This window comes from Salvelinus fontinalis, chromosome 2 (assembly GCF_029448725.1).
Source record: "Salvelinus fontinalis isolate EN_2023a chromosome 2, ASM2944872v1, whole genome shotgun sequence".
Classification (NCBI taxonomy): Eukaryota; Metazoa; Chordata; class Actinopteri; order Salmoniformes; family Salmonidae; genus Salvelinus; species Salvelinus fontinalis.
Window position 1 is genome coordinate 52,864,416 of NC_074666.1, and position 288,358 is coordinate 53,152,773.

Below are 288,358 nucleotides of genomic sequence, written 5' to 3' on the forward strand. Positions count from 1 at the left end.
AGAAAAATCCATTCAGGAAGTAGTTTTTTGGGGGTTTTGTAGTTTTCTATTCAATGCCATTACAGTATCCATTAACTTAGGACTCAAATTGCAGTTTCCACTAGATGTCAACAGTCTTTAGAAATAGTTTCAGGCTTGTATTCTGAAAAATGAGGACGTAAGAGCAGTCTGAATGAGTGGACCCTAAAGTGTCACAGAGCTTTTTCATGCATTTCATGCCTTTCTTGTTCACCTTTTAAATTGACGACGTTATTGTCCGGTTGAAATATTATCGATTATTTAGGCTAAAAACAACCTGAGGATTGAATATAAACATCGTTTGACATGTTTCTATGAACTTTACGGATACAATTTAGATTTTTTTGTCTTCCTGTTTTGACTGTGTTTGAGCCTGTGGATTACTGAACAAAACTGAGGTTTTTGGATGTAAAGAGACTTTATCGAACAAAAGGAACAATAATTGAGTAAATGAATGTCTGCTGAGTGCAACCATATGAAGATCATCAAAGGTAAGGGATTAATTGTATCTCTATTTCTGACTTGTGTAACTGTTCTACTTGGCTGGTTACTGTTTGTAATGATTTGTCTAGTGGGCTATGTTCTCAAATAATCGTAAGGTATGCTTTCGCCGTAAAGCATTTTTTAAATCTGACACCGTGGTTGGATTCACAAGAAGTTAATCTTTAAACCTATGTAAAATATGTTTTGTTTTCTGAATTTTTATAATGAGTATTTCTGTATTTGAATTTGGCGCCCAGCAGTTTCACTGGCTGTTGAAGAGGTGGGACGCTAACGTCTCATGTACCCAAGTTAACACAGACTCATCCAACCGTAGGCATGACACTCCTACAGAAATACAAACAGTGAATGTACACAACAGAGGCATGACCCCGTTTTGAATCCTCAATTTTATTTTAAATACATTATTAACACAGACATAAATAATTAAACGTGAAAGGATTTTTGTAGACACTGTATTTGGTCTGTGTGGGGAGGGGAAAACGGAACATTTGCTGTTAATGGCAGAGAGGTTTGTAACTCTCTTTCTTATTGGTCGATTAACTAATTTACCGCATGGTGATGTCACCACAGAAGGCCAAAACTCCATCCCGCCAAAACAGACTGAAATTTCAGGCAGTCTTTTCAAACAGCGCTTACACTAAAAGTGCATTATCATAATTTTCACAATTTCACAGTATTATTCCAACCTCATAGTGTTGAAATATAAAACACAGATTAATCCTATTTTTGACTGCAGTGGGCCTTTAAGTACACAGGAGCACTACCACGAATAAACACTAGGTGGCACACTAGTGTTTCATTGTAGTTTATCATAGAATATCAACCAGACACGAAGCATGGAGATGGAGGAAAGGCTTGTTTGAAACCGATTTGAAATGGATTTGTCTATTTATCTGCCATCATTAATTATATAGTATTCCCTCTAGTCTCCTGTTGCTGCTAATCAGAAAACCAACACCACACATTATCAAACACAGGTCTAGCATTTAACCCTCTGAGGTATTTCTCTGGCTAACTCATCACGTTGTTTTAAGATACACTTTATTAGTTAACGGAAATGTGTCTTCTGCATTAACCCAACCCCTTCAATAAACACACACAGATACACACAAACACACATTAGGTTGGAGAGGCTGGAGCAGAGGGCAGCATCCAATGAGCAGACTTTAGGGGGTTGAGTCGGCAGTAGGTGGCACCTGTGATATTGACGACAGCAACCCTCCGGTTACCAGCTCACGCCTGCCAGATTCTTCCCCCGTCGGCAATGGGATTCGAACCCGCTTCTCTAACCCTCATTTTTTTGCAGGTTATGTACAGAAAGTCTTCTATCATCTCTCTCTGGAGGGTACGCAGGTGTCAAACTCCTCTCTCTGAGGTCAGGAGGGTGTTCCAGGAGATGGTGATTGCCACTCAGAGTCAGTAGTGTGATTGATATGCTTTTGACTTCCCCCCTAGGAAGAGCCAGACAGGCCTACAACTACAGGATTAATCCCCACCATAACCACTACAACCCCCAGCCTTAGGTCCAATGCAGCCTTTCATTTTTGGGTAACAATTAAGTATCTTACTGTGATTGTTTTCATTTCAAATGGACAAAAAGAAACAAAAATAGCTTCTTTTTCAGATTCTCATGCAAGAATTTAGCTTGGACTGTTCTGAGTGGAGAGGGGGAAACTGAAAATTAGCTGTTATTGGCAGAGAGGTTTGGAACTCTCTTTCTTACTGGTCTATTAACTAATTTACCACATGGTGATGTCACCATGGAAGGCCAAAACTCCATCCCAACAAAAAAGGATGACATTTCAGGCATTCTTTTCAAACAGCTCTTACGCTAAAAGGGCTTTATCATAATTTTCACAATTTCACAGTATTATTCCAACCTCATAGTGTGGAAATATATATATATAAAACACAGGAAAATCATGTTTTTGACTGCACTGCACCTTTAAGAAACCATATAGAGAGGCACAGCTCCAGGTAATAGGACTGAAAAATATACAGGTTCTACCCTAAGTGCTATGTGGTATATCCCAAGGCAGTTTGCACAGGAGGAGCCTAAATACAACTCTTTTCTCTTTTACAACTATGTTTTTTCAGTCTTTTTAACCAATGCCTCCAACTGTTGCCAAATCCACAAAAGGCCACGTTTATCTGGCTATGTATTAAATACGCACAATGAGCAGTCAGTTAGGTAACGCCTGTGAATGTGAAAGGAAACGTTCACCAGTGTTTCTGCTGTTTAAAAGCAGCGCAGTCGTAAAGCACAAGCAGTGGTAAAGGTCGGTGTCCCAAAGAAACGTAATAAATTAAGGCACCAGCTGCTTGACAACAAAACAACAGACAACAAATGACAAACAAAATGCAGTACTCATTTTACAACTCTGCTTTCATTGTGTAATAAACCTAATGCTAGTTTGAATATCTGTACCAAAAAGGGTTGTCAGAAAGGTCCCAGTAGTAGATCTGATAACAAGGGACAGGTAAAGCCTTGGATACGTTTCGAGTTGTATTTCAGAGAGGGTCAAAATAATGGCAAAGCTATTTTCCAAAACACATATTAGACTAGAGGACGGTGAGTTACAGTATAACAAACTGACTACATGATGATCATTCTCTACGTGGGGAAATCCAGTATGTGCTATATAAAAGTTAGAAGGCACATAGGGGAGAGTGGGGTAAGTTGAGCCACCCTTGTTTCTAGGAAACCATACACAAAATGTATCGTTTGACCAAATATTTAGGAAGATGTCATCGTTTCATGGAGTCTGTGAAGGAAGAAACCACATGGGGAAAAAATGGTAAGCAAGTTAGGTCCAAATAAACAAATAAACCAAAGTAGATCATTTTAAGATTGTTCTATACATCAGTTGGGGTCTTTATAAGCTTCAATATGAAGTCCGAAACCTAGCATGAAAGTGCATCCTTGAAGCTGTGTGGGATAAAATAGTCAAAATGTTTGCCTTGGGGTAAGTTGAGCCAATAGCAAGTTGAGCAAGTGTTTTTTTCCATGGCATAATGCAAGGTATTATCGCTGGGATATGAGGTAACAACAGATCCTGGCCTATGTTAAAAGTGTTTACAAAAGTACAAAGTGTTTGTTAGGTTTTAAACCTGTGTTAAAAGATCCTTAAAATGATTAAAATACAAAAAAGTTTTTGTGATGGATTGTGTTTGGGAAATAAAGATAGACATGGTTTTAAAAAGGTAGCGGTATTATTTCATTCAGTACAGAAATATGTAGTCGGCTTAACTTGCTTAACCTGTCCCGGGGCTCAATTTACCCCATTCCCCAGGGTAAGTTGTGCCAAGAGACCACTTTTTTTTTAACAAGATATGTTTTCAAAAGTATAACGTTTGACATGAATTCGGATTATTTGATTCACAACATCCTGAAATATATGTAGATATCTTTATTGGAAAGAATACTATATTTCCCTTGGCAGACTGATGCTGAATGTAACAAATGGTTCAAGTTCCCCCACTCTCCTCTACCGGCACCCCTCTAAAGGCACCCCTCTATAAACCAGAAGAGAATGAGGATTCATCTACTCCTCTTTGACCTCTGTGCATAAACGCTACAACTAATGGAGAAGCGTATGCAAATCATGTTTCTGTGCGGAACAGACAATACCTATCTATTCGTCAATAAAGATTGACGTACAAATATCCATGTCGAGCACCAGTCATTTTGGTTTGCTTGAGAGGCACATCGATGCCTAATCATTTCACAGAGACGTATTACGTTCAGCAGCTAGCGCTCAAGCCTACAGTGGTTCTCTTTGTCTTCGAAGAGGAATCTGTGGTTGGAGTCTTGAAAACAAAGGCCTCATATCTCATCTCTAATCCTAATTCATTTTGTGTGACGCTACTCACAACCCCTCTCTCTTCCAAAAGCAAGTCAGCACCGTTTCACTGCAGACGTAGTCTCCTACTTGTCAACATTATGCTTCATTTCCTGCCTGGCCTGAGACTAGCCTCAGCATAACAGGCATGGTGACTGTATCCTGTCTGGCTCTGCTCTCTGCTGGGTTTGTAGTTAAGTAATTTCCTGGGCCTGGCTAACTTGGTGGAGGGAGGAGAGCTCTGGGGGACCATAGTGCATCAGGCCAGAGCAGGTCAGATCAGGGTAGAGTGTGAGGAGGGCTGCCCACTGAGAGGCACGTCCCCCATCATATGAAAAGTGAAAAGAGCCAGGGTCTATCTGTCTGTCTAGGTCAGCTGCCTCTCACTCTGTAAAGTAGTAGTCTATGTGAGCTCCTGAAGTCTGGGGTCTGGGCATAATAGCTGTCTGTTGGGGGAATGTGTCAGGGTTAAAGGTCAATCTGAGTGCCCTGCGCCGGACAGGGGAGAGGGGAAGTGGACGATTGGTTAGTAGTGATCTACAGGCTGTGGCCAGGTTAGCGTGGCGACTTACGGCTCAAGCCGTAGTCCGCTATCCTGATATGTCGGCTGCCGGGTCCACGTTGTTGTTCTGTCCATCTTCGATAGCCTTGTTCTTCTCTGTCGTGGTGAGGTCTGCTACCTCTGTGTCTGCCACAGCCTTCTTTGACCTATCAAGAGAAGGACAAAAGCTTGATTTCTTGCTTTCTCGTAATATGATATGTAAATAAATGTTTTTGTTCATGAGATTCTATCATGACATGTTACTCAGTATTAGGGGACACGTTCAAGATTCATTATTGCAACTTTTTCTGTAAATACGTCCTGTTGCCTGTGGCCCAATACTTTTGCCGTACGCCATCTAAAATATTCCTAACTGTTCAGCTGAGCTTGATTGGATGGATGGAACAGTTCTCTGGCAACTCACATTGAAACTGGACATCAAATCTGGGCGATTTTAGACAAAACTCAGGACGACAGCGGGCGCCACATTTTGGTGTTAATGTAGGCCACCGGACTATATACTGTATCTCCTTTAGGACATATACTGAGTCTCATTTAGGACATATACTGAGTCTCATTTAGGACATATACTGAGTCTCCTACCTTTCTCTGTTGAAGATGATGAAGTCCCTCTCCACATTGTTCAGGCGCTGCTGGAGCTGACCGTTCTAGGGAATCAACAGAGGTTTGAGAACACACACACACACACACACACACACAAACACAGTCATCTTTTTTAAGACATTAAAGATCCTACAGTTATGCGACCCAGATAACGGTTGTTGGGACTCGGAGAAATGAAGAAGTAGGTAGATGGATGCAGTTTCGTAAAACTTGAAAAGGAAATACACGACCTCTCTCACAGCTCCACTTGCCCTACACTGACAGTGTCACACATTTAGATATGCTAATAATGTGAGAACAAAAACACCTCCATGACGACCTGTCCCGGCAGCTATATGGCGTTATGACAGGCGTGTTCTCGCTCTCTCTGGGCGGTGGGTTAGTGGTAGGCAGACTGATGGGGCCAGATTGGGCCTCAGACGCCTCGCCACTATAAGTTTGTTGACCCCCTTTACAGGCCTGCCAATCAGCCTGGAGAGCTAGTACAGGTGCTCTCAGAGTGGGGCGCCAGACCCTGGCAGACAAGAGAAGTAGAGCACAGAAGGAGAGAGAGAGAGAGACAAAGGCCTAGGGGGTAAGGGTAGCTTACGGAGGGCTTGGTTTTTCATCATATCAAACAGAAAACAAGCAATTGTTACATGAAAATAAGTTCTAAATAGGAGGGGGACCAGCATCATCTCACCTCTCGTTTCATGATGGGCATATTGACACATGTAGCCTACATGGAGTTTGTTTAACGCACATCCAAAACGGGAGTTGGCTCAAATAATGTAGTCCTACAATACATGTAGGCTAGACAAAAAAGGGATGTCCCTTGCTGTTCCCAAACTCCATCTTTTAATAAAGCTTTGGTGATTCAGATTTATTCAAAGCAGTCTCACAAGCCAAACCCTTTATTGATAGGCGTGGCTACTTGGCGAACGCATCGGGCAAGACAAATGAAACCCAACATGAAAAAAAACATGTTTTTATGTTTATTAAAACGAGGGTTAATGGCCCAAAAATAACATCTCTCTTGTTCCATGAGCATAAGGGCACTGTGCATCATGGCTGGATAGGTTGTGCTTCCGCTCACAAAATCAAGGCGTTACTGCTAAGACCTGCTTTTCATTGGTCTTAAAATTCCCGAAATGCGCTGGATGAAATTGACATTTTTGCACTCGTTTTCATGAACACAACTCAAATATTGCCACCCCTCCCACCTCATTGCAAGCATACAGATTAGGGGTTGCGAAGGGAGGGTATATTTACTGCCAACTTTTGAAGTTTAGTTGTCTGTAACTCTGGACCTCTGTGTGGCCTTATCACATGTAAAATATATGAAGAAATTGAACAAGATTATTTAAAAAATTAAATATATAATGGCAAACCATCAACCTAGTGAATACCGTTAGTGTTTAATTTGAGGTTTGGACTTGTATTTATTTGACTATGACAATATGCAATAGTGTTTTGGCTTCAAACTGGTGGCAGTTGAGAAAAAAGTAAATAGTTGAAAGAGGTGCAGAATTATTTGAAAATAATGCCATTGTTGATTAGGTACTTTAATTTTTTTTTTAATTAGGCTATTTTCTTGAACCATTGGGTCTATCTACTAGAAACTCATGCACAATAAATTAATACTCAAATCAAATCGTACTTGTCACATGTGCCGAAATGCTTACTTACAAACCCTTAACCAACAATGCAGATTTAAGAAAATAGAGTTGAGAAAATATTTACTAAATGAACTAAAGTAAAAAAATATATAAAATTAAAATTAACTCAATAAAATAACAATAATGAGGCTATATATGCTATATAAGTTTGATTCTGCAGAAACATAGAAAAGATTATCTATTGCACTATAGATTGTAACGGACTCTTTCGCTCTCCTATAATCTGATCAGAATGATGAGTACAAGTCCATGTGCGGGGGTACAGGTTAGCCAAGGTCATTTGTACATGTAGGTAGGGGTAAAGTGACTATGCATACATAATAAACAGTGAGTAGCAGCAGTGTAAAAACAAAGAGGGGGTGTCAATGCAAATAGTCCGGGTGGCCATTTGATTCATTGTTCAGCAGTCTTATGGCTTGGGGGTAGAAGCTGTTGAGGCGCCTTTTGGACCTAGACTTGGTGCTCCGGTACCGCTTGCCGTGAAGTAGCAGAGAGAACTGTCTATGACTTGGGTGACTGGAGTCTTTTACAATTTTTTGGGCCTTCCTCTGACACTGCCTAGTATATAGTCCTGGATGGCAGGAAGCTTGGCCCCAGTGATGTAATGGGCTGTACGCACTACCCTCTGTAGTACCTTGGTATTTTGGTATTTTATTAGAAACCTTACGGTCGGTTGCCGAGTAGTTGCCATACCAGGCGGTGAGGCAACCGGTCAAGATGCTCTCAATGGTGCAGCTGTAGAATGTTTTGAGGATCTAGGGACCCATACTAAACCTTTTCAGTCTCCTGAGGGGGAAAGGGCGTTGTCGTGCCCTCTTCAAGACTGTCTTGGTGTGTTTGGGCCATGATAGTTTGTTGGTAATGTGGACACCAAGGACCTTGAAACTCTCTACCCGCTCCACTACAGCCCTGTCAATGTGAATGGGGGAGTGATCAGCCCTCCTTTTTCTGAAATCCAAGATCAGCTCATTTGTCTTGCTCAGGTTGAGGGAGAGATTGTTGTCCTGTCACCACACTGCCAGGTCTCTGACCTGCTCCCTATAGGCTGTCTCATCGTCATCGGTGATCAGGCCTACCACCGTTGTGCTGTCAGCAAACTTAATGATGGTTCTGGAGTCGTGCTTAGCTATGCAGTCGTGGGTGAACAGGGGGTACAGGAGGGGACTAAGTATACACCCCTGAGGGGCCCCTGTGTTGAGGATCAGCTGGGCAGATGTTTAGTCCCAGGGTCCTTAGCTTAGTGATGAGCTTTGTGGGCACTATGGTGTTGAGGGCTGAGCTGTAGTCAATGAACAGCATTCTCACATAGGTGTTCCTTTTGTCAAGATGGGAAAGGGCAGTGTGGAGTGCGATTGAGATTGCGTAATCTGTGGATCTGTTGGGGAATTGGAGTGGGGCTAGGGTTTCCGGGATGAAGCACTTCATGGCTACCAATGTGAGTGCTATGGGGAGGTAGTCATATATTACCAAAATTACGAAAGATTCCGGTAACTTTCCTAAATGACCCGTAGCTTTGCAACAACAGTGCTGATATTAGACAAGTACATTTCCAAACCTGGCGGATATTGTGGAAAATGCCAGAGCACCAGATTTACTTGATGAAATTCCTGACTAACATGCGGATGGCACTTGCGCCGCCGTAGCGCCAGCCAAAAATAGAGCCCAGACAGACAGACAGACAGACAGACAGGGGTGGTATGGGATGAGCTCTCCACCTGTAGAACGAGAACCCCCTGTGGAGCAGAGAAGGCAGCCAGGCTGAGCAGCGTAGTGGAAGTTCAGAAGTTAATTATGCCCAGCTGTTTGATTAAACATTTCATTTTACAAAATTAACCTCGAGCGATCTTTCTGTTAGCCGTTTTCCAGGATGGTAAAAATACAGTTGACGTCATTGTCTATTTCAATTGTACAGATATGGCCTCAAGACGTCAATTCGGTGACATCATTGTGTATAATAACTCTCTGACAGCCATACAGTTGGTTCTGACCGTTACAGATTCCGCCTGAGTCGGGTGAATGGAGGATGGAATGTGCATACTGAACCAATGGATCCTCGGATGACGCGATCGCCATCGCACTGCACACTGCACTATCCCATTGGGACAAGAGGAATACTTACGTAAGAATGCTGTTCATCGACTGCTGCTCAGCCTTCAACACCATAGTGCCCTCCAAGCTCATTACTAAACTCAGGGCCCTGGGTCTGAACCCCACCTTGTGCAAATAGGTCCTGGACTTCCTGACGGGCCAACCCCAATTGTTGAAGGTAGATAACAGCACCTCTGCAAAGCTGATCCTCAACACGGGGGCCCCACAAAGGTGCGTGCTCAGCCCCCTCCTGCACTCCCTGTTCACCGATGACCGCGTGGTCCCGCACGCGACAAGTTTTCTGATGATACAACAGTGGTAGACCTGATTACCAACAATGACAAGACAGGGAGGAGGAGGTGAGGGCCCTGACAGAGTGGTGCCAGGAAAATAACCTCTCCCTCAACATCAACAAAATGAAGCAGCTGATTGTGGACTACAGGAGACAGCAGAGAGAGCAGGTCCCCATACACAGTGGAGAGGGTGAAAAGCTTCAAGTTCCTTGGCGTGCACATCACTGACAACCTGAAATAGTCCATCCACACAAACAGGAGGCTGAAGAAATTTGGCTTGGCCCCTGACCCTCACGAACTTCTACAGATGCACCATTGAGAGCATCATGTTGGGCTGTATCACCGCCTGGTACGGCAACTGCACTGTCCTCAACCACAGGACTCTCCAGAGGGTGATGTGGTCAGCCCAACCCGTCACCGGGGGCACACTGCCTGCCCTCCAGGACATCTACAGCACCCGGTGTCACAGGAAGGCCAAGACGATCATCAAGGACCTCAGCCTCCTGAGCCACGGTCTGTTCACCCCGCAACCATCTAGAAGGCAGAGACAGTACAGGTGCATCAAAGCTGACCCTGAGAGACTGAAAAACAGCTTCTATCTCCAGGCCATCAGACTTTTAAATAGCCACCACTAGCCGGCCTCCGCCCAGCATCCTGCCCTGAACTTAGTCATTGTTACAAGCCGGTACCACCCAGTACTCTTCCCTGCACCTTAGAAACTGCTTCCCTATGTACATAGACATTGAACACTGGTCACTTTAATTGTGTTTAAATACTGTTTAACCCACCTCATATGTATATACTGTATTCAGTCAAGGCTCATCCTATATTACTACTGCTGTACACACCTTTTATTTTCATATACTGTCTACACTGTCTATACACACCATTATATACATATACACTGAGTGTACAAAACATTAATAACACCTTCCTAATATTGAGTTGTACCTCCTTTTGCATCGGGGTATAAACTCTACAAGGTGTCGAAAGCGTTCCACAGAGATGCTGGCCCATGTTGAGTCAAGTTGGCTGGATGTCCTTTGGGTGGTGAACCATTCTTGATACACACTGGAAACTGGCACCTACTACCGTACCCCATTCAAAGGAACTTAAATCTCTTATCTTGCCCATTCACACTCTGAATGGCACACATACACAATCCATGTCTCAATTGTCTCAAGGCTTAAAAATCCGTCTTTAACCCCCCCTTCCTTCCTCTACACTGATTGAAATAGATTTAACAGATGACATCAATAAGGGATCATACTGTAGCTTTCACTTGGATTCACCTGGTCAGACTGTCATGAAAATGTCTTGTACACTCAGAGTATATGTATTTATATTCCGCACTCTGACATTGCTCTTTCTGATTTCTTAATTTATTTCATTTGGTTGGGATTTGTGTTTATTGTTTTGTATCATTAGGTATTACTGTACTGTTGGAGCTTGAAACAAAAGCTGCAACTACGGTAAAATCTGCAAAATATGTGTGCCCGACCAATACAATTTCATTCGGAAGGATGGGCCTATGTATGCTGTTCACGACAAAACAAGTCCAATTTCCCACAGCATTATCTGTGATTTAATTGAGCAAATTCTACTGTCCATTATAGGTTCAACAGCAGAGGGAGAGAGAGAGGGGGAGGAGAGAGATGTAGGGAGATAGAGAACATTGTAGAGGCTGAGAAGAAGACAGAAAATAAGAGAGAGAGAGGATTGCGGAGTCAAACACGTCTCTGGGGAGGAAGAAATAGAGAGGGGGAGGAAGGGGGAGACAGGGAGAAAGGAGGAAGCCTGAGGCAATGAGCCAGCAGCAGGGTGAGATATTTGGGCAACGCCCCGCCTGCCATTCATATAATATTGATCTGCACTGCTTTAGAAATGGTTACACGTAATGGGTCTCTCCGTCTTTCTCTCTCTCTCTCTCTCTGCGCTACAGGCAAGATAATTATGTGTCCTCCTTCCTCTCCACAAGTGGTCCCAGAGGTCCCTCCGTAAGCACACAAACACACACTCATGCATGCACGAAGAAACACAAGCATGCGCACAATGTTATTTTCCCATTTTAGATAGTTGTGGGGGGAAAAGTACGCTCGGCTCACTGGTTTTATTTAAAAATACATGTAGTTAAGTGCACTTCCAGCTAGAAGGCATGTATGAAGCATTCTTAGTATGGTTCACAAAATAGAACTGGAAGGCCCAATGCTTTGAGGTTCCTATCTCCAAGACGTTGAACAGTATTCTTTATGCCACTGGGCATAAACTGGTTAAATCCAACGTAATTTGGCAACGTGTTGTGAAATTGAATCTCCTTGGAAAATACATTGGATTTGAAAAAAGTCATCAACCTAAACTGTTGTTCTGAGGGTACAATTTCAACCACAGGATTATGTGTTGCATTTTTACCTTGAAAACAACGTCAGCTCTTCAACGTAATATCCACCATAAGAAAAAAACGATAGGCTAAGCAGCAGGGATGTCATGCACCCCCGCAATTTGAGGGGGCACAAAGTACGTGAGGATGGCTGGAGAGTGGCTAAACATAGGATCAATACGTTTTATCTGACTGTGACTGCCGATAACTTCAGAACGAAGTTGACTGCAAATACAAAATTGCCTAAGTATTTGCAATTGTTACAAACAAGTGAAGGATAGAATGATGCCTCAAATGAAAACCAAGATGATACATAGGCTACATGGGCCTGTATAGGCTAATTTAATCATATTTAAATCTATTTCATGTTCAATCAATTGAATTGTATTTTGTGACTAGGCTACTGTCTGTCATTTTTGCCAAAATGTGTTTCATGATCAGTGACAACATTTGCGCAATGCTCTGCCCAATCTGTGATTTACTGCATTATTATTTGGTAAGCATAATAAGTCGCCTCAATATCCTATTTGCAGCCCTGGGTGGTAATATCGCTCACGTGGAATGATTCTAATGTTAAGGTAAGATTTGAATGGAGAAAGCTGGTCTGAGAGCATCTCTGCTTTTCTTTTGATCCTTTCAGTATCGACGCATGGTGTAACAACGCACTTAGTGAACATTCTCTCTACGTGCATGTTTGGGAAACACTTAAAAAGCTGCCTCGTGAATAATGATGCATCTGGTACTATCGTCATAGTGCTTAAGTTACATCGCAACTGGGAAACGAGGCCCAGGGCTAGCTAAAGCCAGCTTCATAAAATTGCTAGGTGTCCAGTTGTACTACTGGAAAACCCCCCAAAATATACAGTATATAATCATTTTACAGGACAAATCTGAGGGGGCACAGGGCCTATGGGCATGACGCCTCTGCTAGCCGGCACCTCCTTTAAGGAGAGTTTATCTATCTACATCTATCCCTTCAGTCTCCCGCCCAGGGTTTTATCCAAACCCAGCACTGCTTAGCTTTGATATTTGTCACTTACTATTACCAATGTGCTATCGTGAGAATGATTGTTGAACAATCTCCAATTAATAGATTCAGTGTTGCTATCGAAGTCTTTCCAAAGGGTATGTTCAACAGAGCAAATGAAATGTAACCATACTTCAGCAATCACATATCATCAATGATGCTAGTTAGGTCTATATACAGTAGCATTTGGGAAGTAATCAACAGCTATTGTTTAAATTCAGCCCAGGATGAAACAATACATATAGGCAATGTTCGTTCTAATGTTTTTCGTCAGTGAGCAAATTTCAGGTCTGCTGAGCGCAAACTTGAACTTTGTGAAAATTCTGTGCAACGCCCGGTGCGCGTTTACTGTGAACACTGAGGCTGTACCCGCTTTAAGTTAGTTTTAACAGTGGTCAAGTAGGCTACTGTAGCTATTTGATGATAATGTAGGCCTACCAGAGTGGTCTACCATCAAAAACAATGGAGAAAATGCATCCCATAACATTTTAACATGGAAAACACAGCCCCTCTAGAAATGCACATATTTTATGCTCTTGTAGGAAGCAATCACTCCCCCATCGCAGACTACAAAGTATCTATAACTGAGCTAAAAACTCACTAACTAGCAAAGGATATGAACGTATGTACACACGTCACTACATGTAGCTCTCACTTTGATCTCAAAACAAGCGCATCTACTCATGACCGCTCATACTGTAAAAACAGTCCAGTTCAAAGTGAATGGCACAGATCCATATATGCCAACGGTCTATTTGCATATAGGCTTACTAAAGCTCTGATTGGTTATGGCTCACCAGTTTCTGTAGAGTACGGACCTGAGTCATGCCTGTAATGCAATAAAATCCTACTCCGATGCATTCAGCCTAAAACAACATCTCTTGCATCGTTAGTTTTGCATACTAAATCTTGCATAGTTTGTTATTTATTTGCCTTGAAAGTGGCTAATGTTGCGTTGATTCAATCACAATTCTCACAGTAAAGAGAAACATTGATAGAGTTAACTAATGGGGAAAACTCTAGAAAGTTGAGTGAAGTTCAATCTCGTGCTTCTCTGCATGGGGAGATTTATTTTGCGGGACAGTCCCGCATGCAGCTTAGAGGGAACATTGCATATAGGCCTCAGGTTTCAAGCTTAAGTTGATTTAAAATGGAATCTACAAGTTATAATAAATATGTTGGACTCAGGTCTCCATCTCAACAAAACATAAAAGTTAAATAATATGATTCAATCAAATCAAACTGTATTTGAAGTGCATTTAAATTTTGATTTGATTTGATTTAGTCCGATACTTTAACTTAGATTTTTGGTTGAAGTGTAGACGTGAATCCAATACATCAATTATTAACTTGTAGACAGACTGGAATTAAAGCCAGACTCAGTGGCAAAGATGGAACTATCCAAGCAGAAAATACATATCTTTCAAATGTTGATATTTGATTGCGTTGACAACCAAACACAATTCAATATCACTTTTGCAATGCAAGTTAACAAATTACATGTTGGATACAAGTCTTCCATTTCAACCAAAAATACAAGTTAAAGAATAGGATTAAGCCAGTGACTCAGATGGAACTATCTTAGTGGTAGATACATCTCTGATAAATGTTGATATTTGGTTGCGTTGTCAGCCAAACACAATTCAAGATTACTTTTGTAAGACAGCCTAATGTTAAGGCCATCTTACAAACTAATGTAACAGTATTTATTCAAAATGAGCAACACATCCATGGCCACATTTTGAGGTTACTATAACAATAAATGCCTTATGTAATCACAGAAAGCGTGCATGTTCAGGGCTGCAGGTTTGTGCAAATCTTCCCAATTGCTAAAAGAATCTGCACAGAATCTCAAACAGCACTGTTCACTTGCACCATGTACTTCAATGTAATTTCAACTAGCTGCAATCCAGGTAATTTGGCTGTGCTATTAGATGAAACACAGTGATAACAAATTAAGTTGTATAAATAAACAAATAGATCTGTCAGTGTATTGCCATTTGAACGTTGGTGTGCTTTTAAATGGTTGAAAGCACAGTGAGAAAACATTTAGGTGACAACTAAACCAAAAATCAGATCATTGATTTTCCATTGGAACTTGGTTGTGCTTTTAGATGGTTGAAAGCATAGTGAGAACACATTGGGAATTCAACAAACTTTTGGCTGTCTTTTGAGTGGGTGAAAACAGGTTGGAATCGCATTGATCAATGTATCTACCAAATATTACCCAACTCACCACATTGAAACGAGGTGGTGTGCCCAGTGGGTTAATACACTTACTTCATTACTATAGAGCATTTCAGTTTGTGTGAATAAACCTTCTACATTAACCCAGGGAAGAAGAATCTGCATCATGTCTTTCTAAAGCACTGTGAGATTCACAGAGCTCCACTTGGGCGAGTTCCCACAAAAGTTGTCAGCTTCCATAAAACATGACTCAATTTGGGGCCAGCTCTGGCTTATTATTGCTACTGACGAACAAGATTTGTGCCCATTCCACCCAAATGTATTACCTCTATTGGAAAAGAGTCACATAAAATCTATTTAATGTAGCTGACAACGGAGAGAATCTAAACTGAGAAACTGATATACTTTATAATGGCCCTTGACACGAGGCGTTTAGTCGATGGTTCCTGATTAGCCGATGGAGTCCCTCGGATCATGTGCATTCATGTGCACCACCTCGTGTTGGGTAAACAACATTTAAAAGGCTGTAACTCGATCACTCACACTGGGATGGCAAACAGAAGCAGTCTGCTGCACTGAATGAGAAATAGAAAGTAGAGAAGCTGCACGAGGAGGGAGGGAGTAGGAGGGGTGCTGACTGGTTCATTAAATGGTTACCCGGACTTTCACCCCCTATCTGCAGTACATGTACAAATTACCTCAATCAATCACCCCAACTATCTCGTACCCCAGTATGCTGACTTGGTACTGGTATATACCATGTATATTTCCTCGTTATTGTTATTTTATTGTGTTACTATTTTATTTGATCTATTTGTAAATGTTCTTACTTTTTAACTGCATTGTTGGGAAAGGGCTCGTAAGTAAACACTTCACTGTAAACTCTACACTTGTTGTATTCGGCCACATGTGACAAATACCATTTGATTTGAACAAGTGGCATCATTAACAACATGGCCCCCAGCAGCAGTCACAGCAGCCAGTCCAGGACACAGCAGCACTCTCAGTAAACGGTGGAGGATGCTTGATGAATGCCCACCACCACGGAAAAAGCACATTTAATGAAATCACTGATGCCAATCTTTCCAGCTCTTTTTCGTGTGTGGTTTGTGTGTCTGTATGTGTGTGTGTTTTACCCCCCCCCCCCCTCTCTTACTGGGGGATCAAATTAACCTTTGGGTGTTTTCCTCACGGTCGGCGTAAACACCGAGAGGACTTGGCTGATTTATGTGGACGTACAGAAAGTGTGAAGGAGAGAAAAAAATTGAAAAAAGAGAGAGAGTGATTGCATTCTTCACATTCTCCTTCTCCCTCACGCATGGAAAGTCCACATCGTTCATTTACTCAGATAAGAAAAGTGCTTCTTCCATCAATTACATCCACGCGGGACATATTTAAGGGACAAACTAAAGGCCACTTATCACCTGCTGCCGAGCTAAATGGACACACATATGGTTCTTGTAACTGATGGTGAGCTCTGGAAGGAAGTGGAACCATTGAGAGGTAGGGGTTTGTTGTTAGGGTGAGGCTTTACCTGGGGGGACCCATTGGAGCCCTGCTCTCTGGTCTTCCTGGCTAGTCTTTTCTTTTTCTTGTGCAGCGGTTTGGACTCCAGGATCATCTCCTCCAGCTCAAAGGTGGGGTCGCAGTTGAGCCTCCGCCTCTGGAAGAGGAACAGAAGGCCACAACAAAGGATGAACATTTAAAGGGGCAATCTGGGATTTGAAATAGATCATAGCGGCCACCCTGCCACAGTTGTTGGTAAGGAGCTGAGGAAGAAACACAATACAGGATGAAGCATTTATTCTATAGAGCGAGGATGTCGATTCAATCGATCGACCTTCCCTATCTCTCCTACCTGGCCGGCTGTAGTGACCACAGGGAATTCACTCTATAATCACACACCACAGGGAATCAGATACTGTAATTTCCTGTTAGCTTGGTAACCAATGACAGCCTGTAGTGTTGCTGTTATCAGTCAACAGCTGATAGTCCCCTTGAATCAGTGTCCATTCATCGTTCAACTCCTCCATGAGCTGTCAGGTACGAAGCGAGGGTTCACAAGTCAAAGCTCCGCTCCCTGGCACCAAACGATCGGGTGTTGGAGGTTGGGACAAGCTTGGCTTGGTTTGGTAAGGTTGTGCAAGGATGGGAGGTAGGTACAACCTCAGCTTACTGTGCCAACCGAACAGCTCGACCTACTGCATGACGGCTGATGACGCCACTGCCTTGCATGCATCATTTTACCTGCTTGTCACACACCTGCTTCCTAACACCTGAGGAGATGCAGAGGCTGTATGTGTATGTGTATGTGTATGTGTATGTGTATGTGTATGTGTATGTGTAATGTGTGTGTGTGTGTGTGTGTGTGTGTGTGTGTGTGTGTGTGTGTGTGTGTGTGTGTGTGTGTGTGTGTGTGTGTGTGTGTGTGTGTGTGTGTGTGTGTGTGTGTGTCTGTGTGTGTGTGTGTGTGTGTGTCTGTGTGTGTGTGTAAGAGGCATGAGCTCTAATGACCCGTAACGGCCTCCTCAGACCAGCAGGGGGGCCGTGGTGACGCACCTCTCTGTTTGGGCTGTGGCAACGTCGTGGCAACGTCGGCATAATGTTGTGGTCTGACTCACGTTGGGGATGAAGCCGGGGGGCAGCTGTTTGTTGAGCACAGTGTCCCAGTTGACATCAGACAGCAGGTCTAGATCCTGCAGCTCAGCCAGGCAGGACACACGCTGGTGCACGTCAATACACAGTAACTAGAGGAGGAAAAGGGAAGAGGAGGAGGAGTAGCAGGAGGAGAAGAGAACAAGAGGAGAGGGGAGGGGAGTTAAAGAGGAGGAAGAGCAGGAACACACACATCTCACACACCGCATACACCACACAAACCACAGGAATGTAGATGAGTGGTGTAGGGGTAGGCTACTTCAGCACTGAGCTACAGTTTGTCTATAGTGGAGAATTACCAACATAGAATCGGATCACTCAGCCTTATAGGCTTCCAGTTATAACCTCATGATGACAAAGGATACGGCTTACATGGCTTACAAAACCGATCATCCTAGCATGTGATAACAATTAGTATTTCAAGGAATGTAGGGGTCAAATACAACTCTAGTTCACGTAAACAAGGACATGGCTCAAAGGTCACCGGTTGTCAATAGCATACAGTTCAAAAACAATGCACATTTATTATTCATTCGGGGAATTTAGGGATGAAAAACAAGGTGACCAAGTGTCTACAGTATACAGTATGCAGATCTTTCTGTACCTTTCTGAGCATGGTCTTCATCTCCAGAGACCAGGCTATGGGGTAGCTGGGGTTGACCTTGTGGAACATCTGGAGGATCTCATTGGCCGGTGTGCTGGAGCGCATGACGTACGGCCTCTGGAGGGCCAGGACAGAGCATTATTATCACACAAAGGTCGTCAGGGTTACCGGGTCCTCACACAGAGATACACACAATAGTCCCTAAAACTGCCTGAAGAGAAATGTCTAAATCTGGGTTTAAACTAGACCACATCAGTCTTATGCTGTGTTACCTCTCTCAGGGGAGAGACAGTTTTCCTGTGTTTGGGATAGATTATGGCTGGGGCTGTGACAGTGATTGATGTGCGGTGCTTTAAGGATGCCAGGGCTGGCTACCACTGATAGTCCAATCCATCCGGGCCTGGGGTGAGGGGGTTTAGGGCCTGGGGAGAGGGGGCTCAGAGGGCTGCTGTACAGCTTGACCCTGTCATACTACAGTAAGGACCCAGCAGGAGCTTAGTGGGAGTCCTGCCCCTGCCCTCCCTGTCTTTTCCTCTCCTAACTAAAGATATGCCCTGAGGGTAGTCACAGGCTGGTCCCAGATCTGTTGGTAAAACAGCACAAACAGGACCAAGCTAGGGTAATTACACCTTCATCTGAATGGTGAGGCTGGCTGAGATGGGTATTTTCATGATAATATTAAGGGGTATTTTCATGGTTATATTAAGGGCAGGCTTGGAGAGAAAGGTGTTGTCACTGTCTCTTCTTTTCGTACTTAAATGACTATTCTAGGAGCAGTAACAGCATGTATTGTAGGTTTTAGCATGCATTATTTACACGCTGGGGATGGGCTGTGATGGGCTTTGTTTCTGTACCTGTCCTCGCAGAAGCTCGTAGGCAGTGACGCCCAGAGACCACCAGTCCACAGAGAAGGAGTAGCCAGAGTGTATTCCCTCGTGTGGATGGAACAGCTCCGGGGCTGGGGGGAGGGAGGCACGGACACAATCATCTGTCATCGCTCATCCAGACTGGACAGTAGTACTAGTTACTACTGAAAACCAACACTTATAAATGGAACCAAAAAAGGAACCCATCAAAACTGCTACTGAAAACTCACAAAAAAACGTTAGAACCAAGCCCTTCAAAACCCTTCACCAAAAGGGACTCTGTTCCTTTTTATAAATAAATGAATGTTCCTGGAGATCCCCACCCTCTGAACACTTGGAATATGAATGTACTTTATTTCGATTAAATTATACATTATCCTTTACGGCAGTCTTAAATCGGGATCTAAATCCATCGTCTCCTCCTCCTTCCCTCCCATCCTCTCCACCCCCTCCATCTCCTCGTCTGTTCCCTGCTGCTTCCTCGGTGTCAGTCCCACTAAACTGATCCATTCGTCATGCCTCTTAATCACGCTGGACGAGACACACCGGTCGGCCAGGACCCGGGGTCAATGAACTCCACAGTCGAATCAGTCTGTAATTCTATTAATTTACATCCGATCCCCCAGAGCAGAAGGAACAACATTGATCTGATACTGTATGGTACGTTATGAAAGGGAAATGTAAGAAGCATAAGCATCCACATTGAAAGGGAGATATATTTACTCTGAAACTAGAAAGACACAGTACTGTACCGTTGAGCTGTGTCGTCCTTACATTAGCTCAGTGGTATAAGTGTTGTGTGTCTACTTACCCATGTATGGTTTGGTCCCTGCGATAGACGTTGCTCTTAGATCGTCTTTGACGATGGCAGCGATGTTGAAGTCTGTCAGGTGACAATGTCCTGTAGAACGGAAACAGGAAAGAAAGTCGTATTCGAAATTCTTGATGACAGTTTATTTGAAACGAGGTTTATAGGCAGTCTACTTAAGGCAGCATTCAGGCATCAAGCAGCTAAAACTGTCTTTGCCCTACATTGTGCTGTGCTGGGTGGGGTGCCCGAGTTAATGCAGTCGTTAGTAATAAGGCATTCTTTGTTTGAACTCACAGTTCACTCTGGCTGCATTCATAATGTGGTCACCGTGAGTGAATGATTTGGTTGGGGGTTAAATGGTGTAGCTCCCTAGAGCAGGTCACAGAGGGAATAGCAGCCTCAGTGCCTGCTGCCAAAGTCACCGGCTAACCTTTCTGTGTGTGGGGTGGACTGAAGCCGCAGCCATGCACACTGAACACCCTTTTTATAAGCTGATGAGTGTGTGTGTGTGTGTGTGTGTGTGTGTGTGTGTGTGTGTGTGTGTGTGTGTGTGTGTGTGTATGTGTGTGTGTGTGTGTGTGTGTGTTTTTAACCAGAAGTCCCCACAACAATAGTAAACAAACAAAAATTTGACCAACTGGTGACAACAAGGTCAAATGGTATTTCTAGGGGGTTTAGACTTAAGGTTAGAATTAGTGTTAGGGTTAGGAGCGAGGTTTAGTTTTAGGGTTAGGAGCTAGGGTTAGGTTTACGGTTTGGGTTAAGGTTAGGGTTAGGTTTAGGTTTAGAGTTCGGGAAAATAGGATTTTGAATGGGACTGAATTGAGTGTCCCCAGAAGGTTAGCTGTACAAGACTGTGTGTGTGTGTTTTATGCCACAGAGCTAGAATCGCAAAACTACCGGTAATTTACCACAGTTACCAGAAACTTCAGTAATTTTGGTAATTAACAGAAAATCTTTGGTAATCTATCGTAAATTTGGTAACGTATACTTGAGTAACTTGAAAAAATTACTCAGACAAAGTATACATTGTTTTATATCTGTGTCCATAATGTCCATAAGTTTCTAGTAGATAAGACACATGGTTCAGGAGAAAATAGCCTAATTAATGAAAAAAGCATTAATCAACAATGGCCTTATTTTCAATTAACTCTGAAACTCTTTGAGCTATTGACTGTGTTCACAACGGCCACCAGTTTGATGCCAGAACATCGGAAACAAATACATACTGACATAGTAAAATAAAAGCGTGTGAAAAAAATACAAAGGACATTTCAAGACGAAACCCTCATAAACATTTTGGTTTACTATCCTTGTGGGGACATTTCGCCGGTCCCCAACGGTCCCCGCTAATTTTAGGCTTAGGGGTTAGGTTCAGGGTTAGGGTTAGTGTGTGCACACACATTTGTCTTCATGTGTGTGTCTGTAAAATCACAAGAGAATGACCAAGTATGGCAGTGATGAGAATACGTTTCACCAGGCTCTCTCACGGATTGTCTCTCTGCTGTGAACCCTATGCAACATTAGGCATGAAGGAGGTGGCCATATATTTTATGGTGCTGCTGGGTCCATGAACTATACCCCTGTCACTGGACCTAACCTGCAGAGGGCAGTGCAGGACCTAATGCCTTCTGTCACCCTATTGACAGTGTGTCCATTTGTTTATTATTTGTGTACTTGGATCCCCATGAGCTTTTGCAGAAGCATCAGCTACTCTTCCTGGGGTCCACAGAAAATACAAAACATGACAAGTAACTAAACTCTGATAGACAAGGACAGTCACGCACATTTAAAATACAACGATCTACCAAAAAAAAAAAAAAAAAAAAAAATCGAACAAAAATACTATACAAACAATACAAGTAAAAAATCATGTGTGCGTTTGTGTGTGTGTGTCCACAGTCCCTGACGTTCCATGAGGTGTTGTTCAATCCATCTTGCTGTTTGCTTGAGTAATTGGAGACGGAAACGAGTTTCATGTTATCATGGCTCTGTATAATACTGTGCGTCGCCATGATTTCATTTTAGACTTGGGGACTGTGAAGAGACTTGGCGGCATGTCTTGTGGGGTATGTACTGTATGGGTGTCTGAGCTGAATGCTATTTGATTACGCTGACGAACTGGGCATTTTCATCACAGTTATATTTCTCATGAAAACTAGAAGAGAAGCAGTTCATCTCTTGTCATCCCTCAACCAGGAAACACTGGCATCCATGTTGTTGATGTTAGATCTATATGTGCAGTTAAGGGCAAGGCATAATGCTCTGTTTTGAGCCAGCTGCAGTTTTCCTAGGTCTTTCTTTGCTGCACTTGACCATATTACCGGACAGTAATCAAGATAGGACAAGACCGGAGCCTGATCAACTAGTATAGTTGATTTTTGTGTCAAACATATTTTAATAACAGACATACCCCTCCCTATTTTCACAACAACGTTTCAATATGACTTGACCGTGATAATTGACCATCCAATGTTCGGAGTTTAGCTTCGTCAACTTGCTCAATAGTCACAACTTTTATGCACAGCTCTAGTTGAGGTTTAGGTCTTGGAGAATGTTTTGATTATAGTTGTAGATGTATTTAAGACCAGTTTATTATTAATCACACATTCTGGTACTGACTGTAACTCTTTATTTCAAATTTGAGTGAGATCACTGGCTTTGGGTGCTGACGTGTAAAGTGTGTAATCGTCCGCATGTGTGTGTGTGTGTGTGTGTGTGTGTGTGTGTGTGTGTGTGTGTGTGTGTGTGTGTGTGTGTGTGTGTGTGTGTGTGTGTGTGTGCGTGTGCGTGTGTGCGCGCGTCTACTGTACCCGTACATGATTTAATTGTTTTGCTGAGATACTAAATGCTATTCTCATCAGAAAGGGCACATGAGGTAACGATAGGTCAACTATTCCAGGACTCTGTGCTCTTTGAAAACACTTCACGGGGAAGCACTTTTGACCCGTGTTGTTTTTCAAAGTTCAGTGGTAAACTTAAGGTAGAAAAACCCAGGCTGAGCTGGACTCAGCTCCTGTGTAATGACAAATTGTGTTCCAGGAGAGCAGCTCAGTCCTGGGGCTACTGCATTCAGACATCTACTGTAGTTGACAGGCTATGATCAGGGGATGTGTACATGAGCAGGTAATGTCTGGATAAAGAGCACAGGCACAGCATGAGAAAGAAATAACGTTGAAGTTAATAGCATCTCAAGTCCTGAGGGCAAAAGAGACAGGCTCTCTCTCTCTCTCGCTCGCCCCCTCGCTCTCTCTCTCTCTATAGGGGGTTAAACCAGAGAGTGGGAGAAAGAGAGTGTGTGCGTGTGTGTGTGTGTGCAAGCAAGCATGTGTGTGGAATGGTGTGTCTGTGTGTGCGTGAGTGTGTGTGTACACGTGTGCCCGCCCGCCCTCCATGTGTGTGTGTGTGTGTGTGTGTGTATGTGTGTGTGTGTGAGAATGTTTGTATGTATGGTTGTGTGTGTGTGTGTGTGTGTGTGTGTGTGTGTGTGTGTGTGTGTGTGTGTGTGTGTGTGTGTGTGTGTATGCACAGACTATATGTGGCTGCATAATGGTAGCGCCATTGATAAAATCTAAACTTATCTATCATTCATTCAGTGGAGGTCGTTCCTTACACAGCATGGATGGAAAAACACACCACATAATTTGTGTACAGACATAATTTACGACATAAATCATTGGCTGAGCCGTCTTACCGTGTTCGTCCAACAGAATGTTGTCAGGTTTGATGTCCCTGGAAAGCACACACACACACACACACACACACACACACACACACACACACACACACACACACACACACACACACACACACACACACACACACACACACACACACACACACACACACACATACACACACACACACAGAAACAGAGCAGCATTAGGTTACTGACCATCTCCATCAACATCACCATGACAATATTGTATCGTTGTTGGACAGAGAACAAATCAACAACAAAAAAATGTGTCATGTCACGTTACATCCTTAGAACAATATCGGCCTAGAACAAATAAACAAAAACAACACACGCAGAAACGCACAGTATGTCAAACACAGTTATATCACTAGCAATAATGTCCCAATGTCTTTAAAATTGGACTGACAGGAACTGTGCTTTTCCAGCCAAACACTCACTGCATCCCAAATGGGCTGGAGAATCAGGCCCTCGGAATCAGGTTGTGTTCTAAATGGCACCCTATCTATCCAAATAGACTGCACCACAGAGCATTGTCGTCAAAAGTAGTGCAGTCTATTTGGATAGATAGGGTGCCATTTAGAACACATCCTAATTGCGAGGGCCTGATTCTCCAGCCCAGTCAGAACAACCTGGTCTCAGAAAATGTTGCATTATTCTGTTCGCAAATCCGTATTAATTTGTGGATGTCCATCACACAGTTTGTAAATGTTATGAATTACAATATGTATTATAAGTTACAAATTTACATAACATACAATATGTTACGAATTTGCAAAAGTACAATATGTTACAAATCTGGAAAAAAATACAATGTATTACGACTTGCAAAAAACGTATTGTAGCTAGGTGGCTAACATTAGCTAGCTCGCTAATGTTAGCTTGGCTAGGGGTTAGGGTTAAGGTTAAGTTTAGGAGTTAGAATTTCTGCCACATCCAACAAGCGCCGGAGCCAATGTAGTACGATTCGATCTTAGTCCTGCATTGATACTTTGCCTGTTTGATGGTTCGTAGGAGGGCACAGCGGGATTTCTTGTAAGCTTCCGGGTTAGAGTCCCGCTCCTTGAAAGCGGCAGCTCTACCCTTTAGCTTAGTGAGAGCGTTGCCTGTAATCCATGGCTTCAGGTTGGGGTATGTACACACAGTCACTGTGGGGATGACGTCCTCGATGCACTTACTGATAAAGCCAGTGACTGATGTGATGTACTCCTTCATGCCATCGGAAGAATCCCAGAACATTTTCCAGTCTGTGCTAGCAAAACAGTCCTGAAGTTTAGCATCTGCTTCATCTGCACTTTTTTTATAGAACGAGTCACTGGTGCTTCCTGCTTTAATTTTTGCTTGTAAGCAGGAATCAGGAGGATAGAGTTATGGTCAGATTTTCCAAATGGAAGGCAAGGGAGAGCTTTGTACGCGTCTCTGTGTGTGGAGTAAAGGTGGTCTAGAATTGTTTTCCCTCTGGATGCACATTTAACATGCTGATAGAAATGAAGTAAAACTGATTTAAGTTTCCCTGTATTAAAGTCCCCGGCCACTAGGAGCGCTGCTTCTGGATGAGCGTTTTCCTGTTTGCTTATGGTGGAATACAGCTCATTGAGTGCGGTTTTAGTGCCAGCCTCGGTCTGTGGTGGTATGGAGACAGCTACGAAAAATACAGATGAAAACTCTCTAGGTAGATAGTGTGGTCTACAGCTCAGCCGGGCAAAACCTTGAGACTTCCTTAGATATCGTGCACCAGCAATTGTTTACAAATATGCATAGGCCCCTGCTCCATGTCTTACCAGAGGCTGCTGTTCTGTCCTGCCAATAGAGTGTATAACCCGCCAGCTGTATGTTCTTAATGTCGTCGTTCAGCCACGACTCGGTGAAACACAAGATATTACAGTTTTTAATGTCCCGTTGGTAGGATATGTGTGCTTTCAGTTCGTCCCATTTATTTTCCAGCGATTGAACATTAGCTAGTATGCTCTGCTAGGATAAGTAGGGGGAGGAGCAGACTGAGGGGCCGAGAAAAGTGCAAGGAACTCAAGATAGCAGTGGCAACTGTACAGATAACTCATCCAAAGTGCTTTGACTTCTCAAACACGGCAGAAAGCTACACTTCATGGTGCCCCATCTCCTTATTAATTCAGCCACTTAGTTACAGCGGCAAGAAAAAGTATGTAAACCCTTTGGAATTACCTGGATTTCTGGATAAATTGGTCATAAAATTTGATCTGATCTTCATCTAAGTCACAACAATAGACAAACATAGTGTGCTTAAACTAATAACACAAATTATTGTATTTTTCTTGTCTATATTGAATACATCATTTAAGCATTGTCGGTGTTGGTTGGAAAAAGTATGTGAACCCCTAGGCTAATGACTTCTCCAAAAGCTAATTGAAGTCAGGAGTCAGCTAACCTGGAGTCCAATCAATGAGACAAGATTGGAGATGTTGGTTAGAGCTGCCTTGCCCTATAAAAGACACTCACAAAATTTGAGTTTGCTATCCACAAGAAGCATTGCCTGATGTGAACCATGCCTCAAACAAAAGAGATCTCAGAAGATTAAGAATTGTTGACTTGCATAAAGCTGTAAAGGGTTACAAAAGTATCTCTAAAAACCTTGATATTCATCAGTAAGACAAATTGTCTATAAATGGAGAAAATTCAGCACTGTTGCTACTCTCCCTAGGAGTGGCCATCATGCAAAGATGACTGCAAGAGAACAGCACAGAATACTTAATGAGGTTAAGAAGAATCCTAGAGTGTCAGATAAAAACTTATAGAAATCTCTGGAACAGGCTAACATCTATGTTGATGAGTCTAGACTACCTAAAACACTAAACAAGAATGGTGTTAAAACCTTTTCTCAATAGGGGGGCGCCATTTTCACTTTGTAAAAAATCGTTCCCAAATTAAACTGCCTCGTACTCAATTCTTGCTCGTACAATATGCATATTATTATTACTATTGGATAGAAAACACTCTCTAGTTTCTAAAACCGTTTGAATTATATCTGTGAGTAAAACAGAACTCATTTTGCAGCAAACTTCCTCTCAGGAAGTGAGAAATCTGAAATCGGGGGCTCTGTTCCAGGGTCAGCCTATTAATTTGCATGGAATCTATGGGTCTACATGCACTGCACACGCCTTCCCCTAGATGTCAGTAGGCAGTGAAAGTTGGAATGGGGTGTACAGCTCTATCTGAGGCCGAACAAGACCTGTTGGAATGACGTGACCACTCTTTCCTTTATTCTGCATGGCGCGAAAGGGTCACCTGGATTGCGTTCTGAAAAGCTTTCGTTATCGACGTTAGATATCTCCGGCTCTGATTTTATTTGATATATGTGTTAAAAACATCATAAACTAGTTATATTAAACCGACTTATATCAGTTTATTGCGATTTTCGGTATTTTCTTTGTTATGCGTTCTGGTGAGTTGGACACTTCTGTGCCGCATGGCCAGCTTTGTTATCTAAATCGACAGATGAAGACGACATTCTACAACCGAACAACGATTATTCTGGAAAAAGGACACCTTGTACAAGATTCTGATGGAAGCTCATCAAATAGTAGGAACCATTTATGATATTATTTCGTATTTCTGTCGAAAATGTTTAGACGTATATTCCGCCCAGATTTCGGCCGCTGTCTCGCTATAACGTAAGCTGTATGTCAATCTAAGGTTATTTAAAAAAATCTAACACAGCGGTTACATTAAGAACTAGTGTATCTTTCATTTGCTGTCCAACCTGTATTTTTTAGTAAAGTATATGATTAGTTATTTGATTAGATGATGTGAGTGTCAGAAATATATCCGGATAATTTTGTGCAGTTTGGCTACGTATTCACATTGTTCAACCACGAATTGTACCGCTAAATATGCACATTTTCGAACAAACCATATATGTATTGTGTAATATGATGTTATAGGACTGTCATCTGGTGAAGTTTGAGAAGGTTAGTGAAAAAATTAATATCTTTTGCTGGTTTATTCGCTATCGCTAACGTGGCTTGAATGAATGCGGTTGTGTGGTAGGCTATTGTAGTAAGCTAATATAATGCTATATTGTGTTTTCGCTGTAAAACACTTAAAAAATCTGAAATATTGGCTGGATTCACAAGATGTTTGTCTTCCATTTGCTGTACACCATGTATTTTTCATAAATGTTTTATGTTAAGTATTTAGGTATTTCACGTTGGTTTCTGTAGTTATTCTAGCTGCTTTGGTGAGACTTGTGATGGTGGCTGCAATGTAAAACTACGATTTATACCTGAAATATGCACATTTTTCAAACAAAACATATGCTATACAATAAATCTGTTATAAGACTGATGAAGTTGTTTCTTGGTTAGTGACTATTTATATCTTTATTTGGTCGAATTTGTGATAGCTACCTATGCAGTAAAAAAAATTGTGAAAATATGCGGTTGGGTCTTTCGCTATCGTGGTTAGCTAATAGAAATACATATTGTGTTTTCCCTGTAAAACATTTTAAAAATTGGAAATGATGGCTGGATTCACAAGATGTGTATCTTTATTTTTTTTTTTTTTAAATAAATTTTAGCCCCTTTTCTCCCCAATTTTCGTGGTATCCGATCGCTAGTAATTACTATCTTGTCTCATCGCTACAACTCCCGTACGGGCTCGGGAGAGACGAAGGTCGAAAGCCATGCGTCCTCCGAAGCACAACCCAACCTAGCCGCACTGCTTCTTTAACACAGCGCGCCTCCAACCCGGAAGCCAGCCGCACCAATGTGTCGGAGGAAACACCGTGTACCTGTCCCCCTTGGTTAGCGCGCACTGCGCCCGGCCCGCCACAGGAGTCGCTGGAGCGCGATGAGACAAGGATATCCCTACCGGCCAAACCCACCCTAACCCGGACGACGCTAGCCCAATTGTGCGTCGCCCCACGGACCTCCCGGTCGCGGCCGGCTGCGACAGAGCCTGGGCGCGAACCCAGAGACTCTGGTGGCGCAGTTAGCACTGCGATGCAGTGCCCTAGACCACTGCGCCACCCGGGAGGCCCAGATGTGTATCTTTCATCTGGTTTCTTGGACTTGTGATTTCATGATATTTAGATGCTAGTATTTACTTGTGGCGCTATGCTAGGCTATGCTAGTCAGCTTTTTTACTGATGAGGGTGCTCCCGGATCCGGGATGAGTACCAAGTAGAAGTTAATGGGAGGACACCACGGAAGAAAACATTGCTTCATGTCTGAAATTTGCAAAAGTGAACCTGAATTTTCAAAAATATTCTGTGGACAGAAGAAATTTGAGTTGTTTGGAAGGAACACACAACCCTATGTGTGGAGAAAAAAGGCACAGCACGGCACACCAACATCAAAACCTCAACTCAACTGTAAAGTATGGTGGACGGAGCATCATGGTTTCGGGCTGCTATGCTGCCACAAGGCCTAGACAGCTTCCTATCATCGATGGAAAAATTAATTCCCAAGTTTATCAAGACATTTTGCAGGAGAATGTTAGGCTATCTGTCCACCAATTGAAACTCAACAGAAGTTGGGTGATGCAAAAGGACAACGACCCAAAACACAGAAATAAATCAACAACAGAATGGCTTCAACAGAAGAAAATACGCCTTCTGGAGTGGCCCAGTCAGAGTCCTGACCTCAACACGATTGAGATGCTGTGGCATAACCTCGAGAGCAGTTCACACCAGACATCCCAAGAATATTGCTGAACTAAAACAGTTTTGTAAAGAGGAATGGTCCAAAATTCCTCCTGATCGTTGTGCAGGTCTGATCCGCAACTACAGAAAGCGTTTGGTTGAGGTTATTGCTGCCAAAGGAGGGTCAACCAGTTATTAAATCCAAGGGTTGACATACTTTTTCCACCCTGCACTGTGAATGATTACACAGTGTGTTCAATAAAGGCATGAAAACGTATAATTGTTTGTGTGTTATTATTTTAAGCAGACTGATTGTCTATTGTTGTGACCTAGACGAAGATTTGATCAAATTTTATGACAAATTTATGCAGAACTCCAGGTATTTCCAAAGGGTTCACATACTTTTTCTTGCCACTGTTTTATTATTTTTTTATTTTATTTCACCTTTATTTAACCAGGTAGGCTAGTTGAGAACAAGTTCTCATTTGCAACTGCGACCTGGCCAAGATAAAGCATAGCAGTGTGAACAGACAACACAGAGTTACACATGGAGTAAACAATAAACAAGTCAATAACATGGTAGAAAAAAAAGAGAATCTATATACAATGTGTGCAAAAGGCATGAGGTAGGCAATAAATCGAGTAATTACAATTTAGCAGATTAACACTGGAGTGATAAATCATCAGATGATCATGTGCAAGAAGAGATACTGGTGTGCAAAAGAGCAGAAAAGTAAATAAATAAAAGCAGTATGGGGGGTGAGGTAGGTAAATTGGGTGGGTAGTTTACAGATGGACTATGTACAGCTGCAGCGATCGGTTAGCTGCTCGGATAGCAGATTTTTAAAGTTGTTGAGGGAGATAAGTCTCCAACTTCAGAGATTTTTGCAATTCGTTCCAGTCGCAGGCAGCAGAGAACTGGAAGGAAAGGCGTTCAAATGAGGTTTGGCTTTAGGGATGATCAGTGAGATACACCTGCTGGAGCGCGTGCTACGGGTGGGTGTAGCCATCGTGACCAGTGAACTGAGATAAGGCGGCACTTTACCTAGCATAGCCTTGTAGATGACCTGGAGCCAGTGGGTCTGACGACGAACATGTAGCGAGGGCCAGCCGACTAGGGCATACAGGTCGCAGTGGTGGGTCGTATAAGGTGCTTTAGTAACAAAACGGATGGCACTGTGATAAACTGCATCCAGTTTGCTGAGTAGAGTATTGGAAGCTATTTTGTAGATGACATCGCCGAAGTCGAGGATCGGTAGGATAGTCAGTTTTACTAGGGTGAGTTTGGCGGCGTGAGTGAAGGAGGCTTTGTTGCGGAATAGAAAGCCGACTCTAGATTTGATTTTGGATTGGAGATGTTTGATATGAGTCTGGAAGGAGAGTTTGCAGTCTAGCCAGACACCTAGGTACTTATAGATGTCCACATATTCTAGGTCGGAACCGTCCAGGGTGGTGATGCTAGTCGGGCGTGCGGGTGCAGGCAGCGAACGGTTGAAAAGCATGCATTTGGTTTTACTAGCGTTTAAGAGCAGTTGGAGGCCACGGAAGGAGTGTTGTATGGCATTGAAGCTCGTTTGGAGGTTAGATAGCACAGTGTCCAAGGAAGGGCCGGAAGTATACAGAATGGTGTCGTCTGCGTAGAGGTGGATCAGGGAGTCGCCCGCAGCAAGAGCAACATCATTGATGTATACAGAGAAAAGAGTCGGCCCGAGAATTGAACCCTGTGGTACCCCCATAGAGACTGCCAGAGGACCGGACAACATGCCCTCCGATTTGACACACTGAACTCTGTCTGCAAAGTAGTTGGTGAACCAGGCAAGGCAGTCATTAGAAAAACCGAGGCTACTGAGTCTGCCGATAAGAATATGGTGATTGACAGAGTCGAAAGCCTTGGCCAGGTCGATGAAGACGGCTGCACAGTAATGTCTTTTATCGATGGCGGTTATGACATCGTTTAGTACCTTGAGCGTGGCTGAGGTGCACCCGTGACCGGCTCGGAAACCGGATTGCACAGCGGAGAAGGTACGGTGGGATTCGAGATGGTCAGTGATCTGTTTGTTGACTTGGCTTTCGAAGACCTTAGATAGGCAGGGCAGGATGGATATAGGTCTGTAACAGTTTGGGTCCAGGGTGTCTCCCCCTTTGAAGAGGGGGATGACCGCGGCAGCTTGCCAATCCTTGGGGATCTCAGATGATACGAAGGAGAGGTTGAACAGGCTGGTAATAGGGGGTGCGACAATGGCGGCGGACAGTTTCAGAAATAGGGGGTCCAGATTGTCAAGCCCAGCTGATTTGTATGGGTCCAGGTTTTCCAGCTCTTTCAGAACATCTGCTATCTGGATATGGGTAAAGGAGAAGCTGGGGAGGCTTGGGCGAGTAGCAGCGGGGGGGGCGGGGCTGTTGGCCAAGGTTGGAGTCGCCAGGAGGAAGGCATGGCCAGCCATTGAGAAATGTTTGTTGAAGTTTTCGATTATCACGGACTTATCAGTGGTGACCGTGTTACCTAGCCTCAGTGCAGTGGGCAGCTGGGAGGAGGTGCTCTTGTATTTCACCTTTATTTAACCAGGTAGGCTAGTTGAGAACAAGTTCTCATTTGCAACTGCGACCTGGCCAAGATAAAGATACTGTAGCTAACTAGCATGTACACCGCTGGACTCTTTCTGTTGTGCTGGTTAAAAACAGACACGTGACTCCGTCAACTGTTCTGGGGAACTACGGTAAGCTTCATAATGTAAAATAATGTGACAGGTGAAATGAAGAATGTAATCTGCTTTATCTCCTACTGTATTGTACAAGTTGTCTGAAGGTATTTACTTAAAAAGTAGCTATAAATGTTCACATTTATTGAAAAACTTCAAAGAAATAGTTTCAACGGTATTGATGGTATTGAAAAACCATCCCGTGGCTAGTTCCAAATACCCGGGTATATGTTATATATGGTTTACCACACAAGCCTAGTGTGTGTGTAGTTGTGAGCATGCGTGTGTTTCAATCAGCAGGTAGGGTATTGGGAAAACCAGAGCAACCTGAGGAGAGGGACATGTGTGGACCAGACCATCCTTTCTGTATGAGAACCGCACAGGGGACAGATCACACAGACTTTACTATGAGCATCAAAGATCAATGATGAAACAGAGAGAGCTACTTCAAAGAACAACCCTACTGTATTTGTTGTCCATTATATGAAAATGATATGTGATGTAGAAAACCTTAATTCCCCAGGGAACCCTATCTTTGCATTAGTCCTCATTTTCATAAAGTTGCCCTAAATGGTCCTTCTCTGTAATGATCAGACACTACTTCATTTTCTAAATGTCCCTTAAAGGACTATGATGGATGACAACGTTGGATAATCACCTCAGTGACAGAATAAAAAGATGTAAGATACAGAACATGACACATCATCACATCTGGCCATGTGTCGATCAGGGCTTTGGAGATGACAACATACTGTAGAGTTCTGGATCATAACACTGGATCAATCACTCAGCGGGCTAGTAGCAGCAGCACTTGTCAGGAGATCATGTCCACTACCCATGAGCCTTTGGAGCACGGCTTCCCAGCCTCATTAGTCCTGACAACCACATCAGCGGATAGGGTTGATTAGCATATTAAAATGGTGCCTGCTGCAGCAGGTGTGGCGGGGGTGTTAGTGTACCCAGAGGCGTCAGTGTACCCAGCCCGGGTTAAAAAGGTCAAATGTGTTGCACTTAATTAGTTGACATTTCCCTCAACGGTTGCTCGGAGAGGTGTTTTATATTTTAAACCCATGGCAGCCATTGTGGAACACCAGACAGGAGCTGCTGCGCCACTCAACTTCCTGCTGATGATTATGGGTGCGACTGTGAGAGCCGGAGCCAGCCGGAGCCATCCACCACGCACCCCTGCTGTCACCCAGACAATGACCTTGGCTGAGATATGGAAACATTGGGGCTTGATCACCCGTTCTCTAAAAGCCCACCGTTTATTTATTGTTCGGCATTTTCTATTCAGCTGAATCACATGCACCCTGCCTGCGTAATTCTAGGATGAGAGCCCCGACCGCTGTCTGATAAGAATTACCCAGGCAATTACCTTGGCCCTGCTCCTCGTTCATGGACTTTTATTAGTAGAAGACAAAGGGGGGGAAAGATTATTTGTGTTGATAGAATGTGCTGGTGTTCAGACATAGCCTGGTCCCAGATAAGTTTCCATGAATAAAGCACATACAGATCTGGGACCAGAGAAGTTCAGACTCATATTGTCTCCCTCTCCTTCACTGTTGTTGTCCTGTGTCTGCCCAGTCATTCTAGAAAAAGAAAAGGAGAGCCACGCACTCTAGGAGCTCACATGCAATTAACAATAACCAACGTTTCGACAAACAATCTGTCCTCCCTGATGAAGACAGCTTGTCCGTCGAAACGTTGGTTAATTAGATTATTCAATTATTGCATCTGAGCTCCTAGAGTGTGCGGCTCTCCTTTTCTTTTTCAAGTGTTTCTTTCACCTCTAGATTTCCCAGTCATTCTACCTCCTGGCCGACTGTCACTCCTGGTGTAGCTAGAGGCCAAATCACCTCCACCTTCCCTGGGCGTTGTATTAGCATGGGCCCCACGTTATCATTTCCCATCCTTTCAGTGGTACAGCACCGCGCTAGGCCCTCGCCTCGCGCTACAAACTCATTAGGAAATGGAATCGTTATATTCCAGCAATTAGAGATGAGCAACAGATGGACTCGGGCCTGATGTACCCACAGCCAGCTGGCTGGGGGACTATTAAAGGTGTCACGTCGCCTGGCGTACAACTTTCTTTTGACACTTTTAATAGAAGGATTTTTGGAGGTGTTACCAAGGGCTTCATCGGTCCCAAAAAATGTGCACCTCATTTTCCGTTTCTCTCTCTCGCTCTCTCTCCATCGCTCTCTTGCTCTTTTCCTCCCCTTACAGGAAGAAACATGTGGAATCAACGTGTTTTTGGTCTTCTTCTCTCAATTCCTCTCTTGCTCTCTCTTGCTCTTTCTCTCCATTTCTCTCTCTCATCACTCGCTCTCTTTCATCTTTTCTAGAGCTTGCACAGGCAGCGTTTGCAAAGGGCGAGTTGTGAATAGAAAAATGGCTGTGCGGTGTATATTCCCATTGATAGACACTATATTGAGTAAAGGAGCATATTTGTCCTTCAAGATCAATGCCCTTCTATGATGTTAGATTAAACAAACTCATCTCCAGCACAGGCCAGATGATTCCCTATATAGTGCACTAGTTTTGACCAGAACCATATGGGCCCTGGTCCAAAGTAATGTGTTAGGCTATATAGTGAATAGGGTACCATTTGGGACGCGTCCTTGTTGGGTTCCCCCGTCCTGAGTGAGGCTCATTGGTGATCCTGCCGAGGCAGCAACGGAAGGGCGGGGTTGAAGGGCAGTGCAACCGATCCGCCTGGCTTTTCTCTCGCTTGACTAGTCCAACAACCTATTACCTGGATCTAATGATCTCATTACACCAGCTATCAGGATGAGAGGAGTAACCAAAACCTGCACCTGGTCACCTGACACCCCTCTGATACAGGGAGACAGAGGACAGCCTGGGACAGACCCAAAAGTCCTTCAATGTGCTCCGCCACACACAGCCCAGAAGACTGGAAATAGGGGGTTTGGGCTGTTAGGTTCCGTATCATCGTCTTTGTACATGACCCACTCTGCAGCCAACTCCTAATGAGGACTGCTTTGATGACTCCCTCAGTACTGTGGAAGGTCAGAGATAGCACCACGGACAGCACATCCAGCCGCCAGGCCTTAGGGCAAGTTCTGCCCCATGATGTCCCAGAGTAGAGCAAAGCAGGCTGGAGCAGCACAGCGAGGGAGCACCAGTCATCCATCAGCAGAAGCCAGCCGCCCACGCCCAGCGGCTATGAGAGGAATCATCAGACAGCAGCACACTTTGAACGTGGAGGGAAACCTCAACTAACCACGGCAAGCAGCTTACATCTAAAACGAACAGCCTCAACCCCATTAAGAGCTAAGGGGTTAGCCGAAGCAGAGCTTCCATTCACTTGAGTTTGATCAGCTAAATAATAGCAGTAATAATAACAGCTCTCACAGGAGAAGTGGCAGAGTGGAGGTTGGTTATGCTATTTCTTATTCATAGACACAGTGCTTGGATTTCACTGCCTGACGAGCGTTCATCTGGCTCCCATCTAATTTGGGCCGGTTTGAGTCGGTTGGTCTTCAGAGAGCGCCTGTTGGAACAAGGCATTCTGAGGCACCGGCTCACTGAATCACAATTATTACAGATGAATTATTTACTAACTCAAACTCATAGGGAGAACGCTGAAAGTTCACAAAAAAGTGGAAGGTCTTGTAAGGTAAAGACTGTAAGACTGTCTTTGAAAAGACTGTAATATACAAGTAGTTAACTATTATTTTAGGGTAGACTACAAAGGTAAATATGTTGTCATGCTCCCGGTAAACCAATGTTCACAAATCCACTGTTGTGAGTTTAAAGGATGTTTAATTTACCTTCTTCTGCTTTACCTAACTTACAGTCTGAAATATGAACACATATGTCTCCTCCTGTCATGAAATAGTTATGCAGACTATAGATACAGAACATTAAACTTTTCATTGGGAAGACGGAAGCTTCGTTTACTCACAGAACCATCCCTCTCAGGCGCCATAACACTGTGGGATGAGAAAGTGTTGACAAATGTGTGCCATTTATCTTCCTTTAACAAATGACTTTCAGCGGTAGAGAGACTTGCTGAGCGAGATAATGTGTCTGTGCTCGAGGTGTTGCTGAACCCAAGCCAAGTCAGGGACACAGTGGGCCGTGACAGAGCTGTGGGGAGCAAGATGATGAAACAGTACGTTTGGAGAAACAATGTCTGGTCAGTGCCACATTCACTTGCACAGGGAACCAGAAAGATACACAGTGCCAGTTTGAGGCTGTGTCGCGCTGAGCAGAGCTGTACGGAGCAAAGCTGTTTGGCTGAGTTGAGCCGCTGAAAGATCTAGCTCTCGTCAGAGAGTAAAAGGAAAACATCTTATTCTCACAAAAACAAAACCAGGGTGAGAGAAAATGAGAGAGCTCTCCAAGAGCATCAAACAACAAACATCCACATGATGCGACGTTTTTATTAGGATATGCAACAAAATGTCTGGGAGAGATTTAGAGAACAGACGCACCCTCCCCTATGTGGACACCTCCCTGGTGAAAGCAGCCCAGCGGTGTTGGAAATAAGCACGAGAGAACAGCTGTGGGTTACTATGTTCCATTCGATAGCAATCTGAACAAAGATAGAGCCAACCTTGAAAGACTTTCAACATGGAATGAGTTTCAATTGAGGCGGTAGAAGGGCTCAAATGTGATTATGCAGTCAGTGCTGTTGCCATTGGGGGTGCAGGATTGGGACTTTGCAATCACATTTGACCCTCTGACTGTATCTTTCCTCTAAACATAGCCTGGGCGTGTCTGTAGCTTCTAAAGCTCTTGTCCGAAGCTCTTGTCTGTCTCGGTGTAAAGCAGGCGGCGGCTCTTTCTCTCTCAGAGCTCAGAGCACAGCGTTGTTCAGAGCCACGCCGTACTTTCACGGTGCTGTAGCCTGTAATTAATTCAATAATTCAAACTGAGACCATAAAAACAGTAGAGAGGGCTACAGTCTCTGTGGCACTTCTGTTTTTAGTTTAAATCCTCGGGCCTCAACAGCGAGCAAACATCAAATTGTATTCCAGACGCAATATGATTTCTAATGTCAAAACAGATCATTTTACTTCGCTCCATAAGACTAACCACTGTCTTGGTCTGGAGCAAATGGAAAACAGGCTTCATACTGCAAAATCATCTGTCAAATGCAATCCTGTCTCACTTAAGGACATCATCTACAATCTTTGTACAGACCAAGCATCTAGACATCATGTGGTTTGATCAGTCACCATCATTTGATCAGTCATCATGTGCTGTCGTACCTTCAGCGTGCAATATTAAAACCTATTGAGGATTTCAAATCACTTGGTCACTTTCGTCAAAGTGCAGAAGCTACTGTGGCGAGATAGTGAGTCAATAACACCACAGCTCCACCACTTCCCTTTCTACAAGTCCTAACCTGTGGACTAGTGATAATGCTCCCGGCTTGAGCTACATGGATACTGCTCCCCACTAGAGACCGAGGTTCAATCTCCACTTCCACCATTCTCATTCCCACTTGCCCGTCTCCCCCTCCAACCATCTAAACAAGCTACTGTGGGTCAATAACTCCACCACTTCCCCTTGTACAACTCCTTTCCCCTTTTTCCACTTGTCTTGTTTGAGAGCATTGTCTCTGAAGATGCCCCTAATTGAGATTCATCTTAGTGTTAACAATTGAAAACCCTATGAGAAGGTTCTGACAAAACAGGCCTTGGTGATTTGTTACCCTGATGGTAACAGATCTATTGTGAAAAAGTAAAGCTGGAGTAAATATGGAGAAGTGCACTTACGAATGTATGATTTTTCTTTTGGGAATCAATCATCAAACCCGATGCAATGTCGTTATCAACATTATCATCATGAATCAACCGTCATGAGTCATAGGATACTGTGTATTGGATAGAGATTCTGCTCAAGGCCAGGGTATCACCAGCAGACACACACACACACACACACACACACACACACACACACACACACACACACACACACACACACACACACACACACACACACACACACACTGAATACACAAAACTACTCAGAGTGTGCACATCCGCCCTCTCAAAGTATTCCATTTCTATACAGATTCGATTAAAATTAGAATACCCATCTTTTCCTTCTTCCGTAATAAATGCAGATTGAAAGCTGTTGATTTGATCTAAACACGCATCTCCCAAACACCTGCTATTAGGATTTTTTGTTGGAATGGAATGACAGAAATAGAAAATATCCCACTGAATCGATTCATGAGTTATATATTGAGAAATGATCACCCAGTCTATTTCCCTGCAGTGGTTTCAGCGCTCATGAGGCATTTCTAAATTATATTCTTCAAGAATCAATGGTTACATATAATACATTTTTAAGTCCAAAAATTGATGTAGCTACTGTAGATTGTCCCTTTAAGACCTACCACTAAATGATGTTATTTGTTATCCTACATGTGATTAATTAGCACTCTGGAACCCTGTTCCTGTTCCTCTGCACACAGGGCTATCATACAAACTGAGGAAGGTCTATAGGGCCATCTCTGCCTGGAGTGTGTGTGGCGTGTTTGTGTGTCTTGACTTATCATCAAGTCAACCCCTCACTTTCTCCAGGCTGATCTGATCTGCGTGTGGCGGCACACACTAAATCACAATTGAAGGTCTTTCAGGTCAATCCAATTTGTCACGATGAATGACAGGACAGTCAAATTATTTGTCAGTTACTTGAAGGAGCTTGAGGGATGCTGTTGGGTGGCAGCCATCTATGTATTTTGGCGGTCGGCTCTGGACGTCGGGGGCTTTGGCATGGCAGCATATACTTGTGCCTAAAAAGCACTTATGTGCATTCCAAGATTGAATAAGGAGTCTATGTTTTTGGGCCTAGACAGAGTTTGGACATATCATAAAGAAAATACTCAGCCGCTCACAGTAAACTGTTGTGTCAGGTGTAACTCCTTTCACGACCTTTGCCCTTGATCAACACAGTATTTGGAGGTGCACTATCTGATGCAGCAGGAATCCAGGACTGGCAGCTCACAGTGTTGGGCTCAATTCATAATTGAATTGAGGGTGCCTCATAAATTCCAATTCAATTCTTGAATTTGAATTAAATTAGAATTTTATATAGTAAACAGCATACAGAATTGTAAGGAAATATAAATATAAATATAAATTCTAAATTATGTGTAGTCTACAATTGATTATCAGGAAAAACTACAAAAATGTATGATCAAGGAAAACAAAAATCTGTATGTGAATATTCTAAGTTATTATATTTCATTAATCACTTACGTGTTGTTGTCACGTTCCTGACCTGTTTTCTGTTGTTTGGTTGTGTTTATTGGTCAGGGCGTGAGTTTTGGGTGGGCAGTCTATGTTTTCTGTTTCTATGTTGGTTTTGGGTTGCCTGGTATGGCTCTCAATTAGAGGCAGGTGTTTGACGTTTCCTCTAATTGAGAGTCATATTAAGGTAGGTTGTTCTCACTGTTTGTTTGTGGGTGATTGTCTCCTGTGTCAGTATGTTACGCCACACGGGACTGTTCCGGTTTTTGTTAGTTCGTTTGTTTTATGTAGTCTGTTTTCCTGGTTCATGCGTTCTTCACGTTGTATGTAAGTTCGTGCCCAGGTCTGTCTACATTCGTTTATTTGTTTTGTAATTATTCAAGTGTTCGTCGTGTTCTTCAGTATTTGTTTATTAAATCATTATGTATTCACAACCCGCTGCAGTTTGGTCGAATCACTACTCCTCCTCTTCGTATGAAGTTAACCCTGAGGCCTTCATAAATAAGGCAAGCAAATTAAATGGTTGGTGGAAATATAATTGGCTATTCTAAGTACTAAGGGTAAAAGAGTATATGAACATTATTTCCAGAGAAAATGTATATATTCTCTGTTTTCTTTTTTGTTTTCCTGCGTGAGGAAGCTCCAAAATGCAGGTGTTTCAGCCTAGCTCAGTACTTTCTGTGGTGGTGGGGCAAGCGAGCAGATAACTTGGAGCGTTGAGCCGTGATTGGCACAGTGATCTGTCACTCATGTGGCCACTACGTCACCTCCAAGTCTAAGGCTAGACTTTGAAAATATTTGCCCCTTGGGTGCTACCATAGTTACATTAGAAGTGCCCATCCAAGAAGGCTCAAGGTCATTGGCCACAGATAAAATGATGACAAATCACGTTATATCTACAGTAGTTTTGATTGGACTGTCAACATCATGCTTTCAAAATCTTAGCTAGCAGTCATCATCATGAATGAAGTCGACAATCTACTGGCAAAACCTATTTAATCCTTGTCATATGAAGAGAAATAATGAAGAGAAATTATAGATAAAACATATCGGTGCTCATCGGCCATTGGATATGAACACAACAAGTTGGAAATCGCAAATTCAACAATGAGTGGTTTGGAAGGAATCAGTGGCTAACTGTGAGTTTAAGACAACTGGGAACTTGGTAAAAATTAGCTACGACTGGGAAAATACGTTTAGAAATGTCATCCAACTTGGAATTGTAAATTGGGAACTCCGGCCTCTTACTAGAGCTACAACCTGAAGATCACTGACGTCATCATGATTCAACTTTTTTGTTTTGTTTTGAAAGCATCATAAATCCAGAGAACGCAAGACTTTGATGACAAAGTTTGACAACAAAATTTGCCCACGAAGGACCACCACGCTACCTTCCTGTTCAAGTGAGCACAGCACAACAAGGTGAGTCCAAAAATGTCTTGTATGCTGCTGCATAAATGATGTAATATGCCAGGGAGATATGTATACTGTAGCTAAGAAAGTAATACTAAGTGTTTGTTGTGTAGTAAGCTGTGAGTAGCCCATGTGCCTCACCCTAATAATCTGGTCTATTTTCACCTCTTAATTTCGCCTACTGTTCTGACTTGGTGGTGTTTTCGAGAAATGTAGTCATTGAATAGTGTAAGAGCTTTCATTGTCTGCTTATATGCCCCCTTTATTTATCCTATGATTCTGACTTGGTGTACAGGGAGAACACTGTAAGAACGGCCCATGTTCTGAATTCTGTTGCTGTACATTTCAAAAGTGCTGAACAAATAGTTATATTGACAACGTCTATCCTTGCTCGCTCGTTAATGTCTTAATCGGAATTACGGATTGCCTCTACTTGTCATCCACTTATGCCATAGTTTGTACATCTCAATTGTCTGTAGAAACCACATTTGTTTAAGCAAGTCGCCTATATCAGCTATGTTTTTTTTCAAGGCAGTTAATGAGGCTGAATGAACTGTTTCGATGCCAAACAAGAATCCGCTGACAGCCAGGTAGTGGTAAGGTGTAGGGACTGCTTTTGGGACTCTGCTGTTGGGACAGCTTTATATAGGCAATGCAATTAATGTATTGTTTAGTGTTGTGTTGTGTAGTGGTTTTGCAGGGAATGCAATCCAATTTTTTTTTTTGCCCTAGCAAGATTTACATGCAAAAAATCACCACTGAGAAGGTTATTCTCATTTCAAGCACATTTTCTTGACCTTTCCTTCTCCTTGCCTCTTCTCCTCGATAACCTTTGACCTTTTTCAAAAGATGGCCAGAGAGGACGGAGGAGAGAGGACGCAGAAGTTGAGCAAATACAATTGAGAAAAGGCCTATGACTGTGTGAAATTTCATTGAATTGCACCAAATTAAATTCTACTTCCTGTCACTCAAACTCAAATTCAATTTCTACATCCTGTGCGATGTGGTCAAATCAATTCAAATTTCAACTCATGAGTTTTGAAAATCAATTTCAAAATGATGAATTAAGCCCAACCCTGCTGGCTAGTCTGAAAGGACATTGGAGGACAATATGTCCCCTAGGAGCTGCAGCTGCTGTAGTACCGGTCAGCTCTAGTACCGGTCTGCTGTAGTACCGGTCTGCTGTAGTACCGGTCAGCTGCAGTACCGGTCAGCTCTGATCGGTCTCTCTTAAAGGAGAAGTTTTATTTTTTACAACCAAATCTCAATTTATGTTGTAAATGACATGTTAAAGAAGGGTCCAGACACCTTTTTTGTGATTTTACATGTTTTTGAGAAATATACCCCAAACAGCAAATCACTTCCTCATCTTCATTGTAAGAGACTAGTCAGGATCGAGGCAAAGATGAACGGCGCAAAGTACAGAGAGAACCTCGATGAAAACCTGCTCCAGAGCGCCCAGGACCTCAGACTGGGGCCCTTTTTTTCAAATACATTAGCAGTTTTTTTGCTTTGTCATTATGGGGTTGTGTGTGTAGATTGATGAGGGGGGAAAAAAACATTTAATCAATTTTAGTAGAAGGCTGTAATGTAACAAAATGTGGAAAAAGTCAAGAGGTCTGAATACTGTCTGAAGGCAAGATATTCGGACTTAACCTCATCAATCACGATGGCCTGAGTTCTGTCACTAAGATAATCATGAACCACGAATAGGCATCAGAGCTCAGGCCTATCGAGGATAACTTATTCAATAAAATAGCATGATCAACAGTATCAAAAGCTTTTGACAGGTTCTCAAACCAAGCAGCACATTTCATTTTAGTGTCTAAGGAATTGACAAGATCATTAACAACTAAATTGGTTGCTGTGATAGTGCTATGCCCAGGCCTAAACCCTGATTGGTTTACATTCAAAATATATTTCTCAGATAAAAAGTATCAAAGTTGTACATTTACGAAAGAAATGGGTTGATAATTATTAAATGAAAAATCCAGCCAAACTCACTCATTACTTTATGTTACAGTGTTAAAAAACATTAAGATGTGAGAACAATATTTTTTATGAAGAAATGTTTCATTTTGGTGTTATAATAAGGCTGGTAGCAACATGGAAATTTGTGGTGGAAATCTGTTGCAGGTCAAGTCGACTACAAAATCCACAATATAATAATATACACAATAATACCAAAGACAATATCAGCATGTGAAGAAGCTAGTTATTGTAGTTTGTTTAGGTGATTTTACAGGTTTCTCCTTTCTATAATATCTCTGGCAACGGCACCATGCAATGTACCCTGGACTAAAGAGGCAGACAGGAAAATGTGCCAGACCCTCAGTTAAATAACACACTTTTCAAGGTAGGAATATCACAAAAATATGATCAATGGCTCATTCGAGAGAAGACATTCTCCCGAGTTATCACTTTAACACAGTGCTACGCTATACCGGACGGATTTCTGCCTGCTTGAATGCCAATAACTCAGCAACACATGAAAACATGAAATGACCCATGGAATCGATAGAACATCAATCAGAGATGCACAAAAACAATATCACATAAAAAATGGGTTAACATTTCCTTTAGGATCACTACTATCCCCGCCCTTATGGAGTGGCAGCACAAGAGATTTCAATACTTTTGGAATATTCCCTGATAACAATGTTAAATAAAAAATGTGGGTTATTGAGCCAACAATGATGGGTGCTGCACACTTGGTCGGCCGCTGTGGATTTCTTGTTGTCTATTGCTAGCAATGATTCCAGGACTTATTTTTATGTTAATAACCTAAAAGAAAATCTTGGACTATCATTTATTTGATCATTCAGCAAGTTTCCCCTATCAGCATCCAGCCCAATATCATTGTGAATAGACTTAGAATTTATTTCAAAGAGGTAGCCCGCTGAAATAAAATGGTGATTAAATGCATCAAAGATGCCATTTTTTCCCGGAACAAGGCCCGTGTCTGAATTCATTTGTTGTGACAGAAAGAAGGAAGTAGAACCCTTCAGGGATTTGACATTTTTCCAGGTTCCAATTAGCCAGGTTCCAATTACAATCCAAAAGAGCGGTTACATAATAATCCGATTCAGATTTTCTGATTTGTCTTACACAATGATTCATCAGTTGCTTAAAAGCTTGCCAGTCCAGGTCTAAACCGGTGTTCCTGGCCTTGACCCAAGTGCTGTCTCTTTTATGAATGACTTCTGATAATTCCGGAGTGTACCAGGCATTCGATCTATCTTTAACCCTTAATTTTTTGAAGGGTGCATGATTATCCACAATAGTATTGAAGACACCTGCAAAAAGGCTGACAGCTAAATCCGGTTCAGGGACAGCTGAAATACAATCAAGGTCCCTAAAATAAAGATCATGTAAAAAAAAAAAGCCTGTTCACTGAAGTTTTTAAAGTTCCTCCTTGTGATGACACAAGACTTAGATTCTTGTATTCTTACATCTCTAACATAAAGAACTGGGCAATCTTAACTAATATCTTGGGTGAAGACACCAGTATTTCTCTCTGGTATATTCGTTGAAATAAGATCAATCAGAGTTGACTGTTAAGGCTCTTTAGAGTTGGGCCGTGTAGGCTTAGTCACCAGCTGGGTTAAGTTTAGATCATTACACATGTCTTTTAGATTGTCTGAAGCCTGCATTTCCCAATCATAATTTAGGTCACCCAGGATAATAACCTCTGATTTAGTATAAGAAAACAACAAACTAGTTAACTCCTCAAGTACAGACCCCTATGAGACAGTTATGGATACATTTTTCCGCAAACAAAGGTTTAAAGATATCAAAAACTTTGAGCTACGGGAAATGGATTTCGGTAAAGAGACAGCAACATTATTTTTAATAAGAATGGACACCACCTCTACCCTGTCTATCGGTTCTGAACACATTATAACCCTCAATATTAATATCAGTCCAGAATGTCCAGAATTGTCTGCATAGCCCATATCTTTATGTAATCCAGTTTAGGAAGTTAACTCCTAATGTTCAGATGGATCAATCCAAGTCCTTTATGATTTTTAAAATCATATGGAGTCTCCAACTCAAACAAACTACGTTCAATAGGCAGTTACAGGCTCTTTCTGAAGGCTGACATTGATATAGTTGATATGGCTATAAGATTGCATTGAACTCCCCCATTTGGTCTACTCTATTAGTAATAGAGGAAAGACTCTGCAACCAATGTCAATATGAGGAACTCTCAGAGTAACCAATGATGGAACGTTATTAGGTGACTTACACAGGCTTTGGTTGCTATCGTGCATCGACCCAAGCCCTCTATGTGATTTGAAAACCGAGTGGGTATTACATTGTACATTTAAACTAATAACACTGGGTGAGCAGACCACAGTGGGCTTCTCTTTTGAGCTAACAATAGCAGATCTAAGAGTGGAGTTCAATTGAATGAGTACAATATTACAACTGACCCCTGGCAGTATAGACAACAGTACGACAATAATGCTTAGAAAGGATGGGAGGTATTACCTGAGCGGTGCTTGGACTGTCTCTGAGGAAATATCTTAACGCAGCCTTGAAATGTGATGAGAGGGTCCAGGATCCTAGATGGCTTGGGTGGAGTCCATCATCTCTTTAGAGCATCTTTGTTTACAAAAAGTGTCGTAATAGTCAATAAAAGTTATGAATGGCAGCTGTCTTTAAACCAGATATGAAGTGCTATGATCCCGCTGAACTTTTCGCAGCCGCGACCCACGACGGCACGTGGCCAGAGCCTTTCAGGGTGTTGATGAGCTCAATAAAATCCTGTTTCATTAGCTCTGATTTACCCTTTTTGATATCATTTGATCCCACATGCGCTACGACAGCAGTTACCTGTAGCAGCAGGCTACACAGAGAATCTAACAGCTGGATAGGGGAAACGTCTCGTGTTGAGCAAAAGGGAATGTAACATTGCGGATAAAGTTTGGAATAACACAATTTCATGTGTACAACATCTGAAGACCTGCATCACTACACTGAGAGCCGTTTCTGAAAGATCGTATATGGGTGTTTTTGGAGCCTTTGTTCATGTTTTTTGGGGGCCCTCATACTACACAATGAGGATGAGGAAGTGATTTGCTCTTTGGGCTGTTTCTTTAAAACGTGAAATCTCATAAAAAGTGTCTGGACCCTTCTATAACATGCCATTTACATCGAGATTTGGCTGTAAAAAAAGAACTTCTCTGTGGATGATGATGACGATGTGGATGATGAAGGTGTCTCTCCCACTCACCTGTGGATGATGCGTTTGCTGCGGAGGTAGCCCAGCGCCAGGGCGATCTCACAGACGTACAGCTTGACAGTGCTCTCTGAGAAGTGAACGTTCTGCTGGAGGTGGTAGCGCAGGTCTCCTCCAAGCAACAGATCCACTACCATGAACATGTCCTCCTCATCCTGGAACGAGTACCTACAGGAGAGGAGGAGGAGGAGGAGGAGAGGGAGAGGGAGGAGGAGGGTGTGAAAGAAGAGGTGGAGGAAGAGGAGGCGGAAGAGGAAGATGTGGAGGAGGAGGAAGAGGTGAAAGAGGAGGTGGAGGAGGAAGATGTGGAGGACGGGGTTGTGGAGATGGAGAAGGAAGAGGAGGGGGAGGGAGAAGAAAAGGAGGAAGAGAAAAGAAGAAAGAATAAGAAGATTATCAGCCTATGACGTCCCATATTTCTTACATTTCCTACAAATCCTAACAGTTTACAAGTTGTGATATTATTATATTGTATTGGGAGTCAGAAACCAAATTGCTGTAATGTGACTTTTATGTAACTTGCCTCGGGGTGGCAGGTAGCCTAGTGGTTAGAGTGTTGGACTTATAACTGAAAGGTTGAAAGATCGAATCCCCGAGCTGACAAGGTAAAAATCTGTCGCTCTGCCCCTGAACAAGACAGTTAACCCGCTGTCATAGAAAATAAGAATTTGTTTTTATTTAACTAGGCAAGTCAGTTAAAAAAATGATAAATAAATAACACAAAATAGAAGAAACCAACACACCAACATCTAGTCAAAGCAATTACCTTGGTTTGCCAATATCCAACATGTGAACAAGTTCTATTCAAATTTAGTGTGAGGCATGTAATGAAAGTGGAGGGTTAAATTATCAAGGCTAAAAGAGAGCGCTGCAATCTTCACAACTACATGATGCAAAAGCCAGCAGCATAGCCCCTTATGACACGTACGGTGCCGGTGAGCTCACACAATGACTAAGCCAAGCCAGAGATGTCGCTAGTTATTCTAGTGATGGAAACACCACTCCAACACACTGATAGAACTGTTCCATTGAAAGAAAAAGCTTTATGTCAGGTGTAGTATGACAGAGCACATCCATCCAACCATCCATTCATCCATCTATCAAGGGCTCCATCCATCTAGAAATCAAGCAGCGGAGTGCCACAGCAGGCTTGCCACATCAGACCTTGCCTGTTCCACTACTTCCCATTGATTTTACATGACGGAATTCCCACTGTGATCTGTACTTTAGCCTTTTGAATGGCTGGACAATGAGTCTATGGCACTGTAAAATAATTTGTGTGAAAAGTATTTCACTCAAGACCTTCCTTGCTTGCCTAGCCTCGAGTGAATCTCCAAGATAATCAACACAGATCAAAGGCAACTTTACACTTTCATTCTGAACATTCTGTTAGGTTCCACAGACGTTTCTTATCTAATTGTTCGAAGTTCAGCGTAGTCATTTACGTCAGCGATCCATCCATACACTATCTTGTCACCTGTCAATGGAAGTGAAAGGGTTATTAGTGCTTCCATGCCTTTACTTCCTCCGTGAATAATACCAATCATTGGCTGGCATTCAACTAAGGATGGTGGTGGGCATGCTGCAGTAGGAGGACATTATGTCAATGACTTTAGGGCCAGAGAGTGTAGGATGGAGGTGGGCATGCTGCAGTAGGAGGACATTATGTCAATGACTTCAGGGCCAGCGAGTGTAGGATGGTGGTGGGCTTTCTGCAGTAGAGGACATCAAGGCAATGACTTCAGGGCCAGAGAGTGTAGGATGGAGGGGGGCATGCTGCAGTAGGAGGACATTATGTCAATGACTTCAGGGCCAGAGAGTGTAGAATGGAGGGGGCATGCTGCAGTAGGAGGACATCATGTCAATGACTTCAGGGCCAGAGAGTGTAGGATGGAGGGGGGCTTGCCAACCCTAAGTGTAGGATGGGGGGGGGGGGGGGGGGCATGCTGCAGTAGGAGGACATTATGTCAATGACTTCAGGGCCAGAGAGTGTAGGATGGTGGGGGGCTTGCTGCAGTAGGAGGACATTATGTCAATGACTTCAGGGCCAGAGAGTGTAGGATGGAGGGGGGCTTGCTGCAGTAGGAGGACATCATGTCAATGACTTCAGGGCCAGAGAGTGTAGGATGGAGGGGGGCTTGCTGCAGTAGGAGGACATCATGTCAATGACTTCAGGGCCAGAGAGTGTAGGATGGAGGGGGGCTTGCTGCAGTAGGAGGACATAATGTCAATGACTTCAGGGCCAGAGAGTGTAGGATGGTGGGGGGCTTGCTGCAGTAGGAGGACATTATGTCAATGACTTCAGGGCCAGAGAGTGTAGGATGGAGGGGGGCTTGCTGCAGTAGGTGGACATCATGTCAATGACTTCAGGGCCAGAGAGTATAGGATGGAGGGGGGCTTGCCAACCCTAAGTGTAGGATGGAGGGAGGCATGCCAACCCTAAGTGTAGGATGGAGGGAGGCTTGCCACCCTAAGTGTAGGATGGAGGGGGGCTTGCCAACCCTAAGTGTAGGATGGAGGGGGGCTTGCTTCCTTCAGGGAAAACTCACCATTTTGTCCTCTCAGCAGCTCAGGTAGAATGGCTTGTTGGTCTATGGTCTGTCATAGTCATTGCAGAATAGAGCTTAACTGGTGTTTGGTTAGATCTCACTGTAAGTGCAACACAGTGAAAGCATAACACCGAGAGTGAACACTACCTACTGAATAGATGTCACAGACCTGCAGAGTGGCTGTCTAACATCATTCCATCAGGGGTCAATGCCTTAAGGTTCACTGCTGTAGGGTATTTCTCCTAAAAGTTTCACTGCTATAGGGTATTTCTCCTAAAAGGTTCACTGCTATAGAGTATTTCTCCTAAAAGGTTCACTGCTATAGAGTATTTCTCCTAAAAGGTTCATTGCTATAGGGTATTTCTCCTCGAAGATGCATAGATTTTAAAAAGGCTCTGTGGTGAGCCTGCGAAGCCTCAGTGTCTCGTGGGGAATGCAGGGTAGTAAATTCGGCAAAGAGTATGAGGGACATCTGCACAACAGAGCAGATTAATGGCTGCCTTTTCTGGTAAACATACAATATTTTTTAGAAACAAGTGGAGAAGAGATGGCGCCACCCACTAACCAGTGTATGATGCTCCTGAATGGCCGGGAGCATCCTGCGCCCCATAAATCACACAGACAGACAGCGAATGGATACTTAGGCCCACAGACGATGGTGTCATGATGTCACCAAAGTTTCCCAGTGTTCCGTCACGAGAAGGGCTGAAGGAGATTGAAAACCCAAAGTTAAGGAGGAGATGAACTCACTCCTGGGAGCATCTGCAGCTCTGCAGTCTTTAAAGCGGCAATCTGCGATTGCTAAAATGCATGATATATAGCCATTGATTCTTGAAGAATATAACTTAGAAATGGCTCATGAGCTTAGTTCAACTGTCACACTACATGAGAACCCTAAAAATAAGCTTGTTTTACTCCTTTGTTTGTAAACAATGTAATTGTAAACAAATCCTGTATAGCCTCAAAACATGATTAAAACTATAATTTTGATATCATGGATAGTCAGTCCTTGCACCATAGCTCTGTCTATACATTTGAGAGTGGTTACATTTCTCTAGACCATTACTCAGCTGTTCACCAAAACAGTGGTGGGGTATCCGCTTTGTTATTGCTTGAACTGTAGATGTCCCCTTTAAACGTCAAGAAATCAGTTGTGAGATGTTAAAGTACCTCTGAAGAGACAGTCTGACATGTTGGGGAGCTGGGGGATAGTTTGACAGAGCCACCGAGGGAAGTCAAAGCACCTGAGATCAAACACATGTAACTATCACATTAACATCACATACTGTACTGTATACTCTTACTGACATGACAGTCTTCTCATGGGTGACTGTAGCCAAGAGTGGACTAGTTTAAAGTGTTGGACAAAAGTCTGAGAATGCCCTTGTCCTGCTTCGATGAAAAAGAAACAAAGCCGCGTGGCAGAATAATCACATGGATGTCTTTGTTTTAATGTTTCAAATGAATCGTTGTTGTTGTTTTGGCTCTGTACTACAGCACTTCAGATTTGAAATTATACAATGACTATGAAGTTAAAGTGCAGACTGTCAGAAATTGAACTGTTTAGGAAGTACAGCACTTTTTGTACATAGTTCCCCCATTTTTAGGGGACCAAAAGTATTGGCACAAATTAAGTTATATGTGTAGTAAATGACCAAAAGTGCCCTCTTTAGACTCATGGGTGGAATGTTATTAATATGTCATCATTTCATAATTAATAAAGATAATTTAAAAAATTACGACAAAATTCTGGCGTTTCTATGTCAAACTGTTTTGTTATATTTCAGTCTTCTTTAATATACACTGCTCAAAAAAATAAAGGGAACACTTAACAACACAATGTAACTCCAAGTCAATCACACTTCTGTGAAATCAAACTGTCCACTTAGGAAGCAACACTGATTGACAATAGATTTCACATGCTGTTGTGCAAATGGAATAGACAAAAGGTGGAAATTATAGGCAATTAGTAAGACACCCCCAAAAAAGGAATGGTTCTGCAGGTGGTGACCACAGACCACTTCTCAGTTCCTATGCTTCCTGGCTGATGTTTTGGTCACTTTTGAATGCTGGCGGTGCGGTCACTCTAGTGGTAGCATGAGACGGAGTCTACAACCCACACAAGTGGCTTAGGTAGTGCAGTTCATCCAGAATGGCACATCAATGCGAGCTGTGGCAAAAAGGTTTGCTGTGTCTGTCAGCGTAGTGTCCAGAGCATGGGGGCGCTACCAGGAGACAGGCCAGTACATCAGGAGACGTGGAGGAGGCCGTAGGAGGGCAACAACCCAGCATCAGGACCGCTACCTCCGCCTTTGTGCAAGGAGGTGCACTGCCAGCGCCCTGCAAAATGACCTCCAGCAGGCCACAAATGTGCATGTGTCTGCTCAAACGGTCAGAAACAGACTCCATGAGGGTGGTATGAGGGCCCGACGTCCACAGGTGGGGGTTGTGCTTACAGCCCAAGACCGTGCAGGACGTTTGGCATTTGCCAGAGAACACCAAGATTGGCAAATTCACCACTGGCGCCCTGTGCTCTTCACAGATGAAAGCAGGTTCACACTGAGCACATGAGCACATGTGACAGATGTGACAGAGTCTGGAGACGCCGTGGAGAACGTTCTGCTGCCTGCAACATCCTCCAGCATGACCGGTTTGGCGATGGGTCAGTCATGGTGTGGGGTGGCATTTCTTTGAGGGGCCGCACAGCCCTCCATGTGCTCGCCAGAGGTAGCCTGACTGCCAATAGGTACCGAGATGAGATCCTCAGACCCCTTGTGAGACCATATGCTGACACATGCACATTTGTGGCCTGCTGGAGGTCATTTTGCAGGGCGCTGGCAGTGCACCTCCTTGCACAAAGGCGGAGGTAGCGGTCCTGCTGCTGGGTTATTGCCCTCCTACGGCCTCCTCCACGTCTCCTGATGTACTGGCCTGTCTCCTGGTAGCGCCTCCATGCTCTGGACACTACGCTGACAGACACAGCAAACCTTTTAGCCACAGCTCGCATTGATGTGCCATCCTGGATGAACTGCACTACCTGAGCCACTTGTGTGGGTTGTAGACTCCGTCTCATGCTACCACTAGAGTGAGAGCACCGCCAGCATTCAAAAGTGACCAAAACTTCAGCCAGGAAGTATAGGAACTGAGAAGTGGTCTGTGGTCACCACCTGCAGAACCATTCCTTTTTTGGGGGTGTCTTCCTAATTGCCTATAATTTCCACCTTTTGTCTATACCATTTGCATAACAGCATGTGAAATTTATTGTCAATCAGTGTTGCTTCCTAAGTGGACAGTTTGATTTCACAGAAGTGTGATTGACTTGGAGTTACATTGTGTTGTTTAAGTGTTCCCTTTATTTTTTTGAGCAGTGTATATATAAAGTGTAATATTGATATGCAAACTCAAAATTGAATACATTTCAAATCTACTGTATACTGAACAAAAACATAAACGCAACATGCGACAATTTCAACGATTTTACAGAGTTATATTTCAGGAAATCAGTCAATTAAAATCAATTCAATCTGCCCTAATCTATGGATTTCACATGACTGGGCAGGGGCACAGCCATGGGTGGGCCTGGGAGGGCATAGGCACACCCACTTGGGAAACAGGCCCCCCGTTGGCCCAGCCAGGCCCAGCCAATCAGAATGAGTTTCTGCCACAAAGGGACTTTATTACAGGCAGAAACACTCCTCAGTTTGGTCTCAGACGATCCCACATGTGAAGAAGACGGATTTGGAGGTCCTGGGCTAGCGTGGTTACACGTGGTCTGTGGTTGAGAGGCCATTTGGACGTACTGCCAAATTATCAAAAATTACATTGGAGGTGGCTTATGGTAGAGAAATTAACATTAAATTCTTTGGCAACAGCTCTGTGACAAAACTGCACATTTTAGAGAGGCCTTTTATTGTCCCCAGCACAAGGTGCACCTGTGTAATGATCATAATGTTTAATCAGCTTGCCACACTTGTCTGGTGAATGGATTATCTTGGCAAAGGAGAAACGCTCTCTAACAGGGACATAAACAGATATGTGCACAATATTTGAGATAAATAATATATTTGTGCGTATGGAAAATTAATCAGATATTTTATTTCAGCACATGAAACATGGGACCAACACTTTACATGTTGCATTTATATTTTTGTTCAGTATATATCTGACATGGTACAGGTGTCTTCTTTTTTTAAGCCCATAACCACGCGTGTGAGATACAGTATATACTTTAGTTTCAGAGTAGATTTGTTAAAGACTACCAAGAATATCGCTGTTCGAGCCTGAATTAGCCCACTGCAGTAAAAGGTTAAAGTAGTAAAAAGTTAAGAATTTGGTCCCATATTCATAGCATGCAATTATACCATCAAGCTTGTGACTTTACAAATTTGTTGGATGCATTTGCTGTTTGGTAAATAATGCATTGTGTCATTTGAGTCATTTTTATTGTAAATAAGAATATAATATGTTTCTTAACACTTCTACATGAATGTGGATGCTACCATGACTACGAATAATACTGAATAAATTGTGAATAATGATGAGAGGTTAGCGTGTCTTTGAGATATGATATTTGTGCGTCTGTAACTAATTAATTATGTGAGAAATTGAGGTGGAAACTGGAAATGCCTCTATGGGCAAATATTGATATAATAACCATCATATTGAAGTCAACTTGGAGTCATGCGATTATATGGTGTGTGGTCCTCCCACTATGATTCGGGAAAGGGTGCAGTTTATTAGGCTACAGATCAAATAAATTATGATGAACTTCACAAGGTGGTGATCTTGACGCCCCTTTCCAATAAATATCGAGGGTCTTTTTCTGGTGACATGATCATTGATGCTTGAGTGCCATTGAAAAAATAATCCATAGTAATGTCATCATGTGGCCTATCCTACCCGCACAGCCTACACGCACTGTATCTGCGAGCTGTTGGCTACTTAGCTAGAGCGAACATGCCAAGACCAGAGTAGGCACATTTTCTATTTAACGCAACAGATTTTGTGACAAAACTATCGGTAGAGTTGAAAATGCGTTGGGAACACATTTCACTTTAGAGTTTGTATTCAGTACATGAAAACGTAAGCGAAAAAGTACATTTTGCGTGCAAAAAAAAAACAACCTTGTCTGGTGAGTTAGATGTGTTTAGAAGGGCTTGCCAGTCAGATCTAAGAGAATCTAAGCATCTCAGTAGTGCTATGCTCAGCAGGGCAGTGCTCTCTATTTCTCTCTACAGAGCTCCTTCTGATGTTGGGAAAATACTTCTGGCTCAGCGGAGTCTGCCGAGGTGAGAGCGTCTGGGAGCTGTCACTAGCACTTACCCAAGGAGAGGGACATGAATTGCCTTGTTTCCTGCAGGAGAAATATCAGTTTATTTTCCTTTACATTGTGGGCACTTATGGGGGAGAAAAGTCATGTTTTTGATTTTCCTGTAATGTAGTGGCATGATCCAGCCAGCTTCCCCTCCTGGCGCCAGTCGGAATATTCATGAAGGAACGTGTTGGTTTAGCTGGAGTGGCCTGGAGTAGGAGCGATAGCAGTTCCTACAGGGAATCGATCGTGCACGAAGAGTCCGTAGCCTACTGGAGAAAGCTTAATCTAGTAGAAAATCTGATTCTTATGTTTCACTGGTGGTTTATTATTCTTGTTCCCACAGCACACTCTACTAAAGTGGGAAGTTGGTGAAATCTAACCATTATAGAATCTTATGCGGCGGTGGGGGAAATACGTTTAGAGGGTGTAATACTAATAATAATTTCTCAATATGCATACAACCGTGCTCCACACTCTCATGTTCCGAGTATAGTCTCTGACAATGTTCTTTTGAGGTGCGTTCTTGTGAGGATGAGAGTGTTGAGAATGCATAAAACATTACATTTGAGAAGCACTCCCCCTACTATATTACCTCACGCTTCACCTCCCATTCACTGAACTTTCTTCCAGCCAGGACAATGGCAACAATAGACGAAACAAAATATACACAAAGCAAACGTTTTATATAATTATTATCAGCTAGGTATGTGAATCGTAATAATCTAGCTAGTCAGCTAATTAAACAGGCAAAAATGGCCTAATAGGAATGTTATGCAAGGTACAGTAGATGTACAATTTTCATGGGTAACTACCAATCTTTCGTGGGTAGCTAGTTAGCCCTATTGACCTATGGATTTACCCATTCACTGAACCTTCTTCCAGCCAGGACAATTGCAACAATAGATGAAACAAGATATACACAAAGCAACTGTTTAACTTCATAACTATCATCTAGCTATATGTGAATCGTAATAATGTAGCTAACCCGACAGTTTAACAGGCAAAGTGAACTAAAACGAATTGTATGCAAGATCGATGTCAATTATTCGTGGCTGTCTGGCTAGCTAACCGTAATAACTAGTCAGTTAGCCCTATTGACATAGTATGGGCTTGCAATCTAGGGTACGTAGGTAGGTAAACATGCCAAAACAAACACAGCATGTATTTATTAACGTATCAAGATAAAATATTTTAGTCAGGCAACATATGAGATGTATAGGCAACATTTAATTCCCGAAGTCGGAGTGTATTTTCTCTCGCTTCAGCTCAAATAATAGCAGCCATTGATTTCAAGAACTTTTGCATTGCTCTTAATTGGTTGCGTCATATTTCTCTGCATACTTTCCATTGAAGCTTGCATCAATGCATGCTTCAAAATATTTACAAATGGAGTACGCATTCGAGAAGTGCCCTCCGTGCTCCGTTTTGCATACTTGGATTTGGACTCAGACGCTGACCCTCCTGTGCTCCAATATGTGTGCCCAGAGCACGGTAGTATGCATTAACCCTGGGCAACATGGGCCTGGGATGCCCACAGGGATATTGATATCCACAGTACTCTACCAATTACACATTGTTCAATTCAATACAATTGCATTCCCCAAAAATGATGATTTTTTTAAAAACAGAAATGCACTGCAATTTAAGCTTTAAACTTTCTCTCTGCCTCATGGCAAACATGGTAGAATTGCAGGATAATAGCTTTAAAGCTGCAACAACAGGAAATCTCTCTGCCCAATGACAACATTTTGAGAATGCAGGAGCTCGACAATGGCAAAAATGTATCTCCGATGCCAAAACAGGAGGGCCTTTAAAATGTTCCAAGACTTGGTTCGTACAGTCCAAATACTGCCGAAGTCATAGTAGAACTATTTACTAAACCTCGAAGCCGTAAGACTGCTAAAAAGTTGGTTAAATAGCTAACCGAAAAGCTACCCGGACTATCTAAATTGATCCTTTTTTTTAACTCATCACATACTGTATGCTGCTGCTACTGTTTATTATCTATCATGTTGCCTAGTCACTTTATTCCTACACTGAACAAAAATATAAATGAAATATGCAACAATTTCAAAGATTTTACTGAGTTACAGTTCATACAAGGAAATGTGTCAATTTAAATAAATTCATTAGGCCCTAATCTATGGATTGCACATGACTCGGAATACAGGTACTGTATGCATCTGTTGGTCACAGATACTTAAAAAAAAAACAGAGTCAATTGACGCACCTGTGAAAAAATCCCCATCAAAATCTGTCAGTTTAAGCTAGGGATGGGCTGCATCTCAATCTACCACATCCGCCTATGGCGGCCTTCAGCAATTCTGTCCCTACTCTCACACCATGCACGCTACAGAACTCAAGTGTCTTTGAATATGTATGAATACTTAGCTGCAATGGTCATCTGCCATCTTGGCCTAAATTACAATAAATTACAATAAGCAATCACCACAGTTTACTGTAGAACTAAGACTATGCTGTCCTAATGAGCCACATACGAGGCAGTGCAAACTTATGTAGAGAGAAAGAGTCATTTAGCATCCCCAGCAGGTTGTGAGGGTGGCATACACTGCCACCTGTTCATTATTTTCAACAAGCCTGGGATTCTGATTAGTTTTCTTGGCATGGACTCTCCCACCCAGGTCAGTTTGTTCTACCTCACATGCAGTTTGAAAACACCCTTCAGGCCAATTTAGAACCAGCACATCTCACAGTAAGCTACTTGAGAGGTGGAATCCCATGCAGAGAAAAGTACTGGCCTTTGGACCAATGGGTTCCAATTGATGTTTTTCCTGAAAAATATTCACACCCCTTGACTTTTTCCATATTTTATTGTGTTACAGCCTGAATTTTAAAATCAATTAAATTGAGATTGTCACTGGCCTGAACACAATACCCCATAATTGTTTTAAACAAATTGTTATGGCAAGCCTAAATAAGTTCAGGAGAATAAATGTGCTTAACAAGTCACATTATAAGTTGCATGGACTCCCTCTGTGTGCAATAATATTGTTTAACATTCTTTTTTAATAACTACCTCATCTCTGTACCACAGACATATAATTATCTGTAAGTAAATCTCAAACAGATTCAACCACAAAGACAAGGGAGGTTTTCCAATGCTTCACAAAGAAGGTCCCCCACTGGTACAGTAAAAGGGTAAAAAAAAGGAGACAATGAATATCCCTTTGAGCATGATGAATTTCAGGGATTTCACCATGAGGCCAATGGGGACCTTAAAACAGTTACAGAGTTGAATTAACGGCTGTGATAGGAGAAAACTGAGGATGAATCAACAACATTGTAGTTACTCCACAATACTAACCTAATTGATAGAATGAAAAGAAGGAAGCCTGTGCAGAATACAAATATTCCAAAACATGCATCATGTTTGCAACAAGGCACTAAAGTAATACAACAAAAATTGAGGCAAAGCAATTACATTTTTGTTCTTAATACGAAGCGTTATGTTTGAGGCAAATCCAATACAACACATTAGTGAGTACCACTCTCCATATTTTCAAGCACAGTGGTGGCTGCATCATGTTATGGGTATGCTTGTAATCGTTAAGGACTGGGGAGTTTTTCAGGATAAAAAGAAACAGAATGGGGCTAAGCACAGGCAAATTCCTAGACGAAAACCTGGTTCAGTTTGCTTTCCACCAGACACTGGGAGATGACTTCACCTTTCAGCAGGATTTGCTTACCAAAAAGAAAGTGAATGTTTCTGAGTGGCCGAGTTACAGATTGTACTTAAATCTACTTGAAAATCTATTGCAAGACTTGAAAATGGTTGTCTAGCAATGATCAACAACCAATTTGACAGCGCTTGAAGAATTTTGAAAAGAGTAATGGGAACATTTTTCACAATCCTGGTGTGAAAATCTCTTGGAAACTTACCCAGAAAGACTCTGTACAGCTGTAATTGCTGCCAAAGGTGCTTCCACAACGAATTGACCTGGGGGTGTGAATACTTATTTAAAATAGACATTTCTGTATTTAATTTTCTATAAAATCTAGAAACATGTTTTCACTTTGTCATTACGGGGTATTGTACGTAGATGGGAGAGAAAAAACAAACCATTTAATCAATTTTGAATGTAGCCTATAACAACAAAACGTGGAATAAGTTAAGGGGTATGAATATTTTCTGAAGGCACTGTATATTAGTTTCGCAAAGTGGCCCATAATGCACAACATAATGTATATTCTAGCACATTTACAGCACATTTACTATAATGCATGTTTAATTGACTCCCATGTTGTATCTGTAATGGCCTCCAAATCAATTAAAAGTTCCAAGGCCATTACTCTCTGGTTTACGTTGGAGTTTGCATATTTCGACAGAACAAACACGCCTTGAATTAATAACAAGAAGTCTAATGAATAGCTTATAGTTCAGCTCAATTTAAACAAAGTCAACACAGTGCTGATAGAAATACTGGAACAACTTTTACAATCAGGTAGCCTACAAAAAGCGCACACACACACACACACACACACACACACACACACACACACACACACACACACACACACACACACACACACACACACACACACACACACACACACACACTTAGAGAGAGAGAGAACTGAGGCCATCTCAGAAGTAGCTGACTGAAGCCTGCCTCTGCAGAACAGACCTGGATGAGTCCCCCCAATGTGACGGTGTTACATTGATTCCGGCCCCCTGATTGACTGACAGATCCCTTCAGCCAGAGGCTAATGCTCCTTCAGCTGCTGTCGACCGTGGGGAGAAATTACGCCCCATCCCAGCAGCCCCCGCTGAGGAGGCACAAGCTACAGTATGAGGCATCAAGGTCACGCCACTGTCTTCTGCCTTAACGCGCTTCACCTGCAGTCCACTGAGCTGCCTCCCCCTCGGCGAGACCATCCCAGCACTGTGACCTTCCACTAACTGACCTGACAACCTGCCAGAAGAAGGGCATACTAGTGTCCTGTAACATAATGTGATGTTTGAATAAACCAAGAGACTGTGTGAACAGTGACGTTATGTAGAGAGGCCCCGGTGTGCATTAAGGGGATTCTTGGTCGTGGATCACTCCCTGGGTCGTTTGATACACAAGGTATGGCAGATTGTTGACTAGAAAGAAATTCCAGATCATGTATGGCAATGAGACTAATAGGTGTGTTTACTGTATGCAGGTAACCTTCCTGGTTAAATAAAGGACAAATAGTGGAGAACTGTATTTGATGCATTGAGACCATTACAAAATAAGCATGTTGAATGAAAGACATGAGACACTTCACTACCTCACTGATGCCAATGAACATTCTTGTCCATGCACTTCATTAACTTCAAGTCCTTGTTCTTCTTCATTGTCGATTCAGTAAAGCAATTCCTGCCTTGTGATGCTCACCACAGGATGTGGAGTGAGACAGAAAATTCACCTTCAATAAAGTCAATTCCATCAGTGTCTCCGCTCCATCCAGTTTCACTGACAGCAACAGCTCAGGATGACGCCCAGACCAGCCAGTTTCCATAAAGGCCCTGTCTGTCTCTGAGTGGGCTACTTCTTTATCATCAATAGTAAAAATACATGCTTGTCTTGGCAGAGTGAGTGATGTGTAGCTGAGTAGGATGCCTAGTGTGTGTGTGTGTGTGTCTCTCTCTCTCTCTCTCTCTCTCTCTGACTAAGTTCAGTATGTCTTTACAATGTACTTACAGTACCAGTCAAAAGTTTGGACACACCTACTCATTCAAGGGTTTTTCTTAATTTTTTATACATTGTAGAATAATAGTGAAGACATCAAAACTATGAAAAAAGACATCACGTAGTAACCAAAAAAGTGTTAAACAAATCAAAATATATTTTTGATTTTTCAAAGTAACCACCCATTTGCCTTGATGACAGCTTTGCACACTCTTGGCATTCTCTCAACCAGATTCTTGAGGAATGCTTTTCCAACAGTCTTGAAGGAGTTCCCACATATGCTGAGCAGTTGTTGGCTGCTTTTCATTCACCTGTGGTCCAAATCCTCCCAAACCATCTCAATTGGGTTGGGGTCGGGTGATTGCGAAGGCCAGGTCATCTGATGCAGCACTCCATCACTCTCCTTCTTGGTCAAATAGCCCTTACACAGCCGAGAGGTGTGTTTTGGGTCATTGTCCTGTTGAAAAACAAATGATAGTCCCTCTAAGCGCAAACCAGTTGGGATGGCTATCGCTGCACAATGCTGTGGTAGCCATGCTGGTTAAATGTGTTTTTGAATTCTAAATAAATCACTGAGTGTCACCAGCAAAGCACCAAGACACCATCACAGCTCCTCCTCCATGCTTCACGGTGGTAACCACACATGCAGAGATCATCCATTCACGTACTCTGCCTCTCACAAAGACATGGTGGTTGGAACCAAAAATCTCAAATTTGGACTCATCAGACCAAAGGACAGATTTCTACCAATCTAATGTCCATTGCTCATGTTTCTTGGCCCAAGCTTGTCTCTTCTTAATATTGGTGTCCTTTAGTAGTGGTTTCTTTGCAGCAATTCGACCATGAAGGCCTGATTCATGCAGTCTCCTCTGAACAGTTGATGTTGAGATGTGTCTGTTACTTGAACTATGTGAAGCATTTATTTGGGCTGCAATCTGAGGTGCAGTTAACTGTAATGAACTTATCCTCTGCAGCAGAGTTAACTCTGGGTCTTCCTTTCCTCTGGTGCTCCTCATGACAGCTAGTTTCATCATAGCGCTTGATGGTTTTTGCGACTGCACTTGAAGAAACTTTCTGTTATAAAGACATGTTCTTGAAATTTTCCGGATTGACTGACCTTCATGTTTTAAAGTAATGATGGACTGTCGTTTTTCTTTGCTCTTGAGCTGTTCATGCCATAATATTGAATAGCCAAATAGGGCAATCTTCTGTATACCACCACTACCTTGTAACAACTGATTGGCTCAAAAGGCATTAAGAAGAAAATAAATTCCACAAATTAACAAGGCGCCCATGTTAATTGAAATATTACCTCATGAAGCTGGTTGAGAGAATGCCAAGAGTGTGCAAAGCTGTCATCAAGGCAAAGGTTGGCTACTTTGAAGAATCTCAAATATAAAATCTATTTTGATTTGTTTAACACTTTTTTGGTTGCTACATGATGCCATATGTGTTATTTCATAGTTTTGATGTCTTCACTATTATTCTACAAAGTAGAAAATAGTAAAAACTTTTGACTGGTCCAAACTTTTGACTGGTACTGTACTTCAATAATCCTTCACAAGTAACTACCCACATGATTTTCAAAGACAAAAAGTCTGAGGTTTTGTTCTACTTTTTTGTTTTGTTTGTCCTCCTCCATTCTATACGTCAAAGCCTTGGCTGAGCAAACATACATGTTAGATTGGGCATTCAAGCTTCTGCCACTTTCAAGGTGAGAGTCCTCTCGCTACAGATGCTTTATCACTGTCTTCAAAGCACTTGTTCCTAACAGTTGCTGTTGTTTCTTTCTTTCTTGTTCCTTTCTTTCTTTAACGAATGCACCCCCCCCCCCCCCCCCCCCCCCCCCCCACACACACACACACACAATGAGCCTTACCAGAAATTGACAAGGAAAGGATGCTCAAGGTTCCGCATGATCTGCATCTCCTTGAAAACATTGCGGACCTCGTTCCGTTCCACACACTTCAGTTTGTTCATATACTTCATGGCATACATTTTCTTTGTGTCCTTCTTCTGCACAATGCACACCTAGAGAGAAACAGACAATAGCTCTGCATACATCCTGCTATCCCCTGAGTTTACTGAATGGGTTTCTTACTGATCATTGCCTTGTGGTTTTACCTAGATGTAAACACAAGCTGTAAGAAAGTGCTTTGATAGAATGTGAAAGTACTGTTCGACTGCATCTGTGGCTCCTATTGTCAAGACAACTAAGAACTGATTATTTCAAGTGGAGGTTGGACTCAGCAATTTACCAAAACAGACTTACCTTCCCGAAACTTCCTTTCCCGATAGCCCTTAGGATCTGGAAGTGGTCAAAATTGACTGGGGAAAGAAGAGGAGCATCTCTTTATTTTCATATTCGCAGGCAAACGGCATACAATTTCATGCAATCACAATCTTGTTGAAATACATAGAGGATGCACGAGAAAATCTAAATGGCACTAGAAACAATTGACATTCAGCGTTCCTTTTTAACTTGTGTGAGGCAGTGTTATTATCTCAAATGGAAAAGGATCTAAATGTGAAGTCATTTTGGCCGCGGTAAGTTGTTTCATTCAGTTCATTACAGTTCATTACAATCAGATGTAGACAGACTGCTCCCTTGATACAAAATGAACTTGCGGAGAGAAATAAAAGGTTGTTTACATTATAGCCCAGAAGATGAACATTTTTTTAAATGTTGCACGTTTTTCTCTGAAACAAAATACACCATCTCTTCTCAGCACACTTACTACACTCCCAGTCAGTACTACACTCCCAGTCAAAAGTCTCATGCCCATTGGGGGCACAGGGGCACGTGCCCCCTCAGATTTATCCTGTTTTAAAATATACTGTATATATATATATATATTGTTTTAATGGGGCATTTTTTTGTTAAATTTGTTGTTGTTTGTCTGTAATACTGCTAGTCAACTAGCAATTTTATGAAGTTGGTCCAGAAAGGTTCAAAATGTCACACCTCTCACACTATCTGCAAAGAAGACATTTCAGGTTATCAATGAAGTTAGAGTAGCTAGCTTGTCTAGCTATCTTAGCTGGCATGCCTGCTGACAAGCAATAACTAAATATACTGACGATTTTTGGGGTGCAGGACGCCCCTGCTCCCAGTCCCAATTTAACCTGAACCTGCACCAATTATCGGTCTAATCTCAAAAAACATTTCTATTCAATTGGAACCAGTTGTGGCCTGTCTTCACAGCCATGGCAATCGAAACAGAGGGTTATCCCTCTTTCTATCTGCCATCTCCCAGGGTGACGTGCAGCTGCCACCCACTCTCTCTCTCTCTCTCTCTGGTCCCGGTCATGTGACCTGGCCGGTGTACCCCCGCCGAGCAGCGACACCTCACATCCCCTCCGAGTGGATGGATTGGATGTGACAGTTAATGATATGCTCTGTTAGTCATGTATCAGTGGCACTTCCCCTCTCCGCTACTTGTGTTTCACTGTTCACTACAGGCTCTGAGCCTAACTCTGGTTCTGATGGGGTTTTAGGGAAGGACAGCTGTGGTTTGACTGCGAGGAGAGCAGAGCAGCGGGTGCACAGAGACAGAGGCTGCGGTCCCGGTTACTTACTCTTTCTCTATCTATCTCTCTGTATCTCTCAGTCTCTCTCTCTGTCTGTCTCCCCTCCCCCCTCGCTCTGATGTTCACAGAGGCAGGAAGCTCTAGCGGAGCCCCATATGCACTAGTACGCAGCCATGACTGAGTAAGTCATGCGGTTGCTGTGGCGACTGAAACAGAACCCACGGGTCCCAGTCAGCCGGAGCGTGAATAAAGCATGATCACCAGACAGGCGTGCCCATTAAGAGAAGTGGAAGCCCCAGGGGACAGACAGACAGACAGGCAGACATGGAGGGGGGACAGGTCACAGCTTTAGCATGATTGTCAACAGAACAAAGTCACAGAACAAAGAACACTTAATTCCCAATCCCATTCTTAATAGACTTATAAAGCACTCAGTCCTGTTGATGTACTAAATCTCTCTCTATGGTTCTCTATCTGTCATTTGTCCTGTTATTTCTCTGGCCAACACCAATCCCAGGTGCCCAGGCAGTAAATTCAGGGCATTGGAAAATTGAATACTCAGCTTCAATGTCAAAACCACAACAACAATGTCAAGGAGCACTCCAGTTATTTTGAACTTCCAAGTACAATTCCAAGTCACACGTGACTTTTATTTCTAAGGTGATGACTTTGTCCATAATGGGTAACTAATGGGATCGATGGCAGAAGCTCAAATTTAAGGAAATAACAAATGTTGAAAGAAATGTATGACGATTATTCTGGCAACGGCATAAGAATACTACGTGGATGCAAACAATGTCCATAGTGTGCACTCTAGAAAAGATACTGTACAATTGTACAGATATACAGTTGAAGTCGGAAGTTTACATACACCTTAGCCAAATACATTTAAACTCCGTTTTTCACAATTCCTGACATTTAATCCGAGTAAAAATTCACTGTCTTTGGTCAGTTAGGATAACCACTTTATTTTAAGAATGTGAAATGTCAGAATAATAGTAGAGAGAATTATTTATTTCAGCTTTAATTTTTTTCATCACATTCCCAGTGGGTCAGAAGTTTACATACACTCAATTAATATTTGGTAGCATTGCCTTTAAATTGTTTAACTTGAGTCAAACATTTTGGGTAGCCTTCCACAAGCTTCCCACAATAAGTTGGGTGAATTTTGGCCCATTCCTCCTGACAGAGCTGGTGTAACTGAGTCAGGTTTGTAGACCTCCATGCTCACGCACGCTTTTTCAGTTCTGCCCACACATTTTCTATAGGATGAGGTCAGGGCTTTGTGATGGCCACTCCAATACCTTGACTTTGTTGTCCTTAAGCCATTTTGCTACAACTTTGGAAGTATGCTTGAGGTCATTGTCCATTTGGAAGACCCATTTGCGACAAGCTTTAACTTCCTGACTGATGTCTTGAGATGTTGCTTCAATATATCCACACAATTTTCCTACCTCATGATGCCATCTATTTTGTGAAGTGCACCAGTCCCTCCTGCAGCAAAGTACCCCCACAACATGATGCTGCCACCCCCGTGCTTCACAGTTGGGATGGTGTTCTTCGGCTTGCAAGCCTCCACCTTTTTCCTCCAAACATAACGATGGTCATTATGACCAAACAGTTCTGTTTTTGTTTCATCAGACCAGAGGACATTTCTCCAAAAAGTATGACCTTTGTCCCCATGTGCAGTTTCAAACCGTAGTCTGGCTTTTTTATGGCGATTTTAGAGCAGTGGCTTTTTCCTTGCTGAGCGGCCTTTCAGGTTATGCCGATATAGGACTCGTTTTACTGTGGATATAGATACTTTTGTACCTGTTTCCTCCAGCATCTTCACAAGGTCCTTTGCTGTTGTTCTGGGATTGATTTGCACTTTTTGCACCAAAGTACATTCATCTCTAGGAGACAGAACGCGTCACCTTCCTAAGCGGTATGACGGCTGCGTGGTCCCATGGCGTTTATACTTGCGTACTATTGTTTGTACAGATGAACGTGGTACCTTCAGGCGTTTGGACATTGCTCCCAAGGATGAACCAGACTTGTGTAGGTCTAAAACAAAATTCTGAGGTCTTGGCTGATTTCTTTTCATTTTCCCATGTTTTCAAGCAGAGTTTGAAGGTAGGCCTTGAAATACATTCACAGGTGTATCAGAAGCTTCTAAAGCCATGACATCATTTTCTGGAATTTTCCAAGCTGTTTAAAGGCACAGTCAACTTAGTGTATGTAAACTTCTGACCCACTGGAATTGTGATACAGTGAATTATAAGTGAAATAATCTTTCTGCAAACAATTGTTGGAAAAATGACTTGTGTCATGCACAAAATAGATGTCCTAACCGACTTGCCAAAACTATAGTTTGTTAACAAAAAATGTGTGGAGTGGTTAAAAAACAAGTTTTAATGACTCCAACCTAAGTGTATGTAAACTTCTGCCTTAAACTGTTCAAGTATTTCATGTATGTGTGTTTTTCTCTGAAAAGGAGAGTATTCACTCTGTCTGTTACAGCTGACCTACCAATAAATAATCCTTTGCTAATGCTTTGTCACCGTCATTAATTTGATACAGCTAAACATTTGCATAACATGTTAGCCTACATCAGCTGATGTGCTCTATAAACTGTCACAGTAACTGTATTCTAGTGAGTGAAGAAGGTTAGCTGTAAAAACCTTAGATCATCACTTATTGGCTTCCAAAATGTAAAACACCCTCAGATGACAGCTGATTCATTATGTAATATATATAAAAACACAATGTCTTTAATTAAAAAGGGAACCCAGTGACAGCCTTTGAATTGCTGATGTACTCTTACCTCTGTCGGTTTTGCCAAAGTGAGTGAATTCAATCTAGAGGATTTGTCACATTCAAAGATGTTGAATTCCACTTAGCTAGTATATACTGTAAGCCCAACACAGTGCATAATTACACATAGAACGCTATGTTATAGGAATCATATGATCTCTATGACACAATGTCTGCATACCTGAATGATAACTACCATTACACTTTATGAGACTTTAAGAAACCTGTTAGTAACCGTGGCTTTACTGATCCTTACATTTCTATTGATGTACTGCATCTTCTTCATCTGTTTGTTCAATCTATCGTCTTCATTTTTGATACAGAGGCTACTGGAGTACACTCAGAGAAGACAAATCCAAAAGGAGAAATGTCTAATAATCCTCATTGCCCACTTTATAACAGTTTCGGTCATTACTCACCCTCCTCTGTGTCATCGGTGACGGAAGCCTTGTTGGATTGTCCCAGCCCCATGTCTGTTCCTGTAGTCTCCAGCCAGGCAGGTCCCTCTCAGCTCAGTACGGAATAGCTGTCCCACAGCCAGGGAGACATAGCCTGGAACCTGGGCTTGACCAACCTACCTAGATCCACCAGTTGGGTTGATTGGAACTTGGCCTGTACTCTTCTCTGTACTCTATGGTTCCACACCCAGGGGTGTGGATCTCTCTCTGCCCCCCCTCAACAGGAAACCAAACTATATAAGAGAAGAACACACAAACATGACACAATGCGTCAAAATCAAGAAGGGAGGGGGTTGAGTGGTTGAGCCAACACATCACGGTAATGCTCTACTCGTGTTGGTAGGAGATTGCCGAGAGATGCTCTTTGCGATTATGAACTTGTCAAATTCTTCGAAGGAGTATACCCAGCAAACCAAAATTGGTTCTGTGAAAGTTCCCAGAACATTTGTTAGGTTGCAACAAATGTTCCCATAACACAAAAATTGTCTTGTCGTCCTGAAGATTATAGAATGTTTGTATAAAACATTTGCCTGATTTTGCAAGAACGTTCCTAGAAAACATTCATTTTTGTTCTTTAAAGGTCCCCAGAATGTTTCATTATATTGTGGGAGAAGTCTGGTGAGAACATTGGGGTGACATCACAAAATGTATGTTTACAACAACAACAACAAAAACATGTCCAGTTGTGCAGATGATTCTACAATGTTTATTTTAAGCTGCAAAAAAAAAATATATCACAAAAAACATTTACCTGAGGTTACAAGAACATTCCCAGAAAACATTTTGTGTTCCCAAAACACAAAAAACTGTCCAGTTGTGCTGACATTCAGATACTGTTTGAATCAGGGTGCACAAACCATTCCTTTGACGTTGCAAGCATGTTGACAGAACAGCCTTTCTGAGATCTTTAAACTTCTTATGGCTGCAAGCCCGACGTCGGTACACTTATGACAACAGCCAGCTCAAGTGCAGGGCGCGAAATTCAAAATATATATATTTTTTAAATATTTAACTTTCACACATTAACAAGTCCAATACAGCATATGAAAGGTACACATCTTGTGAATCCAGCCAACATGTCCGATTTTTAAAATGTTTTACAGCGAAAACACCACGTATATTTATGTTAGCTCACCACCAAATACAAAAAAGGACAGACATTTTTCACAGCACAGGTAGCATGCACAAAGCCAACCTAACTAACCAAGAACCAACCAAACTAACCAACAAACAACTTCATCAGATGACAGTCTTATAACATGTTATTCAATAAATCTATGTTTTGTTCGAAAAATGTGCATATTTCAGGTATAAATCATAGTTTACATTGCAGCTACAATCAGAAATTGCACCGAAAGCAGACAGAATAATTACAGACACCAACGCCAAATAACTAAATACTCATCATAAAACATTTCTGAAAAATACATAGTGTACAGCAATTGAAAGACAGGCATCTTGTGATTCCAGCCAATATTTCCGATTTATCAAGTGTTTTACAGCGAAAACACAATATAGCGTTATATTAGCTTACCACAATAGCCAAAAACACAAGCAATTTCCCAGTAGCAAAAGTAAGCGATCGTAACAAACAAGCAAAAGATATATAATTTTTGACTAACCTTGATTTTCTTCCTCAGATAACAGTCCTATAACATCAGGTTATACATACACTTATGTTTTGTTCGAAAATGTGCATATTTAGAGCTGAAATCAATGGTTACACATTGTGCTAACTTAGCTACTTTTTCCCACTACGTCCAGATTTTTCCTGACACTTTTTCTGACACATATTCTGACCAAATAGCTATTCATAAACATAACTAAAAAATACATGTTGTATAGGAAATGATAGATCCATTAGTTCTTAATGAAATTGCAGTGTTAGAATTCTAAAAATAACTTCATTACGATATGCAGCTTCTGTATAGCTAGAGTACCCAAACTTTGGGCGCCCACGACTAGTTCACATGTACGACAGATATATGAAATAGCATCATAAAATGTTTCTTACTTTTGCTGATCTTTCATCAGAATGTTGGACAAGGTGTCCTTTGTCCAGAACAATCGTTGTTTGGATTTAGAACGGCAACTTTCCCTCTTGATTTAGCACGCGCACTAGCCAAGTGGCACGGATCTCTCCATCGTCAACAAAGTCAGAGAACGGAACACGGCAAAACTCCCGAAGAAATTTCAATAATCTGATTAAACTATATTGAAAAAACATACTTTACGATGATATGGTCACATGTATCAAATAAAGTAAAAGCCGGAGATAGTAGTCGTCCATAACGGCAGCTAAACAGAAGGCAATCCCACTGTCCACCTCGCGCTCCCCAGAGTACCGGAAATGAGGGACACGTCATACAAAGAGCTTGTATTCCACTTCAGACCAAGATAAACACTAAATTTCTTCTCTCACAGCCTCTTGACATCCAGGGGAAGGTCTATGAAGTGCACGTAGACTCTTACGTATCATGCCCATGTATAGGCAGGAAGAAGAACAGAGCCTCGATTTCAGACTTTCCACTTCCTGGTCAGGAAGTTTGTGCCAAATGAGTTCTGTTTGACTCACAGATATAATTCAAACGGTTTTAGAAACTAGAGAGTGTTTTCTATCCAATAGTAATAATAATAATATGCATATTGTACGAGCAAGAATTGAGTACGAGGCTGTTTGAAATGGGCACCTTTTATCTGGCTACTCAATACTGCCCCTGCAGCCATAAAAAGTTAAAGGATCCCAGAACATTTAATTAGATTGTGGGAACAGTGTGGGTACATTACAAGAGATAGGATCCAAAACCACAAAATGTACTCAGTTGTGATGACATTCATACAATGTTTAAGTTAGCTTGCATATGACATTCCTATAATGTTGTAAGAATATTGGAACAACTTCTGGTTCCCAGAACATTTCAGAAGCCCTTTCCTGCAGTCAAATTACCTAGTGGCAGTATTACATTTTTTCATAATTTCAAAATTAATAAACATTACTTCAAAAACCAGCTGAAAATCTGGTGTTTCTATGTCAAACAGTTTTGTTATATTTCAGTCTTCTGTAATGTACAGTATCAGTCAAAAGTTTGGACACACTTACCCATTCAAGGGTTTTTCTTTATTTTTACTATATTGTAGAATAATAGTGAAGACATCAAAACTATGAAATAACACATATAGAATAATTTAGTAACCAAAAAAGAGTTAAACAAATACAAATATATTTTAGATTTTAGATTCTTCAAAGTAGCCACCCTTTGCCTAGATGACAGCTTTGCACACTCTTGGCATTCTCTCAACCAGCTTAACCTGGAATGCTTTTCCAACAGCCTTGAAGGAGTTCCCATATATGCGGACCACCTGTTGGCTTCTTTTCATTCACTCTGCGGTCCAACTCATCCCAAACCATCTCAATTGGGTTGAGGTCAGGAGATTGTGGAGGCCAGGTCATTTGATGCAGCACTCCATCACACTACTTATTGGTCAAATAGCCATTACACTGCCTGGAGGTGTGTTGGGTCATTGTCCTGTTGAAAAACAAATGATAGTCCCAATAAGCGCAAACCAGATGGGATGGCGTATTGCTGCAGAATGCTGTGGTAGCCATGCTGGTTAAGTGTGCCTTGAATTCTGATTTACGGTGGGAACCACACATGCGGAGATCACAAAGACATGGCGGTTGGAAACCAAAATCTCAAATTTGGACTCATCAGACCAAAGGACAGAATTTCCACCGGTCTAATGTCCATTGCTCATGTTTCTTGGCCCAAGCATGTCTCTTATTATTGGTGTCCTTTAGTAGTGGTTTGTTTGCTGCAATTCGATCATGCAGGCTTGATTTACGCAGTCTCCTCTGAACAGTTGATGTTGAGATGTGTCCGTTACTTGAACTCTGTGAAGCATTTATTTGAGCTGCAATTTCTGAGGCTGGTAACTTTAATGAACTTCTGGGTCTTCCTTTCATGTGGCGGTCCTCATTAGAGCCAGTTTCATCATAGCGCTTGAAAGTTCTTGCGACTGCACTTGAAGAAACTTTCAAAGTTCTTGACATTTTCCGGATAGACTGACCTTGCAGCGTAGCCTAGTGGTTAGAGCGTTGGACTAGTAACCGGAAGGTTGCAAGTTCAAATCCCCGAGCTGACAAGGTACAAATCTGTCGTTCTGCCCCTGAACAGGCAGTTTACCCACTGTTCCTAGGCCGTCATTGAAAATAAGAATTTGTTCTTAACTGACTTGCCTAGTTAAATAAAGGTAAAAAAAAAAAAAAAAAAAAAAGACTGACCTTTATGTCTTAAAGTAATGATGGACTGTCATTTTTCTTTGCTTATTTGAGCCATAGTATGGACTTGGTCTTATACCAAATAGGGCTATTTTCTTTATACCACGCCTACTATGTCACAACACAACTGATTGGCTCAAACACATTACGGAAAGAAATTCCACAAATTAACTTTTAACTCCAGGATGCTGGCCTTCTAGGCAGAGTTGCAAAGAAAAAGACATATCTCAGACTGACCAATAAACATTAAAGATTAAGATGGGTAAAAGAACACAGACACTGGACAGAGGGACTCTGTCTAGAAGGCCAGCATCCCAGAGGCATCTGTTTCTCAAACTAGGCAATTTAATGTACTTGTCCTCCTGCTCCGTTGTGCACCGGGGCCTCCCACTCCTCTTTCTATTTTGGTTAGCGGCAGTTTGTGCTGTTCTGTGAAGGGAGTAGTACACAGCGTTGTATGAGATCTTCAGTTTCTTGGTAATTTCTCACAAGGAACAGCCTTAATTTCTCAGAACAAGAATAGACTGACGAGTTTCAGAAGAAAGTTCTTTGGTTTCTGGCCATTTTGAGCCTGTAATCAAACCCACAAATGCTGATGCTCCAGACACTCAACTAGTCTAAAGAAGGCCAGTTTAATTGCTTCTTTAATCAGGACAACAGTTTTCAGCTGTGCTAACATATTTGCAAAAGGGTTTTCTAATGATCAATTAGCCTTTTAAAAGTATAAACTTGAATTAGCTAACACAACGTGCCATTGGAACACAGGAGTGATGGTTGCTGATAATGGGCCTCTGTACGCCTATGTAGATAATCCATTAAAAAAAAAACAATCAGCCGTTTCCAGCTAGTCCTTTACAACATTAACAATGTCTACTCTACACTATATTTCTGATCAATTTGATGTTATATTAATGGATAAAAAATGTGCTTTTCTTTTAAAGACAAGGACATTTCTAAGTGACCCCAAACTTTTGAACGTTAGTGTATATTGTGCAGTAGTAGGTGATATAGAGACACATGGCATTCCAATTTCATTCATAAGACATTTTAACAGCCTTTAATCATACAGTACAAACACAACCCTATTTTTTTTTTACACTTCATATGTTGACAATCGGCACATTATTTCAGTCATAGGACATTCTAACAGCATGTAGTCATACAAATCAAATCAAATGTTATTTGTCACATGTGACAGTGAAATGCTTACTTACGGGTCCTTTTCCAACAATGCAGAGTTAAAGATGAAGAAAAAAAAAAAAAAAGAAAAATATGAAATAGTGACACGAGGAATAAATACACAGACAATAACAAGTAACAATAAGAAGTCAAAATAGCATCGCTATAACATACAGGGAGTACCCGTACCGAGTCGCTGTGCAAGAGTACGAGGTTATTGAGGTAGCTATGGACATATAAGTAGGGGTAAAGTGACGTACATGGTGAGTGTGAAAGTGTGTGTGTATGTGTGTGAGTGTGGCATCAGTATGCATGTGTTGTGTTAATGTTATGTGTGTATGGGCGTATGTAGTGTGTGTATGTGTGTCGGGGTGTCAGTGTAAGTATGTGTGAGTGTGTGTGCATAGATTCAGTGCAAGAGAGTTAGTGCAACAAAGGGTCAATGCAGGTAGTCCGGGTAGCCATTTGATTAGCTATTTAGCAGTCTTGTTCAGCAGTCTCGTGGCTTTCGGGTAGAAGCTGTTCAGGGTCCTGTTGGTTCCAGACTTGGTGCACTGGTAATGCTTGCCGTGCAGTAAGAGAGAGAACCATCTATAGCTTGGGTGGCTGAATTCTGACACATTTTTGGGGCTTTTTCTGATTCCGCCTGGTATAGAGGTCCTGGAAGGCAGGGAGCTCAGCCCCCTGTGATGTACTGGGCCGTACTCACCATCTTCTGTTGCACATTCTTTGAATGTTTTTGGGATGTTATCATCCCAATGTTAGATAAAACCCTAGAACCTAACAGGAATCTTAGCTAATGTTCTGGGAATGTTCCCGGTTTGCTGGATAGGCTACTTTCATACTAGCCTCTGCCGAGTCCCCAACAACCGGGTTAACAATGGGTGGATTTGATTATGCTGAGCCGCGGGGCACCGGTCTATGGCGCGTGACTTGAATGGGCAGAAGCAGTGAAGGAAGAGCACCTTCCTCAAAAGGAACAGTAATCTGCACCGCTCGGTCATGTTGTCAACAAGGCAGCATGATGCATCATCCAGAAACATACATCTCTTTTCCATAAAATATATGTTCGAATTTTCTAACTAGTCTTCATTTGGAAGGCAGATACAGCCTTTTTATAAAAGGTAATCACTTTTGAATGTGAAAGCACAGGATCTTGATCCAGTGGGCTTTGAACTGCTGGCTCATGCCCAGGAGGCAGTCCAGTTCTAAAACGAACGCAATCAACTTTCACCTGGTGTTTCGCCTACTCGGGTGCACGGGCCAGATTAATCGAATCAAGGCGACAGACAATCCATCGTAACTCCTCCTCAATATTTACTGGATTAGTTGAACAGTACAGAAGAGAACCTCTCCCGGCAGTTTTTTTTCTTCTTGTCTAGACTAGTATGCAGGGGATCTAGTTTCAGGAGTTTCTTTTACCCCTGCTACATTAGGTTGCTTTCATACTAACCCTAAGGAAATTGATAACTTGAAAACTGGCTGACAAATAAGGCAAGCTAAATACATTCTCTGAAATATTTAATTATTGGAGTGATACACTGATTCTTGTTTGAGTATGAGGATAAAATAGAACAGTTTCAGTATTTTTTATTTTTTTTTGCAGTGTTGAAAGTAATTTCATGCAATTCTTCTAATTTTGCCATGTGGCGGAGAGAAGAATTTGCCGTCTCAAAGGTAATATCCTGCAATTCTACAGATGTCGCCCTGAGGTGGAAAGAAACTTTTGCAGTGGAAAGATAATTTCCTGCAATGCTACACATTTTGCCATGTTCATATACTATCTGAGTGACAAAAAAAGATATGGGGGCCCTATTATGGTCAGGGCCCCTGGGCACATGCCCTGCACGTCTACTCAGTCATTTGGTGAGGATTATTTGAGTGACTGTCATTGACTGACATAACTATTGGAAAACTGTTGATTCTCTACAAAATTTCAAAATGATTCTACTTTTCTAACTCTTAACAGCGTAATCTGCGTATAGGTGTAACGGAGTTAAGAATGTGCCCTAAACTCACTCCACAACTAGCTTAAAATGTCGCAGATAGAGCCATCCAATTGGTGCCTTTTAGGTGGGTCAACCCATTGGAATGTTTTTAAGGAGGGCCAGTGACCCAGATCGACTGTTAAGACTCAACGGCCGGGGTAGCTCGCTGTGTAGCGAGTGTAGAAGGGGTGAATGTAACGGAGAAAAGAACGTGCCGTAAGCTCACTCCACAGCTAACTTGAAATGTCGATGGTAGAGCCATCCAATTGGTGGCTCAACTCGTTGGAACGTTGTCAAGGAGGGCAGTTACCTGTGTTGCGAAGCAGATGATCACTGGTGTGAGTCCAGTATGGGGCAGTCGGACAGTGGAGGAAGCAAAGCTGTTAGCAGCACACTGACCCCCGTTACATACAGTGCCTTCGGAAAGTATTCACATCCCTTGACTTTTTCCAAATTTTGTTACGTTACAGCCTTATTCTAAAATGGATTACATTTATTTTTTTCCCACAGAAATCTACACACAATACCCCACAATGACATAGCGAAAACAGGTTTTAATATTCAGACCCTTCGATATGAGACTCTAAATTGAGCTCAGGTGCATCCTGTTTTCCATTAATCATCCTTGAGATGTTTCTACAAGTTGATTGGAGTCCACCTGTGGTAAATTCAATTGATTGGACATGATTTGAAAAGGCACACACCTGTCTATATAAGGTCCCACAGTTGACAGTGCTTGTCAGAGCAAAAACCAAGCCATGAGGTCGAAGGAACTGTCCGTAGAGCCCAGAGACAGGATTGTGTCGAGGCACAGATCTGGGGAAGGGTACCAAAAAAATTCTGCCGCATTGAAGGTCCACAAGAACACAGTGGCCTCCATCATTCTTAAATGGAAGATGTTTGGAACCACCAAGACTCTTCCTAGACCTGGCCACCCGGACAAACTGAGCAATAGGGGGAGAAGGGCCTTGGTCAGGTAGGTGACCAACATCCCGATGGTCAATCTGACAGAGCTCCAGAGTTCCTCTGTGGAGATGGGAGAACCTTCCAGAAGGACAACCATTTCTGCAGCACTCCACCAATCAGGCCTTTATGGTAGAGTGGCCAGATGGAAGCCACTCCTCAAAAGACACATGACAGCCCGCATGGAGTTTGCCAAAAGGCACCTAAAGAATCTCAGACCATGAGAAACAAGATTCTCTGGTCTGATGAAACCAAGATTGAACTCTTTGGCCTGGATGCCAAGCGTCATGTCTGCAGGAAACCTGACACCATTCCTACAGTAAATCATGGTGGTGGTAGCATCATGCTGACAGGATGTTTTTCAGCAGCAGCAACTGGGAGACTAGTCAGGGTTGAGGCAAAGATTAACGGAGAAAAGTACATTGAGATCCTTGATGAAAACATGCTCCAGAGCGCTCAGGCCCTCAGACTGGGGCAAATATTCACCTTCCAACAGGACAATGACCCTAAGCACACAGCAAAGACAACACAGGAGTGGCTTCGGAACAAGTCTTGAACCCGATCAAACATCTCTGTAGAGACCTGAAAATAGCTGTGCAGCAACGCTCCCCATCCAACTGACAGAGCTTGAGAGGATCTGCTGGGAAGAATGGGAGAAACACACACAGGTGTGCCAAGCTTGTAGCATCATACCCAAGAACTCGAAGGCTGTAAGCGCTGCCAAAGCTGCTTCAAGAAAGTACTGAGTAAAGGGTCTGAATACTTATGTACATGTGATATTTCCAGTTTTTTATATTATTATCTAAAAACCTGTTTTTGCTTTGTCATTGTGGGGTATTGTGTGTAAATTGAAAAGGGAAAATATATATATTTAACCAATTTTAGAATAAGTCAAGGGGTCTGAATACTTTTCCGAATGCACTTTCCACTCCCCAGAATCAAATGCAGTCACTAGATAATAGTAATAGTCACTAGATAATAGTAATAGATTAAAGACGGGAAAAAAGTATTGTTCCAAATTTTCCAATAAAGTCCCCCAAACTGTAGACCTATACAATAAATATATTTAGACATTTGGCTAAATTACTTCCATAAAATGTAACTTTATTATGTTTAATAAAACACCATTTTCCAACACCATACTAGGGTGGCTAATGTTACAATACTTCTCGATGTTTTAGCATTTGTGGCACAAAGCCCATTCAAGTCATGAGACCGATATAATGTTTAAATTATCTAAGTGATTTTATTGAGCTTCACACTCAATTTTAGATGATTTGGACATGCGTGCAAAAAATGCTAATATCGGTCCCATGATTTGAATGGTATTTGTTGCCACAAATGCCAAAAGGTTAGCATGTGTTACCAGTGCCAGGAAAACAAAATAATGGATTGCTGTCATACCTTGTCCATAGACTGCTTACAGGGTAAGTAAACCAATATGTAATTTTGTAATTTGGGTGAACTATCCCTTTAAGTTCAGTCGCATGTATGATTCCTATGTATGACACAGCCTGCGTGGCATGGGCATTCAAAAAACACTGCACTCCATTATAACGGAATGTAACGCAAACTTAATATTTTAATTTGCGTGTTAACCTAGTGGTAGCTATAAACAAAGTTAAAAAGAAATCAGATTTTGCTGTCCATTTTGTATACATTTTCTGGTATCCTCGATCCTATCCTAAATTAAATATAAAAAACCACTCTGAACGCTAAAGTACATAGAAATCGCATTGCTTTACTTAGAGCCATACGGGAAGGCATTCCGCTTAAAATCCAGTGACAAAATAGAAAGCATGCACTGAATAGAAAGTAGCCTAGGCATTCAAGCAGACACCATCATAACCTACCTTTAAATGCCGCGGGGCTTTTAGATAAATAACATATCCAGTTAAAAAAAAATGTAAGGTAGCCTATTTGAAGAGAAGAGGACAGTTCACGGCATCACTTTCTTGTTAGGACGACGCATCCATACACCTGCCCCGACTCACAAGAAGGACTGTCTGGAGTGATGAGGGAAGGAGGCGCAGATTGATCGTAAAACAAAATAATAAAAATAAAAGTGCGATTAGTTGTTCTCGTATTTTCTATACTGTTCGGGCAAAATTATTGTTGCTACTGAGGATACAATTGTATCATGAAACAAAAGAGAAAACTGCTACATTGTTGCACGAGATCAGCAGACGGCAGAATAATAGAGACCTCCACACACCGGTATATCGACTAGACTATAATTAGGATACTTGGCGCTACGCTGTATAGAACTCCCTCCTCGTGCATCTCGCAAAGCTCACCTCATCATATGGAATGTTGCCTTGCCTACTCACCCTCGCCTTGTGATTTTTATGAGGCGATTTATTCGCAGGTATTTATTTTCAGCAACTATATGTTCGGAATGCCGTCGGGTGTACACCAAATAAAAATGTGATTCACATTTTTAAAAATGTATAAAAAATTTATTAATTATTCACACTTTCAAACAGTCCATTTATATTTTCCAACGGGGCTATACATTTGGGTGAGATTTTTTTCTCGCCTGAGTAGCCTCGTTTCACTGCCAAAAATAAAATTAAACCATCTAGTGTTCAGCAAAATAACAACACAATGTCAAATACAGGTAGTGTCACGTTCTTCGTCCTCCTCGTCTGAGGAGGAGTAGGAGATATCGGGCCAATACGCAGTGTGGTGAGTATTCATATTTATTAGAATACTTTCAAATAAAGAACAAAAAACAATAAACTGACAAAATAAACGAAGACGCAACAGTCCCGAAATAGTGACCACAGGAACAACGTAACAGGAATAATCACCCACAATCCACAATACAAAACAGGCTACCTAAATATGGCTCCCAATCAGTGACAAAGACAAACACCTGCCTCTGATTGAGAACCATATCAGACCAAACACATAGAAATAGACAAACAACATAGAATGCCCACTCAGATCACACCCTGACCAAACAAAACATAGAAACATATAAAGCAAACAATGGTCAGGGCGTGACAGGTAGCCTAGACAAATAATTAACATCCAATCACCTTAACCGTTACTCTCTCGCGGGAATTCCACTAACGGTCTGTATGTAGCCAAACGTAGGTGCTGCTCATTCTTTTTGCTCGAAAATTGATAAATGGTTAAAAAAAGTAAGGCCTGTGTCCAAAGAGACACATACCAGCTCTACTGGTAGTACTGCTACTACCAGCAGTACTACACCTGCACCTGTCAATGACACAAGTTGTTCTGCTAACACGAGCACATCCAATGCTAGCATCAGTAATTCTACATTTGTTGTTAGTCCAGCTAGCATGGACACTGACAGTTGTGAATCTGATGCAGCTGAAGAGTTACTGCCCCCTTACCCGTGAAAGCACCGAAAAACAGACAGGGACGTTGGACCATCGAAGAGGTGCAAATATGATAAGAACTACATTGATTTGGGGTTCACTTATATTGGGAGTAGTCGTGCCTTTCCTCAGCCACAGTATGTTATATGTTCAAAAGTACTATCTCCCAACTTGATGAAACCTTCACTCTTGGCAAGCCACAGGAGTTTTTTTGAGCGAAAATTAAGACGACTTTCGAGTAGTAAGACATGTATAAAAGCAACAGATACCACTAATAAGAAGGGGCTAGAAGCGTTTTATATGGTGAGCTACCGAGTGGCAAGGACAGGCAAGCCCCATACTATTGTGGAGGACTTAATTCTTCCTGTTGCCGCGGATATGGCTGGGACAATGCTGGGGGAAAAGGCCCAAAAAACTATACAGACAATGCTTTCATCAAACAACACTGTTTCACGACACATCAGTGACATGGCAGGAGATGTTTTGAAACAATTACTGCTTCGCATACAAGCCAGTGAATTCTATGTGTTACAGCTGGATGAGTCAACAGACGTGGCGGGCCTGGCAGAGCTCCTGGTATATGCTTGTTACGTATATGGGGGGTCAATTAAGGAAGACATCCTCTTCTGCAAACCACTGGAAACCAGGGCAGCAGGAGAGGATTTTAAAAAAAGTACTGGACAGCTTTGTGACATCAAATGGACTTTGGTCAAAATGTGTTGGTATCTGATGTCGCAAAATCCATGACAGGTAGACATAGTTGAGTGGTAACGTGCGTGCAAGCAGTTTCTCCCAACGCCACTTGGGTACACTGCAGCATCCACCGAGAGGCTCTTGCTGCGAAAGGAATGCCTGACAGCTTGAAAGATGTATTGGACACGACAGTGAAAATGGTTAACTTTGTTAAAGCAAGGCCCCTGAACTCTCGTGTATTTTCTGCACTATGCAATGATATGGGCAGCGACCATGTAACGCTCTTACAACATACAGAATTGCGCTGGTTATCAAGGGGCAAAATATTGACACGTTTAAAAAAAATGAGAGATGAGATGAAAGTTTTCTTTACTGACCGTCATTTTCCCTTGTCTGACCACTTGCATGATGACGAGTTTCTCACACGACTGGCATATCTGGGTGATGTTTTTTTCTCGCCTGAATGATCTGAATCTAGGATTACAGGGACTCGCCGCAAAATTGAGGATATGATTAAGAAGTTGGCGCTCCTCTCTGTCTGCATTAACAAGGACAACACACAGGTCTTTCCATAATTGTATAATTTTTGTTGTGTGCAAATGAACTCAAGCTTACGGACAATGTCAAATGTGATATAGCAAAGCACCTGAGTGAGTTGGGTGCGCAATTACGTGTAACAGTATAACTTTAGACCGTCCCCTCGCCCCGACACGGGCGCGAACCAGGGACCCTCTGCACACATCAACAACAGTCACCCACGAAGCATCGTTACCCATCGCTCCACAAAAGCCACGGCCCTTGCAGAGCAAAGGGAACCACTACTTCAAGGCCTCAAAGCGAGTGACGTAACCGATTGAAACGCTATTAGCGCGCACCACTGCTAACTAGCTAGCCATTTCACATCCGTTACACTCACCCCCCTTTCGACCTCCTCCTTTTCCGCAGCAACCAGTGATCCGGGTCAACAGCATCAATGTAACAGTATAACTTTACAGCGTCCCCTCGCCCCGACCCGGGCGCGAACCAGGGACCCTCTGCACACATCAACAACGGTCGCCCACGAAGCATCGTTACCCATTGCTCCACAAAAGCCGCGGCCCTTGCAGAGCAAGGGGAACCACTACTTCAAGGCCTCAAAGCGAGTGACGTAACCGATTGAAATGCTATTAGTGCGCACCACTGCTAACTAGCTAGCCATTTCACATCCGTTACATACGCAGGTACTTTCCCAAAACAGATGACACAAACAACTGGATTCGTTATCCCTTTCATGTCCTGCCTTCAGTCTACTTACCAATATCTGAACAAGAGAGTCTCATCAAAATTGCAACAAGCGGTTCTATGAAAATGTAATTTAATCAGAAGCCACTGCCATATTTCTAGATTGGGCTGCGTTGGCAAATCGCACTGTTAAGACACTAATGCCCTTTGCAACCATGTACTGTACCTATGTGAGAGTGGATTCTCGGCCCTCACTTGCATGAAAACTAAATACAGGCACAGACTGTGTGTGGAAAATGATTTAAGACTGAGACTCTCTCCAATACAACCCAACATTGCAGTGTTATGTGCATCATTTCAAGCACACCGTTATCATTAACCTGTGGTGAGTTCTTCACAATTTTCGATGAACAAATAAAAAGTTTTATATGTAAGATGGCTAAATAAAGAACAAAATGATTGATTACTAATTATATTATTATTTGTGCCCTGGTCCTATAAGAGCTCTTTGTCACTTCCCTGGAGCCGGGTTGTGGACTAAAACTCACACTCATTCTTATGTTTAATAAATGTATCGTATAGTGTGTGTGTGGCAGGCTTACAATGATGGCAACAAAACAACATTTGAGAGTGCGCTGACCCTGGTGCTAGAGGGTGTACGCAGCAGGTTGAATGTTTGAAGGGGTACGGGACTATAAAAAGTTTGGGAACCACTGCTATAGAGAACCCAAAATATGACTGTGGAAATAGTTTTGAAACACATTTTGTGGGTTAACACCTTCATAATTAATTGTGTAATAAACTATACAATTTAATGAATTCCATATCAGCATTTACCATGCCAAAATGTAGAACACACATGACTTTACAATGCTAGGCTATTCAAATCAAAAACGATAATCTTCATAGTCCTCAAACGTTATGAGGTCACACATGGATTGCATGCTCTTGAAATTGTCATAAACTATATGTATGTTCATTTCCACATCCCTTTCCACAGGCAGCCAAATTCTGCTAATTTGTCCACTAATTGGTCTTTTGCCCAATTATAGATCTTTTCACATCAGCTCTTTATCAGTGCTGATCTGACTGGTCAAAAGACCAATTAGTGAAACAATATCAGAATTGGGCTGCCTGTGTGAACGCAGCCTCTGAAGCCTAAGCAATGCGTTCAATTATGGCAGAGAAAAGAATGGGCAACTTTGGGACAGAGTTCTCCCTGTGGCTGCGTCCAAATCTGTCATGACTTGAATTGAGGTGGTATTAACTAATGGCTCCATAGTGTAACCCTCCGTTAGGAATTGCATGACACCGCTGCCTCCTACCTCCTAATTGTGTGGTCCCGTCCAAGGTCATGGGATTGACTGGGTGAGGGATTTGCTTACAGTGCACACTCTCTATTACCACTAGTGGATCATGCCAAAATGATTTCAGTCCAAACTATCCATCTTCATGAGACCAGGGCTCACCCCTCCACTCTCCGAGGCAAATGGCACCCCTCAAAATAAGACCAGACCACCTTTAACCACTTGGAATGAATGATGATGCTTCTGTCATGCGACTACTGTGCTGTTTAATTGGTATTTATTGTGGGCACGGTTGCAAACTTTAAGTAGACTTTAGTTTTTTTTTTTATTGTTTTTTTAAACATCATCATAATTGTTTTTTAATTTCATAGATATAATCAAATTCGCTTTTGAAAATAGCGGGATGGAAGGAAGAATTCCTCCCTTGTAAAGCTGATACCAATTATAATGGGTGTGTCCTTTGCATTATAAATGAGCCTCTTTAGCTACAGAGGATTCCTTGGAAGTGGAGTCATACAGAGCTATGTGTGTGAAATTAGCCCCATCTAGTGGATAGCTCTCTCAAAAATAGAATGACAAGCAGTCCAATAGTCCCTACTCATGTATCAAATCAAATGTATTATATTAGTCACATGTGCCAAATACAACAGGTATAGATAGACCTTACAGTGAAATGCTTACTTACAATCCCTTAATTTCGGGATCGGTGTCCCATCCATGGGACGGTTGAAAAAAAAAGAAAGAAAAGTAACAAATAATTAAAAAGCAGTAGTAGAATACCGGTTAGTCGAAGTCATTGAGGTAATATGTACATGTAGGTAGAGTTATTAAAGTGACTATGCATAGATAATAACAGAGAGTACTGGCAGCGTAAAAGAGGGGGGGGGGGGGGGTGCAAATAGTCTGGGTTGCCATTTGATTAGACGTTCAGGAGTCTTATGGCTTGGGGGTAGAAGCTGTTTAGAAGCCTCTTGGACCTACACTTAGCGTTCCAGTACCGCTTGCCGTGCGGTAGCAGAGAGAACAATCTATGACTTGGGTGGCTGGAGTCTTTGACACTTTTTAGGGCCTTCCTCTGACACTGCCTGGTATAGAGTTCCTGGATGGCAGGTAGCTTGGCCCCAGTGATGTACTGGGCCGTACGCACTACCCTCGGCCTCTGGCCGAGCAGTTGCCATACCAGGCAGTGATGCAACCAGTCAGGATGCTCTCGATGGTGCAGCTGTAGATCATTTTGAGGATCGGAGGACCCCATGCCAAATATTTTCAGTCTCCTGAGGGGGAATAGGTTTTGTCGTGCCCTCTTCACAACTGTCTTGGTGTGCTTGAAACATGTTAGTTTGTTGATGATGTGGACACCAAGGAACTTGAAGCTCTCAACCGAACCACTACAGCCCTGTCAATGAGAATGGGGGCGTGCTCGGTCCTCCTTTTCCTGTAGTCCACAATCATCTCCTTTGTCTTGGACAGCTATGTTTGTGCAATGTGGTCACAATGAATACATTTGCATATTGGTATATAGCTATAAACCTAGATAGTCCTACACTTACCCATTACCCCCACACAATGAATTTGAGACTGTTGTCCTTGGAAACGTTCTATTCCTTTGTATACAATTGCTCAATATGCAAATACAAGATGACTTGGGGCCATACAGTGTTCTCTGAATTCCTGCATAAGGTTGCAAAGGGAGGGTATAATACTGGAAACTTTAAAAGTTTACCAGTAAACTACAGTGCCAGCATTTTAATATCTTTCAGGGATTTGATGTAATCTATCACAAAACATCTAGTGGCCCTTTTGGATACTTCCGATTATCACAGATGTCTATATTTATATCTGGCCCTTGTGGCCTAATCACATATAAAATATATGAAATAATTTCATAAGATGAAAATAGAATGACAAAGCTGTAAAACATTATCCTAAATATAAACTAATAACATAGTGAATACCATTGGTGTTTAATATGAAGGTTTCAGCATGAAATATCCTTTATATTTTTTTTTACACACATTTCTTTTACTATGTCAATATGCATGTGTGTCAATGTTTTGGCATCATTCTGGTGGAATTTGTGAAAAAATTCAATAGTTGAAAAAGAAAATAATTAAAAAAATATTAGATACTTTTTTCATTAATTATGGTATTTTCTCTTGAACCATTGGGGAGAAAAAGGGGTAAAAAAAAGGTATTCAAGTTTAAATGACCAAAGTTACAATACATTGCCATAGATTTGCTGTTAATTACCAACGTTTATAATCGTTTTGCAACCCCATTCCTGCATCAACAAAAGATCCAGCCTGCAATAGCATGTCTCACACCATTTTCCATTGTGAAAAACCATACAGCATTTAATGTCAGATTTTACATATGTTAATTTTGTTTGGAGTGATAACTGATGGGCTACAACAAAGGTGCATGAATTGAGGAGAAAACTGAAGTGAAGAGGAAATTCCACCAACATAAAACCAACGACTTTGTGGCTTTAGCATATATTTAGTCACCATCCTCCTCCACACCACATAAATACACATACAGTAAACAATATGTACACACGTCACGCCCTGACCTTAGAGAGCCGTTTTATTTTTCTATTTGGTTATGTCAGGGTGTGATGTGGGGTGGGCATTCTAGTTTCTTTATTTCTATGTTGTCTATTTCTTTGTTTTTGGCCGAGTGTGGTTCCCAATCAGAGGCAGCTGTCTATCGTTGTCTCTGATTGGGAATCATACTTAGGCAGTCCTTTTTCCCCTCTTTCATTTGTGGGTTCTTATTTTTGCATTGGTTGTTATTTTGCCCTGCAGAACGTCACGTTCGTATTTTGTTTTGTTGTTGTCGGTGTTCATTAAATAAATAAATAGAATGAACACGTACAACGCTGCGCTTTGGTCCACGTTCTTTCCCCTAAACAGAGAGGTTAATCCAAAAGCCAGGGGGTCGAAACACGTATAAACATCAACAAAGATTCAAGCAACTTTAATTGTCTTACTTACTTCCGAGGGTGGTAACCCAAGCCCAATGAGCGAAGACTATGACACCCTTGCCCGAACTGTCCTACAATCCAAGAAGATGCAAACAGCAAATAATGGACAATGAAGCCCTTCTAGGGAAGGCCACAGGCGAAAAGCCATAGGCTCCATGATTCGAAAATGGGTACAGGAAGTAAAAAAAAAGTACAGGAAGTGTAACAATGATGCTGGGAGTCAGGAAGCAGATGCAGTTGGTGAGTTTAATAATAATGATAATCGAGCGATACAAAACAAGAGCCGCGTCTGGGACAGGAACACAGAACCAATACTGACTGAAGAGTGATGCTAGAGAGTGTTAGATAAAAGGGGTGTAATCAGGGTAGTGATGGAGTCCAGGTGGGCCTAATGATGGAGCGCAGGTGTGCGTGATGAGGGTTGCCAGGTGTGCGTAAAGATTGGTTGCCAGGACCGGTGGTTAGTAAACCAGCTATGTCGAGCGCCAGAGCAGGATGTGATAGTACCTCCCCTCTGACGCGCGGCTCCAGCCGCAGGACGACGCCGGCCAGGGGAACGGTCCAAAGGGTGAGGTGTCGGCCGTGTCCGGATGGCAAAGGTGGAAATCTCGGATGATGTTGGGATCTAGAATGTCGTCCACTGGAACCCAACACCGCTTCTCTGGACCGTACCCCGCCCAGTCCACTAGGTACTGGAGCCAACCCCCACAGCGTTGGATATCCAGGAGGGATGTGATGGCATAGGCGATGCTTCCCCCGATGTCCAGGGGAGGCAGAGTGGTGTCGTACGAGACGGCTTCAGCCAGGGCACCAGGAACCACAGGCCTGGGGAGGGAAACATGAAAAGAGGGTGAGATCCGGTAGTTAGTGGAGAGCTGTAATCTATATGTCACCTCGATGACCCTCCGGAGAACCTTGAACGACCTCAAAACCGGGATGATCGCCAGACACAATCACCAGAATGGAACACGGGAGCCTTACTGCGGTGGCGATCCACCCGCTTCTTTTGGCGGCTGACAGCGCGCTGGAGCCTTACATCGCCATTCCTCCAAACCTCTTCTGCGTGGCTGAACCACTAGTCCACCACAGGAGCTTCAGTCTGGTTGATAATGAATGGGAAGGAATGGGCCCACTGCCCCTGCCGGCCTGGCAGTGAATCCTCCTGAACCTCCCCAGCTCCTGGTTCATCCTCTCCACCTGCCCGTTAGACTGAGGCCGGTGCCCGGAAATGAGGCTGACCATGACCCCCAGCTTCTCCATGAAGGCTTTCCATTCTCGTGACATGAATTGGTGGCCACGGTCGGAGACGATGTCCTCCGGAATTTGGTATGGTATGGCTATTATTAGACTTAGCTACTGCAGGTCTATTAAGGCAGTGCTCACCAGTGCTCCAACAGTTGAACTTGAGGTGAGGAGGACTGTTTTAGGCCTACCAGAGTTACTTCTTAAATGTAACAATATAATGCTTATCTTTATTTAAAAAATACTTGGATTGAAAATGTATGTTTTAGCCTCCTCCTGTACGCCTGTCTGTATAATAGTAGCCTATCTGAAAATGATTAAGAATGCGTGTTGGTGTCAGGAACGTGGGGCCGGCATATCTCTATCTTTCTATGTACTTTTTAAATATTCATATACAGTGGATGCCTTGGCCTATCAGCCTATATGCATGCAATGCCCTGATGGATTTAGCGCTCAAATCTCTGACAGTGGATTATTATTGTTTTAGGAAAGTAAAAACCAATTAAACAATAGGCTATATCTTTTCAAATATGCCACACATCGAAACACAATAAATCGTTTTTGGATAATTTGTTATAGGAAGTTTAAGGGCACATAAGTAAATGGATAATTATTGCCAAATTCACTTGTTTATTGTGGTGGCATGTAGCCCAGTGGTTAGAGTGTTGGACTAGTAGCCAAAGGGTTGCAAGATCAAATCCCAGAGCTGACAAGGTAAAAATCTGTTGTTCTACCCCTGAACAGAGCAGTTAACCCACTGTCACTGTAAATAAGAATTTGTTCTTAACTGACTTGCCCGGTAAAATAAAAAATTGATGGCGCTGGCAGCACCCAGTTGGAGGTATCTTTATATTCTTGGTTCTGAACAGGTCTCTCGGATCCGAACCATCACGGGTCTGTTTGTCCACAGGCCTTTTCAGAGCGGGTCTCACTGTTCTCGGGTCCTTTTTGGAACAGGTCTCCATTTAAAAATAAATAATTTAAGCATATCGGGTCAGGTGGGAAAGCCAATGATCCATTTTCGAACAGGTCCAATTTTTTGGAACCATTTAGACATCTACCCTGCACACTATCCTCCTCAGCCTCCAGGGCTGCGCTGTAGGTTGGCCGACCCTTCTTACCTCCCGTAAGACTGCTTCCCTACAGCTTTGTCCTGGTTCAGAGGTATAGCCTGAGTTTTGGCAGACTGCTGCGTTGCCGGGGACCTCAGTCCCCCAAGGAAAGCTTGTTGCCCCTCCCAGCTGTGAGACTGGGGCGAGTTGCAGAAACCAATAGGCTGCTACGGGTTCTGCAGGGCAGGCAGAAGTTGAAGGCTTTGCCTTCCTTTTTGCGCAAGTCACACTTTTGCTGCATAGTGGCGACTGTGGGCCCAAACAACTCCCTGGGTGTCACAGGGGAATCCGGTAGGTCCACTTTTTCCTTTGTCTGTTAAGCTTGATAAGATCAGCGCCCTTTCTGCCACCACCTCTAGGCTCATGATATGACCACAACCTTGGATGGCACTACGGGAGGCAAGGGGTTTCAGGTCTGTAATCCCAAACATCTGGGTCTAGGGTGTCTTCCAGGTGCTTCTCCACCTCCTCCAGTAACTAAAGAAGTCACATTGAGAGCTCTAATTGCTTGGGCTGAGGCCTTGCACATCTTCTGAAAAACGGAGCCAGTAAAGCGCTCCACCATCCCAGGGAATGAAGCGCTGGTGTCATTAGTAACTAACGTGCTAACAAAATAGAAATGGAAAAAACAAAACCTGTAACAGTGGTACCCTTAGCAAGAATATTGCTTATGAGGGGTTTTTCGCACAAGCTCTTAGCTTCCCTGAGGCAAGCTGGTACTGCAGAGCTGTTCTTTTATCGGGGCAGTATGGGACGTAAGTCTCTTCCATCGTATAGGTCCTTTGACAGGCCCTGAGCACCTCCAGCAGACAGCCACTCCATGCCGAGTCTGGCCACGCGCACACTTGCAGACACGAAGGAGACCAAATTTTACTGGAGGAGGTGCAGCTCCCCTGCTCTTGGGGTCATCAGGTCTGCGAGAGGGAGGGAGAATGGGGTCATAAGTCCCCATCTCCTGAGCTATCTCGAGGATATCCATGAGATTAATTCTATCATCATCCTCGTCAGACCCTAACTTGCCTCCCCTGACATTACGTTGTCAGACAGTGAGGGGAGAGGGTCAAGGCTATTCATGACCTCACACCAACTGGGCTCGGTTGTGGAGAGCTGATCCTCAGCTATCGCTGTTGGCTAGGGGGCAAGAGGGGCCATCAAGATAGAAGCACTTTTAGGCCTCTTCAGACCTGCTCTTATCAGCAGTCTGCAGTGCTCACAGCATTCAGGGTCCCAGAGCACCTCTTCGGCATGTTCCTTAACCAAGCAGTTGATGCATAGAGGGTGGGAATCTTTCCCCGCAATCATGGAGCCCCAAACACAACATTTTGGGGGCTACGCTTGTCCTGGGATGGGAGAGCAGTGGCCATTGTGAGGAACAAGGCCTGCAAGGGGAACCGAGCAAAGCCTGTTGTAACAACAATGTAGGCTAGCTAGATAGAAGCCTTGCGGTTGGTGGCTAGCAAATAGTAGCTTGTGTAAACAGCGTACCAAGCTAGCTAGTTGGGAGCCTTGCAGCTACAGTTGAAGACGGAAGTTTACATACACTTACGTTGGAGTCATTAAAACTTGTTTTTCAACCACCACAAATTTCTTGTTAACAAACTATACTATGGGCAAGTCGATTAGGACATCGACTTTGTGCATGACACAAGTAATTTTTCCAACAATTGTTTTGACAGATTATTGCACTTATAATTCACTGTATCACAATTCCAGTGGGTCAGAAGTTTACATACACTAAGTTGACTGTGCCTTTAAACAGCTTGGAAAATTCCAGAAAATGATGTCATGGCTTTAGAAGCTTCTGATAGGCTAATTGACATAATTTACATAATTTGAGACAATTGGAGGTGTACCTGTGGATGTATTTCAAGGCCTACCTTCAAACTCAGTGCCTCTTTGCTTGACATCATTGGAAAATCAAAAGAAATCAGCCAAGACATCATACAAAAATGTGTAGACCTCCACAAATCTGGTTAATCCTTGGGAGCAATTTCCAAACGCCTGAAGGTACCACGTTCATCTGCACAAACAATAGTACGCAAATATAAACACCATGGGACCACACAGCCGTCTTACCGCTCAGGAAGGAGACGCGTTTTGTCTCCTAGAGATGAACGTACTTTGGTGCAAAAAGTGCAAATCAATCCCAGAACAGCAAAGGACCTTGTGAAGATGGTGGAGGAAACAGGTACAAAAGTATCTATATCCACAGTAAAACAAGTCCTATGTCGACATAACCTGAAAGGCCACTCAGCAAGGAAGAAGCCACTCCTCCAAAACCGCCATAAAAAAGCCAGACTACGGTTTGAAACTGCACATGGGGACAAAGATCGTACTTTTTGGATTAATGTCCTGTGGTCTGATGAAACAAATATAGAACTGTTTGGCCATAATGACCATCATTATGTTTGGAGGAAAAATGTGGATGCTTGCAAGCCGAAGAACACCATCCCACCCCTGAAGCACGAGGGTGGCAGCATCATGTTGTGGGGGTGCTTTGCTGCAGGAGGGCCTGGTGCGCTTCACAAAATACATGGCATCATGAGGTAGGAAAATGATGTGGATATATTGAAGCAACATCTCAAGACATCAGTCAGGAAGTTAAAGATTGGTCGCAAATGCATCTTCCAAGTGGACAATGACCCCAAGCATACTTCCAAAGTTGTGGCAAAATGGCTTAAGGACAACAACGTCAAGGTATTGGAGTGGCCATCACAAAGCCCTGACCTCAATCCTACAGAAAATGTGTGGGCAGAACTGAAAAAGTGTGTGCGAGCAAGGAGGCCTACAAACCTGACTCAGTTACACCAGCTCTGTCAGGAGGAATTGGCAAAAATTCACCCAACTTAGTGTGGGAAGCTTGTGGAAGTCTACCCGAAACGTTTGACCCAAGTTAAACAATGTAAAAGCAATGCTACCAAATACTAATTGAGTGTATGTCAACTTCTGACCCACTGGGAATGTGATGAAAGAAATAAAAGCTGAAATAAATATTATTCTGACATTTCACATTTAAAATAATTTGGTGATCCTAACTGACCTAAGACAGGGAATTTTTACCAGGATTAAATGGCAGGAATTGTGAAAAACCGAGTTTAAATGAATTTGGTTAGGTGTATGTTAACTTCCCGACTTCAAATGTGACAGCTAGCAATATTGAGCACTGCATAAAGCCATAGCCGCAAGGCGTGTGGGGCATTAGCTTTCTAGCAGCTACCTCATGGTGAAGGTGTGCGTGGCTAGCTCAGTGCTGTCTGAAGGAAAAAAACACGTGGGATAGAGCTAACCTTAAGATATAATTCTCCATTGAACAATGGTGCCGTGAGGGCTGATACAGACGATCGAGTTGACACTAAAACCTCTTGGCCTTTCAGCATATAAGTACCCTCTAGAGAACGTTGCCTGGGCGTCTTCTTTAGCATACTGTATGCATTAGATGCATATCAACCTGCAAGGTGCGCAAACATGCTTGATAAATAAATGATTAATACATAGTGCATAAACTACTGTAAAGGATTAATTGTATGAAGAAATATCAATGGCAATATATACCTTTAAAAAAATAAACAGTTATTTGTTTAGATTGTCAAAGATACGTTTTGTATAATTCTACAAAGCCCCGGAAAAACGTTGCCATATAGACTATTTTTGTTTCCCCTTAAAATAAAAAAAATTGTGTAATTGTCACGATCGTGTGGGAGTGAGACGGACCAAAACGCAGCATGTGGAAAATAAGCCATCTTCTTTTATTATAGAAGAAGGCAAAACGAAACAAAACACTTACAAACTAACAAAACAACAAACGACCGTGAAGCTATAAACGTAGTGCACACACACATGCTACAAACGTTCAACATAGACAATTCCCCACAACAAACTAAAGCCTATGGCTACCTTAAATATGGCTCCCAATCAGAGACAACAGAAACCAGCTGTCTCTAATTGGGAACCCATTCAGGCAACCATAGACTTTCCTAGACAACTACACACAACATAGACACAGCTAGACAACTATACTAAACATAAACCCAACTACTCTAAATAAACCCCCTAAACCTTACAATTACCCTGGACGCTACAAAACCCACATAAATTACCCATGTCACACCCTGACCTAACTAAAATAATAAAGAAAACAAAGAATACTAAGGCCAGGGCGTGACAGTAATCCATTTGATCAACTTTATTTGTAGATTTGATTAGTAAGAGTTATAGTAATTGATGAAGTCCAGTTACACCTTCTTTTGACAAAGTAGAAAGAAAAAAGATGATAATAATATAACCAGCCAGGTGGTGCAGGTAAAATTATTTGCTGTATTCCTAAAGAAAAGCACCAGTACATGAACAATTGTAAAGGATTAATTGCATAAATACATTTGTGGAAATATATTCATCACAAGATATAAAAACAGTAATTTGTTGATTGTATCAGACACTGTATTTTGCCTTTATACCCGGTCCTTTACACATGGCTCTATCCCGTCTTCTTTTTATGCTTCGGGTCCACAGTCAGCACACAGCTTCAGTGCTTTGTGTGATCAAGTTCCACAAACAAATCGGTTGCACTTTACACCGTTTTCATGGGCCTTGTTTCGTGTGCACCTACCGACTTGACATTGTGTCTTATTTTTCCCGAGTGGGCGCTGTGGTGCTCGGGGGAAAGGGAGAATAGGACCTACTGCCTTGGCGACCTGCTTAGCGGCTGTAGCTACTTTCTTGGCGTTCATGTGGTTCTCACGAAGCTCAGATGTCAGATCCAGTGGGAGGCATGGTGCTGAAGATTCACACACTCTTTTATTTTACACCTGTACACCATGAGTGTTGCTTTACCACTCTCCGTCACTGATGTGGAGTACAGTATGTTGTTTTGCGCAGAGGGGGGGCAGCTCCCGCCTTTGTTTGTTCACTGTTCCGACCAGGCTAGTCTTCTTTGCAATCAACTTGTCTCCCAGGGAAATTGATTTAAAGACAACATCCACCTACGACAGAATAGCATATTGTAATTTTACATTTATTATGTTACTAGTTTTTGCTTAGTAGCCAGCGCAATGCTGCCGTGTGAGTGAGTGGTCATGTGCTGAATGCATGGACAGCACGGATATTCTTGGAAGAAGTGGAATTTGGAGAAAGCCGCACCTCTTGAATTTTGAGAGTTATTTGAAAAAGGTAAGTGTCATAGAAACTGCAGAATATGGTATTTCAGATATTCTATAGAAATTACAATGTTTTACCTGCATGTGACTATAAAGGAGGATTTGATAAAACTGCTCCTTTACCTTCATCTGTCATTTACAAGATGCGCCCATCTCTTCATTTACAATTTGACAACTCATATTGTCACTCATCAGATTAATGTCAATGTAATCTTGTCTACAGACTGACTCTTATTATGTGTGAAATTAGTTTTGGTGTAGTTTAGATGGGCCAGCTGTACAGGCTAACTGGCATCGTTTGTTTCCCACACATCAACTTGGATAGAGTCAAGGATATGTTTTTCATTATTCTAAAGACCTACTGCATCACATAGCATCTTTTCGTTTCCCTTAGAAAATCTTAGATTAGTAATAGAGTTACAGTAAATAAAACAGTCATGTAACAGCTTATTGTTACGAAGTAAAACAAACGAGCATGGTATCAACCTGCAAGCCATGCGGTCAAATTATTAACATGAGACGCCAACGCTGATAAATAGGCATAACAAACTTACCATTACACTATTGTTTTTCTATATTAAATCAACCTCTTCCCCCCCAACATACTGCAACATGTAGCATGTTTTCGTTTCCCCTTACAATACATTTGATAAGGAATAGAGTTAAAGTAAATAAAACAGTCCCATAACAGCGTATTGTTACGAAGTAAAACATAAAAGAGAACGGTATCAACCGCAAGGCGTGCGGTCAAATGATGTGCTGCTGATAAATAGGCATAACAAACTCCTCGTTACACTATTGTCTTTCTAAATTAAATCAACCTCTTCACCCTCCACATCATTCTTGGCAGATTAAGTTAGGAATAGGTGTTAAAAAAAACTGGTAAAAGGGCAATAAATAATTTTCTGTTTGTGATCGATAAATTCTGACAAATAAGCAGTGTAAAATACAAACTTTTAGGAAAAGTCAGGAAGGATCAGGTGAGCTTTTTTTTGGGCGAAATCAAATGTCAGTGGACGTTGGTTTATGGGGGTTCTAGTGTTAACGCAACGGGTTCAACTAGAAGAGAGAAGGGAGCTATGCTAATGAAGTGCCTCTGCAAGCTAGCCAAGTAAGCCTTGCAGCGTGGGCTAACCAGGTCTAAATAGCTAGCTACCAACACAGACTGAGAAGTAGAAAATGACTTTCTACACGAAAACAAAACCGCCTGGTTAGTACTCAACCTCTCGACATGGTTTGAAGATCCACACTGCAGCGATATCCATCACGGTTCACTTGTGAGCAGTTAACCCTTGTTAAGGGTCAAAAATGACCTGCCAATATGTTTAACAACAGAGAGAACCCCCCAAAATGATATTTTTTCAAATTGAAATTTGATGACTTTTCCAAGAGTGACCCCAACATTAGAAAAAGTGAAACATCGCCTTTGTTCATATTTCCATGTAAGCTGCACACCACCAGGGTACAAATATTGTCTTAGGGTCATTTTTGACCCGGCAGTTATAAAATCATTTACACACCACACACACACACACACACACACACACACACACAATGAGACATTGAGATTATGTGCGCTACTGATTGAACTCAGCCAGCAGCTCCTGAAGAGGAAGATCACCATGGTTGGCAAAGTTAGAAAGAACAAGCCTGAGCTCCTCCATGCACTCCTCGCAACAAGGGGGAGAGAGGCTTTCTCATCAAAGTTTGCCTTCACACCCACTCTAGTTTCTTACCTCCCAAAGAGGAAGAATGTGGTCCTCCTGAGCACACTGCTCAAACCGGCTGAGATTAGGGATTGTGAACACAGGAAGCCAGCCATTATCCTGTACTACAACCACAACAAAGGAGGCGTGGATGACCTGGACAAGGTGATTGGAATTTACAGCTGCAGGAGGATGACTGCCCGCTGGCCACTGGTCATCTTCCATTACATCATTGATGTGTCCTCATACAATGCTTTTGTGATATGGAAAAAGATCAACCCAACCTGGATGCCTGATGCAAGAGGAGGGTGTTCCTGGAGCAGCTGGGAAAGGCACTTGTAATCCCACACATTCAAAGAAGGGAGCGCCTCGGCCACACAGCAGTCTCTGCAGGGCTTGTAAAAGCTGTTCAGGGGGCTGAATCTTGTCCTGATCCACCTGAGGCTGCAGCTGGGGCAGGCAACAGGAGGAGATTGTCACGACTTCCGGCGAAGTTGGTCCCTGTCCTTGTTCGGGCGGCGGTCGAAGTCACCAACCTTCTAGCCATTGCTGATCTACTTTTCATTTTCCATTGGTTTTGTCTTGTCTTCCATCACACCTGGTTCCAATTCCATCAATTACATGTTGTGTATTTAACCCTCTGTTCCCCCCATATCCTTGTCGGTAATTGTTTCTTGTAGTGCATATGCAACGGTATGCTGATATTTACCGGGTTTTGTTTGACCCAATTATTGTATTGTTTTGTTGACGGTGGTTTATGGATATTAAACGACACCGTTGTAAATTAGTTTTCACTCTCCTGCGCCTGACTTCTCTGCCGGCAGTACACACCTCACTACAAATACTACTGCATGTGCTGCACATGTGAGAAATACATCTGCAAAGTCCATGCCCACACACTTGCATACTGTCCTACATGTGTTAATTAGAGTTGATTGAGATATGTTCTTCATGTTTTTGTTTTGTATCTATTATCTTATTTTACTCTTATTTATTGTTGTTGTTTATACACCTTGTGGGTGGAGGCAATGGTTAAAAAAAATGTGAGAAGACTAGTGTTTTGTAGTTGAATTTCTCATTGCACAGCAAATAAGAATATATCACTATGTTATCAAAAAAGTTCAAGACTGTTATACAAGTGCTATCTCTTGCAAAGCAATTCATGTTTACACCTATGCAGTACTTTTAGCAATAATAATAATAATAAACCTCTACTTTAGTAAATAAAACAATTATGACAGGTGTGTTGTAATAAAAGTGAGTGGTGTCCACTGATTAAATGCAGTCTTTATGCATTGCGAAAAGGGAAAACCCAGATATTTGCAAAGTTTGTGATGAATGACAGGTTGTTTCTTCATTCGAAATAGATTTGGGGTATAAAATTCAATCAAACGGCTTTATTTTAGGGGTTTATTTCACTAAATATAGAGTATACAGGATGTTAAGACTACACAAGCGTTAAGCGGTAAAACAGGTATCCAGTTGATATGAGGAGAGCTAGAGTAGTGACACTTTGTGAGGAAGAGAAGCAAGAATAACCAGAGGATGGGAGAGGGGCTCCTTTTAAGGAAGTGAGGGTCTCACCTCATTCGCCACTCTACCTGTCTGTCTCCAACAGATGCTTTTGATAGGTACTTTCCGAGAGTAAGCTGTCCTTAGCGAAACACCACATGTGAGATATCGAAATCGAACAATTGAAATAGACTAGCAATGCTCAGATAGAACTTTTATGGATACAAAATTGTGAACTTTGTGCAAATTATTAAATGTACAGAGTGTTCTCTGGAATTTTTGCCTTTCTACTGTAGTTGGTCAAGGAAATGCATAAACTGAAATGACCTTTTAGAAAATCAGTACTCTCATATCCTCTGAAATGACAGAATAGTTTCATCCTCTCTTTTATGCCACTGCCCTCATGTTGCACCATAATTCTGGCAGTGGGCACTGTATTTTTGTATTTACTAACAAGGCCATTATCCCTGCTTAATGTCACGTTAAAAGCTATACTGGGTTCTTGTTTTAGGGCACTGGCATCACATGCCTCTGTGTTTAGTAGCTGGTGTTCACCACCGATGACCGTGCAGCCTTGGATCACAAATGAGCTGGAACCTGAAATGTCACTGTTTTTGTTTGATGGGAGGGTGGGAGGGAGAGGGACAGAGATAGAGAAACGTAGAGGGGGGGGGGGGACAAGAGAGAGAGATAGTGCTTGACTGGTTGCTATCCCAGACACCCTTGACCCACTCCAATTCACATACTACCCCAACAGATCCACAGATGACGCAATCTCTATTGCACTCCACACTGCGCTCACCCACCTGACGAGCCGCCCCCAGGTGGTGAGGGTAGGCAACAACACATTCGCCACACTGACCTTCAACACAGGTGGCCTTCAGGGGTGTGTGCTTAGTCCCATCTGTACTCCCTGTTTACCCACGACTGTGTGGTAGCGCACAACTCCAACCCAATCATCAAGTTTGCTGAACACACAACAGTGGTATGACTGATCACCAACATCGATGAGGCAGCCTATAGGGAGGAGGTCAGAGACCTGGCAAAGTTCTACAACTGCACCATTGAGAGGATCTTGACTGGCTGCATCATAGCTTGGTACAGCAACTGCAAGGCACCCGACCGCAAGGCGCTACAAAGGGTGGTGAGTACGGCCCAGTACATCACTGGGGCTGAGCTCCCTGCCATCCAGGACCTCTATACCAGGCGGTGTCAGAGGAAGGCCCAAAACTATTTAAAAGACTCCAACCTCACATGCCATAGACTCTTCTCTGTGCTACTGTATGGCAAGCGGTACCAGCGCACCAAGTCTGGAACCAACAGGACACTGAACAGCTTCTACCCCAAGCCATAAGATTGCTAAACAAGGGCGCTAAATAGCTAATCAAATGGCTACCCAGACTACCTGCATTGACCCTTTTTTGAACTAACTCTCTTGCACTGACTCTGCACACACACTGGACTCTACCCACACTCTCACACATACTTATACTGACACCCCAACACACACAAACACATACACTACATACGCTCACACACACACAGCATGCGCACACATGCATATTGATGCCACATACACACACACACTTAAACACAGTAGAGGTGCGTGGGTAAAATCTCTGGGAAAGCCAAGCCAGGAAAAGTAAAGCCATATTACAACCTACTGTATGTGTTGTGATAATTGGTTGTTTGCTCTATATCCTGTTAGTTCATATGCCTTGAGACCATGATATGTAGACCTAAGACCGAGACAGTAAGAAGACACAGTGGCAGAAAAAATTCAACCACACATTTGTTTCATCACAAAACCAGAGGGCACAAAGCATATTGCACGTAACAAACAGTTACATGAGCTACAGCATGGTCAAGCAAGTTAATGTTTCTGACATTTTCAGACTACTAAACAACTATGAATTTAGAACCACAGAGTTACCGCAAGTCACAAAGAAAACAGGAGCTGCCTCCACTACTCCAGCAACATTTCAATTTCAGAATTTCAACATCATCAAATCGCCTATGCTTATTCTCCAACAGTGATAACTAAAATATACCAAAAACATTTGAGTCCAATCACTGTAAGCTAAATATGTGGCTGTCAATGGTTCGGATTTCTGTGTGCGTGTGCGTGTGTGCGCGTGTGTTTGTGGAAGTACAAAAACATGTTGACTCACCCTACTTGTAGAGAAACACAAATTACATCCTTGTCTCTTTCATGTTGACAAAAGGGTCTATGACTCTGTCATACAGTACACGCTTTTTATTTTTGGTTGTCCTAGACCTAGGCTACCTGACTAAAATGGTTGCTCGCTAGCCTAACTTCCATTCATGGGCAACGTTCGCTAGTTAACATTAGCCTTCTACATCTAGCTACATATTGAACTTCCATCCTCTCAGGCCAGGGGCACAATGTATGCATTTAGGTTTGGATCAGAATCACTGTTATAATCATTGGCCATTATGGAGAATTAAATAAAACCATAAGTCCAAATCCCTAGCTCTATCCATGGATAACTTAGGAAAGGACCAACTTTAGCTAGCTAGCAACCGAAGGGCAACAACACAACAAGATGCAACAATTCAAGTTGTTTCTGTCAATTAAGTATTGTTCTTGATGTGATGTGATTGGATTGAAGCCAAATCCAAACTGAATTCCCTTGACACTTTTTTTTGGTGCTCCAGGACTATTCACAGTTGAGCTCACTCAGTTTAGCTCAACGCTGATTGGCTATTATTTAATCGTTTTTTTATCAAGGGAGGCCAAATGCTCGCTGGCTTCCCTTGCATTCAATTTTACAGGCAGCAACAATGTTATACTCTTTTTGACCAGACAGCATCAGATAGATGGCCTACACATACAGAGATAGAGAGGTGCTGTTTCACTCACCCGGATGCTTTCTCTGTAGATATACAGTAGATATGCAAAAGTATGTGGACACCCATTCAAATTATTGGATTCGGCTAGTTCAGCCACACCTGTTGCTGTCGGGTGTATAAAATCGAGCGGCCATGCAATCTCCATAGACAAACATTGGCAGAAGTATGGCCTTACTGAAGAGCTTAGTGACTTTCAACGTGGCACCATCATAGGATGCCACCTTTCCAACAATATTTCTGACCTGCTAGTGCGGCTTGGCAGGGTCATGTTTCGGAGGACGCATGGCTCTCGACCATCGCCTCTCCCGAGTCCGTACCGGAGTGGCCGTGATGGGACAATACTCCTCCAATTCGATGTCGCGAAATTGGGGAAAAAAGGGGTGAAAAGTAAAAAATTAAATTCTACCCTGCTAGAGCTGCCCTGGTCAACTGTTAGTGGTGTTATTGTGAATCTGAAACGTCTACGAACCACAACCGCTCAGCTGCGAAGTGGTGGGCCACACAAGCTCACAGAACGGGACTGCCAAGTGCTGAAGCTCCTCTGGAGCAGAGGAGGACAATTATGAAACACAGAAAGACAAAAGTTACATTATTTTATGTTTTATTTCTTGGTACATTATTTGGGGAAGCCTGGCTTCCATTGGCACCTATGAACACACACCAGTGCTCTCTAACACACACACACACACAAGCTTTCACGCTCACCACTTACGCTTCTGCTACTGCTCCACATACACTGCTGCTACAACTCAGTCTGTTATCTATCCTGTTGCCTAGTCACTTTACCCCTACCTACAGTATATGTACATAGCTACCTCAATTATCTCGTACTCCTGCACATTGACTCGTTACTGGTACTCCCTGTATATAGCCATGTATTTGTACTTGCATTTGTTATTGTTATTTATTTGTTATTCACTGTAACTATTTCAATTTTAAAATATATATTTTGTATCTTTAACTCTGCATTGTTGGAAACAGATCTGTAAGTAAGCATTTCACTGTTAGTCTACACCTGTAGTTTACAAAGCACATATCAAGTACAGTTTGATTTTATCTGATCTATGAAAGCCTGGGTTTGAGTGGTAGCCTATTTGTACTTTTTTGTTACTTCATGGCCTGCAATTATTTTAATAAAAGGTCCTTATATGATACACTGTAGGATCCATCGTCCATCGATCCAGATGTGATATGACTTCCCGAAAGTTCTGTAAGAAATATAAAATAGCCTTGTGAATTATAATGTAAAAACGACATAACTATCACATAATGGTAGAAGACAGCAACGGGCTCCACAAAAATCTGTGCTGTTGATACATGTACTATGATTATTTGCCACCTAGTGGTGCTTGTGAGCTATAGAGTGCACCAAAATATATCCTTGTAACCTTGATCTTATATTGCATTATGCAAATCGATAATTATGAAACAGCTATGTATTTTGTACATTACTGTAAACTGAGAATCCAATTTTGGGGACCGTTTCAGCAAAAGCCAAGGTTATGCAAAATTCCCCAATAAAACCCCTTTCTGTAGGCCTACATACTTTCCCCCATTGCTTTTCCCTTAAACTTGTGAAAACGTATTTGAATAAGAATATATGTCCATGATAAAAACTGTGCTGTACCTGTTTTGTTGTGGCCTGCTAATGACAGCTGTTTTTGCTTTCAATACCTGTCAGTGGCCACATGGAAGGGGTGGCATAGGCAGGTGGTACCCAAACTTTTTTGGTTACTGTACCACCAACTGAATTTTGCTCTGCCCAGTTGACCCCTGAAGTTCTAGTACCCCTAGTTGGGAACCACTGGCCTAGGCAACTTAAAGTAACTGTCCAGTCATATTCTGTTAATTCATACCAGTGGCAACCCGTCATTCAGGTCTGCCCTACCTGTATTGAGCCCCACATTTTTAACAAAAAATAAAATAAAAAAATGTTTGTGGGGGTTGCCTGTTCTGCATGTTATTTTGGCATTAATATGTCACATATCATTGAGTTAATAAAGCCTCCATACAAACATGGTCTCTTTTTTGCTTTCTTGAGTAAGGCAGCTCCAAAATGCTGGTGTTTCAGCCTAGCTCTGTGCTTTCTGTGGTGGTGGTGGGGCAGCCAGTGGAAAATACGGAGCGTAGGGGTAGGTAATGTTCTCTAGTTGCGCCGTGATTGGCTCAGTGTTTTGTCACTCATGGGGACACTATTTCACTGCCAAATCTAAGGGTAGAGCTCGAAAATTCAAGCCCCTTGGGTGCTGTCATAGAGTTACATTAGAAGTGCCCATCCAAGAAGAAGAAGGCTCAAGGTCATTGGCCACAGATAAATTACTTAAAATCCTGTTCTATCTACAGTAGCTTTGATTGGACTGATCATGTCAACATCATACTTTGATAATCTTAGCTAGCAGTCATCATCATGAAAGTCAACAATCTACTGGCAAAACCTATTTAATCCTTGTCATATGAAGAGAAATACTGAAGAGAAATTATAGATAAAACATATCGGTGCTCATCGGCCATTGGACATAAACATTACATAACAAGTTGTAAAATTCCAACAATGAGTGGTTTGAAAGGAAACAGTGGCTAACTGCAAGCATTGCAAAGCAATCACTAGCCTGCTATTCAGTGGAGTGGGTGTGGTCCCAATTCTCGGTTCAAGGATCTCTTTTCCAAGCTTTAAATTCTAAATTTTCAAAATTTGTCATATTGTCAATCCAGCATGATTTCTGCTGCACTCAAATCAACTGTTAACTCAGACCTGGGAAATCTGACTTCAGTGAGTTCAAGACAACTGGGAAAACATGTTTTGAACGGTCATCCAACTCAGAATTGTAAGTCGGGAACTCGGGCCTCTTTCTAGAGCTACGACCTGAAGATCACTGACGTAATCATGATTCAATTTTTTTTTCTTCCCAGAGGTTCCAGTTTGTATTGAAAGCACAATATATCCAAAGAATGCCAGACTTTGATGACAAAGTTTGATGACAAAATTTGCCCACAAAGGACCATCGCGCCACCTTCCTGTTCAAGGTTCAAGTGAGCACAGCACAACAAGGTGAGTCCAAAAATGTATTGTATGCTGCTGCATAAATGATGTAATATGCCAAGGAGATGTGTATACTGTAGCTAAGAAAGTAATACTAAGTGTATGTTATGTAGTAAGCTGTTAGTAGGCAATGTGCCTCACTCAAATAATGTGTTCTATATTCCACTCGTAATTTTGCCTATTGTTCTTACTTGGTCGTGCACATGTAGCCTATAACCTGTTTTAGAGAAATGTTATCATTGAATATCGAAAGAGCTTTCATTGTCTGCTTATATGCCCCCTTTATTTATCCTACGGTTCTGACTTGGTGTACAGGGAGAACACTGTAAGAACAGCTCATGTTCTGAATTCTGTTGCTGTACATTTCAAAAGTGCTCAACAAATAGCTATATTGACTACATCCGTACTAGCTCGCTCATTAATGTCTTCATTAAAATTACAGATTGACTCTTATCCGCTTGTCGTCCCCTTATGGCATAGTTTGTACATCTCAATTGTCAGTAGAAACCACATTTATTTAAGCAAGTCAGCCATATCCGCCATGTTTTTTAAAGGCAGTAAATGATGCTGAATTAACTGTTTCGCTGCCAGACAAGGCTCTGCTGATAGCCAGGTGTAGCAGTGGTAAGGTGTTGGGACTGCTGTTGGGACTCTGCTGTTGGGACATCTTTATGTAGGCCCTAACTGTTTGTGGGCACCATTTGTCACCGTTATAGTGCAATTCATGTATTGTTTAGTGTTGTATAGTGTAGTGGCTTTGCTGGCATTCATCCCTCCAACATGTTTTTTGTTTGCCCCTCCAAGATTTACATGTTACAATCGCCACTGACTCATACCCAAATAATGTTGTTGACTCCAGTGGTGGTTGCTGAGGGGAGGATGGTTCATAATAATGGCTGGAACTGAGCTGATGGAATGGCATCAAACACATGGAAACCATGTGTTTGATGTATTTGATACAATTAAAGTGCCACCAACCTCCTGTGTTTGACTTATCCTATACTCATATTTGAGGCCAAAGCATAATAAGCATAATTTTTTAAAACACTTCAAAAACCCCACCTATCTCAAACAGACTATTTCATAAATGCTTTCTATTTCGTCATAGAGAACGATATCATCCTCCTAATGAGCACGAGCTGGCCGATCAGCGGTCTTTTCACGTGAATATTTTTAATGTCCTGCATACAGGACACCATACTGTTGTTGTGGTATGCCCACACCATTCCAAAACATAAGAGCTGCTTTTTAACATAGTTAAGCTACTTACCATTTTGGGCAATGAAAACTATTTCACTTTTATTGTAATTAATTCTAGGTCATATTCCATAAAAACCTGGAAACACTGGACAGATATTTTAAAAACGACATGCACATATAACTGGAAGTGAAGTTATTTTAACTACATATCTTGCGTAAGAAGACGGATCTGCGCCCAGAAAACGACACTTCCATGACACTGGGAGCGCTGGGGAGCTATAGGCCTGTGCTACGTTCAAATATTAGTATGAACTAGGAAATTCGTAAATTTCTACTTTTTAACTGCTTAAACGCGGCACTTGTATAACTACAATCTATTAGCAAGTCGGACTTTTCCGAGTTTCCTAGTTCCGATTACTATTTGAACATGGCAATAAGGTGGGGCTTCTGTCTTTTTACTCAGAAGCAACAAGTTATTCTCCATAACTGGTTACAGTGTTGCAGCAGGTGGTCATTGTGTGCAGTGGACAAGTCACGTGAATGGAAATATTACGTTTTAATATTTTTTTAATGACAACGCGTGATAAAATATTTTAGAACGTGTTTTTGACGGCTTAATTTTCTTACTTGAAAGGTGTGTGATTATAAATCCAGGAGTGAAACTCAGAATAGTTGCTGTGTCTTGAGAAACGTGGTTTTATGAACCGCTTATATTGCATTTTTCGCGGCGAACCATGGCTTTCGCTAAATTCAGCAAAATACTTCGCCTGTCTAATTTTGACATAAAAAAGAAGGCAAAACAATATGAGCACGTTCATCGAGACATCAATCCTAATGACCAATGGGAAATTATCGGAGAGTTGGGTGATGGAGCTTTTGGAAAAGTTTACAAGGTAAGCAATATTGGTTTCAACAAACTTTTAGTCATGTGGTGAATGTGGACACCTGCTCGTCAAACATCTCATTCCAAAATCATGGCATTAATATGGAGTTGGTTTCCCCATTGTTGCTATAACAGCCGCTACCCTTCTGGGAAGGCTTTCCAGTAGTTAGATGTTGGATCATTGCTGCGGGGACTTGCTTCCATTCAGCCACAAGAGCGTGAGTGAGGTCCGGCACAGATGTTGGGCGATTGGGCCTGGCTCGCTGTCAGTGTTCTAAATCATCCTAAAGGTGTATTCGATGGAGTTGAGGTCAGGTCTCTCTGCAGGACAGTCCAGTTCTAACACGCCGATCTCAAACTGTTTCTGTATGAACCTTGCTTTGTGCACAGTGGCATTGTCATGCCGTCAGCATGCGTGATTCAATCTTTTAGAACGTGTTTTTTGATGGCTTATTTTCTTACTTGAAAGGTGTGATTTAATCCATGTATTTTTTTTCCTGAATACTTTTTTATTCTAACAGGAGTGAAACTCAATATTTGATGTGTCTTGAGAAACTTTCAGTGGCCTTTTGTTTCCAGCACAAGTTTCACCGTTGTACTGATCATGCTGTTTATCATCAGTTTCTTCATATGCCACACCTGTCAAGTGGATGGATTATCTTGGCAAAAGGAGAACAGGGATGTAAACAAATTTGTGTACAATTTTGAGAGAAATAATATTTGTGTGTATGGAACATTTATGTGATTTGTTTTGATCTCAGCTCACGAAACCAACACTTTACATGTTTTATATTTGTTCTATGTATGTACAAGTCAAAAGTTTGGACAACTACTCATTCTAGGGTTATTCTTTATTTTTACTATTTTCTACATATTATAATAGTGAAGACATCATGAAATGAAACTACGAAATTACACATGGAATCATGTAGTAACCAAGTGTTAAACAAATAAAAATATATTTCATTTGCAATTCTTCAAAGTAACCACCCTTCACCTTCATGACAGCTTTGCACATTCTTGGATTTCTCTCAACCAGCTTCATGAGGTAGTCACCTGGAATGCATTTCAATTAACAGGTGTGCCTTGTTCAAAGTTAATTTGTGACAATGTAGGGGTGGTATACAGAAGATAGCCGTATTTGCTATTTTGATTTGTTTAACACTTCTTTTTTTGGTTACTGCTGTACATGATTCCATATGTTATTTCATAGTTTTGATGTCTTCTATTATTATACAATGTAGTAAAAATAAAGGAAAACCCTTGAGTGAGTAGGTGTGTCAATTTTTGACTGGTAGTGTTTATGCATGTATATAGCCAATTGTGACTTTGCAGCTGTCCTATCTAAGGGGAAATCGCTCAGTTCTGCCTTCAGAACAAGACTCATGACACGTTAACCTACAAGTGCTGAGGGATGGGCAGTAGGGAGTTTCTGGATTTGCACTGCTCATTAACCTCTGGACCCCCATCACTGTCTCCGCATAAGCATTTTGACCCTAGTCTAGAACTAACTGCATTGATCATCTTCGAAGGAACTTTTGTACCAATTTATTGTGAACTTTGAGAGAGATTGCTTTCTTTTGAAGGGCAGCACACTCTGATTTCATGCCCAATACAGATGGATCAAATCCTGTAGAGCTGTTGTACTAACTGGGCTCCATTTGGACCTCCCCAGGAGACCCCACTATTACCCTCCACTGTTTGCTTCATCCAAACCCAGCTGTGGTTTGGGTTATGGGTTTATATTTAATCTGTATCTTTTAGTCCTCACATTGCAACATGGCAGAAAAAGTATCTGCTCATGCCCAGTGTAGTACAGTGGGTGCCTTTGACTTAGGGGGCCAGTGGAAGAAGTGAGGCCTGACCAGAGTACAGTGCCCCCACTCATACCTTGTGAACAGGCATGTGAGAACACCATGTGGGATTTCACTGACGACACTGAAAGGAAAAATAACACCGAGCCACCCTAATAGAAATAAATGATGCCTTCAGTTACCCCTACCACCAAAATACACCACCTTATGCTGCATGTAGGCCAATTTTAACCGTGGCTATTGACCTAGCAATTTTCTGTCCAGAGGATACTTTAACATCTCTTCATGTCTCATACCCTTTAGGACTCGGAATAGAATTTAGTATACTAGAAGATATCTTTGGAATGTCAACAGTTACAATGGAAACAACACTTTCAATAAAGACGGAAACATGTGACAACACTGTCTCTACAATGTTCCCCTTGGCTAAATGTGTTTTCCAGTCCCCAGAAGTCTGGCTGTCCTGGAGTGCTTGCGGAGGAGTCAGTGCTCCACACCTGGAGAAGTCGGGGGTCAGGAGGAAAGCTATGGGCTGGAGGGGGGATGGAAACACCCTATGTGGCCCTCGGGCTACTGACTAATCAGTCTGTGGGATGGGGTCTCAGGGCTCCGCTCCACAGCCTGTCCAGACTTTGTCCCAAATGGTAACCTATTCCCTTTATAGTGCACTACTTTGGACCAGAACCCATCAAAAGTAGTGCACAATATAGGGAATAGGTTACCATTTGGGACATATCAAGGAGTTCAGGAAGCCACCAGATGACTCCCATAACTACAAGTCAATTATACCAGTATGGAGGACACTTCTGTTCACTGCTCCAGGGGTGGCAAGATCTAGTTCAAATGTTGGCTGTAACAACTCCTTTTAGAACAGCTGTGAAACAAATCAACTTGTTGAGTCATCTGTTTGCTTGATCATTGCTGGTCACATGCTTCCTTTTCGATTCCAGTAATGTCTGGGAGAGTGTAGGTGTCAGTCTGGCCAGCCGCTGGCCTCATGATCTGGGTTGGCTGTACACATCCGGGTGAACAACAGGGCTTTGTTGACATTCTCTCAGGTTGTCATGGGGGTATCACGGTTAGGTATCACTCTCAGGTTAATGGGCCCCATTGGCCTGTCACTGTCACCAGATGGTAAGGATGACCTAGTAGTCAGTGTCACGCAGCAGTAGTTAACTTAAAGCTGCTCTTTGAACAGTATACAGGTATCTGTATCTAGTCTGATGAACTAACCAGGAGGCGGGAGGCCTCGACTATCATTCTTAAAATGAAAGTGTGGATCAACTTGTTCACTTCTGAGACCAATGATTTCCCAGGGCTACAGGTAGTCATGACCAGAGCAGAGTTGCGTAAATCTCCCCCACATGACGGCTATTGCTGAGATGGGAGAATGTCTCACTTCCTGCTGATCCCTGTGTCAGAGCATGTTGTGTTTGCTGGTATGGCCGAAGCACAAGTGCCGAACGGTCCCTTTTACTTATTAATGGGACACGTGCTGCTGAGCAGGCTCCCTGGCTGCTGTTGCCTTGTACTGTGAGTTGCATTAGTTAGCGTAGCGTTACCTGACAGCGCCGTCCCAAATGGTACCTTTTTACCTATATAATGCACTACTTTTGACCAGAAAGTAGTGCACTATGTAGAGTATAGGGTGCCATTTGGGACACAGATCAAGGGTTTTCCTGTAATACAGGAGGCCTGCATGGTGACAGCACATGTTTGTGCTCCAGGGCTGGTAATCTGTGGGGGCCAGCTGTGACTGGCCTGATAAGGATTCTCCTGTAGAGGCTTGTCCCCCATGACTCCCCAGCCCCCTGTCGGTATGTGGCAGGTTGTCTCAGTGGTGACTGTCTTGAGTTGGAGTGTGGGCGAGGGAGAGATGTTTTGTGAGCCTGAGAAAATCATGAGTTAACAAGTCACAACTGGTTATGGAATACATTGAAGCTAGCTTAAATCCGATTCGGAGCCTACTGTTAAAGCACAATACATGACGTAACAGCAGTGCTTTGAAAAGTAATCGAACGTATGCCTTTTTGTGCAGTCTATCAAAGCACCATGTTTCACGTTTTTATCAAGATGGGTGACATTTTCTACACGAGTGACTGGTACTGTACTATGTTTTATCCAGTCAAACATCAGCCAAATGTACTTAACCGCTCCATGTTCAGAGCCCATCTTAAGAGATGTGCTGTGGCGAGTTCTTCACTGGGTTTTGAGCCCGAAACCTTTCATAATACCTCGCAGCGAAACTACCACATCCTGAAAGACGTCAGCACCGTACCTCTCTGGGTTCAAAGTTTGAACTTCCCTGCTGCGTCCCCCAGCCATGTTGAACAACTCTCTGTAAATAAAGATACAGTAAGAGTTTAACCCTGTGTGTAATCCTCAGCCTATTTTTAAACATTTATTTAACTAGGCAAGTTGGTTAAGGACAAAGTCTTATTTACAATGACGGCCTACCGGGGAACAGTTCAGAATGACAGATTTTTTACCTTGTCAGCTCGGGGATTCTATCCAGCAACCTTTCGGTTACTGGCCCAACGCTCTAAACACTAGGCTACCTGCCGCCCCAAAATGTAAGACGAGAAATAAAATGTTCCCAGTGGAAACGCAGGTAGCCTAAAGAACAGCACATCGGTGTCTACATACACAGCCAGCAGTGAAGAGACTGGGAGATTCCTGGAAGACGCTAATGATCATCCCTTCTAAAGCCAAAGCTTATTTGCAGAGGGCTTAGTGTACACTAACCAATCCCCTGGTGCCGTCTTCCTGCCTGCCATGTCTGTCTGCCCGGGGACTGATTTTGAGCTGTATGACAAACTATGATCTCCCCTGACCTGTCCTCCTGACCTCTGGGGACTAGAGCTAAGCATCCTGTGGAGACGAGACACATTTGGCATTAGTTCAAGAAGAAGATTGAGAGGAAGCGCAGCGTATGCCACAGATTGCATCTGGATGTGACATCTGTCACAAATTTCTCACATTTGTCACAAATGCCCCCCTATTCCCTATATACTGTCTGTAATATTATGTTCATCTTCTATATTCTGTTTACCTTGGCATCATTTACCAAATCAAATTCCGTGTATGTACACTACCGTTCAAAAGTTTGGGGTCACTTAGAAATGTCCTTGTTTTTGAAAGAATCACCTTTCTTTTTGTCAGTTTTAAAATGACATCAAATTGATCAGAAATACAGTGTAGACATTGTTAATGTTGTAAATGATTGTTATAGCTGGAAATAGTAGATATTCCCCCAAAAAAGAATCTGCCATCTATCATTTGAAAAGGCTAATTGATCATTAGAAAACCCTTTTGCAATTATGTTAGCACAACTGTTGTACTGACTAAATAAGCACTAAAACTGTCCCTCTTTAGACTAGTTGAGTATCTGGAGCATCATCATTTGTGGGTTCAACTACAGGCTCAAAATGGTCAGAAACAAAGAACTTTCTTCTGAAACTCGTCAGTCTATTCTAGTTCTGAGAAATGAAGGCTATTCCATGCGAGAAATTGCCAAGAAACTGAAGATCTCGTACACCACTGTGTACTACTCCCTTCACAGAACAGCGCAAACTGGCCCTAACCAGAATAGAAAGAGGAGTGGGAGGCCCCGGTGCACAACTGAGCAAGAGGTCAAGTACATTAGTATCTAGTTTGAGAAACAGACGTCTCACAAGTCCTCAACTGGCAGCTTCATTAAATAGTACCCGCAAAACACCAGTTTCAACGTTAACAGTGAAAAGGCAACTTCGGGATGCTGGCCTTCTAGGCAGAATTGCAAAGAAAAAGCCATATCTCAGACTGGCCAAAATAAATAAAAGATTAAGATGGGCAAAATAACAGACACTGGATAGAGGAACTCTGCCTAGAAGGCCAGCATCCCGGAGTGATGGTTGCTGATAATGGGCCTATGTAGATATTCCATAAAAAAAAATGCCGTTTACAGCTACAATAGTCATTTACAACATTAACAATGTCTACACTGTATTTCTGATCAATTAGATTTTTTTTATGGACACAAGTGATTTTCTTTCAAAAACAAGGGCATTTAAGTAACCCAACTTTTGAATGGTAGTGTAGATGTAGTTGGCGAATAAAGGGGATTCTGATTGCACTACTTTTGAACAGAGCCCTATGGGCCCTGGTCAAAAGTAGTGCACTATAGAGGGTATAGATGCATTTGGGACGCACCCTCTATGTGCAGCAGCAACGTAACAGTAGCTTTTAACACTAATAAATAACTAGTTGTCATTAGTATGTGTTCTTTCTTTTCAATAGGACACATGGCTTTGTGCTTATAGAGAACTCTGGCAGACTTCATGCAGAAGCCTAGTCCTACTCTGATAAATAGAATGGAATGATAGCCACTTATTTTGATAGAGGCTTTATTCTCAAGCGACTGACAGTTATCACCTACATTAGCTAGACCTGATATGCAAGTCATTCAATAATCTAACACGCAGCCCTAGTGCCCCCAGCCCAAAGATGCCGGAGATGTCTTTTTTTATTTTCTTCGTTTTTGTCATAATGAGTAAGTCTGTCATCTGCAGACGGAGGTCAAGATTTACTCGGCAGCCTGATGTTAACAGACATTCTAGACATCTTAACGGCAGGGCTAATGTTAAGCACATACATTATCTTGAGACAGGTTGGGGATGGGATCTGTGTCCTGTCAGTGTCTGTGCGTGTGGCACTGTGTGTGCGCTGGCAGAGTCCATACTACAGTGTACCAGCAGGCAGGCCCACGCCTCAGCACACCGCCCCGTGCTTACTGTACGCTGATATCTGACACTATTGATTCAGCCTGGAGGTAATTGGCCCCAGGAGGCTGTGCCAGCAGCAGAGTGCAGAGACACACCACCCAGTGTGTCTGCTCTTCTCCTCTCACAGCCAGGTGTAGTAATCCGCACAGTCACTTCTCCAACTGGATCTCAGGCTTTCTCTGGCTTTATTTATGACCTCCGTGTTCTATTTGAACAGATTATCTCCTTAAGTGTTTTAGCATGATGATTTACTTTGGGGGGGGGGGGGGCAGCAGTGTGTGCCCTCACAGCCATGTACTCAAAAGGCAGGAAACAATAGCTGATCCCTCGTTTTACTTCTTCAACCTCTGCCCCTTCGTGGAGCATTGGTGTTGTTTTTTTGTTGCAGGGAGAGATTGATAGACGTTTCTCATGGTGTGTCACAGACATACAGGCAGGCGGGCTAGCAGAGGAGAGGGGCCAGTGTCAAATCAGTTGTTCCTGACATCCATGGAGACGTTGGGCAAAACAAACCACCAAACAGTTGTTTTGTTCCCCAGTAGGATGATTGAGTTAGGGAGCTCAGCTTTGTACTTCTTCGCTACGATCATGGGAGGGAGACTCGGTGTTTTGTAGCTGGTTCCCGCTTCTTTTTTTCTGTTAGTATAATTAGGTTAGTGTGATTTACACAGCTCTATCCTCAACCAGCACCTCTCCTCCCTCTGCATATTCCCTCCTCCAGTGGAGAGTCTCCAGGGCCTTGATGCCTTCCAGGAAGTCAGCGCTCCCTTTTGAGGCACAATGAGTGTGGAGGGGGGGATTTTGAGATCTTGGTTGTGGAGGCTTGTAAAGTGGGACTGGTAACATAACGTGGCGCCCTGTTGCCCCAGATGGTGGGAGCAGAGCAGGTTCCTGACGGTGGTGTTGAAATGCAAATGCTCAGCGACGCATTGTCAGATACACTAGCATGTCTCTCTCTCCTCACCAGGAAAAACATCATGTTTTAAAAAAGGCCCTGGACTTATTCCAGGTGAGATCATGTGTTCAAGAAAACTCAGGACTGTAACTATGGTAGGCTAGTATCTCGATGCCTGACTGCAGTGTTTACCCATATGTTTTCCCACAGCCCCTTCAGATATTGGACCCCACCAGGCTGTTCAGTCTGCAGCCTCACATCTCCAGGTCATCGGGAGGAGCTAAAGTCACATACACAAACCCAAACTAACCTGGTGGGGGGGGGGTGGCCCAATTTTATAACCCTTCAAAATCCTATTTTCCCTTAACCCCATGACCTTATTAACTCTAACCCTAAACCTAATTTTAATCCTAACACTAGTTCTACCTTAATCCCAAACCCCCTAGAAATATAGCTTTTGACAATGAAAATGCCAGTCTCAACATCAACAGTGAAGAGGCGACTCCAGGATGCTGGCCTTCTAGGCAGAGTTCCTCTGTCCAGTGTCTGTTCTTTTGCCCATCTTTTATTTTTATTGGCCAGTCTGAGAGATGGCTTTTTCTTTGCAACTCTGCCTAAAGGCCAGCATCCCGGAGTCGCTTCTTCACTGTTGAAGTATAGAACACTTCTAACAAGTGTTCTATAATCACACTATTAGTTTGTATGTTACTGTCTGCAAACGGTTAGTTTGTCTTAGCATGTTGTGGCAGAAATAAATCGTGTTATACGGAACCCAAACCGGCTGCGCACCTGCGCCATCGTGTGACATCGTGCATAAATGCGTTTTTTCCACCCAAACGCGATCACGACACACAGGTTAAAATATCAAAACAAACTCTGAACCAATTATATTAATTTGGGGATAGGTCGAAAAGCATTAAACATTTATGGCAATTTAGCTAGCTTGCACTTGCTAGCTAATTTGTCCTATTTACTGTTGCTAGCTAATTTGTCCTGGGATATAAACTTTGAGTTGTATTGTACCTGAAATGCACAAGGTCCTCTACTCCGACAAATAATCTACACACAAAACGGTAAACCGAATTGTTTCTATTCATCTCTCCTCCTTCCAGGCTTTTTCTTCTCTTGACTTTATAATGCGATTGGCAACTTTCTTAAATTAGGTGCATTATCGCCACCAACCTCGTTTGTCTTTCAGTCACCCACGTTGGTATAACCAATGAGGTGGCACGTGGGTTCCTGCTTCTATAAACCAATGAGGAGATGGGAGAGGCAGGACTTTCAGCGCGAACTGCGTCAAGTTTTAGCCTTTGGCAACACAGATGCTTGTTGGCGGGCACGCAATAATTGAATAACATGTATGTCTACATTTATTCTGTTAGCTGCTAATTGCTAGTTAGCTGTGAGTCAGAGATGGTAGCTAGCTAATCATTTCCTGATACCAGTGATGGTGTAGGCTTAAATCAGTATGTTTGTGCAACAGTATCTTCCAAATAAGAGGAATAGGCAAAACATGAATATGTTAGCTACATGAATTAGCTAAGAGAACATTTAATCTAGCCAAAGGTTATAGGGTCCGTGAGGAAACATTGACCAACACTTTGGTTTCTACCCTGTCACAATAACGCCTCCCTTGCTTTTACATTCATTGTCATGTCAAACAACACTTTATTCAAGGTGCCCATTATATTCTAACTATAGAATTAGAATAATCATTATATTTCTATGATTACAAGAGTTCACCCAAGTGCTTTGATCTAAATCACAAGTCAAATTGCAATTGCAATATTTGCTAAATAAAATGTAAAACATTTTTTTGGCGTGGGGGGGGGGCATTGTTGTGTAGAGTTGAACAGAAAATGCACAGTTGTTGGATTGAAAGGTATCAATCAATTAGAATGGACAAAGCCCCATTTTTGAAATCGCTTACAATTTATTTGTTGCCTCCCTAGGGTCAATCATGACTCAAAGCAAATGTCAAACTTTTTTTTAAATTATTCAAAAACATGAAATACTGCCATACTGTCCAAAAATATCAATATTTTGGTCATATTGCCCAGCCCTACCTTTAGCCCTCATTCTCAGAACTATAACTGTGCCACAAAAACATACTTTCCTTCTAGTTATGTGCTCACCACTGACTCACCCTCCTGTTTTGATGCTTGTGTATCATTCTGTTGGGGACATGTACAGTCTGTTTTTGTGTTTAACCAATGTGTAGTGCCATTTTCAATGTGGATGGGCTGGCTGGCTACAGTGGTTCCTCCTCCTCCTCCGCAGCTCTTATATGGTGTGGCGTTTTCTTTCCTGTTGTGCTTTTTAAAGTGCGGTTAAGTAACATTTTAATTAGACTCTTGTGTTTTGTCAGAGTTTTTGATTCTCCCAGGGCTTTGGTTGGGTTCTCTTCTCATGAAAGTCTTGCGCCGCTCTGAGAAATTCACTGAGTGGGCAGAGCCAAGATATGGTTTTGAAGTCTAATCTATACTGTCAACTGTTTCCAGTATTTTATCTATGTGAGGTGTAATGAAAACATTTCAGAAAATGGGATTCATTTGGCAATATATGCCAGTCTCATGACGTATTCAATACCTTTTTCAATTGTAGTCACATACATTCGTAATTCACCTCTTCTGTGTTTTCGAAACAAGGTGGTTTTCACAAGTTTAATTTCCTTCCTAACACCCCCACTAGTTTGCTACACTGCCGGGCCCCACCTCTGTTTATTAGTATTAACCAAAATAAAATTCACTGTCCTTGTATAGCCTGTTGAAACAGTCCCCTTGTGCAGAAATCATTTGTGTACTACCTGTGTGCTCGCCTTTTGCCATTTTACCAGTTGTTAAATAGATTATAACTCCTGTTAAGAATGAATCTCAAAATTCATATATGTTATGGCAATTTGAGAAGGCCCATTGACTGGATCTAGGCTTCTAAACGGCTCTATCCTTCATCACATGACAATCTTCTCCCCATTTTTAGTGTTATGTAAATGTTGACTCATTTGTCTTCTAGGCCAAAAATAAGGAGACTGGAGCGCTGGCTGCAGCCAAAGTCATTGAGACGAAGACTGAGGAGGAGCTGGAGGATTACATGGTGGAGATAGATATCCTGGCCAAGTGTGACCACCGCTACATCGTCAAGCTGTTGGACGCCTTCTACCATGATGCCAAGCTCTGGGTAAGAACTTAGGGGCCAACACAGTGGGCCGTGTGGAATTTGTTCTGTTACCCAACTCAATGGTTTAATCCCCTCCATAGCCTTCTATTACAGAATAGATTATGGTCTGACCTGATGGTGAACCCTATAGGTTACTATGAGGATCAAGCTAGATCTTTCAGTTCCTCCCTTTTGTTGGGTATACTTTATTTTAACTTTCTCCTGCTTTCTTATTATTGAATAGACGGCATGTTTTGCATGTACTTTGTAATCACCCCATGTCTGCCAAGACAAACACAAGTGACCTTATTATGAAGCCGATAGACATGGCAGCTCTGCTTCTAGCTCCTAAGCAACTTTGCAGTATTTTTTTTTTTTGTGTGTGTTTCTTACAATTTTAGCTCAACGTTTTAAGCGCTATTCCATACAGACGGAAATAACTTTCGGATATCAGTGGTGGTACCTCACCAGCATTCCGAATTGGCTATTTTGATCATACCCCCCAAGTCAATTGAACTCATCCCTAAGGGCTGCTCAAAGACGCCTTCGGCGGAGTGGAAGTTTATTCTGACTCGGGAGGCGTGCACACCATACACCACTACAGAGTATATAACTCGCTAATGTTCAGTCCCTGGACAATAAAGTAGACAAGCTCAGAGTGAGGATCTCCTTCCAGAGAGACATCAGGTACTGTAACATACTCTGTTTCACAGAATCATAGCTCTCTCCAGATATACTGTCCCCGTCCATACGGCCAGCTGGGTTCTCAGTACATTGTGCAGGTGGGAATAAAGAACTCTCTGGGAAGAAGAGACTGAAGTGTATATTTCATGATTAACTACTCATGGTGTGATTGTGGTAACATACAGGAACTCAAGTCCTTTCGTTCACCTAACCTAGAATACCTTACAATCAAATGCCGACTGCATGACCTCACGAGAGAATTGTCTTTGGTTATCGTCACAGCCGTGTATATTCCCCCTCAAGCCAATACCACGACGGCCCTCAAGGAACGACACTGGACTTTGTGCAAACTTTCACAGCATATCCTGAGGCCGCATTTATTTTAATAAGGCAAATCTGAGGAAACGCTACGGAAGTTCTATCAACACATTGCCTGTAGTACTCGCGCTTCAAAAACTCTCATCCATTGTTACACTCCCTTCTGGGATGGCTACAAATCAGATCACATCTCCATTCTGCTCCTCCCTTCCGATAGGTGGAAACTCAAACAGGAAGTACCTGTGCTAAGATCGATTCAACGCTGGTCTGACCAATCGGAATCCATGCTTCAAGATTCTTTTGATCACGCGGACCAGGATATGTTCCGGGTTGCCTCTGAGAATAACATTGACGTGGGGACTGAGTTCATAAGGAAGTGTAAAGGGGATATTGTTCCCACTGTTATAATTTAAAACCTACCCAAACCAAAAAATGTGGATTAGATGCCAGCATTTGAACACGAAACTGAAAGCGTGAACCACTGCATTTAACCACAGCAAGGTGACAGGGAATATGGTTGAAATACAAACAGTCCAGTTATGTCCTTCGTAATGCAGTCAAACAGGCAAAACTATAGTACAGAAACAGTGGAGTCGCAATTCAGTGGCTCAGACACAAGGCGTATGTGACAGGGATGCCAGACAATCACAGATTACAAAAGACAAAACCAGCCATGTTGCTGACAGCGACGTCTTGCTCCCGGACAACCTAAACATCATATTCTCCTGCTTTGAGGATAACACAGTGCCACTGATGCGGGCCACTCTCGTGGCCGACGTGAGTAAGACCTTTTAAGCGTGTTAACCCTCCCAAGGCTTTAGGCCCAGACAGCATCCGTAGCCGCGTCCTCCCATCCTCAGAGCGTGTGCAGACCAGCTGGCTGGAGTTCAATTCAATCTCTCCCTATCCCAGTCTGCTGTCCCCACTTGTTTCAAGATGTCCACCATTGTTCCTGTAACTAAGAAAGCAAAGGTAACGTAACTGAACTGACTATTGCCCGTAGCACTCACTTCTGTCATCATGAAGTGCTTTAAAGAGGTTAGTTAAGGAACATATCACCTTACCTTACCTGACACCCTAGACGCACCGCAATTAGCATACCGGCCCAATAGATCCACAGACGATGCAATCGCACTGCACTCTGCCCTATCCCATCTGGTCAATAGGAATACCTATGTAAGAATGCTGTTCATTGAATACAGCTCAGCCTTCAACAGCATAGTACCTTCCAAGCTCATTAAGCTCGGGCACTGGGTCTGAATCCCGCCTTGTGCGACTGGGTCTTGGACTTCCTGACGGGCCGCCCCCAGGTGGTGAAGGTAGGAAACAACACCTCCACTACGCCGATACTCAACACAGGGGGCCCCACAAGGTTGCGTGCTCAGCTCCCTCCTGTACTTCCTGTTCACCCATGACCGTGTGGCCACATGCCTCCAACTCAATCATCAAGTTTGCAGAGGACACAACAGTGGTAGGCCTGATCACCAAATATGAAGAGAGCCTACAGGGAGGATGTGGTGCCAGGAATATAACCTCTCAATTTTGACAAAATTAAGGAGCTGATCGTGGACTTCAGGAGACAGCAGAGGGAGCATGTTGCCATCCATATCGACAGGGCCTCAGTGGAGAAGGTGAAAAGCTTTGAGTTCCTCGGTGTACACATCATTGACAGTCTGAAATGGTCCACCCGCACAAACCGTATGCAGAAAAACCTCAGGAGGCTGAAGAAATCTGCCTTGTCCCCTAAGACCCTCACAAACTTTTAGAGGCAAATATTCATAGGAACCTTTTGTGGCTGAAGCCATTTTAATGGTACTATAACAGCTTACTCAATTTAATAAATATATATACTACGTATTCTACAGATATACTAAATATTCTATCCACATACTGTCCATAATGTTTATACATCTCATCATGTGTGTATCACAGACACCGGACTCTGACATTGCTCATCCTAATATTATATATATATCTTAATTCCATTCTTGTAATGTTAGATTTGTGTGTATTGTTAGATATCTCTGCACTGTTGGCGCTAGGAACACAAGCATTTTGCTAGATCCACAATAACATCTGCTAAATATGTGTATGCGACCAACATTTTTATTTGATTAGCTTTGAATCGTGCTGGTCCCGGACATAAACTATCCTAGGAATTACAAAATGCATGGGGGGGAAAAAGGGAAATAGTCAAACATCCAAGCCAACAAGTTATTAAAACAAATACTCACCGTGTAGACTGTAGCAACACTGTTATTCTGAACTCAGATTGATAGTTAGATTCTGACATTTTATAATTCATGTTACTTATTTATTTCTCTTTTTTTGACTACCGCTGCATCACTGAATGTGAGCGATCTATGACCGTTGAAACCATCACCTGGAAATGGGTGCTGTATAAACTCATCAACCGCCAAAAGCCATGTGATATAAAGTTGCTGAGTTGAAATTGTCATAGAGGGGGAAGTAAAGATTACGTGAAGGGCTGTTCTTGCAGACCAAGGGGGGGCACCACGCCGGATATGGCAGCGGGTCTATTGCTCCACCTTCCATCTGTTAAAAACACAGTGGCATAGCTGGAATAATTTTTTTCTTTTCTACAAGGCCTCTGCACAGGGACTGTCGGCTCATCTAGTTTTTTTTATAAAGGTCAGTGTGCAAATACACGTACAGCTTTCAAATTACACATTTCCTGTGTGTCCCCTTGGTGGGGTTTCAGTTTTTTTTTCTCTGATCGCATTCTCAAGAACTATTCTAGAGTAAAAGCCTATAATTGAGTGTACATAGGCAATATAACCAGACTTGAATCTGATGTTATTCAAGAGGCCCGGGTTATTTACTACAACAACAACTTCCTTAATAAGAGTGAGTGGTCAGGTGCAACCCAGTGTTTAAGCACTCATATACCACTTCTCACTGTTTTATTTCTACTTTTGGTACTGTTAAGATTGGAGATTTACGTTTTGCGCAAAAGTGGAAGGGGGAGAAGGTGAGCAACTTGTCTGTTGGCACTGCATTACACCAAAACTGGTTATAGAAAATTGTGATAAATAACTATACCAGTTTAATTTAAGGACCAAAAAATGGACAGCTGTGCCGTACAGGTTGCAAAATAGTTGGGAGGATGTTATGTGCCATTTCTCTGGCACGTGGTTTATGAACTGTCTGAGGCTGAGGCTTGTAACTCGAATGAACTTATCCTCTGCAGCAGAGGTAACTCTGGGTCTTCCTTTCCTGTGGCGGTCCTCATGTGAGGCAGTTTCATCATAGCGCTTGATGGTTTTTGCAACTGCATTTGAAGAAGCTTTCAAAGTTCTTAATTTTCCGCATTGACTGACCTTCATGTCTAAAAGTAATGGACTGTCATTTCTCTTTGCTTATTTGAGCTGACCTTGCCATAATATGGACTTAGCCCTATTTGGTAAAAAAAACATCTTATGTATATCACCCCTACCTTGTCACAACACAACTGATGGTCTCAAACGCAGTAAGAAGGAAAGGAATTCCACAAATGAACTTTTTAAAAAGGTACACCTGTTAATTGAAATGCATTCCAGGTGACTACCTCATGAAGCTAGTTGAGACAATGCCAATAGTGTGCAAAGCTGTCATCAAGGCAAAGGGTGGCTTTTTGAAGAATCTCAAATATAAAATATATTTTGAATTGTTTAACACTTTTTTGGTTACTACATGATTCCATATGTGTTATTTCATAGTTTTGATGTCGTCACTATTATTCTACAATGTAGAAAATAGTAAAAAATAAACCCTTGAATGAATACACTCTGTGTCAAAAGTTTTAGAACACCTGCTCATTTTTAGGGTTTTTCTTACCTATATATATCTATATCTCACTTGTTTTGGTACTGCGCTTATGTAGATTGTTTTTGGTCGCAGGTTCAGGAATGGCTTAAGAATTGCAACATTTACCTGGAGCTAGCTCTGCAAATAGCACCTGCTGAGTGATTTTGAAAAGTCAGTCAATCAATAATGGTCTTCGCAAAAATGTTTTTTATTTATTTACTATCTGTAGAAACTGAGAATAGAAAGGTTCAAAACTTTTGTGAAACATCACAGTTTAAAAATATATAGAAATCAAAACCGGATGGGGTTGAGGGGAGCTGGACTAAAATTAACAAGAAAATGAACTAATATACTGTCTGTAGAATGTGTATGTAGAAGCCTAAGTATTGTTGTCCATTAGGGGAGGGATGATGGGGTTAGGCTAACATAATAAGGAAGGAACCTGTATTAAAAAATATATTATTTTCCCAAAAATGGGCGATTGGATATTATGCAGATAATTACATTTGATAGATTGTGGCTTCTATATGCAATATTAAAGCTGATCTACCCTCTAAAAAAAAATTTCAAAAAATATTTGGAGGTGTAGATGACTCAAATAGAACTGTCGTACTTGGATATCATCAGAAAAGAAGCATGTTTACATTTACATTACATTTCTAGTTTAGACCATCCCTCGCCACTCTCTCTACAGTGTCATAACAACTCGTACATTTCTGGGTGTGGATGAGGCATTCGATCATAAAACCTCCACACAAACACTGGCACCACAAACGGAGAGCCTCTCCCTGGCTAAGGGCCAGTGCCGAGGGGATGACTAAAGATGTGTGATCCCTGGAGCATGCCAGTCTGCCTGGGAGGGATGTCTCTGCTGACGACATGCTGCAGACTGAACCAGCGGTTGGGCTGTGTGCCTCAAACCCCCCTTTTTCAGGCGGAGAGCAGGGGTGGCACATTCCGCTGCACACCCACTCTGCTCTGTAGAGAGAGAAGGCTGTTTGTTCTAGTTTTGGAACAACCCGCTCTACAGTGTGAGAAATAGAGGGCCTTTTAACATAGGGCTGCCACTGACTGCTGACATTAACACGCACGACTGCAGCCAGCCGGCCATGGTAATGCTGTCATCTGGAAATCATCCCATGGTAAACCAATAAAGCTCTATTAACAGGTGTTAACAGATGGGCATCGTGTTCACCTGCCAGGGCCAACATTAAAAACCTGCTGCACAGTCTGAGTGTCATCCGTGTGCGTGTATAATTTATACCTCGTCAGTCCCTCCTCGAGGCTCCGTCTTGACGAGGAGAGGGCTCTCCGCGTAAAGGAATGCTGCAGTGTTCTGCTGTTACCAAGCAGAGGCAGAAAGAGAGGCCATTAAACAGGAGGTGAACGATGTCAATGTCGGTTCCTCGTTGAGTTTATCCCGCACAGCTTCACTCGGCGTACAGTAAATCTGTTGTTATCTTGTTCACGTTATCTCACTCCCTCTTTCCCACCGTCCCGGTGGACCTACAGTACAACCTTGCAATAGAGCAGTGTGTTGTCTATCTTACTGTTCCCCTCCGTTCTGAATCACTCCTGGGGAAGTGTTCTGTCACTGAAACGTTACTCCTTTTCCAAGGTGTCACAACGCATAACACTGCTGATTTTTTTTAACATTGAAGGAGAAAGCATGGTGGTCATTTTAAATACAAGTGACACGCTATTTAATAGCCAGGAGATTTGTTAAATGAGGTTGTGTGTCGGTGCCCAGTTGAATAAACTGAAGTCAATGTCTCCTAGGTGCTGCCCTCAGCCAGTTTACTTGTATATCTAATAGTGTTTGCAGGTCCACACGCCAGTATCGGCTCAACTTAACTTGCCCGACTGAGCAGTCAGTGGCAGGAATTCAAAAAGGGCTTAGCCAGTGAAACTACATCTTTTAACAGTCATTAATTAACATATTTCTCTCCAAAAGGAGATGGATTATCACGTATCCTATAGAACATCTGGGAATATTGCTCAATGTCCTTTTCACTGAACCCATGACACAGCCCTCTCAAAGACTTGGTGGTTGTGTACAGCGAATGTCAACCCTCCTAGCTCTATTGGGCTGTGCTCCGGATGTATTTTGTGGCTGCCTACACCAGGCTCTGTTGACGGAGCTGTGAGTAGGTGGCGGAAGAATGCGGTATGTACAATATTTGCGTGAGCGTGTGTACGTTTTTGTATGTGCGTACATGTGCAGCCCATACAGGCTGTAGATCTGACCAGTTGGATCAGATCTTTCACCAGTGCGACATTGCTCACGTCATGAGGAAACAATCCCTCAAAGGGGGCGAAAAAAAAGTTACCGACCTAGCAGCAATAGATAGTCATCATTAAATTCCCCTAAAAACCGACCTGGTGTCACACGTAAATCTGACTAAGCCTTTAGGTGTTCGCCGCCGCCTCAATCCTATGTACAGTACATAGCTTGTCATCCACATCTGAATTATTTGTTGACGGGTGGATTGGCAGGGATTTAGAAAACTGGAGGGCCAGGTTGAGGTTAAAACCTATGCTAACACATGACCTCACAAAACCTATTTTTAATATCATAAGAGGCCCTTGTTTTACTGTGACGACATGGGCACCACCCTCGGAATGAAGGTTGGTACACCATCCCCAGCTGTGTGTGTGTGCCTAGATGTACAGTAACAAGCCACCGTTTTGTCCTCCATTTTGTTCAGTACGAAACTCCTCCACCCTGTCCAGCAGGGTTTGCCAATGCTTTGACAGTGGTGTCATAGCATAGGGATGAGTGAATGGGTAGGAGAGGGCACTTTGTTATGTTAAAACAAGACGTACATCTGTTTGCCCAATCAGCAGGGAATTATGTAATCGTGAGATCACAGGGCAGGTATGCATGCTATTCAGCTGTCGCAAGCCTTCTGAGTGCCCAAGACCAAACACATTGCACGGACGCGCACACACACACCACTTTTCAACGTTTTAGTGGCTCTCTGAACTCCTGGCCGTAGGTTAATGTACCACAGTGACCCTCTAGGGTCGTGGAATATTATTAAAACACTTATTTATACTCTGGCTTTGTGATAGGCCCCCGTTGACTTGCATGATTCATTCATAAGTAGCCTTTGAAAGTACAGTGTGGAGGGACTTGTGCTCTTGTGTATCTGTGTGTGTGAGGAGGAAACGAGGATTAAGTTTTTGGCAGCTGGATAAAATCTCTCCGACAGGACATTTTTCAGACTTGTTTTCAGTGGGCCTTTTCCCTCTTGCTGTTTCACCTCAGCAGTGCTGGTATTTGGTTTGTGTCTTGGAAGGCTGTGGAGTTAGTGACCATCGCATCTATCGCTAAACACACTGACTGTAGTCCTGTCCTGCACGGCCACAGTGTGTTCCGCCTTCATTGACACGAGGCAGTGCAGAGTGTTTGAGAAGGCTTTCGCCACAGGTGTCAGAGACTGGAGTGTACAACTAGAAAGGGAGATGTTGGTTTCTCTCCTGTTGACATGTCTAAGTGCTGTCTTTTTATTAGGCAGATCAACTGGGTTCTAAGAGGCCTCACTTCCCAGAACTCTTGTCTCTGTCTTCTCTTGAGTTCAAATCTTCTCCCAGGGTGATACGAGACCTATTCTCTGCTGCATCTCAGTGATGTTGAAAACAGTTAGGCTACCACCTGTCACTTCTTCTGTGGACCTTCCCTCTTGTCTCCTCTCAGCCCCCCTCTTTTTTTGTCTTTACCCCTCGTCCTGTTCTTTGGGAGTCTTTTAACTTTAACTGTGATTTTATTTTAAACACGATGAGGTTCTAACGTCTACCTTTTGACATTGTGATGTTGATAGTTCTGTAGAAAATGGTATTTTCACATTCCATGGAATCCCGCCACCCTGTTAGGATGTTTTGTATGTAGTTTGCATTTCCGGATCCGTTTTTGTGTTCCATTGGAACTTCCTGAGGTTAAACTGTAAATCACAATGCTGGCTGTTTTTTCTCTTCCTCCTCCTCACAGATCATGATCGAGTTCTGCCCCGGAGGAGCCGTAGACGCTACTATGTTAGGTGAGGAGACATGCACTACTGTAGGCCGGGTAGTCCTTTATAGGTGTGTACTCTATAATATGTGCTCTGTCCCTTGGAACATTGCTTTTCTAAGCTCCCCGCCTCTCCCGTTTTTGACGTTTCACATTCCGTACCTGCGGCCGTAGCTGCAACTGCCACGGCACTGTTGCTCCTAAGGATATTGCTTTATTATGACAGGGTTAGCGAACGGGGCCAAGCGATGTCTCGTTGTAATGGGTCTGCCATTGTAGCAAGGTACTAGGGGCAGACCGACAAGACCCACACACTGTGGGAAATACCCCTGCGCTGTTTATCCTTTGATAATCCAGCTCCTCATACAGCAGTTGCTGGCCCCAAAAACAACTATCTAAACACGGAGAGAATAGGAAAAAGTCCTGTTTTAGCATGTAAATATTTTATCGGAGCCAACGCTCTCGGGTAAGTAGCCATTTAAAACGACTTACAGCAGCTCCATCTGCCTCATGGGAAATACTCAGGTGTCCCAACGAACCCACCTTGCCTTTTTATTAGGGACTTTGGTTCTCAGTTAAAGTTGTTGAGTTGTACCATTTTCCTGTTGAGGTAAAACCTTAGCCATTGATGTCACTGGGTTAGTGATGTTAGTTTCCCCTAACCTGTGTCCTCCCCTCTCTCTGGTCTGTAGAGCTGGACCGGGGCCTGATGGAACCTCAGATCCAGGTGATCTGCAGACAGACGCTGGAGGCCCTGGTCTACCTCCACAGCATCAAGATCATCCACAGAGACTTGAAGGCCGGGAACATCCTCCTCACCCTGGAGGGAGACATCAAGCTAGGTGACACCATCTTCTCCCTCCACAATGTTTTACGCATATAATGTACTCTTCTTCTAGAACACTGAGACCTCATGTTTCCAGAATACTAGAACCAATTCTCTTCTCATTGGATTTTCTAGATTCCACAGCAGGGCTGTTATCCACCTCAATCAAAAATGATTTTGAATAATTCTCCAATAAGCAACAAAGATTTCTCATTGGACAGTGTATAAGGGTCACATTGTCTATGGAGTTATCTTGTTGGTCAGCAAGAGCGGGGTGGGAATGTTTACATGAATGTTGCGAACGCACAACCAACCCACTTAGAGGAAATCCTTCCCTGAGACATCTCTGAAGAATAAAATGTGAGAAGTGTGGGAAAACGGCGTTTTGATAAAAACTATTTTTATTTAAATCTGCTAAATGTGATTTGTTGCTAGTATTCTGTTGATTTTCAGCATTCCTGAAGTTCTTTGTGCTGAGGATTTGGGTCAAAACGGTTGATATCAGATATTTTGTTGAAGCACCACTTGCCTAACAACAACACTGCTTTGTGGAGCCTACATGTTACAAGGCCCTCTTCAATGCTTGTTTGAATCTTGTAAATGAGAAGGTGTTCTCAACTTGCCTACCTGGTTAAATAAAGGTGAAATAAAAAAAAATGCCCTTAAATATGTCCACAAGCACAGACACCAGAGCTTTGATTTAATGACTGGGAGTTGCCTCTGGAGGCATTCAGTCAGCCCAGTCGGTCTCAGGAAAAACCTCTGTTGCTGCTTAACAGAGAGCTTTTATCAACAAGTTATCCAAATACGGCCGACACGTACAGCACACTTCTGACGTGTCATACGGAGCTAGTCTGTCATGTGTTTTTTTTTTTGTCAAGTTTTTTTGTTCCACAGATTTAGATTATTTTAGATTTGTTTGTCAGGTGGGAGACCCATGGTATCTATTTAAACACACAGATGGGGGAAGTTATTTAATACTTTGCTCCTAGTTTATAGGGTATTCCCATTCACCTTTCATTGAAAAGTCATTGGCCCCTAAATAATTCCTCGGTTTAACAGGAAACTGACACCTTGTCTGTGGAAATTTGGGATATTGTGCCAGTTCAGTAAATTGAATGTCAGCTTTGCGTCTCCCCTCAATGATGTCATGGCAGTTTATGGTGTGGAAACAAATATGATGCTTAAACGTGACATTGGGGAGTGTATGATAGGAAGACTAGTCTGCTCTGCGATGGATCTGATATTATGTTTATACTGGTCACAATAAACAATGTGGTAGTCTTTTCAATATTTTATCGAACAAAAGCTATGCGTGTGAAGGAAATAGACGCCTGGCTCCAATGGAAGCCCGTCTCTAATAAGCGCCGGTTGTGTTCAGTGATTTTGAAGGAAATAAGTGCCCGGGCTATTAATTGTTTTACGGTATTCCTCCCCCGAAAGAAGATATCAGGTTATAACACTGGCCCATTAATCATTCTCTCTACCAAGAAATAGAATTTTAAAAATACAAAAAATACTTTTCTTTGTGCTTGCAGCGGATTTTGGGGTGTCAGCGAAAAATACCAAAACCCTACAAAGAAGGGACTCTTTCATAGGAACGCCATACTGGTAAGTACTGGTACATACACATGAAAACAGAGTAATGTAAATGGGTGCCTGCCACTTGCTGTGTCCCAAATGGCCCCTTATTCCCGTTTTAAAGAGCACTACTTTTGACCAGGGGCCATGGGTGCCAGTTGAGCGCACAGTGTTTAATAGGATTACGGTGGTACTGCATGACAAAGTTAAGAACATCCTTCCTACTACCCATCCCGCCTTGTTGAACCAGTTGTATGTCCTGCTTGATATCATAAGAACATCCCGTACAGTAGTGCTCAGTCGTTATGGCTTGATCGTAACCTTTTACAAGGCTCTTGTGAGAGCTGATATGTAATTGTTGTGGTTCTGGACCTTGTGCTCTGGCTGGTCCTCCGATCATGGTTGGGTTGAAGTTAACTATTGACCAGAGCAGGTCTCATCCAGGGCAATGACTATCGTCTGAAATGGCCTCTCAGTCAACCTGCCCAGGTGTTGCACATTGTTCACTAGCTTCATAAATGAGTAACAGATGCCATTTCACTCTATGTATTTTACAGTGAATGTGAAGCCAAGCAGTATAATATTTCTGAAGATTATGTAATATGTCACTTTTGATCGTAGGCAAACACCGGATAGGCCTCTGGTATCTCCAGAGCTCAGATTGAAGTATATATGCCTACTATTCACTTGGTCTGTAAACATAGCTGATTCAAAAGTGTGTTAACATGTCAAAAACAAGATATATATATATATATGTGTGCACCAGATTTGGCATTTAGAGGTTAACCATTTGTCCTCTATTGTGCTATATTGTATTCCAGGATGGCTCCGGAGGTGGTGATGTGTGAGACCATGAAGGACGCTCCGTATGACTACAAGGCTGACATCTGGTCCCTTGGTATCACCCTGATCGAGCTGGCCCAGATCGAGCCCCCGCACCACGAACTCAACCCCATGAGGGTCCTGCTGAAGATAGCCAAGTCTGAGCCCCCTACCCTGGAGCAGCCCAACAAGTGGTGAGACCCAGAGGGGGGTGACGATGTATAGGTCCAAACCCTAGGCCAAAGCCAGTGAAGATAGGACTTTGAGTGTGCAGAGCTGTGGCTTTTCGAATCAGTTTGAGGCGGTGCGTTCCGTCGCTCAGTAGATGCAAGAGCTTGGGCCTATACTCTAGGTGCCAAGAGCTATGCTCCAGATAGGAAGAGCATTCTTAGTGAAAGCTTTATTTTTCTAGGGAAATACAGTGCCTTCAGAATGTATTCACACCCCTTGACTTTTTCCACATTTATGACCCGTTTCAAGAAGCTACGCGTATGTTGCACATCACTACTTCACAGGAGAGGCATTTCAACGCTTTATTATTTGTATTTTTTGCGCAGAAATGCCTTGTAGAACATGTGAACTTCCATGTGCCTTAATAACAAACTTTTATGCCATCTGTAAATACGAATACATTCCGAGCCTAGTTGGTTTAGCCACTGAAAAAGACAGGAATCTTCCCACTAGCCATGACTGGCTGAGGATAATGAAGGGGCTGGACATATCGAGAGATGAGTTCGGATTGGTCTGCCATGTCTATAACCTGAGCTGCTCAGTATGTGTAAATAATTCTTGCTACCTCAGCTTTTTTGAAAGATATAATGTTAGCCATAGAGAACTGACAAAGTGTTGCTACTGCCCTCAAAGATCAGTGTGATGGACAAACGTTACTTTCTGCACATGGTTGACCGCAGTGACGGGCCAAACAAGCTGTAGCTGGCTACAAACCAAACGGAAAAGACACGCTGCCGTGACGCATTCATCCATGTATACGGCTAAGAGTCTAGCTACATTTTCAGATATTATATCTTTCTAATTTTGCCAATCATTTTCATTGCAAGTTAAAGCATACTGTTAGCTAGCTAGCGAACGTTAGCTATCTAGCTGGCTCGCTAGTTAACGTTATGTGTATGATCTGTGTAGTAATATTATTTGTATCTCGGAAAGCCATTTGCATTGCTTGTTATAGTTTAATGTTAACTAGCTAGCTAACATTGAACCTATTTGGTTAGCTTTAGCTACCTATTCATACTCAAGCATTTTGTGGATGGTGGCTAGCTATGCCAATTTGCCAATTAGGTATGGGTTGGGATTGTGGATCATTGTTTAGCTAGCTACATGTCTAAACAAAAGACTCCACTTCGCAAGAGAATGATTACATGACCCATCAAGTTAGCCAGGTGTGTCTAGGGGTGATTACGGCCATCTATTGTATTTCATGAACGTGTACATGTCTAGACAATAGTGATTCAACCACGTAGCTAGATGTGGCTGGCGGGTGGTTATATCATTTATTTCAGTGTCTAGGTAAGGATGATATCATAATTATAAAATATGTTTCCAATATCTTTATATGTACACGTTAAAAGTCAGATTAGGATCTAGGCCAAGGACTAGATAGTGTAGTTTTACCTGGGGCTAAAGGTTAAGAGGGTGTGAACGATGCTGAATAGGTGTAGTCAAAGAAGAGCTCTCCAGTAGCTGTACCAAAACATTCAACGGCCATTTTCTCAAAAGTGGAGTTACAAGTTTATCAACTTTCAAAGCAGAATTACTTTCCCATTGTTCCTCAACTGCAGTGTACGATATACCATTTTCTAGTCTCTACTTTTATCCAATGTAAAAAAACAAACATGATTTGAAATTTTACTACATAGGACCGAATCCAGGTAGTGGGTCAAATATGGTTGTTAGTGGGATTAAAATTGATTTAATTGTCTTTTTTTGTCAACGATCTACACAAGTGGTCTTGATTTAGATAAGTATCCAATACAGTTATTACAGTTGTCTTTCTGGGTAAGTTTCCAAGAGTTTTCCACACCTGGTTTCTGTAACAGTTGCCCATTTTTTTTATTATTTTCAAAATTCTTCAAGCTCTATCAAATTGGTTGTTGATCATTGCTAGACAACAATTTTCGGATCTTGCCATAGATTTTCAAGCAGACTTAAAACTGTTACTCAGCAACATTGACTTAACTGTCTTCTTGGTAAGCAAATCATGTATATTTGGCCTTGTGTTTTAGGTTATTGTCCTGCTGAAAGGTGAATTAATCTCCCAGTGTCTGGTGGAAAGCAGACTGAACCAGGTTTTCCTCTAGGATTTTGCCTGTGCTTAGCTCCATTCCCTTTTTTTATCCTGAAAAACTCCCCAGTCCTTAAGGATTACAAATACACCCATAGCATGACGCAGCCACCACTATGCTTGCAAATATGGAGAGTGGTACTCTGTAATATGTTGTATTGGATTTGCCCCAAACAGTTTTTGTCCTGGATACAAAGCGCTATTTGCCATTTTTTTGGGGGCAGTATCACTTTAGAACCTTGTTGCAAATAGGATGCATATCTTGGAATATTTTTTCTTCTGTACAGGCTTCCTTTTCACTCTGTCAGTTATATTAGTATGGTAGAGGAACTACAATGTTAATCCATTCTCAGTGTTCTCCTATCACAGCCATTAAACTCTGAGTCTGTTCCGTTATAGCCTCAGATTGTCAAGAGTAGTGAAAATACCACCACCCTATCTCCTTTCTGTCTTCCGTTGATTAATGTTCCCGGAATTCTGTGTGTTTAAGGTCACAGGAGTTTAAGGATTTCCTGAAAAAGTCGTTGGATAAGAATCCGGAGAGTCGGCCAAACGCAGCCCAACTCCTGGAGGTAAGATGGTCACACTATACTCTAGCTCCGGCCTCTTTGACGTATGAGGACGGTTTCCCCTTATCTCATTCTTCACAGGTCCACGTTCTTATCCTCCCAAACATCAGCTTTTTCAGACACGAGGAATAGGGAGATGCTACAATGGGCAAATGAGCGGTAACATAGAGGGCATTTGGGAGATGGAGGGAGAAAGAGAGCGAGAGAGCACAAGGAAATAACAGATGAGGCGTCTATTAAAATACAGGACCCACTATTTCCTGTCTGGGTTTGAAAGCAGGAGGGATTGCTAGCAATTTGTATTACTGTTTCCAGTGAATGGCACTTTGGGATTTTTTTTTTCCTCCATATTCTCTCCACCCCTGGACAATTACAGGGGCCGAGTATCCTGGCCAAAAGCCTGCTGGGAGTTGAAAGAGCACCGGAGAGAGACAGGAGTGGTCACGTTCTGTGCCACACTGTAGGTTTTGATCTCTATCATACCACTGCTGTTTTTAACCCCAGTGCGATGACGTTGATGGGAATGAGACGCCTTGAACAGCAGCCAACAGCACCCGCTGTGGCTTATTGGCATGCATTGTGACACGGGGAAGAGTCCTTGGGGGTTACTTGGTCTGTGGATCACTCATTGATTGAGATTGTTGGAAATCTCATTGTTAGAAGTCAGTTTATTTACATCCATTATTCCAGTCAACACTTGGACAGTGTCCGTGTGCGATCGTATGTGTCAGGGGACAAACATAAGTCTAGTCAATGTGACTGTAGCTCTCCTCTCTCCCAGTCTGTTATGTCACGTCCATGGCCACCTCATCCCATGTGGGGGAATGTTGTATACATGTTGTCTACACAACCACATGATGAAATATCTTAATTCACCACAGCCGTGACCATTGGTCCCTAACTACAGATTTAGGATCAGATTGCCCAAGCCCAAGTCCCAACGTTAACCATTAGGAGGAACAAATGATAACTTGCCCTGGACCAGAGGTTAAGAATAACATCACCCAACTCCAGCCATTCTGTGCCTTTACCTCTCTGAAGCTGGCCATGTGGTTCACATTGAAGCATTTCGGATCAGCCGTCCAGACCAGACCAGCCCCTCCCTTACAAACATCAGAGGGAGCTGTTAAGCCGGGCTGAGCCATGGCTGGATCAAACATGGCTGGGAACTAATGCTGGTCCGTGTGCTTTCTTCACCCAGTGAACATTTTGCTTAGTGTAGCAGTGGTGGTCCAGGCTCAGTTTTCATAGTAAACCTGTTGAAGCTGGAAGGGCAGAGTAAAGTCTCAGAAAAGGAGTGCTGATCTGGGATCAGCTTTGCCTTTTTTCCCCTTATGAATGAACATTACATAGACGAGGGAACTGATCCTAGATCAGCACTCCTACTCCAAGATGCTTTATGAATACTAGCCCAGAGTTGTGAAGCTCCTTTTTGAGACAGCATGGGGAGAGGGTCTCATGGGGTCTCAGAGAGGTGCTGCGGTGTGATATGTTGAATCAACAGAATTACCACTACCTGCCAGAAAAGGATTCACTGTTTAGTTGAGCCGGAAACCAAACCTCTGTTTTATTTTTATAACGGTTATAGAGAGATAGCTACCATGTATACCCAGGAAGTGTTGATGCGACGTTTCAAAGAGCGTCTGAATCCGTTCTGTCGGACTTCCAGTGAGCCAAGTCCATAAGTCTTAGTGAGGTGTTTCAAATGCTTCCCCCCGCGTTCCTTGATACCCCAGACACTGCGTTGTGGTGTTCAAGTGTAGCACTTTGCCTGGGTGTTTTTCCTCTCCTGTGTGATAGCTGGCACTCTGCTTTCCCCGAGTCGTTGTTGACTTGATGCATTGTCTGTCATTGGAGAAGTTTTAAAGCTATCGCTAATGCTATCCACACGGATGGAGGCAGCCCAGAGGGTCCCTTTCTGCCTCAGCCACACTTTCTGTCACTTGCCTACCTGCCTGTGCCAGCTGGGCCAATTAAATTAGCCATTGTTCAAATCACCTGAATAATAGATGCTTGCTCTTTTATTTTCGCTGCACTTACATTTTCACAGCCTTGTCTGTGGCTGTCAAATTACCCCCTCTCAAGCCTGCTCCTATTATTACGCTAATTAAACGGTTCTTATTAAAAAAAATTGCCCTGACTTATCTAGGAACTTGGTTTTATAAGCACATGAGGATTTGGGGTCATCTTCATTGTTTCATCAGGGTGAGCTCATACCCTGGCCTCATTGATGGTTGCTACCGTTTCTACTGTTTAGAAACGGCCATGGGTAGAGGTGGCAGATTTAAGTTTCACTCTCCTGTGAAAGTGCCTTTTCCCCCTGTTTGCTTTCTATGCCCCTGTCAATCAAGTGTTGTTCTATGGGTGTAACATGGTTGTCCTGACCTCCTCCCTGTCCCCCCAGCACCCCTTTGTCTGCTCGGTGAAGACCAACAGACCCTTGCGAGAGCTGGTTGCCGAGGCGAAGGCTGAAGTCATGGAGGAAATCGAGGACAATCGAGAGGAAGGAGAGGAGGACGACACCGCTGAGCTCTCAGTCCCAGTGGTAAGACCCTTTTACTGCTCTCACACTCTCCTGTCTCTCTCCTTTCCTGCATTCCTTTTATCCTATATCCTTATCTTTCTTACAATGAACTTTCACCTCTGTTCTTAGCAGTGGCGTTTTCCTATTGTTTCCTGAAGTTCTCATTTCACGTAGGCCTCAAAGTGGTTTGGTTAATACAACCAAGACATTCTGTTTAGCAGTCATGTTGTATGTGACATTAAGGGAGGATATTGATATGTACATAGCTGAATCAAAGTACAGTACATCTACTTTTGGAATTTTCTATGACTGGTGACTCTTCTTTTGATAGTTTTTGCTAGCGTGCCCCACACCCCAGAATCTGCAGCTTCCTGTTCATCTGTGTGTGTGTGTGTGTGGTCTAGACTAGGGTTTCCCAAACTCGGTCCTGGGGTCCCCCCACCCTGGCTGCATGTTTTGGATTTGCCCTAGCACTACACATCTGATTCAAATAATCAAAGTTTGATGATGAGTTTGAATCAGCTGTGTAGTGCTAGGGGGGAAAAAACTAAACGGGGGCCCCCAGGATGGAGATTGGGAAACCCTGGTGTTGACTCAGCAGGGCAGCGCTCTCTAAAGTGTGGGGGTGTTTCTGTGGTGTGCGGATCGCACACTGAGATGGGGGCGGAGGACATGCACACACTTCTCACTGAGACGATAGAACACACGCACTAAAGCACATTCTGCATACACTGATAGTCACACACTCCCTGGACGACCTCAAACTCCAGCTGCCATGGTCATTATGTCCCTGATGAGGACTCCATATGGTCTTTCTACTATTCAAACACAGATTGAGCCTAGTCCTGGACTAATGGAGAATCTCCGTTTTTGAAAATGGGTTTGAATTCAGGATTAGGCTTAACCTGCGTCCGGGAAACCGCCCCTGAAACATCTACTAATCAAACGCTTCCAGTTAAGCGTTTTTTCGGGTTGAGAGTAATGGGTTTACTGTATATGAATGTGTGGGTGGACTGGATTAGAAAGTGAGGGGAAGTCAGAGGGCACTAAATCACTGGTGCTCAAACAAAGGAACAGAATTTGGAACACTTGCTTTCACACACCCAGGTACCCACTGTTAAAAAAAGGATGCTGTTTGTTGTCCTGTACACTGGCACAAATATCACTTTACCACCTCTTGGGGGACTTCATTATTTAAAGTTTGACATGGTTTCTTTTCCACAGACCCTTTAGGTAAACATATACACTTGCCTTTAAACTGTATGTTTTCCAAATCAAACAGTACTGAAGTTGGACATTAGATTGGTAGAATTGTTTCGAGGTGATAATGAGTCATTCGTAGCTGTTATGTGATATGGACCTGAGGTCATTTCAGGTCAGTCATTTTTTGATGGACCGTAGCGGTCGTCATTATTGCTACCCTTAGAGCATCAGTATAGTCAGCTGTCTGTCCTGTCCTCTTGCATTATAGCTACCGCTGACCCGCAGTCAAGAGATCAGCATGATTCATTCCTGCGCTCTCCTGACGGAAACCTCCCGCACGCAAATGCGCGCGCGCGCACACACACTCCAAACGCGCGCGCACACACACACTCCAAACAGCTTTCTTCTCACAGAACCCCCTCCCCTCCCCCAGGGGGAAATGCAAGGCCTGAGAGTGCAGCTTTCAGGAATTCTTAGTTGTCCTTCACCACACACACACTGATCTCTTGACTGCACACACGAGGTACAGTATGATACACACACACGAGGTACAGTATGATCAAAAAGGGTTGTTTTGAGATATTTGTAAAGTTGAATACATTGATGTGTAAAGTCGTATTTCAGAATGTAGACACTCCAAGATGTTGTCTGTATCATGTATGGTCAGAGGTGTCACCACAGGTCCCAGAGTGGTCGTGCCATATTCTTCTTTCTGATGGTTACCAGCTGGTAAAACTCTAGAACCTGGTTGTAGCAGGGACCTTAACAGTTGCCCTATTGTCTGGAGCAAGTAAACTGAGCAGTCAGGCAAGTTGAGCCTGCTCTAAAGTTGCCCAGGTGATAACATGAAAACCACAAAAATGTAAGGAATTTCAGTAAGCCTAAAACTGAACTTTCTGGTTCATCCCCATAGTTTAAGTGAAAGAGGGACAATTAATGGCAGCCGGGCTAGTTGAGCCTGATTTGTTGTTCCATTAGGAAGAGCATTAGAAAAATAAAGTTTCCCCTGGCCAAATGGGACGGGGCAGGGCGCATAGGTGTAGGCCACAGTTGATCAGAGTGATACAGCGTGTCAGATCGCTGATGTTTAGGTGTAGGCTGCCACAACATTTCTGTGAAGTGTTTTTGCTTGTGTCGGGAGTGAGTTATTTTCCTGTTCGCTAAAATAATACTGGCGTGAAGTGGAGAGCGCGCACTGCTTTCTATAGACGTGCACATGCCAGACCCGCAATTTCTGTAGATCTGATTTGGTCGACAAACACACACACACACACACACACACACACACACACACACACACACACACACACACACACACACACACACACACAACCTGCAGCACTCTGGTGAGAAAGACATTGGCTACAAATTGTGTGCGAGTTAATGAATTGTGATGCAAGGCCATCTAAAAAAACAACAGTAAGCCTACTTTGTCCCTGTTTTCAACGCTTTTGTGTCATTTTGTATTAAACCAAATCTCAAGTGGTGGGATTCTGCCCCACCTAATTGAAAAGTCCTGGGGGCGAATGCCTGCTCGCCACACGTTTGCTGGCGGCCCTGAAACACACAGAGCGTAGCAGCGGGTGTATTGGCGGAGAGGTTGTAAACATTTGTCTCAGGGCCTGGGGAGCAGTTAGCCAGTTCTCTCCAACTGTGTTTTAGAAAGGCTGGCCCCGGTCGTAAAGGTGGCTGATGACCATTGTTAGCATAACGCTCCGAGACGGCTCTCTGCACGTGAGCCACGGGACATCAACAGGATCTGCACCTGTTGTTATTATTAGTGTGTTATTACTGATTACATACTTTATCTCCGGTGCGCAGAAGAGGTAAGTTTTTTTTTATAGGTAGGAGTTTAGAAAGGAACATTTGCATTGCTACAGACGGTACCAATAAAGGTCAACACTGCAAGATCTACTGCAATATGAAGCCAAGAGAACTTGAGCATTAGGAATAATACCATCAAGCATTAAGGCTAAGTCCATTTCATTTGGCTCGTATTAGTGGGATTACTTTCAACATAGGTGCTTCTGGGGGAAAAGGTGTGAAAAAGGCACCCGAGTTGAAATGCTTTGTCACTGCCGCCCATAACACTGTTCCTCTCCTCTCCCCAGCCTCCAGGCAAGGACCCGTCTCAAACCAGTCAGACCAGTCTACAAGGGGACAATGCCCCAGACACACTCACCAAAACCCCCGTGGGGGCCGACGCCAAACCCCCCGTGAGACCTTCCCGCACGAGGGATGGCCAGCTGATCGACCGACAGCTCCCCGATGAGGGCATCAGCATTGTGGACTCTGACAAGCCCGAGAGCGAGACCTCTGGCAAGGCCTTTTCCAGCTCCGACTCGGGCATCGAGGATGGAAAGAGCACCTCGGATGAGAGCAAGCCTGTGGACACCCCCCCTCTGACAGAGAACCCGGCCCTGCTGGCACAGCCAGAGATGGTACCAAAAATACCCCAAAGCCAGTTAGTGGTGAAGGGAGGAAGCGGCAACATGGCCAGTGGGGAGGTGCCCGTAATTGGGGGAAAAGGGCCCACCACCCCTACACCAGACCCCACACCTTTGATCGGGCTGAACGGCAGCATGAGGAGGGGGCCTTCGAAAAGGGAGAGGGTCCCCATAGGGGGTAACATGGACAACCTGACGGCCCACCACAACGCCAATGGCATCTCCAAGAGGTACTCTGATGCGGGCAGCGTGTCTGCTTCTGAGAGCATGGACATCAGCCTCAACCTGTCAGGAGACATGTCAGTCAACAAGGACGATGGATCCCTTTGCCCCAGGGTGGTGAGTAACACCATGTTTAGTGTCACATTTCCAATGATTTATCCTAGTGTTTTACCAAAAAACCTCAGACTTTCGTATTTCCACGGCCTGGCTCCAGTGACTTTCTGGGCCATGGTCTCGGCAGACCTGCTCTGGCTTGGGGCCAAGGCAAGACCACTGGGATATTTTGGGCGACATTTTACATAACAATGGCTAGCTGTGAGGCCTCCTGAGTGGCGCAGCTGTCTAAGGCACTGCGTCACTACAGACCAGGGTTCGATCCCAGGCTGTGTCGCAGCCGGCCAAGACTAGGAGACCTATGAGGCGGTGCACAATTGGCCCAGTGTCGTCCGGGCAGGTGCATGTTCATTATTTGTTTATGGTTCATTGAACAAGCATGGGAAACCAGTGTTTAAACCTTTAACAATGAAGATCTGTGAAGTTATTTGGATTTTTACGAGTTTATATATAGTGTATAATGTTTGACTAAAACATAATCATTTGAAACCTTTGCTTACATTTGAAAATGATCACGTCTCTATTATGCATGGGAATACTTGAGAACAGATTTCTTAAATTAAAATCACTTGGAGCTCCTGGTGTTTTTATGGTCCTATGTCCAATCATTTTTGTACATTTTATTTTGCTCAGAGAACTTTGGGGGCCAAATAAAACCACCCGCGGGCTGTCAGTTGGGGAACCCTGTCTTAGGGTGAAGGCTCACAACAAAGAACTGCCTGTCTTAAACTACCCCTAACCTGCATTCATACATGCACTTGTCAATGAGTCAAACTCCACTGAAATAAGCTGCTATGTCCAACGTTTTATGGCAAAAGCTTCAATTCTAGCAGAAGAGGCTCTGAGATGGAATCAAACTGATGTTCTCTGGAAAATGGACATCCCATCCTTCTAATAACGAGTCTGGTTTGCACTAATACAATTCCATTTTCCATCCATTATGACCAATGGCTCTTTGTTTCGAGCTCTATTCAGCATTCAGTATTGTGGATGTCATTTCTATACAGCCATTGTTGCTGGGGGAGCTTCTGGTTGTTGGACTGGCCATCACTGGAAATCTATTCATTGGACTTGTGTTCTATTTGTGATATGTATTTTTCCAGAACAGATTATTCAGCAGTTAATTTTTCCGCTGGGCTAGATGAATGGGACATCTATGTTAGACCCAGTAACAGTGTGAGGCTATATACATGAGAGACGGGCATGTCAGGAAAAACCAGGGGTTTATGAATGGCGCTGTATGAGAGAACACAGATCAAGGGAGGGAGGCTAGAGCCAGACACGAGGCTAGGCCCCATCTGAGCTGTTGCTGCAGTACATACACCTGTGCCCTCGGAGCACACTGGATGTGTGCTCAACTTGTTCACATACATTATGCACCGATGTCATCACTCTCGCTCACTCGCGCGCGTGTGGGCGCACACACACACGTCATCGCACACAGTGTCTCTGTCAAAGGTTTAGAAGAATGGCTACTCTTTACTTACAGTACCTTCTGGTGAGAGACGTACAGGGAACGGTGTTTGTTCAGCTGGCCCCTTACGTTTTCACTTTTCATCAACAGGATGATTATCATTTCCACGAAAACGCCCTTAAAGTAGCCGTGTCACCCAGGGTTTTGCTACTTTTCCTGGGCAGAGACTGGTGTGGTTCTGGCCCAGTGACCAGTAAGAACCCATTGAGTCTCTCTGTTTCTGTACTGGGGGATGAGAGCTCTGTTGTCAGAGAATCCAACTTCCTGCTTGGCACTCCCTGCCTGTACAACAGAGCAGGGTAATTATAGAGGACCGGCCCAGCAGGATCACCCTGTTTTAGGGATCATACACGCGCAGCAAATGTTGATCTGCAGTTCGTTAGGCGTAGCGTGTTTTTAGGGATCATACACACACACACGCAGCAAATGTTGATCTGCAGTTCGTTAGGCGTAGTGTGTTTTTAGGGACCACCCGCTGTAGAATTGGTTTGCAAATGACCGCCGGCACCCTGTTTTAGAATTTCTAAATGCTCTCGGGCCGGCAAACGCTGACGGTGTGTCCATGCCTTTCCACTACTGCTCTTTCCTGTCAATTGGCAGGCAGACTATGTACAGTGCTCTCCATACACAGCCTTCTTCTTTAAAGACACACTAGTGTGTTGTCGTCATGTATCATGCCAAGGAAACCAAACATGAAGTGGACTGAATGTCCTGACTTTTTGTTATATATATACACTGCCAGAGCCCTACAAAATGACCTCCAGCAGGCCACAAATGTGCATGTGTCAGCATATGGTCTCACAAGGGCTCTGAGGATCTCATCTCGGTACCTAATGGCAGTCAGGCTACCTCTGGGGCGCACATGGAGGGCTGTGCGGCCCCACAAAGAAATGCCACCCCACACCATGACTGACCCACCGCCAAACCGGTCATGCTGGAGGATGTTGCAGGCAGCAGAACGTTCTCCACGGCGTCTCCAGACTCTGTCACGTCTGTCACATGTGCTCATGTGCTCAGTGTGAACCTGCTTTCATCTGTGAAGAGCACAGGGCGCCAGTAGCAAATTTGCCAATCTTGGTGTTCTCTGGCAAATGCCAAACGTCCTGCACGGTGTTGGGCTGTAAGCACAACCCCCACCTGTGGACGTCGGGCCCTCATACCACCCTCATGGAGTCTGTTTCTGACCGTTTGAGCAGACACATGCACATTTGTGGCCTGCTGGAGGTCATTTTGCAGGGCTCTGGCAGTGCACCGCCTTGCACAAAGGCGCAGGTAGCGGTCCTGCTGCTGGGTTGTTGCCCTCCTACGGCCTCCTCCACGTCTCCTGATGTACTGGCCTGTCTCCTGGTAGCGCCTGCATGCTCTGGACACTATGCTGACAGACACAGCAAAACTTTTTGCCACAGTTCGCATTGATGTGCCATCCTGGATGAACTGCACTACCTGAGCCACTTGTGTGGGTTGTAGACTCCGTCTCATGCTACCACTAGAGTGAGAGCACCGCCAGCATTCAAAAGTGACCAAAACATCAGCCAGGAAGCATAGGAACTGAGAAGTGGTCTGTGGTCACCACCTGCAGAATCACTCCTGTTTTGGGGGGTGTCTTGCTAATTGCCTATAATTTCCAGCTTTTGTCTATTCCATTTGCACAACAGCATGTGAAATTTATTGTCAATCAGTGTTGCTTCCTAAGTGGACAGTTTGATTTCACAGAAGTGTGATTGACTTGGAGTTACATTGTGTTGTTTAAGTGTTCCCTTTGTTTTTTTGAGCAGTGTGTATATATATATATATATACACACTTTTTTTTACTGTCCTACTGGTAAAAATAACACTGCTGCAGTCACTCAATCATGGTACTGTATTGTGACACTAAACACACACTGTGCCCCCTAATAACGCTCTCTGTCTCCTCCAGGACTCTCGTTTCTCCAGTAAGACGTTGAAGCGCACCAGGAAGTTTGTCATTGACGGCTTGGAGGTCAGCGTGACCACATCCAAGATCATTGGCGATGATGAGAAGAAAGATGAAGAGATGAGGTTCCTCAGGCAAGTCACACTGCTTCCTTGAAAACCCTTTGTTTTCTCCCTGAATCAAGGTCAGTAAAATAGGCCGGGTCTACTCATTTCTGTATAAAACAGGATCTTTGGTATACTGAGTTGTTGAGTGCTTGGGGTGGTGTTCAGATGTCCTATTTTGGCCATCCTGGTCTGGTCTTTGCCCTTTGAGATCATGTGAGTCAAGTGTGAACAACATAGCATGGAACATACTATTTTTGTGAGTGAAAAGGAAGGATTGTCATAAGTTCTTAACAGTGATAAGATATTCAGTATACCAGTAAACAATGTATACCAGTCACTGGTTTTGATATGGGCCAAATATTTCACTATTTTGCATTCACATGTACGATTCCCTAAACTGCCCCAATTTGACAACAAATAATTGAAACTTGTTAGAGGATTCTGACACGTCATGAGTTAAAGATCTGGAGCCAAGTGTGCTGTCATTGCCATCTAGTGGTGATCATTTGACACCACACTCTGTTGGTTCAGGCAGTGTCGGAGACTGGTGATGACTCGCACACTTACTACCTGGTAGTCAGATTTCTCTAAGCTCTGTGTTCTCATTGTGATGGATGGAGCAAGGCTTTCCCATGAACTCTCCTCTCCTCTCTTATCTCCATGGAGAGAATATATTCCCCAGTCTGTCTTCTGATACGAGAGGCCAATTGTCTCATGGTGCTCAGAACTGATTCAGTGTACATTGTTTTGACTATTTAATAGATCTTTGATGTGGAATTATTTGCCTCCAACTGTTTTTACTCCGAGGCAATGTCATCTCCCTCAGATTGTCTAAAAGTCTGTCAAGGTCAAGACCGTAAGAGTATTTGAACTGTGTGTGTGTGTGTGCAGGCGTCAGGAGCTCCGGGATCTGCGGCTGCTGCAGAAGGAGGAGCACCGCGCTCAAGCGTTACTGAACACAAAGCTGGACGCTCAGAAGGAGCAGATGCAGCGACGCTTCGACCAGGAGATGAACGTAGGTCTAGACACACCCACTGACAAACACAGTCACACTAGTCTTGCATCGGGTTGGAAACCCACGGCTGTTAATAAAAAATAAAAAAAATCCCATGGTTGGGTTCGCAAGAATTTTCAGATATGAAAATGGGGTCGTGGACGAAAAAAGTTAAAACTTAACTCTTGTAGCCTGAATTTAACTGATGCGTCTTGCTGACAATGGGAGCCTTTTTGTAGAAAGGAAAGTTGGGACAACTGAAAAGGAGCTGAGATTTTTAAACATACGAGAACGGTTGAATTAGCTATATTTAGAGACTCGGGTCACGGATCGACTCTCGGGACAATTCTATGCTGGTGGGTCGGGTTGTGTAGAAAAAAATTTGTCCTGATATCGGGTGGGGTTCGTAATTGATGTGGTCCCTGCGCGGGGCTGGTGTGTACTGAGGCCTCGACATACCAATGGTCTCTTTTTTTTATTTTTTATCTATGCCCACTAATGTGTAAAAAAACAGAATTCCTCCAATCCACACCAACACCATAATATCTCCCGCTGTTTATGGAAGGACAGAACCCCTGAATTAACTTGAACACCCACACTCATGTCATATCAACATCCCTTTGGATAGCTGTCTGGTTAAGGGAATCCCTTTTCCACAACCCTCCCCTCGCCAAAAGAAAACACACGTTACATTGGTCTATGAACAAGTAGGGGATATCCTCTCTGCAGAGGAGGCTGGTGCGAGGACAGGCTCATTGAAACGGAACGGCGTCAAACACATGAAACGTATGGAAACCACGTTTTGACTCCATTCCAGCCATTACAATGAGCCTGTCCTCTAGCTCCTCCCACCAGCCTCCTGCCTCTCTATCCTTTTTGACATTTTCCAAACCTTCCCAGCTTTGTCCCCCTCCCCCTTAGCCCACTGGGATCATGGCTACGTATGATATAAATATGGTGAACAGGTTTAATTCCTTCTCTCTGCTCCTCCCAGGCGAAGAAGAAGTACTACGACACGGAGCTGGAGAGCCTGGAGAAGCACCAGAAGCAGACCATCGAGAAGATGGAGACGGACCACGCCATTAAGCTCCGGGACGAGACCAAACGCATCCGCTCCGAACAGGACCGCGACTACAACAAGTTCCAGGATCAGATGAAGCGCAACAAAAAAGAGGTGAGGGAGTGCGTGTGGACGGTGAGCGTAAGAATGAAAGGAGCGTTGTTTATTAAGTCCATACGTTTTTTACAAATCCTCTTTCCAGGTGAAGAATGAGATTGAGAAGCTCCCCAGGAAGTCACGGAAAGACAGCATGAAACAGAGCATGAACACCTTTACACAGATGAAACAAACTGAGGTAAACACGAGCTGCTTTCTTTATCGCCCCACCACTGACCTCTAAATCCACTTAATATATTAACGGTAGCTAGCTATAATCACATATTAACGTCTCATCACTGCCTGTTTCCTGTGGTTTAGGAGCAGAACTTCCTGTCGGCCCAGAAGAACCACCTGGACACAACGCTGAAGAGGATCATCTCGGAGAACAAGAGGGAGATCTCCGAGACAGAGAGGCAGTGTCTCAACAAGAAGCAGAACCTTGTCAGAGGTACAAGCATCAGTCACATTGGATGGCTGGGTGCCATCAACACTGTTAGAATGACAGTAGCTGCTCCTCTGGGAGGGGTCTAGTCACTCCCTGAGATCTGTTAAAGGGATGGTTTGAGATTTTGGCAGTTTCCACTTACCCAGAGAGATGAACTCTGTGCAGTTTGAAGGATGCACATTTGAAGGTAGTTTCAGGAGCCATTGCTAACTTCCATTGGCGCAACGACTGGAAGTCTACTTGAGGCTGCTAGCAATGTCTCCAGAAACAATTTTTAACTTCCTTCGAACTGCACACAGAGGACACAACATTTAGGAAAAAAAAGGGCTTTATTGCCTAAATCTCAAACGGTCCCTGTAAGGTACACCTTTGATCTCTGTTCAAGCCCTCAACTTTTAACAAATGCTTACTTGGTGTTTATCTTTCCCCTCGCATATATTTTTATCTCTGACTTGAGAGAATCTTCCTCTTCTTCCAACTGCTTTCCAAACTATTTTCATTCACTGGCTGTCTCCACTTTTTGTTCCTCAGACAGGGAAGCTACTATCTGGGACCTAGACGAGAAGATCCTTCAGGAGAAGCACCAGTTACTGAAACAGCAGCTAAAAGACCAGTACTTCTTCCAACGGCACCAGCTGCTCAAGAAGCATGAGAAGGTATAGCAACCCTATCCGTGTGGCTGGGAAAGGAACCTACTGCAGTTATCGGGGTTAGACCTTGTATGCCCAGCTAATATCCTCAAACAACCCCTTACCTTTGCATAGTGTGTGTGTGTGCGCACGCATCCTCACACATGACTGTCTCCCTAGGAACAAGAGCAGATGCAGTGCTACAACCAGAGGATGATTGAGCTGCTGAAGGCCCGGCAGCAGCAGGAGAAGGGTCGCCTGCCCAAGATCCAGCGCAGCGAGGGCAAGACCCGCATGGTCATGTTCAAGAAGAGCCTCCGCATCAACTCCACGGGCAGCTCGTCGGAGGACCGCGAGAAGACCAAACAGGTACCAGACAACTACAGAACGGCCTGGCGGGGGGGGGGGAGACTGGGTGTGAATGGAGGAGTAAATCAAACATGTAGTGGTGTAGCTATATGGGATGGAGGGTAGAGAGAGGCAAGATGGTCAAATAGATGAGCGCTGACGTCTCATCAAGCGGTCAGAAAACACGTGCAAGTGTTGGCTAGAAAATGGTAATATCATACTCGGATCACAGAACTGTATCAGGCCTAAGTTGTGTAAACTAATCCCTCATCCCCATCTCTCTCCCTCTTGTGTGTGTGTGCTCCTCCCCAGTTTGCCCAGCAGGAGGAAAAGCGTCAGAAGGCTGAGCGGCTGCACCAGCAGCAGAAGCATGACCACCAGATGAGGGACATGGTGGGCCAGTGTGAGGGCAACGTCAGGGAGCTCCAGCAGCTACAGGTGACCACAGTACACCAAACTCTCCCTGAATAATGTCCATCTATATAGCTTAGCTTATTTGACCCTGGGTGTCAAACCCTTACACATAATTTTGTCCTGAGCATACCCGCCAGCCTGAAAGCCATGAGAACCTATCTGAATGAACCTATTAGAATGCCTGCATGTATGTGGCATAATGTACAATAATAGGAAAATCCACAAATTCAGTAGGCTTGTAAAGTATGGGAAATAAGTTCCACAGGTGCTCCATGAATAGTGTTATGTAATGACTGACTGTATTGTGGTGTGAGAGCAGAATGAGAAGTGCCACCTGCTCATTGAGAACGAGACTCAGAGGCTCAAGTCTCTGGATGAGCAGCACAACCAGCATCTCAAGGAGTGGAGGGAGCAGCTCAAGCCTAGGAAGAAGGTACGCGGCCATACCATTAACATTGGGTGTCATTTTCACTAGGCTCAAAGCACTTTACGTTGATGTCCATTACTGTTGCCATTATTGTGTGACGAGATTTAAAGTCCTACTCCAGTATTCTTTTCACCTTACTTATCACTTGATTTACTTAACAAATGGTATAGCTCAATAAGTGGTCCAGGTATGACATGGCACAATTCTTTGAATGGCCTTCCCCTTGACATTTGCAGTTGTCCAAAACATTTTTTTATACCATTTTTAAAGGGGCAATCTTCAGTTGCGACATCAATTTTTGGATTAGTTTATTTATTATTAAATATATATATATATATATACTAGGGATGTAACGCATTCAAACGTTTAATATACGACTGCATTGTTCCACGAACCCCAAAACCAATTCAATTGTAGCATGTATTGGTCCCAAAATTGATTCAAACGTTACAAATCGCAGATTCACATTTTTTATTTTTATTTTGCTCATATTGCTTTCTTTCTACCTTCCAAAAATGTCACAAAAGATGGGATAACTGAGTCCTCTCCTTCAGTGTCAAAATAAGTATGTAACTGTGTTGACAGTCATCAATCTACAAGTCATTTTGCATGCCGAATAACCCCAGGGAATATCAGTAGCCTAGTCAAATTGTGCACTGTGCCCAGTTTTGCCCGCTCACCAACGCGAGGTAGGCGTCCTGTTCTTGATCGTGCATATCTGCACAGCACCTTCAGCATCGGCTTTTAGTTGTGACAACCTATGTAAATGACTAGGCTATTGCTGTGCGCTGATGGAAAATAGCCTTCTACCGGAGTTAAAAGATACCGTAGACACAACTCTTGTCTGACTATATGCTACCTGCTGAATGGGGCTTACAATATTTTGATTGTTCAGGTTCAACATCAGCAATAGTTTTGGTAGTTTTTTGCTTTAAACAATCAGTGTATACGGTCATTTTTAAACAAAGTTGCTAATTTCATAACGACTACAGCAATCACTTTGCGATGTGCAAAGCAGGTGGACAAATAAAGCTCACTAAACAGTCAAAACCATTTGTTTTTTTTGGGGGGGGGTGGGGATCCAAAATTGTGCTATATATTCATTGTCAATGTCATAGCTAATTTGTAAATGATAAATATTAATGCATTATTAGCTCAAACACTTAATCTGCAAAAATGACAAGTGAATTAGTGGATGATGGTGATATCAGAACCAAAGTGGGGGGACAAAAAACATGCTACATTGCCCCCTAATCTGATAGTGGGATGGTAGATGCCTAGTCTCCTTTGTCTCAAGTGCCTATTTAGTACATACATAATTTACACGCACACGTCAGCTCAGGCAGATCCTGCTCATAAACTCCATCAGCAGCAGATTTTAATTTAGAATGGAAAATGAATGTGTTTTATGCAAAACAATATTAGTGCGTCGTGACAAACCGAATCACATTGATTAATTCGCTAATCAAAACAAATCGCACCGTTTCAAACTAAAACCTCAAATTTGTAAGCTTGTTTTTACTTTGTTTGTAAACATTTTAAATGGTAACATGCTGTCTAGCCTCAAATACTTAACTATAATTTGGGTGTCTTGGATGGTCAGTCCTGGCATCTATAGTGGTTGTTTCTCCAGGCCCATCCCCCAGCATTTTACCAAAACAGAGGTGGGAGTTTACGTTATTGTTTCAACTGCGGCTTGCCCCTTTAAGTTTGTGTACGGACTGTATTTATACTTGGGATATTGTTTTTCAGCAGAAAGTTCAAAATGGCTGGAGAGCGTTTTTAAAGTGTCTTTCTCTACCCATCTCTCGCCCTCATCTCTCCCTTTTTCTCGCTTTCTTCTCTCTCCCTCCCCCCTCTCTCCCAGGCTCTGGAAGAGGAGCTGACTCAGAGGAAGAGGGAACAGGAGGTGTTCTTTAAGATGAGTGAGAACTCCGAGTGCCAGAGTCCCAGCTCCCCAAACAAACTCACCAAGTTCCTCCCTTACTCTGAGTCCTCTACCACGTAGACTGGCATCTCTCCCCCCTCCAAACACCCTACCGCCTTATCCCACACCATACCCAGAAGGACCACTGTCAGCTGCCTCAGTCCTCCTGAACTTTTCATTCATTTTTAAGGAGTAGTTATGTTTTAAGTCCTGTTTATAAGATTTTATCATTTTATTAACCCAAGATGGCAAAGCTTGGTCATATTTTCTTTGAGGATTGTCTTTAATTCTACATGTGCATCAGGCTGCTTGATAGATAGGGTGTTCTTCATCCATGCAGCGTTACCTTTTTCATTTATATTAATATTGCCTACAGCCCCAAATTGACTCAGATCCCCATTGGTTTGTCTACCCAATAAGCATGAGACTAACCTATAGTTAGAAGGGTGTGGTGGGGAGATGCATCCCAAATCCCAAAGAGGGTCAGCTGAGGAGCAGTAGTTTAGGTGCAATGTGGAACATAAGAAAAAAATGTACTTCAGACAATGCTGTGTTGGTGGGAGTCAATGAAAACACACTTTTGTTTCACTGCAATATCGGTCTTCTTCCAAAACGTTTCTCGCTTAATGAACACACCCAAGTATGGCGCACATAAACTCAGCAAAAAAAGAAACGTTCTCTCACTGTCAACTGCGTTTATTTTCCGCAAACGTCACATGTTAATATTTGTATGAACATAAGCTTAAACAACTGAGACATAAACTGAACAAGTTCCACAGACAGGTGACTAACAGAAATTTTATGTGGGGTGGGGGGGGGGGGGTCAAAATATATCAGTAACTGGTATGTCTACCAACTGGATGAAGTACTGCAGTGCATCTCCTCATGGACTGTACCAGATTTGCAAGTTCTTGCTGTGAGATGTTACCCCACTCTTTCACCAAGGCACCTGCAAGTTCCCGGACATTTCTGGGGGGAAAGGCCCTAGCCCTCTGATACAACAGGTCCCAGACGTGGACAACGGGATTGAGATCCGGGCTCTTCACTGGCCATGGCAGAACACTGACATTCCAGTCTTGCAGGAAATCACGCACAGAATGAGTAGAATGGCTAGTGGCATTGTCATGCTGGAGGGTCATGTCAGGATGAGTCTGCAGGAAGGGTACCACATGAGGGAGGAGGATGTCTTCCCTGTAACGAACAAAGTTGAGATTGCCTGCAATGACAAGCTCAGTCCGATGATGCTGTGACACACGGCCCCAGACTATGACGGACCCTCCACCTTCAAATTGATCCCGCTCCAGAGTACAGGCCTCGGTGTAACTCTCATTCCTTCGACAATAAACGTGAATCCGACCATCGCCACTGGTGAGACAAAACCACGACTTGTCTGTGGAGAGCACTTTTTGCCAGTCCTGTCTGGTCCAGCCACGGTGCGTTTGTGCCCATAGGCGACGTTGTTGCCAGTGATGTCTGGTGAGGACCTGCCTTACAACAGGCCTACAAGCCCTCAGTCCAGCCTCTCTCAGCCTATTGCGGACAGTCTGAGCACTGATGGAGGGATTGTGCGTTCCTGGTGTAACTCGGGCAGATGTTGCCATCCTGTACCTGTCCCGCACTTGTGATGTTCGGATGTACCGATCCTGTGCAGGTGTTGTTACACGTGGTCTGCCACTGCGAGGACAATCGGCTGTCCGTCCTGTCTCCCTGTAGCGCTGTCTTAGGCGTCTCACAGTACAGACATGGCAATTTATTGCCCTGGCCACATCTGCAGTCCTCATGCGTCATTGCAGCATGCCTAAGGCTTGTTCACACAGATGAGCAGGGACCCTGGGCATCTTTCCTTTGTTGTTTTTCAGAGTCAGTAGGAAGGCCTCTTTAGTGTCCTAAGTTTTCAGAACTGTGACCTTAATTGCCTACCGTCTGTAAGTTGTTAGTGTCTTAACGACCGTTCCACAGGTGTGTGTATGTGTTCATTGAACAAGCATGGGAAATAGTTTTTAAACCCTTTACAGTGAAGAGCTGTGAAGTTAATTGGATTTTTACGAATTATCTTTGAAAAACAGGGTCCTGAAAAGGGGGTTTCTTTTTTTGCTGAGTTTATATCTAGTTGCCAAATTTTTCTTTTGACAATTCTTTATTACGTTACAAAGATCAGCACAGAGCATGATCTTCAGAATTCACTTTTTCTGTTAACACTGAATTAATGGAATTCCCACCGAAATCAGTTTCATTGTAACTTGGACTTTAAGTCGCTTTGGATAAAAGCATCTGCTAAATGGCATATTGTATTATATATTAACTTAAAATGCTCAGATCATTTGCCCTTGTTTCGATCAGAATAGAGCCCTAGTTTTACATTTTCATGAGATGAGCTTAAACACTGAATGAATACAGGAGAAGTCAGGGGAAAGTAAATTGTAGTCCAATTTTTTTTTAATTCATTTATTTTTTTAATTCAAGGGTTGAAGAAAATTAGATATTTTTGAGTTGATTGTGTTCATGTCTCAAATGTTTTTCTGTGCTGCATTTTTACTGTAAAGGCAATACTAGCACACTGGAGGGGAACTAACAAAGGCAAAGTGGAATACTGTCTTTGTAGGAATTTTAAGAGATATACGTTTTACATTTAAGTATATTGGGGTTATTTTCCATTGTTTGTTATTAAATGTACTGTCTGCTAATGGATGTGCAATATGTAATTTTTCCTCCACCAAATGTGCCTTTCTTTGCACTGAGAGGAGTATACTAAGTTATGAGGTAGTGCATCAGAGCTATTTTGCAGTTAATATGTATCCTGCTGCTTTTGAAAATGGGGTTTGTTTTCTTGACCAATTAGGCCTGTTAGATCATTGGAGGCCCGAGTGTCTGCGGGTTTTTGCTCTTTCCTTCTACTTGATTGATAAATGAAGGAACTCCCCACACCTGGTTGTCTAAGTCTTAATTAATTCAAAGGAAAAGCCAGCAGACGCTAGGCCCTCCATGGAATGGGTTTGACAGTGCTGTGTTGATCTGCAGTAATTTGGTCAACTATCAGGTACAGCTACTCTCTCAAGATGTATTTTAATTTGTTTGTTTTTCTCTCTTCTGTTGTCATTTGCAATGACTGTCTTTTTCTGTCTCTGTTTACCTTTTTTTTTTTTAAGTTTATTTTGTAAGGGGTGTGAGTGAATGACTGTTCAGCAGAAGGAACCACTGTTGTACATGGCGTCTAATAAATGCAAACGCTCTAATGTCTACGCTTGTTCAAGTAAGGGCTAGATTCTAGCAGAGCCGCAATGGCCGACACCCGCATAAACTGTCAAATCCACGTGGCCCCCGGCTTTATACCTAAAGCGTACATTGCCATTGGCTGCACAGAGTTGCATTAAGAGAGATTCCATGCAGCCTTGTTTATAAGTTCGAACACTGGAATGCGATACGTAAGTTACATATCGATTAGGCTGATAGAAATCCTCATTATTCTGTTGGATGATTTTCAATGAGGGCGTCATTTCTATATAGCCTACACTTTCTTGCTGTGAACTTCTAAAGTGAGTGGGATGGGTGTGTCTTCATGACAATGAAGAGCAGCTACTCAACCGATTTGACAGCCCCAATGCAGGTTACACGGCCAAAACATCAACGGGAGTGTCTGCTATCAGCGGTTAACACTCGATCTAGGTTGCATCCGTTTCCTCAAAATAAAAGAACATTTCCAAAGAAAAACCAAGATAACACGTAACATTAAAAAAAAAAAGTTTATTGACTTAATATGAAAGAGAACCATGAGGGGCGGAAATACACAAGTATAACGAATACATTACAGGACTAAGATGCAATATGTCAGCGGGAAAGGTGTTTATGCTGCATATCTCAAATAAAGAACGAGCAGTTTCTTTTACAAATTCATTTTCAAATTAAATTGACCAGTTTAGGGTAAAGCATTACTTAAAGCAAAACACAATCCATACTGTTTTATTGTAGTGTTCACATCCCTGTATGCTTCAGTAACCAAACTGTTGAATGCATGTCTTTCCAACCCATACCCCAACCCAATCTAGGTTTCACTCACATTCCACTAACCGTCAGGTCTTACTCCATCAGTTGACACTAGTGCTGATCATTACAAATCTGACATGAATATCATTACTTATGTGTACTATGTACACTGCCGAAGATGGAAAACTCCAAGTTACTTATGATTTCAATGCTGGTTAGGGACCTGACACACAGCATTGGACCTAGTACTTTAACATGAGGAGATTTGAAGGGGACGGGAAAAAACATAGAATCAGATCAACCATATTCTGAGATTCTTCAATTAACCTGAGCTACAGGCACTCCTAGCCTTGTCAGTGTGTCTCCTAGGAGACCAACCCTCTTTCTCCATGACCATGGCCCAGCTTCGTAGTAGCCATTGTTACTAGTCACACTTAAATGCTTTGTAAGGCCTATTTACCGACTGCCTCACACCACTTGAAAAGCCAAGTGCATCGTTACATGCTTTTTTTGTCCTTCCACGTCACTTTATACACAGAAGACCTCCGCTAAACATACAATCAATGGATTTTTATCCATCTCTCTGTGACCACCAATAACTTTAAATAGGCTACAAAGTGGGCAATGTCTTTGCAATTGTAACAAAATATGCTTCAAATGAAAACCAAGATGACTACACTACATTTGCTTATGTATTTCAAACAATTTCATGTTAATCTAATTGTAGGCTACTGTCTGCTATTTCCCTCTATATATGTAATGTGTAGGAACATAAATGCAATGATGTTCCAAATCTGTGATGTAATGCATTAACGGGTAACCATTATAATAAGCCACCTCGATCTTGGCAGCCATAGGCAATATCCCTAGGAGCTGATCTATCGTCCAGTATTGTGACATTATATTAAAGGTCAAATTCGAATGGAGAAAGCGCTTCTCTAGGATCCGCCATCTTTGTTTCGAACCTAATCGTATCGACACATGCTCCAACGACGCACTTGCTGAAAGTTCTCGCTGCGTGGTGTTTTGGGAAACGCATGTTTCTTCGACTGTAGGAACAATGCATCTAAGTTCCAACTACGGCAAACCAGGCCTGGCAAGAGGTGAAAAGTAAACACACAGTGACAGCTAAAATTACTTCATTCTGGAAGTACGATAAAAATAACTCTTGCTAAGTCTGTGCTTGAAACCAGTCAAACACTAATGTAATTTAAAAAAATAATTATCACACTTTATGTACTTTATTTGAGCACCTTTTTATGCGATCCAATAACGCTGTATTTATTATTATTATTGCACAAATCACAGGTCAATTCTCTCTCATTTAGGGGCTGTATTGATAATGGTAGACCTAGAGTTTATGAAATCAATAGGATGTTTTCCACCTATTGTACCATGTACACCAGGGAAAGGGTCCATTTCATTTCAATGAAGTCAATTCAGTTCATCCTGAAAGAGTTGGACTCCAACCCTGGTGTACAATGCAGCTCCCAACATCTTGCAGCAACCTTATTTGAGTGTTTAAAACATGGCTATGGCTTTCAATTGTATATTCTGTACTTCCTCTACATCGGTCTATTAAGCCAGGGGTTCCCAAGCTTTTTCACTGGACATTTCTGAGAAGTTATAAATACCTCTAAGGTATGCAATGACTGACGAGGAAAACTGATGATGCACTGCCTAATTTAAAAATTGCACCTTGTGCATTCTATTACAACGTTCAAGAGTGAGTTGAAAGACAGGCTCGCTCCCCCAGTTTGGTAATCCAGATTGAAAACCTGAACTGTCTGAACAGGCTGAATAATCTGAAAAGTCACAAATCAGCTGCAACAGTATTATGCAGTTCTGAAAGAAAAGTAAACACATTCACAAACCTGAAAAGATCTGTCTAAATGTTTAGTATTAGCACTTGTCAAAAACTTTGCTTGAAGTGTTAATATTTTAGTACTTGAAAGCCAAAATGTCCTCTTGAACTCCTATTGTAACCTCCATTGCAGCCTTAGTGGAGGGGTGTTCTTTGAGGGATCTTGAGTATCTATGGCCTTCTGCCTTGGGCTGGTTTTGGCTGTTTGTCTTGTGAATCATCTCAGCCAGTATTCACAAAGAATCTCAGAGTAGGAGTGTTGATCTAGATTCAGGTACCCCCATCCATGTAATCTTATTCATTTATGATCTAAAAGGCAAAACTGATCTTAAATCAGCACTCCTCGTCTGAGATGCTTTGTGAATATGGACCCTGGTTCCTCTGGTGTATGGTCTGATTTATTTTCCAAATGCATTGCACTGTCAGTTATGACTCCACTCATTAGACTTAAGCATCTTTTGATATACTGAGAAACTAACTAGCTAAATTGCATATATTTAAGCTTAAAGCACTATACTGAGGCACAATATTATAGAAGGCTTGGAAAGACATTCATCTGTTCTATTACAAAGCTTGTGATAACATTTACTGTATCATAAGATTACATTATAGGCTTGTTGAGTAACATATGGCACAAAAGGTGAACAACATGAGGAACATTTGCTTGTTACGGATTTTATGCTTAATAATTTGTAACGAGGATAAAAAGAACTAAACAATATCCAAAAAACCCCATTGCTGCTTCATTCATGCTAAACAAATGGAATTTAACAAAAATATTTCAATTAAAAAGGTACCTATAAATAAAAAGCTAATTAAATACAAAAAGTAATTTTTTTTTATTAAAAAGGCCAACGGAACCTGGTACCTAGGGTTTCTTGGTCAGGTAATTGGAGGGGATCCAGCCCTCTTTCATTGGCCCTTCTCCTAGATTTTTACAAAACCACCAGCCGCTGCTGTTCCGCTCCATCACCTCGAACACGGTGCCCTCCTTGAAGCCACCCATCTGATCGTCGCCCTCAAAGTCCGCCACGGCCAAGAACAGCTCCTCTTTACTGGGATCCTTGATCAGAAGAGGCAGCTTATCCCTCGGAGGGCCTGGTTTCTCAATCTTAACCAGGGGCTTTGGGGCCACGGGCACTTTTGCCTTGGGCTCCCCCTTGTCCTTGTCTTTAGGCGGGGGCAGCATGAAGGCCTTGGGTTTAGGGGGAGGTGGTCTGCTGAGCTGGGGGGGAGCAGGCTTGGTGTCTGGGAGCTCTTTCAGGGGAGCTTTGGTTTCTGTGGGGCTGGATGGCTCCGAGGTCTTTTTGGGTGGAGGGGGTCGCCTAGGGAGGACGGCTGGCCTCCCTGGAGGTTCTTTTGGGGGGGGGACAGCGGGTTTGGGGACATCCTGGCTCACTTGTCCGTGGCCGTTTTGCTGCTTGGGGGGTAACTTGGGCTCGTCGCTGGCCTTGCCATTGAGAGCATTGGGGGCCGGGGGCATCTTGGGGAGTGCATTGAGAGGGGGGCTGTTGAGACGCGGCATGTTTTGGAGAACATTATTAGGAGGGGGCATCTTGGGGGGTACATTACCAGGAGGCATCTTGGGTAAATCATTATTAGGGGGGAGGTTGGGCGGCGGCATCTTGGGGAGAGCGTTGCAAGGGCCGTTGTTGGGAGCAGCGCCGTTTTGCTGGCTTGGCTCTGCTGATCCAGAGCCTGGTTCAGTTGGCTTTGAAGGCTTCAGCTTGCTCCTCAGGTTGGTGATATCCAGCTTGTTCTCAGCTGGCGGTTCTGGCTTGGCAGCTGGGACGGGTTTGGGCCGGACTATGGGTTTAGGCTTCATGAACAGTGCAGGGCCGATGGTTTCTGGTTTCTCCTCCGGTGGATCAGGCATGGGCTTGGGTGGTTGCTTAGCCACGGGTTTCAGGTTGAACTTCTTCACCTCCTTGGCGGAGACCTTGTGGCCACACTCCAGACCCATCTCATTCTTCAAATGCAGAGGTTTGTTTGTCACCTCTCTTTTGGGCTCGGGGGGCTTGTCTGGCTTGAAGGGGGCAGCTTTGGGGGTAAGCAGGGGCATGATGACCCCCGGGGCAGGGGTTTTCAGAGGCATGGGTTTGGATAGGTCTGGCCTGGGTTTCTCCACAGTAATCTCAATGTCCGTGCTCTTGTTGATGGACTCCTTGCGGGGTGGCAGGGCTGGCTTCTCCTCAGCCAGTGGGGCAGACGGGGCTGGGGGTAGGGGACCGGAGAAAGCAGATGCCGCCTTACTGGCACTGGACTTCCAGTCCCTGAGCTTGGGCCGGGCTACGGACTCGCTCCCCGCCATGGGTTCTTCTGGCAGCGGTTTGGACCAGCTGTCCTCTTGCCCCGCACCGCTAGCAGTGCCATCCTCCAGATTCAGCTGGACCAAGTCGTTGGGCAGAGGTACAAGGAAGTTGGGGCGCGGTGTCAAGCTGGTCTTCTTGTATTTGTCGATGAAGGTGATAGGGGCCCAGCCCTCTTTGTCTTCAATCTGAATGTACCACCAGCCACTGGAGTTCTTCTCTATCACCTGAAAAACAGAAACGGGATGAGTGAGAATCAGGAATCAATACACAGCATTTTGAGGGGAAGCAGTTAAAATGCCCTTCCATTCAATCAAAAACGGTTCTCTAGGTGGGATTTGGTAGGCTGTTCACATTCAAGCAATAACCATCTACCAATGTGTGATGAGATGTGACGAGTCTCACCTCCACTTTGACCCCAGCCTGGAAGCTGATGCCGTCGGGGATGGTGGTCTGGAAGTCTGCGATGGTATAGAACTCCTCCTCCACCTGGGGAGGGGTGGGTGGCTTTGGCAGGTTCTGCCCCCTCGGCTAAATGGAGGGAGGGTGCGAAGAAAGAGTTAGTCAGTATCAGGTTTGACTTGTGGCAGGTCAACACAAAACAAAGCAAAACGCATTTAGTCAAATGTCTTTTTAATGAGTGCTGTTGGCGTCTCATTGTGCGGTTAACTGGTTGGAACGGGGTACTTACGATGGAGAGATCCCTGCGTGGAGGTGGTCTCTGTCTAGCCCCTTGTTCTGTAGAGGAAAAGGCAGATGAAACCTTATCACAGCACACCTCATCAGTCTCAAAACACTGCCTGCATTGACATCAACTGCTCATAGGAGGAGATATTAGTTCCAGACAGAGGGAATCAAAGGGCTTTATTCAATCTGAAAAGATTCTTAAATTTAAAGGTAATGATTGCGCCGACATTAGCAGCGTTTACCACTCCGCTAAAGTGGGAACATTGCCTTTAAATTTCAACCACACTGTAAAGGTGAACTTCTGCCATACAGATTGAAGAGACCCAAAGAGATCGAGATTACCCACTGGGCACACCACGTCATTTCAACGTGGACATTTTGGTAATATTTGGTTGATGTTGCTCTATGACATTTCAACCTTTATTCAGCAACTCAAAGACAGCCAGAAGTTTGTTGAATGTGTTTTCACTATGCTTTCAACCATGTAAAAGCACAACCAAATTCGAAATGAAAAACAATACCAGATTTTTGGGGGGGGGTTAAGTTGTCATCTAAATGTCTTATCACTAGGGCTGTGACGTCATAGAAGTTTGGATGATGATAATTACGGAAACCCATGGCAAATGGTCATGGGTTTCCGTAATAACCGTTTGAATAGCAAAAAATATAAAACAATATTAGACACACTTTTCCTGACTGCATGTGCTGCCATAGAAATGGAATGAATAGAACGGGTGTCCCCATTTTTAAGTCAATGATTGCATAAGGGGTGGACTGGTGGTCATTTCGAGTGTACCCTTATTAAAGACTGTCTATTATTATATTGACAAGATAGTCAAGTGACCGCTCTAACAATGGAAATACATGTCCTCAAAGATGGAAGGCAGACGGGAGGAGGCAAGATCAGGTGGAGACCGTTCTAGCCAATGAGAGGTCAGATAAGCGTGTGAGCAACAGGCCATAGAGAGGTCTTTTTAGGTGCGTTTGTAAATTCCCTCCATTGTGTCAGAGTGCACTCTGAGTCGTTCGTAAATTCAGAGTGATTCGCTCTCGGAACGCACACTGGACGCTCTGGCTAAGGAGTAGGGTTGTGATGAGCATTCTGACATCAACACCAGTCAAGCACTTTAACTGGCTAAAGTTGGCTAGCTTGTTAGCTACTTCCAGAAACAAGTGAGAGAACACCTCACTGACCATTTTACTTGCCCTAGTAGAGCTGCTTAGGCTGTTTTTATGTTATCTAGAGTGTTAGTGACTAACTGTGCAGCTGGCAACAATTTAATTTCTTTGCCCGACAGCGGTCACATTCAACGGGTGTTGCACGTTTGTAAATTCATGAGTTATTCTGCACTCTGGTACACTAAGATGATCGTGCTCGGAAATCAGAGTAGCTAGCCTCAATGACGCTGTCACAGACATAATGGCACTGACACAAAGGATGCATTCGTAAACTCACTCTGGCTATCTCCACGTTAAAGTATTACATTTTTTATTTTTCATCATTGGCTGATTTGCTCTCAGCTCAGTTGGGCGGCAGGTAGCCTAGTGGTTAGAGCGTTGGGTCAGTAACCAAAAGGTTGCTAGATCGAATCCCCGAGCTGACAAGGTATAAAAATCTGTTGTTCTACCCCTGAACAAGGCAGTTAACCCACTGTTCCTAGGTCTTCGTTGTAAATAAGAATTTGTTCTTAACTGACTTGCCTAGTTAAATAAAGGTTCATAAAAATAGGAATCCCCAGCAGTTGACTACTTTAAAATGTTGAAAGTATCTGATGGCAATGCAAAAACATGGCACAACAGCGATATAAAGTTGTTTTTTTCAAAGTTGCCGAAATGCCACGTGCGTCACTTTATATCAACCTAACCATTCGATCGAATAAGCGTCACGTAGCTGATTGGCAATTAATTGATTTGTTAACCAAATTTGAAACCTTCTCATTGACACATTTTTGTTTACAGATTTTGGGCTGAGTAAAACTTCTTGCTTTGACTCTTCGTCTCTGCCCATAGGCGCAGAGCAGGAAGTGTACGCAGCAATATGTGCTGTGATTTGTTGATTCAACTCAACTGACATGACAAAAAAAGATTCCATTGCATGAGCTACATTTAATTAAGATCATTTGAATGAACATTCTACATTACCATGGAGTTTATCGCATCACAATACCAGACAGTCATTGTGTGTATACCCATGGGTTTACCAGTCATATTGCCAGGGTTAGAGGTTCCAAGCCCATTCTATTCATCGTTTGCTACAACACCTTGCTTGTTTCAGCAAGGGGCAACAAAGTTTCATTACGTTGTTAAAAGTCCATGTCATTGCAGAAACGCACGAATGCCTGGCTTTCCTGTATTCAGTCAGCTGTTCGTTCCCTATGACTTATTTTATGGCTGTCTTCATCCATAACCGGTAATTGTGTCATCCCTAGTTATCACTGCTTTTTCAACCATTTACAAGCACAACACAGTTCAAATAGGAATACAATGTCAGATTTTGTTTATTTATACAACAACTTAATGTGTTATCACTGTGCTTCATTTAATAGCACAACCACATGATCTGGATTGCAGTTGAGATTACATTAAAAGTACATAGTGCAAGTGATCAATGCGGTTCGAGATCCTGCACAGATTATTACAGCAATTGTGAAGATCTCCTATGATTACATAAAGATATCTATAGTTACAGTAACCTCAAAATGTGGCCATGGGTGTGTTACTCATTTTAACATTGAATATATACTGTCACATTCATTTCAGATACAGTTAATAGCCTAAAAATAGTGTATGGTTGACGACAAAACCAAATATCAACGTTTAAAGGAGATGTAAAGCACAACCAAATTCCAACGGAATTTATTTTTTATTTTTTTTGGTTTAGTTGTCAAATTTGTTAGTACGTTTTCAGACAGTCAAACTTTATTTGATTTAGTTCAACTCTTTAACTTAGATTTTTGAAGATGAAGAAGTGAATCCAACATATCAATTATTAATTTGTAGGCATAGAGTTGATCAGGCTGTTGATTGTGGTCTGTGGAATGTTGTCCCACTCCTCTTCAATGGCTGTGCGAAGTTGCTGGATATTGGCGGGAACTGGAACACGTTGATCTAAAGAATCCCAAACAACATGATCAAAGGGTGACACGTCCGGTGAGTATGCAGGCCATGGGAGAACAGGGACATTTTCAGCCTCCAGGAACTGTGTACAGATCCTTGCGATATGGGGCCGTGCATTATCATTCTGAAACGAGAGGTGATGGCGGCGAATGAATGGCACGTCATTGGGCCTCAGGATCTTGTCACAGTATCTCTGTGCATTCAAATTGCCATCAATAAAATGCAATTCGTGTTTGTTGTTAATGACTGCCAATACCATAACCCCACCGCCACCATGGGGAACTCTGTTCATAACGTTGACATCAGCAAACTGCTCGCCCACACGACGCTATACACGTGGTCGGCGGTTGTGAGGCCGGTTGGATGTAGTGCCAAATTCTCTAAAAGATGTTGGATGCGGTTTATGGTAGAGAAATCAACATTCAATTGTCTGGCAACAGCTCTGGTGGACATTCCTGCAGTCAGCATGCCAATTGCATGTTCCCTCAATTTGAGACATCCGTCGCATTGTGTTGTGTGACAACTGCACATTTTAGAGTGGCCTTTTATTGTCCCTAGCACAAGGTGCACCTGGGTAATGGTCATGCTATTTAATCAGCTTCTTGATGTGCCACACCGGTCAGGTGGATGGATTATCTTGGCAAAGGAGAAATGCTCACCAACAGGGATGTAAAACAAATTGTGCACAACATTCTTAGAGAAATAAGCTTTTTGTGCGTATGGAACATTTCTGGGATCTTTTATTTCAGCTCATGAAACATGGGACCAACATTTTACATGGTGCATTTATATGTTTGTTCAGTATAAATATAGTGCATTTGGAAAGTATTCAGACCCCTTCCCTTTTTCCACTTGTTACATTACAGCCTTAATCAAAAATTGATTTAAAAAAATCTACACACCCAAACCCCATAATGACAAAGCGAAAACAGGTTTTTAGAAATATTTGTATAAAAAACTGCAATACCTTATTTACATAAGTATTCAGATCCTTTGCAATGAGACTCGAAATTGAGCTCACGTGCATCCTGTTTCCATTGATCATCCTTGAGATGTTTCTACAACTTGATTGGAGTCCACCTGTGGTAAATTCAATTTATTGGACATGATTTGGAAAGGCATACACCTATCTATATAAGGTCCCACAGTTGACAGCGCATATCAGAGCAAAAACCCAAGCCATGAGATCGAAGGAATTGTCCGTAGAGCTCCGAGCCAGGATTGTGACGAGGGGAAGGGTTCTGGGGAAGGATAACAAAACATTTCTCAGCATTGAAGGTCCCCAAGAATACAGTGGCCTCCATCATTCTTAAATGAAAGAAGTTTGGAACCACCAAGACACTTCCTAGAACAACCAAGACACTTCCTATAGCTGGCCGCCCGGCCAAACTGAGCAATCGGGGGAGAAAGGCCTTGGTCAGGGAGGTGACCAACAACCCGATGGTCACTCTGACAGAGCTCCAGAGTTCCTCTGTGGAGATGGGAGAACCTTCCAGAAGGACAACCATCTCTACAGTACTCCACAAATCAGGCCTTTATGGTAGAGTGGCCAGACGGAAGCAACTCCTCAGTAAAAGGCACAACGGCCCGCTTGGAGTTTGCCAAAAGGCACCTAAAGGACTCAGACCATGAGAAACAAGATTCTCTGGTCTGATGAAACCAAGATTGAACTCATTGGCCTGAATGCCAAGTGTCACATCTGGAGGAAACCTGGCACAATCCCTACGGTGAAGCGTGGTGGCAGTATCATACTGTGGGGATGTTTTTCAGTGGCAGGGACTGGGAGACTAGTCAGGATCGAGGGAAAGCTGAACGGTGCAAAGTGCAGAGATCCTTGATGAAAACCTGCTCCAGAGTTCTCAGGATCTTAGACTGGGGTGAAGGTTCACCTTCCAACAGAACAACAACCCTAAGCACACAGCCAAGACAATGCAGGAGTGGCTTCGGGACAAGTCTCAATGTCCTTGAGTGGCCCAGCCAGAGCCCGGATTTAAACCCGATTGAACATCTCTGGAGATGTGCAGCGACGCTCCCCATCCAACCTGACAGACCTTGAGAGGATCTGCAGAGAAGAATGGGAGAAACTCCCCAAATACAGGTGTACCAAAGAAGACTCGCCTTTAATTGCTGCCAAAGGTGCTTCAACAAAGTACTAAGTAAAGTGTCTGAATACTTATGTAAATGTCATCAGTATTTTATTTTTAGTAAATTTGCAAATAATTCACACAATGTCATTATGGGGTATTTTGAAGATTTATGAGGGGAAAAAGTGTTTTAATCCATTTTAATCCATTTTAGATTCACAAGTCTAACAGAATGTGGAAAAAGTCAAGGGGTCTGAACACGTTCCGAATGCACTGTACATATAATATATTTTTCGGTTACCCATCTACACAAAATACCCCATAATGAAAACATGTTTTTAGAAATGTTTGCAAATGTATTGAAAAATGAAATACAGAAATATCTAATTTACATATGTATTGACAGGGGTGTGAATACTTGTTAGAATCCCCTTTGGCAGTGATTACAGCTGTCAGCCTTTCTGGTTAAGTCTAAGAGCTTTGCAAACCTGGATTTTACAATATTTGTACATTATTATTAAAACAATTGTTCATCATTGCTGGACATCCATTTTCTTGCCAAAGATTTTCAAGCCGATTTACTGTAAGTCAAAACTGTTATTAGGCCACTCAGTAACATTCCATTTCGTCTTGGTAAGCAACTCCAGTGTATATTTGGCTTTGTGTTTTAGGTTATTGTCCTGCTGAAAGTTGAATTTGTCTCCCAGTGTCTGTTAGAAAGCAGACTGAACCAGGTTTTCCGCGAGGATTATGCCTGTGCTTAGCTCTATTCCATGTCTTTCCCTAGTCCTTGCCGATGACAAGCATACCTATAACATGATGCAGCCACCACCATGCTTGAAAAGAGTGGTACTCAGTGTTGTGTTTTGGATTTGCCCAAAACATAACACATTATATTCAGGACATAAAGTGAATTGCTTTGCCCCATTTTTTGCAGTTTTACTTTAGTGCCTTATTGCAAAATGGATGCATGTTTTGGAATATTTTTATTCTGTACAGGCTTCTTTTCACTCTGTCATTTAGGTTAGTATTGTGGAGTAATGTTGTTGATCCAGCCTCACTTTTCTCCTATCACAGCCATTAAACTCTAATTGTTTTAAAGTCATTATTGTCATGAAATTTGGTTTCCATTGGGGGATGTCCTTTATTGTTACTATGTCCGTTGGTGCGTGCGAGTACCTGTGCTGTGTGTTTTGGGCTTTCGTGCCGTGTGAAAATCATTGTGCGCTTGTTATTTATTCGAGGGTACTCCTCACTCTTTTGTTTGGGTTTCAACCCTGTGTTTTGTTACGTGTTTGTTTGGTCTTCGTCCCCGTGCCTTTACACGGCACGCCGTAATTTGGGGCTTAATAAAAAAAACTTCTTACGCATTCCTGCGTCTGTCTCCCGACTCTTCATACCAGTGTGACAGTTAATTCCCTGGATGTGAGACCAAAGGGATAGCTGTAGATTAACTCTCCAGTAGGAGGTGCCGCCCAGCCAATTGTTTTATTATTATAGTGGATATAATGTTGAAAATCTGACGTTGTTTCAAAGGAAAACATTTCACATTTTCTACAAGGTTTGTCTGTTAAAATGGTTACCATGACATAATCCTGTGCTTAAAATGTCACCCTCAAAACAACAGTTGAGGACTTTTTGCAAATCCAACAGAGCCACGTCACAATACGTTGACAATTTACTTTGAAACAACATTGGTTCAACCAGTTGGTGCCCAGTTGGCAGAGAGCGAGAGAGAGATTAGTGAGTAGAGCGAGAGAGACCATAAAGAGAGTGAGGGAGAGAAAGAAGGAGCGAGAAAGGAGAGCGAGCGAGAGAGAGAAAGGATGAGAGAGAGAGAGAGAGAGAGCACTGTGTTCGACGTAGACTAATTCAATCTGGAGACTGGGGATTTCGGCTCTAACTCGATGTGTAATGCATCCTCACTAATGGAGGTGTAGTTGTGGAAAGCCTTCAGCTCCTCAATTACTTACACACTGTAGGAATAAAAGGGGGATGTTTTACATTACTCAGGCATTGATTTAGAGAGCCTCGCAGAGAAACCACTCTGAGGAAGGAGACTGAGGAAGGATCCCTCATACAGATGGGAAGTCTTGGTAACACTTTACTTAAGACTGCATGTATAATGCTTTATTATATCTTATAGGATTTATAATGCATTTTAATAATGCCTACCTGCAGGCATTAAGTAGAGCGTTACAGCTGTTTGTTAGTTGTTAAACTAGTTAGTAGTTTACATCTCCTAGTTTCTACTCACTGTGCTGCTTGGCAAAGGGGGAGAAGCCCTTGTCTTTCTGATCCTTGTTGTCTCCTCGGCTCTCCTTGGCTTGGTTCTGTTGACTCTGCTGCTTGGAGAATCCGTCCAGGTCGTTAGTGCTGGAGTGGCCCGCTGCCCCTGCCACCAGCTTCTGGCTCAGGATGTCGGCCTTCTTCAAGTAGGACGCCGGGGCCCAGCCCTCCTGTCCCTGGTACCTGTAGAGGGCAGCAGAGGTCACGTTCACAGTTTCAATCGAGAGAAACGATAACAACAAAGTCCTTATTGAGTACAAACGAGCAACCAACTCTGCTCCACACATTCATACACTCAATGAAATAACATGCATTCACTTTGTACAGACACACTTCTGGGGTATTGTGTTTTACCTGATCTTCCACCAGCCCTCAAGGTTCTTCTGCATGACCTCCACCGTCATGCCACTTTCTAGGTCGATCTCGTCTTGGTCTCGCGCTGCGTAAGGGTAGATCACTGTGTACTTCTCCTCTGGAAATGGCAAAGAACACATGACATTAGGTGATGTCTTTTTCATCTTGCATACTAACTTTTAAAAGAACGTCAATCAAGCAGATGGAGTCAACAACTTGGCAGGGACAGCACATTATGTAGCAACGCACATGCCCCGCCTACCTGATGATCGGTCTTTTTCAGCCATGTATTTCCTGTGTTTGAGGGGTGAATAATCCGCTTGTCACTTAAATCTTGCTGGATTAATTGCTTTCATTTTACTCATGCGACTCTTTCATACGCTTGCTTGTGCCTGTCGTTTTTTCATCCGTTTAATATTATGACTGGAAATATTTGTAACGACCTGTCAAACACACCCAGGTAATGGCTGAAATTGTCTCAATGGAATCCATTGTCTTTCCGTTGCATCTAAACTCAGCAAAAAAAGAAACGTCCCTTTTTCAGGGCCGTGGCTTTCAAAGATAATTCGTAAAAATACAAATAACTTCACAGATCTTCATTGTAGAGGGTTTAAACACTGTTTCCCGTGCTTGTTCAATGAACCATAAACAATTAATGAACATGCACCTGTGGAACGGTCATTAAGACACTAACAGCTTACAGACGGTATGCAATTAAGGTCACAGTTCTGAAAACTTAGGACACTAAAGAGGCCTTTCGACTGACTCTGAAAAACACCAAAAAAAAGATGCCCGGGGTCCCTGCTCATCTGCGTGAACAAGCCTTAGGCATGCTGCAATGAGGCATGAGGACTGCAGATGTGGCCAGGGCAATAAATTGCATGTTCATACTGTGAAACGTCTAAGACAGCGCTACAGGGAGACAGGACGGACAGCTGATCATCCTCGCAGTGGCAGACCACGTGCAACAACATCTGCACAGGATCGGTACATCCGAACATCACACCTGCGGGACAGGTACAGGATGGCAACAACTGCCCGAGTTACACCAGGAACGCACAATACCTCCATCTGTGCTCAGACTGTCCACAATAGGCTGAGAGAGCCTGGACTGAGGGCTTGTAGGCCTGTTGTAAGGCAGGTCATCACCAGACATCCCCGGCAACAACGTCGCCTATGGGCACAAACCCACCGTTGCTGGACCAGACAGGACTGACAAAAAGTGCTCTTCACTGACGAGTCACGGTTTTGTCTCACCAGGGGCGATGGTCAGATTCGCGTTTACCATCAAAAAAATGAGAGTTACACCGAGGCTTGTACTCTGGAGCGGGATCAATTTGGAGGGTCCATTGAGCACGTCTGGGACCTGTTGGATCGGAGGGTGAGGGCTAGGGCCATTCCCACCAGAAATGTCCGGGAAGTTGCAGGTGCCTTGGCGGAAGAGTGGGGTAACATCTCACAGCAAGAACTGGCAAATATGGTGCAGTCCATGAAGAGGAGATGCACTGCAGAATTTAATGCAGCTGGTGGCCACCCCAGAAATTGACTTACTTTTGATTTTGACCCCCCCCCCCCCTTTGTTCAGGGACACATTATTTAATTTCTGTTAGTCACATGTCTGTGAAACCTTATGTTCATACAAATATTTACACATGTTAAGTTTACTGAAAATAAACGCAGTTGACAGTGAGAGGACGTTTATTTTTTTGCTGAGTTTATAAGAACGCTAAAGCTACATCGGGGATAACGCATCGTCTCGACACATTACAAAAAAATTTCTTTTATTTTGATGGGTGTTCATTTTTGGTGGAATTTAAAAAGGAATAATTTAACAGTTTAATTTACAATTTAATACAGGAAAAACACTGGACGCTCTGTCCGAGGAGTAGGGTTGATCACAATGACAGTCAAGCACCCAAGCTAACTGGCTAACGTTGGCTAGCTTGTTGCTACTTCCAGACACAAATGAGAGAACACATCATTCTGATAATTTTACTCGCCCTAGCAGAGCTGGTTAGGCTGTGTTAATGGTGGTAATGTTTGTGTATATGGTTGTGTATATGGCTGTGTTAATGGTGTATATGGCTGTGTATATGGCTGTGTTAATGATTGTGTTAATGGTGTATATGGCTGTGTTAATGGTGTGTTAATGGTGTATACCCTCCGGAGTGTTGGTGACTAACTGCTGCTGGCAACAATTTAATGACGCTTTTTTGCCAACGTTTACTACGTTTAAATTCGTCAGTTATTCTGCGCTCTGGCACCGCCCTATGTCTGATCTCGCAAACAATGTAAAGCAGTAATCTAATGCCAAACGTGTAGTTTTTAAATTTGAGAGTATCCCGCTAATGACACAATTGTTGAATTATGCAACTGAACGTGATGACAACAGTAGCTAATGAGGCAGTCTAGACAGTGCAAGTATATGTAAATACAGTACACCTCATATCAATGTCACTCAGTAACCACGTTTTCTTCCACAGTTTTCTTTTTGCAACGAAAGAAACAGCTGTGATGAAACAGGAAATCTCGGTATAATTTGATAAATGCTGACACATTTGTTAGTTTGACATGGTAGGATATTTTTGTGTTGGTAAAATTAATTATGCGAGAAGTGGCGGTGGAAACGCCTTTTATGAGCAAATATTGATATAATAAACATCACATCGAAGTAAATAAGGAGTCACGCAATGACATGGTGTGTGGTCCTCCCACTACGCCTCGGGAAACCATGCTGTTTCTAGGCTACAGATTAAATAAATGATGAACACAGGGTGGTGAAAGTGCATGGTATGAGTTTGATGCTCCTTTCCAATAAATGTCCAGGGTCTTATTTTGGTGACATGAGGATAGATGCTTGACTACCGTCTTGACAAATCAAAACATTCTCGATCTTATCCATAATAATCTCATCATGTAGACTATCCTACCCGCACAGCCTACCGGTACTGTATCTGCAAGCTGTTCGCTAGAGTGCAGGTACAAAGACCCGAATAGGTACATTTGATATTTAACGCAACAGTTTTTGTGACAAAACTATCGGTAGAGTTAAATGCGATGGAAACACATTGGGTCTTTTATTAGGTACATGAAAACTTAAGCTGAAGTTGATTGTGTGTGCACTACATCACTCACTGATTTTTATTTGCAACACGTCAGTTTTGTATGAATACACCACTAGTGAGAAAATGTGCATGTTTTGGATGGAAAACTAAAAAAATGTTTGATTGGTAAATTAGTCTAGCCAGTTATCTAAACTCATAGTAATCAGTTGCATTTGATAGTTTTACAATTGTATAGAAATTAAGTAAATAAGCTGCAACTTTCTTTACATTTCTCGGATGAAATTTCTGAACCTAGTCTCCCACTATCTGCTAGTGGATGTAATGTATTAGCCCCTAGTAGACCATCCCCAGATCATAAACTAGTAATCAGTTGAACGCTTTCAGCGAGTGTTTCCTTGTAGACAGAGCCTGGGCGGGATCTATCTTGTAGAGTGAGAAAACATGCAGCACACATCATGCAACACAAAACATCAACGAGACAGAATTACAACTGCGCTAGCATTAGGACTTCAGGGCAATTGCACGGTAACATATTTGTGCTTTGACTCTGTCTTTTCACTTTAAAATGTATGCCAAACAAAAAAAAACATTGATATAAAAGTTTAACAATAGAACTATATCCACACGGACTACTTAACAATTTCGATTATTTTTTTAAAACAAAAAAACAAATTATGTGGAAGAACTGTGCATGTGCAAACTTTGGTAACAGATTACGGTAAAATCTCCCTCAGGTTTTCTTACATTTCTGCTCCAAATTACGATTCAAAGATGTCTGCAGAAAGAATGGGGTGTAAGCTACGAGATGGCACCTTTAGTTCAATATACACTGCGCAAAAAAATAAAGGGAACACTTAAACAACACAATGTAACTCCAAGTCAATCACACTTCTGTGAAATCAAACTGTCCACTTAGGAAGCAACACTGATTGACAATAAATTCCACATGCTGTTGTGCAAATGGAATAGACAAAAGGTGGAAATTATAGGCAATTAGCAAGACACCCCCAATAAAGGAGTGGTTCTGCAGGTGGTAACCACAGACCACTTCTCAGTTCCTATGCTTCCTGGCTGATGTTTTGGTCACTTTTGAATGCTGGCGGTGCTTTCACTCTAGTGGTAGCATGAGACGGAGTCTACAACCCACACAAGTGGCTCAGGTAGTGCAGCTCATCCAGGATGGCACATCAATGCGAGCTGTGGCAAAAAGGTTTGCTGTGTCTGTCAGCGTAGTGTCCCGAGCATGGAGGCGCTACCAGGAGACAGGCCAATACATCAGGAGACGTGGAGGAGGCCGTAGGAGGGCAACAACCCAGCAGCAGAACCGCTACCTCCGCCTTTGTGCAAGGAGGAGCACTGCCAGAGCCCTGCAAAATGACCTCCAGCAGGCCACAAATGTGCATGTGTCTGCTCAAACGGTCAGAAACCGACTCCATGAGGTTGGTATGAGGGCCCGACGTCCACAGGTGGGGGTTGTGCTTACAGCCCAATACCGTGCAGGACGTTTGGCATTTGCCAGAGAACACCAAGATTGGCAAATTCGCCACTGGCGCCCTGTGCCCTTCACAGATGATAGCAGGTTCACACTGAGCACATGATCACATGTGACAGACGTGACAGAGTCTGGAGACGCCGTGGAGAACGTTCGGCTGCCTGCAACATCCTCCAGCATGACCGGTTTGGCGGTGGGTCAGTCATGGTGTGGGGTGGCATTTCTTTGTGGGGCCGCACAGCCCTCCATGTGCTTGCCAGAGGTAGCCTGACTGCCATTAGGTACCGAGATGAGATCCTCAGACCCCTTGTGAGACCATATGCTGACACATGCACAATTGTGTTGTTTAAGTGTTCCCTTTATTGTTTTGAGCAGTGTAGTAACAGCACTGTACTGTACTATGCTATCCAAACTTGTGAAACATGCGTCTCTGATGGGCCGGACTGGACCAAATCTGAACCTATCTGTGGACGTTAATATCAAGGCCAGAGTAGACTGCCCAAATTTCAACGTCCATGGACGTCCAGTGTCAGTCGGTGCTCAGAGGGTGAGGAAACTGGTGATATTAATTGAAGAGAGAGAGGGAGGGGTTTTCCAGACTTTAACACTTAGTTTGACCACCAAACAACAGAAAGTCAAAGAAAACAGTTATGAGCTGGACACAGCAGTATGCCAGTGGAAGGGAGGACAGTAGCAGGTGACCCAACTGTGGTTTGTGACTATTATGATTTCCCATTGTAGCCAATGCAGGTGCAGTAATTCCGTTTAATTTTAATCACTTCATAATTCATAAACAGAATTTGCATCAGTAAAATCATTATAACTAATTGGTAGGTCTACCATTACTTGTTACTTCTGTGAACTTTCATTATCCTACCTCACAAGAGAGAAAATTGAAAATATATTAAAGATACCTTTGTATATACAGTGTATGTGGACACCCCTTCAAATTAGTGAATTTGGCAATTTCAGCCACACCCGTTGCTAACAGGTGTATGGAATTGAGCACACAGCCATGCAATCTCCATAGACAAACATTGGCAGTAGAATGGCCTTACTGAAGTGCTCAGTGATTTTCAACGTGGCACCATCATAGGATCCCACCTTTCCAACAAGTCAGTTTGTCAAATGTCTGCCCTGCTAGAGCAGCCCCCCCTCACTGTAAGTGATGTCCCATTCTGTGAAGTGGAAATGTCTAGGATCAACAATGGCTCAGCTGCGAAGTTGTAGGCCACACAAGCTCACAAAATGGGACCGCCGAGTGCTGAAGAGCGTAGCGCGTTCAAATCGTCTGTACTCGGTTGAAACACTCACTACCGAGTTCCAAACTGCCTCTGGAAGCAACGTCAGCACAAGAAATGTTCGTCAGGAGCTTCATGAAATGGGTTTCCATGGCTAAGCAGCAGCACACAAGCCTAAGATCACCCTGCGCAATGCCAAGAGTCCGCTGGCGTGGTGTAAAGCTTGCTGCCATTGGACTCTGGAGCAGTGGAAATTATGAATCAAGTTTCACCATCTGGCAGTCCGACGGAAAAATCTGGGTTTTGCGTATGCCAGGAGAACGCTACCTGCCCAATGCATAGTTCCAACTGTAAAGTTTGGTCGTGGAGGAATAATGGTCTGGGGTTGTTTTTCATGGTTCGGGCTAGGCCCCTTAGTTCCAGTGAAGGGAAATCTTAACGCAACAGCATATGACGTTCTAGACAATTCTGTGCTTCCAACTTTGTGGCAACAGTTTTGGGAACGACCTTTCCTGTTTCAGCATGACAATGCCCCCGTGCAGAAAGCGAGGTCCATATAGTAAAGGTTTGTCGAGATCGGTGTAGAATAACTTGACTGGCCTGCAAAGAGCCCTGACCTCAACCCCATCAAACAACTGTGGGATGAATTGGAAACCCGACTGCGAGCCAGGCCTAATCACCCAACATCAGTGGCCGACCTCACTAATACTCTTGTGGCTGAATGGAAGCAAGTCCCCGCATCAATGTTCCAGCATCTAGTGAAAAGCCTTCCCAGAAGAGTGGAGGCTGTTACAGTAGCAAAGGGGGGGACCAACTACATATTAATGCCCATGATTTTGGAATAAGATGTTCAACGAGCAGGTGTCCACATATTTCTGGTCATGTAGTGTGTGGTCTTTGGTAAAATAATTACAAGGCACTACGCAATATTTTTTTTAACTTACAAAAGGTAAACAATTTCTCCAAAGCTAAATATAAAAGTGTTTATTAGTTGGCAGGGGTCTGTATGTCAACATTATTGTGTTTTGATGTATTTCTGATTCCTTTTAATAATTTTCTGGTAGATGTTTTCTAAGATCCCTTTTCCATCCGTTTATTCAGAAATCAAAGCCTTTAATTATACCAAATTTTTAAGATGGAAAAAGGTTAAGATGTATCTATGCCTTCGTTTCCCAAAAATATAGACTCTTAGCTTCCATTTGACATGCTCCTATGAACTTCACATGTTGGTGCTCATGGCTCCTTTTACATGGAAATGCCCTTCACTAGCACCTACTTGTAACAGATTATGTTTTTATAACTAATCCATAACGGGTCCATTTTAGGTCTACTGAATTAAAGTGATTGTTTGTTACACAAATATTCTATTTAGAAAGAACAATCTAAAATGTCATATTTCACTGAAAGAACAGTAAAAGTATGAAACTGTTTTTCTCCACTGCATGCCACCGAGAGAACAAATCATACCAACATAAAGGTAGCATCCATTACAATCCATGCCACACATGCATGTCTTGCCTCACTTTTAGGCTTGGGTTGGTCATGCATGAGTTTTTCATGCTAAACATTACATTTTACACACAGATAGAGAAAAGGGAGAAAAGAGTCGTGCCTTGCCCAAAGCCTGTGCTGAACAGATCCCCTAACGTTCGCCGGCGGCCCACATGGCTCGGCAGTGACCAGTATCTCCGGGACACTGACAGCAGAGCACAGTGGGCAGCAGGAAATAAGTAAACAGGAAGTAAATACTCTGGCTTTGTGTTTGCTAGTTCCATAGAAAATTATAGAGGACTCTTCATTGTATATGCCCTATTATGGCGTCTGTGAGTGGCTTCTCCATTTTTAAGTATTACATTTTCTTTTTCTTCTACTTCTACGAGTTGGTAAACAAACTGAACGGGTGAATACTGCCACCTGGAGTGTGTTGTTTGAACAGGTACAGTATAAAGCCAAGGTTGGCGATTTAACTGCTACCTGCAGTTATGGAATGTTTGCTCACAAGCATAATTAATTGGCTGATCCCTCCTGTTGACCCAGGTGGAAATGTGTGTTCCTTCCTTAACCCATAGGAAGTCCCACCCAGTTGACTTCTTCAGAAGGGTGAAAGTCCTCAATGGCATTCCCCATGCTAAAAAGGGCATTTTGGCACTAGAGTCCTCTATTTATCTCTATGGTTGGTTGTAACACTGCGTTCATAACCAAAGGTGGAATTTACTACATACGATTGGGAACTCGCAATTACTAGTGGGAAACACATGTATCATCCTTAAGCTCTGACTTCTCCCACATTCTGACGTCACCTACTAAGGAAATTACCTTGATAACAGCATTTTCGGCAGTTAAAACAAAACATTATTTATAAAAAAAACTCTTAATATGGTTTTTGAACAGTATAATTTGTTTACAAGCATGATAACTGTATTTTTTTGTTTATGGTTGATGCAGCTTGTTGGCCATTAGCCAATTGGCATTTCTCAACAAGTTCAAAGCGCGTGATAGCATCCAACTTCACAACTGGTATTTACCACCTTCCCACTTGGTTATGAACGCAGCATCATCGACGGGCAGAGACAGGTGAAGGTGATAGACAGTCAGAGGTCATTTTCCCACATACAGTACGTAATGTAGCGATTTCAAGACATCCTGCTTCCAAGATTAATTCATTACAATTCCACATTTCTCCTACATTCTTAATCAATGAGGACACACTGTTTTGTGTCATAATGACTTGGCAGCAAACCTAGAGTTTTGACTGTGAGCTGCTCCTTATGGCTGCCAATGTGATCAGTAGTTACAGTAGGCCTATGTTTTGACTCTGAATGTGCCCTAGGGCAGTGCGACAGACGGAGCGAGTTACCTTCCTCGCCGGGCAGGGAGAAGTCGTCAGGGTCATCCTGAGCCTCCAGGCAGGTGGCAGGGACCCAGCCTTGGGCCTCGTCTGAACTAACAAACCACCAACCTGCACACAGAGAGCAAAACAAACACAGAAGAGTCCGTCACACAGCAGAGGCTCTCTCTAGGTCTTCTATTGGCCATGTCTATTTGGAAGGTTCTGAGGACAACGTGATAGCATTATGCTGCTGTTATTTGTCAGTTGTCTTGGTACACATTAAAGTACCTGTATCTCAGGTTCATTCAAGTATGATAACATTCGTTCAGTTGATTTGGGGGGGGGGGGGGGGGGGGCGTTTGAGACAGTGTGGTTGCTTTATAAAACACGTTAAGGCCGCCAGGACTCAGGTTGTCCCAAATGGCACCCTATTGCCCTTATAGTGGACTACTATTGACCAGGGCCAATAGAGCCAACACTATATAAACAAGTGTCATTTGGGACGCAGCAGTCATTTAGCTAAAGTCTGTCGCCATCTGATCCAGGTCTCGTACCAGACTCATTCTTCTCGATGACCTCCACCGTCTGTCCCACGTGCAGGCTGATCTCAGAGCTCTCCTGTTTCTCATAGTCAGTGACGGCCACATACTGGTCTAGGAGCAGAGGGTCAGCTGAGGTGGAGTCTCCTGCAGGGAGGGACACAGAGCACACATACATGTACAGTACCAGTCAATAGTTTGGACACACCTACTCATCCAAGGATTTCTCTTTATTTTTACAATTTCTACACCGTAGAATAATAGTGAAGACATCTAAACTATGAAATAACACAAATGGAACCATGTAGTAACAAAGTATTAAACAAATCAAAATGTATTTTATACTCTTCAAAGTAGCCACCCTTTGCCTTGACAGCTTTGCACACTCTTGGCATTCTCTCAACCAGCTTCATGAGGAATGAGGAGTTCCCACATATGCTGAGCACTTGTTGGCTGCTTTTCCTTCACTCTGCGGTCCAACTCATCCCAAACCATCTCAATTGGGTTGAGGTCGGGTGATTGTGGAGGCTGATGCATCTGATGCAGCACTCCATCACTCTCCTTCTTGGTCAAATAGCCCTTACACAGCCTGGAGGTGTGTTTTGGGTCATTGTCCTGCTGAAAAACAAATGATAGTCCCACTAAGCACAAACCAGATGGGATGGTGTATTGCTGCAGAATGTTGTGGTAGCCATGCTGGTTAAGTGTGCCTTGAATTGTAAAGAAATCACTGACAGTGTCACCAGCAAAGCACCCCCACACCATCACACCTCCTCCTCCATGCTTCACGGTCGGAACCACACATGCGGAGTTCATCCGTTCACCTACTCTGCATCTCACAAAGACATGGCGGTTGGAACCAAAAATCAAAAATTTTGACTCATCAGATCAAAGGACAAATTTCCACTGGTCTAATGTCCATTGCTCGTGTTTCTTGGCCCAAGCAAGGCTCTTCTTCTTATTGGTGTCCTTTAGCAGTAGTTTCTTTGCAGCAATTCGACCATGAAGGCCTGATTTCACACAGTCGATGTTGAGATTCACACAGTTGATCTTGAGATGTCTATTACTTGAACTCTGTGAAGCAAATATTTGGGCTGCAATCTGAGGTGTAGTTAAATCTAATGAACGTATCCTCTGCAGCAGAGGTAACTCTGGGTCTTCCTTTCCTGTGGCGGTCCTCATGAGAGCCAGATTCATCATAGCTCTTGATGGATTTTGTGACTGCACTTGAAGAAACTTTCAAAGTTCTTGGATTGACTGACCTTCATGTCTTAAAGTAATGATGGACTGTCGTTTCTCTTTGCTTATTTGAGCTGTTCTTGCCATAATATGGACTTGGTCTTTTACCAAATAGAGCCATCTTCTGTATATCACCCCTACCTTGTCACAACACAACTGATTGGCTCAACACGTTAAGGAAAGAAATGCACAAATTAACTTTTAACGAGGCACACCTGTTTATTGAAATGCATTCCAGGTGACTACGTCATCAAGGCAAATGGTGGCTATTTTGAATAATATAAAATATATTTTATTGATTTGTTTAACACTTGTTTGGTTACTACATGATTCCATATGTGTTATTTCATAGTTTTGATGTCTTTACTATTATTCTACAATGAAGAAAATAGTCAAAATAAAGAAAAACCCTGGAATCAGTAGGTGTGTCCAAACTTTTGACTGGTACTGTAGATCTGACCTCTCTACCAGCCACACCACACCGCAGAGAGCAGATGAAGAGGAAGCAGGCATGGTTTTCGACACGGAAGAAGAAAATGGTGGTCAGAGAGCAGAGGGAGGGAGAGGGAGATGTTATGAGAGACAACAGGATCGGAAGGAGGGTTATGCTAATCAACCGCGTGGCTGCCACAGAGATACAGAGACGACCCGCCACCAGGACACCCCGACACCTAGACTCCCACAATGCTGTAGGTTAGAACACCAAGAGGGCCTGCTCTGTAATGTGCCCTTGATGGGATGACAACCAGAGCTACCTCCGGGGATGCAGAGTGTGATGCACTCATACTATCCTCTAAATGCATAATTGTCCAGAGATTGAGCCTTGTATTTATACCATCCTGCATCAAGTCTCTTAAACGAGATATTATAGATTATGAAAACTGTCACGTCTGATACCCCAAGAGCCGACGACACAGAATGAGGATGGTGTTGTTGTTGTTGTGGCACAGCATGCACATCTATCAAGGTGACGATTATTTCCCACAACCAAGACAGGGTTGATTTCAGCACAGGAGCAAGGGAGTTGGGCGGGGTGTACGGTCAGACACACACCATCTGGTGCCCTCTTGACATAACACACCGCCATGCACATCACACAGAGTGAGCACCAAGCTTTCCCCACCCTGCCCTCTCGACCCCACCTGTCCCTAGCCTGGTCCCAGACCTGTATTTGCTTTAGCTTGATATAGAGACCGATGCGTTGGCTGAATCACATACAAGGCTATCCCTTCCCCCGCTCTACCCCGCACTGCCTAGGCTCACCTCAGAGCCACGTCCCAGCTAAAAGGCCAGACAGCCAAGGGCCCCTAACGGAGGGCTAGCAACCCACGTGTCACACACAAAGTATGGCCAAGCATGAGTCTGTTACTACCTCTCTTTAGGAAAGTAGTCGCTCTCTCCACAATCCCTGATGGAGGAAAATGAAGGAAATTGAAATTGAACATGGATGGAAAATATATGGGTTGGTTAGATGAAAAAAGAAGAGGCAAAACTCTGAAACAAAACACTATGTAGAAGTAGTGGTGTGTATCTAACTTCAAATAAATGTAATATAATGATAGACTTAGTCTTACATCTTTTATATAGCAATCTAGAGTGAAAATAATGGAGAGTATGAAACAATACAGCTAGAGGGCGCTCAAATCCCCATTTGAGAAATGTAGTCAGATGTATGCAAACACCACACAGGGTTTTTCTCTGCCAAAGGCAATAGGACCTCTGAGTTATACAGTCGTGGCATAAACTTTTGAGAATGAAACAAATACTAATTTTCACAAAGTCTGCTGCCTCAGTTTGTATGATGGCAATTTGCATATACTCCAGAATGTTTTGAAGAGTGATCAGATGAATTGCAATTAAGTGCAAAGTCCCTCTTTGCCATGCAAATGAACTAAATCCCCCCAAAACATTTCCACTGCATTTCAGCCCTGCCACAAAAGGACCAGCTGACATAATGTCAGTGATTCTCTCGTTAACACAGGTGTGAATGTTGACGAGGACAAGGCTGGAGATCACTCTGTCATGCTGATTGAGTTCGAATAACAGACTGGAAACTTCAAAAGGAGGGTGGTGCTTGGAATCATTGTTCTTCCTCTGTCAACAATGTTTACTTGCAAGGAAACACGTGCCGTCATCATTGCTTTGCACAAAAAGGGCTTCACTGGCAAGGATATTGCTGCCAGTAAGATTGCACCTAAATCAACCATTTATCGGATCATCAAGAATTTCAAGGAGAGCGGTTCAATTGTTGTGAAGAAGGCTTCCGGGCGCCCAAGAAAGTCCAGCAATCGCCAGGACCGTCTCTTAAAGTTGATTCAGCTGCGGGATCGGGGCACCACCAGTACAGAGCTTGCTCAGGAATGGCAGCAGGCAGGTGTGAGTGCATCTGCACACACAGTGAGGAGAAGACATTTGGAAGATGACCTGGTGGAAGGGCAGCAAAGAAGCCACTTCTCTTCAGGAAAAACATCAGGGACAGACTGATATTCTGCAAAAGGTACAGGGATTGAACTGCTGAGGACTGGGGTAAAGTCATTTTCTCTGATGAATCCCATTACCGACTGTTTGGGGCATCCGGAAAAAAGCTTGTCCGGAGAAGAGAAGGTGAGCGCTAACATCAGTCCTGTGTCATGCCAACAGTAAAGCATCCTGAGACCATTCGTGTGTAGGGTTGCTTCTCAGCCAAGGGAGTGGGCTCACTCACAATTTTGCCTAAGAATACAGCCATGAATAAAGAATGGAACCAACACATCCTCAGAGAGCAACTTCTCCCAATCATCCAGTAACAGTTTGGTGAAGAACAATGCATTTTCCAGCATGATGGAGCACCTTGCCATAAGGCAAAAGTGATAAGTGGCTCGGGGAACAAAACATCGATATTTTGGGTCCATGGCCAGGAAACTCCCCAGACCTTAATCCCATTGAGAATTTGTGGTCAATCCTCAAGAGGCAGGTGGACAAACAAAACCCCACAAATTCTGACAAACTCCAAGCATTGATTATGCAAGAATGGGCTGCCATCAGTCAGGATGTGGCCCAGAAGTTAATTGACAGCATGCCAGGGCAGATTGCAGAGGTCTTGAAAAAGAAGGGTCAACACTGCAAATATTGACTCTTTGCATCAACTTTATGTAATTGTCAATAAAAGCCTTTGACACTTATGAAATGCTTGTAATTATACTTCAGTATTCCATAGTAACATCTGACAAAAATATCTAAAGACACTGAGGCAGCAGACTTTGTGAAAATTAATATTTGTGTCATTCTCAAAACTTTTGGCCATGACTGTACTATGGCTGGACTCTTAAATACTGGTGCAGAATATGTTAATCCTAATCTATTTCACTTCAGTGCTCATCCAGATGATATTGCCCACATAAACGTATACCACAAACAATAATAACTTCCTTACCTGGCTTCTTCTTTCCAATGGGTTCCCTGTAAAGAGAGAAAAAAATCATTAAAATCAATTAAGAGGAAATATATAACTTGGACAGAGTGAGTCAGTAAAGGAATTTGGAACGTTTTATTACTTAGAAACACTTTGAAAATATTTCCACCTACGTAACAACGGATATATGTTTCTGAAAACTCTAAAAATATAAAATGTTAACCCTGTGAATAACCACACTGATTATATTTATTTCATTCAGGCATGTTTTGGGACTCACAAATCATTTGATCACGATTCAATCACATTCAAATCGCCGTTATACATTTGTTCTGCTAGTCATGCAGGCTCTAGTCTAGATGAGTGAAACTAAACTGGATGTCATAAGGTGAATGCACCAATTTGTAAGTCGCTCTGGATAAGAGCGTCTGCTAAATGACTTAAATGTAATGATGTAAATGTAAACTCTCTAAGATCCGTTACATATCTACAGATGTGTTGACCTTTGCTCCAGATGAGAAGGGATATGGTTGATAGTGAGTTTCTGATACTGGGCTGACTGAGAACATGATACTGTATCTGCTTTATCCATTTGGACTGCAATCCTCTATCCATTCTCATATGCGGTAGCCGATTTAATGTCCAGATGCCCAGGGAGACTGAGGTGGCTAATTCAGCCTGATTATCTGCTCTTTCTATACTCTCTCTCACACACACACAACTGTCCATCCTATTTTCCTCCTGAATAAAATTCACTCTCAATCACATAATGCAATGTTCGCCTGGCAACTCTGTTATTGTGCTAGCCACAGAGCATCTGCTACATTACTTAAATGTAATACATCTCCAGCCATTAGTTTGACTATTAGCGTACTGTCAAAAGAGTCTCCAGCCAAGACAGCCACAGGTCCACCACTAGCCTGACTTATCAAAGGGAAGCAGACAGCTAGTGGCAGACTGGAGTCAGAACAGGGTCAGAAAGGCAACGCACTGTCCAGTATTCTGTAAGTACATTACAAGAGTTTTCCATAAGATCAAATCAGCCCTCCCCCTCACGCTAAATGAGGTTGCATTGGACCATGGATGAGTCAATCATGGTCAAGGATACATTGAATAGGGGGACCAATACATCAGTGGGGCGATGGGAGGACTGTGTTCAATATGGAGCATTATAACCTAGAGCAAGCCCATTCCACTACCAGGTGCCAGACCACAAGAGGTCCTAACCAAAGACGAGCTAGCAATACGGGGGCTCATCCTCTCTTCTACATCTTCCTTATACCTCTCTACTCCTCTCCTCCCTTCTACCTCTCCTTTCCTCTCCTCGCCTGTCTTTTATATCTCCCCTCTACCGCTCCCTCTCTCCACTACTCTCTCATGCCTGCTACTTCAATCTCGCCAATGGACAGACAGTGACATCCCTCCTTACTCTGGTAGATTTATAGAGGGCTGTATAACGACCCAAGAGAGAGGGGCTGGTGACACGATGTCAGCCCAGCTGAACACAGTCTGCATTAGAGAGCTGTAATCCGATTTTAATAAAGACAAACCAAGGTCTTTTCTATATTCATCTGCCTCTCCCTCCGACCCTCCATCCTCCCCTCCCCCGTCCCTAGTAGCAGATGCTTAGGGTTTGTCTGTCTGAGAGGTAGCTAATAAGGTATGTGTCCTTGGCAACGGCCAGAGGGAACTAGCTCTCCTCCATCTGTCTGTCTAAGGAGGTGACCTGACAGCAGCCATTCATAGTGGCCAGAACAGTGACAAGCCTTGTATTCTTCTCCTTCCACAGAGATTCATCTCCTCCGCAGTTACTGAACACACCATGCATATTGTATCAGGCACCAGGCAGCCATCTTGGATTTCGACCAAGGTACTCATGACTGCAATAATGGCGATGGCCAACAAACTCTGAGGAATGATAAGCATCCTTGTGCAAAATCACTGATTGACGGTGCAGAATTATATTGTTGATGTTCAGTCATTCTATTGACTTGTGCGTCAAACGGCGCACAGCAAAAAAAAAAAAGCTAATCGACAAACTAGCGCAGAAAAGTGTCTGGTTAAGATTGGACAGCCTAGATAAAATTGTAACATTACTCCCATACACCCTGAAGTAGTTTTGGGATGTGTGAGTCGAACACCTCTCTGCATAAATAAATAGAACACATAGAACTAGCTATGTGGCTAGGTGCCTGTAGCGGAGCATGTCAAATCCGGGTTGAAATACACAAAGATGGGAAGCTGTTTGCTATAGCAGAAAAACTCATAAGAAAAATGTGGGGACTTTTCAAATAGTGAAGGAAGAAAAATATAATCTGAAAAGCATCAGGTTTGATACAATTCACCAGCCATCACTGGGCAAGCAATAGCTTAAAAGCCCAGTGCAGTCAAAAGCAGTCACCTGTAACCACTAGTAACCCCTCCTGCCCTCCAGGCGTCTGGTAGCTCAACAACACATACGTGATGGGGGGAAATGGCGCGGTGACTTTATGACTTGTGTTGGCACGTTGTAACTGTCAGGCGGACTATGACACTAATGTGTCGAGTGAGATTTACAAGAGTTCCTGCCGCCTCAGCAGTTCTCTCATACACTGCTCCGCTAGGCTACATGTTATGTAGCTCTCACTCAGGGCAAACCAGCCGCTCCCCCCACCACCACAGCAATACCAGAGGGAGCATGACATCATAGTCATTACACTCTATTATAACCTATTACTGATGGGTTGGCTTGTTTCAACATAAAATGACATGGTGTTCAGGAGGAGGTCCGTTCTGCTACTTCCTGAAACAAAGCCTGCACACAGCATTATGCTTCTCTTTCTTTATTTGTAGTGTTTGTTGTTGGCCCAGTACACGTTTGAATGTGCGTACTGTATAACTTATATGTATTTGTGCTGCTTGTCAGACTGTGTGACAGTGTGTTCCTTTGACAAGAAGGTGACGAATGGTGTGATGTGTAGCTTACTCTTTAGGTGGGTTGAGGTCTTCAGGACGAGTCTCGAAGAACACACGAACCTCCTCACACTGGGATATGTACACGGGCAGCTGAATCAGAGCCTGCGCATAAACACAGAAACACACAAAGGTTCAAATGTTAAATCAGAACCAAATGAAGAGTTTCATTGCAAAACGCTCTGCAGTATATCCATTTTCCGAATCGTTGGTAAATTTGCTTTTATTGATTAAAGAAAATAAGAAATTGTATGTTTTTTCACTATCTAATCACGGCATGGGGTTGTTCAATGACAGACATGTATTTGTTTAAAATCTATCACTTGGTTTTATTTCATGTTTATGTTTTTTTGCTAAACGCTAGATATCCGCCTCACTGCAAACCGTAGTCTGTTTTTTTTGATGGCGGTTTTGAAGCAGTGGTTTCTTCCTTGCTGAGCAGCCTTTCAGGTTATGTCGATATAGGACTTGTTTTACTGTGGATATGGATACTTTTGTTCCCGTTTCCTCCAGCATCTTCACAAGGTCCATTGCTGCTGTTCTGGGATTCATTTGCACTTTTTGCACCAAAGTATGTTCATCTCTAGGAGACAGAATGCGTCTCCTTCCTGAGCGGTATGGCGGCTGCGTGGTCCCATGGTGTTTATACTTGCATACTATTGTTTGCACAGATGAACGTGGTACATTCAGGCATTTAGAAATTGCTCCCAAGGATGAACCAGACTTGTTTATTTTATTTATTTTATTTTATTTATTTTATTTATTATATATTTATTTATTTTGCTTTTCCCATGTCAAGCAGATGTACTGATTTTGAAGGTAGGCCTTGAAATACATCCACAGGTACACCTACAATTGACTCAAATTATGTCAGTTAGCCTATCAGAAGCTTCTAAAGCCATGACATAATTTTCCAGGCTGTTTAAAGGCACAGTCAACTTAGTGTATGTACACTTTTGACCCACTGGAATTGTGTTACAGTGAGTTGTAAGTTAAATAATCTGTCTAAACAATTGTTGGAAAAATTACTTGTGTCATGCAGAAAGTAGATGTCCTAACCGACTTGCCAATAGTATAACAAGACATTTGTGGAGTGGTTGAAAAACAACAAAAAAATCACATTTTCATATATGATTTAAACATTTGAGCACAGTAATATTTTACACACACATGAACTTACCCATAAGCAATCATTTCTGATGAAATATTTGTGGATATAGGATTTTGGAAATAAACTCAAATGCTGCTATTGTATTTATATCAGTGGCAGTGGTATTGGGAGTAGTGGTGTTCACTAGGAAATACGTAGCCTGTTTCCCAGGGGAACTACTATATGACAAATAATGACACAGCAAAGTGAATGACAGCTATAGTACAGGTGCTACATTCACATACCATATCCTCTTGCGTAGGCAAAACAACATACAAGCAGGCATTACTACCCAACCACACCAACATAGAAAAAGCATCTACTGTACCTAAATGGAGCCTAGTCCATTCTATTATATTTCCTGTTTCTATTCTAACATCATTGATCCTTTCTCCCTGTGGGGGCCCGCAGGGCTGTGGGTCTGACCACGGCTCTGTGGATAATCTCGTGGTGGGGGAGACATGCAGGCTGACAGGGCCAACAGGGCAATTCCTCAGGAGATGAAAGGCTAACTGGCCTGAGATATCGCTCTCTCTTTCTCAGCCTCAAAGGCCTCAGCACCTCAGTGCTCCAACACATAGAACCAGCTGGTGGGTCTCTCCAACAAAACAGCCCTTATTATCACTGTGTGCAGAGAGGCAAGCATACACCACACTCCTCGCTGCCATGAGGCATTCCTCAAAGCTATCCATCTCAGCCTCAGACCCAGCGTACGTCTGCATTTAATAAGGCTAAGTGCCTCAGTACTGTCCACCCAGAGAGGGGCAGCTCTCTCTCGCTCCACCACAGCCTGAATTATGATATGGCTGGCCCGTATCATAAAATACAGGCTAGCCAGAGTTCAAGGTGCCCTTGTCCAGTGTGGCACCTAGCCCTTTTGGACTCACCGTATGGGAAGCCGTGCCAACAGACTGCCCATGCTAAAAGTGTGGGAGGATTGCCATAGGCTTAGCTGAAACCCTGTTCTCCATTAGCGTCGGGGTAAGAGGGCGTGCGTGTGTGCGCGTGCATACGCACATGTGTGACTGTCCAGTGGTCAATTACAAAGATTAAAATGCCTTTTTTATGGGCGAAAAATCTAAATGATTCTCTGGAGTCAGCTAAGAGTCAGATGATAAATGTTTTAAGTGTTGACCTCCAGAGGAGCTCCCCCATCCCCTGGTCCTGCTGACTGAATCTGGTACACTGTGTCTGGGGTTAGGAAGAACATACTCCCCCTGTATTTCTCACCCCTTCACTCTGCCTGTGACCTGGCAGGTCATTAGTATTCTCCCCAGAGACTGGGAGCCGGAAGGCACATTACAGCAAATTGACTTTATTGGTGCTCTTTACAGCAGGCAGCATTAACCTAATTGTGTGTGTGTGTGTGTGTGTGTGCGCGTAAGTGTGTGTGTGTGTGGCGTTGAGTGCATGTGTGCAAGTCAAACAGAAAACAGTGAAGGTGAGGAGAGAATACACATACATTACATGTACTGTATATACAAGTAGATTAAAGGGGTGGCAGGTAGCCTAATTTTTAGAGCATTTGGGCAGTAACTGAAAGGTTGCCGGATCAAATCCCCGAGCTGACAAGATAAAAATATGTCGTTCTGCCCCTGAGCAAGCCAGTTAACCCACTGTTCCCACTGCCGAGACGTGGATGTCGATTTAGGGCAGCCTCTCTGATTCAGAGGGGTTGGGTTAAATGCGGAAGACACATTTCAGTTGAAAGCATTCAGTTGTACAACTGACTAGGTATCCCCTTTACCCTTTCTTAAACAGCATACACCAGCATTCTAGAGCCCACCCTTTCCAAACAATGGCAATTCTGAAGATTGAGAAACAATGGTAAAAGGGCAAAACTGGAGTGAAAACCTATATCCTCCAAGAATCAACGTCTCCTCTCCAATAGCAGAAACTCCAGCAAAGGTCATTCCATGCGAGTCAAGTTCAGGTTTAGGACTCACTCAGCATTTTGACAGAAAGGTGGAAATGGTGATCCTCTGAGCCAAACATGAAAGCAACTACACTGAACAAAAACATAAATGCATCATGCAACAATTTCAAAGGTTTTGCTGAGTTACAGTCAATAAGGAAATCAGTCAATTGAAAATTCATTAGGACCTAATCTATGGGTTTCACATGACTGGGTATACAGATATGCATCTGTTGGTCACAGGTACCTTAAAAAAGGTAGGGGCGTGGATCAGCGTTTGCCTCACGTAGCGTGACACATCTCCTTCACATAGAGTTGATCAGGCTGTTGATTGTGGCCTGTGGAATGTTGTCCCACTCTTCAATGCTGTGTGAAGTTGCTGGATATTGGTGGGAACTGGAACATGCGTTTATACATGAAGATCCAGAGCATCCCAAACATGCTCAATGGGGGATATGTCTGGTGAGTATGCAGGCCATGGAAAGGTTCTGGACAGTTTCAGCTTCCAGGAGTTGTCTACAGATCCTTGTGACATGGGACCGTGCATTATTATGCTGAAACATGAGATGATGGCGGAAGATGAATGGCACGACAATGAGCCTCAGGATCTCGTCACAGCATCTCTATTCATTCAAATTGCCATTGATAAAATGCAATTGTGTTCGTTGTCCATGGCTTATGCCTTCCCATACCATAACTCCACCGCCACAATGAGGCACTTTATTCTCAATGTTGACATCAGCAAACCGCTCGCCTACACGACGCCATACACGCTGTCTGCAATCTGCCCGGTACATTTGAACCCCGAATTAATCGGTGAAGAGCACACTTCAGCGTGCCAGTGGCCATCGAAGGTGAGCTTTTGCACACTGAAGTCGGTTACAACGCAGAACTGCTGTCAGATCAAGACCCTGGTGAGGACGATGTGCATGCAGGTGAGCTTCCCTGAGAAGGTTTCTGACAGTTTGTGCAAAAATTCCTCAGTTGTGCAAACCCACAGTTTCAACAACTGTCTGGGTAGCTGGTCTCAGAAGATCCCGCAGGTGAAGAAGCCAGATGTGGAGGTCCTGGGATAGCGTGGTTACACATGGTCTGCGGTTGTGAGGTTGGTTGGATGTACTGCCAAATTCTCTAGAACGACATTGGAGGTAGCTTATGGTAGAGAAATAAACATTAAATTCTCTGGTAACAGCTCTGGTGGTCATTTCTGCTGTCAGCATGCCAATTGCACACTCCCTCAAAACGTGAGATATCTATGGCATTGTGTTCTGTGACTAAATTGCACATTTTAGAGAGGGCTTTTATTTTCCCCAGCACAAGGTGCACCTGTGTAATGATCATGTTGTTTACACACCTGTCAGGTGTGCACAACATTTGAGAGAAATAAGGGTCTTGCGGGTTTGGAAAATTTCTGGCATCTTTAATTTCAGCTCATGAAACATGGACCCAACACTTTACATTTTGTTCAGTATATAAAGTAAGTTCCATTTTTCATTCTGTCAGCCTGACCAGGACCAAGACAAAGGGGAGCCCCTCCAACCCCCCTCTGTCCAAACCAGCCAGCCAGACTGGACAGAACCACAGACCTTTGATCCGACCCCCCCTTCCCCCATTAAAGCCACTCACCCAGTGGTAGGGTTGCAAAGACGGGGTACTGGAAACTTTCAAACTTTACCAGTAAACTACCAGAATGTTGGTATTTTATGTAATCTATCACAAGATATCTAGTGGCCCATTTGGGAACCTCAGGTTATTACAGGTGTCTGTAACTATCTCTGGCCTTCTCCGTGACCTTATCACATGTAAAATATATTAAATAAGATGATTTCAAAATGAATAATAGAAAGACAAAGCTGTAAAAACATCCTAAATATAAACGATCAACATTCACTGTATATAGACTTTCTTTTTTTTCTATTGTGTTATTGACTGTACGCTTGTTTATTCCATGTGTAACTCTGTGTTGTTGTTTTATCTTGGCCAGGTCGCAGTTGTAAATGAGAACTTGTTCTCAACTAGCTTATCTGGTTAAATAAAGGTGAAATAAAAATGTTAAATTAAAAAACAGTGAATACCATTGGTGTTTAATATGAAGGTTTCAGCATGAAATATTCTTTATATTTTTTACACACATTTATTTATTTTACTATGTCAATATGGATTTGTTGTCAATGTTTTGACCTCAAACTGGTGTCAGTTCTGAAAAAAGTCAATAGTTGAAAGAGTTGCAGAGTTCATTGAAAATAATGCCATTGCTGATTAGATGCTTTAAACAAATGTATTAGGCTATTTTCCCTTGAAACATATGGTCTATCTACTATAAACTCATGGACAACATGGACACAGATATAAAGAATGAATACTATATATTAATTTACTGTAAGTTAATAGAACAATAACTAAGTAAGTTTCAAACATCGCTGCTAATAACAGCTATTTTTCAGGTTACATATTCCTCCCATTAGGTTAGTCCAATTAGGGCCCTCACACCATGCCCAGACCGGACGTGCGCCATCATGCGCAAATAGATTTTGTCCCCCCACACCAAACGCGATCATGACTCGCAGGTTGAAATATCAAAACAAACTCTGAACCAATTATATTAATTTGGGGACAGGTCCAAAAGCATTAAATATTTATGGAAATTTAGCTAGCTAGCTTGCAGTTGCTAGTTAATTTGTCCGATTTAGCTACCTTTCTGTTGCTAGCTAATTTGTCCTGGGATATAAATGTTGAGTTGTTATTTTACTGGAAATGATCCTCTACACCGACAATTAATCCACACATAAAACGGTCAACCGAATCGTTTCTAGTCATCTCTCCTCCTTCCAGGCTTTTTCTTCTTTAGACTTTATATGGCGATTGGCATATAACTTTTTATAGTATTACCACGACAACCGACCGACCTCTGTTCATCTTTCAATCACCCACGTGGGTATAACCAATGAGGACATGGCACGTGCGTATCTGCTTCTATAAACCAACGCGGGGATGGGAGAGGCAGGACTTGCACCGCGTTCAGCGTCACAAATAGAACTGACTTCTATTTTAGCGCTTGGCAGCGCAGACGCTCGTTGGCACGTGCGTCTGCGCTCTTTGCTAAGGAGCTATTTTTGTTTATTTTTGACAATTCTTTATGGAAATAAGAACTGTAAGGTAATTAATTGTTACCCCAAAATGTTTTGATATTGTGATAAAAACAGTTGCATTGGTGGCTTGCCCTGAAAGACCCAACACAGTCAACAAAGAGACTATCTATCATAGGTGGCCGTAGATCTAAACATTGAATTATTCAACGCTGTAACCAGATGACTTTGTTAAGCCCTCTCTGACAAAGAGGAGAGCAGTTGTATTGAACTTTTTCTGTGTCTTCAATGTGTTCATTTGTATTGAGAATGCTACTAAATCAGTATATCAAAGTCCTCTGTGGAACTCACAACAACAACAAACGTGACTGCATACCAGACTGAGGAAGTTCTATGTAATCCCATAGAAGTGGTGCAAACTTAGTCTAAAACAATTCACATAAACCTAAACACACCCACAACACATCAACTCTAGGACCTTAGTTCCCCCCCTTGTTTTACAGTACTTAAAGCTGTGACCTTTGTTGCACCCGTATCCCAAAACGACCCCCTGAGGTATCCTAACCCCTAGGCCTCCCCTCCCATGTGTACCCCATCTCTCTCACCAGTGACCTGGCTTCATAAACAAAGGTTCTCTGGCAACATGCCAGGGAATAAGTTGGTTTTTAAGTGCATGACTGAGATGGAACCACCTTTCAAAAATTCCCCATGCAACATAAAAAGGCAGTTCTGGTTTATTGGGAAGCCCTTTAAAAAGTAAACACAGCCCACTGGGCACCGACGTCAGTTGGTTCAACAGAATTTCATTAATATGATGTGGAAACAATGCTGATTCAACCGGTGTGTGCCTAGTGGTTAAGGGCTTGTAAGTAAGCATTTCACGGTAAGGCCTACACTTGTTTTATTCGACGCATGTGACAAATAATGTTTGATTTGATTTGATTTAGTGGGAGGGCCTGGTGATGTAGCTGACAGGGGCTAGCTCAGGGCTCCTCAAACCACTGCCCCGATGGAGACATAGCACAGAGATACCACAGCATCCCAACGGCCTGCGACAGAGATGGATTCCCCACTTCTCTTCTTGCTTTTCCACTAAAGAGCTAAACACAGACTCTGCAACTATGCTGCTTTGTTTTCCAGATGGAATTATTTTCTCTGTCAGCCATGTTCCAGACTGCCTTCAGTTCCCGCAATGTCTAATTCCTGAAGAAAATATCATATTTTCGAGGATGACTGATTTTGTTATCGTATATTTCCCAGTAGGTAATGATAAACATATAAGATATGCATGTTTTTAACATTGCTAGTGCATTGGTCTTTGTATAGAGAAACAGAATGGCTATAACAGGTCAGTAGAACTAGATGTGAGGGTGTATGGAATCCAAAACAGTCTCACGCTGACTGCCATGCTATCAGTGAGGTAAACCGGTCAGCAGGATCATGAATGCAAACCCCTCGCTCTAATCTGAAGCTCTATCTACCACAGTGCTAATGTCCTAATAGCTGAGATTTAGGTTCCTCTCCAGGCTACATCCCCATGGGAGGTTTTAGGGGTTGAAGTTTGGGTCGTACTGTTGTGTCTTCCATAACGAGTGAGTGTGGAAGATGTAATACCCCTGAATTGCCCCACCAGCTGAGCAGTGGTCTCAGTCAGAGCCTACTCACCCTGCAGTACTCGTTGATAGGCCTCAGGCGCTTCATGGCCACATCCCTGATATGGCTTCTCCTGAACAGGATCTTCCCTGGAAGGGAGAAAAACAACACTCTTTAGGATCTAATTTACATGTCTTACAAAGATACGAAGCCCTCTAGCCTCCCCTCTTATCCTAGTCCTCAACCATGGTCTCACATTATATATAGTACATACTCGAACTGTATGATAAATCAGTATTTGAATGGTGTGGATTCACATTAGCAATTATACAAGCAGACATAAACAATTGTAAATAATCCATAACTGCAATAGTCACTTTTTACAGATTACTGTATTCACTTGAGGGAAAATGTTATGTTTGTGCTTTTCTAATAACCGATTAGACTTGGTTCATGCAAGTGACTGATTGATCGTGCCTGGGATGAATCCTCACTATCAGTATAAGCAATTTGGCAGTACACCCAGAACATTGCATTGAGAACCAAAAAGGGGTGTCTCGGTCTCAGCTAAGAGAGAAGAAGCCTCTTGAGGTATTGGTCGGTAGGAATGTTAATGATGATGAATAATGAAATTCTAACTTGTCTGTGTAAACAGTATATAAGATAACTAACAGGACTGCCCCGGCAGAGCTCCCAACCGACGTGTACTATGGTTTGGTGGAACTTTCTTCAGCATGCTGATAATAAAGAATGATTAATTTAATATTGACTCCAGGTGTCCCTGGTGGTAATTTCCACAACATTTTGGTGCCTGTGGAGCTTTCCAGTGAGGGTCTGCGAGGAAAACCGGTGGCCCATTTTATGTAGCATGAGGGAAATTCCCATCTGAGCAAAAGACGACGAGGCCCGCCCAGACCAGACCCTTACTTTGAGCTGCCCAGGAGGAGACACATAATCCACGAACAATTGAGGGACACGGCAACTGATTTCAGTATGTCAATTTAAATGAATTTGTATGAAAATTATTACAAAATAAATTAAACGAAACATAAAAATGAAATGACGTCTCTTTGGTCTGGGACCACTGTAGTCTGGGACTACTAGAAAGGTATCATAGTCTCTGGGAGGCTAAAGCAGTCTGGGACTACTGAGATGGGTAAGGGCTGAGGTGGGTAAGCCCCACCGACAGCTGTCTATAGGCATTTCTAGGAATTGTCTATGTGGTCTGGGACTACTGAGTGTGTTCGGATAATAAGTTACGATATATAACGTTAGCTAGGGGTTCATTCCACAACCGCCAATCGTAGTCTGGGCCTACTAGTACTACTCTGGGCTCCCGAGTGGCGTAGCAGTCTAAGGCACTGCATCACAGTTCTAGAGGCGTCACTACAGACCCTGGTTCGATTCTAGGCTATATCACAACCGGCCGTGATTGAGAGTCCCATAGTGCGGCTCACAATTGGCCCAGCGTCGTCCGGGGTTAGGGTTCAACCGGGGTAGGCCGTCATTGTAAATAATAATTTGTTCTTAACTTCTCTAGGGTAGGGGGCAGCATTGGGATTTTTTTTTAAACTGCCTGCTACTCGGGCCCAGAAGATATGACATGCATATAACTGGTAGATTTGGATAGAAAACTCTAAAGTTTCCGAAACTGTTAAAATAGTGTCTGTGAGTATAACAGAACTGATTTGGCAGGCGAAAACCTGAGAAAAATCCATTCAGGAAGTAGTTTCTTTTTTGGTTTTGTAGTTTTCTATTCAATGCCATTACAGTATCCATTGACTTAGGACTCAAATTGCAGTTCCTATGCCTTCCACAAGAACAGTCTTTAGAAATTGTTTCAGGCTTGTATTCTGAAAAATTAGGAAGTAAGAGCAGTCTGAATGAGTGGACCCTAAAGTGTCACAGAGCTTTTTCATGTGCTCAACCGAGAGAGTGCCTTTCTTGTTTACCTTTTATATTGACGACATTATTGTGATGGGACTTGTTGATGCATGTGTCCCTCCCTGCATCACCACCAGTCATTCTGTCAGACCTGAAAGGCCTTTTCCGGTTGAAATATTATCGATTATTTAGGCAAAAACAACCTGAGGATTGAATATTAACATCGTTTGACATGTTTCTATGAACTTTACGGATACAATTTGGATTGTTTGACTGCGTTTGAGCCTGTGGATTACTGAAAACAAAACTGAGGTTTTTGTATATAAAGAGACTATCGAACAAAAGGAACATTTATTGAGTACATGAATGTCTGCTGAGTGCAACCATATGAAGATCATCAAAGGTAAGGGATTAGTTATCTCTCTATTTCTGACTTGTGTAACTCTTCTACTTGGCTGGTTACTGTTTGTAATGATTTGTCTGCTGGGCTATGTTCTCAAATAATCGTAAGGTATGCTTTGGCCATAAAGCATTTTTTACATCTGACACCGTTGTTGGGTTCAGAAGAAGTTAATCTTTAAACCTATGTAAAATATGTTCTGTTTTCTGAATTTTTATAATGAGTATTTCTGTATTTGAATTTGGCGCCCAGCAGTTTCACTGGCTGTTGAAGAGGTGGGACGTTACCGTCTCACGTACCCTAGAGAAGTTAACTGACTTGCCTAGTTAAATAAACGTTTAATAAAAAATACTAGTAATAGCACCAGGTTGTGGATGTGAAAACCTAAGATTTATAATGTTATATAGGGATTCTGTGTGATGTGAAATAGGTGTGTGTTTGAAAGAATACCCCAACCAGTTCTGTGTGAGCTGAGTTTGATCTATAACGTTATCTAGGGGTTCAGTCCACCACCACCCGTCGATCTACAGATAGTGAGCACTGACAGGAGAAGCCATTGACAAGTTTGAGAGGGTAACAGCTGTGATGGGTAAGGGCTGTTCAAAGAAACTCCACCGACAGCTGTCTATAGGCATCTCTGGGACTTGTCTATGTGGTCTGGGACTACTGAGATTTCCTAGAGAAAATGATAGGCAGCAACTCAAACAGGAAGTACCCGTGCTAAGGTCTATTCAACGCTGGTCTGACCAATTGGAATCCATGTCTGAAGATTGTTTTGATCTGGGATATGTTCCGGGTAGCCTCTGACAATAACATTGACGTGTACACGGACACGATGACTGAGTGCATCAGGAAATGTATAGGGGATGTTGTTCCCACTGTGACTATTACAACCTACCCAAACCAGAAACCGTGGATAGATGACAGCATTCGCACAAAACTGAAAGCGTGAACCACCAGATTTAACCATGGCAAGGTGACTGGGAATATGGTTGAATACAAACATTATGAGGCAATCAAACAGGCAAAACGTCAGTACAGAGACAAAGAGGAATCACAATGCAACGGCTCAGACACAAGAAGTGTGTGCAGGGTCTACAGACAATCACGGATTACAAAGGGGAAACCAGCCACTTTGGGGACACCGACATCTTGCTCCCGGACAAGCTAAACACCTTCTTCACTCGCTTTGAGGATGACACAGTGCCACCGATGCAGCCCACTCCCAAGGACAGTGGGCTTTTGTTCTCAATGGCCGGCGTAAGACAATTTAAGCATGTTAACCCTCGCAAGGCTGCCGGCCCAGACGGCATCCCTAGCCGCGTCCTCAGAGCATGTGCTGACCAGCTGGCTGGAGTTTTTACGGACATATTCAATCTCTCCCTATCCCAGTCTGCTGTCCCCACTTGCTTAAATATGTCCACCACTGTTCCTGTACCCAAGAAAGCAAAGGTACTAAATGACTATCGCCCCGTAGCACTCACTTCCGTCATCATGAAGTGCTTTGAGAGACTATTTAAGGATCATATCACCTCTACCTTACATCCTAGACCCACTTAAATTTGCATACTGCCCCAATAGATCCACAGACGATGCACACTGCCGTAGCCCATCTGGACAAGATGAAAACCTATCTAAGAATGCTGTTCACTGACTACAGCTCAGCATTCAACACCATAGCACCCATAGCATTATTAAGCTCGGGGCCCTGGGTCTGAACCCTGCCCTGTGCCACTGGGTCCTGGACTTCCTGACGGGCCCAGGTGGTGAAAGTTGGAAACAACACCTCAACTTCGCTGATCCTCAACACAGGTGCCCCACAAGGGTGTGTGCTCAGCCCCCTCCTGTACTCCCTGTTCACCCATGACTGCGTGGCCATGCACACCTCCAACTCAATCATCAAATTTGCAGAGGACACACCAGTGGTAGGCCTGGTTACCAGCAATGATGAGACAGCCTCCTGGGAGGAGGTGAGGGCCCTGGCGGAGTGGTGCCAAGAAAATAGCCTCTCCCTCAACGTCAACAAAACGAAGGAGCTGATCGTGGACTTCAGGAAACAGCAGAGGGAGCACGCCCCTATCCACTTTGACGGGACCACAGTGTCATACACATCACTGACAATCTGAAATGTTCCACCCACACAGACAGTGTGCTGAAGAAGGCACAACAGCAATAGACATTTATCTTGGCCCCTAGGACCCTCACAAACTTTTACAGAAGCACAAATGAGAGCATCCTGTCAGGCTGTATCACCGCCTGGTATGGCAACTGCACCACCCACAACCGCAGGGCTCTCCAGAGGGTGGTGTGGTCTGCCCAACACATCAACCACCCGAGCCACACTGCCTGCCTTCCAGGATACCTAGAGGACCCGATGTCACAGGAAGGCCAAAAAGATAATCAAGGACATCAACCACCCGAGCCACGGCCTGTTCACCCCGCTACCATCCAGAAGGCGAGGTCAGTACAGGTGCATCAAAGCTGGGACCGAGATACTGAAAGACAGCTCTTATCTCAAGGCCATCAGACTGTTAAATAGCCATCACTAGCCAGCTACCACCCGGTTACTCAACCGTGCACCTTAGAGGCTGCTGCCCTATATACATAGACAGGGAATCACTGGTCACTTTAATAATGTTTACATACTGCTTTACTAATTTCACATTAACACTGTATTCTATTCTACTCTATTGTATTTTAATCAATGGCACTCCAACATTGCTCGACCTAATATTTATATATTTCTTAATTACATTCTTAAATTTTAGATTCGTGTGTTTTGTTGTGAATTTTTAGATACTACTGCACTGTTGGAGCTAAAACACAAGCATTCGCTACACCCTCAATAACATCTGCTAAATGTGTATATGATCAATAACATTTTAATCGATTTTGATTTGATGTTGGCACGGTTTGCCAACAACAACATCCGTGCCAATACAGTATATCCTCCAAACAACAGCTTCGGGGGCATTATCACTTAAACAACACATGATCTCATGGTGCATTTAGAATGGTAACAGCAGGCCTACATAACGTATGTTACAATTATGAAGAACAATGAGTAGGCTAGGCTATATTGAGTGGGCTTGTGTAGACACGTATAAACAAATACTAATAGAGACTGATTACATTTTCTCACAACAAACGATCTCTTGGCATATTCGGAATGGTAAGAGTAAGCATACATACAGTGGGCTTGTGTAGAGACTGTACAGTCGTGGCCAAAAGTTTTGAGAATGACACATAAATTTTCACAAAGTTTGCTGCTTCAGTGTCTTTAGATATTTTTGTCAGATGTTACTATGGAATAGTGAAGTATAATTACAAGCATTTCATTAGTGTCAAAAGCTTTTATTGACAATTGCATGAAGTTGATGCAAAGAGTCAATATTTGCAGTGTTGACCCTTCTTTTTCAAGATCTCGGAAATCCACCCTGGCATGCTGTCAACTAACTTCTGGGCCACATCCTGACTGATGGCAGCCCATTCTTGCATAATCAATGCTTGGAGTTTGTCAGAATTTGTGGGTTTTTGATTGACCACAAGTTCTCAATGGGATTAAGGTCTGGGGAGTTTCCTGGCCATGGACTCAAAATATCGATGTTTTGTTCCCCGAGCCACTTAGTTATCACTTTTGCCTTATGGCAAGGTGCTCCATCATGCTGGAAAGGCATTGTTCATCACCAAACTGTTCCTGGTTGTTTGGGAGAAGTTGCTCTCGGAGGATGTGTTGGTACCATTCTTTGTTCATGACTGTGTTCTTAGGCAAAATTGTGAGTGAGCCCACTCCCTTGGCTGAGAAGCAACCCCACACATGAATGGTCTCAGGATGCTTTACTGTTGGCATGACACAGGACTGATGTTAGCGCTCACCTTGTCTTCTTCGGACAAGCTTTTTTCCGGATGCCCCAAACAATCGGAAAGGGGATTCATCAGAGAACGACTTTACCCCAGTCCTCAGCAGTCCAATGCCTGTACCTTTTGCAGAATATCAGTCTGTCCCTGATGTTTTTCCTGGAGAGAAGTGGCTTCTTTGCTGCCCTTCTTGACACCAGGCCATCCTCCAAAAGTCGTTGCCTCACTGTGCATGCGGATGCACTCACACCTGCCTGCTGCCATTCCTGAGCAAGCTCTGTACTGGTGGTGCCCCGATCCCGCAGCTGAATCAACTTTAGGAGATGGTCCTGGCGCTTGCTGGACTTTCTTGGGCGCCCTGAAGCTTTCTTCAAAACAATTGAACCTCTCTCCTTGAAGTTGTTGATGATCCGATAAATGGTTGATTTAGGTGCAATCTTACTGGCAGCAATATCCTTTCCTGTGAAGCCCTTTTTGTGCAAAGCAATGATGACGGCACGTGTTTCAGTGCAGGTAACCATGGTTGACAGAGGAAGAACAATGATTCCAAGCAGCACCCTCCGTTTGAATCTTCCAGTCTGTTATTCGAACTCAATCAGCATGACAGAGTGATCTCCAGCCTTGTCCTCGTCAACACTCACACCTGTGTTAACGAGAGAATCACTGACATTATGTCAGCTGGTCCTTTTGTGGCAGGGCTGAAATGCAGTGGAAATGTTTTTTGGGGATTCAGTTAATTTGCATGGCAAAGAGGGACTTCGCAATTCATTGTAATTCATCTGATCAGTCTTCATAACATTCTGGAGTATATGCAAATTGCCATCATACAAACTGAGGCAGCAGACTTTGTAAAAATGTATATTTGTGTCATTCTCAAAACTTTTGGCCACGAATGTAGTCCATTCTTTTAGAATGGAGACCTACTAGCAGGCTAATACAGTGGCTGGCCTCATGAGTAACCCAACTCTGAAAGTACAATGAAAGTTGTTAAGTGCACTGTGAATAGTTTATCCTTCTTGTGTCTTGTCATGAATTCATGATCAAATATAGTGGATGACATCTAAAATATATGGTCCTTATCACGCAGCCACAGATATGGCCACCGGGTGGTCTGGGTTTGAGGTCACCAACAATAACAAGAAATGGATACAAATAGGCCTCCGAAAAAGTATTGAGTTCCATTTCAAATATATCTTCGAGATATTTCATGGGGATTCGCTCTAGCGGATTCTCTAACTGAAGTACCAATCACAGCGTCTGTTGGAGACAGAGCGGGCGCACACACCACCTCTGGTCATTTTCACCTCTCTTCCTTGTGAAGAGTTCTCTAATACTCCTGAAGCTCTCCTCAGAATTGGATGATGTAGAAAGGGCGAGTTTGTTTGACAGGGTCAGAAAGGTTGGATGGGGATGGGGTTTGGGTGGTATTTTGGGTGGGGGTAATGGGAGTAGTGAGATTTGTAGGGCTTTATTTTATTTTATTAGAAACAGGGATAGATAGGAGCATATACAGTGGGGAGAACAAGTATTTGATATACTGCCGATTTTGCAGGTTTTCCTACTTACAAAGCATGTAGAGGTCTGTAATTTTTATCATAGGTACACTTCAACTGTGAAGTTGTCCTGTAGCCCATCCCAGCCTTGTGCAGGTCTACAATTCTATCCATGATGTCCTTACACAGCTCTCTGATCTTGGCCATTGTGGAGAGGTTGGAGTCTGTTTGATTGAGTGTGTGGACAGGTGTCTTTTATACAGGTAACGAGTTCAAACAGGTGCAGTTAATACAGGTAATGAGTGGAGAACAGTAGGGCTTCTTAAAGAAAAACTAACAGGTCTGTGAGAGCCTGAATTCTTACTGGTTGGTAGGTGATCAAATACTTATGTCATGCAATAAAATGCAAATTAATTACTTCAAAATCATACAATGTGATTTTCTCAATTTTTTCCGTCTCTCACAGTTGAAGTGTACCTATGATAAAAATTACAGACCTCTACATGCTTTGTAAGTAGGGAAACCTGCAAAATCGGCAGTGTGTCAAATACTTGTTCTCCCCACTGTATATGCTCTTATCAGGTTGGTCACATTTGTTCTGGTCAATGGTCAACTCGACACCCAAGTGCCCCCAGTGCTACTTTCACAGCAGCTGAGGCAGGAAGACAAATGCTCTGTCGCTATTATGAACTATGCCCATATCCCAGTGTTATAACGCTGCCCTTTGTAATAAAAGTCTCTGTCACATTAAAGCATCTTGCCGAGGGAACAGAGCAAAAATACAACAAAAGAGTTCTCTGGCACCACTGGTGAGCGAGAGTCATCTGACTAGTGGGCAACTCGCTGCAAGAGAAGGGAATTTGCACACATGTGCAGTCCACCCCTGGGTCTTGTCAACAGTCACAAAAGGGGTACAGTTTGCTATGCTCGCTCTATTTGTCAAAGCGACTGGTTCACTTCAGTCGACCTGCACAACGCTTATTTTCATATACAGTCCCTTAAGTATTCAGACCCCTTGACGTTTTCCACATTTTGTTAAAGTGGGATTATAATGAATTTAATTGTCCTTTTTGACACAACTGCTCTTTTTTTTAACATTCTTATTTTTGTTTTTACAAATGTTAGCATTTTTCTTCCACTATCTTGATTAGATAACTATTCAACCCCCCTGGCAGCGATTACAGCTGTGAGTCTTTCTGGGTAAGTCTCTAAGAGCTTTGCACACCTGGATTGTACAACATTTGTCCTTTATTATTTTCAAAATTCTTCAAGCTCTATAAAATTGTTTGTTGATCATTGCTAGACAACCATTTTCAGGTGTTGCCATAGATTTTCAAGCAGATTTAAGTCAACTCTAAATTGGCCACTCAAGAACATTCACTGCCTTTTTGGTAAGCAACTCCAGTGTAACTTTGGCTTTGTTTGAGGTTATTGTCCTGCTGAAAGGTGAATTCATCTCCCAGTGTCTGGTGGAAAGCAGACAACCAGGTGAACCTCTACAATTTTGCCAGAGCTTAGTTCCAATCAGTTTATTTTAGTTTTTATCCTGAAACTCCACAGTCCTTAACAATTACAAGCATACCCATAACATGATGCAGCCACCACTATGCTTGGAAATATGTAGCATGGTACTTGGTAATTTGCCCCAAACATAACACTTGGTGTTCACGACTAAAACCAAATTGCTTTGCTACATTTCTTTGAAGCTTTACTTTAGTGCCGTGTTGCAAACCAATAGGTGCCCTTTGCGAGGCATTGGAAAACATCCCTGGTCTTTGCGGCTGAATCTGTTTTGAAATGAACTGCTCAACTGCAGGAGTATACAGATCATTATGTGTGGGTTACAGAGATGAGGTAGTTATTTAAAAACTCTAGCTACAGCACACATTGAGTACATGCAACTTGTGATTTGCTAAGCACATTAGTACTCCTGAACTTATTTAGGCTTGCCATAACAAAGGGGCTGAATACTAAAGCTTTTCATTTTTAAAAATGCATTTGTAAAAGAAAATCTAAACATAATTCCACTTTAACATGGGGTATTGTGTGTAGGGAAGTGACAAATCTCAATGTAATCCATTTTTAATTCGGGCTGTAACTTAGTGGGAAAAGTAGAGGGTACAAAGTACTCTGCCGACACGCAGGAGTTCTCAGGTTTGCCTTTCAAGGAAAAGCCTACGAATACCTCGCTGTCCCCTTGGGGCTAACATACGCTACCATAATGTTCAGCAAGTGTGTAGTGGCAGCTCTAGCACCCCCGAGAATCAAGGGAGTATCTGCTTACATAGACGATTACATGCTTTGCTCCCCGACACAGGAGCAGGTGGTACGAGACACGGCTTCTCTAGTAACCCACCTCAACGAGCTAGGGTTCAAGATCAACCAGAAAGAGTTGTTTGGTAATATCACAGAGAATAGAATACCTAGGGGGTCAAGATGGATTCTCTCTCTCGTTGGGCCACACTCTCGGAAGGCCTTATCACGTCATTCCGACAGTGCCTCTCCCTGTTCTCAACAGGGGGCGCTCGGTCACGCTCAAAACGTGGTCACCTAGTGCTGGGGTTGATGGCGTCCATCTTGGTACTACCACTAGGACTACCGAGCGTTGGGTAACTGCTCCATTGCCTGTGTCCACGTCTGCACCACACTCAAAAGATTTAAGTTGCCCACAGACTGTCTCTCGGCTCTCCGTCACTGGAAGACCCTCTCGATCTTTGCTTCAGGCACTCCCCCTAGGGTTAGTGTCTTCGAGCGAGGTGGGGACGACAGACTCACTCACAGGGTGGGGTGCAGTTCATGAGGCAAGAGCAATGAACCGACTGTGTTCACCACAGCTCCGCCACTGCTGACAATGTTTCATTCGCTGATACACTTTCTGCCCTTCCTTTAGGAATTGTCACATCCTGGTCAGTACATAACATGACTGGTGGCATAAACCGCCTGGGTGACATTTCAGTCCACAGATTACTATATACACTACCACATACACTACACACAGTACCAGTCAAAAGTTTGGACACACCTACTCATTCCAGGGTTTTTCTTTATTGCACTATTTTCTACATTGTAGAATAATAGTGAAGATATCAACACATATGGAATTATGTAGTACCCAAAAAGGTGTTAAACAAATCAAAATATATTTTAGATTCTTCAAAGTAGCCACTCTTTGCCTTGATGACAGCTTTGCACACGATTGGCATTCTCTCAGCCAGCTTCACCTGGAATGCTTTTCCAACAGTCTTGAAGGAGTTCCCACATATGCTGAGCACCTGTTGGCTGCTTTTCCTTCACTTTGTGGTCCAACTCATCCCAAACCATATCACTTGGGATGAGTTTGAGTGATTGTGGAGGCCAGGTCATCTGATGCAGCACTCCATCACTCTCCTTCTTGGTCAAATAGCCCTTACATAGCCTGGAGGTATGTTTTGGGTCATTGTCCTGTTGGAAAAACAAATGATAGTCCCACTAAGCACAAACCAGATGGGATGGTGTATCGCTGCAGAATGCTGTGGTAGCCATGCTGGTTAAGTGTGCCTTGAATTCTAAAGAAATCACTGACAGTGTCACCAGCAAAGCACCCCCACTTCAATTCTTCACGGTGGGAACCACACATACGGAGATCATCCGTTCACCTACTCTGCGTCTCACAAAGACATGGCGGTTGGAACCAAAAATCTCATGTAGTTTCATCAGACCAGAGAATCTTGTTTCTCATGGCCTGAGTCATTTAGGTGCCTTTTGGCAAACTCCAAGTGGGCTGTCATGTGCCTTTTACTGATGAGTGGTTTTGGTCTGGCCACTGTACCATAAATACCTGATTGGTGCAGTGCTGCAGAGATGGTTGTCCTTCCATCTCCAAAGTGGAACTCTGGAGCTCTGTCAGAGTGACCATCGGGTTCTTGGTCTGCTCCTTGACCAAGGCCCTTCTCCCCCAATTGCTAAGTTTGGCTGGGCGACCAGCTCTAGGAAGAGTCTTGGTGGATCCAAACTTCTTCCATTTAAGAATGATGGAAGCCACTGTGTTCTTGGGGAACCTTCAATGCTTAAGAAATGTTTTGGTACCCTTCCCCAGATCTGTGCTTCCACACAATCCTGTCTCAGAGCCCTACGGACAATTATTTTGACCTAATGGCTTGGTTTTTGCTCTGACAAGCACTGTCAACTGTGGGACCTTTATATAGACAGGTGTTTGCCTTTCCAAATCATGTCAAATATATTACATTTACTCCAAGTTGTAGAAATATATCTCAAGGATGATCAATGGAAACAGGATGCACCTAAGCTCAATTGAGTCTCATAGCAAATGGTATAAATATTTACGTAAATAAGGTATTTGTTTTTATTTTAATACATTTAAAAAACTTTCTTAACCTGTTTTCACTATGGGGTATTGTGCGTACATGAAAAATTTCACATAACAGTGGAAAAAGTGAAGGGGTCTGAATACTTTCCGAATGCACTGTACATACATGTGCGCGCCCGCGTGCACACGCGTACCGTACGTATGTGGGCATCACTTCTAATTAGTGGTTTTGGTTATTTCAGCCACATCCGTTGCTTACGAGTGTATAAAATAGAGATGACGGCTCATAATAATGGCTGGAATGGAGTAATTGGAATGGTATCAAACACAAAAAGATGTGGTTTCCATGTGGCTGATAGCACTCCATTGACATCAGCCACACGCACCCCCCCATTAGACATGCCTTCTCTCCTCTTAAAGGTGTGAATTATATTTCCTCTACCTTGGCTTGCTGATAGTCCAGACACATTCCCAGAACAGTTTATTAAAACGGAGTCAGGAGACTTGAAATTTGACCACTATTCTCACTCTCAGTCCTCAAATAGAAAGCTTTCTTGACACTTCTCCAAGTTCTCTGGGGTCAAGGGGAAAATCGACTCAACACTGCCCTCTTTGTATATTCCACATGATCACGGGTGCATTTGATGAAAGGTCTATTTTTTAGGGGAATACAAAATGGCTGTTACAGTTCAGAGTCAAGGTTGGGCCAGATAGGCAGAATTCATGGCAAATCTGTGACGGCCAGCGGGGTATAAAACAGCTTTTATTGCCCAGAGAGCGACTTATCTCAAGTCCGCTACTCAACACAATACCTACCCAGGGCAGCCACAGGAAACTGTCATGTGAAATAGTGTCTTTTAAAAATGTGTTGTTGGCAACAACAGATTATATGAATTTGGCCAAGGGGTCTGTAGAACTAGTTTAGAGGGTACAACAACAATGTAATATTGTTAATCTACAAAAGAGGCTACCCTTAGATGCACAACAGGGCTTGGGAGGCTCACAGGGATCCACAGTCCTCCATAAATTATTCCGTTCTCAAGTCAATACTTCTTGTATCTCCCCCCCAAAAATGTTGCACTAATTTAAGCTTTAACTGCTAAATTGTCTTGCTGTCCCATGGCAAAATGTGTAGAATTGGGATATTACCATGAACTGCAAAATTGTCTGACACGAAGACTAGGACTTTTCTTTTAATGTTCTTTCCCAAGGCCTGAGACTTGGTTAGTCCGGCCATGCGCTGCAACAGTCATAGTGTAACTCCTTTGTATGCTATTTTTACCGCACTCAAGTCAGAGTTGTGTTATGATTTTAAGTGGGTTCCTGATGAATTTGCTATCACAAAAGGGGTCCCGAGTCCAAAAAAGCCTGTGAACCCCTGGGCTAATGAATTGCGTTTTGGGCTGAGTGCTGGAAAGAGGCATGTCTGTGGAGAGGGTAGACGGTATGTGTGTTAAGTAATTACAGGGGTTCCAGATGCCCACTGATACAGCCACTTCCCATGTTGCTGTAGAATGGCCTGCTTTGTTTACCGGTACACAGCACTTAAGTACAAAAGACTTTGTTATTCTCTTTAGGGGAGGCATGACCAAATGACATAGGCTACACAAGTGTTACACAAATATAGGTTCTTAATAAAGACAATTTATGCAGTTCCATGGAATTATTCAGTTCCATGGCGCCATTTGTGTAGCTGCTATTTTGAAGTTAAGAGCAAATTTGCCTTGGCTCCTGACATGAATAAATTAAGCTGTGTGGAAGCTGACATAGCTCCGTGCTGTGACAGTCACTGAGGTCGTCAGACAGCCTGGATATACAAACATTCATCATTAAACCCTCTGTCAACATTGATTCAATTGATCTCATTCACAACATTGAAGAGTTGACTGCTGACTCGTATGCTGAATCATAACCACGGTGAGTGGGGGGAAACACTAAGCAGACATTTTGCAGATGCCGCAGAATGGCTTTTCTGATCCTAAGAGGCCAAAGAAGTGAAAACAAAATGAGAGGCCTTGAAGTACAAACTAAGTCCTGACAGGAAAACCACTTCCGTGTCTTGTTGGTTTGGTCTGAGTCGACCAGATTTGCCAGTTGGTCTGCAACTGTTTCCCTGACCATGTGGTCGTGAGTACAGACCGAAATTTGCTGTGCAAAATCGGGCCATGCCACAGTTCTCAAAGAGCAGCAGAAGTTAAACAGAGGCTACTAGACCCTGCCAGACCACATGGTGTCTTTGACATAGCAGGATGTCAAAGACTAACAGAATGTCTTTCCGGTCCCATTCTGAAAGACGAGTGGGCAGAGAAGGGAGTATTTAGACGTAGGAGTTCAAATGGGAACCCCCTGAAATAATTTTGAGCTGCTCACTTCAATGACATTTCATTCAAGGGAGACCAACAACTCAAAACAGCAGGCCTAGATTTTGAGGTGATGCGGCATACGATAACCGTTCATTGTTGGGAAAAATAAGAAATTATTTTTGGATACTTTAAACCAGGAATCCTCAACTAGATTCAGCCACGGGCAGATATGTTCTTGAGCGGATGGTCAGGGGGCCGGATCTTTTAACATTTCAACATGTTTCAAGCAGACTACCATAGTCCCTGTGCCCAAGAACACAAAGACAACCTGCCTAAATGACTACAGACCCGTAGCACTCACGTCCGTAGCCATGAAGTGCTTTGAAAGGCTGGTAATGGCTAACATCAACACCATTATCCCAGAAACCCTAGACCCACTCCAATTTGCATACCACCCAAACAGATCCACAGATGATGGAATCTCTATTGCACTCCACACTGCCCTTTCCCACCTGGACAAAAGGCACACCTATGTGAGAATGCTATTCATTGACTACAGCTCAGTGTTCAACACCATAGTACCCTCAAAGCTCATCACTAAGCTAAGGAACCTGGGACTAAACACCTCCCTCTGCAACTGGATCCTGGACATCCTGCACCCAGGTGGTGAGGGTAGGTAGCAAATTCTGCCACGCTGATCCTCAATACTGGAACTCCCCAGGGGTGCGTGCTCAGTCCCCTCCTATACTCCCTGTTCACCCACGACTGCATAGCCAGGCACGACTCCAACACCATCATTAAGTTTGCAGACGACACAACAGTGGTAGGCTTGATCATCGACAACGACGAGACAGCCTATAGGGAGGAGGTCAGAGACCTGGCCGGGTGGTGCCAGAATAACAACCTATCCCTCAACGTAACCAAGACTAAGGAGATGATTGTGGACTACAGGAAAAGGAGCCCCGAACACGCCCCCATTCTCATCGACGGGGCTGTAGTGGAGCAGGTTGAGAGCTTCAAGTTCCTTGGTGTCCACATCAACAACAAACTAGAATGGTCCAAACACACCATGGCAGTCGTGAAGAGGGCGCAACAAAGCCTTATCCCCCTCAGGAAACTAAAAAGATTTAGCATTGGTCCTGAGATCCTCAAAAGGTTCTACAGCTGCAACATCGAGAGCATCCTGACCGGTTGCATCACTGCCTGGTACGGCAATTGCTCGGCCTCCGACCGCAAGGCACTTCAGAGGGTAGTGCGTATAGCCCAGTACATCACTGGGGTAAAACTGCCTGCCATCCAGGACCTCTACACCAGGCGGTGTCAGAGGAAGGCCCTAAAAATTGTCAAAGATCCCAGCCACCCCAGTCATAGACTGTTCTCTCTACTACCGCATGGCAAGCGGTACCGGAGTGCCAAGTCTAGGACAATAAGGCTTCTCAACAGTTTTTACCCCCAAGCCATAAGACTCCTGAACAGGTAACCAAATGGTTACCCAGACTACTTGCATTGTGTGTTCCCCAACCCCTCTTTTACGCTGCTGCTACTCTCTGTTCATCATATATGCATAGTCACTTTAACCATACCTACATGTACATACTACCTCAATAAGCCTGACTAACCGGTGTCTGTATATAGCCTTGCTACTGTTATTTTCAAATGTCTTTTTACTGTTTTATTTCTTTACTTACCTACAGACACACATACCTTTTTTTCCCCGCACTATTGGTTAGAGCCTGTAAGTAAGCATTTCACTGTAAGGTCTGTTGTATTCGGCGCAAGTGACAAATAAACTTTGATTTGATTTGCAAAAATGTTCAAAAACTAGTTTTCGCTTTATCATTATGGGATATTGTGTGTAGATTGATGAGGAAATTGATTTATTTAATCCATTTTAGAATTAGGCTTTAATGTAACAACATTTGGAAAAAGTCAAGCACTGCAATTACATATCATTTGTAGACTGCAAATTGACCACAAGAAGCCCAAACTGATATATTTGACTAAAACTATTTCAAACCTTGCTTACATTTGTATACAGTCACATACTGTAGATATGTGTGGGTATACTTTTGAACAGATTTCCTAAATTAAAATCATGCTGGTGTTAGTCTTATCTCCAACAACTAAAAAATGTTATGTTTTGCTTAGCACTTGGGGGGCCAAATTCAACCCGTAGGATGCCAGTTGGGGAACCCTGCTTCAAACCGTTTATTAATGTACACTGAACAAAAATATAAATTCAACAATTTCAAAGATTTTACTGACTCACAGTTCATATATGGAAATCAGTCATTTAAATAAATTCTATACGCCCTAATCCATAGATTTCACATCACTGGTAATGAAGATATGTATCTGGTCGCAGATGTCTTTAGAAAAAAAAGTAGGGGAGTGATTCAGAAAACCAGTCAGTGTCTGGTGTGACCACCATTTGCCGAATGCAGTGCGACACATCTCCTTCACAGAGTTCATCAGGCTGTTGATTGTGGAATGTTGTCCCACTCTTCAATATCTGCGAAATTGCTGGATATTGGCGGGAACTGGAACATGCTGTCATACACGTTGATCCAGAGCATCCCAAACATGCTCAATGGGTGACCTGTCTAGTGAGCATGCAGGCCAATGAAGAACTGGGACATTTTCAGCTTCCAGGAATTGTGTACAGATCCTTGAGACATGGGGCCGTGCATTATCATGATGAAACATGAGGTGATGGCGGCAGATGAATGGCACAACAATGGGTCTCATGATCTCGTCATGGTATCTGTGTGCATTCAAATTGCCATTGATAAATGCAATTCTGTTCACTGTCCGTAGCTCATGCCTGCCCATACCATACCTGCCACCATGGGGCACTCCGTTCACAACGTCAACAAACCGCTCGCCCACACAATGCCTTACACGCCATCTGCCCGGCACAGTTGGAACTGGGAGTCATCTGTGATGAACACACTTCTCAAGTGTGCCAGTGGCCATAGAATGTGAGCATTTGCCCACTGAAGTTGCTTATAACGCTGGACTGTAGTCAGGTCAAGACCCTGGAGAGGACGACGAGCATGCAGATGAGCTTCCCTCGTGTGGTTTCTGACAGTTTGTGCAAACCCAGTTTCATCAGCTATCCGAGTGGCTGGTCTCAAACCATCTCAAAGGTGAAGAAGCTGGATGTGGAGGTCCTGGGCTGGTGTGGTTACATGTGGTTGTGATGCCGATTGGACATACCACTAAGTTCTCTAAAACTACGTTGGATGCGGCTTATGGTAGAGAATTTAACATTAAATTATCTGTCAACAGCTCTGGTGGATATTCCTGCAGTCAGCGTGCCAATTACACACTCCTTCAACTTGAGACATCTGTGGCATTGTGTTGTGACACAACTGCACATTTTGTGGGCTTTTATTATCCCCAGCACAAGGTGCACCTGTGTAATGATCATGCTGTTTAATCAGCTTCTTTATATGCCACACATGTCCCGTGGATGGATTATCTTGGTGAAGGAGAAATGCTTACTAACAAGGATGTAAGGACATTTTTTGAGAGAAATAAGCTTTCTGTGCGTATAGAACATGTCTGGGCCCTTTTCAGCTCATGAAACATTGGACCAAAACTTTACATGTTACGTTTTATATTTCTGTTCTGTAACAAAATATTTTATGATTACTACAGGGAAATGGTTAATTTCCAAGGTTGACATGTTAGCTAGCACGACCAATCCAATGCGAAAACACTAGCTCAAACTTCCCCTTGTGATTGTTGCAGCTAACTTGGCCCACTCAAGATAACATGCTACAGATCAATGAAATCAGGCTGGTTATTTAGATTTTAAGTAGCAAGCAATCGATATCATCGTAAACTTGTTGGAAGCGAGGCAGCTTTGGTCATCTTTAGTTCTTTTTTGAGCCGCATTCCATTTCTTGCTATGCCTTTTCCATTTGCCTTCATTCACCTCAAAGACGTAATAGTATTAGATGAAATGTCTCCCTATACTTACACCAATCCACTGCTTTTAAATCGTTGAGGGGGTGAGAATTCAGATTGGGCTCATGTCATCCAATAGTAGCCCATGTCATCCAATAGTAGCCTAGTGCATGCAGTCTTCCAGTTCCTGCTTTCTCAGTCAACAATCATCTTTGAAGCTGATATATACTGACTTCTCATTCAAATAGCAATGTTTGATTTAGCTAGCTAATACACTCTGAATTACCGGCAATCTATTATTATTTTATGAGCGGTCCCAAAGATGGTCAACAAAGTGAGGAATCCAATTATATCACCTCGTCATGGAGAGATCATCTTCAAACAGAATTAAGGTAAGCTAGCTAAGTACACAACTGCATTAGTTAGCCAGACTTTATAACGATCAGACTTCCTGCATCTACTTTCTATTTGTTCAAGATAGGTCAATGCTAGTGTTGTGGGAGTGACAGGCTTGCAGTTTGAAGAAAAGCTCCTAGCTCGCCTAAATGTTTCACTGACTAGGTTATCGCACCAGCCATGGTATTTTTCATTCCTGCTGTGTCCCATAAAACAAATTAGCTAACAAGATTGTGTTAATTGATTTAGAGAGATTACTTAGACACACATGTGCACACACACACATGTGCACACACACACACACACGTGCACACACACACACACGTGCACACACACACACACACACACACACACACACACACACACACACACACACACACACACACACACACACACGTGTGTGAAGAGGGAGAAAGTCCCTGTGTGTGTTAAAACATTTGGGTCTCGAGGCAGTGTGGACAAATAGGTATTGTTCCTGTGGATACACTCCGATCCTCTCCACTTAAATTGATATATCATCTTTTAGCAGCAGAAAGGAAATGTGTAACAAAATGCTGGGAAAATGAACATGCACCTTCAAAAGATATGTGGTTAGGTCTATGCGGGGAACTTGCTGACATGGAGAGAATTACATCAATCTTGCTACATTGACAGCATAGGTATGAAGGTGTCTGGTCAGAGTTCCTGTCATATCGTATGGGTCTTGTTGTGTAATTTATGGGCTTTTTGTTTCTTTGTTGTTTTTGTGTGACTTAATCCAAATTCTATACTTATTCAGACTCTTGAAATATTTGCTCTATACAGCCGAAATGTACCCTTAACATGTGAATGTAACTCCGCTCCTTAGTGAAGACAGTAAAGACAAGTTGTGTATATGTATGATATGTGTTCTTTATGTGCTCTTTTAATAAAAATGTATGTTTTAAAAAAAACATTTGGGTCTCCATGACCAATTTACTTGTGTACCCAAATAAATAAGACTAAAAACTAAAAACATGTTTTTTCCCTTAGGGTAAGATGGTGAAGTGTGCATATTCATGGATCTGGTGGCCAGCACCGGATCTAAGGTGGTCTTCACCATGGAGCACGCAAATAGAATCAAGACGTTATGTCACATGCTTCGTAAAACAACCGGTGTACCCTAACTCTGCAAGGTGTGTGTCACAGACACTCCCTCTCCCTTACAAAAAAAGATGTCCATTTTGTGAAATGGCTGTTTTCACATGTTGATCTTAAATTCCACATGTCAAACAATATTTTCACATGTATTAAATGTAGATTTCACATGCTAACACCACCTTTTCACATGTGAGGAGAATAACACGTTTTCACCTCGCATGAATTGCAGCTTCACATGTGAAATTTGCTGCCACATGTTTACATTCACGTGAGAATCGGATGTGCAGTTTCTCCATGTGAAAATCACACTTTCAGATGTGTAATTGCAAGTTCACATGTGGAGAAACAAATTTGCAGTTTCACTTGTAAGAACTTAACATTTGCCTTGTTTACTGCCATTGGAGTAAACCCACAGTGTATAGCCTAAAAACATGGTAAAAACTACAATTTAGATAATGGATGGTCAGTTCTTGCAGCCATAGTGTAGTCTCTGGATTTGAGTGGTTGCCTTTCTCCAGCCCCATCCCTCAGCTTTTTACCCGAACTGTGACGGTAAACCAGAAGTGGTATAATATGTTTTCAGCATTGATTTAAAAATCATATGCATTCACATTTAAAATGATTTCCTTGCTACATTGTTTTGCTGTCAATACTTTTGGGTTTATGTTTTTGCCGAAGAACACCATCCCAACCGTGAAGCACATGTTGTGGGGGTGCTTTGCTGCAGGAGGGACTAGTGCACTTCACAAAATAGATGGCATCATGAGGTAGGAAAATGATGTGGATATATTGAAGCAACATCTCAAGACATCAGTCAGGAAGTTAAAGCTTGGTCACAAATGGGTCTTCCAAATGGACATTGACCCCAAGCATACTTCCAAAGTTGTGGCAAAATGGCTTAAGGACAACAAAGTCAAGGTATTGGAGTGGCCATCACAAAGCCCTGACCTCAATCCTACAGAAAATTTGTGGGGAGAACTGAAAAAGTATTGTGCGAGCAAGGAGGCATTACAAACCTGACTCAGTTACACCAGCTCTGTCAGGAGGAATGGGCCAAAGTTCTCCCAACGTCTTGTGGAAGGCTACCCGAAACGTTTGACCCAAGTTAAACAATTTAAAGGCAATGCTACCAAATAATAATTGAGTGTATGTGAACTTCTGACCCACTGGGAATGTGATGAAAGAAATAAAAGCTGAAATAAATCATTCTCTCTATTATTATCCTGACAGTTCACATTCTTAAAATGAAGTGGTGATCCTAACTGACCTAAAACAGGGAATTTTTACTTGGATTAAATGTCAGGAATTGTGAAGAACTGAGTTTAAATGTATTTGGCTAAGGTGTATGTAAACTTCCAACCAACTGCATGATTAATCAATTTTGAATTCAGGCTGTAACACAACAAAGTGTTACAAGTTGAGGGGTATGCATACTTCCTGAAGGCACTGTAATGCTTCCTGAAGGCACTGTAATGCACATTTTCAGCAGCAGTTGCTGTTTAAAAAATAAATAGTGACGATCAAGCTTGAGTGTTGGTGTTTCTCTCATGCCTCAATGGAATTAGAATGAAATAATCTTTGAATGATTTTCTCACTTTATAAGCTCAACTTGGTTTCCAATGTGAATATACTGTATCTCAGTGATTTAAACAGCTCTGGATTGGGGACAATTTTGTCGTTTTCAGAACAATGAGAAGTTGGAAAAAAATCTATCCACCATGTGACCGGTTTTCCCAGGTCGCCACAGATGTACTCTGTGTGACTGGAACTAGTGGGAGTTTATTACAGAGAAAGAAACTAAACATGGTTAAGAGTGCTCGGGAATTCATCTTTCTTCACAGCTGTATGAGCATACATTTATAACAGTATATGAATCAACGTGGGAGTAATATGGTCTAGTATCCCAGGTCTGTGTCGTTCCCTCTTACGCCGTTATCCTCTCTCGTTCTGTCTCTCTCCTTCCAGAGTTCATTAAACAAACACAGCTGAGCACCTGAAGTCCCTGGACCCTGTGTGCGATCCCTCAATGAGTTCCAGACCGGCAGTTCCAGACCGGCACCTTGCTACCCTCCACACACACCCCCTTACCAAACCCAGCAGGGGAGGGGCCAGTGGTAGGTCTTTCACACCTAAACCTCACATGGATTACTCACATGAGACACTAAAGGCTTTGTTTCAAGAGTTGCTAATAAGTGCGCCAAGTGTTAATTCAATCTGTCACCTTGTGCTTAAAGTGTTTGATAGACAGTATTGGAGAAATTAAAATGAGTAGCAATTGACTTTGCTAATCAGTTTATAGACAAAAACAAAACTGTGCTCTGGTAAAGGAAATAGTGTGCTCATGAGGGGTGTGGATTCCATTGGTGTATTGCACAGAGTGCAATGTAGCAGCTCGTACTTTCTTAATCCTCTTAACTCTGCTGCTTTGTTGATTTGGATGCTTAGGCATAATGGCACCTGTTAGAAAGTGAACTCTGTGCTTCCTTACAAGTCCCATTTCACAGTATACATGGTGATATAATTGCTTGGGCACATCACCAAATCAATACATTTTGGTTGAGTGTGTTACCTGTTTGATCTAGTCTACATTTCTAAACCTTAAATCTAAATTATAGAAGACATGAGAAGTAAATCAGAAAGCGTATTAATTATGTTTCTAGTCTAAAGCAGTACTTACAAACGTTTGTGTGAGATCTGTCTTGCAGCATGTGGATGGGTGTGGCCACCAAGTGTGCAGGTGACCATGGTCTGCTTATTAAGAAGACACTCCATTACTAATTGGGGGGTTTCCTCTCTAGTCGAGCTCTTTACAAGTATTCTATATATTTCTGTATCGTAAAGGTTATAGTATCTAAACTGTAGAGTTGCTACTTTGCTAAGTATTTATTGGCTCAGGTTGAGAAAATGCATTAAATTACAAGTGTTTCTTGTCACCTGGTCTCTGTCAGGTTATAAATGCTCAGGTGTAGAGCTTTATGGCGGAGGACGTTGGCAGCCAGTCTCTGCACGGGTTAGTTAGGGGTTTTCTGAGCTCTAGGGGCTAGTCAGACTGATCTTCAGTCGTTTAAATTCATTTGACTTGCTTTTTTATCCATTTATTTACTTTGAGCCTGGCATATTGTTGGATGATTTGTATATTTTCTAAATATCTACACCTGCTCCAAGCCTCCGAGCCTTAAAATAAAAACCTTGCACTGGATCTTGTGCTTCCTGCCTTTCCTTGCTCACCAACATTAGCCAGACAGCTCCAACCATCCAGGGCAAGTAAGGGGCCTTACCACCCATCCATCCTTACAGCATCAAATGAGCTGGGAGTGTCAGCCAGTAGCAGTGTGTTTTAACTCTTACCTGGTAGAAAAGGGATGATTCTGCGCTTGGGGTCTTTCTGCCCTCCTTCCACTGGGAACTTATCCAGAAGCTCCATCTGAAAACAGTGTGTCAACAACGCGGGGAGTTAAACACGTGCTAGCATACAAAACAACATCACTGCAGGGGGGGGTTGTACATTTTGTACAATTCAGCAATTCCTAAAAGGACTGGCTTTACCGATTATTAGAAATACACTCAGCAGATGGTATTTCTCGATGGGGTAGCTAGGCTACATATGCTACGTGTCCTGGAGTCAAAGAGAACAACAGTGCTCCTAGATTAAATAGGAATGTTCATTTCCTATTACATAAAATTTACGAGCCTAGAGTGGATTGTCAGTGTCAGAACTGGGGGGGATTTCTTCACTTTGTTTTGGAGAATAGATGAGGGGGGGGGGGGATTTCTTCACTTTGTTTTGGAGAATAGATGAGGGGGGGGAGGATTTCTTCACTTTGTTTTGAAGAATAGATGAGGGGGAAGATTCCTTCACTTTGTTTTGGAGAATAGATGAGGGTGGAGATTTCTTCACTTTGTTTTGGAGAATAGATGAGGGGGGGGGGGATTTCTTCACTTTGTTTTGGAGAATAGATCGGGAGGGGATTTCTTCACTTTGTTTTGGAGAATAGATGAGGGGGGGGAGGATTTCTTCACTTTGTTTTGGAGAACAGACAGGGGGGATTTCTTCACTTTGTTTTGGAGAATAGATGGGGGGGGGGATTTCTTCACTTTGTTTTGGAGAATAGATGGGGGGGGGGGGGGATTTCTTCACTTTTGGAGAATAGATGGGGGGGGGGGATTTCTTAACTTTTGGAGAATAGATGGGGGGGGGGGGGGGATTTCTTCACTTTTGGAGAATAGACAGACCTCACAAATACTAGATTTCTGTTTTGTCTTCTACACAGAGACAGACCAGAGTTAGAATCAACTAAGTTTATGATGTGGGCATCAAGCAGTGATCTGAATGGCTAGTGGGGTTGGTGATGACGACACTGTCTGTTTGGAGCATCCCGCTTCCTGCACTGGTGGAAAATTACTACTGGACCATCACATCACAAGGCCCATGCAATAGGAAACACTGCTGGCGTCTTCTCCAAAGTACAGTTCGGATTTATAGATGGGCTTGTTTAGAAGGGCCTGTATTTGACTCGCAGAGAGAAGGGGCCTTTTCTCTCAAACCTGTCTTACTAGTGGTCTTACTACAAATTAAAAGCCAGTAAAGTTGGGGCCTCCCGAGTGGTGCAGTGTTCTAAGTGGACCTTCGCCTAGCTGTGCCACTAGAGATCCTGGTTCGAGTCCAGGCTCTGTCGCAGCAGGCCGTGACCGTGAGACCCATGGGGCGATGCACAATTGGCCCAGCATCATCCGGGTTAGGGGAGGGTTTGGCGGGCAGGAATGCTCTTGTACCATTGCGCACTAGCAACTCCTGTGGCAGGCCGGGCGCAATGCACACCAACACGGTCGTCAGGTGTACAGTGTTTCCTTCGAGACATTGGTGCGGGTGGCATACGGGTTAAGTGGGCATAGTGTCAAGAAGCAGTGGCTTGGCTGAGTTGTGTTTCGGAGGACGCACGGCTTTCGACCTTCACCTATCTTGAGTCCGTACGGGAGTTGCAGCAATGGGACAAGACTAACAACCAATTGGATACCACGAAATTGGGGAGAAAAACGGGTAAAAAATATATAAAATAATCAAAAATGCCAGTAAAGTTAGCTGTAAAGATTTCTCCGTATCCCTTGTAATCCCTTGCAAGACTCATGCAATAATGTTGCTATGACAGTCAGCACTATGGTTTTGGACCAGTAACAGCAGAGTTCTTGGGAATACACAGTCTACACGCAGCTGTATAAATTAACTCAATGCAAAGCTATAGTCACACTGCAAATGGCTGTCTGTGAAAGAAACCATAAGTCTGGTGGTGTGTGAAGCCAAAGCAAACAGAGAAGAGTGAGCAGTGAAGAGGTTTGAGGTGAGAGAAAGGTTATGGTTGTGCTCCAATGCTGTGGATCCAAAGGGACGTTTGGCAAAGACATATGACGGATATCAAGGAGGTAAAGAACATTTCATTCGCAGAGTAAAAAGCACCTTCTATACCTTGTTAATTATTGTCACTGATCTTATCTTAAAGTACTGTAATGTCATATCCACAACTCTCTTGTGCCCATCTTCCTCTCATTATTGCAACCATGGTTAATCAACAGCCTACTGACCATACTAATTACATTAATGACTATCCACTTTACCATCATATTAAACCCTACCTGCTTGGAAGTCATATACTCCTATTTACTGTCAACCTTGTTACTTCCTGCACCTCCCTATTCAATATCCATAATTCTCCTGTATGCTTTCCTATCATCTGCAACCCTCCATCTCTCCAGAAACTAATGCTCCACCTAATATTCCAAGGACTATTCAAATCACACCATATGCTATATATTTCCCAATAAACAACATTTAAACATGTTTGTTAAGTTAATCATCTATTAAAGCTCTTCACATACAAATCCCTATGCCATGTACATCTTCATTTAGTTTGAACTAAATCATCCATATCCCGATAGATAGACCCAATAATACCCACCCCATGAAATGAAAATGTACTGAGCTGTTTCTACTAATGAGACCCAACAAAAGCTACATTATGAGAAGAACTGACTGGTGCAGAAACAGGAGAAAAAGACACGATCAGCAAGGAGCCAAGGACACCAGTCCTGTAAATGGCAATTAGGGAAGCGCTTGGTAAATCATACTTCCAACCACAGCACACCTTCTTCTGTGGAACAAAGAGAAAGCAGAGAAAAAATACTTTGGAGTAAATACACATGACGACTATCTGTCTGGATAGAGGCAGATGCCTCATTTCACAGATCCTCCTTAGGGAGAGAGAAAATAATACCCCACACGCTGTAATTGTTCCCATGCGTCTAGCGGGGAGCCACACCCTGACTGACTCTGTCTCTCTTTACCATCGCTCCAACACCCTGTCTGTGGCCTGTAATCAGAGCTGCTGTCTCAGATGACAAAAACCATCTGACTGAAGGGAATACAGAGCATTCGGAAAGTATTCAGACCCCTTGACTTTTGCCACATTTAGTTACATTACAGCCTTATTCTAAATTTGACTAAATTGTTTTCCCCCCCTCAATCTACACACAATACCTCATAATGACCAAGCTAAAACAGGTTTGAAATATCACATTCACATAAGTATTCAAACCCTTTACTCAGCACTTTGTTTAAGCACCTTTGGCTGTGATTGCAGTCTTCTTGGGTATGACGCTACAAGCTTGGCACACCTGTATTTGGGGAGTTTCTCCCCTTCTTCTCTGCAGATCCTCTCAAGCTCTGTCAGGTTGGATGGGGAGCGTTGCTGCACAGCTATTTTCAGGTCTCTCCAGAGATGTTTGATCAGGTTCAAGTCCGGGCTCTGCCACTCAATGACATTGAGACTTGTCCTGAAGCCACTCCTGCATTGTCTTGGCTGTGTGCTTAGGGTTGTTGTCCTGTTGGAAGGTGAACCATCGCGCCAGTCTATCTCTGTACTATGATACCCTTCCCCAGATCTGTGCCTCGACACAATCCTGTCTCGGAGCTCTACGGACAATTCCTTCGATCTCATGGCTTGGTTTATACTCTGACATGCACTGTCAACTGTGGGACCTTATATAGACAGGTGTGTGCCTTTCCAAATCATGTCCAATAAATTGAATTTACCACAGGTGGACTCCAATCAAGTTGTAGAAACATCTCAAGATGGTCAATGGAAACAGGATGCACCGAATCTCATAGAAAAGGGTCTGAATACTTATGTAAATAAGGTATTTCATTTTTTTTTTTAATAGAAATGTGCAGAAACTTGTTTTCTCTTTGTCATTATGGGGTATTATGTGTCGATTGATGATATATGTATATATATTTTTTAAATCCATTTTAGAATAAAACTAACATAACAAAATGTGTAAAAAGCGGTCTGTATATTGTAGTCTCTGCTGCTGCAGACAGCCAGTTACATCATGTACACGTCACTTACATGAATGACTTGAGGATAGGTTTAAGGGTTCAAGCAACAAAATGGTAAAGACTGACTTCATTTGACAAGGGGAGTTTTCTAGGCATTGGTACTGTTCATTTCAGTCAAAACAAAACAGTACTACATATTTTACGGAATATGGTGCAGATTGAAGAATTGAGAAAAACTAAGTTAGATCTCAGGAGTTTTTTTTACTCTGAATGAATGTATAAATGCCTACATTACCATGTGTAATGGTAATAACATGAGAACTACTTTGAGGGCAAACTAACTAATTCTGACGAGGATACCACAGCGAATGTGGCCCCATGTGTGATGTATGCTGGGAGGTATGACATCACAGCCAGGGGAGTATAACAGGCATTCCTTTGTGGGTTATATTACTATACCTAACAGAATACAGGCTTAACTGTCCAACTTCAAATACATGTACTAATTGGACAGAATCTTGTTTGGTCAGAGAGTAAGATAATTTGCGGCGGCCGGCTATCATTCGTCTGGTTCATATCCTCCTCTGTGACATCGCTCAGTCTCATCATAGCCTTCTGCTCTTCATCTGAGAGTGGGACATGAATGAGTGGGACATGAATGAGTGTGTTCAAGGCCTCCTCTGACAACCACATCTCTTTCTAGAATTTTAAACCGGCTCAACAGTAGACTACAAACTCCCTCTACCCCTCCCCACACACCACCCCTCCTTACAAGCTCCCGCCATCACTCACCCACCCCTCATCATATCTTCATGCTAAAACTCTCTGATGTGGACTATATCTCTCATTGAGACGGCTACTTTAGTGTGACACATACCAATGCTGGGCAGGGAGGTAGGACACAAGAGACCCAGAAGTTGCCAGAGAAGCATAGCAGAGAAGTTGATGTCATCAGCCTTTAGCTGATCAGAGAAGACTGGCTCCGCAAGGCTTCTTTCAATCAAGATCATAAAGGGATGCTTCCATCTCCACAACCAATGTTGTTCTACTGATGGGAATATGTAAAAAAAAAACAAAAAAAAACTAAGTTGTCTTTAACAACAGCAGGAAACACCAAACTCACTAGCTTCATTATCAAACTTTTTTTGTGCCTTGCAAGGGTTCTGGAAAAAATGTTGTTTAAAAAGGAGTGAATCATACGAAAAAGACCAACATGTGTTTTCAATAAGGGTTGTTGAAAACACTCCCCCCTAGCTGTTGAGAAACGTCAACAGACAGCGAGGCAAGGAAACTTGGTTTAGACATGCATTTCCTGCCACTGCATCGGTCAGCCCTGTAAGCAATGTGCTGGCTCACCACATGGTTTCCAAACTGCAGATTTTTTTTAAAGGGAGAAAATAAAATTCAAAAGGGAAAGAACTGAGGAGCAAACTACTCTCACATTTCAAGTCTGGCATAGTGACGCCTGGACGAACACTAGAAACCACTTCCGACGGTCATAAACAAAGGCAGGAGACACCAGTAAGCTAGCTTGGAGGGAAAAAGTGGAGCAAAGCAAAGATACCGCTCCCATCTCATTTGTCCTGCTGAAGTCAAAATTCCTCAAGGTTTAGTCTGTCTATGGATGATAGATCAGCTTCACTGAGACAGACAATAGACCACAATTTATACATAATAATTGTCATCAAACATGAATACATACATACAAAATGAAGTAATGCACCACAATTTCTATGTCAAGAAGAATAGAATACCCTATTGCAGGATTTCCTAACTGGCGGCCCGCGGGCAGAGGTGGGTTGTAACACATTCCATGTCCAATGATGAATTAGTACTTTTGTAGTTACTCTCTGTGGGCTGTACTTGCATTCTTACTCAAGCAATTTCTAAAGGAAATAACTTACTTTTTACTCTGTTACACTTTATCAAATCAATTCTGTTATTCAGCTAGATTGATATTATATTGTCGCTGTCAATTGAAAACCTCATAACTCCAAATGTTGTGTATTTTTTTTTATATACATGAATCGATACTATCAAATCAAATCAAATATTATTGGTCATATACACATGGTTATCAGATGTTATTGAGAGTGTAGTGAGTTGCTTGTGCTTCTAGTTCTGACAGTGCAGCAATATCTAACATGTAATCTAACAGTTCCATAACAACTACCTAATGCACACAAATCTAAGTAAATGAATGGAATAATAATATATACACATAAATATATGGATGAGCAATGACAGAGTGGCATAGGGAAGATGCAATAGATGGTATAAAATACAGTACAGTTGAAGTCTGAAGTTTACATACACCTCAGCCAAATACGCTGCAACTCAGTTTCACAATTCCTGACATTTAATACTAGTAAAAATGCCCTGTCTTAGGTCAGTTAGGATCACCACTTTATTTTAAGAATGTGAAATGTCAGAATAATAGTAGAGAGAATGATTTAGTTCAGCTTTTATGTCTTTCATCACATTCCTAGTGGTTCAGAAGTTTACATACACTCAATTGGTATTTGGTAGCATTGCCATTAAATTGTTAAACTTGGGTCAAACGTTTCAGGTAGCCTTCCACAAGCTTCCCACAATAAGTTGGGTGAATTTTGGCCCATTCCTCCTGACAGAGCTGGTGTAACTGAGTCAGGTTTATAGGCCTCCATGCTCGCACAGGCTTTTTCAGTTCTGCCCACACATTTTCTATGGGATTGAGGTCAGGTCTTTGTGATGGCCACTCCAATACCTTGACTTTGTTGTCCTTAAGCCATTTTGCCACAACTTTGGAAGTATGCTTGGGGTCAATGTCCATTTGGAAGACCCATTTGCGACCAAGCTTTAACTTCCTGACTGATGTCTTGAGATGTTGCTTCAATATATCCACGTAATTTTCCTACCTCATGATGCCATCTATTTTGTGAAGTGCACTAGTCCCTCCTGCAGCAAACACCCACACAACATGATGCTGCCAACCCCCGTGCTTTACGGTTGGGATGGTGTTCTTCGGCTTGCAAGCCTCCCCCTGTTCCTCCAAACATAACGATGGTCATTATGGCCAAACAGTTCTATGTTTGTTTCATCAGACCAGAGGACATTTCTCCAAAAAGTACGATCTTTGTTCCCATGTGCAGTTGCAAACCGTAGTCTGGCTTTTTTATGGCGGTTGTGGAGCAGTGGCTTCTTCCTTCCTGAGGGGCCTTTCAGGTTATGTCGATATAGGACTCGTTTTACTGTGGATGGAGATACTTTGCACCTGTGTCCTCCAGCATCTTCACAAGGTCCTTTGCTGTTCTGGGATTGATTTGCACTTTTCGCACCAAAGTACGTTCATCTCTAGGAGACAGAACACGTCACATTCCTGAGCGGTATGTATGATGGCTGCGTGGTCCCATGGTGTTTATACTTGAGTACTATTGTTTGTAAAGATGAACGTGGCACCTTCAGGTGTTTGGAAATTGCTCCCAAGGATGAACCAGACTTGTGGAGGTCTACAAAAAAATGTTCTGAGGTCTTAGCTGATTTCTTTTGATTTTCCCATGATGTCAAGCAAAGAGGAACTGAGTTTGAAGGTAGGCCTTTAAACACATCCACAGGTACACCTCCAATTGTCTCAAATGATGTCAATTAGCCAATCAGAAGCTTCTAAAGCCATGACAATTTCCTGGAATTTTCCAAGCTGTTTAAAGGCATGGTCAATTTAGTGCATGTAAACTTCTGACCCACTGGAATTGTGAGACAGTGAAATAATCTGTCTGTAAACAATTTTGGGAAAAATTACTTTTATCATGCACAAAGTAGATGTCCTAACTGACTTGACAAAACTATAGTTTGTTAACAAGAAATGTGTGGAGTGGTTGAAAAACAAGTTTTAATGACTTTAATGTACACTTCTGACTTCAACTGTACATACATATGAGATGAGTGGCCAATGATGGCCAATGATTTCAAGCCTGTATGTAGGCAGCAGCCTCTCTGTGTTAGTGATGGCTGTTTAACAGTCTGATGGCCTTGAGATAGAAGCTGTTTTTCAGTCTCTTGGTCCCAGTGTTGATGCACCTGTACTGACCTTGCCTTCTGGATGGTAGCAGGGTGAACAAGTAGTGGCTCGGGTGGTTGTTGTCCTTTATGCTCTTTTTGGCCTTCCTGTAACACTGGGTGCTGTAGGTGTCCTGGAGGGAATGTAGTTTGCCCCTGGTGAGTTACCTGTGCATCTGTTTAAGTTTGTGAGGGTTTTAGGTGACAAGACAAATTTCTTAAGCCTCCTGAGGTTGAAGGAGGCGCTGTTGCGTCTGCTTCATCACACTGCCTGTGTGGGTGGACCATTTCAGTTTGTCTGTGATGTGTACGCCCAGGAACTTTCCACCTTCTCCACCGCTGTCCCGTCGATGTGGATAGGGGGTGCTCCCTCTGCTGTTTCCTGAAGTCCACGATCATCTCCTTTGTTTTGTTGACTTTGAGTGAGAGGTTGTTTTGCTCACACCACACTCAAGAGTGCCCTCACCTCCTTCCTGTAAGCTGTCTCATTGTTGTTGGTAATCAAGCCTACTACTGTTGTGTCGTCTACAAACTTGATGATTGAGTTGGAGGCATGCCACGCAGTCATGGGTGAACAGGGAGTACAGGAGGGGGCTGAGCATGCACCCTTGTGGGGCCCCAGTGTTGAAGATCAGCAAAGTGGAGATGTTGTTTCCAACCTTCACCATCTGGGGGCGGCCTGTCAGGAAGTCCAGGACCCAAATGCACAGGGCGGGGTTGAGACCCAGGGCCTCTAGCTTAATGATGAGCTTGGAGGGTACTATGGGGTAGAATGCTGAGCTATAGTCAATAAACAGCATTCTTAAATAGGTATTCACTCGTCCAGATGGGATAGGGCATTGTGCAGTGTTATAGCCATTGCTTCGTCTGTGGACCTATTGGGGTGGTAAGCAAATTGAAGTGGGTCTAGGGTGACAGGTAAGGTGGAGGTGATATGGTCTTTGACTAGAAGTGAGTGCTACGGAGCGATAGTCATTTAGTTCAGTTATTTTTGCCTTCTTGGGTACATGAATAAGGGTGGCCAACGTGAAGCATGTGGTGACAGCAGACTGGGATAGGGAGCAATTGAAAATGTCCGTAAACACACCAGCCAGTTGGTCTGCGCATGCTCTGAGGACGCGGCTAGGGATGCCATCTGGGCCGACAGCCTTGCGAGGGTTAACATTTTTAAATGTCTTACTCACGTCGGCCATGGAGAAAGAGAGCCCACAGTCCTTGGTAGCGGGCCACGTTGGAGGCACTGTATTATTCTCAAAGCGGGCAAAGAAGGTGTTTAGTTTGTCTGGAAGTAAGACGTCTGTGTCTGACGTGGCTGGTTTTCTTTTTGTAGTCCTTGATTGTCTGTAGACCCTGCCAAATGCGTCTCATGTCTGAGCCGTTGAATTGCGACTACACTTTGTCTCTGTACTGACGTTTGGCCTGTTTAATTGCCTTACGGAGGGAATAACTACAATGTTTGTATTCGGCCATAATCCCAGTTACCTTTCAATGGTTAAATACGGTGGTTTCAGTATTCAGCGCATTAATTTTCGTGCAAATGCCGCCATCTATCCACAATTTCTGGTTAGGGTAGGTTTTAATAGTCATGGTGGGTACAACATCTCCTATGCACTTCCTTATAAACTCACTCACCGAATCATACGTCAATATTATTATCTGAGGCTACCCGGAACATGTCCCAGTTCGCGTAATCAAAAAAATCTTGAAGCGTGGATTTCCCGATTGAGTTATAGCCTATAGGAAGGGAGGAGCAAAATGGAGTCTTGGTCAGATTTGCCAAAAGGAGGGCGGGGGAGGGCCTTTTATGCATCACGGAAGTAAGAGTAGCAGTGATCCAGAGTTTTGCCAGCACGTGAACCACAGTCGATATGTTGATAGAATTTAGGTAGCCTTGTTCTCAAATTTGCTTTGTTAAAATCCTTATCTACAATAAATGCAGCCTCAGGATATATGGTTTCTAGTTTCCATAAAGTCCAGTGAAGTTCCTTGAGGGCCGTCTTAGTATTGGCTTGAGGGGGGATATACATAGTTGTGACAATAACCGAGGAGAATTCTTTTGGGACATAATACGGTCGGCATTTGATTGAGGAATTCTACGTAAGGTGAACAAAAGGACTTGAGTTCCTGTATGTTGTTACAATTACACCATGAGAATTTAATCATGAAACATACACCCCCGCCCTTCTTCTTCCCTGAGAGATGTTTATTCTTGTCGGCGAGACGTACACAGAATCCACGTGGCTCCGACAGCATATCCTGAGAGAGCCATGTTTCCGTGAAACAGAGTATGTTACAATCCCTGATGTCTCTCTGGAAAGCAACCCGTGCCCTAATTTTGTCTACCTTGTTATCTAGAGACTGGACATTAGCGAGTAATATACTCAGAAGTGGTGGGTGATGTGCGCGCCTTTGAAGTCTGACCAGAAGACCTCTTCTCTGGCAGCGTTGTTTTGGGTCAGCCTCTGGAATCAGCTCAAATGACATGGGTAGTTCGGACAAAGGATCTGCTTCGGGAAAGTCGTATTCCTGGTTGCAGTGCTGGTAAGTTGACGCCGCTCTGATATCTAATAGTTCTTCCCGGCTGTATGTAATAACACTAAAGATTTTCTGGGCTAACAATGTAAGAAAAAAAACACAAATACTGCAAAGTTTCCTAAGGACTAGAAGTGAGGCAGCACTCTCTGTTGGTACCATTTTGTCTGTTGGTTCCCCTTTACATCTGTAAGAATGTTTCCCGACCCCTTGACCAATGAAATGTATTCAAAATAGCTTGTCATCACAACTCTTCCAAGTCCATTGGCTCTCAAAGTTGTCCATCATTCCTGTATCTCCACAACAGCTCTTGAAGTGATGCGCACGTCTTCACTCCTAAGGAGATTTTTGTTTGTGGGTTCTTAGCCACACGCGATCAGAGGTAAATTGCACCTTAATTAGCTTCTGCCTTTGTAATATTATATATTTCTGTAGTAAGATATGAATTTATCAGATATAATTCTGCCGTTGAAATTGTTTTCAGGGCGAGTGCAAATTAAATGGCTAGGTAGCTAACCCAGAATCTGACAGAATGTTTAATCTCCTGTTTTTAGCTCCCCATATGATCTCTGCTTGTTAGCTAACTAGCCACCTTGTCATTGGCATAAAAAGCGAACAGATTAATTAGATGTGTGTGGCAATAGCTAACACATTAGGTTGCCACTAGATAAACTGGCTAGGCTAGCTAGCTGGGGTGTCAACCATGTAGTTAGCTAATGTTTCCTAGATCAACCGATCCTCCCACTCCATTGCTGTCTCTCACTGTGTGCGTCTAAAATGTAATTCTGTTTTTATGACAAGACCAATAAGCACATCTGTCATACAGTACATCATCTCAGTAAGCTTTTTGGCCCATATACTGTAGCTACTAGAAATCAAGTCAACCGAGGGGGAGAATGGGCCAACCAAGAAAAGAAAAGACCCTTCAAAGTGGAAAAGAGAAGTTCGGAAGAGAAGGAGGATGCAGGGTAAATCCTACCTTGGCAGGAAAAAGATTGATATCTGCACTGTTTGATTATTTGTATTACTTACATGTTTCTTACCTGAATACCCACCTTGATGTTTCGTTCCATGCTGAAATGTGTCTGATTTGCATACTAGTAACATGATTGACAGTGACATTTCGATATTGATTGCTGTTTGACAGTTAAAACTTACCTGACCTCCTTTCCATATCATTCTGAGAAAAAAATGACAACTCACACTTGGTGTAAATCTTTTTAGTATGGATTCATGTACTTTAAATGATATTGTGAAATACATTTTCATTAGTGCTACTGAAATTGGTCAATTATTCCAATGTCTTGAGTGCCATTTACCTTTTTGTGAAAGAGCACATTGATAGATATTTTGTCAACTTTGAATAAGACCGTAATTGAAACTGTACAGCCTACGGACTTTGTTATATGTTAGTCTTCATTGGAGACTACTTGTGCTGGAGGACATCTGCAAGATGATGCTGGCAGGCTTAAATAATAAATGAATGTCAATTGCACTAAGTTGTTATTTTTGTTTGCTATAAGGTATTAAATTCAAAACAAAATTTGTAACGAGCACTTTAAGTAGTTTTCTGACCAGATACTTTTTGACTCTTATTTGAGTAGTTTCTTAATAGGCCTACTTTTATTTAAGTACAGATTTGTGGTACTCTACCCACCTCTGCCCCGTGGGTGGTTTTGTTTGCCCACCAAGTCTTCTGAACATTTTTTTTTCTTATTGTATTTTCATTGCTGGAGATAAGACTGTAAAAGATTTCCAATTGAAAATCACTTGGAGCTGATTTCCTGGTGTTTTTCAACCAGGAAATCAGCTCCAAGTGATTTTCAATTGGAAATCTGTTTCCAAGGTTTGTAATTATTGTTTTAGTCAAATATATCATTTTGGGCTTCTTGCAGTCAATTCTTTGTCTAGAAATTATTTGTAATTATTTAAGTTCCAGCCCCCCGACCATCCACTCAAGAAAAAAATCTTCCCATGGCTAAATAGAGTTGATCATCCCTGCGCTATTGAATTTCTTATGTATTGTCTTTTATATCATAACAAAAAATATAACATTTGAAGTGCTTTAAAAATGTATATATTATTATGCTAACTTATGAAGTCTTCCACATGGATTTTTTCCCCTTTCCAAAGCATTCCAGAATTAAAAACCACTCAATCCACAACTGCTGAATTTACACTTACATTTAAAATGTTTAATTTCCATAGTGCACAGTACTGCTATGTACTGTATTTACAGACCCAGATATCTTCCGTTCAGCATTTTTAAGTCTAGGCATATCTAATTGTTTCCAGATTAAAAAGAATAGCATGGGATGCAATTTATTGCAGAGTCCAGCATCTTAGTGTGCCAGAGAGTAGAGGCATGTTTAGCTTTTGTGCAAAATGCTGCTCACAACAGGCAGCCCCATGATCTCAACAGAGGACTGTGCTGTTTCCACTTTTAAAGGGTTTTGTTGCTCCATTACCGCATGTGGAAAATATGTGACAGCTGTGAGATTCTGGGAGAAAGTAGCAAAGTATCAGCTATACATCACACCGATGCATAGGAATGGGAGTTTGTATTCGACAATGGTTTTAGAGTTTAGAGGGCTTGATGATTAGTTGACAAGCTAAATCAGGTGTGTTTGTCTGGGGCTACAACAAAAAATGTGTGAGGTTCTCTCAGGTTCTCTTACCTGATGTAGCTAGCTTTGATGTAGCTAAAATATTAATGCTTCGCCTATTCCTCTCTGATTTAGAATATACCATTGCACAAACTACCTACTGATGTAGGCCTACTTTACACGAGCACTAGTATCAGGGTGTATTAGCTAGCTACCTTTGCTCTGACTAAGTACATTTAGCTAGCTATCCAGCTAACTAGCGATTAGCATTGGCAGTTAACACAATTTATTTTGGCCACAACTTGCTAAGAAAACACAAACTAAGTGTTTGCAGACAGTAAGATACAAAAACTGATGGTGTAATATAGAACAATTGCAGATTCATATTAAGAAGCAAGGAAATCAGCATTCTGGTCACCAACATCTTGTTGCATCTGCAGCATTGACCATGCAGACTGTCCCTGCCAGTGAACAGCAAGTGGCTGTGACTCATTGTAGAGAGAAAACTGCTCTCCTTGAGTGACAGGGGGCGGGGCTTGGTGTGTGTATATGGAGAGAGAGGACCCCAGTAGCAAACGGAGTAAACTATAAAAAAACACATTACACAAGGCAGAGTGGTGTAACACACTAAACAAACCAAACATTAAAATACCGTTATACAAGATAAAGTAAAAACACAAACCGGTCCTTGCATCAATACCAGTATATAGTAAAATATGGTATACCGCCCAGCCCTAGGCTAGGTACTGTAGCTCACCCCTACTGTTAGATGGAGATGGAATGTGAGGGGACATCAAGACCAGTCTGTCTTTGTCTTCCCTCAATGTCTCAGGGCTCTATTTTCGGCTGGCGCTAAGGAGGTGCAAGAGTCAAAAGCACATTAATTTCGTCATGTAAAAAGTGGCACACTGGCATTTTCCACCCCTTACGCCAGGTTCGGCAATTTACCTGTCTAACATCAGCTCGCTTGCGCTGAGGTGGGAGGGGTGGAAATATTTGAGGTGTGTCCTTCAAAATGTGTGCCAATATGACAATTTCAGTCAGCACAAATAGGGATATTTAAGACCGACCAAAAGGTAATGGCATTGATTTTGCCAGCGGAAGCGGACACAGTAACCTTATGTAAATCACCAATGTTGTATTAAAATATCACGAGCAGCAAAAACAGACATTCTCCTTTTTTATTTGTATTGGACATTATTTTTGTCCAGCTTCTGTGAAAAATTAGGACGCATTATGTGCGATGCCCATTGAATGAGAAGTGTCAGGACGCCTGTTTAGGAACATGAACTAAAATAACTATAATTTTGTGAGAAAAAAATTATAATTCTTTAACCTTTCTCCTCCCCTTCATCTACACTGATTGAAGTTGATTTAACAGGTGACATTAATAAGGGATCATAGCTTTCACCTGGTCAGTCTGTCATGGAAAGAGCAGGTCTTCCTAATGTTTTGTATACTCAGTGTATATTTAGACAAATTCAACTAACTGTTATAGTTTTTGGTTCTTCATCAAATAAATGTTTTTGTTTTCAAATAACTGGCATATATTCATATAACTTCAAATATGATTTGTTTTTTTAATACATTTGAATATCAAAGAAAATAGTTGCCTTTTAGTTAACTCTATATAACCTCTATTCGACTACCTCAAGTATTTGAAAAGTTGGTATTTTCAAATAAACTACAAAATACAACTATTTTCTGCTGAGGTCTGGTTCACACAGCATTTGCCACTATTGATGGGATGTGATGCATGAGACAGCCTGTATGACCATGTCATCGTTCATTTTTTTTGCCAGCCGATCTGTTCATCTCAACCTTTCATATTCAACAATGGTTGTCTCCCGGATGGACAGCAGGGTAGGCAGCAGTGACATCAGAAGAGTGAGGGATGATGACCCAGCGAAAGACAGTGGAAGGAAGAGAGGAACAGGGTGTGTGTGGGTGGGGTGGAGGGGGGGATAATAGCTTCCAAAAACATGGCTGCCTTATTGTGAACCCAGTGAGCATATTTTTCCATTGATGCTTTACAATACCAGAGAATTGTCCAGTAGTGAAGCAGCCAGGTGATGTGTTCCACAGCGGGAAACACTCTTCCAGCCTGGGCCATCTCATTGGTTTTATGTCCCTACTGACACCAGCCTTGGCAGGCTCTCAGAGAGATGCATCCAGGTGGGTCAGTGCATTTGGCTGCTGCTGCAGAGGAGCAGCAACAGCCAGATTAAATGACTCATCACTCCTTCACTGTGCAAGTTCACATCCTAAATGGCACCGTAAAGTTCACATCCTAAATGGCACCGTAAAGTTACTGTAAAAACAACAGGAGATTTTGTACAGTGTAGATTCTGAAAGAGTTTTCTGTCATCTTTCTGCCCTAACTGTTTATAGTCTTATATTCATAGCCTTACCAAAACATTATATCTCATGCTTTGATACATTATATTATTTGTAAGTAGTTAATAGTGACATAATAATGAATTTGTTATGAGAAGAAATAGCATTTGTCAGTATTGGATGATCTATTTAACACAGATGGCCACAGAAAAAGGAACTGGAACTCTGATGAAATTCCCTCCACATGCAATAAACGGCCTGTGTGACATTCTCGTCTGAAATAAATATTTTTGTGGTTATCTGTTGGAATCCACATTTAGCTTCTCCAGGCTCCATTGAATTAGCTCATTTTCCGAATCGACTCATATAAATTACCAAACCAAGTCACATGGTACAATGACCCAGACACTAACACTGTATTCCTATTGGTACACCTGTACGATGGCATAGTACAATGGCATTTTAGCCCTTAGGGCCATTATTTATAAATGTTGTTATTTGCCAGGGACAATGTACAACATGCCATTGCACCAGATTTAGCTAGATAGCTCATTTTCATCTGTAGTCCCTGGTAGAAAGTAGTGGACTACAGGGAATAGGGTGCCATTTGAGACACAGCCATATAGTGTGAAACTACGATTGTACTGCAAGGTGTGCACAGTGGTTTTCCCATAACAGTTCCCAGCTCACCTGCAGGTCGAAGAACTTGCTGTAGCGCCTGAAGATGATCTCAGTGCTGCCATCAGACCAGGACACTTTGATGATGTAAACCTAAAAAATAAAAAAAAAGGTGTTATCCTTAAACCTTTTTTCCCCCTACAGAGCCATACCAGGTAGGTGTGACGACCAGGATCCATACCAATTGGCATGCATTTATGCTCTTGTTATAGTAACAACAATAACAGTGTAATAATCTCTGTAAGGAATTGGTAAAATCACAAGATTTATTTTCTGATTCATGGTCACACAATAGTCCACAATGACGTGGTTTCCAGTGAAGATGTCATTCAAGGAAATAGAGTTGGTTCATTGTGTGTGGTAATTTAGTGTGATGTCTCATTTCCACAGACACAGAAGGGATATCCTTTCATATGAACTCACTTCCCGCACCTTAAGATCATCATCATCCAATGAAATAGGAAATGATCATGCCTACTACTCACGCATATTGGGCTAACACTATTGAAGTCTAGTCTTACAAAGGATGCATGGACATATGACATACCACCACTGTGAGACAGCAGAACATTGTATTACATTGCTGAATACCGGAAGTTTTCATAGTCAAAAACAGCCAAACTGACCGATCCAATCTGCGGATGTTTCTATCAATAGTTTTCTTTATTTTCATCTATATCTTCCCAATAGGAGTGCAATGAAATACTAGAGGCTTAGGTATTCCGCTTGTGACATCAATGAAAACAACCCTGTGTAAAGATCAAAGTACTAACTAAACCGTGAATACAAAATAAAACATCTTGTCGACTCTCGTCATGCAATAATGGCCTGCTGGTGCTGGCTGACATACAAGCACAACAAACACTTTCCTTTTTTAAAAAAGGAAGAGCGAAAGAGAGGCTGGGGAGGTGATCGGATGTGAACTCTCCAGTGATTGTGTCTGGCTGAGTGCTTCTGTTGGCCTCTGTCCCAGGATGGGCCAGCTCGGCCTGTCCCTTTTCCCCCTGCCTTCCCTGTAGGAGACCAAGGCTGTGGACGAAGCTCAATGCAGGACTCAACGCATGGCACACGACCAGTGAACCAGTAAACACAGCAGATGGAGCAGACACAGGAGCTCAAGAACTTTATATCCTGCACCTCACGATGCTCACTGCGTATTGGCATGTTAGTATTATGTAACTAGTCATCATTATCACCGTACATCCAATACTCACACCCCATATCTCCTAGGAGGACTGAGGAGTGGTTTTTTAAATAGGAAAAACATTCCTCCATCTGCCTCAGCCCACGCTCAGCTCCTAACCCTTTCCCTGTGCATGAGCGATAATTCAAAACAGAAGAGCTGAGGTGGCTTGGATACAGCGATGGAAACAGTGTTGTGATGCACTGATCACAGCGCCATCAGAAAGTAGAATACTGTATCGTGTAGGCATGCTTCGTCACGTTGTGCAATGTGCACACAAGGTATTCTCAATATCTCTCTGATGGCTCAGGGACTTCGTAGTAGGCCTGCCACCCATTTGTAGAAGTTAAGCTTGCACCACAAAAAGTTGTAGTCAGGACAAAACACAAATGGGCCAGACAGTCTCAAGCGACATATTCTGCTTCTGCTCTCTATCCCAGACAGAAGTGTGCAGAAGCGCCTCCCTTGTTCAAACATTCCATCAATGCCTTGTGTACTCTGAGCTGACAATGACCTTCGGAATAGACGAGTGAGTAGTATGCTTCCTGGTTAACAAATACCCATGCCCAAGGCCATGGTTTTCTACCCCCAGTGTTTGTAGCCTATAGAGTGTTGCCAGTTGACTTTTACTTTGGCGGCCATGTATCAATTCTTTCGATAACAACTGATGAGTGGCTAACCCTAGCTGCATGATAACAGTGCCTAAAACAAGTTGATTCATCACCACAGTCAATTTATGTGCAACAAGGTAGGAAAGACAACATTTTTTTATTTTTTTTTATTTTTTACAGATAACACGCAATCATGAAACACCAAGGAGATAAGACAGAAAACCGAAGAAACCTTTTTGCCCCTTTCAGACCTCCACCAAGTTAGTACAGGATCTGCTCCGATCATTTCATCACAGGTAAGTCTGATCGATTTATAATTTAGTTCAGCTGTTTGCCAACCAGGTGTTACAGCAAGACTAAATTAGCCAAAGGTATATAGCTAGCTAATAGCGTGTAGTCTAGCTATTAGCATGTGTCAATGGGATTCAAGTTTTGGGGAAGCTACTTTTTCACCATAAAAATGCACCTTTATAGCAAAGGATTGCATGCGTCTCTCATCGCATTTGCAGACTAACGTAAGCCTATTAGCCTATCCCTAATATGATGAGTAGATTGGATAGTCATAATTTAGGCTATATCAGAGACATTGTTTTACTTTGCACAGGAAAAATGTGCCCTTTGATAAACATTTTATGTATTTTATTCTACTACACTTCATATAACTGGAGACATTAGCATAATCTTTTTATTTATTTGATGGTAGCCTATGCCTACTCTGCTGACACTGACAACAGATCAATAAAAACAAAACCATGTCATCTAGGCCTATGAAAAGGGATCATAGCTAGAAGGGATCGAGCTATTGTCAAATTAACGTCAAAAGTAAATGTTTTTCATTTTAGCTAACCCTTTTCCTAACCTTAACGTAATTATCCTAACCTGCTACGTTAATTCTCCTAACCTGCTGCGTAAATTCTCCTGACCACTAATAAGGGAGACACAAATTGTACAATATGACGTCCATATAGCCTGGAGATAAACATTATTGTTCCAAAAAACTCGTGGCACTGACCCAATGATAATTTGTTGAGAACTTTATTCATACGAGGGAAAATGTATGGACGTTACAGCATAGGACAAAGGCCTCAATGGGATAGGACAACCTGCTGTGTTGACTATTGGTTGTTCCAGCCCAACATTAGATTTGACCTTTATATGACACAAAACCCCCTGACTGAATTAAACACAACAAAACAATTAAGAGCCCTGGTGGTACAGGTGACCTGAAGAAGTGATATTCTAACATCAGGTGTGCTTCTCATTTGTTTATGTACCGTAGGTTCACCAGCTGACCTCTAACAGGACACCCATGTCGACTGGATTCCCACTGCGAAGACAAGCAACCCTGCAGCAGCATGAGTTTCTACTACTTTGTCCCTTTCCTTTCCCTCAGTTATTCAACGTGGTTGTCATATGCTGTGCTTTGGTCAATCTGAATGATTCTGTTGTGCCATTTAAGTAGAGAGCACCGTCACCTTGTCGTCATGCCAAAAAAATGCTCCCTTAAACCGTATGAATTTATAAAATGTAATTTGGTACAACATGTAAAAGACTATTGTTTATGATATTGTAAACATACTGGACATGAATAATGGTGCAATGAAAAGTATTGTGTGTGATCTCTGCTTTGCCATGCCTCATTTGAATAAAATGTATTTCTAATAGACTAACTTATTTTTCTTTTACAATTTAAAAACACATTTAGCATTGACAATGTTATTGTTGTGGTAGTCTTAGCCAAACAATCTACATTATCATAATGGCACCTCCAAATGCCAGTCAGACCTTCCGGGAGAAAAGTATCGGGCATTGAACTTGGTAGTAGTAGTAGTAGTTGTGTGTATGCTTTAAGCTAAGGATCAAATAATCTCCTGCTTCCAGACATTTCACCATGTAGATTACAAGGGATTTTCACTAAATAATTTCATGTCAGCACAAGGCATGTATAAAACATAGTACAATGATTAGCCTCAAACATTGTCTACTGGTGTCGTTTTTTAAATTGAAAAAATACAGTTGACGTCGGAAGTTGACATAGACTTATGTTGGAGTCATTAAAACTCGTTTTTCAACCACTCCACAAATTTCTTGTTTTACAAACTATAGTTTTGTCAAGTCGGTTAGGACATCTACTTTGTACATGACAATAGTAATTTTTCCAACAATTGTTTACAGACAGATTATTTCACTCTATCACAATTCCAGTGGGTCAGAAGTTTACATACACTAAGTTGACTGTGCCTTTAAACAGCCTGGGAAATTCCAGAAAATTATGTCATGGCTTTAGAAGTTTCTGATAGGCTAATTGACATCATTTGAGTCAATTGGAGGTGTAGCTGTGGATGTATTTCAAGGCCTACCTTCAAACTCACTGCCTCTTTGCTTGACATCATGGGAAAATCAAAAGAAATCAGCCAAGACCTCATAAAAAAAATGTAGACCTCCACAAGTCTGGTTCATCATTGGGAGCAATTTCCAAACGGTACCATGTTCATCTGTAAAAACAATAGTACGCAAGTATAAACACCATGGGACCACGTAGCCATCATACCGCTCAGGAAGGAGACGAGTTCTGTCTCCTAGAGATGAACGTACTTTGGTGCGAAAAGTGCAAATCAATCCCAGAACAACAGCAAAGGACCTTGTGAAGATGCTGAAGGAAACCGGTACAAAAGTATCTATATCCACAGTAAAACGAGTCCTATATCGACATAACCTGAAAGGCCGCTCAGCAAGGAAGAAGCCACTGCTCCAAAACCGCCAATAAAAAAGCAGACTATGGTTTGCAACTGCACATGGGGACAAAGATCGTACTTTTTGGAGAAATGTCCTCTGGTCTGATGAAACAAACATAGAACTGTTTGGCCATAATGACCATCGTTATGTTTGGAGGAACAGGGGGAGGCTTGCAAGCCGAAGAATACCATCCCAACCGTGAAGCACAGGGGGCCGCATCATGTTGTGTGGGTGCTTTGCTGCAGGAGGGACTAGTGCACTTCACAAAATAGATGGCATCATCAGGGAGGAAAATTATGTTGATATATTGAAGCAACATCTCAAGACATCAGTCAGGAAGTTAAAGCTTGGTCGCAAATGGGTCTTCCAAATGGACAATGACCCCAAGCATACTTCCAAAGTTGTGGCAAAATGGCTTAAGGACAACAAAGTCAAGGTATTGGAGTGGCCATCAAAGCCCTGACCTCAATCTTATAGAACATTTGTGGGCAGAACTGAAAAAGCCTGTGCGAGCAAGGAGGCCTTACAAACCTGACTCCGTTACACCAGCTCTGTCAGGAGGAAAAATTCACCCAACTTAGTGTGGGAACCTTGTGGAAGGCTACCCGAAACATTTGACCCAAGTTAAATCATTTAAAAGGCAATGTTACCAAATACTAATTGAGTGTATGTAAACTTCTGACTCACTGGGAATGTGATGAAAGAAATAAAAGCTGAAATAAATCATTCTCTACTTTTATTCTGGCATTTCACATTCTTAAAATAAAGTGGTGATCCTAACTGACCTAAGACGGGGAATTATTTTTCCTAGGACTAAATGTCAGAAATTGTGAAAAACTGAGTTTAAATGTATTTGGCTAAGGTATATGTAAACTTCTGACTTCAACTATATAGCTGAACAATATGTAAACAATGTGTGAGTTCAGCTATTATCTGCTTCAGACACACAATGTCAAGGGGTGCATTGCAAATGTCAAGGGGTGCATTGCACATGCCCAGAAGGCTAATGCCATCATACTGTAGTAGTGTAGGCCTATGGCTGCATTGGCATTGCATGTCATTATCAGCTGCGAAATGGATTCACATATATCCTGAAAAAAGAGTGACAATCAAATAAAACTAATTGGAGCGCTTATGACTGAACCAAAAAGGTTCAGTCAAGAATAAAACACAGAACCAGACATGAGATTCCCTTCACATCTTTATTGCAGGATTGTGATCTGTGATTAAATCAACATTGAATAATAGTTTTAAGTTAACAATTAAAACAAGTTAAACACTTCACTTCAATGAAATACTTTCATATCATTTCAAAGTATACAAGTAAGCTAACTCATATGTAAAGGTTAGACATCTTAGTAACAAGTAGGCTATTATTACTAAAGCACAATTTCAGGTGAACAAAAAAGGAAATACCCGAGGTGGCCAACCTCCCTCCACTGATCCCCGATCTACTGGGTGAACAGACTTCTGCTCCAGACCAGCAATAGCACACTTGATTTTCAACTAATTAGGTTTGATAAATTGAATCAGGTGTGTTAGTGCTGGGCTTGAACAGAAGCCTGCACACCCAGCAGGGTTGGCCTGCTCGAGCTGTAATAGGTTTATACATTGTGTGTGACTTCAACTGTATTTTTATTGACAACATTTGCTAACATAGGTACACATATAATCCATGGTATACAAGGATGTACCCTTGTTCTCTTGGTACAGTCATTGGGACCTCATCTGCAGACAGGTTATCTGAGGACAGAAAACATCACAAAGAAACAGGCTACATTATACTCAAATTAGACAGCACTGAATATTATGTTGCTATAGCTCTCTATCCTCAGTTTTCCTTACTAGGGACTGGAACTGGAGAATATTTTCATAATATCCTCCCACAAAAGGTACAGTACCTGCCTTATCCAAAATAAACTACGCTCTCTTCTCTGACAGCTGGAACTGCTAGTAGTCATTTCACCCTCTTCCACGGCTGTTAGCTAGCTGACATACATAGCTACAAATGCATTTCAAGTTACAACAATAAATAAATCAAGATGTCTCGGTAACTAGCTAATATGAAGTTAGCTAGCAGGTGATATTTAATTCACTTGGCTAGCTAGCGAACATTATGTTAGCAGCTCATTTGAGTTAGCCTGCACACAAAGTTCCTGTAGCTATCATGTTACAAATATATTTACCTACTTAAATAGGTTCTCCCACTGCCTCCGTTTTCTGGGTCCTTAGAAAAACGAAATAATGGGCAACCTTCCAGAAGTTAAACACAGCCAGTCATGTGGACGATGAGGAGGACTTCCACCAGACTGACTCTGCTCTTCCAACATGGCGCCTGATGCGGTTGCTAGGTGATTTGGGCTCCCGTGTGGCGCTGCATCTCAGCGCTAGAGGCGCCACTACAGGCCCTGGTTCGATTCCAGGCTGTATCACAAACGGCCGTGATTAGGAGTCCAACAGGGCGGCGCACATTTGGCCCAGCGTCGTCCGGGGTAGGCCGTCATTGTAAATAAGAATTTGTTCTTAAAACTGACTTGCCTAGTTAAATAAAGGTTCAATAAATAATATAAATACATTTGTGACTCAACTGCAAGGCCTCTATAGGAGAGCATGAAGGCCTGGTAGGTAGGGCTACCCACATAATCATACTGTAATGCACAGATTCTCCACTTCAGGAAAGAAATCTGGTTGTCTCGCAACCATTCTGAAAAAGACATTAGACCAATGTCCTCGAGATGTTTGGAAAAGTCTGTCAGGTTTTCTAAACACAGACACCTATCATGCCCTCCACTACTTTCAAAACTGCTATGTTGACCTCATTGTTCTTTCTCGGGTGCATAGAATCTTACTCTACTTTAATGTAATAGTCATATAACATCCAAGTTGCAGCAGTTTTGGAAAACACACTTATTCATATTTGTTCTGTGATTTGTATGTTTATTAAAGTTTGGGCGGCAGGTAGATTAGTGGTTAGAGTGTTGGACCAGTAACCGAAAGGTTGCTGGATCGAATCCCAATGCTGACAAGGTAAACATCTGTTGTTCTACCCCTGCACAAGGCAGTTAACCTACTGTTCCTAGGCCGTCATGGTAAATAAGAATTTGTTCTTAAACTGACTTGCCTAGTTAAATAAAGGTTAAATAAAATAAAGTCATAATCAGGTGAACATTCTTGTTCAAAAGACTATATTATCATTATTTCACTAGTAGCCTAATATAGGCCTAAAAGGTATTTGAATGCTTATGTAAAATAACACCCAGCATCTGGAAAGTGCATGCATGATGCCCCGTTATTTCCAGATGTTGACAAGTGTTCAGGTCTAAGAAAAAATTAATCTAGAAATATATATATATCCTTCATTCTAATTTTCTTTAGATGAATGCAACAAAGTCGCACTGTATTCTTTTTTTGCAGCTGTTTTGGTAAAATGTAATTTGATACTCCCTTTGTTTTTACCTTTCCTGACTAGAGCAGCCAGCGAACGAAAAATATTATAACTGAACTTTAATCAAAGAAAATAAGGGTTTTGTGGCGTGTACTTCCCTACAATATACAGATGTGGTCGGTCCTCTAGCGTAGAAAAAAATGACTTGTTGACTCACATAGTGTTTGTTCGGATTTCTCCTCTTCTGGACATCTTGAACTGTTACTTCGTGCACGGTCCGCCTTGGCATGATGTTCTCTTTCAGCGCTTCCACTAAAAACAACAACCTGGTTTTAGAACGATCAGACCCGAATGACAAAGTTTACCCACCCAACCTTTGTCATTAACGCGGGTGAGATCCTTGATTGCTGGATGCAACAAATGTGATTTTTTCTCGTAGATGGTCCACGTCAGATTTCCTGTACCACATTCAGTCGCTACTCTTCTTGCCCCGTTCCGCAGTAGGCTATGTCCGAACTTCTCTGAACCAAACTCCCAGCCTATCCCAGCTCACCGACTCTAATTTGATAACTGGAAAGCCTCCACCACAGACCAGCCCTGCCTGCGACACTTTAAATCAGGTTGACGTTTATTGGGATGAGTCTTGTCCTGGAGGCAGAACTGAGCGATTTCTGCTTGATCCAATAGTGTGTGATTGCGGCCAGCAATTCAGGGCGTTCCTGCATGTGGGCAATGCTGCATCTGTAGAAACGCCCCCCCTCGAGCATCCCATTTGTTCCTGCATTAAGGCACCCCTGGAGCATACTATCTTCATGCTTGTGTGACCCTTTTGGTATTCTGGAATAAATGAATAATCAGAGTTTTTCGGGGGCAAAGGACACTGTCTACCGGTGTCCTAGCTAGCTTGCTACCTAGCACACAGTGTTCTTCCCTAACGCCTGCCGAACACCTGCCCTTGCCATCCTTAACAGAACTGCAGGAAAAATTGCATAGAATTTGTCTAATGTGCTCAATACAACAGGTGTAGACTTTACCATGCAATGCTTGCTTACGAGCCCTTCCCAACGATGCAGAGTTTTTCAAAAATATTTCAAAAATAGTAACAAGAGGAATAAAATAAAATACACAAGGATGGAGCTATATACAGGGAGTACTAGTACCAGATCAATTTACAGAGGTACAAGGCATTTGAGGTAGATATGTACATGCAGGCAGGATACATAATAATAAGAGTAAAATAAAGAACAGAATAGCAACAGCAAATAATGAGTGTAAAAGGGTGTGTGTGTGTGTGCGTGTGTGTGTGTTGTGTCAGTATGCGTGTGTGTGTGTCATGTGTATGAGTTCATACAGTACCAGTCAAAAGTTTGGACACACTTACTCATTCAAGGGTTTTTATTTATTTGTACTGTTTTCTACATTGTAGAATAATAATGAAGACATTAAAACTATGAAATAACGCATATGGAATCATGTAGTCACCAAAAAGTGTTAAACAAATCAAAATGGATTTAATATTTTAGATTCTTCAAAGTAGCCACCCTTTGCCTTGATGACAGCTTTCCACACTCTTGGCATTCTCTCAACTAGCTTCATGAGGTCGTCACCTGGAATGCATTTAATTTAACAGGTGTGCCTTGTTTAAAGTTAATTTGTTGAATTTCTTTCCTTAATGCGTTTGAGCCAATCAGTTGTGTTGTGACAAGGTAGGAGTGATATACAGAAGATAGCCCTATTTGGTAAAAGACCAAGTCCATATTATGGCAAGAACAGCTCAAATAAGTAAAGAGAAATGACAGTCCATCATTACTTTAAGACCAGAAGGTCAGTCGACGCAGAACATTTCAAGAACTTTGAAAGTTTCTTCAAGTGCAGTCGCAAAAATCCTCAAGTACTATGATGAAACTGGCTCTCATGAGGACTGCTGCAGAGGATAAGTTCCTTCGATTTACCAACATCAGAAATTGTAACCCAAATAAACGCCTCAAACAGAGTTCAAGTAACAGACACATCTCAAAGTCAACTGTTCAGAGGAGACTGCGTGAATCATGGTCGATTTGCTGCAAAGAAACCACTACTAAAGGACACCAATAATAATAAGACTTGCTTGGGCTAAGAAACATGAGCAATGGACATTAGATCGGTGGATGTTTTTGGTTTCCAACCGCCGTGTCTTTGTGAGAAGCAAAGTAGGTGAACAGATCCTCGTGTGGTTCCCACCATGAAGCATAGAGGAGGTGTGATGGTGTGGGGGTGCTTTGCTGGTGACACTGTCAGTGATTTATTTAGAATTCAAGGCACACTTAACCAGCATGGCTACCACAGCATTCTGCAGCAATACGCCATCCCATCTGGTTTGCGCTTAGTGGGACTATCATTTCTTTTTCAACAGGACAATGTCCCAACACACCTCCAGGCTGCGTATGGGCTATTTGAGGAGAGTGTTGGAGTGCTGCATCAGATGACCTGGCCTCCACAATCACCCGACCTCAACCCAATTGAGATGGATTGGGATGAGTTGGACCGCAGAGTGAAGGAAAAGCAGCCAACAAGTGATCAGCACATGTGGGAACTCCTTCAAGACTGTTGGAAAAGCATTCCTCATGAAGCTAGTTGAGAGAATGCCAAGAGTGCGCAAAGCTGTCATCAAGGCAAAGGGTAGCTACTTTGAAGAATCTAAAATATTAAATATGTTTTGATTTGTTTAACACTTTTTTTGGTTACCACATGATTCCATATGTGTTCTATCATAGTTTTGATGTCTTCACTATTATTCTACAATGTAGAAAACATTAAATATAAAGAAAAAACCTTGAATGAGTTGGTGTGTCCAAACTTTTGACTGGTACTGTATGTAGTGTATGTGAACGTGTTTGGGTTTTGTTTGGGAGTAGCAATTAGTGTGTGAGTGAGTGTGTACATGGTATGTATATATAGTCTAGTGAGTGTGCGTAGGGTCAGTGCAAGATAGGGTCGGTGCTCGATAGGCGAAGGACACTGTCTACCGGTGTCCTAGTTCTCTAGCTATCTATCCCAGTACTCTCCTGCTGTGTACCGAAGTCCTAGCTAGTGTAACGGATGTGAAATGGCTAGCTAGTTAGCGGGTGCGCGCTAGTAGCATTTCAATCAGTTACGTCACTTGCTCTGAGACATTAAGTAGGGTTGCCCCTTGCTCTGCATGGGCCGCGGCCTTTGTGGAGCGATGGGTAACGCTGCTTCGTGGGCGACCGTTGTTGATGTGTGCAGAGGGTCCCTGGTTCGCGCCCGTGTCGGGGCGAGGGGACGGTTTAAAGTTATACTGTTACACTATCACTCAGTGTCCTTCGCTCCAGCCTGCCAAACACCTGCCCTCGCCGTTGTTAACAGAACTGCGGGAAAGCAGTGCCCCGCCTCCTAGTTTACATTTTTTTTACCAATAGATGTATAAAGAGGACGCCCCAAATTGCAGGTCGCATTTACACCCTTCTCTCTAGATGGGCCAAAGTCAAAATTGGCTATATCGTAATAATTCATTAAAACTAAAATGAGCATATTGGTCTTACTTTAAGGTGAGGGTTAGGCATTAAGGTTAGCAGTGTGGTTAATGTTAGGGTTAAGGTTATGGTTAGGTTTAAATTAAGATTTTATGACTTTGTGGCTGTGCCAGCTAGTGACCACTGCAGAGCTGCCACCAGAACTAGATTCATGATGAAAAATGCTAACCTGCCTCTTTAAAGCGAAAGGAGCACTGTACTGTCCCACAGTCAGCAACCAAGAGGAGATACAGTACTTCAAAGGCTATTATCCAGGATATAGGCATGTTCAAATCTCATATTGAAGTTCACTGGGTGAAATTCTTTTGGGAAATTTTTATTTTTATACACTTCTTTATGAAGTGGAAGGAATCTCAAAGCTGTGGAGAAGGAGACCGATTTGAACTGATTTACAGCTTTTACTATTAAAACCCATCTATACAGTTATTATAACTCATTTACATTCTGGTTATTGTGTGATTAGCCTATAATATACTGTGAACAAAACATGACATGGACTCCCCAGGTGAATCCAGGTGAAATGTCTGAACCCTTATTGATGTCACCTGTTAAATCCACTTCAAATCAGTGTAGATGAAGGGGAGGAGACATGTTAAAAATTATTGTTAACCCTTGAGACAATCGAGACATGGATTGTGTACATCATGTGCCATTCAGAGGGTGAATGGGCAAGACAAAATATTTAAGTGGCTTTGAACGGATTGTGGTTGTTGGTTTGAGTGTGTCAAGAACTGCAACGCTGCTCGGTTTTTCATGCCCATGTTGAGTACATTGCTTCCCACAGTTGTGCCATGTTGGCTGGATGTCCTTCTGGTGGTGGACTGTTCTTTATACACACAGGAAACTGTTGAGTGTGAAAATCCCAGCAGCGTTGCAGTTCTTGACACAAACTGGTGCACTTAAATATTTTGTCTTGCCCATTCACCCTCTGAATGACACATGATGTACCCAATCCATGTCTCAATTGTCTCAAGGCTTAAAAATGTTTTTTTTTTAACCTTTCTCCTCCCCTTCATCTATACAGATTGACGTGGATTTAGCAAGTGACATCAATAAGGGATCAGAGCTTACACCTGTATTCACCTGGTCAGTCTATGTCATGGAAAGAGCAGATGTCCCTAATGTTTTGTACACTCAGTGTATCCTGTATTATTTGATATGATTTTATAATGTAAACATAATATCTACTGTAAAACAAGATCAATAAATATCCTTAAGAATCAACCAAAGACTTTATACCAAAGCACAACTTCAAGAATGCCACACATATGCCTGGCAAGTTTCCCTCATGCCCACAATAATTCCAGACCAACGACAGGGTGTAGAAACCCAATGCTCTTATCTGTTACTCAACATCAGTGCCTGATCTTCTTGTCTCTGTCATCATTAAATATAGTTGACACATCAATTGATGAGGATGAGCCATCCCTGAAGGTTGTGGTGGTGGTGAGCCAAAATTCACACAAGCTGCTGCTACTCACTCGAGTTGTAGCTGAGCTGTTGCCCATGGAGGTCACCGACAGGGGGGTGGTGTATGTACATAACCTCCTTCACTCTGTACATATACTGTATAACTCTGAGCCAAGCATAAAAGCAATACAGGTATAATGGGTCGGCTCTGGGCGGCAGGTAGCCTAGTGGTTAAAAGTGGCGGGGCAGTAACCTAAAGGTTGCCGGCTTGAATCCCGGGCCGACTAGGTTCAAAAATCTGACGATGTGCCCTTGAGCAAGGCACGTCAAATCAAATCAAATCAATCCTAATTGTGCCTTTAAATTGCTCTGGATAAGAGCATTGAGTAAAATATGAAACTGTAGAAGGTAATACAATGGATACAGATGTTGATGATTTGGCGTCCTCAGTGATAGAGATTCTGTTTTGGAATCCTTTCAAAAGTCCCATTTCAGATATCTACCGTGAGGAGGTAGATCAGGTGATACAGACCAAATGGCTTTTGGCACGTTTTCCCACAAGATAAATCTGACATAAACACTTCTATAATTTGCCTTGAATCTGAGTGGTGCCATGAATAATATGCTCTTAATGTGAAATGATGTTGTCTCTACCATCTGTCTACCAACATTGAAATTAGCTCACTAGGAAAGTAGAGCACATTTATTTCTGTTTTTGTCTGGATTGACAATGAATGGGTCCTTTGTTGTAAGGAGAACATGGACTATATCTCACTTTTTCCCATCTCAAGCAAAAGAAGATCAGCATCTGTCAAACAGAGCTCTGTTATTGATGTGAATCCACTTGTTTGAAGGGCACTCTATACTGGCAAATATAAACTGGGTGGTTCCAGCCCTGAATGCTGACTGGCTGACAGCCGTGGTATATGAGACTGTATACCATGGGGTATGACAAAACATTTGTTTTTACTGCTTTAATTACTTCAGTAACCAGTTTATAATAGCAATAAGGCCCGGGGGGGGGTGTGGTATATGGCCAATATACCACGGCTAAGGGCTGTTCTTACGCACGACACATCACTGAGTGCCTGGATACAGCCATTAGCTGTGGTATATTGGACAAATATCACACCCCCTTGGGCCTTATTGCTATTATGAACTGGTTACTGAAGTATTTAAAGCAGTAAAAACAAATAAATATGTTTGATGCAACCCTTCTCTGTTGCACATGGAATGACTGATGTGGTAGAGCCTACTTGGTCGCTCTGTCTTTCCATTTCAGTTGAGCATTTATTAGATGCACAGAAAGAGTGTGTTATAAAGTGTTGGTTTTGCCTTTTTTATTGAACATGCACTACATTCATATATGGAAAAACACAAATACATTTAGAAAGACACAACTGATAAAATTAGCTGAAAAAGACACAATTAAGGGGGTTGGAGTACTGCTTTCCACTGTGTTTGCCTTCTTTTTTTTGTTAACTTAAGAGTGCCATCCAAATAGTAGTCCCTACACACACTTTAATTGAAGTTGGCATGGATTAACTATTTTTGTGATACATTTTCAGCTCAACACAGAGGTTTGTGTTGAGGTGTAGCATCATCTTGTGGTACATTATGAATACTGCATCTCGGAACATGTTGTTGTTTAACGCCCTCTGCTGGTGCAAAGGACAATTGCAGTTGTACCTGGCCTATTCACTCACATGGGAGGACCATAGAGACGAATACCAAGAGAAATATGGTTGTAGTTTATCTATAGTACTAGGGATGTGGTCAAAGTGAATGGGTGGAGAGAGGTTTTTTTCCCATCACATATTAGGGAAATCAGTATTTGGGTTTCAAAAAAGTCTTAGCGTCCCCCAGCCTCCGTCTATAGAGGCCTGTCACATGTGGCCCAGGAGTGTTCAGATGTACGGTGATGGGTCGGAGCGGTCACACATCTGTAACTCCATGTGTGAAGTGATGCCAGAGAAGCGCTCCTGTAGGGGCAGCAGGTAACCCAGGGCCTCCCCCTGAGAGATGGGCCCCACGTAGCGGTACGGACGGATGTTGAAGATCTTCACACAGTACTCTGTCATACAAATTAAGAAAAGACTGTTAATATAAGGGAGAGGACTCGGTGACCTCCCCTTGCTTGATGAGCAACCTTGCCTGAAGCCCTGAAGACTTCCCCAGGCTTTAGCTCAGTGGGACAATACCATCTTGTGATGCACATCAGACCCTGGTTATGATAAAGCGTGAAACAATAGTAATATGAACAATACCCATTTAGTCCCAGATCTTCTTGCCATGATAGCGAAAACAGACTGGCACTAACACGCATTAGGAAGCCGTGGCAAACTGCTTATTCCCTCATTCTTCAACACTGCACTGCAATCAGATGATCGTTCATTTGCGCCCTGCGAGGCCTAATCATGCTACAGTTTGCACAAAGATGAAAGCGTCTGACAGAACATGTGTTCCTCCCATACCGCGGTTCGATTAGAGGTAGCGAGGACCAGAATAATGTTGTTTACCCGTTTCCTGCGCTGCTGCTTATCAGGCCAGGATGCACACGGCTAATGCGGACGCATGGCTGCGGCCATAACGACGGCCATTACTGGAGATCATTATGCATTAGCTGCCTTTGATGGGAATTCAAAAGAAGCCCGGTCCAAGTGTCAAAGGCAAAAGGGGAGTTCAGTGGGATCTCTCGCCCTCCTCCACTAGCGTGGCTAATCCCTCCGAATCCCTCGTTACTTCCTCCGTAACGAGACATCAGCCTCTGGCCTGGACAGAACACAGGCCTACCTAATGCCCCATTACACGCTACTAGATCGTCTAGAAAGGTTATGATAATTAGTTGGTGCTGTTCAAGGATCCGCTCTCACAGTCATGGTATAGGAGCATCCTTGAGTTACCAGTCTCTTGTGTGTTTTTTTTGCTGAATGTGAAATCTATGGCAATGAAGCTACAAGTGTATACTGTACAGTATGAAGTGCTCACCAGAGTTGGTAAGTTTAACGCCATCGTACTGGATACCGACCACTGGCCCCCTCAGGGTACCTGAGAAGGGGGCGTTGACAATGCTGTAATCGTCACACACCACATCCACTGCCTTGTGGAGGCTGTCACCATCTCTGTGAGAGAAAACATACAAAACATATTTATCCTTTGATGCAAATGCATATTTAGACATGCCTATTTACATGTTAGTCATATAGCAGACGCTCTTCTCCAGAGCGACTTACAGGAGCAATTAGGGTTAAGTGCCTTGCTCAAGGGCACATTGACAGATTTTTTTGCCTAGTTGACTTAAGAGATTCAAACTAGCAACCTTTCGGTTACTGACCCAATACTCTTAAACGTAACCGCTAGGCTACTTGCCGCCTTAGACGTATATTTCAACCTATATTGTCAATAATGTAACGTAACCCATCTTTCTGTGGTTTAAACATGAGCCGTGTCAAGCTCAGAGAGGTATGATAAACTCTGTGAAATGTCCCCAAAAGAGAATAAAATAGGCCCCCTCCCATGTCAGAGACCTTCTAGAGTTGAAGCCCCCACAGCCAAACAAGTCACAACCCCTCACTCTGTTGTTATGGTGACCGGCACACAGGACGCTCCAAGCCCCGGCTGTAGGGACAAGACATGAGACTGTGTTACCACTGAACATAGCAGAAAGCCAAAAGACTCCTAATGTGAACTACCAAGCAGAGAGTTATAGAGTAGTGTGTCACCTGGCATACAGCACTGGTGTGTCTTAGGTGCAGCGCACTTGTCCTTCAGGTACCTCCCCTGACAGACGTAGGAACTGCGTTGGCAGATGCCACCGATGCTGGAGCAGAGAGTGTCGTTCCTTGGCTCCTTGTCACTTTTTGGACTTCCTGTCTCCTTGCCTTTGACCTTTTCGTTCCGGGTCAGCTTCTGTCCTGTCTTGTTGTGTCCCACTTTTGGATCCCTTTTGACCTCAACAACACCTTCGACCTTCTTCTTCTTTCCTTTATTGTCTTTTCCCACCTTCAAATCCCTTTGTACTTCAATGACATCTCCGACCTTCTTCTCCTTAACCTTCTCCACCCCTCCATCCCTTTGCTTTTCACGTTCAAGAGCAAAACCAAACAGCAGGACTTGGATGTAGGAGAGAGGGAGAGAGAGAGAGAGAGAGAGGGGGGCAGTTCTCAATCACTCTCAATGAATTAACTTGTATTGCAACAACGCTGTAAAAAGCATGCAGGGGCCTCCGCAGGTAAGACCGTAACAAGGCGCTAACGTCTAAGCTTAGAGGTTAATGGGCAGGTTGCAGTCATCCTGACCGGCATCCATTGCTCCCACCCAGTCGTCAACACTAGTGTTGGATCTTCATTAACTCTATTACTCTCAACTGCACAGTGAATTTCCAATCAGTCATGGCGCCTGAACACACAGGGCGGCCCTTGTAATTGAAATGAGCTACTTATCACTAAGGCATAGTCAGGCCTTACGGCAAGCAATTTTCTCTGGCACACGCGGCACCATTGTAACCTCGAGGAAATGCAGTGGGGTTGGATTTTCTAGATGAATCAATACTAATTGATTACCCAGGCAGCCCCTGATATGAACACACATCTCCAACACAACTAACTGCACATGCTGGTCCACATGGCCTTGTTGTTAGGTTAAATAGCACTCACTGGTAGTTTTTATACAACCAGGCGGAGCCCTGTTTACAGATACTTAGACAACACATCTATTTACATGGTAGACTGTCTTATTTTACTATGACAGACAGTTGAATAGTTTCATTGCCTTAATACGAGTGTTATTTTGTTTAATTGCTACTTTGTAATTACTTTGCCACCGTGGCCTATTTATTGCCCTTACCTCTCTTATCCTAGCTCATTTGCACATGCTGTATATAGATTGTTTTACTGTATTATTGATTGTATGTTCGTTTATTCCATGTGTAACTCTGTGTTGTTGTTTGTGTCAAACTGCTTTGCTTTATCTTGGCCAGGTCGCAGTTGCAAATGAGTACTTGTTCTCAACTAGCCTACCTGGTTAAATAAAGGTGAAATAAAATATAATTAAAAAGAGGGATGCTGCCTGTTGCTCACCAGTCCTTCAAAGCCACTCTGATAGCTAGCACCTAGCACCCTGGGTTAGATGCAATGTTGCCCTTAACACTCCATCATGCTGTAAATGACAGTCATTCCACCAATGAGCGGATGCAACCCCCGAGGATTCTGTTTACATTAATTTACAGCCACTTAATATGGTTCTCTCCATGCACTGTTGTTGTGGGGGTGCTAGGCACTGAGCGTGTTTATTGTTTTGACTGAAATCCACTTTTAAATGCAACTCCTCTTCTATGGTGCATGCTCTAACAGGCCGGTAAAGTAGCCGGCATTTACTACTGGACAATGTACTCACAGTATGCAAGAAGAGCTGAGATCATGGAGATTCTTAACAACATTCTGGCAGTTTGGACTGGCACTCCAAAACCTACAAAATTAAGAATAGGAACAGAAACCAATGAGTTACTTTTATTCCAAATAGAAGACTGAATACATTCTCAAATAGATAGCGACTTTATTATAGGCAAAAAATGTAAAGCCAGGTCTTGATAGTAAAGTGTATGCAGTGCTTACCAGTCCTGTGGAGGAGTTGTGTGGGTGTAGTGAGGGCAACACAAAGAGAAGACTGTGTGAAACCAGGTCAGCCCAGTCTTGAGTACGCATCCCTCCTGGCCACAGGACATTCCACCACAGTCAATATTGATATTGGCATTTAAAAAAACATATCCACTGCCCAGTCTCTCGCTCTCTCTCCTGAAGGGACCGATTATTCCCTGTGTTTCCACTCCTAAAGAAACTGCTATAGCCAGGCTAACCTTACCAGATACATGCATCCATTGCCGCTATGACTTTTATTCATTGTAATCTTCATCGGCGTCAGCACCGTACTCAGCATCTTCAACTCTCCTTCAGAACCGAAACAGTCCTTTTCTCCTTCAGCACCGCACCAGTGTAATCATATTCTTCCAAAAACACGTGTTTTATCCCGCAATAATACAGTTGTGCATGTGACCGTGACACGTCAGCATTAGTATGGATGGAAGCCTGTGAGTCTCGTGAGTACATCTCACCGCAGTATGCCCCCCTGTCAGAGCTTTAGTTCACAAGATTTAAAAAAAAGCATTATTCTCAAGTTCACGAGATAATTAGCTTTAGGCAGGCACACAATACAACTACATTCAATCAATGAAATGTATTCACTCCACTCTAATTTGGCCATTCAAATGCTGCCACGTGGACATAGCACATGATGGGCAATCTGTATGGAGCCTCTTTGATGACCAGTGTGCCCAACAGCACAGCACCAGTCAGGCTGTTATGTCTAGTACAGCTGGGGTTATAGTCCCTCCCTCCCCTGGGGGAGTTATAGGACCAGGCCACTGGTGGTGTGTCGACACACTCGGAATCTTAATGTGGTGGGAGAAAAGGGGGTTTTGGTGGCAGAGAGAGTTGAGCCTTTTCAGCCGGGCGGCTTTGATAATCAAATATCTGTTCGGGGGACTCTGCTGATAGACATATGGCAAGGAATTAGAAAGAGAGATGTGAAAAAGAGAGGGGAGTGAATGGAGCCGTAGCTAAATCTCAGCCAGCAATGTAAACCAACACTTCGCCTTGGGCAGAGACGGGGGTATGTTGGCTCAGAGTGCCTTTTGGGTACATGCGCCACATTCCCTAAAACTCCTCGGAGGATACGAGTGACATTTCACTCTGGCTGCTTCTTTCAGTCACTTTGTTCTGGCTTCTTCAAGGAGACAGAGAGAGAGAGGAGGAGAAGCCACAAGTGTTTCCTAGCAACAGTGTGTCCGCAGCATTCCCCCTTCCTTCTCTACCCCACACTCCCTCCTTCCCCGAGTTGCAGCAATGCATCACTTGCTCCAGAACCTGAAATACATTCTAATTCTCTTGACTCCCCGCTCCCTTTCACAAAATGGAGGGCAACATAAAATGACATTCAAGCCTAACAATCTTTAAGGAAACGGCACACAGAGGGACAATCCCCTGTAAAGGTTGAGGTCAAGCAATTTCGCGGGAGTCACAAACCACTGGCAGACAAAATGAAGAAGGACCACTGTGATATTTCACCGCTTTAGAAGCTATGCAGCTACTTGGCAAAGCCTGCTTTCTCTCAAAGCTGGGGAAAAGAGCTGTCGCACAAAATGCTGAAGCACATGATGGATTGGAGCTCTGCTTTGTGCAAACCAGCTATCTCAACCCAGCTCCAAGTCATGACCACTTGGCCGAGTCGATCTGTAAACATATCTGAGGGACTTGGGGAGGGGGCTCAGGCAGACTGCCTCAGGGATGAGAGGAGTTCGGGCGGGAGGAGTATTTTTCCCAGGTGTGTCCGACAGGGGACGCTGTAACACGGCTAATGTGTTCCACTTACATGGTTTCCGTGTACAGTACACCACACGGAGAGGGAATGTAAGGCTACTGAAGTCTAGTTACATGTCTAGCTCTCGACACCTGCAGGAAAACTGATCGTCTCTCAAAACGCACACAGCGCATCTCGCGAATGCCCTTCAGCATTCCTGAACCCCTGAACTCCTGTGGACCGTGTTAAAGGCCTGATTCATAAAACAGTGTAATAGACTGGATCCAAAGCCTCCCACACTTCACCTCTATATATGGCTAGATTTAAACCCATCTAATTAAGAAAATCTCGACGTCAGCAATGTTGTTTATGTCAGTAAAGTAACTGGTTTGATTGACTCCTAGTCATGGTGAAATTAAATCAGGAAGGAGATGAAATATGTCCTTGTAAACTCTGGCTATTGTTTCCACTTTTATAATGAAGATGCCAGAGCAGGGGAGTAGGAAAACATGTCTGAGAAATTACAAATATTGGATACTCCATGAGTCACATTTTACTCTGGAAACTGTGTCACAGTCAGAAATATATGGTTCACTATAGCAACAGGTAGACCTTCCATTTTGAGTGATGTGCATTACTGCTGTATATTTTACTGCTTTTGTATAACATGAAGGATAAATGGTGCCATTTTAGAGTTATGCTCAGGTGGCCTTTATGACATTTTACTTTGATTTTGCTGTAACGTCGGCACAAAGAGAACTGAACCGAGCACATGACAAGTCATTTTCTTTTGAGCACTTAATGAACATGAATGCCTCGTGTCTCTCCAGTCCTTGACTAGAAAGGTGACCACTGCGGTCAACACGGCCACACCTCTAACTCTCAGGAGAATTGCATGGGTAAAACATCCACCGGGTCTTCAAAGGGGCTTTGTAGGAGCAAGAGAGGGAGTTGTTTGACATGGCAGGCAAGGTGAATGTCACACGGTCAATCAGATATTGATCAAAGTGGAGAGGGGCAGATCATGGCGGATCGGCGAGGTGGAGAGAATATGAAATCCCAGCAGGAGAGCCAAGCCACATCCCCGAGCTTTGATGAGGAAGAGGATGAAGAGTCACGGTGGAGCAGCGAGCGGCGAGATGAGAAGGAGGAGCAGTGCTCCGTACAGAAGCATATGCAACGCATCTCGGTCAGTTTGTCACCCTGATTACAACTTGATGACAGCAGGGGACTCGAAAGAGCATTTAAACTACTGCTCACACATTCAGAGGAACAAATTAAATGTCTGCCCTGTTCATGAAGCCCGCAGCAACAGTTAGCTATTCACCCAACCAGCTGCTATTCACCCAACCAGCTGCCCCTTTAACAGTGGCAAATTCAACCGCATTTATGTTGAAGAAGCTACTAAAAGAACATTTGATTATGAATTCATTTAGACTGCAAAGTAACTTCTGTTACCTCACTTCTAAGAACAGTGGACTGCTAAAGTTATGACGCAGTGTTGCTTCCAACGTTTCCCTGTAAATGTGCTCTTTGGATATAGGCTGCACAAGATGGCACATCTACCCGTCTGACTCCGTCATCCACGCAACATCCAATTTAAAAGTCCGTTCATTAAGAAGCTCCTAATTACACCCACATCATCTATAATTACTGCATTTCTACATCCCACTTGGCTGACAAAGTTATTCCGCGCAGACTTTATGTATAATTACACTTTGTGAACACCGATAGCACACATAATTAAAACCAAAGTGATGCTCACACGCCCGTCAGACGCTCTGAGAAAAATGTATTTTTTTTTAATTTTTTTTTTACATAAAAACAAATCCTTGTAAGGGAATACAAGTTATGTAACACTCTGGGTGAAATTCTCACATGCAAATGGTGAGACACAATGTGAAACAGAGAGATGAGAAAAGAAAGAACAGACCAGAACAACAACATATCTTCAACACAGATGGAATAGAGAGAATGTACCCATATCCTTATTTGGAAGATCGCCTGTTGGTTGTCTAGTCAGATCGTTGGTGTGCACTGGGCATCAAAATATCAGCAAAAAACAATAGATATCACATATAATGAAAGTATCTTTAAAAGGTGTCATCATTTCAACAACAAAAAAAAAAAGGTGCCTCTGTAAAATAAGTGATTGAAAGGAAGAGTGAGGTTTGATACTGGCTCTTTGTTTTGATACTGGGATGACAGTGCAGCACATGGTATTAGATTGGCCTCTAGATGGCAGAAAGATCTTACGGGTGAAGGCTGGCTTGCTGATGAGAGAGAGAGAGTAAGAGAGAAAGAGAGAGCGAGAAGCACGTTGCTGCAGTATGGAACACAGAGGTTAATCAGAGCGACTTCTCATGCCAGGAAACGTGATCATTCAAACAACTGAAGAGAAAAAAAAAATCTGTTTGCTTATTAATAATCCGTGCTATCATAGTTTCTCCCCTTTTCATTTGATTCTGTATTGAAACTGTATTGAAATTCACAAAACGGTGTGTCGCGGCTGTGACAAACACGGCTTGGCAGAAGAGCAAGTTTGATGATGATCTCCTGGAGCTGCCTAGCTACCTCGTCTCCTCCTCACTCGTCCTGCTATCCGACAGATCTAACATTTAGATACGTTACTACAGCCAACAGAGCGCCACGGGGAGGATACAGCCTCAGTAAATAATGCACTCAAGTGGCCAATACATTTAGCCACAGATGCTGGGAGATGGCGGCGAGGATAAAAACATGTGCACGTGCATCTATCTACGCAGGAATGGAGAGAAATGAGTACAAATTCATACCAGCTAATTAGATGGGTGTTCAGCAATGTACGCATGCATAGAACCCACTGTGTTCAATAGCGCAGCAGTCAGAAGAGATCCAACCACTCCTAGGAGAGCTCATTAATACTAGGAGTTAAATTGCTGTGAGAGAAGCTCTGCTCTGTGGTTAATACAACCTGGCAGGAGACCTTACTGATCCTCTTGCATGTAAGGCCACAAGCCACGCATCACAGGAGGCTGCTGAGGGGAGGACGGCTCATAATAATGGCTGGAATGGAGTGAAAGGAATGGTATCAAGCACACGGACACCATGTGTTGGATGTGTTTGACACCATTCCATTCATTCTGTTCCGGTCCTCCACAATTAAGCTGCCACTGGCCAACTGTGCCACACATATAGCCACGTATGTCGCAATAGGCCACATATACAGCAAAGACTGACATTTCTTCATAGAAAACTGGCTGAAAGAAACTGTGTGATCATGTCACAACAAACGCAATGTCTTATTATTGTCTTAGAGTCTTATTTTGGGCAAATAGAGAGATGCATGTGACTGCAGTCAGTCCTACCCTAGTGAGAGCAGATTTGTTTGCAGCATATTCTGAGGTGTTCATGGAGAAAGAGCCTCACACAGCGAGTGACTCCCTGCAGTTGATTTACATTCACTCCACAGGAACAGAGAGAGAGGGAGGGCAGGAACACACAGAGAGACAGAGAGACAGAGAGACAGAGAGAGAGAGAGAGAGAGAGAGAGAGAGAGAGAGAGAGAGAGAGAGAGAGAGAGAGAGAGAGAGAGAGAGGAGAGAGAGAGAGAGAGAGAGAGAGAGAGAGAGAGAGAGAGAGAGAGAGAGAGAGAGAGAGAGAGGAGAGAGAGAGAGAGAGAGAGAGAGAGAGAGAGAAAGAGAGGAGAGAGAGAGAGGAGAGAGGGGGCAGGGAGAGAGAGAGAGAGAGAGAGGGGGCAGGGAGAGAGAGAGAGAGAGAGAGAGAGGGAGAGGGTGCAGGGAGAGAGAGAGAGAGAGGGCAGGAACAGAGATAGAGAGAGAGAGAGAGAGAGAGAGAGAGAGAGAGAGAGAGAGAGAGAGAGAGGGGGCAGGAACAGCATTGCTGGAGCTTTATGATCTTCATCAGCCACGCGGCGGCCAGCAGACGGACAGGACAGGGAGGCAGCCATGTCCAGGAGGGACTGACGTGGACCCTCTCCTCCCTTACATCCACCCCTCTCCCTCGGTTGGCTTCACCTGTGAGTTGGACCAGAGGAGCTGCCTCCAGGAGAGTTCAACATATTTACCTCTCTGAGGATGGTTTCAATTAACCTGAGACACACACAGATGCAGACACTGGCACACACACACACACACACACACACACACACACACACACACCAATCCAACTACCACAGGGAAGGGACAGGCAGTGTGTGTATGTGTCACGATCGTGTGGAGGATTGACGGACCAAAACGCAGCATTTGGAAAATACGCCATCTCTTTTATTGATGACGAATGCAAAAACGAAACAAAAACACTTACACACTAAACAAAACAATAAACGATCGTGAAGCTAATCAAACGTAGGGCACACACAGGCTACAAACGTATAACATAGACAAATACTCACAACCAATGAGAGCCTATGGCTACCCTAAATAAGGCTCCCAATCAGAGACAACCGAAATCAGCTGTCTCTAATTGGGAACTCATTCAGGTAACCATAGACTCTCCTAGACAACTAAACATACATAGACAACACTAGACACATGTACTCAACACAAACCCATATACTATACCCAACAACCCCTTTACCATAAAAACACCCAAAACCAACAAAACACAAACATTCCCCATGTCACACCCTGACCTAACTAAAATAATAAAGAAAACAAAGAATACTAAGGCCAGGGCGTGACATAACCCCCCCCTTAAGGTGCGAACTCCGGGCGCACCATTACACAGTCTAGGGGAGGGTCTGGGTGGGCTTCCATCCACGGTGGCGGCTCCGGCTCTGGTTGTGGTCCCCACGTCACCACAGTCCCTAACCACCTCCTAGGCTTCCTCCAAATGACCCCCCTCCACATTAACCCCATTGCATTAAGGGGCAGTTCCGGACTAAGGGGCAGCTCCGGACTAAGGGGCAGTACCAGGGTAAGGGGCAGTACCAGGGTCAGGGGCAGTACCAGGGTCAGGGGCAGCACCAGGGTAAGGGGCAGCACCAGGGTAAGGGGCAGCTCCGGACTGAGGAATGGCAGCTCCGGACTGAGGAATGGCAGCTCCGGACTGAGGAATGGCAGCTCCGGACTGAGGGACTGCAGCTCCGGACTGAGGGACGGCCCATGGCTGGCTGACAGATCTGGCTGCTCATGGCTGGCTGACGGATCTGGCTGCTCATGGCTGGCTGACGGATCTGGCTGCTCATGGCTGGCTGACGGATCTGGCTGCTCATGGCTGGCTGACGGATCTGGCTGCTCATGGCTGGCTGACGGATCTGGCTGCTCATGGCTGGCTGACGGATCTGGCTGCTCATGGCTAGCTGACGGATCTGGCTGCTCATGGCTAGCTGACGGATCTGGCTGCTCATGGCTAGCTGACGGATCTGGCTGCTCATGGCTAACTGACGGATCTGGCTGCTCATGGCTGGCTGACGGATCTGGCTGCTCATGGCTGGCTGACGGATCTGGCTGCTCATGGCTAGCTGACGGATCTGGCTGCTCATGGCTAGCTGACGGATCTGGCTGCTCATGGCTAGCTGACGGATCTGGCTGCTCAAGGCTAGCTGACGGATCTGGCTGCTCATGGCTAGCTGACGGATCTGGCTGCTCATGGCTGGCTGACGGATCTGGCTGCTCATGGCTAGCTGACGGATCTGGCTGCTCATGGCTAGCTGACGGATCTGGCTGCTCATGGCTAGCTGACGGATCTGGCTGCTCATGGCTAGCTGACGGATCTGGCTGCTCATGGCTAGCTGACGGATCTGGCTGCTCATGGCTAGCTGACGGATCTGGCTGCTCATGGCTAGCTGACGGATCTGGCTGCTCATGGCTAGCTGACGGATCTGGCTGCTCATGGCTAACTGACGGATCTGGCTGCTCATGGCTAGCTGACGGATCTGGCTGCTCATGGCTAGCTGACGGATCTGGCTGCTCATGGCTGGCTGACTGATCTGGCTGCTCCTGTCTGGTTGGCGGCTCTGGCAGATCCTGTCTGGTTGGCGGCTCTGGCAGATCCTGTCTGGTTGGCGGCTCTGGCAGATCCTGTCTGACGGACGGCTCTAGCGGCTCCTGTCTGGCTGGCGGCTCTAGCGGCTCCTGTCTGGCGGACGGCTCAGTGGGCTCATGGCAGACGGGCGGCTTTGCAGGTTCATGGCAGACGGGCGGCTTTGCAGGCTCATGGCAGACGGATGGCTCAGATGGCGCTGGGGAGACGGATGGCTCAGATGGCGCTGGGGAGACGGATGGCTCAGATGGCGCTTGGCAGACGGGCAGTTCAGTCATTGCAGTGCAGACGGCAGACTCCTGCCGGCTGAGGCGCACTGTAGGCCTGGTGCGTGGTGCCGGGACTGGTGGCACCGGGCTGGGGACACGCATCTCAGGGCTAGTGCGGGGAGCAGGAACAGGGCATACTGGACCCTGGGAGCGCACATTAGGCCTTGTGCGTGGTGCCGGAACTGGTGGTACCGGGCTGGGGACACGCAACTCAGGGCTAGTGCGGGGAGCAGGAACAGGGCATACTGGACCCTGGGGACGCACATTAAGCCTAGTGCGTGGGGCCGGAACTGGTGGTACCGGACTGGGGACACGCATCTCAGGGCTAATGCGGGGAGCAGCAACAGGACGCACAGGACTCTGGGTATACACAGGAGGCTTGGTGCGTAATTTAGGCACTGGTGGTAAAGGGCTGGAGACACGCACCATAAGGCTAGTGCGTGGAGGAGGCACTGGTTGTACTGGGCTGGGGACCGTCACAGGAGAGTTAGTACATAGGGCTAATATAGGAGGTGCAGGACTAGGGAGGCATACAGGAGGCCTGGTTCGTGGGACTGTCCTTTCCAGACGGTTAGCACGCACATCAGGACGAGCATGTAGAGCTGACTCAGGTAACCTCACATCCCGCACACGCTCTGTCGGGTGGATCTTGTGCCTCACGCACCAACACAGCAGCTCCCTCATTTCACTCTCTTCCAACCTCCCCAATAAATCCTTAACCGTCTCTGCATCATTCCCATTGCTCCCCTCCAATCTCAGCCCGACTGGCTCAGGTTCCCTCTTAGAGGAAGCACGGGAAGCACGGGAAGTTGACGCAGTTCTCCCATCTGGACTCGCCACATTCCCCATGAGCCCCTCCCCAAGAAATTTTTGGGTTTGACTTACGGGGTTCCAGCCTTGTTTCCGTGCTGCCTCCTCATATCGCCGCCTCTCTGCTTTCGCTGCCTCCAGCTCAGCTTTGGGACGGCGATATTCTCCCGGCTGTGCCCATGGATCTTCTTCCAATTCGTCCTCCCAACTCCAGAGATCCTGTGTAGGTAGGTCCTGTTGCCGCCTTCCATGCCGCTTGGTCCTATGGTGGGTAATTCTGTCACGATCGTGTGGAGGATTGACGGACCAAAACGCAGCATTTGGAAAATACGCCATCTCTTTTATTGATGACGAATGCAAAAACGAAACAAAAACACTTACACACTAAACAAAACAATAAACGATCGTGAAGCTAATCAAACGTAGGGCACACACAGGCTACAAACGTATAACATAGACAAATACTCACAACCAATGAGAGCCTATGGCTACCCTAAATAAGGCTCCCAATCAGAGACAACCGAAATCAGCTGTCTCTAATTGGGAACTCATTCAGGTAACCATAGACTCTCCTAGACAACTAAACATACATAGACAACACTAGACACATGTACTCAACACAAACCCATATACTATACCCAACAACCCCTTTACCATAAAAACACCCAAAACCAACAAAACACAAACATTCCCCATGTCACACCCTGACCTAACTAAAATAATAAAGAAAACAAAGAATACTAAGGCCAGGGCGTGACAGTATGAACGTGTGAGCATAACTGCTGCATGGGTCTGAGGATATGTAGAGGGTGAATGAGACCAGGATACACTGTCTCTACAATATACTGCACCTATCCCAGCCCCCACTGGCCTGCATGTCTGGTATGATAATGGAGAGGTGTGTTTTAGTTTTAATGGCGGGAGACGGTCGCATTATCACACATCTGCGGTGGAGCTCACTCAAGCTCCTCACACATGTGTAACGGTCCTGACCTGTTTTATGTTGTTTTTTGTATGTGTTAGGTCAGGGCATGTGTTTTGGGTGGGCAGTCTATGTTATCTGTTTCTATGTTGGTTTTGGTTGCCTGGTATGGCTCTTAATTAGAGGCAGGTGTTTTGCGTTCTCCTCTAATTAAGAGTCATATTTAGGTAGGGTGTTCTCACTGTTTGTTTGTGGGTGATTGTCTCCTGTGTCTGTGTCAATGTTACACCATACGGGATTGTTTCGGTTTGTTCGTGCGTTTTTGTAGTAAGTACTTGTTCGTTCGTTCTGCGTGTGTTATGTCAGTTCGTCGTACTAGTCTGTCTATTTTCGTTTTGTTATTTTGTTAGTTTATTCAAGTATAGTTTGTTTCGTTTTTCTTATAAATAAAACTCATCATGTTTTCACAACCCGCTGCGCCTTGGCTCGATCACTACTCCTCCTCTTCTTATGAAGAGAGAGAGGAACGCCGTTACAGAATCACCCACCAATATAGAGCCAAGCAGCGGAGTAAATGGAGTAAGGGACAGGAAAGGAAGGAGCAATGGACATGGGACGATATATTGGACGGAAAGGGTTGCTACACATGGGAGGAGATCCTGGCTGGTAGGGATCGCCTCCCATGGGAACAGCTGGAGGCACTGAGGAGAGCAGAGGCTACCGGAGAGAGGAACCGGAGCTATGAGGGAACGCGTCTGGCACGGAAGCCCAAAAAGCCCGTAAGTAACACCCAAAAATTTCTTGGGGGGGGCTAAGAGGTAGTGGGCCAAGGGCAGGTAGGAGACCTGCGCCCACGTCCCAGGCTTACCGTGGAGAGCGGGAGTACGGGCAGGCGCCGTGTTACGCAGTAGAGCGCACGGTGTCTCCTGTACGAGTGCATAGCCCAGTGCGGGTTATTCCACCTCCCCGCACTGGTAGGGCTAGATTGGGTATTGAGCCAGGTGTCATGAGGCCGGCTCAACGCGTCTGGTCTCCAGTGCGTCTCCTCGGGCCGGCATACATGGCACCGGCCTTACGCATGGTTTCCCCGGTTCGCCTACATAGGCTGGTGCGGGTTATTCCACCTCCCCGCACTGGTCGGGCGACCGGGAGCATTCAACCAGGTAAGGTTGGGCAGGCTCAATGCTCAAGAGTGCCAGTACGCCTCCACGGTCCGGTATTTCCGGCGCCACCTCCCCGCCCCAGCCTAGTACCTACAGTGCCTACACTACGCACTAGGCTACCAGTGCGTCTCCTGAGCCCAGTTCCTCCTCCACGCACTCTCTCTGTAGTGCGTGTATCCAGTTCGGTGCCTCCAGTTCCGGCACCACGCACTAAGCCTCCTGTGCGTCTCCAGAGCCCTGAACACACTGTATCTTCTCCCCCTACTAATCCTGATGTGCTTGTCCTCAGCCCGGTGTCACCAGTGCCGGTACCTCGCATCAGGTATAGAGTGGGCTTTGAGAGTACAGTGTGCCCTGTCCCTGCTCCCCGCACTAGTAGGAAGGTGCTTATCCTTAGCCCGGTGCCTCCAGTTCCGGCACCACGCACCAGGTCTACAGTGCGCCATATCCGGCCAGAGCCATCCGTCTCCCCAGCGCCATCTGAGCCATCCGTCTCCCCAGCGCCATCTGAGCCATCCGTCTCCCCAGCGCCGTCTGAGCCATCCGTCTCCCCAGCGCCGTCTGAGCCATCCGTCTGCCATGAGCCTGCAAAGCCGCCCGTCTGTCATGAGCCTGCAAAGCCGCCCGTCTGCCATGAGCCTACAGAGCCGTCCGCCAGACAGGAGCCGCTAGAGCCGCCCGCCAGACAGGAGCCGCTAGAGCCGCCCGCCAGACAGGATCCGCCAGAGCCGCCAACCAGACAGGATCTGCCAGAGCCGCCAACCAGACAGGATCTGCCAGAGCCGCCAACCAGACAGGATCTGCCAGAGCCGCCAACCAGACAGGATCTGCCAGAGCCGCCAACCAGACAGGATCTGCCAGAGCCGCCAACCAGACAGGATCTGCCAGAGCCGCCAACCAGACAGGATCTGCCAGAGCCGCCAACCAGACAGGATCTGCCAGAGCCGCCAACCAGACAGGATCTGCCAGAGCCGCCAGCGAGCCATGAGCGTCGAGAGCCGTCAGCCCGCCATGAGCGTCGAGAGCCGTCAGCCCGCCATGAGCGTCGAGAGCCGTCAGCCCGCCATGAGCGTCGAGAGCCGTCAGCCCGCCATGAGCGTCGAGAGCCGTCAGCCCGCCATGAGCGTCGAGAGCCGTCAGCCCGCCATGAGCGTCGAGAGCCGTCAGCCCGCCATGAGCGTCGAGAGCCGTCAGCCCGCCATGAGCGTCGAGAGCCGTCAGCCCGCCATGAGCGTCGAGAGCCGTCAGCCCGCCATGAGCGTCGAGAGCCGTCAGCCCGCCATGAGCGTCGAGAGCCGTCAGCCTGCATAGACCTGCCAGAGTCCCTCAGCCAGGATCTGCCAGAGTATATCAGCCGGGACCTGCCCCTTGTCCCGGTGCTGCCCCTTGTCCCGGTGCTGCCCCTTGTCCCGGTGCTGCCCCTTGTCCCGGTGCTGCCCCTTGTCCCGGTGCTGCCCCTTGTCCCGGTGCTGCCCCTTGTCCCGGTGCTGCCCCTTGTCCCGGTGCTGCCCCTTGTCCCGGTGCTGCCCCTTGTCCCGGTGCTGCCCCTTGTCCCGGTGCTGCCCCTTGTCCCGGTGCTGGCCGTTTATTTAGGGGATGTGAGTTTTAGGGTGGTCATTGGGAGGGGTAGACAGAAGCGGGGGGTGACTATGGTGGTGTGGGGACAGCGTCCAGAGCCGGAGCCACCACCGTGGTCAACTGCCCACCCAGACCCTCCCCTGGACTTTGTGCTGGTGCGCCCGGCGTTCGCACCTTGAGGGGGGGGGGTTCTGTAACGGTCCTGACCTGTTTTATGTTGTTTTTTGTATGTGTTAGGTCAGGGCATGTGTTTTGGGTGGGCAGTCTATGTTATCTGTTTCTATGTTGGTTTTGGTTGCCTGGTATGGCTCTTAATTAGAGGCAGGTGTTTTGCGTTCTCCTCTAATTAAGAGTCATATTTAGGTAGGGTGTTCTCACTGTTTGTTTGTGGGTGATTGTCTCCTGTGTCTGTGTCGATGTTACACCATACGGGATTGTTTCGGTTTGTTCGTGCGTTTTTGTAGTAAGTACTTGTTCGTTCGTTCTGCGTGTGTTATGTCAGTTCGTCGTACTAGTCTGTCTATTTTCGTTTTGTTTTTTGTTAGTTTATTCAAGTATAGTTTGTTTCGTTTTTCTTAAAAATAAAACTCATCATGTTTTCACAACCCGCTGCGCCTTGGCTCGATCACTACTCCTCCTCTTCTTATGAAGAGAGAGAGGAACGCCGTTACAACATGCCACATATCTTGGCAGCTCACCTTGACTTGGCAGGACTGGCGTCATAAATCCCTTCTTATCTGGTGTCTCAAACACACCCAGATATAAGACTGTGGAATCACACTGCAATATGTAGCGCCCATCAGTAGACGGCCCAGACAGCAAGGCCCCTCAGTGGAGTCATGTATGGATCATCATCATCATCAGCTCTCTGCACAGCCAACTGTGTCTCACCTCCAGTTTTCATCACCATGGAAACTTAAACTTAAGTTAAACAACTTGTACTTTCTTATATCCATAGCTGTTCTCACTGTTGTGAATAATAACTTTATCTTAGTAATTTCCCTTCATTTAGCATGGGACTTTGTCCATGCTTGCTTGGTTCAAAATTTTTGCTTGGTTCAAGTTTGCTTGGTTCAAAATATTCATTGCCTTCAGTAGGTATTCACACCCGTTAACTTTTTCCACATTTCATTGTGTTACAGCCTGAATTTAAAATAGATTAAATGTGTCTTTTTTTGTTTTCACTGATCTACACACAATACCCCATAACGTCAAAGTGGAATTAAGGTTTTATAAATGTTTACAAATGAATCCGAAAAGAAAAGCTGTCTTGGGTCAAAAAGTATTCAACCCCTTTGTTATGGCAAGCCTAAATATGTTCAGGAGTAAAAATGTGCTTAAAAAGTCACATAATACTGCAAGTTGCATGGACTGCAATAATAGTATTTAACATGATTTTTAAGTGACTACTCCACCACTGTTCCCCACACATACAATTATCTGTAAAGTTAGGCAGTGAATTTCAAGCAGAGATTCAAGCACAAAGATCAGGGAGGTTTTCCAATGGTTCGCAAAAAAGGGCAACTATTGGTAGATAGTCAAAAAAAGCTGTCATTGAATATCCCTTTGAGCAAAATGTGGGAAAGAAATTTACTTTTTGTCCTGAAAACAAAGTGTTATGTTTGGGGCAAATCCAAGACAACACATCACTGAGTGCCACTCTTTATATTTTCAAGTATGGTGGTGGCTGCATCATGTTATGGGTATGCTTGTCATTGGCAAGGACAAGGGAGTTTAAAAAACATTTAATACGAATTTTCAAATAGAACAGCATAGCTCAGTATGGTATTATTATTTTATACAGTCTTTTTGCTTATCTTTATCAAGGGCGCTACTAATTTTAGTCTTATAAGCAAAGGGCAAACATTATCACAGGCAGAGTACACATTGAAATTTAACACCTGACCATGACTTCGTTTTGTATCTCTGTGTTCCAGTTCTCTTCTATCGAACTTCAACCTGTTTGGTCAGATCCACCTTCAGACAGGTGTCTCTAATTCACACACCCATCCTATCACCACGTTCCAGACACACTACACAGGGTGGAGGTGTAAAGACAGGAGGGCTGGGTAGAGTTAGCTGGTCAGGGCTAATGAGAACCCAAAACATGTCAAAGCCAGGAACCCCTGACTGCCACAACAGTTCGACATGCAGATCATCTAAAAACAGCAGATTTGACAAGAGTGGAGAGGGACAGAGGAGGAGGACGGATATATACTGTAGAGAGAATAGGTAAAGGAGAAAGAGAGAGTAAGAGAGAGTGATACTTGGGTACACTGATGGGATATGAGGAGAATCCCTTTCTAGCGGAGACCTGGGAGAAGAGAGCAAGAGAACAGGGACACAACACATGATGGAGGTTGGGCTAAGGCATCCAGAGGAACATCCTACCTGCAGAACTGGCCCATTGGGCCCCTGGGGCTCTGACACAACTCCTCCCATGATTAATAGGGTTGTCATAAATGACAAATGCCCCGCTATCTACATGACCTACTTTAAGTGTGTGTGGGGGGGGGGACACACCGTTCCACCCCCTCCAACCCCAACACTCCACCCGCCCTCACTGTGTCTGGGTTCAGCCTACTTCCTGCCCGACATCTTGGGGCCACGGTGACCTGCGTAGCCAGGCCGGCCCTGCCTCCCCAAGGCTTTTAGAAAGAGGTGCAGTACAAACTGCATGGCAGCTGCCCCAATGAGAGAGCCCCTTTTGAGCCAATGCCCATCTACATCTCCATATGCCACCACGGGGTCATAGCTCAGCTTGCCTCCAGTTCCCTCATCCTGCACCCGGGTGTCTTGGAATTCTCCACTAAATATGCTCCTTATGTCTGATGCCCAGATAGTTACGTGTATAAGGTTCCCAGTTGACGAGATGCTGTTGTAGGATTGCTAAGTGCTTGGAGGGGGATGCAGTCAATGATAGACCAGCTTACAAACTCTGACAGCAAACAACAAATAGCAGCTATACTGTAACTAACTCTACAGAATTTGTTGAATGGCCAAAGGAAAATTTGTTCTGACAAGTTGTGACTATATACAGCCTGTGTCTTTTCTTAAATTCGAATAGAAATATTGTCCAGTCTTATCACAGGGACAAGATCTATCAGTTGCCATGGGGAAAGCAGCTTTTTGATAGGCAGAAGCCTCTCATTTGTATGTTTGGAGAGGCGGGGCGGGGCAGAGGGAGAGTGGATGTGTGTGTCTCTGTGTATATGTGTGCACGTGTGTGTGGGCATGCGTGCCTGTGTGTGTGTGTTCAAAAAAGAGCAAGGGAGGCGGTATTCATTTGTTAAATATTTGTTGCCTTGCTGTAAAACCAAAAAGCATATTTTCTCTGGGATCCTCTAGAGAGCTGCAGTATCAAAGGTTAGCCTCATGCAACTTGTCCTTCCTCAGGTAAATTGTTACTGGGGAAGAAAGTGTTTACCAGGCTTTTTAACCCGTGACCCTAACGTCCTGAAATGTTTACAGGGAATTATTCTGCCTCAAAAAATCCTGGCTCATGTAGGGGTCAAATCAGGTGCCATGCTCTAAAAGGTATACGTCTGTATCCATTAGAAATAATTCACTAGATTGATACCTGCTGCAAAAAAATCATGTTTACTGCCACACAAGTCATTTTCTGAGCCAGGTACTGCGTAAATAAAGAATTGTATTCAATACTCTCCCAATTCCAGGAATACGACTATCGTACAGGAATACAATCATTCAGCCATGACTTTGCTGAGGACAATCAAATCGTAGTGAATCTGAATAGTAGGGAACACTGGATTTGTCTCTAAATGCATGTTCCTGGGGACAGAGTCAGGGTCAGTTTGTCAGTCATGGGATGGAAAGAGACTGACCCCGGTCACCCAAGGCAGGCCCCTAACATTATGTGACACATCCAGGCTTTTGTGTCTGACTGGACTTTTTGGGGGTTGGCAAGCTAGAGCCTCCCTCCCCGCCTTCCTGCATCCCTGCCCATCAACATACTTCCCTCTCTCCCTCCTTGCATCCCTGCCTGCCTCCAATGTATCCCCTTCCGCATGGGCACACATGCCTCTCTGGCTTGTCAAATAATGTTTTGGGGAAAAAAAACACAAAAGCTCTGCTCAGAACCCTGTGTTCTGCAAAACAGGAGCGGTGGTCTGCTCTGCTCTGAGCGGTGGGGTGCTCTGATATGGTCCAGGTGCTGGGGAAATCATACATGCAATGCCTACTGGCAGCTGTTCCACTGGATAACACTACAGACTCACTGTATAGAGCAGCTGCTTGCACTTCATTCTGGGTGTGCACTAACACATATTATAAACTGGGTGGTTCTAGCCCTGAATGCTGATTTGCTGACATCCGTGGTATATCAGAACGAATACCATGGGTATGACAAAACCTTTCTTTATACCGCTTTAATGACATTGGTAACCAGTTTATTATAGCAATAAAGCACCTCGGTGGTTTGTGGTTTAGGGCCAATATACCACGGCTAAGGGCTGCATCCAGGCACTCCGCATTGCGTCGTGCTTAAGAACAGCCCTTAGCCGTGGCATGTTGGCCATATACCACACCCCCGTGCCTTACTGCTTAACTGTAGAGCCGTGGGTGGGGAGGTGAGAGGAAAAAGAGCATTCAGAATAATGAACACAACAATAACTGGCGGGGAGAATCAGCTCTGCCAGGGTGACCGAGCAACTGATTTTCGTAATTAGGCAAGGGCACTCTCTCTCCTCCACAAAGTCATCCACGGTGGACATGTGCACTAGTCCGCCTCAGAAACGGGATGAGACTGGTTAACTGGGAGCAGGAACACAATAAACACCAACTAACAGTACCAGCGCAGTCTGAACAGTCTGAACGGATACGCCAACTCTGACCCTTCTATAGACGCTGGGGCCTCTGACCATGCTGTCCTCTCTCTGGGATGACCCAGTGTGTGTCAATGTCTATAACCTGTCTGTGTGTGTGTCTGTTTTTCTTTGCGCGTTTGTGTGTGTGAGCGAGCGCACCTGAACATCAGATCAAATTTGATTTGTCACATACACATGTTTAGCAGATGTTATTGCGGGTGTAGCGAAATGGTTGTGATGAGAGCAAATGCATGTGTCCTGAGTGTGTGCTCTCCCCACATGTCCGTGTGACTGTTCCCTGTATCCCTGTGCCCCAGTGGTGTATGTGCAGTGATGAGAGGAGAAAGTGAGAACAGGAAATGTTCCATAGCCAGACAGGTCAGAGGGGACGGAGACACACGGTAGCCCCTTGCCTTGACTTCCTTACTGGGCCTGACTGGAACATGGCAAGTTGATTTGCACATCCTGCAAGAGAAATACAAACCCACAAGCAAACACAAGCACGCACACACTCGTGGGGACATTACATTCATTTCCATTCAAAGTCATATTTTCCTTAACCTCTAACCCTAACCATAAACCCAAAACTTCACCCTAACCTTAACCCTTACCCTAACCCTAATTGTAACCCTAACCCCTAAGCTTAACAAACCCTTTGTCCTCATGGGGAAGTGGGACATTTCCCCATGAGGGAGAATTTTCCTTGTTTTACTATCCTTGTGGGGACTTTGGATCTTAGGTCCCCACAAGGATAGAAGAACACACACACACACACACACACACACACACACACACACACACACACACTATCACGGTACCGGCTGATGAGGAGCTGGCATAGTGTGATGAGATTGGGAATGGGGAGATGTCATCAGTGCTGTAAACTGAAATTATTTCATCACTCACAGAGGACGACATCCAGAGGGTTCTGGCAGCCATCACTCTCTGTCCCTCGACATCCCACAGTCTCAACTCTGCCATATTGCTTCAATTCATACTTTCTGTCCTTATAATCTATCGTTCTCTGAAAAGGGCTGGCTGTATTGTTTGTGACGGTCTGTGAACATGTTTGTGACCTTCTCTTCCATTGAGTTTATGGCAGTGGATCCATACAGGTGTCCCTATTGACATCCCTTACCTCCCAGTCAAGCATCCAATGAGGAGTCGATAGCCTAACGGAGAGGTCAGTGACTCACCATGTGTCCCCAGCTCAGCTGTGGTTGCAGCAGAAATTCCAGTCAAACACAGTGAAAATGTCATGGCTGGCCGGACCCCACTGGCATAGAATTTTTCTTTCTCTCCTCACCTCCTCTCATCGTCTGTTAGTGCCGATACACACACGTTCAGGTTCTCCGGGAACATTCTTCGCGTCAGACAAGAGTGGCTGTCATCGCGGACAGTCAAAGACAGATTGCATTCAGCACTTGTGACGATGACAAAGACCCTAGGAACACTGTAAGCTAACTGACTGCTCTTGGGAACAGGGGAGACGTGCTGGAATAGGTGACCCGATTTTGGAAGAACAGATATTGGTTGTCACATAATCGTGACTCGCCACATGGAGTCTCTTTCTCTCTCTTGGACTCTCTTTCCTTCTCTATTTCTGTAGCACTCCAACTCTGTTATTTTCTTCCTCTGTGTGAGTGTTGTGTATTTCTGCTCCCGTACTTTTACCCGTTTCTTTTTCTCTCTCGTCTCGGTTTTTCTCTTCTCTTTTCGGTCCCACTTTATGTGGATATTCCGGATAGTCCATCTACACTGTAGATGCTCTACAGATGGTCATACTATCAACAAGCAATCTGTTGATAAGCAACTGCTTGCTAAGGTTAGGGTTAGGTTTAGAATAAGGGTTATGGTAAGGGTTAAGGTTAGGGTTAAGATGAGGGTTAATGTTAGGGCGAGGGCTAGGGTTAGTAGATAGTCTGTAAAGATGGACTATCCAAATAAAGTCTCTCTCTCTCTCGCATACAAGACTCCCACTAGGCTGTGTTTAGGGTGATTTTCTGGTCTGCTGCTTACTGTGAGTAGCGATGCTGTGGAGACAGTGTGGAGGAAGATAGGGCCTTCCCAGACCCTCCATCATCTCACAGCGGCTGGAACACATATCACTCTGCTTCACTGTGGACCATTTCAAGTCATTTACATATAACTAAACTGCTTCAGTCAACAGCACCAGTGTACACCAGTGGAGGCTCCTCAGATGAGAAAGAGGAGGACCATCCTCAGTGAATTTCATAAAAATGTTAAAAGTCATCCTTTTTAGATAAAACTATACTAAATATAATCACATCACCAAATAATTGATTAAATCACACTGTTTTGCAAAGAAGGTCTACAGAAGCCTCAACAGCACTCTGTAGGGTAGCATCATGGTGTAGCCGGAGGACAGCTAGCTTCCATCCTCCTGTACATTGACTACATTGACTTCAATACAAATCCATGACTTTAGCTAATATGGTGACAACGATGTAGACTGTGTGTAGCGGTTTGGCTTGGAAATGTTTTTTTCTCCTGGTGACATACAGCTGATGTGTTGTGCATTGAAGTCCACAAGCGAAGGGAAGAGGTGAAAGGAGGAGAGCGCATAACGTAGATGCGAGAAGGAATACAACGTGGCTGCTATGAAACTATGAACCGTGTTTACGCCTGATCAGGGGTGTATTAATTCCACTGATTCTGTTGGAAAACATTTATTAAACAGAAGCAAACAGGGATAAACATACCTGAATTTGGCCCATAGAAACTCTTGTTTGCAACTGTTGGACTAATGATTACACCCACTATCAGCTAGATGCAGGCAAGAGTGTGCAAGGCGCTATTGAACGTGTCACTGTCGGTCACATCCAATTTGTCTCTCGACCTGTGTGCACCTACGTTGGGTGTAGAGACATTTTTAGTATCATGTAGTAGCCTAAACCTATCACTGTTACATTGAACTGGCTGATGGAATATGAATGACAGTCATCCAATATGCTGTAATAGAAATAAGGCCGTGCTCATGAAAGAAAACCATCTTCCCTCATCTGAAACGGCACTGACCACCACTGGTGTACCCGTTGTAAAGACCACACAGAAACCTTTATAATTCGAAATTATAAAAAGCATGTTTCCAAGAATTAGTCATTTGTAAGTAACTGAAAATACAAGGGAAATCTAGTTCAAAAATGTAAAACTAAAGTTGGTCTAGTTGTTTTTTTGGTGGAAATTAGGTCGGAAGTTGGTAGGCTAATAGTCAAAAACTGCTATGAGCCACATGACCTTCAATAATCCTAAGAAAACAAGTTATCAAAAAAACCTTTCCCCCAAAATACTTAATAGTTCTGATAGATAAAAGTCTCATGGCCTATTTGAGTTGTGAAGGAGAGGATAGCGAGGATCAGCTTACCTCTGACAGCCTCTCATCACCGTCTCTGATCAAACTGTGATACATGCTAAATCTGAGAGCCAGGGGAGACAGACAAACACACACATATCCAACCCTCCTCTCTTACTCCAACTCTGCAGACAGTTCTCTCATCACAGAGGACCTAGAGGTCTAAGTGGGACAAATCTATTACATTTCCCCCCCAAAAAACTCCACTATTTTGTTCCAGGATTTGGGGATGGCTGTAGTGTTTTCTGACCATTTCAGAGACCATTAACTTTTAAACTGGTTATTGTTCACCCGTGGCCACCGGCCTACCACTCACATCACTTGAGGAAGAAACACAATTTAAGAGGGGAAAAAGACCCTGAGAAGTGGTCTTACAAAGGTTTTACAGATAAATCATCACCATCCACCCTGTGTCTTCTCAATCTGTTTCTCTCCTTGAATCGTGGACTGAGACAACCTATTTCCCTGGAGAAATGGGATTCCTAAAACCCTTTTGTTGTCATTGCTGGTGCAGTCATATTGCCATCTGCAGCGCCAGCTTCTGTGAATCTATTGTAGACTCCCATGGTGCTGTGTGTTAGTCTGTATTTACAGTAATACAAATGTGAGCTAATAATCTACTCATCCACGTGCGCTCTATGCAATGCGAACTGCAGAGGAAACCGGAAGAAGTATTATCACTGAAATATCATGGTGAATTATTGTAATGTTTGTTTACTGTATGTGTCAATTATTCCCATCGGGGATGGGTTGCCAACTTGCAATTTGACATGAAAATAAATGTAATTCATTCATTCATACAGTGCTGAAGAAATTATTTCAGGCCAAAGTAGTGTAGTTTAGCCTCTCAAGAGTTATAAGACTACTCACAAGTGGTTAAATCATACAAAGTCTCATTCCTAGAATGAGCAAGAAAATACACTGTGTATTGTTTTGCATCACATTTGGTTTAAAACACCTGATTATTTTGTCTGTGTTGATGCATTTGTAGGATTAGTGAACAGAGCAATGTTCTGTTTGACAAACTTGAATCATATTGCCTCAAAGGCAATTGCCTGAAGTCTTTCATATCCACAATAGCAGCAGATATTAGCTCTCAACACAGGGAATATTGGACGTTTTTGAAAAGCTTCCATAATGTATTGCTGTTGCTTCGACTAAAATTTGCCCTGACATTGAGTGTGCAATGTAACAGCCCCTGGTCACAAAATAGCAGAAATTAGGGATCGATCCGCATTAGCGGTATCTCTCATGCCCGCGGCGCTATAACCAAGGTACAGGACAGCTAGAGTGATTCACATTCCACGGCCGAGTGCGCTCTAGTCTCCAAAATATACATGAAAGGGGGGTACATTGCTGTGTGTAAACAATGCACTCACCGCTCCAGCCAGGCAATTGGGATGTCTGCCCATTGTTTCTAGTATTCTCTCTCTGTTTGTGGATCAGGTTACCTCGACCCCACAGTGCCTTCTCCTTGTGACCGTCTTTTGGCTGTGGTGAATAGAAAGATCCCAAGGCTACACGGCTCTGATGACGAGTCCCAGTCCCACAAGGTTGAGTACAACAGACTAACAGCATCCAGGTGCTGGAGAATATTGCCATATCCACTTCACTGTGATGAAAGTACACTGAGATGGGATTAAAATAAAAAAGGCACATTGCATCGAATTTCCCCCACCGACATAGATATGTTCTGAAAAGCAATGGAACCATGGCAACTAGGTCTGTAGAACTTTGAAATGTATGAAAGAAGTAGGGCAGTGCTTTGAATGCAGAAATTGAAATCACGAAGGACAGTTTGAGTGATTTTAGCAACAAATCCTTCCTAGTAGAAACCATCGCCAGCCTAAAATCAGGTCAACTATTGTATTGACAAAAGTGTCTCCGGAGCTCATCAAAGGTTTCTATGATGTTTCTGCCAGTGAGCAGGAACACTCATACCACACTTAATCATCGGGCTCTTAATTGCTTAACCAACAGCTGAGTAATTATGGAGCAATTACAAACTACGGAATCTGCATGGACGTCAGCGGCGATAAGTAGGACCATAAAAATGTCATAAATAAATACAATTAAAACTCCATCGCCGCTTCCTGTTTGCATGATTGTTGCTGGGTACTAATACATCCCAAACCGTCAGTAAAGAGCGCAGACAATAAGCTGTGATTGAATGTTAAGGACGTCCTAATCCTAGCTAGCTTGTCTCCACGGCAGTTTCCAAGTAAAGTGCCACAGCATCCACACTGATCATTCGAAGCTCATGGTGGAACCACGCAGAGCTGAGTGTTTCAGAACACTCACTGAGGTGGATGATTGGTTTTGTGTTTTTGCTTCCACGCTAGTGAGAATGGCTGTGACATCTGGGCGAGGTTATCTATCCGGCTGTATATCCCAGCCAATGGAATGCTAACATGCAGACACACAGCTCAGAAAAAAACTAGCCAACGGAACTCTGTGGAGAATACTGTGGCCTGGCACGAAATCCATAAGCTTTGGTATTAGCCCAGGAGTTTGCGCACCAAAAAGCTGTTTGATGACCAAATGTGTCCCTAAACAATAGAAGGTGCAGCCTAGACAATGCGTGTAATGGTTAGCTCACATGAGACTTGCATAGTGAGCTTCCTGCTGTCTTTTAAGTCGCTTTTTTTGTTGTCTTACACACCTGGGGAACTTGGCATATTTTCCATTATTTAGTATAGTATACAGTACATTCAATAAGTATTCAGACTCCTTGACTTTTTCCACATTTTGTTATGTCAGAGCCTTATTCTAAAATTTATTAAATAGTTGTTTTACCCTCATCAGTCTGCACACAATACCCCATAATGACAAAGCAAAAACAGATTTTTAGAGATGTTTGCTAATTTATATATAAAAAAATAAACATCACATTTACATAAGTATTCAGACCCTTTACTCAGGACTTTGTTGAAGCACCTTTGGCAGCGATTACAGACTTGAGTCTTCTTGGTTATGACGCTACAAGCTTGGCACAACTGTGTTTGGGGAGTTTCTCCCATTCTTCTCTGAAGATCATCTCAAGCTCTGTCAGGTTGGATGGGATGCGTCGCTGCACAGCTATTTTCAGGTCTCTCTAGAGATGTTGGATCGGGTTCAAGTCCGGGCTCTGGCTGGGCCACTCAGGGACATTCAGAGACTTGTCCTGAAGCCACTCCTGCGTTGTCTTGGCTGTGTGCTTAGGGTCGTTGTCCTGTTGGAAGGTGAACCTTTGCCCCAGTCTGTGGTAAATGAGCGCTCTAGAGCAGGATTTCATCATGGATCTCTCTGTACTTTGCTCCATACATATTTCCCTCAATCCTCCCAGTCCCTGCCGTTGAAAAACATCCCCAAAGCATGATGCTGCCACCACCATGCTTCACCGTAGGGATGGTGCCAGGTTTTCTCCAGACGTGACGCTTGGCATTTAGGCCAAGGAGAACACGCTTAGATTCATCAGACCAGAGAATCTGGTTTCTCATGGTCTGAGAGTCCTTATGTGCCTTTTGGCAAACTCCAAACAGGCTGTCATGTGCCTTTTACTGAAGAGTGGCTTCCGCCTAGCCACTCTAACATAAAGGCCTGATTGGTGGAGTGCTGCAGAGATGGTTGTCCTTCTGGAAGGTTCTCCCATATCCACAGAGGAACTCTGGAGCTCTGTCAGAGTGACCATCGAGTTCTTGGTCACCTTCCTGACCAATGCCCTTCTCCCCCAATTACTCAGTTTGTCCGGGCAGCCAGCTCTAGGAAGAGTCTTGGTGGTTTCAAACGTCTTCCATTTAAGAATGATGAAGGCCACTGTGTTTTTGGGGACCTTCAATGCCTCAGAAATGTTTTGGTACCCTTCTCCAGATCTGTGCCTCGACACAATCCTGTCTCGGAGCTCTACGGACAATTCAGTCGACCTCATGGCTTGGTTGTTGTGTTGACATGCACTGTCAACTGTGGGACCTTATATAGACAGTTGTGTGCCTTTACAAATCATATCCAATCAATTGAATTTAACACAAGTGGACTCCAATGAATTTGCAGAAACATCTCGAGGATGATCAATGGAAATAGAATGGAGCTGAGCTCAATTTCGAGTCTCATAGCAATGGGTCTGAATACTTCTGTAAATAAGATATTTCAAAATGTCTAAAAAGCAGTTTTTTCTTTGTCATTGTGGGGAATTGTGTGTAGATTGATGAAGGAATTTTTTTTAATCCATTTTAGAATAAGACTGAAAAGTAACAAAACATTGAAAAGGGGAAGGGGTCTGAAAACTTTCCGAATGCACTGTATATTATTTAAGGTATAACTTGAGTAAGTGTAATCAAAGGGCATCAAATTCCTGTTATGAAACCCCTCAGACTAGAGAGAGAAATACTGCACAAGGATGTAAGGAATCCCCATGAATAACCTCTTGAAAATACTCTATTTGGTGACTCTGTTAACATTATCTTCACTGGCAATGAATCCAAAAGTACAGTACAGACAGCACTCAAGACAAGTGTTTTATGCTGCACATGAAGAGTGCAGTGTGGCCCTCCCTGTTCTCCTACTGTACCAATAGGGCCTGCCAGGCTGACGTATTGCTGGGAGCACACCCTAGGCCCTCTCCTAACTGTACCTCTATGGGGGGAATCACAGGCTCCATCCGTCAGGTGTGTAGCGATCACAGTACTCAAGGATGGCAGTTGACTTTGCATGTTGACTTTGAATTATACCAATCTCCCAAACAAAGAAAATGGATGGTGTTAAAGTGTCATTTGGTTGGCTGGAAACATTTTGGCTAAGCTGTTAGGTCCCTTGTCTGGCTGTGTGCTGTAACTGCAAAACAGAGGCCAATTGGGGTTCCAAGAGAATGCAACATTTTGAGAGGAGACATTGTGAAGTATACTATAGAAACATTGCATAAGAATATTCCACTGGATTTCGTGAATGTTCATGTCCCTTCACAAGAAATGAAAAGAAATATCAGCTTTTACAGTATACAATTTCGCCCACAACTAGAACTTATAACAGATTGCCTACCTGCAAGGTGAGTGGCACGAGTGATAAATACTGTACTTATGCTGTCAGAACAAAATACAGATTATGTACAGGTAATTTTCAATGTACAGTACATCTTGAAAGTTACATGAACAAATTGTAAAGCGTGTCATACTTTTCCTTTCAGGTTGACAACTCCAAAATTCAGATGTACAGTTGTGGACTGAAACATGGTGCTGAACTGAGACAAAAATGGTACGACATTCCTATGAGATCTGAGGGCCTGGGTGCTTTAGAGCTGCATTGTGGAATAACAAGAACACATAGGAAGGACAGGGGAAGGTGGGAAGTCATTACAATACACCTCAGCTGCTTGGTCTGAGATATGCAAAACGTATTCTGTCTTCGGTCTGTAAACATTATCGACTGGTGACCCTTGCATAGATATCTGACCCAATGTCAACAACAAATCTCACGGTGGATCGATACCAATCAGGTCATTGAATAGAATAGATCATTCAAATCAGTATTATCTGACATCTTTTAAAAGCGGTTGTATTTAATGTGTAATGACCATGTGCCTGCATAGCTCCCCTTATAAGACTTTATTTGTAGCAGATTACAACGACGTCAGGAGGATTTATTAACGACATGGAGTGATCACCATAGCAGCTAGCTTCATCAGTGTGCCTCTCTTACTTTGGACAAACTAAGATGAGAAGAACGCGAGATCGATCCATTCTGTCTCCGCTGAGATTAAGTTGAGTCGGGTACGGCGTTGGTACCACTTTCAAGACAAATAAATTAGATCTGATTTGGATCAGACAAGTGTGATTGAACAAAGGGTTAAACATGCTGAGGGAATGTGGATGCGATCGATTCTGCGCCGCCAAATGCTAATGAGATATGTGATTAAGGTTGACATGGTAACCAGGTCCCTGACCTCTTCTAGAACGAGTCAGTCCACTGGCCAGCTGCTGACCACAGGCTCTCTCCACTATCCGAAAGCCGCTCAGGGTGTTCGCTATAAATAGGCAAAGGGGTAACTTGTGTTATTTTTAAGAATAACATTAGGAATCCTTAATTGGTGTGCAGAACAGACTGAAATCAGCAGGAGGCTGCAGACAGTTTGCCCTAAGTGTTTCTGAATATACATGCCCTCAGGTTGTCCACACAACCGTTATATTTAGAACAATGATGTGAATTTGGAATGTGCCACAAAAAGTCTTTGTGTTGAGGAGAAATGAGGAATCTTGTAATTTCTTCTCATAAAAACTATTGAGAGAAAGTGTAACTTTGGTTTAAGTTTTTCAAACGTGTCAGTTTCTCATCTGCAGCCTGAGTTTTAAATAGGAATGATGTAACATTGAGCAATTTGATTGAGTGGTTTGTTTTGTCACTGGGGGACCTTGTTCAGCCCATCCATTATCTCAGTCAATCATGGCTAGAGGGAAGGTTCCTGACTTTTTCTGTGGCTACACCAACTAGGCTCGTAATTCACCAACTGTATTCATATTTACAGAGAGCATACAAGTTTGTTATTAAGGCAGAGGAAAGTTCACATGTTCCCAAAAACATTTCTGCCCAAAAAGGCATTTTGATCAAAAATAAATGTTTACGTTCAACGTCTCTCCTGTGAAGTAGTGACATGTGACATATGCTTCATTTCCTGGCCAGTGAGGGGTCAAGCCTCGACACACTTACAATTTGTTTATTCATCAAACCCCAGCCCTTTCGCGCCACCGCCAGCGACTGCGCCCATGATGGAAATAGCTAAAATATTTCTGACACACCCCCGAACCTATAACGCTACCGTCAGCACTAATATTTAAGTTTGTTAAACTAGAGCCCAATATGTGATGTTGAGAGTGTCGACTACAATGCATATCAAATCAATTGTAACTGGTCACATACACATGTTTAGCAGATGTTATTGCGGGTGTAGCGAAATGCTTGTGTTTCTAGCTCCAACAGTGCAGTAATATTCTAACAAGTAATATCTAACAATTTCACAGCAATACACACAATATACACAAATCTAAAGTAAAATAATGGAATTAAGAATATAGAAATATTTGGACGAGCAATGTCGGAGCAGCATAGACTCAGATAGTAGAATATAATAGAATACGCTATATACAAATGAGATGAGTAATGCACAATATGTAAACATTTTTAAAGTGAATAGTGTATAAGCTTGTGCGGGTTTTAGGTGCCAAACCAAATTTATTCAGCCTCCTGAGGCTGAAGAATGCCAGCACCCCAGAGTCGCTCTTCACTGTTGACGTTGAGACTGGTGTTTTGCGGGTACTATTTAATGTTGATGCTCCAGATACTCAACTAGTCTCAAGGCCAGTTTTATTACTTCTTTAATCAGGACAACAGTTTTCAGCTGTGCTAACATAATTGCAAAATGGTTTTCTAATGATCAATTAGCCTTTTAAAAGTATAAACTTGGATTAGCTAATACAACGTGCCATTGGAACACAGGAGTGATAGTTGCTGATAATGGGCCTCTGTACGCCTACGTTGACATTTCATTAAAAAATCTGCCGTTTCCAGCTACAATAGTCATTTACAACATTAACAATGTATACACTGTATTTGTGAAAAATGTTATGTTATTTTAGTGGACAAAATGTTTAGCTTTTCTAAACTTTTGAACGGTAGTGTAGGATTTCATCTTGTCCAGATGGAATATGGCAGTGTGCAGTGTGTTGATTTATTGGGGGCGGTAAGCAAATTGAAGTGGGTCTAGGGTGTCAGGTAAGGTAGAGATGATATGATCCTTGGCTAGTCTCTCAAAGCACGTCATGATTTCAGAAATTAGTGTTACGGGGCGATAGTCATTTACTTCAGTTACCTTTGCTTTCTTGGGTACAGGAACAATTGTGGACATCTTGAAGCATGTGGGTACAGCAGACTGGGATAGGAAGAGATTGAATATGTCCGTAAACACTCCAGCCAGCTGGTCTGCACATGCTCTAAGGACTCGGCTAGGGATGCCGTCTGGGCCGGCAGCCTTACCAGGATTAACACGCTTAAATGTCTTACTCACGTCGGCCATGGAGAATGAGAGCCCACAGTCCTTGGTAGCTGGCCGCGTCGGTGGCACTGTGTTATCCTCAAAGCGGCCGAAAAAGGTGTTTAGCTTATTCTAAAGCAAGACTTTGGTGTCTGCGACGTGTCTGGTTTTCCCTTTGTAGTCCGTGATTGTCTGTATACCCTGCCACCTGTGTCTCGTGTCTGAGCCATTGAATTGCGACACCACTTTCTTTCTGTACTGATGTTTTGCCCGTTTCATTTCCTTACGGAGGGAATAACTACACTGTTTCTATTTGGCCATATTTCCAGTTACCTATCCACGGTTTCTGGTTTGGGTAGGTTTTAGTAGTCACAGTGGGTAAAACATCTCCTACACATGTCCCGATAAACTCAGTCACAGTATCCGTGTATTCATCGTTGTTATTCTCAGAGGCTACCTGGAACATATCCCAGTCCGCGTGATCAAAACAATCTTGAAGTATTTGATTGCGATTGGTAAGATCCGGGTTGAATAGTCCGTAGCACGCGTACTTCCTGTTTGAGTCACTGCCTATAGGAAGGGAGGAGCAAGATGGAGTTGTGATCAGATTTGCCGAATGGAGGGCGGGGTAGGGCCTTATAGGCATTTCAAAAAGCTGAGTAGCAGTGGTCAAATGTTTTCTCGAGAGCGAGTGCTCTCTCGTTTTCCTCAGATTAGCTTTGTTAAAATCCCCGGCAACAATAAATGCGCCGTCAGGATATGTGGTTTCCAGTTTGCATAAAGTCCAGTGTAGTTCTTTGAGGGCTGTCGTAGTATCGGCTTGAGGGGGAATGTACAAGGCTGTGACTATAACCAAAGAGAATTCTCTTGGGAGGTAATACGGTCGGCATTTGATTGTGAGGTGTTCTAGGTTGTGTGAACAAAAGGACTTGAGCTTATGTATGTTGTCACAATCACATCATGACTAATTAATCATGAAACATACACCCACGCCCTTCTTCTTCCCGGAGAGATCTTTATTTCTGTCTGTGTGATGAACTGAGAACCCAACTGGCTGTACAGACAGTATATCCTGAGAGAGCCATTTTTCTGTGACACAGAGTATGTTACAATCCCTGATGTTTCTCTGGAAGGAGATCCTCGCCCTGAGCTTGTCAACTTTATTATCTAGAGACTGAACATTAGCGAGTAATATACTCGGAAGTGGGGGATGGTGTGCGCGCCGCCTGAGTTGGACTAGAAGTCCACTCCGAATACCTCTTCTCCGCCAGCGGAGTTTTGGATCAGCCTCTGGAATCAATTAAATTGCCCCGGGGGGTACAAAGAAAGGATACAATTCGGGAAAGTTGTATTCCTGGTCGTAATGCTGGTAATGCTGGGGAGTTATCACCTCTCTGATATCCAAAAGTTATTTCCGGCTGGGTGTAATACCAACAAAAGATTTCTGGGCTAATAATATAAGAAATAACACATAAAAAAAAACGAAATACTGCAAAGTTGCTAAGGAGCTAGAAGCACGGCTGCCCTATCTGTCAGTGCCATCTTTCGTTTCTTACAGTATAAAGCAGGGGTGTCAAACATACGGCCCGCGGGCCGGAACCGGCCCCCAAGGAGGTTCGATCAGGCCCGCAGGATAATTTGAAAGTGGAAAAAATGCATAAAAGACATGGAATTAATATTTTTAATTCGCTGCAATTCATGGATTATCCGCTAAGGGGCGCACTCTTTCCATCAGAGTAGAAGACAAGCCGCATCACTGAGACAGACTGAAAACAGCAGACGGTATCAATGCGCCATCTGCTGCTTGTTACGACGTTGTTAATACCTTGGTCTCTACCTCTCCGCTACACCCTCATTAGCCAAAATGTCGTTATCCAAACGGAGAAAAGTAGATAAGGAGTGTAGAATTTTCAAAGAAAAATGGACCACGTCCTATTTATTTACAGAGATGCACGGAAAACCTTCGTGCTTGGTGTGTTTGCAACAAGTTTCGGTATTGAAGGAATATAATATTCGACGCCACTACGAGACTCATCACAGCGAAAAATATGACGGCTTGCAAGGACAACTGAGAAGAGATAAAATTAACGAATTGCTGGCGGGTCTGAGGAAACAGCAGTCAACTTTCATCCAGAGCCGAGAAGTCAGTGAAGCAGCGGTAAAAGCCAGCTACCTAATTGCTAGCGAAATAGCATTAGCATCGAAGCCGTATTCCGACGGTGACTTTGTTAATTTGTGAATGATAAAAGTAAATTGCACATTTGTCTAAGGAAATATGAGGTGTTTCATGAAATGTTTTGTAAAAGGATAGTTCATTAAATTTCAATATTTTCCTAATGTTCTTGTGCTTCTTTACACCAAAACAAAGGAAAGACATGATATTTTGGTTATTTATAGCAGAGTATGGTATAATTTTAATGGTCCGGCCCACTTGACATCTCCCTAGGCCGTATGTGGCCCACGATGCGAAATGAGTTTGACACCCCTGGTATAAAGCATGGCAATGCCCCTTTACCAGTGGTTGGGAAATTGTGTAGGACAATATGTATACACCTCCCCCAGATCAGAATAACCCAGTTGCATTAAGCTAGTGCTGTAACTACGGGAGATGGGCTGGCAGGAGGAATGCATCCATCTCCAGCAGCCCTGTAATTCATCCCTGTGTCCTGCCTCCAGACATTAGCAAGGATGTTAAAGAGTGAAAAACAAGGCTGGGTAAATACACAGCATGTGCTGGAACATGTAAACTCCATGTACCTCTCCTCTCTCCACAGCTAGATGGGCTGGTGCTGGTGGATTGGAGGTAGTGTTTCTCTTCGCTGTAAGTCCATGGAGAAACTCTGTAAAAAGCTGTGTACAGCCATGACAGTGAGGTCACTTCATGAGTGTGGCAGAAGGGGAAGAGGCGTCAGGGGAAACGTTCCCTGTCACAAAGCCAATGGTGTAATCCTCTCCTTGGCAAGACTACAGTATCAGGGAGAGGCCTGTATGTAAATTCATAAAACATTTATCCAAGCTGAAGTTTCAGTTCAACTTAAATCCTTAAGTCAGTTTTGACCTTTACCAGAGGCAAATGGATGGGCTGACCTTGTTTCCCAGTACAAATGTTTTGTCACAGGGGTCACTAAACATGCAGTCTGCCTGCAAATGTAGTCTGCCTGCAAAATCCTCATCATTTAATAGAAATGTTTAGCAATCTGATTACTCCCAGTCCTCATTTACTCTGGATCCATAGAGATGTGGAAATGTGTGTGGAAATCTAAATGTATCAAGGTAGAAAAAATTATTGCACGCGTCATCGTCACATCAGTTATGGAGAGGAGGTCACACCTCTGATCGACTTATGTCAATCCTCAACTATGAACAAAGCATTGAGGTAAATCACTACATCACACTGGGTGCACTTGAGGCAGCCATTTTGAGACAAAAGGCTAGTGTAATATTACAAAACAACTTTGGCGGCCTATTTAAAAGGCAGGAGTGCTGTAGTGACTGTGATTGGGCCGTTTGAACATCTGTTAGTGTTGTCTTAGCTGGTTTATATGCCATGTCTCAAGGGAGGAGAGCATGTTTGTCTGGCAGTAGAAACAAGTAGTAGTACTACATAGCCCAAACATCAACGCCAACCACAATCAATAATGTACAGTCGTGGCCAAACGTTTTGAGAATTACAGATTTTCACAAAGTCTGCTGCTTCAGTTTGTATGATGGCAATTTACATGTACTCAAGAATGTTATGAAGAGTGTTCGGATGAATTGCAATTAAGTGCAAAGTCCCTCTTTGCCATGCAAATGAACTGAATCCCCCAAAAACATTTCCACTGCATTTCAGCCCTGCCACAAAAGGTCATCCGACATCATGTCAGTTATTCTCTCGTTAACACAGGTGTGACTGTTGACGAGGACAAGGCTGGAAATCACTCTGTCATGCTGATTGAGTTCGAATAACAGACTGGAAGCTTCAAAAGGAGGGTGGTGCTTGGAATCATTGTTCTTCCTCTGTCAACCATGGTTACCTGCAAGGAAACACGTGCCGTCATCATTGCATTGCACAAAAAGGGCTTCACAGGCAAGGATATTGCTGCCAGTAAGATTGCACCAAAATCAAACAGTTATCGGATCATCAAGAACTTCAAGGAGAGCGGTTCAGTTGTTGTGAAGAAGGCTTCATGGCGCCCAAGAAAGTCCAGCAAGCTCCAGGACCGTCTCCTAAAGTTGATTCCGCATGTTGGATCGGGGCACCACTAGTACAGATCTTGCTCAGGAATGGCAGCAGGCAGGTGTGAGTGCATCTGCACGCACAGTGAGGTGAAGACTTTTGGAGGATGGCCTGCTGTCAAGAATGGCAGAAAAGAAGCCACTTCTCTCCAAGAAAAACATCAGGGACAGACTGATATTCTGCAAAAGGTACAGGGATTGGACTGCTGAGGACTGGGATAAAGTCATTTTCTCTGATGAATCCCCTTTCCGATTGTTTGGGGCTAACATCAGTCCTGTGTCATGCCAACAGTAAAGCATCCTGAGACCATTCATGTGTGGGGTTGCTTCTCAGCCAAGGGAGTGGGCTCACTCACAATTTTGCCTAAGAACACAGCCATGAATAACGAATGGAACCAACACATCCTCAGAGAGCAACTTCTCCAAATCATCCAGTAACAGTTTGGTGAAGAGCAATGCCTTTTCCAGCATGATGGAGCACCTTGCCATAAGGCAAAAGTGATAACTAAGTGGCTCGGGGAACAAAACATCGATATTTTGGGTCCATGGCCAGGAAACTCCCCAGACCTTAATCCCATTGAGAACTTGTGGTCAATCCTCAAGAGGGAGGTGGACAAACAAAAACCCACAAATTCTGACAAACTCCAAGCATTGATTATGCAAGAATGAGCTGCCCTCAGTCCGGATGTGGCCCAGAAGTTAATTGACAGCATGCCAGGGCGGATTGCAGAGGTCTTGAAAAAGAAAGGTCAACACTGCAAATATTGACTCTTTGCATCAACTTCATGCAATTGTCAATAAAAGCCTTTGACACTCATGAAATGCTTGTAATTATACTTCACTATTCCATAGTAACATCTGACAAAAATATCTAAAGACACTGAAGCAGCAAACTTTGTGGAAATTAATATTTGTGTCATTCTCAAAACTTTTGGCCACGACTGTACAACACCCTTACTCACAGAAAAATAATTAAGAAGCACAGAAAGATCCTTGTTTGAAAGCTGAGGGATATAAGCCTTAAGACACTGATAAATGATTAAACTCTCTTATTCTTATCAATGCTGGAGAACAACTGAGAAAAATGGGGAAAAAGAACAAGAAGAAAGACAAGTCTGAGCATATAATGTTCTCTGATAGTTTGTCTTCATACATGAGTAGAAAAAAATACAAATTATGTAACATCTGCAAATCAGTGATATTTTATGGACAATCTGGTGGACACATAGATATAATAAAAATATATATTTAGTTGTGTATTTTATTCAGATAGGGGTTATAGGGACAAAACATAATCAAAGAAATGCATTTAATGATAACCCAAACCCATTCCCCCCTCAGTCCCCACCAGCACATATCCTTCCATCTCCCAGACCTGAAGAAAGCTTGCTTTCCACTCCTTTCCATCCCACCCAGCAACCAATGTTGCTTATCAGTCCCCCCCCTACCACCCCTTCCCCTTGGGCCTGAACGCGAAGAAAGTATCTGAAGTCTAAATCAAAATATATAATTGGTTTGTATGTGTGGGGCTTTAGATGAGATTGTTCTTTACAGAGTCAAGTATATTTGTCCAGCACTCAATTGTTCCTTGACTAGCACAATTAATTCTCACTGTCAATAATTCTGTCATAACTCTCACACCCTGATCTGTTTCAGCTGTCTTTGTGCTTGTCTCCACCCCATCCAGGTGTCACTCATCTTCCTCATTATCCCCAGTGTATATATACCTGTGTTCTCTGTTTGTCTGTTGCCAGTTCGTCTTGTCAGGTCTTACCAGCGTGTTTCCTGTCTCCCTGCTTTCTCATGTTGTTTCCTAGTTTCCCCGTTTCTGACCATTCTGCCTGCCCTGACCCCTAGCCGACCTGCCGTTCTGTACCTGCCTGACTCTGACCCCTTTACACACCTCTGCCTGTCCTGACCCCAAAACTGCCTGCTGTTCTGTACCTTATTGACTCTGCCCTGGATTACGGACCTCTGCCTGCCTTTGACCTGTCTTTTGCCTGTCCTCTGTTTGGGTCAATAAACACCTGTAGCGGTCTGCATCTGGGTCTTATTCTGAGTTCTGATAACTTTTAATAGTAACTATATCCACTGGTTAAATAAAATGTCATTGAGGTCCACACACAAAAATGGTTGTACCGTCCCCACTCCCCAGCAAGAGAAAACCAACAAGCATTATAATTGTCACGTGTCTCCTTAAACAGTAGGCATTGTTATTTTATTCAGAACTATTCAGGACCAAACTGGACAAATCTGATTCATCTAGAGGAGTAGTAATGTAAATCTAGCAAACACTGATTCAGCTGCCCTTATTCAGATGGCAACACAGCAGAAAAAGTTTCCACCCAATGCCAACTCTTGGAAGGAGAAAATCAAAAGGTGACTCTGTCATTGCACTCTAAAACCCTCCTTGAGCTTGCACGAATGTCTCTTATAACAACTTAATGCCACTCGTAAAAAGTTGATACTGTCTGAGTTGGTCTAAACTGCCAAGGGTATGAGACCAACAAACATACATCTGAAGACAGATGTCATCATCCTCTCAGACACATTAACACATGTTCCACACAGCAGATCCCCTTGGTCTCAGAGAGGTGTCTCTGGCCACTCACACCCTCACACTCTGAGACTTAACATATCTATCAACTGGCTGGGACGTCTCAGGGGATTGTCACCTAGTACAACACTCTTTCTCCTTTGCTCCTTCTCTCTCACCCTCACAGACTACACGCAAACACTTTATTAAGGATTTTGTGAGAATTGATCCCAATATTGGTCCCTTTTATTTGGGGAAAAGTGTGTAGAACATATTCCCCCCAAAATATCAAAGACATGGGGCTCTATTTTCAGCTGGCGCTAAAGAGGCGCAGGTGTCAAACGCACGTTAGTTAGCAATTTTGTCATGTAAAAACTGGTGCACTGGCCTTTTCCAGCCCCAACACCAGGTTCAGGCCCCTCGTCCGATTACCATGTACCTCCAAGCTATTCAGTTCAGTATAAACACAGATTTTTTGGGACAATCTGCCTCGCACATAGGCAATGATACAATTGACAGGAGCCTAGTATTTATGTATAGACGTGTGAATGTTATGAGTAAAGACGTTTAGGTCAAAGTGTGCACACAGTGCCATGGAACGAGAGAAGTAATATATTATGTCATGCGTGTGACCTGATCCTATTTAGAAATAGGTTTAAAAAGGGCCTCCCGGGTGGCACAGGGGTCTAGGGCACTGCATCGCTATCTGCGCCACCAGAGACTCTGGATTTGCGCCCAGACTCGGGAGGTCCGTGGGGCAACGCGTCGTCCGGGTTAGGGAGGGTTTGGCTGGTAGGGATATCCTTGTCTCATCGCGCACCAGCGACTCCTGTGGCGGGCCGGGCGCATTGCGTGCTAACCAAGGGAGCCGGGTGCACGGTGTTTCCTCCGACACATTGGTGCGGCTGGCTTCCGGGTTGGAGGCGCGCTGTGTTAAGAAGCAGTGCGGCTTGGTTGGGTTGTGTTTCGGAGGACGCATGTCTTTCGACCTTCGTCTCTCCCGAGCCCGTACGGGAGTTGTAGCGATGAGACAAGATAGTAATTACTAGCGATTGGATACCACGAAAATTGGGGAGAAAAGGGGGTAAAAATTCAAAGAAAGAAATAGGTTTAAAAAACAGATTGATTGTTTTTTGTTTCATTTAATTAAAATCCAAACTAATTAGAAAGATTCACCGTCCATGGGTTTACAGTGAGAGCGTACTGTACATGGCTCGAATGCAATGCAATTTTGTCTGCTATTTCTGGAGAAGTGGAAATATGATCTGTAAGATGGTTCTGTGATGGTTATAAAACATTACATTTGCGAGCAGTATAACGCTGAGTGGACATTCCCCCAGTCTCTTCATATTGAATCGATATTCAGTTCCTGTGAAAAGTTTGGATGTGTGTAAAACTCTCCATATTCTAAGTGGCTCTGTCTGAATTATAGCAATTATTATATTATAGCAATTATGTTGCCTGTAACGGTATTCAGACAAAGCCCATTTAAAACAAGTTGTTGTTTGGTTTATATTAGAATTATGCATCGTCTTTTTGGCCTCATCAATAGCCTAGTAAATGTAATCTTGCTTATTGACTACATTTGGCATGTTCATGTCCAGACTGCAATTTACGGTAGGCCTAGCCACTATATCAGTGGAAATGTTTAACCATGTATTTCCATATTGAATTACAGTGCATTCGGGAAAGTATTCAGACCCCTTCCCTTTTTCCACATGTTTTTACGTTACAGCTTAATTCTAAAATATATCCCAAAAAAATGTTCACCTCATCAACCTACCCCATAATGACATAGTGAAAACAGGTTTTTAGAATAAAAATAAATAAAAAAGCCCGGCTGCCCTATCTGTCAGTGACATCTTTCTTTTTGTACAGTGTAAAGCATTTACAATTGGTTGGGAAATTGTGTAGGACAATATGTATACACTTCAAAAACTGAGTCAGAACACTGCTCTGTGATTTGTCCATTGCATCTCATTGTCTGTTCACTCAGCTCCGTCAATCCAATGCAAGGTCCTCCAGATCAGAATAACCCAGTTGCATTAAGCGAGTGTTGTCGCTCTAGTGGATATCCCTCTAGTGGTGTTATCACTCTAGAAGATATCCCTCTAGTGGTGTGGGGGCTGTGCTTTGGAAAAGTGGGTGGGGTTATATCCTTCCTGTTTGGCCCTGTCCGGGGGTGTTATCGGATGGGGCCACAGTGTCTCCTGACCCCTCCTGTCTCAGCCTCCAGTATTTATGCTGCAGTAGTTTGTGTCAGGGGGCTAGGGTCAGTTTGTTATATCTGGAGTATTTCTCCTGTCTTATCTGGTGTCCTGTGTGAATTTAAGTATGCTCTCTCTAATTCTCTCTTTCTTTCTCTCTCTCGGAGGACCTGAGCTCTAGGACCATGCCTCAGGACGACCTGGCATGATGACTCCTTGCTGTCCCCAGTCCACCTGGCCGTGCTGCTGCTCCAGTTTCAACTGTTCTGCCTGCGGCTATGGAACCCTGACCTGTTCACCGGACGTGCTACCTGTCCCAGACCTGCTGTTTTCAACTCTATAGAGACCGCAGGAGCGGTAGAGATACTCTTAATGATCGGCTATGAAAAGCCAACTGACATTTACTCCTGAGGTGCTGACTTGCTGCACCCTCAACAACTACTGTGATTATTATTATTTGACCATGCTGGTCATTTAAGAACATCTTGGCCATGTTCTGTTATAATCTCCACCCGGCACAGCCAGAAGAGGACTGGCCACCCCTCATAGCCTGGTTCCTCTCTAGGTTTCTTCCTAGGTTTTGGCCTTTCTAGGGAGTTTTTCCTAGCCACCGTGCTTCTACACCTGCATTGCTTGCTGTTTGGGGTTTTAGGCTGGGTTTCTGCACAGCACTTTGAGATATCAGCTGATGTACGAAGGGCTATATAAATACATTTGATTTGATTTGTGACTCCAGGAGGTGGGCCGGCAGGAGGAAGGGGGTGTGTGGTGGAGTTGTGTTCGGGGGGAAGAAGTAGAAAGAAATAAGAGCTTCCAGCGAAGATCTCTCTCATCAAACATGCAGCATCTGACGTAGGTTTGCCTGGTGTAGGATCTCCATATGAACCAGTTCTGTCAACGCAACGCTGAGCACTCATAATGCGTCCGTCTCCAGCAGCCCTGTAATTCATCCCTGTGTCCTGCCTGCAGACATTAGCAAGGATGTTAAAGAGTGAAAAACAAGGCTGGGTAAATACACAGCATGTGCTGGAACATGGAAACTCCATGTACCTCTCCTCTCTCCACAGCTAGGTGGGCTGGTGCTGGTGATTGGGAGGTCGTGTTTCTCGTCACTTTAAGTCCATGGAGAGACTCAAATCAAATCAAATGTTATTTGTTACATGTCCCGAACAACTTACCGGGAAATGCTTACTTACAAGCCCTTAACCAACAATGCAGTTCAAGAAATAGAGTCAAGAAAATATTTACTAAATACACTAAAGTAAATGTTTTTATAAGAAGTAACACAAGAAAATAACAATAATGAGGCTACAGGTAGTCGAGGTAATTTGTACATGTATGTACTGTAAGGGTAAAGTGACTATGCACGGGGGGGGGGGGGGGTAAATGTAAATGGACTGGGGGGGCCATTTGATTAATTGTTCAGCAGTTTTATGGCTTGGGGGTAGAATATGTTATGGAGCCTTTTGGACCTCTCCATCGCAAGACTACAGTATCAGGGAGAGGATTGTATGTAAATTCATAAAACATGTATCTCAGCTGAAGTTTCAGGTCAACTCAAATCCCTAACTCCGAAACGACTTTTACCAGATGCAAAGGGTTGGGCTGACCTCCTTTTCCAGTAGAAATGTGTTTGGAAAAGATGGAAAATAGCAAAGTCACAGAGTGCAGGAAGAGTGGCACAATCAGTGAGGGAAAAAAAAATCGAACATACAAGTGGCTTCAATGGGATCACACGATTCTCAATCAGCCCCATGATTAATCATACTTAGTGGCATTTTACGTTTCTCTGGCCGGAGAATCTGTATCTCTGTCTCTGCAACTCCAAACTTTCTCTCTCTCAGCATTCCATTTTTTTGTGGAATTCAGGTGCTCGTCTGTATGGTAATGGCCACCTCAGCGCGGAGATAAAGTTGTTTTTCAAGGGGAGAGAGGGAGAAACATTTTCAAGGTAAACTGAGCGTATAAATAAAGGAGTATATTTATGACTTCTGGGGCCATCATGTGAAATAATAGGAAGTGAACTGAGGGAGGGGGGAGTGGGTGAGTGAGGCATCAGGTGAGGAACGTTTAAGCTAATAGAAACACTTTTTCGGGGGATGGAGTTTGTCCCTGGCTGGCGTCAATGACATCACCTGAGACTCACTGCCTTTATCTCCCCCCTCCACTCTAAATCCACTTGAAAAGAAATTGAAGAAGAGTCCTGAACCCACAACTCTGTCATTGCCCAAGACTAATAACAAATGTTCCGACAACTTTAGAGAACGTTCCCTTAAGACCCATTAGGTCATTAACTAATGTTTTCATAGGAATATTCCTTTGATGTTGCAAGCAATGTTTCCAAGAGATCAAGTAGAACTTACCCAGAACGTGGATATGAATGTTCTCGACATGTTTCATGGGAACGTTGCAAGAACATTCATGTGTCCAGTTTTCTGAGGGTTAGGAGAATATTCGATAAACGTCCCACCAAACATACACAAAATATGGTTGCCATGTTCTCAGAATATAAGATATTAACGTTCTAGAAACATTTCATGAGAACTTTGCAAGAACATTAATGTGTACAATTTTCTGAGGGTTATGGGAATATTCCATCAATGTCCCACCGAACACACACAGAACATGGTTGCCATGTTCTCAGAAAGTAAAATATTAACGTTCTAGACATGTTTCATTGGAACGTTGCAAAAACATTTGCCAAAAATTCATAAAATACCACGTCTTGTTATTGTTGCCGAGCCAATGAGAGCCCTGATTGGTGAACCACTGATCCATTCAAAGCTTTTTGTCTGTTGGTAAGGTTAAGGATACTCACACACAGAGTGCATTTAAGATACAACATTTTCCATTTACATATTTGACGCACTTTGACATACATGCTTACATTGTGCATGTTCAATGAATCAGTACTTATTATTCAACGTGTCCTCCCCTGGGATTTGAACTCAACTTCTTGTTTCACGGTACTCTTCCTGTTACGCCAACATGTCCATACAAGGTCTCAGTTAATCTGACTATTCTCTCATTCATTTTTTAAAACTTATTTCAGCAATATAATGGTTTTCTGTATAGTTGTCTAATGTGGGGGGGGGGGGGGGCATATTAACCTGTTTTATTGATACTCCTGAATCACTATGGTCAATAAAATATTTTCTTGAGTGCACTTTAACAAGGCTGAGATTTACTTCAAAGTGTATTTACTGTATTGCTTACACCTATCAAGTTGTTTCAGATCTACACAAGTGCCTAGGGAGGAGGGGTTAGGGATTCTTATGGGCAGGGCCTAACTATACTGGCCCAATAAGCACATGCCCTAGAGATATCCCTTATTGGGACATTGGTTAGGGAATTCATCATCGGTGCTGGTGGCCTGGGATCGAGACCCGCTAGGGGAGTCACCCTACTGTCACATTCCTAGCAATACATGTTAATGTCATTATTTGGCAACAGTTACAACACACTTATCGGATCTAATTAAAATTAGTCTCATTGAAAGATAGGAATCTATAGGATTACCCCTTGAGCATGAATTATGTGCACATTTCCACTACCTCTCATATACTATGTACAAAAGTATGTGGACACCCCTTCAAATGACTGGAATTGGCTATTTCAGCCACACCCATTGTTGACAGGTGTATGACATCGAGCACACAGCCATGCAATCTCCATAGACAAACATTGCCAGTAGAATGACCTTACTGAAGAAGTCAGTGATTTTCAAAGTGGCACCATCATGAGGTTCCACCTTTCCAATAACGTACAGAAACTCAAGTCCTTTTGTTCACCCAACCAAGAAAACCTAAAAATAAAATGCAGACCGTTTTACTTCCCAAGAGAATCTGTTCACCCACACCGCATCTCACAAAGACATGGTGGTTGTAACCAAACATCTCAAATTTGAACTCCAAACAAAAGGACACATTTCAACCGTTCTAATGTCCATTGCTCGTGTTTCTTGGCCCAAGCAAGTCTCTACTTCTTATTGGTGTCCTTGAGTAGTGGTTTCTTTGCAGCAATTGGACCATGAAGGACTAATTCACACAGTCTCCTCCGGACAGTTGATGTTGAGATGTGTCTGTTACTTGAACTCTGTGAAGTATTTATTTGGACTAGTAACTCGAATGAACTTATTCTCTGCAGCAGAGGTAACTCTGGCTCTTCCATTCCTGTGGCGGTCCTCATGAGAGCCAGTTTCGTCATAGCGCTTGATGGTTTTTGCGACTGCACTTGAAGAAACTTTCAAAGTTCTTGAAATGTTCCGTATTGACTGACCTTTATGTCTTAAAGTAATGATGATCTGTCATTTGTCTTTGTTTATTTGAGCTGTTCTTGCCATAATATGGACTTGGTCTTTTACCAAATAGGGTTATCTTCTGTATACCTTGTCACAACACAACTGATTGGCTCAAACACATTAAGAAGGAAACTAATTCCACAAATTAACTTTTAAGACAGCACATCTGTTAATTGCAATGCATTCCAGGTGATCAAATCAAATCAAATTTGTCACATGCGCCGAATATAAGAAAAATACCTAAAAAAATGAAATAAAAGTAACAAATAATTAAAGAGCAGCAGTAAAATAACAATAGCGAGGCTATTTACAGGGGGGACAGGTACAGAGTCAATGTGTGGGGGTACCGGTTAGTCGAGGTAATTGAGGTAATATGTACATGTAGGTAGAGTTATAAAAGTGCCTTTGCACAGATAATAAAGAGAGAGTTGCAGCAGCGTAACAGGGGGTGGGGGTTAATGCAAATAGTCCAGGTAGCCATTTGATTAGATGTTCAGGAGTCTTATGGCGTGGGGGTAGAAGCTGTTTAGAAGCCTCTTGGACCTAGACTTGGCGCTCCTGTACCGCTTGTCAAGCGGTAGCAGAGAGAACAGTCTATGACTGTGGTGGCTGGAGTCTTTGACAATTTTTAGGGCCTTCCTCTGACATCGACTGGTATAGAAGTCCTGGATGGCAGGAGGCTTGGCCCCAGTGATGTACTGGGCCGTACGCACTACCCTCTGTAGTGCCTTGTGGTCGGAGCCCGAGCAGCTGCCATACCAGGCAGTGATGCAACCAGTCAGGATGCTCTCTATGGTGTAGCTGTAGAGGACCCATGCCAAATCTTTTCAGTCTCCTGAGGGGGAATAGGTTTTGTCGTGCCTTCTTCAAGACTGTGTTGGTGTGCTTGGACCATGTTAGCTGTTGGTGATGTGAACACCAAGGAACTTGAAACTCTCAACCTGCTCCACAACAGCCCCGTTGATGAGAATGGGGGCGTGCTCGGTCCCCCTTTTCCTGTGGTCATCATGATTACCTCATGAAGCTGGTTGAGATAATGCCAAGAGTGTGCAAAGCTTTCATCACGGCAAAGGGTGGCTATTTGAAGAATCTCAAATATATATATTTTTTGCTTAACACTTTTTTGGTTACTACAAGATTCAATATGTGTTATTTCACAGTTTTGATGTACTCGAATGAGTAGGTGTTTCCAAACTGTTAAATGGTACTGTATGTAGTAATCTTTGAAATAAATAATACTATATTTCTCTTGATGTAGTGATGCTGAATGTAAAAAATGGTTCATCTCACCCCATTCTCCCCTACTCATTCCTTTTGATCTCAAATCCAGGCAGGCGAAAACCCTCCCATGTGAATTTTCTAAAACACCTGTGCTCCATCTGGAGGAGTCCATTGGCTGCACAGAACACACCCAGAAGAATGAGGCAGGATGATGAGGTAGAGCACTGATTTGATAGGACAAGTAACCCATAACCTGGCAGAGGAACACAAAGAGAGACAGCTGTCACACATCACAAGGGATGTGTACCAGTGTCTGCTGAGGCAGGGATACGCTCAGTGCTTCTACAGCTGTACACACGGTATTGAGACACTCTTGGGAACTCAGGCCTCTTTCTAGAGCTCCGATCGGAAGATCAGTGACGTTATCATAGTTCAACCTTGTTCTCAGTTGTCTTGAAAGCACCATAAATCCAAAGAATTACAAACTTTGATGACAAAATTTGCCCAAGAAGGACCGCTGCAACAGCTTCCTGTTCAAGTGAGCACAGCACAACAAGGTGAGTCCAACAATGTCTTGTATGCGGCTGTATAAATGATGTAATATGCCAGGAAGATATGTATACTGTAGATAAGAAAGTAATACTAAGTGTATGTTGTGTAGTAAGCTGTTAGTAGCCCATGTGCTTCACCCCAATAATTTGGTCCCTTTCCCCCCTCTTAATTCTGCCTACTGTTCTGACTGGTGGTGCACATGTAGCCTATAGCCTGTTTTAGGATAATATAATTCTGTAATATTGTTAGAGCGTTCACTGTCTGCTTATGTGCCCCCTTTATTTATCCTACGGTTCTGACTTGGTGTACAGGGAGAATAGCGTAAAAGTGCTGAACAAATAGTTATATTTACTACGTCCGTCCTAGCTCGCTCATTAATGTCTTAATCGAAATTACGGATTGCCTCTCATCCGCTCGTCGTTCCCTTCTGCAATAGTTTGTACATCTCACTTGTCAGTAGAAACCACATTTGTTTAATTAAGCAAGTCAGATATATCAGCTATGTTTTTTTAAAGGCAGTAAATGAGGCTGAATTAACTGTTTCGCTGCTGGACAAGGCTCTGATGATAGCCAGGTGTAGCAGTGGTATGGTGTTGGGACATCTTTATGTAGGCCCTAACAGTTTTGGGCACTGTTTGTCACCATTATAGTGCAATTAATGTATTGTTTAGTGTTGTAAAGTGTAGTGGCTTTGCTGATATGCATCTACATTTTTTAATTTTTTTGGCCCACCAAGATTTACATGATTACAATTGCAACTGACCCTATGCCTTGATCTCTTTCTCCCCTCTCACTCCAGAATAAATCCTGTGGCTAGTGATGTCTGGCCGCCTGACAAACTGCCCATTCGAACCCATCCTCTCTTCCCTTCTGGAGACCTACTCATATTTCTCCCTTCCCTCATCAACTCACCA

The 288,358-nt window shown here is 43.2% G+C and overlaps 4 protein-coding genes and 1 long non-coding RNA gene across 10 annotated transcripts; 2 read left to right on the top strand and 3 right to left on the bottom strand.

Moving 5' to 3' along the window:
- Positions 1-889: 889 nt before the first annotated feature.
- Positions 890-77,077, bottom strand: LOC129821046 (serine/threonine-protein kinase 32A-like). 2 transcript variants are annotated; one of them, XM_055878293.1, is made up of 14 exons: positions 76,587-77,077; positions 66,286-66,557; positions 61,812-61,867; positions 61,419-61,570; positions 45,993-46,166; positions 23,790-23,827; positions 20,096-20,185; positions 19,273-19,376; positions 18,419-18,535; positions 17,781-17,906; positions 16,694-16,822; positions 5,509-5,573; positions 4,937-5,072; positions 890-3,287 (listed from the first exon to the last, which is right to left on the bottom strand). In XM_055878293.1, the coding sequence occupies exons 2-13, from the start codon at positions 66,335-66,337 to the stop codon at positions 4,955-4,957; spliced, it is 1,221 nt and encodes a 406-aa protein (XP_055734268.1). In that variant the 5' UTR covers positions 66,338-66,557; positions 76,587-77,077; the 3' UTR covers positions 890-3,287; positions 4,937-4,954. The 2 variants fall into 2 exon arrangements, with proteins under 2 accessions (XP_055734268.1, XP_055734259.1); XM_055878284.1 differs by having other exon boundaries at positions 890-5,072.
- Positions 77,078-102,606: 25,529 nt separating this feature from the next.
- On the top strand, positions 102,607-148,144 carry LOC129821057 (serine/threonine-protein kinase 10-like). The gene is made up of 19 exons (XM_055878305.1): positions 102,607-103,022; positions 113,497-113,661; positions 122,441-122,489; positions 123,154-123,303; positions 124,826-124,898; positions 125,690-125,884; positions 128,480-128,561; positions 130,963-131,103; positions 134,397-135,071; positions 138,461-138,591; positions 139,456-139,579; positions 140,553-140,732; positions 140,821-140,913; positions 141,036-141,165; positions 141,694-141,818; positions 141,972-142,160; positions 142,452-142,577; positions 142,873-142,986; positions 144,848-148,144. Exons 1-19 carry the CDS (start codon positions 102,864-102,866, stop codon positions 144,986-144,988), a joined length of 3,042 nt encoding a protein of 1,013 aa, XP_055734280.1. The 5' UTR covers positions 102,607-102,863; the 3' UTR covers positions 144,989-148,144.
- Positions 148,145-148,635: 491 nt separating this feature from the next.
- On the bottom strand, positions 148,636-233,886 carry LOC129821063 (SH3 and PX domain-containing protein 2B-like). Of its 5 annotated transcripts, XM_055878319.1 has the most exons (14): positions 233,410-233,886; positions 225,290-225,370; positions 209,108-209,183; positions 186,158-186,234; positions 178,355-178,446; positions 175,411-175,436; positions 170,775-170,906; positions 170,248-170,349; positions 169,003-169,086; positions 161,593-161,710; positions 161,207-161,421; positions 153,753-153,799; positions 153,467-153,592; positions 148,636-153,288 (listed from the first exon to the last, which is right to left on the bottom strand). In XM_055878319.1, exons 1-14 carry the CDS (start codon positions 233,479-233,481, stop codon positions 151,621-151,623), a joined length of 2,916 nt encoding a protein of 971 aa, XP_055734294.1. In that variant the 5' UTR covers positions 233,482-233,886; the 3' UTR covers positions 148,636-151,620. The 5 variants fall into 5 exon arrangements, with proteins under 5 accessions (XP_055734294.1, XP_055734302.1, XP_055734309.1 ...); XM_055878327.1 differs by lacking the exon at positions 169,003-169,086; XM_055878334.1 differs by lacking the exons at positions 209,108-209,183; positions 233,410-233,886 and having other exon boundaries at positions 225,290-225,373.
- On the top strand, positions 227,073-228,737 carry LOC129821086 (uncharacterized). Its single transcript, XR_008754268.1, has 2 exons — positions 227,073-227,367; positions 228,351-228,737. It is a non-coding gene; the product is annotated as an uncharacterized LOC129821086 (long non-coding RNA).
- A 5,560-nt stretch (positions 233,887-239,446) lies between the features above and the next one.
- LOC129821091 (uncharacterized) lies at positions 239,447-244,776 on the bottom strand. Its single transcript, XM_055878369.1, has 6 exons — positions 243,748-244,776; positions 243,530-243,601; positions 241,858-242,247; positions 241,663-241,753; positions 241,124-241,257; positions 239,447-240,209 (listed from the first exon to the last, which is right to left on the bottom strand). Exons 2-6 carry the CDS (start codon positions 243,570-243,572, stop codon positions 240,043-240,045), a joined length of 825 nt encoding a protein of 274 aa, XP_055734344.1. The 5' UTR covers positions 243,573-243,601; positions 243,748-244,776; the 3' UTR covers positions 239,447-240,042.
- Positions 244,777-288,358: the final 43,582 nt, after the last annotated feature.

Bases quoted from the DNA above. Each gene is read 5' to 3' on its own strand.
- LOC129821046 (XM_055878293.1), bottom strand. From the start codon at position 66,337: ATGGGGCTGGGACAATCCAACAAGGCTTCCGTCACCGATGACACAGAG. The intron at 23,828-45,992 runs GTGAGTGGGAGA...TGTGCTTTCCAG, and splicing joins AGCAAACGCATCATCCACAG to GGACATCAAACCTGACAACA. The intron at 17,907-18,418 runs GTACAGAAAGAT...TTCCTCCTCTAG, and splicing joins TGAAGACCATGCTCAGAAAG to TTACTGTGTATTGACGTGCA.
- LOC129821057 (XM_055878305.1), top strand. From the start codon at position 102,864: ATGGCTTTCGCTAAATTCAGCAAAATACTTCGCCTGTCTAATTTTGAC. The intron at 128,562-130,962 runs GTAAGATGGTCA...CTGTCCCCCCAG, and splicing joins ACGCAGCCCAACTCCTGGAG to CACCCCTTTGTCTGCTCGGT. The intron at 131,104-134,396 runs GTAAGACCCTTT...TCCTCTCCCCAG, and splicing joins CTGAGCTCTCAGTCCCAGTG to CCTCCAGGCAAGGACCCGTC.
- LOC129821063 (XM_055878319.1), bottom strand. From the start codon at position 233,481: ATGCCAAGGCGGACCGTGCACGAAGTAACAGTTCAAGATGTCCAGAAG. The intron at 209,184-225,289 runs GTGAGCTGGGAA...CACTGTTTTCAG, and splicing joins GCAAGTTCTTCGACCTGCAG to ATGGAGCTTCTGGATAAGTT. The intron at 161,711-169,002 runs GCACGACTCTTT...TGCCATTTCCAG, and splicing joins CAGCACAGGCTTTGGGCAAG to AGGAGAAGTACACAGTGATC.
- LOC129821091 (XM_055878369.1), bottom strand. From the start codon at position 243,572: ATGTTGTTAAGAATCTCCATGATCTCAGCTCTTCTTGCATACT. The intron at 241,754-241,857 runs GTGACACACTAC...TTGTCCCTACAG, and splicing joins ACACCAGTGCTGTATGCCAG to CCGGGGCTTGGAGCGTCCTG. The intron at 241,258-241,662 runs GTCTCTGACATG...TTTCTCTCACAG, and splicing joins GGGGGCTTCAACTCTAGAAG to AGATGGTGACAGCCTCCACA.